Below are 288,358 nucleotides of genomic sequence, written 5' to 3'. Positions count from 1 at the left end.
GAGGATGCGTTAGTATTTGAGAGTTGCTGTGTTCATCTAAAAATACTAGGACATAAGTTTGAAAAATGTCCACCAGTATACATGTAGAATAGTGTGTGTTCTATAATTTTGCCACCAGAACACTTCATGGAAGACTCTTAATTCCCATGTTTTCCAAGTCATGTATTTTTTTATGCTGCATGAACAGAGCCAGAACTTAAAGGGATACATGAACATTATATTTAGGAATCTTTCATTAGTTTACTTTCTTGGGAGTCATGTAACTGCTATCTAGAACAGTCTATGAGTTGTTTTATTGCACAAATAATCTTACAGGTTCTGTGTAATTACTATCTTTAATCTTTGTATCATCAGAGAAGAAACTTTAAATTGTGGAATACTGGAGAAAAACGTGGACATTTGGGTGACCAATGAGGTCATCTTAGTTCATCTTTGTAGCTTATGTCTTCGAATTTTTATATTATCAACAGCTTTTTCTTGTGTTTTGTAAGAAAACACGTGGCTGTCATCCTGCTATGTAACCACGTAAAGACAATGTTGAAATTCTTTAGGTGCTGAAAGGACTGGGCTCCCACCAATCTCTTTGCTGTAGCACCGTTTGATGTCAGCCTGCTGTTAGATTACTGCCAACCTTTAGGAAAACATTCTTTATTTTGCTACATGTTTAAGAAGTTCTTGTGATTGAAAGAATTGTAGTTACCAAATAGAGAAGCAGCCACAGTTAATCATTAGTCCATCATCGGTAAGGAAGGGAGGTACTGGTTATCCTATATCCACAAAAAATCCAGTAATATTTTAAAGCTGCCTTTGCATATTCACTGCAGTTTCTGTCTGACACGAGCTGCATAACAGAGCTGAGTCCACATGCAACACTCCTTGGGTTGATTATTGTAATGTGGCTGCAATCAATGCTTTTTCCCATATTTAATTGGAGTTTGTTTGGGGATTCTTTCAGGAATGTATAAATCTGCCCTAAGAGTTAAACTTGGCCTATGGATTATTAGACTAAACACATCTTAATACAAAATTTATCTACAATTAGCTTGACTGTTCATAATTAAAAGATGGCCAAAACCACAGCCTTGTGATTTGATGTCTGTGGTACACAGTGTGCAAGGTAAAACATTAATTCTAAATAAGATCATTTTGTAAGCAGGTATCCTCAAATTACTTAATAACTCATAGTATTTTCCAAAAATATTTTTAAAGCCATCCCAGACTTCATTTGTAGAACAGTTATTTGCATGTTTTTGGGGTTTTTTTGTATGTGTTTTGTTTAGTTGATTTTTTAATGAAAAAAGTTTATTTGCTTGTCAGTTTTTAATTCCTTTGGCATTTTTTGCTGCATTGTGACTCTGGATTTAAATCTATTACCTGTGTTACTTAACTCAATTAGATGTATGTAGATCTATCAGATAGTACTACACATTCACATTCTGTTCTTCTCTGCTTGGGACTCTGTGTCTTGGCCATTGGTGTATTTGTGTTTGAGAACAATTAGCCAAAAAGCCTGTTGCTTATTTTGCCAAAGGGCAAGTGACCCTGAGAAGTTTGGTGGTGATCTGTATTTTACTTGCTTGGTTTTCCAGTTTTGAATATGAATGGGTAAAGTTTTTGAGCCACTAATCCAGTTAATACAATAGTCAGGACTCCTTAAGAGTAGTCTCAGTATTGTATCCATGTCTTGCTCATATGGAAACAAAGACGAGATGCAAGGGATGTGGTTTAATTAGACCTCAATTTTATTAGCTTAGCCATCTGGGATTTACTGGCATAAATTTGTACAGTGGAGGTCAAGATCCTTTCTTTAATCATTTCCTTCTGGTGTAAGTTGCTATCAGTGCCCCATTCCCACACAGCTGGTCCCCAGCTTGTTATTGAGAATCAACTCTATATGCTTTTAATCCAAATGATAAGAGGTCTGGAAAAGAGATTGTCTCTTTGGTGTGCTTCAGACATTAACCCCAAAGATAATTCTTAGCTTTTTGAGGAGTCACTTTCTCCTAACTTCGTTTTCCATTTCAGACTTTTAAAGCCAGCACAAAGATGAGGTTTAAAGGAGGGCTAGAGTTCATGTTCCTTATTTCTGCAGTTGTGGTAGAAGGCATAGAGCTAGATCAGTTTGCCCATTAATTCATGTTATTGCCTCCAAAGGGATATTAGTTCCATTTCTTATTCTGATTTCTGTTCAGCCCTACCTCCATGTGTCCAGGTTCTGTGGCAATTTGGTTGTTTTTTTCTTACTTTTGGGGCACTAAAGAAAATATCTCTTGGGCTATCTCAGTACAAGTTTAACCTTATAAATTACTTAGAGGGAAATATTTAAATGAAAAATACTAGATAATTTCTATTACATCTGTATGTAACCCCTAATATAAGTGATATCAGAATACCTGGGCAGATGTTCAGGGAGCAGACTATACCTACCTGGGAAAGAGAAGCCTGTTTAGATCATCATTTTGTATTCTACTGGTTTGTGACTTCATTTCTTGAAAAATGATCCCTCCCAACAGAGTCTTCCTCAATTAACTGTGCCTTGCCCACAAAATCTGAAAAGATCTCGTTGTTCAACAGCAAGCTCTTTTTCATATGCCTGGATTCAATGGACTTTCAACTTCTTAGGCATATTTTATCTAAATAAATAAATAAGTTGTGATCAATGTAATGCACTAATAAGTAGTTAATTGCACATGGTTCCTCTAGCTCTTACAATTGCAAGCATTGAAATGATCCAAATAAAAATAATTTTTCACTTCTGAATTTGAATAATTTGCTCCATAATATTAGTATCTAAAACCTGTTTAAATCAAATGCTGTTTCATTCACTGTTGAAAAAATAGTTAATGTTGACTGTCAGAAGCTATGGAGTTTACATCTGTACATCATAAATTTCACTATCATCTGCTCCTTTTTCTACTTAAAAAGAAAAAAACAACAAAACCCTGCTTAAAAAAGAAAGGGAAAAAAGGGGTCTTTGAAGGCATCATACCCTTTTGTTTGATGTGTGGAACAAGATTAATAAAAACGTGCCACTACATTAGCTTTTAAATAGCTAGCATGAGACAGTGCTGCTGTCTATACTCACCACAACTTTAATGTATGTAGATAACATGTTTTAAACACATGATAATTTTAGCATTGAGTTAGGCCTGTTTCTTGGGGAAGATCTCAGATTTGTGACTGTGTTTGTCTTTTGTGTAAGGACAATTAATTGGGCAATGCCAAAACATGGTAGCATTTGATATTTTGAAGAATAAAAGGAAAATATTTCACGTACTCAGCTGGTTTACAGATGTGTAAGTTTTGTAGTCCATTCTTTTGCTCCAGCGTGGCATTGTGACAGTATGTCCAATATGTCTAAAACTGATGAATATTGGGAAAGAAAACACCTTTTCAAATGTTAAGGATTTATTTGAATTTATAATAATTTATATTAATACAAATTATCTTCAGATCTTGTAATTGTAATCTTAGAATTATATCTGCATAAATATTATTTTCATGTAGTTAAGACACACCGGCAGCATGTTTGAGTACAAGCCTTCAGGTTCTACGAGTTGCTAAGACCCTTTTATTAGCAGAATTTTATATGTTTAAACTATAAGAGGAAATTCCATAAAATGATATTCTGCTGCCACCAAGTAATACTTCAGAGGTGGAAAAGTGAATGGAGAACAAATAATCTCTTTAAGTACAGTATGGAGGCTTTTTTCTGTCATGTCCTGTTTTATACATTAATCAAAGGTGTTGATGCATTGTTTAAAGCTGCTGTATCATCATGTTTATTTACCTACATTCTGTAATGTGAATTATAGAAGAAGAAATCAATTTGAGCATTACACAGTAAATCTCACAAATTTTTGGAGTTGAAAAAGCTATTGTAGAAAGCTGATTTGCAAAAAGAGTTCAACTTTTCGAAAGAAAACTGTTAGGATAATTCATTTTGTATTTTTAAGCTCATGATTTATTTATTTTTAAATTTGAAGACTAAATATTTGGAACAGTGTGGAAGTTACCAAGGTTTGTAAATGGCTGGTTGAGAAAAGCGATGCTCTTTCAGCAGTGGAAAGAAAATTTCTCCAGTTTCAAGGGATATTTGGAATTTAGTCAGTACTTTTCTCTACTCTCATCACATAAGCTGATGTAAATGTGAAAAAAAATATACACAGTTCATGATTTTGAGTTAATACTAAGTACATGAAAATAAGCCACTTATTACACTTTTCTCAAGGTGCTTCAAATGGAGGAAGGATTTTTAGACTTAAATTTTGGGGATTTTTTTTCAGAAGAGTCTAGGAGGTATTAGTGCTTTTAGTAAAGTCATCCCAGGCAGACTGGGAAGAATTAACTGAGTTGTTTGGCTACTGAAAGAGACTCCTGATGATTTAAAGAGATCTTTGACTTAAATATACTAATTTACCAAAAACAGAGGTACCAGACCCCCCTCACTTTATTAGTCTTTGATAAAATTAGGGAGGTTTGGCTGTTTTGTTCTCAAATTCGGTTTTAACTTGTGTCCTTATGTTCATGGAAATTATTTTAGGGGGCTACTATAAATAATAATTTTCTTTATAAAAAGAAAAGTTTTATGAAAATATCATCAGAACATGCAATTACATGGTAGATTCTCAGTAGGTTTTAGTTATACAGCTCTTGCCTGCTTTTTTCCATATGTATTTGAAGAACTGCATGTGCATGTGGAAGTGGTATGACTGGCAGCTTGGAAATGGGAGAGTTCCTGTAAGTAAGGGAATCCTAACTGCAGTAGAGCTCTGTAGCATATCCTAGCCTTATGAACTGGAAGCACCAGGTGTCCCTGTAAACTCTTACTGCTCTTACTCTTTAGCGTTCTAAATCACACTTCTGCCATTTAGATTTTTGTTTCATTCCTTTTTTCCTCGTGTTTTATTTCTACCTTCTGCTGTGCTTTGCCTTCTTCCCCTCTTTGGTATAATTCCTATATCCTTTCTGCCAAAGCAGCTCTACTGTTAGCTGCACTCAAATTTAGTTTTCCATAGGGTGAGCTGTGTTTTCCAGGGGAGACAGGTTTCACATGGCTTTTTGGGTTCTTAAATACAAAGTGATAAGTAACTGATAACTGTTCCATTTTAAATCGTATGCAACTTCCAGTAATTTACAACAAACATCAAGTGGTTTTGCCTCTTTCTGGGCAGCAGCTGAATGGAAACACGTGCATAGGACTCAAATTGATATTTGAAGACATTGTTTCTAATATTCACAGTGAAAGGTACATTTCGGAGTAGGATGAGTGTTTTCTGTGGCTCTATTTTTATAAAAGAAAGAATCCAATGGTTTTCCCATTTCAAAAAATTTTAATGTTTGAGACATGTCTACTAAATGTGGATAACTGTAAAATCCAAAATTTCTGGTTTAGATGGCACATAACATAATTACCAACACAGCATGTTTTAGTATTTCTTGGCTTTGCCTTGGCTTTTCCAAGGTGGCTACTTGTTTGTTTTTCTTCCTATATAATGTGTTAAAATGCAAGAGCATTTCAGGTAAAAAATTGAAGCTGAGAGATGAGAATGAAAAAATGAGGTCACTTGCGCAGTTGGAAGGGTTAGAGACTTTAAGGACTGTGATATTGATAAGAAAGAAAACAAAATATGGAGTGATATGAAGACTGTCAAAAACATTTCTAAGGTGTAATTTACTGAAGCTATTGCAGTAGAGTTCACAGGTACAGGACAGAGCAGAACAGGACTGAAGAAAGATTGTTGATGACCAAGACACTATTAACTCTGTGATATAAAACTAACTGCTAATATTGTTTATTCTACCTTATATTTTCTAACTCAGAAATGAGATATGAAATGCTGAAGATTAAATTGTATTCAATGGGGTTTAATTTGCTTCTTGTATGGTGAGACTCAAGTGAATCTAAGCAATTTGTACAGGATTCAGATTCAGCCTCTATTCAACTACTTTGTAGGAAGTATTATATTGAAAAAACTGAAGCTAACTTTATTCTGTCTGCAATCATTAAGCACTATCTATACACATACATGTATTTAACATAAATTTTTATAGACTCTTTTTATAAGAACAGAAGATTGGCTTTTGTGCTCTGTTGTTTCAAGTTGTACTTTGAATATGATTTACATTGAAATTCTTAATGAATGAGGCTTTATTAAAGCACTTGTGGAATGTAGCCACTGTAGTATTAACTAATATTCTGAAAATAGAGGTTCTATCAGCACTCTTCATTTAATATTAAAATTAGTTAAATGTGCCTTAATGTCATCCATTGAAATAAATGAAAATGTAAAAGAAATCAGAAGTCCATTTTAAAGTACTACTAGTAGGAAAATAGAACTTGAGTGTATTAAGATTATGAAACAATTATATAGCTACAATTAAGGGTTAACAGAGCTGTGGCAAGCTCTGTGATTACCATAACTGTGGTCAACATTCATTTCTGCTTGCTGCTGCAGTGTTTTTTGGTCAGCATGTCTAACCACCATAACCACAGCAAAATCTTTTAATTGTTGAACAGATGTATTTCTTGGTTGTTTTCATCATGGCTGAACTGAGGGTTTAATGTTCATGAGAGCCCCAAGAGTGCCACCTTCCCTCAGCCATGTGTTCAGTTACTTGGATCAAGAGTGTCTCCTGTTGGCCACATTGAGAATATATACACTAAATACTGCCTGGGGAGACCACTGCTGGAATATGCTCTGTTATAACATTCTGCTACGTGTGATTTACTTTATTTTTTTCTGGATATTCCCTCCCTTTCACAGAGCCTAAAGAACTTAAAGACCAACCATGATGCCTTGTTAGCAAAAAGTGATGAATTGAGTGAACAGCTTAAAGAGGGGCAGTTAAAATGGTTCCATCTTCAAAATAAATTGAAATCAGTAACTATTTCCAACAGTGGGACAGAGGAGATGAGGCTGTGGGCAAGAGCTAGAATCTTTTACCTTAGGTGTACAGTAAAAGAAAAATAAATGTTGGGATACATTTCAATGGAGGAGATGTAAATAGACCTTTCAAATATATTTACAAGACTGACATGGTACTATGTATATTTTTATCCTATTCAAAAGGAACACTTGCAACCAAATTGCTGTTTGTATTTCATAGACTTGTGAACCAAACATGATCCCTGTGCCCCATTGTCCAAACACCAGTGTTGGGACAATATTTGAAGTTAAAGCATAAAATACCATGTCAATTCTGATTCTAAACAAGTGGTTTATTAATAGAAAAGAAAATCATAATGCTTAGTTTATTGATCATGTATTTCCAGTTTTTGGTATTCTTTGAACCTGATTTAATTATAGTGTAACATCTTACTCAGCAGTTGAAATCAGTCACTTCTGTTTCAGTCTAGTGACTCTGAGAGACTTCTGTCATCACTGACAAGTTGTCCAGATACATCAAATAATTTCTTCCCAGTTTTCTTCAATGGATGAGGAATAAGACCGTGAAAACTTCCTTGATTTTTCTTGAATTTTGTAGCAACTCAAATATAGTTTTACCACCTGCTTTACCTACTATAAATGTATTTTATGTGTACCAAATTTACCGCACAGATATTTTCACCAAACCTATTCAGTGTTGTAATGTATGGAGAGCAGATATTCTCAGTTTAAGTATCTCATGTCTTTAAGCCATATCCTGCTGTAATGAGTGTCATGGAAGCAAGGGTGTGTTGTTTCTATAATGTCAATAAAATTATTTTCTATGCAAAAGCTGTGCCCTAGCTAATACTGATATTCACTTACTAAAAGGGAATTCAAAAATATTATTCTCCAGGTTTTTATATTGTTTTGCATAAGACAGAATATGATACTGTTGATCAGCTGCAACATGGTACTCTCAGCTTCATCTAAAGAGCATGAAAAAGACTTTGGGCCTAATGTAAATCCATGTTGGATTTATGTTCTTTGGAAGCTTCTAAGAAACAGTTGTATTAAAAGAACAAATAGTAGCAGTGCCTAAAAATGATTTGCTATTTCTCTTCCCACATTCATTGTAATTTCCTTTTGTGCTGTGCATTACTTGAAACCTCTCTTTGTTTTAATTACAGGAAAGATTAAACAATCCAGAAAAAGAGAATGAACTCCTGAAGAAAAACTATCATAAGCTGCGTAAGGTAAGTTAGGGTTTCTGGATACAGAAAATTTGATTCTGGTCCTTTTAAATAGATCTTACTATACTGTGTGCTGTAATGTGTCTATACATGTTTTGTGCTTTTGCACATGTGTAACTGTGTTCATATTATTCTTACAATATTTGGCATACTTTTTTATATGGTCTACGGTGAACTGAAAAATTATAGTAGTAAGAAACTGTGAGAACAAATCACTTAGAACTCTTTTTTTTTATTTAGGAGGTGCAGCAGTTCTATAATCACAATATTTAGAGTTTTGCACAGAGAAGTTGGTCACTTGTCTCTCACTTAAGTTGATTGCTGGAGATTTCTCCAAAATTTGATCATGTCATAAATATTTCTGATGATATTTTTGTTTATTTTCTACCATTTATTCAAAGAAATAATTCTTACTAATAAATCAATGTAACAGTCTTGGCTTGAAATTTTCTGTTCTACTTAAAAACATAATGGGATGACTTAGAAAGATATTTAACAAGAGAAACTGAAAATAAGCTCCCCTTATAGCACAGTAATCTATACTGTGGTGTTTCTTTTACTAAAATGATCTGTCTTTTCATATACTCTCATATAAGCATTGCTTCATCATTCATCATTCCATGTTAGTGTATAGGTATCAATAAAAGAAAGAGAAGGATTATATAACCACCATTTAATGGCCAGCTCTTTTCATTGCCTATTTGGACAATGCAGCTTTACTAGAGCTTACCTGTGCCAGCAGTAGATAGGCCAGTGTCTACAGGTGCCACTAAATAATACTTTTTTTCATTTTTTTCAAATGGAGGAAAAGGTGTGTAAACACATTCTTTGCTAAAGTTATTTTTGGGAAATTTATTTGATGTTGATGGGAATTTTGCCAAAGCCAGTACTGCAGAACTGGATCTGAAAAGTTTGCAAAGAACAAGTATGAATTTGTCAGTTCACTCTTATTATTAAGTCAGTATCCAAGAAAACAATTCATTTGTATAAAAGGTTTGGAGGAATTGTTTTCATATGACCTTGTAATGCAAATCTAGCAATGCTTAAAGTCTCTCCAAAGGAAATGGTGCCAGATGTGGTTGACCATTATAGTTACACAGATGGCTCCAACTCCAGTGAAATACAGTAAATATGAAAGAAATTCCACATGAATTCAAATAAATGTAATCTTAAAATTCAAAAGAAGAAAGCAACACACGTGGACTCAATTCAAACTGACACAAACATTAGCATTATATGGGTTCAGATAAAACCTGTCTTCTAAAATGTTCTTCATTTAAACATCAAAATTCTTAACTACCATCCTAATGATGCTTAATGATTTTTCTGCCAGCACAGTCTTCTAAGAAACTGAACTAATACTTGGCTGCATCCGTATGTGAAGTGATTGTACCTAAAGTTGATGAACTCACATATAACTGGGTATTGTGGTCATTTAAACTTGAGAACATTTTTAGAAGTGTGAAAACTGACAGTGTTTCTTTTGTTTTGAAGACAGTTATGCTTTCCTTATGGAAGCCAATCAAACTCTAAGCAATTAGAGAACACACTGTCTCTTCTGTACCTTTGCAAGACTGTGGAATAGTAGATGGTTCATTGTATTATATTGCCTGCATATTACCTTCAAAATTATAGGAGAGTGATGTATGAATTACTGCAGGACTTAGAAACTGCTTAAATTCATGCATGCTGTGAAAACAGTCATACTATAAAATGCTCTATACCTAGAGAACTGTGTACATGGATTAGATATAATATCAGAAAAAGACAAAATACAGGGATATGCAACTTTTTAATGAAAAATACATATCAGAAATATAAACCCTATATACTTTAGGGTTTACAATTTATGCTATAATATTTTATTTCTTTAATCTTAAAGTCATTATTCAAATATATGAGATATAAATACAGGTAATAAAATATATAAATACAGGTACTCAGAACTCTCAGTCAACATGTAGAGTCTATTAACCTGTGTGGGCTGTCCCTTGTGCAGCATTTCTTTCTCCTCTCTTTTTGTGGTCAAGGCTTGTCAACATAGATCTCTTGAAGAGATAAGTGGATAGATAAATAGATATCAGAAGATTTTTAATACATTGATGTATGTAAAATATAAGGTTTTTTAGCTGATGCGCTTCGCCAAAGAATTGAGGAAATTACTTTCTTTGTTTACAAAACCCTACAATTACTGATTTTTCACAGAGTACTAAAGTGAATAAACTGGTTTGTGCTTGGTGAAGATCGACATTTTTCCAGTAAATAAGAATGCAAATATAGTAATATGAAGACTATAGTACTCACTGTCTAATTTATATGAAAAATTATTGCATAGCTTTGTCTTTTTGCCTACTGAGAATTACACTGTAAATTATATAATGTACTTAATTTAGTTTTAATCTGAATAATACTTTTTGTTGTGGTTTCAGCAGTTCTAGTTCTGTGTCCATACAATCCTCATTGCACATAGATTGATAGTTTACAAGTAAATAATGTGTTACAGGCAAAATAGTTATTCTAATTTCTTGGCCCACCTCTGGTTTTTATTTCTTGAAGTAGGAGAAAGATTACTTTAAATGTGCTTCTTAATCAATATCAGAATTGTTGTTTTACAGTATGAGAAAACTGTTGTCACTTTGTGGTCAACATTTTTCTTTGAACAGGCAACTGACTTTATGCTCTGCATGTTTCACAGATTTAAAAGAAATCAGGTGGATGATCCCAGTTCTCTACATTAAGAGGTTTTGTATGCGGAAAGAATGGTTTTGTTAGTTGTCAGTTGCTGAGGTTTGGAATTGTGGATTACTCTGGGATATGCATCTGAATTCCTTTTCTAGTCCCACAAATGTTGCATGCTGCCAACTTTTTGACTTTGGAGCTCTAAATTAAGGCCAGTTCCTTTGCTCATCCCACAAACTCTTTCATGTTTTTTAACCGCAGCCTGAGAAAGGCGCCTTGGTTTCAACAGCAGCAGACCAGCATGTGTTTACTTAATTCCTAAGACATGATGACAGTGGTCTCTGTGCCACTAAAAGCTTTTTTCTTTATTATTTTCTGTTGAAGCTGATTTCCAAAGGTTTTTCACATGCCATATGTTTTATTACAGTGTCTTCTGTATGACCCATGGGCAGCAATGGAAATCAAAGGAACAGCAAATGAAACTGCAAATTGCTAAACTAGAGATGGCTATCAAATCTGATTTAGCAGACAAAAATGCAATCCTTGACAAGATCAAAGTAGAAAGAGGTATTTTTCTGAAAAAATCTAATATTTTCTCAAGATGTGAGGTCATACCTATGTAGAAGTTCGGAATATTGCCCAGAAAAGTGTAGTTTCTATTGCTGGTGATTTCAAAGCTGCCTTTTAAGTGAACATTTGTACAATATGCTGAAGTTATGACTAGCTTTTAAGTACAAAAATTGACCAAATACAGATTATATGCTGAATGAGGCTCATATTTTTTCAGCTGCACTTATTATTCTTCTGTTGGGTTAGTACTTACTCTTTATTCAGTGTTTCTTCCCTCCTCTACATTGAAAGCTGTTATGGAAAAGAGGCCCATCTCACAGTCTCCCTCAAATTTTAAGCCACTGTTCTATCTGTACAAAGTTACATGAAGCCTGCATGGGCCCTTGGCTATGTTTAATAGTCTTTCAACTTTGTTAATTCAGAAATTTTTAGTATTTTCAGTGTACACTGATTTTTATTTACAGCTGTGTGCATTTACAATAATACATTTTTCTTCTATCTTTGAACAATCTCATAGAATGAAGTGGACCAACTTGTTGTGAATAATTCTTATGAGTATGCTTCAGTTCATCATGTGCTTACCATTAAGATTCTGAGTAGCTTTATTGACATCTAATACTAAATTGAACATTTAAACATTTCTTTTACCTCAGTAAGTGTTTGCAAAATTTGCCTTAAGCGATAACTAAAATAATAAAGATACCTTAGGCTACATTAATATGAAGTTACTACATATTGGCAGTTGTTACTGACAGCTTGATTATGTAAAGCTAAATTTAAAATTATATTCAGAGCATGAAAATATCATGGGCTGTGCTATTATTTGTTTAAGCTGAATGTGGAAAATGAGGCCGGGCTTTCCATCCTCTGTTCTTTCTAAGGGCATAATGTTTAAGTGGCAATCTTTGCCTTCCCCAGATTGCCACTTCACGGCTTCTTGTACTTCTAACTATATCGCCAAGGTACTGCACTTTCAATTGCTACTAAGTTCTTGCAGCTTGCATAGATATTTTAATACCCTTTAAGCCTTATGTATCTAGGATTTGATTACAGCTTTTAATCATTGCAACTGCGGAAGTATTCACAGAATCATCGAGTGGTTAAGGTTGGAAGGGATCACAGGGGGATCATCTCACAGAACTGTAGAACGTATGGAGTTGGAAGGCACCCACAAGGATCGTGAAAGTCCAGCTTCTGACCCTGCACATTTTGCTCTTGTTTGGATGGAGTTTGTTTTGCCTTCCTTCTAAAACTTACCAATATATAGCAGAGGGAAATAATGAATAAATGGAGTGACTTCAGCATATAGCTAAATAGGTATTGTGAACAAGTGGTTTGGCCACTTAGAGAAACACTATCAAAGGTTTTGGCAAAAGCAGGGTTTAGTATGAATTTGTGGAAACATGACTTTACAGAGTTTGTTGGCAAGGCTCACTTACTACACAGATTAAAGCATACAAAGGAAGATCAAATTAGAAGCAATTTGGAATGATTAGAGTCAGGAATGCAAAGGGGGGTAAGTGTGCCGAGATATGGCTGCACAGATAAGGGTGCAAAAGAGTTTAGCAGCACTTAATCACTGAGTATTTTAGCATTTACTGAGCAATTCCATAGGGTTCACTACAATTGTAACAATGACTTGGCTGTAGATATGAGATAGTAACATTCATACCATAATCAATTCCCATACACAGGTAGTGATGTGTGCACCTATATCTCTGTGTGTACACGTGCCTACCAACCTAAGAGGTACTTACCATAGGTTCAATGAGTAAATCAAATCAAATCTCTTTGTGTTTCCTAACAAGTAGCATTTAGACCTCAAAGATGCTGGAAATGTGTGGATGTCTGCGATGGTCTTTCTAGTGTGGCAGATTGGAGGGTGTGTGAGCCCTGGGAGGTGCCCCATGCAGAGGGAGATGCTGGAACTGCTACTGTGCTCCTGGAGAGCACAAGGGGCCTCACTTCTGGAGGGTTTAACATGATTGACTTCACTAAGTCATCACTAAGTTTCCATCCTGGACATAACCCTGCAATGTCGTATCCATTCTTGAGATGTTACTGTATGTTATTGAACTCAAAGGGAACCAAGGGAGTAAGATTACGTTGGAATAAGTTATGGACTAAAGATATTTTACCTTAGCGAACGTTTGTTCCGTGTGACAAGGCTGATTCTTTTTTAAGTGATTTTAGTTTGCTTTTGAAACAGAAAATACTGTATAATTTAGTTGTAAAATTGCTAACTGAATAAGATAGTAATGGAGTGGGATTTTTTGGTTTTGGTTTGTTGTTTTTTTTCTTAACTGCGTCTTCTGGAACTGAAAGAGCTGAAATATAAATGAATCTGGAAATCTAAGAAGCTGTATATATGTTGACAGGTACCAAATGATTATAATAGTTATGTTTTCACAAATATACATCGTTAGAGAATTTCTTTTTACTGAATCAATTATTTGTTACTGCAGTTGACAACTTCTCATTGTTTCCTGTGCTGCATAAGCAATACCATTGTTTAAAGGCTTTGCATAATGAATATAGGCCATAACTCTTCCAGTTTTGAACTTATTAAAGTTTTGCTATTCAAGGGCTGTTATAAAGACTGTAAGTTTATCTTTTCATGTCGCATACGGGACAGGAGGTTAAACAAGAAAGGCTAGCAGATAAGGTGGAGATGGCTGAAGGAATTTAACAGGAGACAGAAAAGCTCTCACATCTGTGAGAGGAGCAGTTAGCTGACCAAACATCAATTACTTCTGGAAATGAGAAGAGAAATAACTGAAGAATTGGAACCAGAAGGTAGAATTCATTTTTATGAATAAGTAACTGTATTTTGTTAATAAATCTGTGTCTCTTTCCATTTTCTTAAGCATTTCTTACTAGCAGTGGGAGCTGCCTCATTATGAGAAGCTCCATGACAGAAATTATATTCTGGTGTACTTTATAGCTGAAGCTGGGTAGTGGATATGGTGGTGTTATTTTCTTCCCAAATGGAAACTATATTGTAATTGAATGCAAAAATCTGGTATCTGACCTAGATTCATAAAATATTAAAGGAAACCTGGCTTCTATTTTAAATGTCTTTATATTCTCCCTTAGAACTATGCTGTTCTAAAGACTATTTTAATGAAAATGCTTCTTTTGTCTGCAGATAACAGCCAATGCTGCTATTGGAAATCCTTCCAGACAGAGAGAGGGGTAGTATGTCTTATCATATTTGTGACTTAAAGTTGTTAGAGGCAGATTTTTTTAAAGATTATAAAAGACAGGTCATTCTGTTCCACCTCTGAGCTTAAACAGTTTATCATTGAAATAAACCAAGTCCATGATACCAAGTTTACAGTAAAAGTACAAACATAATGCTTAAATTTCATGTTCTTTTGTTTGCAGCTTCTGTGTAAGAATACATTAGAAAAATTGGGAAAACATTATGTTGAATCCCTGTTGTGTTCATAAGTAATGTGCTTCAGAGAAGAAAGCCCCAAAATACTCTGAAATAATCCACCTGCATGCAGAACTATTTTTTTATTTAAAAAAAAAAAGAAGTATGTGTACATAGTGTTAAACACAGTCAGAGGAAATCCACAAATTCAGGCCATATTCCTGTATAAAGCTAACGGTTGTTCATCCTTCAGTTCATCACAGGACTTACAGCAATCCAGTCCTCAACTTTCATCTAGGAAACACTACTTCTTTTTTTTTTTTTCTTTTTTTTCTTTTTTTTTTTTTTTTTTTTTTTTTTTTTCACAAACCAGAAATAAAGTACTGTTTAGATGACTCCAAAGGTCATTGATTTGCAGGGTTAACCTTCTGCAAGGAAGAGAATATTTGCCTGGCACTTATTCTTCATTTGTTAATAAAGCACCTATATTGCTATCAGGTTCCTCAGCAAAAGTCAGATGGACTACAATAACAGGATTTAACTACATTGATTCTTCTAATGTTTTTCAGATCCAGGTGATGATGCTCTTGAAGCAATAAAAACCAACAGCAATGATTGTATTATTTCAAGTCCATTATCCACAAATATTAAACAGATGAGTCAGAATGTTCATGGAATTTATTTAGCCAGACTAAAAAAAAATTTAAACTTAATGCCCTCTAAGAGTAGCTTTTCTATATCTACCATCAGTTTTCAAAAAGTTAAATATATACACTATCAAATCACTTCAGTGTACTTCATTTTCTATTATTAGTTGTGGTCAAGTGCACTAATCATGTTCTCTTGACTTATTATGAAAACCAGCAATTAATTACCATGAAGACATATATAAAAAGTAAGACGACATTAATACAAATTTGGAAAACTTACTTTGAACAGTATTTCAATATATATATGAGTAGGATAGTTCTGTTAAAAAAAAAATCAATTCATACTTTTTAATCTAACCTTGACTGAACAATGTTTAAAAATATAAAACTAGTACTTAAAATTGATGACAGTACTTCTAACAGTTAATACTTTTCTGATCTGTCTTAGCCTTCTTTTAAAGGACCAGAGCTGTACTGCTAGATCCTATCAGACTTCACGGTTTTTAATGTTCTGCAATGTGATATCCTAGAGGTAGCTTGATTTTTTTAAAATGCTCCTTTCAAGGCTGTGAAGCATCCTACAAAGCAACTAGCAACAAGAAGCAATTTGTTGTATTAGAAATATAGATGTTATTTTTTTAAGCTGTAGAAGAGGTTAAGGAATGCTATCACTCATATATTCTTCAGAAAGATGCAGAAGGTACTTTTGAAGATGGAATTACATTGTTTGTGTGTATAATGTTGAAAAATTATCATCTGTAATTTTGAAAACTAAAATTACTGCTACTCATCTCTATTAAGTCAAAATATAGTACACTTTTTCTGTAATTTTCTAGTCATCATGTATTTTATTTTATCACAATTATTTAAGAACACTTCTGCAAGAACTTTGTGTGTAGATTCATTTCAGGTTAATCAATTTCTACCTTTCTCCATTGATCTGTTCCTATGGCAACAAAAATGCATGTTCATGAAGGGTAGATAAAACAATAAAACCTCTGAACTATTAGGACAATAGTGTATTTGATACAGATTGGATTTAAAAATGTGCATTGGTTGATATAAATTCTTGGGTTAATTGTAGAATACAGCATGTCAAAACTGTTACTGAATTTGTATTTTTTTTAAGATTAAAAATCACTGCCTTTTATCTTTTGAGATAAATATCCTGCTGGTAATCAAACACTGTAAATAAAACTTGTGATTTTCAGAGATCGTTATGCTAATTATCCCCTAAATCTGAGTTGTATGCCAAACTGTTTAAGCCATTTAAGATCATACTGAGGTTTTTTTGCATGTTGCAAATTAGACAGTTCATGGTTATTTCTTAGATATGTTGATCATAAAGGGTATCTAACAGATTTTCCAGTACTTAACTGTACCACTTGCTTCTTTCTCTTTTCTTCTTGTCTATGATGTATGATTAATCATAGATTACTTCATTTTGTTTCATTTCATTTACAACATTTATGAGCTTCACTTTGTCGGTATGAAATGCTTGTCCCCTTCTTTCCTTTCCAAAGTGGCATAATTAGTGTTAGCATCTTTTTTAACAGGCTACATAAAGTTTAGTGGCTGGATTAAATCAAGTCATTAACATAATGTGCTATACAATTTGCCCCTATCTCTTTTCGTTTCCAGTACATCAAAGTGCCACAGAGTGCCAGTGTAATTGGGCCTTGCTAGCTTGTCAGGTTCAGTCAGGCTGATGGCTGCTGCTTTTACTAAAAAGCTTCCAGGCATGATAATTAATAGAGAAAAGAAGTCTGAGAAATGTAAAAGTTTGGACAGTTCTCTATGAATATTTCATACATTTGAATAATCAGAAGTTAACATTATCAATTTGATGTATAATACATTGATTAAAAGCCTTGTTTCAGATCCTCAAAATAGACATCAAAACTGGGAATTTGCATTTTCTTTGGCATGGTCTTTATATTAAAAAAAAATAAATTAAAAAAGTCTTTTCTCTTCCATCCCCTCTTCCTTTGCACTCCCATGTCTGTACCATATCCATATAGGAAAATATATAGCATTCAATTCTCACAATAAAATTTACTGCTATCAACTTCCAAATTGTCTTAAAATGTTCCATGAGACAATTACTGGCAAACCAAATTTGCTTTGGTAGTGGTTCCGTTTTTTCCTGTTTTTTTTTCTTGCAGATACCATAAGTGCATTCTCTTGCTCTAATAGCAGTTTACTGATAGCAGCCATTACCTGTACCTGTAAGTTAAGATCTCAAGTTGTAACTAATTTTGACATGGCAATCTTTCTTAAACAGCAAAAAACCAATGCAAATTGCACACGGTTCTTTGTTGTATTTCAGGGAGATGCTTGAATGTTCAATTTTTTTTTTCTCAACCTGGCTTGTATTATAAATATCTAATCTGACTTTTAGAGAGCTAAATTTTAGGGTTTTAGTATTACCCTGTGTTATTGAGTTGGCCCAACTGTACCAGAAATACTAATTCTTTGTATTCTCCTATTCCTGTCTAGAACTAGCCTCTGTTGCTTTGTGTTTTTCTTCTGAAAGTAATTAGGGAAGTAAAAGTGCTATACCAGCATATTTAATAAAACAAGAAATAAAACCTATGAAACAGAACCATCTTATCAGATTATGATAAAAGTAACTTGTTAAACTTTGTAGTCAGTACATACAAAGACTACTGATTGGTCTAAGATTAAAAAGAACCATTTGCCATTCTCCATCTTTAAGGTGGTTGTTTGCTGTGCAGGTCACTATAATCCAGAAACTTAAGTAAAAGAAAGATTAAAGAATCCAGGAAATACCCTAGCTGTGTTTTGCAACTGATAAAGTGTGAGATGACAGAAGTTTGAGTAGGCACTGTGCTGAAATGATGGATTTAGAACTTCTATCTAGCCCTTGTCAAATATACTTTGAAGTTGTAATTGAAAGCATGTACTGCAAGTCATTCTTTGTGATAGAAGAAATGAAAGAAGAGGGACAAATAATACCAAAAACCACCAAACACCAGCTTTTAAAATGATTGAAAACTACAGAATCTTAAGTAATTGCCCATTATTTTTTAGGTAACAAAACTAATTAGTCAGAATATGAAATTAAATAGAAGGCCAGATTTAAGGCTGAATGTGTAAGCCCACAGGAAAAGAATCAGCCAGAGTCATTCTCAACCTAGCTGTAAATTTTTTTTGAGGTTATGAATTCAAATTCTCCTCAGTTGCTTACTGGAGAATCTATTTATCAGAGCTTGTGGACATGGAAGTAAGTTATGGTGACTTTACAAAAAGAATATATTTTTCTAACTGGAGGTATAAAAAGCAAAGGATGGGATTTGAAACTGAGTTTGAGTTTGATTAGTTGTGATAAATATCACCAAACACCATTTTTTCACAATAAGCATATTAAAAGAATTAAGTTCTATTCATCTATGAAGGTCTGTATTGTTCTCACACAATTTGGTAATGACAAGAGGAGGATAGAGTATCAAATACTAAGTATTAAAACTCTAAGTAAGAAAACCAACCACATAAAAAATGTACAGTTAGACACAGTTTTTCTCTACAGATGCACTCCTAACAAAGGAAGATGCTATACAGATACTTCTGCTTTCTTCCCATACTAAGAGGTACTTTTTTCCTAAATGTATTAACTTCAAATACAAATTTTTGAAATTTAATTGTTTTCTTAAATCAAGACAGAAGTCTGTGAGCTACATATAAAAAAAAAAAATACATGTATAGCTGTATAGACAAAGACAGAAATCCTATTCTACTTGTCTTGGACTAGATTTTTACTTAATATTGTTACTTATTTAATCTTATTTCTGTAACTTCAATGTACCAAAAACATATGGATATCTGTTTTCCTCAAGGAATTTTCTGCTTTTCATGCTGTTTTAGCTTAAGAATTATGCCTCCCTTTGAAATGAAAGGTTGTTTTAAGTTTACACAACCTTTCAATGTCTTAATTGTGTGATTGCTTGGTACTTGTGTAGCTAACTGGCTTAGAGATTTGATAGAGTTGGTGTTTGGTTTTTATTTTTGCTGATGGAGCAATCAAAGATGAGTGATTAAACATTTCAAAAATGAAATGTTCTCTTTGAGACAGTCTGCAGGACTAGGTGTTCAGGACAGTAACAGTATTGCTTATGTAGTTTTCCCAGCTTCTTGGGGAGAAGATAACGTTCAGAATTTTGCAAGTTTGTATCTCACCAAACAGGTCCAGATATATTTATATTTTTGTGTTTAATCATCCCTTGAAACAATTTATCTTTAAAATCTGTTAGCTGAGGCAGTGCCACAGGCAAGGAGCAAAGCCAAATCTTCAAAATTAATTCCACTTGATGAGAAACGTTGAACAATTATATGTATTTTCTTCAGAAAGGGTGTGAGGCAAGCTGAAGAGAAAGCAAGCACTATGCAAGTGATCAAAATTTCTATTGTGAGCAAAGTGCAAATGTGACTTCATGATCAGATGTGTAGTTGTCATGGTTGTGGTGGGAAAGTTAACACTTCCCTCAAGAATATTCTATTTTCTAAAATGTTTGGTGTTCTATACTGAATTAGAAATTTCTGTTTGGGAAAGTTAAAGAGTGCATGGATGGTAAATTGCAGATTTGAATAGAAAGCCAGTACCTAATCATGGAATTGGCTCAAGCTGTAGCAAGTAATTCATGCCTTTGATGATATTAAAGTTGAATTTACACTGGTCAGAAAAATGAAAATGGTGCCTTTGCACTAGATAAAATGGCAACAACCAGATCCCTTCATTATCACAAATAGATCTTTTTGTTCAGTGTGTTCTTAATTCTAGTCAGAGCTGAAGAGGTCGTCATGTGCTAATCTCAGACTCTTTTGTTCTTCTCCTGGCCCATGGCAAACAGTGATGCTGGGGAAGATGATTTGTGCCTTTCAGTCCTTCAGTAGGGATCCAGCTCCATTGGAGCTATTAGACAAGGAGAGATCTCTTTGTCCCAGGCCTTAGGGAGAGTCTACAGTGTATGCACATCATTAAAGTCCCATCCATGTGGAGAAGGAACAGGGAGCATTTCTGTATCACTCTTCCTGTTCTCACATCTACACCAGTGTCGGGGGAAAGGTGAAAATAGAGGATGGGATTCCTCACATGAAAAGTCACTGCATACAGGACTGGAGTAATTTTTTTTCAATATGTATTTTTATGTGTATATGATTCTGTGTTGCCCTGTTAATCGTTGTTACTTAATGAGAAATGTTAGTGTCTCTGTACACTTGAATTACATTGACATTCCTGTAATTGCATTCTTTGTGGCTCTGTTCTGACATTGTTAATAAATTGATCACAGGAATCAGCACTTGATAGAGAAAGAGGATTATTTCTCATTCAGTAATATATTTGTTAATCAATATTCATGGTGATTGAAATATGGATAGCAAATGGATGATTACTTGTGATTATTGAAGAATAGCTCATAGTTTATCTTATGTGCTCTGTACTTGAAATAGAAGTGAACTGTCCAAATAAATATATAAAATGCTAAGGAGTAAAGCATGCATATTTTTGAGCATTGGTAGATACAGGATTCCAGTTGATCTTACAGTTTAGAAGTTCTCTTTATTTTGAGTTCTTGAAGGCAACGTATTAGTTAAAACTGTGGATGTAAAAATTAGGAATGTTGATCCTACAAGCAAGGTATTTTCAACTCAGTTGTTCTGTGCAGAAATCACAAACTTATTTTTTTAAATACTTACTTCTGCGGGATCGTGTTGAGCATTTGGGACAGTTGAAATTCTATTTTTCATATCAAAGTATTAGCCTTTTATTTTGACCAGAAAGGAAATCAAAATATGGAATAAACAGGTGCTTGAAGATAGCAGTCAAGACTAATTACAGAATTAAACCAAGGGGTTTTTAGTCTCAGAAATCAGAAACACGAGAAAAGTTGAGATTTCAATTTGAAATGTATGTCAATGCATTTAATACTTATCCTAATCCTAAAGCTTTTTGAAGGAGTTCAGTGATTCTTCCAAATCTCTGGGTAGCATTAATTACAAAGAGTCAGTGTTAAATGGTGGAGAAAGCATTTTGACATAGACTAAGTTCCTTACCCATGTTTTAGTTTTTTCCTCACCTGAACTGAAAGCTCTCAACCAGTTTCTCGGAGACATTTTTTGAAAACATTTATGATTCTTTATTTTAATATCTACGCATTCTGTGTTAGGTGAAATTTTGTATTATATTTTCTTTTAAATACTAGATTTAAAGACTAATTTTATTCCTATTAAATAGAATTATTTGTGGGCAGTAGTTGGCAATCTATCGATTGTCCTCTTGAACAGTACCTAATAAATAAGACAAGGCTTAAAAAAAAAAAATCAGCTTAGGAATAGATTTAAATAACATACTTCACTCTGTATCATAGAAATATAAATGATTGTTTAAAAATTAAATCCTATCATATATTGTATACTACATATATTTTCAGCATGGCTACATAATGTGAGTGCTTTTGTGTTAATGATGAAATATGATAGCTAATGCTGTTCTTAAGCAGTATTTTTTATTCGTAAATATCTTTTGGAATCAGCTTATGTTCTGCTTTCTACATGCTGTATTTACCTTTAATATCAGTTAAACTGGGACTCAAAATAGTCTTGACACTTAAGCTCCAGGATAATTTGTTATTTTTTCTTATAATTATCTAATAGTTTTTTGCTTTGGTTTAAGTTAGAAAGCAGAATGCCTAGATTTACCCTACTAGCCTTGAAAAAGTGTAATATTCTTTGCCTACTGTATGCAATTACAAGTGTTAAATATGTCAAACAAATTTTAAGATATGTAAAAGGAACACTTTATAATACAGGATATTGTATTTGGACTTGATTCATAAGCTACTGTCTGTGTACAAACTAGTCTGACATAGCTGCTAAATACTTTGGGGCGAACAAAACCACTCAGCATATCCCTTTAAATGCAGATGCTAATACATCTGTTCAGTGCAAGAAGAAAAGAGTTGTTTCTGAAGTAAAATTAGACAATAGAGCCAATTTCATTTTTTATGCATGTGAATGTAGAGTGCTTGAGGTTATTAGTTGAAACTGAGTAACCTTTCCAGGCTTTCATCTCTTTCTTTTCAAATTTGAATATGAAAAGCATATTCAAGTCAGAGACCATCACTTTAATGACATTTGGCAGTCATTTGATTTATTAGATTTTAGAAAAAAAAATTCCTTTTAAATATTTCATCATTCTATGCTAATCCCAGTAATATTGCCAGCTGAAGCCGTGTACCTGTATTAGTGGAGACAGAATGGTGTAGAATTTTTTCTGTCATCCTAGTAAAATTTCCATGAATCTACTGAATAATAAAACAACCTTATTGAAATATTCAGATTTGGGTTTTTAGTTAAAGTGTCTTAGGATACATAATAAAAGGAAATGTCTTTTGAAAGGAGGGGGTAAAATTACTTCATCAAATATTGAAAGGACTTGACAGCAATGGAAATTGTTCTATATGATGGATATTTTTACAATAGGATACACCTGCTTTTCAGTTTGATTAATCATATAATTTGCTTGGGGAAATGTAAGCTATCTCCATAATAAATTAGAATATTGACTTGCAGTTCGAACACTGAATCTAGAAAGCTAATCTTCTGCATATGATTAATACGTCAAGTGATTTAAGTTTAAAATCAAAAATTGTCAAAATACTTCCACGTAGGGGAAATATTTTTAATAAAGGTATGAACTTGAAAGAAATGAAAGAAGTAAAAAGAATTTTTTTTGACGTTTCTGTACTCCAACATGTTGTGTTTGCTCTTTGAAGAATGTTGTCTTTGAGTGCTCACCTACATACTCCACTTTGGAAACCAGAGTGGCTTTTCTTTCTTCAAATTACCTAGGGAAGTATTTTTGACTTTCTGTTGAGTCTGATATTCACACTTAAATACAGAAACCTTATCACAATGTATCTGTATACAAAACCATAGACCTTGCTGATAGTGTGAGATGGAAAGCAAAAATGTAATTTTATGTAAAAGAGAATAATAAAAGTCTGACGAGGAACAGTTGTGTTTAGTTTTATGATATTATTAATTTTAACTCTTGAAGGTATGTTTGATTTAACTAGTCCAGTTCAGTATATGACATTAAATTCCATTTAAATGCAGTTGTACTTTACATGCCTAACAACTTTTTGACTTGGTGGACTTTTAATGAATGTGGTACAATGTGCAGTAGGCACTAACAGTTCTCTTCCATTTGGAAAATTTTGGTGCCTGCTATTACTGAAACTGTTTCCGACAGTTACGGGATCACTTTGCTGTGTAGCTAAAAATAATGGCAGCTGAAATTAATGGTTCAGATGGCATTAGTACATAAACATAATCATAACCTAATCTTCTTCAGTAGACTATGACTATTGCAAAAATATTTTAAGTATCAACTGTATTCTTAACTGCAAACCACAGGGTAGATTCTTACTGTGTCTGTGTCAAATCAATCCATCAGTGTTAATTCTACAAATTACCCAATGGTTCACGTGTATGTTTGGTTTGTGTTAACACTTGGAGAAACACTAAATAATTATTTTTGTTTGTGTTTTGTTTTTAAATAGGAAGTTGAAAAATCTGGATTAAAATTACATCACTTGGTTTTATAAAGTCATGAATTACATCAGATGAAATAACACAGCAGCTGAGTGTAGAATGCAGATGAAACAATTTCCCTGCAGAGGACACTCCACTATCATTTCCAAACCCAACAGGTAGTCAGAGGAGTGACTGTAACTACAGCACTGGTGAGTGGGACCTATGCCTGAGCAGGTGTGTTCCTTCCCTAAAATTCTGTCTTATGAAAATGCCTGCAACAAAGCCTATTTCCTATACTTTATATTTTCATTTATCTCTGTACTGGTTTTATTTGTCATTCTTCCAAATATTTTGGGAAATGCTGAAGATGGTTTTTAAGAACTGAGATAAGGATGCAATTATTAAGTATAGACTACAGTACAAAAGTAGGCTTGTGTAAGAAATTGAAACTGCAATATATTTAAATATGCTTGTAGTGCATACATTTTAAAATTAGGCTTTACATAACTAAATTTTCTTTTTTGAAAGAGCACAACAAACTAATTTTTCTATTGATACATGATACAGCAAAAGGAATACATTTTGTCCAACCATGTACAACTGAAATACATTTAGAGAAAATACGTAATGGATGTGATCTTCACTTATGAATACTCAGAGTACCTTTAATAAGACATTTTTAAAAGGGAAATTACTCAACTGTATTTAATACTAATAAATTGGTATTTACTTCTAGCTTATGCTAGACTCTAATAAATGAACATCTGAAAGTAGTTGGTCTCAGTCCACCATAAAATTGTTAACTTTTGTGACTCCAAGAAGGACATTGATCTTTGTAAGGCCCAGGGACAGAAAAAGAAACCATCAAAAAAACACTAATTCTGCAAAGATCTGAATTCACTGAGAATTTTAAGGTAATTATGAAACTTCAATACATTTCAAGCTGTGATATTTGAAAATAGCATTATGCTTTGGAAAGACTGTAATTCATAAGGCTTTCCAGTGTAGTAGTGTTGTATTTTATTATTTCTGCTAATCATAACCTGGCTGTGCAACTTTAATTTTTCTATTTACTGCTTGGTTACGGATTATAAAACTGTTTGAACTTTAAAATATCCCAACAAATCAATATTAAAAGGTGGGGTTTGGTCTTAATTGCTTCAGGACTGTATTCTGAAGCTTTATACTAATGTGGTTGTTATTTGTAGAGGTTTGCTTAGATAATTGGATGTCTAATTTCTACTCAAGATTAGCTTTGCATATAGGGGGAAAAACCTAATGAGTCTGCTTTTTGATAATACCAGTTGAGAAGCCAGTAAGATAATAGTAATGAAATCTGCATGTGTGTTTACTATAGCTTTGCTGCATCTCTTATTCATGTCTAATTAGATTTGAGTATGCTGAATATTTGAGGTTAATTGAATATTTAATAAAAATGAGATTTGCATGGGTAGAAAGAAATTTACTTTGAGCTTAGAAGGAAACTAATAGTCTTTTAGATTTTTGCATGGAGAAAATTGGAGTAAGGCTATAAGTAATCTAAAAAAATCACTAATTCTTACAATAAATAAAGCATTTTATATTATCTATAATTGGAACAGATTGACTGTTTTAAAAACATCTTAACTGTTGCAGAAGGCTTCATGATATTCATTGCTTAAAAAGCATTTGAAGTTTTTCCCATACCTTTTGCACATTGTTCACTGTCATTGTTTGGCATGTGAGATACAGAAGATTAACAGAACCTGGTTGAAAACAGTATGGTAGAGTTCCAGTGATCTGGACATACAAGATCCCATGAGTTTCTGTTTTCACAGGTGGTTCAAGCATGTAACTTGGCATTAACTGGGTTTTTTCAACTATGACTTTTTCACTAAGAATATTTAGAGGATCATTTTATTTATTCCAGAGTCTTGGAAGAGAAACTTGGATGGGGAAGTTTAGACAGTGCAGGATTATGGTGCAAACCTCTTGATTGCCCATGACATTGTGTTGTACCTCCTGATGTTCATAGTGACTGAGAGGAGCTGTTGTGTTTGTTACCACTGAAAAGAGTTGTTAGAGTATCTGAGAATGCTTCCAAACACTACAGGCCCATACATTCAGAGAACAGTGAAACTTGCCAAATGATACAGTGGTTCTAGAGAGCAGACAGCAGAAATAGAAGAAAGAAATCTGAATATGAAATCTGGCAAAGGTTTTATATGAAATTTAGTTGGGAAGCTTTCTTTCCTCAAAACCTTTTCTCTCTTAGATGAACATGTGACTATTTGAACAACTTGAAGTCCAAGTGGAAGTAGAGAGGAGAGGTATGGGAATGATGGGATGTACTTTTTATTTAAAATAAACTACTGAAGATCCCTATTCTAAAAGTGGATTTCCCAAATGTTAAGCCTTTGCATCAGGAAACATTGTTATAATTCTGTGTGTTTATTCCTTTTCTAAAATTAGCTCAAGACTGTGGAGCATTTTTTTCTTCATTTGATGGAAAACTTCTTCATCGGGTAGTTGTTCAGTTTTTTTAGAATGTAAGCTATGAAAAAAACTGAACTACAGCAGAACAGCAATATTTTGAATTGCAGAGATTTCTAGCAAGGTTACAGGGTCATTGTAATCTTCAGCTTTTAGTACTTCTTTAAGACTAACTTTAAAATTACAATTTTAGAGGCAAACTGTCACAAGTTAATTTTGAATTATTTTTGCAATTAATTGGATAGAAATATGAGATGTTCCATGCCTTGCAGCAATGTTAATGCTTCTAAGTTCAGACAATACTAAGGGGTGCTATGAAAGCATGTTATTCATCAGGATCTAAAAATATATTTTCACTCTGGTTAATCATTTTCTCCAGACTTGAATAAAGTTCTTGTGCCGAATGTTTTACTTACTATTCTGAATTTTTCCATTGAGTGAAATGAATTTGAACTCTTTAGGTTTGTTAATAATTTGCATTTAAAATTGTTATAGATACAGTATTAGTAAACTTAGGAAATTCCATTTGGGATGCTTATGGGAAGGGGAAGAATCTGTTGATGTGGCATTTCCTTTGAAGTTCTCTGGCTGTCCATCTGTCTCCCTGCTGCCTCCCCATCACTTCCTGTGGTGGCCTCAGGAGCACTTGGTCATGAGAGCAGCACATGTGGAAAGTCATCCACATGTCCAAAAGAACAGCAGATGACAACAGCTTCTTTTAACCCAAGAAAGTAAAAAATTGTGAGTGGAAACCAAGGATTCAAAGACAGAATTCCAGTGCTCTGCTGTTAGTAGAGAAAAAGGTGGCAAATTGCAGATTCCTTTGACTGAATGATTCAGCAACTGGACTGGCTGTTTTGTGATAGTAACCCATTCCTAATAGCAGTTCTACTGCTGTAAGGGCTGGGGAACAGCTTTCGAGAAAACTGAAAAATCAGTAACTCTGGGAAATGGGCTTCCTAGGACTAATAGAGATATGTCCTTCAATAAATCCCTCTACAAGGAATTTAGGCCTTCTTATCTTCTCATGTTGCTGTATTCCAGTGCTCTCAGCTCCATAGCAGAGTTGATACTTTCTGTTTATAAAGTAAGTTTATTTTGGGTAAGAGAAGACAGTATGAGATATGTTAAAGATTTCTGTCTGCACAGGGGAAAAGGAAACCTTACTCTGATATGGAGAGTCAAAAAAGAATTGTAGTGAGTACAGTGGCACAGTAACTAGAAGAAAGTGAATATTAAAAATGTTGGAGTTTACTGACAGACAAATTTCTAGCTCCACCTTCTCCCCTGAGAAATAAATGAAAACTCTTCTGAAGAGCTTTGTTTGATTCTTAGGGGGCTGTATTCATTCTAGTTCCGTCCTAGCAAAACCTTTCCAGTTCCAGTTCTTTATTTAATGTTTTTAAATTTACTTTAACACCTTTTCAGTTTTAATAATCTTTCACAGTAGTTTGCTGTTATTTGCAGACTGATATCATTTACAGGCAAGTAGCTACTTTGTCTAATAGAAGACACCCAAAAACTTCTTAAAGAATTTCTTAAACCCTGCTTCTCATTCTTCTAGTATGTTTTCCAAACCAAGGCTAACTTTCTCTCTAGGTCATATTAATAGTACAAAAATTAAAAGCTGATCCTTGTGTTTGTATTCTAAATTAAAACAATGAAAAGCTTTCAGAGCACTCACTCACACTCCCCAGGCTGTGGATTTTCTCCAGTCCATTGGTCTAGAGGTTTCTCTTATTGAAATATTGTGGCAGGAAAGGAGGATTAAATTACTGAGGCTGTCAAAAAGGACAAGCACTCTGCCATACATTATCATTATCACTGGCTTCCTCAGTGGAAGAAAATGCAGTAAATCACTTCAAATACAAAGCAATAAAGACCACTGGCTTTTAAAATCATGAGTGCTATTGCCATTAACAGAAAGTGACAGCTGTGTGGCATGCTTAGATGCTACTTGTATCTTTTTTGACAGTGTGCACATAAACCTGCCAGTGACACACCATTCGGTCACATGACCTTTCAGATTTGATTCTGGCATTGTTGCTTTTCCTTAGGAAAAAAGAAAGAAATATTTATTTTTTGTTGTTCTTTTCCTCATGCTCTTCTAAAAGGTGAAAAACATTTGATACTAATAGTAATTCTGATTTGCTTTGCAGTGATAAATGTGGTTAAAGCAGATAATTGTGCAGAAAGAGGTCTCAGGTCTGTTCTAAAGCCAGATCTGCACACTGACAAGTACATGTTAGTGCTGGAAAACTCTGTTGTGGGTCTTAGTAAATACTGCTTGTGGTTCACCCTGTTGTTTGTCTCTTTTGAGGAGATGTGACTGAGGAGTTAATACCTAACTAACTAACTAGAAAAACTTCTGTTTCAGCTAGGAATGATAACTGCATTCTGATGGGACAATTGCTCTTATTTCTTCCAAGTGTAGGTTCATGTGGCATGGAATACTGCAGCCTTACCTCGTGCTGGTTTAGTGCTGTAGTTTGGGGTTTGGTTTGGGAGGTTGGTTGGTTGGTTTGTTTTTAACAAATGTGTTCAGCAAAAGAGACAATCTATCACCAGTATTCTATCACTAATGAATCAGAAAAACACTTACCTGCCCAGTGTAGTGTAGTACATTTGTTGCTTTCTGAATTCAGAATACTGCTTAAGAGTCTTAGAGCTGTAGAAAGTGTTCCTTGGCCCTAGAATTTCCAGAGATAGACAGATAGACAGGCAGGCAGGCAGCTATTAAGTGAATGAATGTGAGAAAGAATATAAATTGTTCTTGTCCAATTTCATAATAATAATAAATTTATTTTTATTCAGGTTTTTTATTATGATAGTATGTACATTACTTACGATGATTTAGAATGACTTAGAATGATTTACATCCTTTGATTACATTTTTTCTTGAAGATCAATCATTAAAATGGAATAATCACTAATTTAAAGATACATGTGATTTGTGGAAGGATAGGATACCTGCTGATTGTATTTGAAGTGTTGGAGTTACTTGTAAATCTTTTAAACATGTATTTATTCACAATTCACTGATTGACTCCACAGTAAGGAGGAGTGATCTCTCTTCATTTCATTTCTAGATCAGAGTTTCATGTCTTGGCCAGAAAACAGGTTTTACTGGAATGGAGCAGGGAACACCATGAAATGATTACTTGTTGGGATGGAACTATCATACCAAAACAATTCTTAGATTTGGAGATTTAAAAAAAATCCTAAAAATACTTCAGTTAATAAGCAAGCAGATGACTTATTCTACCATATAGAATAGGAAAGTGGATAATGTTCTATTAAAATTCGACAATACTGAGGATAAAATACTCCTTTCGTTTTTTAATTTTTTCCCCTGACAGATAAATTAGCAAAGGAAAATATCTAGCCAGTGTGTTGATAATTCTCCTATAAATACTTGGATATTTTTAATAATGATTTTACCAGCCTAAGGTGAAAGTAAGGTAAGATTACAGCAGTGAGATTTTTCTCTGAACAGAAGCATTCATCTTCTATGTGTTGCTACCATGGTACTGTCCTCCATGTTTGTAGCTTGTTTTCTGCAGTCACTGATGTGTCTGGCTTGGCTCCTGTTGAAATTTCAGCTCTGCATTGTCTAAATAGGAAGACAGGAAGTTCATCAGTAGTCCAGTTCCCCACTTGATCCTATCAAGAGGACCACCAAGAAACAAAATTTATGGAGAGATTGTGCCCATACACTGAAAGTTTCCAACTCTGTGCATTTTAAACCTGGCCTAGTTATATCTTCAACACATGTTTTCTATCACAAGCCTTACAAACTAGTATCAGAGCTTTTTTAGCTGAAACAGGAACTGAACTAAACTAATGCTTTAAAGCTCAGGAAACCAAATTATCAAGGATATAAATATCATTGAAAATTGCCTGCAGATGGTTTAGCCTGACACTTTATTAGTGTTTGTGCTAGGCCAAATTATAGCAGCATAGGCAGTGTATTATGTGTATTAAGTAGTGTATTAATTCATTTTTTTCTTGTCACAATGAATGTTGCTGGAAATGATACTCATAATGATTGGATCCATATTAGAACATAAATAAATGGATAAATCACATGCTATTTTTGTCTTCTAAAAGAAGAATCACTTCAATGAACAGCTCTTGAAAAAGATATACTGTTGTAATACATAAATTATTGCTAAGCCAAAGTTGCAACTATAAGCTAATTCTGTAGTTGAAACTGAACCAATTTGGCCCTGAAAATTTCACAGCTTTATACCGTTTTACTTTATGCATACAAATAAATAAATGTTTGTTGACGTGGAATTTATATGGAAAATATGTATTTTTTAGAGTCCTATTTAGGTTGAAGAAGAACTTTCAGGTCATTGAGTTCAACTGTTAACCCAGCACTGCACTTTTAAATATCTCCAGGGATGGTGACTCCACCAGTTCCCTGAGCAGCTTGTTCTAGGGCCTGACAACTTGTTCAGTGATTAATTTTTTGTTAATATCCAGTCTAAAATGTGTTTAGAGTGGAATTCACTGTTCATGAACATAAGATTTCAAAATGAAGTTGATTTTTCTCTTCCAATTCATTTATTGATACAGAATAATTTTTAAAGTTTATTAGAAATGTTGATTTTGCTTCCACATTTGAATTAATGAATGACTTTACTTGCAGAAAATGCAAAAATAATCAGTATAAAAAAAAATCAAGAAAAATATGCTGTTAAATAGAATGATGTAACATACATGAGCATTAGGGTTTCTTTTTCTATATAATAGGGATTCAGATTCCTGATTAATTTTAGGAAGCTATACTTGCTAATATTTGTAAAACTTTGCACTAAAACAGGATACAGAATTATTATTTCATCATCTGAACTCCATCAATATTTACTTACATGTTCAGGTCTCTAAATCAGTTAACAGAACACATTTCTGGCCATCCATTTGACTTTTTGTAGCTGTGTCACAGTTATTTTTTTATTCTTCCACTGTTGCCTTTCAGCATTTTAAGAGTGTAGAAATTTCAGTCATGTAGTGAAACTTCCCTGATTCCTCATGCCAGACTGTAGTTGAAGTGTTGAGACCTGGAGGAGAGAGTGTGCTCTTCTGACAAGTGTCAGGAGAGACATATGTGAAGAATGGAGGAATCCGTTCTTCTAACAGTCACCCTGCTGTGATAACAAGAGTGAACAGCTTTATGCAAGAGGTTTCCAGGCTGATCCTGACAGGTGCATCATTTCTTGGTGGGAAATGATTGTTATTCCAAGGAACAGACTATATGAAGTCGTTGTTCCCCAAAGTAACAAAATCTCTGCCTCCATGTTATAGAACAGAGCATGCGTACAGTGTGAGCTTCACATTAACATACTGAATTCATGCACAAAGTTTTCTACTTGCTGCTTAAAAACTCTGATCTCTGGAATAAAAAAAAATGGATCAAATTTGCCTACATAAGAGTTTCCATCCAGTTGCTCTAAATTATCTGCTGGTGATAATGCCTTTAAGTGCTATTCTAAAAAAAAAATAAATAATCATTTCATTGTAGAACGTTTTAAGCTTAAAACACTGTTTTTTCACTCTTTTTTTGACAAACAAGTTTCATTTAGTTCTCTGTTCTTTCCTGTACTGCCTAGAAATTATCTTCTCACATGATGCTTTTTAACAGGATGTTAAAATTTCTTCCTATAAGGTTTGGAATTCCTGCAAGGAAGTGTGTACTTTTAACTGGTGTTACAGAAAAGCAATGTGGAAATCAGCTAGAGAGAAAGTCTGGGATCCCAGAGAGAAATATAGGAGAGTAATGCTATCCATAGCTTTATTCATGTATTCATATTTTTTGTAAGATGTCCTTTCCTGTGTCCCTAGATGTAACATAATTTGATGTTACCCATTTAAAATTATGCCTGTTGTAACATTTTTAGGTTGTAAAGCTCACAAACATTCATAGTTTGAACATTGTTGCCAAGACATACTGAATGTTAGCTCTAAATTCCTGTCATTTTGTCAGTCTCGGTGATTTTGGCCCCAGCACAAGCCACTAACTCAAGCCAGCTCCAACACAATACTGAAATTATGTGTTTGAAAGGAAAGCCATACTTGGAGGCAATGGGTGTAATTTAAGTTCACAGAGGAAACACATATATTTTGTGTCATTGTTTGTATAGCCATATAAACAAGAATTGTACCATGGGGTGGTGGGAAGGGAAACAAAACCAAAATATTTCTGTAAGCCTGTGGACCTATAGCTACAACTTTCTCCTTCTAGTATAGCTAAATAACACTAAAGAAGAAGGGAAGACTTAAAAGAGAGGGTCTTTGACTATTCTTGTCGTGGAAAAATGTTGAATTTAATTGATAAAGGGTTCTAGTTTATGTACCAGAAAAATTAAACACAAAATACAGTTTTGACTTTTTTCCATTTCTTAAGTTGATTTTTAATCCTTTTTGAATTTTTTTTTTCATTTTTACCCTAAAATTTACAGTGCTCAGTGACACCCCAGAAGATGAGCAGGAACTTGAATGTAAAGATACTGATTTTGTTGAATCTGTTTGAAAAAGATATTCCAGAAGCAAAGAAATACCCTTGAACAAGACATTGATGGTGAGTTTTAGAGACCACTTTCTTGTAAACTTTTGTAGCTTTAAAATTATTTGTTGAATGTCTACATTTCTGTGAAAGTAGTTGTTTGACACTGTGTCAAGAAGAAATTCTTTAATATTAACTAAAGGCTCCTACATTTGTTTGCAAAAGTCTGCAGAAACTGTTACTGTCATTCCTTAAAATATATTTAAAAAAACCAAAACCAAACAGTATCCCCAGCTTCTAGTAATTAGTTTATAAAACTTAGGACATGTCACCTTCCTGTAATTCTCTATTTTGTATGACATACTTCATTGTAATAGGACTATAAATATTTATTTATTTATTTATTAAAATTTATGTCAGTAATCCTGAATTGTTGATGTTTGGATCTTATTTAAAGTTACCGTATAACCCCCAGAGTAGCTCCAGCTTTTGTGTCCTCCATAAGAAAGTGTATCCGAGACAGTGTGAAATATTGGGGGGTTGGTTAGGGTTCAGTTTAGCGTGAGCACCCCTCTGAGAAAGCACCAACTCACCAAAGCAAGGTGAGGTGGGTAGGAGCTGTGGAATCTTCTCTTCCCTAGGCCATTGGAGAGCGTGTTTGTAGTGCTCTTAAGAAGACTCAAGAAGGTTACTCAGTCTTCTCACAGACAGTGAAGGAAAGTATTCTCCTTGCTTAGAGTTTCCTGTTGCCTGTGGTAGCAGGGTCATGGTTATCAATGGTGCATTTTTCTCCCTCTTCATTTCAATCCTCTTTCCTGTTGTGGTGAAGCTCAGAGAAGAAGCTGAAAGTATACTTTTGATAAAGCAGTCCCTCTGTGGGTGCATGAACCAGCCCCAAGCCTGGACACAGAGCACACAAGGTACCCTTTGCAGAGCAGGAATTCCAGTTAGCCCTACTGGAATGCCAGGCCAGTGTTACTTTGCTACTTCTACTCTTGGGGGTAATTACCATACCTTGAGCTGTGGGCAGCTGAGTATTGAGGGAAAGAAATAGGCTTTCTTACCATTTCCATTATCATGTACAATTTGTATCCATGCAGTAGCTAAAATACTCAGAGAAGAGTATAAATACTCAAAGTTCCAGGAACACGATAAAGAAAATGCAAAGAATCAAATCTCCATACCCTAGGAAAGTAATACACAGATTTGATGCACTTCTTAATGTGGCTGAACACTTAAGCTTTTCTGCACCAATAATTTTTATCCAAGTAGTTGTACAAAAGCACATCTCCTCCAAAAAGGTATTTTGTAGTCTCTCACTGGAAGACTGTTTTTGTTCTGTATTTTAAGGCCATAATGGCCATTGTCGTAATTCCTATTTGACAAGACTTATTAGTGATATGATTATTTACCCTTGAAAGTCACCTTTCACAAAACTTCAAAATTCTAATCATCATCTGACAGAATTATTATGACAGGAAGGACTGGTTTTTGTTACTAGTTATTGTTCTGTCAAAAGCTAATCATTATTATGTAATGACAGCTACTTCAGTATTGAGGAGCATTTCTTCCCCTAATCATAAGACATTTGAACTAATTTTTACTTTATGTGCTTTATATCTATTAAAGTGATAGTAGTAGCTAAAAATACTTTTATTCTTTTTCTTATCTACACTTCAGCCCTTCTCTGCAAATGCTATGCAGTTACGTTTTTCTGTTGCATTCTTAACATATAACACTGCATATTTTCTGAAAATTTAGGACTTTCAGACAATTGAAATGAATTTTGCAATAATATATATCAGATCATTGCAGAAGAGCATGTTGCTGTATTTTCTTGGACAAATTTATTGGAAAAGGATGTGTTCTCAAGATCTGGACATCTACTTCAATTAAATGTAATGACATGATAAATAGAATTCATGAGTAATATGTACACGTTCTCTGAGATGGATATTGGTTTAAGGGAAAAAAAATAAACTTAGACACAGAAAAATTCATAGGACACAACCATACGGAGATGTAATCAGTCCCAGATACCATGAGCTTCATTCACTCTGTTTGAGGACTGCAACCATGGGTCTTTTTCATGTCTTGTTCCTTTCATTGCTGGTTGTATGGAAGTGGCCTCTATGAAATTTGAAGCAACTAAGTGCATGACTAAGCAACAGGATGTCAAGACATCTAACAACAGGCCTCAGAGATAATATGACAATATGAAAACTGATAAAATAATGTTTTGATATCATTAATTATAGCTATCCTGCTGTTCTTACAGTAAAAACAATACTGTCCTCTGAAGTCTGCTCTGAAGTTGACATCTCACTGAATGACTTGTTCAGAATATACAAAATGCTTTGGATCTCTAAGAATAGCATCCAGTCTGTTCTATAGTAGGTCTTTCAGCAGGGTAAGTGATGGAAGGTTTATCCCATATTTTCCCTTCTCTAACCCACTTCTGTGTGTCCCAGCAGCCTAGAAGTTGCAACATGAAGCATCATTGCATGTCCCAGAGTACTTATCCTGATTAAAAACATAAATACATAACCTTGCTATTTGTCAGCTGTGTAATTTGCTTTGAAAAGATATGCTGTCAAGATTATTTGTTTTTATTCAAATTCCTTCTATAGTCATGTTCAGCAGCCTCATTGCTTTTTGTGCAGGACTGGGAAAGAGTCTCATTTTTGACTTAGCAGCATGTTTTAATCACAGCAGCAGAGATTCTGGCCCTCTGGGCTTACTTAGATATTGTAAAGGAGTGCAATTTTAAATCATGTCAGCTAATTTCTGTAACGTAGAAATTTTAAATACTACTTTAAAACCCACATACACAAAGATGAAGGTACTTAGTTTAGTCTAGGGAAATTATCTTCTTTGCTTATGCTTCACTATTTTACAATACACAGAAGCTTGGAATTTAAATAATTTTGCATTGCACAAACTGGAAAGAACAACTTGCTATTTACGTACTAATAATTGTCCAGGCTGACTTGGATCCATCATGCACACAGTATAGAAAATGCATTCATTGGTATGTTTTTTTACTTAAAATTGTTTCTGCCTATGCATAAATGTTTTCAATGTAACTTGGAACACCTTTATTTACACATTGTGAAAAATTATTTATTTATATAGGCAATTATTATACAAATAATTTTCTTAATTTCAGAGTTAATTCCAGCACTGATACTTTCATTGATGTACATTGTAGTTCTTAGAGTGCTCAGTTTCCAGTAGGCTGAGTACCTGAAAAGTAAGATTTCTTTTTTTCTTTATTATTTATTTACCTCTTCCCCCCCCCCCCTTTTTTTTTTTGACATATACTAGGAGCCTTTTAATCTGTCCAAATACTAAGGAAGATTATGAGAACAAAAGTGAAACCTTAAATGAAATTGCTAATGCTGTTTTGTAATGTCTCCTCTCTAGTTTTTGATTCACAAGATGATAGTGCAGTAATTGGAAAGCTCAAAGGAGCAGTGGAAGCCCTCCATGCGCTGCCCTCAGTTGAGAGGGGAATGCAAAGATGACTACGAGGCATGAAAGGAAGTTTGCCTACAGAAGATCCTTCTCCCAGTGTAAATACATGCTTGATAGTGCATCAAAGATGAGATCTTTGTAATTCCTACAGTATATTTAATGTATAATTTATATGAAAAGGACGCTTGATTTGTAGTTGTAAAGTTTTGTATACTTTTCAGTCTGTTTGTTTTTATATTCCCCCCCTAAGGCTAAGAATATCTCCACAATGGACAACGTCTTGTAAATAATTAATACCTACATGATTGAACGATGTGCTTTATTTGCATTTTTAAGATTTTTTCCTACATAAAACAGTAATAAAAATGCAAGTCAAAATTTTAATTTTTAATAAAAAAACCATAAGCCTTAGAAAACTGATTAAAAATACTTTTATGTTATCCCTAATCACCCCACTAAATGGAATGCCTGTGATTAGCCTCATTAAGAATTTTATACTGTGAAGATTTTATTAAAAGCAATATATGAAAATTACTTGGATTAATGTGTTAATCTGCCTCTTTAAAATGCTAATATCCATTTTATGCACATTAAATCTCAGTATGTGTTTTCTTTGATGCATGCAGTTCCTATCAATTAAATATAAAAAATTAGGCTAGTTGCAGGACTTATTAAATTACTGCAACCTTTTTTTAAATAACTTTTACCCTTCTACTAACATTATAATCAGCTGTTTATGGTTACCATAATTTGAAGTAGGGGGAGGGCAGGCACGATCATTTTCTGTACAGTGCTTGATTTACTTGCAGCCAGCATCTGTCAAAGCACAAAAAGAAGCCATAGAGTATCAGATTTTGCTTCACCTACTTTGGGCTTTAGGGATGGGCAACTGTTTTCATTTGGGTTTTGTCACGTTTAGAACTTACATCAAACACATACAATAAATTGTTGTATCTGAATAACTACTGTCTAGTGTGGAAAGTTAATTTTACAGCTTTTAACCAATCTCAGTGAAGGATTTAATTGATATTTTTAATGGAGCTGTGAATCAATGCTGCAAAAGGATTGTCTCTTGAGAACGAGGATATAATACATTTCATTTTTTAATTTACTTTTTTATTTGTCATTTTCTTCAAAGGATTTTATAGACTGTGGATTTCTACTGTTTGCAAACAGGCTATGTTTCTTCATAAGCATATGTAAAGTATTCAGAGAGATAAGTAATTTATTAAAATCTACCTAATTTGCCGTGATATATTAAATCTCTGCTTCAGTGATCACAGACCATTTCATTTAGAGAATTAGGCATTCCCTCTTTGTGTGATTAAAGCTCTGGAAAATGAGTTCTTTGCTCCTATTTGTGAACATTCAAAGCCTGCTAATGGCAAGAAGATGGAATAGATTATGAGACAATTCATTACAGTTCAACAGAAAAAAAACTCTGCTATAATGCAGAAATGCAAGTATGAATATCTGCATATAGTTTGAACCATCTGTGCTCTAATGGCTTCAGTAATGGCTGTTCATCTTCAGTAGGCTTTGAAATGACATCCATACAATATTAATTTGTTGATGTACATTATGAGGCCAATGGAATGAATATATTCTGACCACAGAAATCTGAATTCCAGCATGGTCTGCTGGTTGACTCCATTTTAGGACCTACCATCTTCAGTAGTACTTCTCATCCACACTTTGCCAATCCTTACAGCGTTTCATTCCTCTGGAACTTTAGGAGACCACAGACAGCTGCATTCCTAAACCCCTCCATTCTTCAGTTAATGGCCATATGTTTGTTGTCATTTGGGCTGGCACTTAGTTCATCATTTTGGCCACTATTTCTAGCTTTTTTTGGCTCTGTGCATCTATATTGTCAATAAGACTGTTATTATACATTACAATAATTTGAAACAGCCAGATCCAACACTGAGATTAACTGAGTGGCTTTTTAGAAATTTAGTTGTGGTATTCTGTCAGGAGGTTCTTATTATTCTTCTAATACTTTGCAAACCAAACTAAATATCCTGCACATAAACAAAGAAGCGAATTATATTGAGTTTTTGTGTGTGACTGTTTACTGACTTGCAGGAGAACTATGTTAACTGGTGCTTGTTTTCTTCTGAAATAAACCATGTGGTAAAATTAGAAAATCAGTGATGTTCATCTCAGTTAAACATTTACAGTAACACCCTTAACACTTAATCTTCACCATCTGAAGTTAGAAATTTAGAAACCAAGCGTTCATATATTCATTAAACACAGATCTCTTCACTAAGTTACTGCAAAATATTCCAGTTAACATTTGGTTACATTGTGTTAACTGTTCTCAGTGACTCCACCATTAACATGTATAATTTGCCTCAGGTTCCCAGACATATTTCTTCATAAGGCTCACTGTTACTCAGTTTTGTATTTTAAAAAAAAAATCCTGATTTCTATTCATGTTTATTGCTAAAACAGATATAATATTCAGCAAGGATTTTCCCAACAGATGGATTGTATTATCTTATGCAACATAAACATGCGATCATACCAGAAAATTTTGTTCTTGCATTAACTACTCTGTGTTTCCAAAATGATCTTAAATCTTAATTCTAAATGCTACATTGTGCAGGGAAAGTGGAAAATGTAACCTAATACTATTTTGTCTGAATTTTAGCAATGAATAGCTTGAAGAAAACTTGCATCTATGTAATCTCTAGGCTAAGGTGCAAAGGAGCCATATTAAAGTTGGGTACTACCATGTTTTAAAATGTTACTCAATTAACATTCAATTTTTGTGGAATAGATGAATTTTTACTATGGTGTAACTTGGTCACCACAGTGGTTCTGCATAAGATGAAATGACAGTGTCAAATAATCAGTTTTGTTATTATATCTTTTCCCATTTGTTGTAAGAACTTACTATAATATTTTCTGGTGTGATACAATAACTGCTGTTGTCCTGGTTCCCAGGAATGTTGATCAAGATGGAAATTTTTTTAGCTCAAATAAACTTCATCTGTTTTAAATGTTGCCTTTACCTTTTGTAGCCTTAACCTAAGAACAGAAGTTATGAAAGTAAATACATCATGAACCAGGTAACAGCTCCGTGAAGTCAATCAATCTTGCTGTAGAGTAAGTCAAAGCTTATCTCATTATATAAGAGTAGATATAACATGACGAAATTTATGACTTATTTCATAGATCAATATTAAAGTTAATAATAATATTGTTTTAAAATGCTTTTTATTGTTTCAAGGCATAGTGAGACATAATCATAGTTCAAGAAGTCTCCAAACATATCAAGACTAACTGCTAAATTTAATTTTGTTGTTTTGTGTTGGAACTGAGAAATAAATTAAAATACAGGTTTAAAATTCTGCTACAAACCATATTTCATATTTCAGAGCCAGAGAAATATTACCTGTTTTAATTACAGACAGGTCTTTTTACAGTGACTTGCCCATCAGTTTTTTGAGATTTTCCAAAAGATAATTAATATTTTTATACGACTTCACCTACATTACTGTTTATGTTTTAGCTCTTAGCAATTGGACTAGATCCCAATCCTGCAACTGATACTGAATTGGAAGAAATAAATGTATGAAATTAACTGCAGAATACAAGTTCAGGTTATTACCTTAGGATGCACATGATAAAAATTTGCTTTTGGCACAGTAAGCCCCATGTGTACTGCTTTTGCTTTTTGTTTCTTTTTGTTATTTATGACAAATTTTAGTTATTTTTCCATCTTTTAAAATGAAACGAGACAACTTCTCAGGAACTTGAATCCTGCATCTGTGGGTTTTAGAAGCATTTTAAAAGGTTTTTTTTATTTTTAAGGTCCTTGCTGAATCATACTTCAAACTCTCAGCATCTGGTAGCATCAAAGTCTAGCTCATTCCTAGCAAAATTTCATCTCCAACAAGAGCTGCTTGTAACTGATCAGGTACCGGCTGAGGATATTTTGTCTGTGGAAGTAATTGATTACAAACCTTCAAACAGAAATGCTTGTGGATCTCAATAGTAGGAGTTCTGTCACAATACTGTGTCAGGATAGGATCGTTCAGGTTAGGGGGACCTCAGGTGGTCTCTAGTCCAGCCTCCTGCAGAGTTAGGGGTCTCCAATCTGGGATCAGGGAACAGTTTCTGTCTGTGTGCCCTTTTGTGAGCTAGCACAGACTGGATGTAGCCCTGAGCAATGGGGTCTAACATCAACAACTGACCATTATTGGTGTCAAAATAAGTCTTACTTCAGTAGTCCAATATCTGCAACTGTGCAAGACAGGTCTTAAGTATGATCTAGCAATGATTTGTTTGTGGATTTGGAAAATAATCTATTTTCTAGTTAGACAAAATGTCATTCTTGTTGGATGCAAAGGTATTTCCTACATATTCAAGCAGCGACAACTGAAGTGTCCTTGAAACACCATTGGAAAAAATGAAGTCTTTCTATTATTACAACAATTACAAAAAATCAGTTAAGTCAAGTTTCTTTTTCTTGAAGAATTGTTATCAACCAGTGATTATTTTGATTACCTACTCATAAGTAGCTACGGTAGCTGATAGTCTTTGACTTCAATGATAATGAAAGATAGATGATGTTCTACCATATACAGGGCAATTTTCCTAGAGAAATGAAAGGAGGAGACACCAATCAGCATCTGATTCCAAACACAAAGTACACAAACAATAAAGAGACCACAGCAAACTTAAGAAAATATCAGAAAAACTTTACAGAAAATCTTTACACATTTTAATAATATTCCTTAACCTTTCCTATGTAATAAGCAGTTATTTTAGTAAAATTAGACCAAAATCTGACCCGTTTGGAAACTTTCCAATTAGTATCGTCAGTGGTATAATTTCCATCTTAGATGAAATGCACAAAGATGGATCTATTTATAAAACAGAAGCAGTTTGTATCAGCATACAGTAGATTCAACCTCAGCAACAATATATATTGGCAGGCCTATCTATAGTTAAGGCAAACAAGTCAATGTAACTTGTCATTTATTTTAGAATGGAATTTACAGTGATTGTCTCAAAGTCTGGAGTAACAGAGCTTTTTTCAGACATTTATGAAAGTTATGTAGGATTATATTTCCACTCACAACATCAGATAAACATGACAGGAGCCTGTAACAGAGGGTTGTACAGCTGTTGATGGATCCTACAGCAGCATGTGCTGTGGGGAGCACCGAGTGCTAGAGCTTTGGTGAATCTCCTCTGAATCTTCTCTTTTGAGCTGACCTGTTTAGTCAGAGCACAGAATTTGCCTGTAAGGAAGCCTGTAACACATTTTTTTCAGAACAGAAGCCTGTTTCTGCATTTTCATCCTTCTCTGAAGGACAGTCTCCCTACAGCAGGGAAATGGGAGGCAGATTTTCTGCTGATGGTGAGTTTTGTTTTAAAATCAACAGAAGGGCTCCAGGGAAAGTTGACAAGAACTTCCTAGATGCTACAAATCAAAATACTTTTCATGTTTCACTTGCAGTGCAGTAAGTGGGAAGTCCAAATTCAACCAGGCCCATAACCTTAATTTCTCTACTTGGTCCATTGTAAATTTCAGTGAATTTTGGCAAATTGCAGTGATGACAGAAAAAAAACCCAAAAAACCTGCAGAAAGATATAGGGAAAAGAGATTAAGCTCTAATAATTTGTTTAGTAGTTAAGAAGGCAGCAGATTGGCTTGACAATCCAAGAGAATTGTTTCCTCCTAACAGAAACAGTCCTTGAAAAGACCCAAATAAAAGCATCTGTGATGTTGCTGAGAGAAAATCTTTTATTCAAATAAGAGTTGAAATTCGGCATTTACTGGAAGCTTCCTTCCATCTTTATGCTTGCCATGTGAGAAATGAGGCTTTACAATTAATGAAGGAAGAAGCATAACTACTTGTGACTGTTCTGCTGTATTTAAGCTAATTCCTACAGATAAGTGCCCATCATCTGGGAGGAAACAGAAAGGACTGGAAATCTTTTCATAACATTTCTCACTTCTGCTGAGGCACGTTGAGGAGAATCTCTCTAAGCACAGACCAGCAGGGTGCAGCCTGCCTGCTGCAGGAACAGCTGGTGGAGGAGAAAGCAGAGGTGGGACCTGAGATTTAAGAGTTACGTCTACCCGAGAGTAACTTCAGTAGCTGCAAAGGATTTGGTGATTTTTGAGTGCCTTCAATGAATATGGGCTGTATGTCTTGGGGTTGCTGTATGTCAGTGGGGAAGGGGAGGGGAAAGGTGGGTCTAGGGGTGAGGAATTGACATGTGATATATTCTGGGAGACAAGAAACAAGAAAAAGTAAAATTAGGAAATGAAAAGGACGATGGAGAGAGAAGTTAACATTGTACAGAAGTGGGTGTCCTATCCAAAGTGAACTTTCCCATTGAGCTTCTCCTCAGCATCTGTAGCAGGCCTGGGTTTGGATGCAAAGGGAAGGGAAGGCCCAGGTGGGGATACTGGAGGCATGTGGGGGGATGGTGTGAATATGGTTTTGTCTTTGCTCTTTTGCCTGTTTTAGTGTTGAGCCTGATTTCTTGAAGCTTTTACATTAGAGAAAAACGAGGTTGCCATAAATATCTGCAGGATTTTTGCCTTGAAAGCATTCTTGCCAGGACTTCACTAGCAGGTCTATCACATAAAGGTTATTTTGTACAAAGGGAAGATGCAGGACATAACTGAAATTCACAGTCTGTGTGGTTGTCCCTCCAGGATGGCTCTCCTCAGCCCCATCATCCACTGTCCACGTGAAATCAAATCTGGCTACAAGTGCATTGGCAAATGAACTGAAGTTGAGCCCTGGCACACAGCTCATGAAAGGCTGCACAGACAGAAAAACATTAGGGGGGGACAAAGAGGGTGCTGGAAAGCAGCTGTTTGATTTCACCTGGAATTCAGTCCTGTCAAAAGACATCAACAAGATAGCATGATGCTTCTTAGACTGTTAAAAGACAAAAAAAAAAAAAACCCAAAAGTACCAAAATAAGAAAAAACCCACAAATCAGCAAAAAACATAAAGAAAAATGCAAAAAGAAAAAACAAACCAACACAACAAAACAAAACTCAAAAAACCCACCCAGTAATTTTTAAACATCAGAAATTATGGGATCATGAGATAATCTCTTGTGGTAAAATGTCTGGTCTGCTTTTTTTTTTACTATGCTTTTAATGATTAATTTTTCTTGTAAAGTAGTACTGTTGATACCAGGTACACACATGCTCTTGGAGTATTAATACGAAAATGCAAGTAAATTTTGGGAACTGCTGGAGGGTGGATGCTATTCACGTCTTGTAATCTTTGTTTATGTTATGCACTGTCTAGTAAGTAAAATAGTTTAAGTGCACTAAGTGAAAAGGGAGATTTATATTTTAAGGTGGGGTTATGTTTAGAGAAATAATTGTTAGCTGCATCACTGAGAAAAGCAAATATCTACTTATTTTTTTGGGTTTGAAGCCAGACAAGACATTCGTTATAAATTATTCTGATTCCCTAACAAAGGCGCTTGAATTTAGTTACCTGCCTGAATTACTGAAGGATCTGAGGCCACTTTAGGAGGAAGGTCTGCAGTCACTTTCTCACTTTGTCACTGCAGTTTGACATCCAGGGTGTTTTACTCTCAAGCTTGGAGCTTAAATGGAGCGTGACAGTTTGTCTGATTTGGTTCCCATTATTTGACATCCTTCACTTGAAATAATGGTTCTATCCAAATTTGCTAAAAACTCACCCGAGGTCTGACCACTTCATTGTGTGAACCTCACTGCCAGACTAGTCGTAGTTTTGGGGGCTTATTACAAGTGTTATTGCTCTACTTGACAGGGTTTGCAATAAAAATATTTTCAGTGCTACTCCTTTACTGATCACTGAAAAATTAAACATAACTTTGAAAGGTAAATCAGTTCTTTGCATATTAAATGATATAAATTATGCAATATTTTGATTAAAAATGATAGTTGTATAATGTAGTGAGGCACATTTGAAAAATAGTATTTTTTGTCTGACTTCTTTTTCCTTTGTTAACATGCCTCATTTTAGCATTTGCTGTCAGGGGAAATGTATGGCAAAAGTTTTATTTTTCAGCTGATTCTAACTTGATACACAATATAGAACATCACTTTATTCTTACATATGAATTCATTGTTAAACACAATCTCATTATGCATGCTAAAATCACTAGTAAATATTTTGCTATTTATGTCAACTTCTATATTAATCCATGTTCTCATTTTTAGAGTGTTAAATTATTGCTTTTAAAAATTGCTTATTCAGGGAAGAATTATTTATCAAAATGTGAGTGTGAAAAAATAATCTTTTTTGAGATTGGTCTCTCAGAAATCCTTTGACAGCAAACTAGAGGAATAGGATTGTCCTTCTCTTTCATTTTTCAACAGCTTTGAGAGTAGTTTGTTATTTTATCTTGCAGCATTTTTCTAGTATATACACCAGATATTTCCTCAGCACACTGCCTGGAGAAGAAAATGGGAATTTAAAAATGGAACCTTCCATTTTAGAGAATTGATATAGACCACACAGTCAACTTAGGTAAGTGTTCAAAGTACCCATTCATGTCATGATATTATAGAGCAGAATGAACAAGGTGCCACTTGTGGATGAAAGTTGCCCCCTACTGTCTGATGTGACATTTGCATACTGAATTGTTATGCACAACTTTTGATGTTAATTTGTCTACTGTTTCTTTAAAGGACATGTTTTAATTCCAAATTTTAGAATTTCATATGGATATACGGTACATAGAAGATCAGATGTTACAGGAAGGAAATATGCTGAAAGATGGCTCTAGTAAAAGCCTGGTTCTTGCATTTTCTAACATTTATTGAGATAATAATGACTGGTGTTTCATTTGTAATTTTGAGGGACTCTCTGTCCTTAATAGTATTATGAACTTTTAAAGAAAATTTGTTCAGAATATTAATTTTCAGGGTCTATTTAGTTGCTGCAGACTACCCCTTTGTGAGCTCATATTTCAATTGTACAGTAATTTCAGAGTATCATTCCATAATGTACCAACTGCACACACTTAATCTGAGAAATATTTTTATTTCAAATAGTTGTAGACATTAAGAAAGAAATATACAAGCTTTCAAGTTTTTAAAAAATCTTAAATAGTAGTAGTTAGTACAGCTTTACTACCTATGGAGACTTTCTGAGAATTTGTCAGCAGTGCAAATTAGCAGGTCAAAATCCTTACAAGCATAGATAATTTAAGGACTGAGAAGACATAAATCACAATTGCTAAACCTCTGGGAAGCTTGTAAAGCATTGTCCCAGTCACAATATAAATATATACCTCTACTTACACTGCACAAATGGTACTTGAAAACAGCTACAATGGTAACAAAACAATTGCCAATGTTTTTGCTTTCAAATTATGTCTGTCAGAACAAGTTGCCTGTACAGGTCTTAAATGATTCAGTAATAAATGCCAAATATAACTTTTCAGCAGATGATGACTGGTATCATGTTCATACTACTATCTCTTTTTACATTGTTATTAAATTTTAGATACCATTTTTGTTGGATATTGAAATACAGATTTTTTCAAATACAATATTTGGATTGCAATTTCCAGCAAGGAATCCTTAAGCATTTTACAACTTTTGTAGGACATAGAAATTACTTTGAAAAGAGAAACAGAAAAAAAACCCTTCCTCAAGGGAGTTGGTGAGTGTTGAGGATCTGTCAATGGCAAAGTGGCAACACAGCCATGCAAGGACTGAGATTGCAGAGCTAATGGTCTATTTTTGAAGGCACACACTCTTTCCTTTCAGTCCCAGTACCTGTTGCTCCTGTTGGTACTACTGAACTTCTGTAGAAAACCCATTTCTCTTTTTGAGGATTTATTGGTGCTGTCAGGGAGATGTCAAGCAGGAGGCAGCTTCTCCTTGGATGTTGCACTAAATGTTAAGCTTTGTATGCCTACAGGGGACAACAGAGAAGCTTAAGGAACAGAAATCCATGGAGGCTGACTGAATGCTTAGAAGTATAAGAAAGAACTTGTGGCTCAGAAATGCCCCAAGCTGGAAAAGGGTAGAGGGTGAGAGAATGTTAGGAGGATGTGTTATATGTTCTTCCCCCGCTGTTGTTATTTAGGCACTCCTAGTGACTTCACCATACCAGAACATGAAATTAAGCCTTGTCCTGGCTGTTAGGCTTCCTACTTCATTGATGAAAAACCTTTTCGGTAGCATATACTGCATTCTGCATAGTCCTGCTTGGGACAGCAGTAGAGCAGAGACTTTTAAACTGGAAAAAGAGTAAAAAGAAGTTAGGAACTGACATTGGGAACACTGAAGCACGATACAGGTCATGTGTTCTAAAAGCTCGGGTTCTTTATTCTTGAATTCCTTTCAGTCCACAGGTCATGAACTGTACACAGTTTTCAGTTTGGGGTCACAATGGGATTTAACTATTCTGTAACCCAGTAATTAAATTATCACTCAGTGGTTTGCAGACTTGCCACTCTCGCTGTTCTTTAGCCACTGTTATAATTTTAAGAAGTTCACGTTTACTGCATATGCTTTGAATTTTTTAGTATATGCAAAAATACATACTTGAACAAGCAACCACTGTGTTGCACAAGTTGGAACTTCCTCTCATCCAAACTGATGTGGTCCCAAAATATTCAGTTTAGCAAGGTTTCACTATGTCCCAACAGACTGTAAATTTATCTGTGTTAAATTTAACAACAAAAACAGCAACATAACAATCATATTTATAAAGATCCACAAACAGGGTCAGACCAAGTAACAGATCTGATTCAGTATTTCTGAAAGAATGCAGACAGATCAACCTAAAAAACAGGCATCCTGCAGTACTGCAGATGTATTTCTCAAAGAAAGAACAATAAAAGAAGTACTTTTATCCTAGAAACTTAAGGGAAGATGGACCAGATATTTGAAGAGGAATTTTTTCCAAATTTCCCAGGGTTTGCTTCTTGACACTTTCTGTTGTAGTTCACTTTTATCACATGTGCAAATGTTGAGTCACTCTTCCTTACTGTCAGAGTAATAACATGGTCCTTTTTAAATAATTAAGTTTCTAGTAGTGTCAATACACTTACCGTAGTTTCCCATTAAACCTTGTTGCAATTTATTTTCTTCTTCACTAGATGCAACATATTTAACTGAAAAGTAGTTGAGATAATGTGAAGTTTTCTGGAAAGTCATGAATACCTTATGTGTGTGGAAATGTGTTCAGTTGCCTGTTGCTCCACAGCCATTAATCTGATGAATAAAGAGTTTGCACATGGGTTCACTCAGAGAGTTAACATCTGATTTTACGTGGAAATATTTGAAAGAAAAAGTACAGCATAGCCTGAAGCCTGTTAGATTTTTAGAGATTTATTTAATACAGTTTCTTGCTTTGGTTTCTATTGTCTACTTAGAAAAGAATGTTGTTTTGAAATTTAAAGTGAAATAAGAGGAAACAATTCAAACAGCATTTCTACTGGACAAAAAGATCCTTTACTTCAAACACATACAAAACCTGTCAGTTTTCATTACTCATCTGTTGTTCTACTATTTTATTATCTTCTAAATTAAATCAGATGATTCCCCACCTTTACACTGGTGCTTTGGAGATAAAATAAAGGGGCAGGAACTATCTTCATTTATCAGTCTGAAATAACATCAGCATTTGTACTAAGATAATATTTCTGTCAATAATTCATTTTTAGAACAAAGAACGAATAGAATTAGTAGTTATTGTTTCTCTCTGTGGAGATAAATGCTTGATGTAGGAACTACTAGTCTTAAGTTATAGGGCAATACTGAATCTCATCTTGTTCTAAAAGGGATTTGAGTTTCCTGGTGAATTGAGGAAATTGTAAAACAGAACATTTGCTGCTTCTGTTATTGTTTTTTAATTTATTGACTCTGGGATTATTAGTGTTGGAGAAAATGCAAAATAGGTGAGGCATCTGTATCAATTAGCTGGATATGTTGAATGACCTGTTTTTGATAAGATTGTAAACACTTGGCCTCAAACAGTTTCCTCACTCTTTACCTATTACAGTGCACGGGGTGTGGATTATTAGAATAAAACTTAATTGGAATTTCACCTGCTTCTTCCTATGAAGTTTTTTAGTTACCTTGAAGAGACTTAGGACTTGAACTAACTCTCATGCAATCAAAAATTGCATTTCCTTGACAAAGAGTATGTCATGTTGTGTTAATATTGTGTACTTCACTTTAAAACCAAGACCAGGTGCCCCACTTGAACACACTTTTTGTATTTTCAAATTGCTTGTTTAATATGCTCTTTGCCTCAATTTTTTAAAAAACTAGTTTAAGAATTCTTTTTGACCTGAGTTGGTAAATTGTCTAAAAGAAGTGTGTTGATACAAAAGACCATGTGAAATCATCTGTTCTGTTTCCAGCGGTCTAAAATCTGATAATTGCTCATTTCTGAGTGTATTCAATTCCTTAATGAAGTTGTTCATACAAACATTTTTGGGTTGTTAGGGGATTTTTTGTTGTTGTTTTCGTTGCTGTTTTTTAGAGTTAAATCTGCTAACTCCTACAGTTCTTCTGGTGCTCAGTAGTTGTGAGCTATGCTCAAACGGCAGTTGGGTGTTCTTAATTCTAAAGGTAACATTCATGTTCTGTCCTGGGCTCTGTCACACGTGGGGCTGCCCTCAGAGACCAGCTGGCCCATGTGCAGGATCAGCCACGACTGTTTAGAGAGTTCATGGCCAAATACAGAGAGCTGAGGCAAGAAAATGAAAGTTTATTTCTTCACTTTTAGCTTCTCCAATAGATAGCAAATATTGACTATGCACAAAAGTCTCAAATCCCTCAGACACCACTTGGAATGTTGGGCTGTGACTTGTCTTCTAAGGAGCTTCCATAGCAAGGCTTTCTTTTCTTGCCAAATCTTCATGTGTTGGAGCAAAGCTTGTCTCAGAGGAGGCTTTGCCTTCATTTAGCTTCCTTATTAACTTTGGAAGGTTCCAAAAAGATACAGATACCAGCTCTGCAAAAAGGGGGCTTTGTTGGCCTGCTGAGGGGTGAAAAATAGAGTAAGAGTAGAGAGTAAAATAAAATTGTGAAAGAAAATATTTGTGGAGGAAAGACCTTTACCACTAAATTGCAGCCACATATTGTAGTGCAATCTTTTATATGACGTCTCCAAAAGCAAGTTATTCCAAATGACTCATCATTGAATTCAGATGAGATTACTCCTATTGTATTTTTTTACCTGGTGTCTGAGAGATATAACTATAGGTCCATATGCTCAGCATGTATTTTTTAAATTGAATATTGACAGCTATCAGCTGCTTGAGAAAGATTCTGCTCCCTTGATTCATAGGAAAATATGCTGTTCACAGATCATATCCTGTTCTATTATGAAATTAAATGTACTTAAACTTGGCTTTCAAGAAGAATTCAAATGCTCCTGAATGGATAAAACCAGTGTATTTAAGGAGCACTTTGATGAAGTAAATTCTTTAACACACCAATGTATATTGTCCAGAACAATAGAGGCCCTGGAGTTAATGCTTGGATGTGTGTGGCAGATGCAAGGCCTACATATGGATGTTAAAATCCACATCAAGGCTTGTATCAACTCAGCATGATACAGCGATTGAGAATGGCTGTTTGTAGAGCTCTGGTCAGCATTAGCAAAAAAAAAAAAAAAAGGAAAAAAGCAAAAAGGGTTTGCATTCCACAGTGGTGTTGTAAGTCAGCCTCTGTAAACCCTCCTTCATGTGGGTGCACATCATTCTTCAGGCACATCCTTGGTTTAGACTAACTCTGACTCCCATCGGTGATGTGTTAATCTGACAGCTAATCTTGCTAAAAAAATGGATTAACTACTGTGTTCACGACAGAAAGTATCTATCAAAAGGCATGATTTTGCTTTTCAAATGCTCTGTTCCAGTGGGGTCCTCCTTTGTTCAAGGGGACTGTGCTCATCAAAATGGGTTATACTTGATTCTGCTTCTTGAAGAAAGGTTTCTCCTTATTGCCATTTTACCTCAAAAAACTTTCTGAGGTATTTTCCCCCATGTTGTCTTGCCAGTTTCATATAATCAGAATTAACTATACTGCCCACAAAACCATTGAAGATGCAAAACCATCTGTGAACTATGCCCCGCAGTTAAACATTTCCAAAATTAGGATTAACAGCCTCTGTTTTGTTTTCTTGTTTATTTTTCCCCAATAAACAAAAATGCTTATGTCCTTAAAGAGAGGATGGATTTCGGATGAACTGAAAATTATTAGGTTTGTCTGTAATGAAATGTGAAAATAATTGAATCTTGCTTTCAGAAAACAATAACTTCTGCAGTATTTTCCTCCTAATGGGGTCTGAAATAAAGTATCAAGAGTCTCACAAAACACGTTGTAAAATAGGAGTGGGGTAAAGGTCATTCCACCTGTTGTGGCAATACTAAAACTGGCCTTGTGGACCTATCTGAAATATATTAAAAAATTAGTTTAGAACAAAAACTTGAAAACAATGCTGAGGTAGAGTATTCAATTTTTATTCCTGGAGGCATCAGTATGTATAATTGCAAACAGTCACCCAAAACAATGAATAGAATTAAAAAGATTTCATTGACACCCAAAGATTCATCTTCATGACTAACATTCAAAACTGCCATCTTCTAGAGCTATCAGAAAAAAAGAAAAAGTTCTCAAGGTGTTTCTTATGGATAATTATAAAACTCAGAATCCATTATACATAGTATTGGAGGTAGCTATTGCAGTGCTTTAATTTTATTGCAGTTGCTTCTGTTGCAGTAGTTTCTGAAGTGAAAATAAATCCCAATTATTTATTTGTTGTTATCTTTCCCAGTACATACTGTAGTTTATTGGTTTGCATTTTGACTATCAGAAGCTTTCTTGCACAAGACTGTGCATACCCATGTGTTAGGAAATTTGCTTAAGTATTCACTGCCAAGCAGGGTTTTGCATCTTTCAGAGTGATCAGATATTAGTTTGACTGTGTGTGGAAATGTGCAGTAAATCAGTGATGGATTTTTCCATATGTCTTGCATAAAATCCAAAAGTGGTTATCTAATGTAAGCCAGAATACCAGAAAAAGATTTATACTGTCATATATTTAAAAAGGCCTTAGCAGAGTTATGAAATAAATAAATAGCATGTTGGTCTTAATAAAATGCATTGCTCTAACTGTTTTAGTTAGAGGATTCTTTCACTTGGTTAATGAATTTCTTTGAAATAGGAGATTATCTTGTTACACCTAATTATGTAATGTATTTGCTGCAGGGTTTAAAAGCTGCAGATAAATGATTCAGTCTGGGGGTCAACAGGTACCCAAAGATACTGCAGGTAAATCCAGTTTCCTTACTTCCTGTATGTGATCCACATAATGAAGCAGAAGCTCAAATAACTGCTCAGAAACACTGGAGCTCTTAGGGGAGTTCTCTGAACTATGTTGTGCTGGTTTAAATATATTGATTCTGTCACCATAGGACAGATCTAACCTATTTTCTTCACTTTCTCTCTGCTCATTTCTGTATTTATCTTTATAAAGAGTGAGAGTTAAATAGATCTCTTGATGTTAAACAGTATGTACTTCTATTAGACAGTATTGTATAAGTGATTACAGATTAAAACAACAAATAGCTCACACAGGAATATACTGGGCATCTTTTGGACAGGTTAGTTTTTAAAAGCAACTTAATTTTATTTTAATCAAGTAGAACCTGAGAAATTTTGCTTAAATAAAACACACAGACATCTTTGATATTTCATACAGTATAGCTTGGAGCACAGCTCAGCATCTGGATAGACTAAATTTAATATCATTTTTCTGTACAGGCTGTTTTTCCTTGAGTTAAAAAAATTATACGTAAAAATTACCAGATACCTCTGTCTTATAATTAAATAAAGTAATTAAAAAATCCTAGGATTGTTATTATCAGTCATTTAGGCAAATTTTCTGAGTGATAAGAAAATAACTCTTAACTCCTTGGTTAAAAAAACAAACTTCTCCCTATAGACAATTTTGTCTTTTATAAATTACTACAAAGTATTTGGTTCCAAAGTAAGGCAAATTAACAAAATAAAGTGCAAATCTGTATAGTACATTTAAGTACTTAGGTACATTTGTTGTCCAAGTACAACTGAAAGAAACTATTTATAATTAATCAGATATATCATATTTATTGTCTGAGAATCCATTAGCATGCAATAAACCTAGATATTCCCAAGAGCTTCTAATATTAACATAACATGTTAATTGAATCAGCAAATAATTTTCAGTCTGAAAATCATCTTCATGGCAATTACTGATATTAAATATACAATTTATATGAAATGCATAGCAAGTGTAATTGACCTAACTAAACACTAGTTTGAATTCTAGTTTAAATTCAGCTTTTGTGTCTATATTCAGTGTCCGTGTATTGAAGCTGGAAGTAGTGCCTGGTTCAGACTGAGATACTGGTTCTATCATTATGTAATGTAACATGAGCTGATAATTGTACAGCTTTACTGCACAATTAGAAATTTCATTTCATGAACATGTACGAAAAAATAGTGTTTTGACAGTTCTGCATGTGAAATTGTGAGTTTCACACATGCTTACCAGAAGTTAGCCTCAGTCTCAAAATAAACTCATGTATCTATTCATTTCACATAACTTAAGGAATATAAAATATTTGCAGGTGATAGTTGTCTTTTAAGTCACCTGTGGTTCACATGTGTTTGAGGGTTGGTTGAGCAGCTATGCCATGGCAATATAGAAGGCAATGGGCTCGTGATTTCCTTAAACTGTGAACTTCAGAGGGAGTGAAGTGACCCAGTCCCATCCCACAGTGCACCCCATATCTGCTTTCTACCTGTGACTGTGCTGGTTCTTCCTTTTTCTCCCTCTGACTCTCGAGAGTGGCTTTTGGCCACATGAACTGTTTGATGTGCAGCTTTTAGAACCAGTGAGATTTGCCAACCATGATATAAAATGAAGGTTTTTCACTAGCTTTTAAAAATAAAATAATAATAAAGAAATAGTAGTATTCTAAAACTGCCTGTGGTTGTTACAACTCTGTTTTCAGTCCTAAATGCCAACTAGCAATCCAATATCTTGCTTATCTGTTTATCTTCCAGAACATTTGTACAACACCAATTGTTTCTTAAAGTGTAAAACAGACAAAATGTCTTGAGAACTATGAAAGAATATATTGTTTTGATATTTCTGCTTATTTGTTTTGTGAAAGTTTTTGTTTGTTTTGCTGCAAGGAATCATAAGATACTTCATTTTTTGAACAAGTGAATTATAAGAAGGAAAGGATTAATTATACTGGTGAACCCTGTATTGTTAGCCACAGTAATAACTGTAGACATATTTTACTCCTATAAATAGCTCCTCTTTCATCTAACATCTTTCAGTCAGATGGTGCTGAGACCCCTCCTTCTTCACCAAGAAACTTCAAGTCATATTTCAGCTGTATGTTTTATATGTAATACAATAAAATCCACAGAATGTGCTGTTGCCTTGCCTTTTAGTACAGTAGCATAAAATTATAAAAGGAATAATGGGTGCAGGGGATGAATAAGACTAGCCAGGTTTGGATTTCATTTTCTAAATGAATTCAGCTGGTCTGACAACCCTAGAGGTGCCCTTAAGCAGAGGAATTGTTAGAGAAGGTTAGATTAGATGATAATTGCAGGACAGAATAAAAGTTGAACAACTGCTTTTCTTTCTTCCTGGATTTTTGAGGAGAGCTGAATCAGTTTGGCGTATTGAGAAACCAGAAAAACAGTGGGCCTCTCATATTGTTTGTTCTGAAAATTAAAATCTCAATAAGTGAAAATGCTGAAAAGCCTCAATATATTCTATGAAATTCCAAACTTGTATTGCCAGGAGAGTATTTGCTTATGTTAGGGCTCCATCTACAGTCATGAGGAAGAAAATCTTACCGTGGATGGTAGCAATCTCAGCTTCTGGGGCACTGATTCACCATGTTTACCATAATAAGCTCCTTTTATTTGGATCAGCACACTTCAGGCTACTTTGCAGCCAATAGTTAAAGTATCTGATCTCTAATTATTTCCAGTAAAGCAGCAGGCAAGGTTACATTGACTATATATGCCAGTATTCTGGTAGGGGTGGCTTAAATGTCAAGTAATTTTATTATCAAAAGGTTAACAGGCACAGAGAATGTTATCATATAATCCCACTCACACATTCCATTTTTAAAATAGTTAAGATTTTTGCCTCCTCACTATTTCAGTTTGAGAGGCTCTTCAAGAACATCATTCCTCAGATGATGACCACCATTCCAGTACTGACAGTCTAAATGTATTTAAGGGACTTCTTGTATCCTTTTGATTTTAAGCCACTATTGACCTTGAGTTAAAATAGATTGGACATAATCCTCAGCCTCCATTTCCAATAACATTTAGAAACAGTTATGGCACTATAACTAAATAACTGAAATAGTCCTCTCATATTTGGTACTTTTTCCTGTCCACATATGAATTGGAATTTGACTTAGATCTTCCATTTCTTTGAAACAATCAAGCAGAATTGAAGACAGCCGCTTGTGAGGAGGGTGGAAATTGAGTAATATGTAAGTGCAAGCCTGTTCATTTTGTTATTATGTCTTTTTGTTAAACTATTGAATAATTAAACTTATGTAAGTGAAAACAAGCAAACAAAAATACCCAAATCTTGTTCTTCACATGTGTAACAAACAGAAGGAGATAGTTTATATGGGGAAATATTTAAATATCAAAAATAGCAATAAAAAGGGCTGAATATGGGACAATACAAAGTATTGACATAATTTACTGGAAGCCTCACACTTAAGCAAATAGATACATGAAGTGGGTGGGACAAGGCTTCAAGGTACAAAGATAACTCCTGCATTTTTTATATAAAATTAATCTGTACTAATGACAGTTTAGCTGCCACTTCATAATAGTAGATAAGAAAGGCATTTGCTTGGGCATGGCCAAGCATGTTTAAAAATCTAAAAGGAGTGTTGGTAAAACATGGGACTGTGTAGTAAGGTTACCACTGAACTTTCTATTTTAAAAAGAAAGATTAAGGAATTGAAATAATAGATGAACAGAAGATAATTTAGGGGGTTCTTATTGGTTAATAAGTTTTTTAAAAATAGCACACAAAAAAATACTGTTCTTAATTTTCTTCTAAAATAAAGCTCACACTAAGTAAATTCTTTCTCAACATCCCTTTGCAGCAGTTCCCCAAGCAGTTGCAAGGGTCTCAGCAATAGCTGTCTACTGAGGGCAAATTTCAGTTCTCACTGCAGTGAGGTGCACATCCTTCCTATTTACTTGAGGGTAGTGCCCAGCAAGAGAGAATTCCCAATGATCATGTGGAGCAGGTGATGGAACCCTTGGTAACCTGTGTGTCAGAACAACTATTTGCTGATTTTTTGGGGGAACATGAAGCCAGAATCGGTGTGTGTCTGTTTCCTAACTGCTTGTGAGTAGGAAATACAAAGGAAAGAAATAAGAACTGCAAAATGGTAACAAGCAGCTCTAGCAGGTACTGCAATAGGTAACTGTTGTAAAGGAAAGAGTGATGGATGTTTGCACAAAAATATTTCTCTAGACCAGTTTCATTGCAGTGCTCTCCCCTTAAATGAGGAACAGAAAACTTATTAAAGAATCTATTCTGTTAAAAATCAGGACTAGTGCTCCAAATCAACAAGAACAAGCTAATGGCAGTTTGAAAATATGGGAGAAATAGTTGTTTCTCCATTATCTCAGCATTTTCCAGTAGGGGGAAGGGTAATATCTTTTTGAATCAGTGAGGCATTAAAAGCACCACAGTTCAGCTGAAGAAAAATCTTGCAGTACTGGATGTTTGGTGAACTACAGGGAGTTTAGAAAAATAACTTTGAAGGAGTTTTCTGTTGGCTTTTGGGTTTGTTTTTTTTTAAACTCATGAGCTTAACACTGTGCCAGCTTTCTCCTGCTCATCTGGAGTGAATAAAAAAGATGACAGCAAATAGAAGAAAAGGTGGAAGACAAGAAGAAGCCTGCTTACAGAGAAGGTCTGGTCTCTGGTCATTTAAAGTGATGGCTTTTTTTGTTGTTGTTGTTACTGCATTGTTGTGTCACCACATTTTGCAAGCTTATAGAACATTGTTGTACTCTTTTTTTCCAGCCTACCTAAAATGTATTTTGAAGCATGGAAAATTTTGATGAGCAGAAACCAATACATTTATAAACACAGTAACATTACAGTGTGAATTTAAAATTCAATGTGAAGAAATGTGAATAGATTTTAAAACAAATAAATTATTTATAACATACAATCAGTGAAGAGAAACTTTCACAAAAAAAGGAAAGCTGAGGCTGTTCGAAACTCACTAACTCTTTGGATACTCACATATGCTCAGAGTTTTTAGGCCTCCTATTACAAAAAGTTCATTTGTAGGTTGTCCAGAACAGCAAAACCACTACATAAGTTGGGTACAGAAAGGAACCTGTTCCAGTGATCAGCAGTGTGTGATTTAGCATTTTGAGAGTCAAAGAGGCTCTTGTGATTGCTCCTGTTTTAGGCTGTGCATTTCAAGCCCCCTTTCATATTGTGCACAGCTGCTAACAGTTACAGTTTGGGGGTAGTGTTGACACAGGAACACAATGGGGTTGAGATATTGCTCACTTATTACCAGGGTGAGAGGTCAGGGGGAGGACATGTGGGGGTAGGAGTTTTCCAAAGCAAAATCATTGCAAAACTAACTCGTGACTATGGCTAAGGAATATTTCCTTCATTGCAAATTTATGATCAGGGTAGACCATGCCTCTCATTCAATGGTTCTGTAGGTTCAGGTATTCTCAGGGAAACTTGCCAAGCAGTTGCAAATCTACCACACTTTGCCACAAACTGGAGCACAGTCAAGGCAATGATACTTTTGTATTCATGTAGGATTTGGGTTGCTAGTTGCAAGTATTTCCATGGACAAGAATTAGTGAACTTGATATTAAAAAAAACCAAACCTTTTCTATTTTAGACCTGGGAGCTGCTGAAAATGGAAGTATGATGTTGAAATTTGTGCTGCCTATGAAGAAGTAGTTGTTAAACTGTTTACTTGGAAAAGTATCTTTTTGAAGCTATAGCAATAAAAGCTTAATGTGAGATATGAAGTATTCTACAGGAGATGAAAACCAGATGCTGATGACCAGGACAGGGCACTGGTGTGCAGAACAGGGTTGGAATGCCATATCACAGGACATACAGAAACATGAGCAGGATGTGCCCCTCTAAGTGTGAGCTCACTTTTATTATGCTGCTTAGGCCTCTCCAGTGGGTACCTGAAACATCAGACTGTACTTAATTTGGGGGAGATAAAGAGATAACGTGATTTTTAAGCTGCTGGACTGCAGGAACTTCAGCTTTTTGCACATTATGCTTGGATCTGGGAGAGGTTCTCACAGCCATGCACCTCTTTACATTTTTCCCAAATAGCCCATAAGAAGGCAAGGTGAAGCTGGCTGCATTTGTGCTCTGGTGAAAGACATATTGTTTTAGTAAGTTTTCTGGACTCTCCAGTCTGTAGAGAAAGACAGGTTGTTTGCAAAATTACTCAGATCAGTAATTTAACCAAACCACCTTTTCAGTGGAATCATTTGCTAGAGAGAGAAAATCTAGAGAGCCTAGACATAACCTTTGCAAATACCCTCAAGGAATTTCATGCAGTGTTCGGTAGTGACTGAAAAAATACTATTCTTATGGATAAAGTTCCTAAAAAGAAAAGAAAAGAATTTGGTTTATATGTAAAACCTGTAGAAAAAAAAATCAGGTTTATTTCTGCAAGAATTAAAGCACTCCAGCAGATAAGGACTCTTAGCTGTACTGTGTAATGCTTCCAAGCATGGCTTGACAATCCTAAGAGAAAGAAAAGCAGATCTTTGAGGAGCCCAATAAAATGCTGATACACACATATAAGAAGGAGTGGACGGGATACCTTAAGTCCCTAGACTTTATTAGGAGTAGTTCATAAGGAATAGATGATGTGATAACAAGGATTTCAGTAAAATTGCCTCAATATAATGATTGTATGATGTGCTGACTAAGAAAGACTTTGAAGCAAGAAGCAAAGAAATAATTTCCATCTGTTCAAACTGTTGAACAGTCTTTATAAATACAGGATTAAAGGAAAAAAACACCTGATTTCAGCATCTGTTTCTTTAAAAATGGAAAAAAATAGAGGTTAGTAAACTTTTGGTTGTTGGAGTGGTTTTGGTGGGTTTTTTTTGGTTGTATGTTTTCTCAAAACTGAGGTAAAAAAAGGCAGAGGGGCAATAGTATGTCCAGTAGTAACAGGTTAGAGTTGTGTCCATAGAGAAAGAATTTGAATTCCTATCCAAAGCTTGTGTTTTCCTGTCAAAGTCAGAAGATGTGAAAAATACCTCAAAACTTCCAAACTAAAGAAATGTACAAAATGAACAAGTTGGTGTTCTTCAACTGGCAAACAGAGAGTTGCCTGTAACCTCCAGGTGGTTCTCAGTGTGTGACAGTCACTGAATAGAGCTGCAGTTTCCCCTGATCACTCACACAGGTGAGATCTTCGCAAATCCTTTCTCCTCCAGCTTTATTTCTTTGCAAAGTCTATATGCCATAAGCTGTTGTTAACATTTAGCTTGTGGTAACTCTGATATTAATGCTAAACTATGCCACTAAATTAGCTGATTTTACGGCTCACTGAAAATTGAAAGGCTGGAGTTGAAAAAGTAGGAACACTTTTCTTTACTTGAGGTATCTTGCTGATTCTAATCACCATCAGAATTCCCACTTTAACCAGCAGGACTCAAAACAGCCTACACCGTCACTGTCAGAGTGCAAATCATCCATCTGAAGATGTTTAAGGCCTTGACACGTAAAGTGTTTGACTGGACTTTCTCTCCATTCTGCAAAGCATCCAGGGAAATGTGGCTGTATAAATGGATTCATAAAAGTCTCATGAGCAAGGCCAGTCCTTGACTTTGTCTCTTCTTTCATTTCTTCTCATGACCTGTTGTCTTGAAGTGCTAACCTGTCAAGTTCAATTCAAGTTGTTTGCAGCTTAGATGTTTACTAGATAAGCTGTTATTTGCCAGCATTGGCTTTTGTCCTCTGCAAGGAAATGAAACAGAAACTGAGAGAGGTAGGGAAACACACACAGCTTTACAACATTGCAGGGCAAAGGTGTTATGATGTGGAGATGTCAACCAGAATTAAAGTAGTTGCATGTTTGAGCTTGATACTGTTACTTTGAATTTGCATTGATGTCATAGTGGAAGCATAATTTTAGCATTATTATATACTTCTCCCTCATTTCCAGTCAAGTGTATTACAGAAGTTTGACTGTAATTGATCTTTTCTGGTTATGCATATACAGAAAATAGAGGAGACAAAGGTTGGCAATGGCTGAAGCCACAAGCCACTTGAGTCTCTGGCAAATAGTGATACTGTGTAAATTGTGTGTGTTTTCAACCACGCCTAGTAGCAAACAGAAATAAGTTCTGATTTTCATAGTAATGAGTGACAGAAAGAAGATCACACTTGTGAAAGACAAGAAACTTGGTAACAGTGAGATGGGTAAAGTTGTGGGTTAATTTCACACATTGGGTGTTACATGTTTGGGGGTCCTCACTGCTTCAGGGTTTTTGATTCATATTCTTAAGAAATTTGGAACAGACAAAGCTGAAAAATGAATGACTGAAGCTCCTGTCTAATGTCTTAATATCCACAGTATGACTTTTAATAATCAGTGATATTAACAATTTTGAGCAACTGTGACAATTTTTAAAACATCTCTCTTGTGATTCAAAAGAGATTACTTTGTTGCTTTTTACATGGGACAAATCAACAGGACTCATTGTAATGTTCCCTTAATTTTGTAGAGATTCATTTGTGTACTCCAAAAAAAGTCAGTGTTGAGTTTTAGGGCATGAGGAGGAGATGCTGCCCTGCACTAAGAAGGTGTATGAATGGTCTTAGTTCTTGGCAAACGGAGGTAATCAGACTGCAGTGCGGGGGCCTGAGATGTGGTAACTACTTTCATAGAAGTTCATGCCCAAGTTTACTAAGTGGTGGTTTTCTTGTGCAAGGATCTGGTTTTCATTGTTGTACTCCATTTAAGCAGATGACTAGTTGTATTAAATAGCTATTTTTGGCAATTGTCATTTTTTAACTTGGAATAACTTGATTTTTAAAAGTAAAAATGTTCTGCTTAGTATTAAAATTTTACTTTTGCACTTCAGTACAAGGCATAGTTTTCTTTGTAGAACTACATTGAGTGCTATCAAGCACTTGTATTGCCATTGAGTAGAATGATAGCTTTAGAAGTATTTGACTTTTTCTGTACTTTTACAATTGCAAATTTAATGACGTCTGACATCTATCCAATAATTTTGCATCTTCATTTTGATAATCATTTGTACAATTAATAAGGTCCCGTGATAAGCCCAGTGAAGTTGCACTGAAGCTGTACTAAGCTGTAACTGCCATTTTTCATGAGAAAGCTTAGCTATAAAATATAATATGACTTGCCTGAAGCCACACAGCAGCAAATCTTTAAGAAAGCCAGAGCAGGTTTGTATTTATTCTTTCTATCTTTTGTTTTAAATATAAGATATATTTCTTCTTCCAAATAAGGTAAGACATGCAGGGAGAAATTATTGTGGTTGTATACCCAGAAAGAAATAGATTATGCACTAGTGTACATTAGCATATATGTTTGCACTTGCAGGTTAAGATCAGTCATCAAAAATTTCATCTTAAATGAAAATTTTAATAAGTATGTGCATTTGAACAACTATACAGCTTTATTATCTGAACTGTGGCTTTCTCTAAAAATGCATAAATATGCATCTATTTGAAGGATTTCTAATATTGATATATTAAAATTCTTACTATCAATAAAAAAAATCTGTAGAGCAACAAATGATTTTTCCATATGCAAAAATCTTTAGAAATGTGTGGTCTGAAAATGAGACATTTCCAAATAAAATTGAGCTATGCAGAGGAAATTGAGGGAAAAGTCCTTAAGGTGACTTTTAAATGAAAATGAAATGTCTTTTAGTAAGTTTCAGAGGTACAACATTACAGACTAGTAGAATTGTATCTCATTAATTTCAAACACAGATTTTATGTGAGGCTATTTGATTATAATTTGATTATCTGACCCTGTAATTAAAGTTTATTGCCAATTTCAAAGCTTATGTGTAAAATGAACTGGTTTTCTTCAAAGCAATATACAATCCATTGGACTCATTGACTTCTAGTTTTGCATTTAAATCGAAAAGTCTGTTATAACATGACAAACAGGTTCAGTTTTTGATCATTAATCCTGCTAAGCAATATTCATAAATTCAATTTTGAATCAGTTGGAATACTTTTCTTTTATTAGTTTCTGTGTTATTAAATGAGATTGTCTCTGACTAATATATTTCTGGACTCAAACTGTAGCTCCAAGCTGTTATTCAAATCAAATAACATGCCCCTTACTTGTGCCTAGCACTAATAAATGCCAACTTGTGATACATTTGCTGGAGACTGTCACGAATATTAAAGGAGGCAATAATGCCACTAATGTCTCATAAGTAAGCTTATTTTTCTAAAGGGCTGAAATCAGTCATCCTACTGAGGGGGGCAAAGGGGGAAGAGCCTTTAAGAAGTAAAGCCTAAAGCATTATTTTACTCAGCTAAACATTATTATTGAGGAGGTAAATGACCAAGAAATTACCACTGCAGAGGATGAAAAATACAACATGTAACTTCTGGTGCCACCCTGAGCAACAGAAATGCATCCACTGGCTAAGCATATGCTGGGCTTAGTAGACTTGCATGTTCATTGGTTTGGAGGCATGTTTTCCTCCTTCTGAGGGTTTGAATTAAAAAGGAAGAAAAAAATTCCAACACTCTTTTACTGTTATTGTCAGCCACCTACTTCAGTTCTTTTGAGATATTACTGGCACTAGTTAAGGGGGTTTGGTACAGAACACAAGTTTAATATGTTGACATGGAATTATCTAAACAGGATTTATTTGTCTAAGTTGTCATCCCACAAGCTGGGCAATTTGTGAAGGAGTTTATTGGGCGGAGCAGGGAGTATGACTGTGGCTGGGAGATGTAGCATGGATCCTACCTGTGTCCCAAATGGATACAAGGCAATGCTGAGATTCAGACACAATCATTTTGATTTCTCCCTATATCAGAATGCTCCCCCCCACTTTTCTTTTTTTTTCTTCTGGGGGTAGAATATTGGTAATGAATGTCCATTCATTACCAATGACCCTGTGTGCTTTTTAATGAAACTTTGAGCCACATATTTGTCCCTTTGTTCTCCAGTTTTTTCCCAAATATTTACAGTTTAATTAAAAAAGAGGCTGTTGTAGTTTCTATTTTGTGAAGCCAAGTTCTTAGCTTTCCTACTTTATCAAAAGTTCTGTGTAATAACCTTGTATTTTCTTTTCAAAAATAATAATATAGAAAACTGTCACACCTATTAAAGATCAATAGTGTCAGTATCACAGAATGTACCAAAATAAATGATAGGTTCTAGGAGAGTGACTAATGTATTTGGTTATGGTCGAGGGGGTTTTCTTTAAATGACAATTCTTGCATTAAAGGTATTTATTTTAATTGGATGGATGAAGCACTGAGAGACAATCTGATGGTTTGCTTCATGATTGCCTTTAGCTGTACAAACTGTTCTGTGTTGTGCAGGATGTATTGCAGTTGGATTTGATTTACAGGTGGTCTGCGAGCTGTGTCAGCTGTTTCAGCGTGGCTCTCCTCAGAGCTGCTGGGATTTGCAGGCAGGGGCTGTTCTGCCTGCACCGTGCTGCCTTTCCTGGGGCAGGGATCCTGGCACAGCTCACAGCTCACACTGCAGGAGAGGACCACAGGTACCCAGAAGGCGACATCACTTTACTCCCTGAGCTAACGGGGAACCCCTGACCCAGCACTTCCCTTTTTTTCCAGTTTTTCATGGAAAACAGAAACTCATCATGACTTTACCATCATTAGAGATATTGCTGAACTCTCTGGAGCTGAGGCTGAGCTAGCAGAACAGATGAACACTACCTTGCCTAAAGTGTAATTTAACTTGTTTTTGTTTAGTGTTTTTATTTTAAATCTAAATTGGTGCCTACTTTAACAAATGCCGTGATCCTCCCCACAGAGGGATTCATGTCAGTGCCTCCTCTGTCTAATATCTCATTTCTCAAGTGCAGTGGAAGATTTGGTTTGAATGCTTCTATGTTATTTTTTCAATGGCAATTTTTTTGTTATTATAGATATTATTCTTAGTTCTCACAATGAATACAGCAAGGTGACAGACTGTCATAATAATCCAGATTATGACTGATAGCATATGATCCTAAGCTTGGATAGTATGATGCATAAATGACTTGAAATGTATTTATATTTCCATCTTCTTGTGACCAAGATTAGTCCACAAACTGTGAGTGAGAATAGGCTCAGCCTGCATGGTAAGAAAGGTCATTCAAAAATGACTTTGCTATCTAATTATCTTATCTAGAGAATAGCAGCCAAGTTCTCCCATCTCCTGTTGGAACCCTGTCATATGCTGCCCTGCTTTGATATTACCAGAGAAGCTGAATCCAGGCCAGGATTCAGTGGCCAGGTCCAGTTCAACATGTAGCTTTCTCTAACAATAATTTAGTACCTCTTTTCTGACTACACTTTCTTTCAGACCTTTTTATTAAAATTGTTTTGAATGCAACCTAGCACAGTGAATTTTATTAACAGCAATGGCAAAGGCCAGTAATAGTGCACCAATTGCTTGGGATTGCTCAAAAAACTTTGTAAGAGCTCCTGGACAATGAAAGGTTTTGCCTAATTAAAATATTAGGGGTCTGGGGCCAGATACATTGGCAAGTTGTGTTTGGCTTTTGCTGTATTTTTACTGAATTGTGGGGGGATCTGGGATTTTTATCTCTAGAGCCATGAATTAGATTAAAAAAAATGTATAGCAAATAACATTTTGGTTTAATAACAGTAATATATTGTAAATTATAAAATACAAATTAATAACACCTTGATTGTTCACATCCTCCAGGTTTTCTGGAAGAACAGACATTTGAATTTGCACTTAGCACATTCCTACTCTTCAACATGTACATAAATGCTTCCTTAACTAATTGTGGGAATACTAAGTGTGAAAAATAACAGAAATGTTAGTGTTTTCTTAAGGTGTCTACTCATCATTACTTCTTGAGAAAAACAATTTAATTTCTCAGAAAAAAAATTAATCATCTGAAGATGTGTTTGACATTTAATAAAAAGTTAGGCTTGGCATGACTATTTAAACATTGCATAGGTTGCATTCTGGTTTGAAGTATTATTTTAGGGAAATATGATAGTTGTGATTATAACATCTGGTTATCTGTCTCAAAGGATCCCTGAAAATAATTAAGAGGTAATACTTTTAGAAAATAAATGTCAAATGTTTTTCTTATTAATATTTCAGCTTTGTAAATATTTTTTTTCCAGCCCTAGGAAATTTTTGTTCCTGATAAATTTTGTGCTAAAATAGTAACATAAATGAGATTGTAATGATGCAAAGTCCGGTCAGTGAACGCTACTGGCTGCACACTTCAAGGACTTGAGTATCTCAGATTATGGGCTAAATTTTGTCTTCTGTTTGTTTGATTGAATTTTTTTTTCCTTTTCTTTCCATCCAGGATGGTCAACCTTCCCACACCTGAGAATAAATTCTGGCTCCACAAAAGCAAGGAATGAAGACTGTATCCCCAAAGGACTACCTGACATTTGCATACCCTAAAAGCAGGTGTGCAAAGTGAGTCAGCTTTTTAAACAGCCCAGGAGTCATGACGGGATTAATGTCTGGTTTGGCTTAATTGACCCGCTTGCCTATCCATACTTATTTTGCATAGAATATACAGACATAGGATTTTTTGAAATAAAATTAAATTGTTTTCTCACAATGATTAGATTTGTGTTGCCTTCTGCAAAATGTTCAGCTTTCCACTATAATCACAGATATTCTCCTTTTTTATCATAATATTTTTACAAAGAGGTAAGGCTTGTGTAGAACTCATTCATCCTCTCGGTTCTGTTTTTCTGTCTGTAAAAACTTTAGGAACTTTCCCTTTCTAAATTTTCAGAAAAATGAGGGTGTTGTGTGTGCTTTACTTAAATCTTCAGTGGAAGATGTGCACACCCAGCATTTCACTGACAATCTTAAAGATGCCTGAAGGCTAAGGAGGGCCATGTGCAGATCCAGTCATACGCTAAAAGTGGAAGGAACAAACAGGGTTCTATCAGAGATGTGATGGAAATGAAAAATATAAACACCAAAACCTTCAATTTTATACTAATTTGTTTTTTTGCAATGATTGGCAAAGCCTTGAAACTCTTTTGTACTCCAGCTTAATATCTCTCCACACTGTGGGGGTAACAGGAGAATGTATTAGTATGATGTTTTAATAAATTTCCATGCTTTAATATTTTACAATAACATTAAGTATTTTTTTGGCATGCAATTAGCAGCATCCCAGTAAAATGAACAAAAATTAACACTGTGTTCTCAAATCCACTCTCTGTAGTCTCAGCAAAACTCATTGTGTCAGTTAACTTTGAATACATGATTAATGGTTTTTTTTCTAATGGTTTTAGGTTCTAAATTGTCTCTTAAAAGATCTTTTTCTCTTTAAAGAAATTTTGCACTTTGCAACCTAACATGCACTATTTTGGAAGTGACAGCAGTGATATGACTATAATTTCTACCAGGAGGCTCACAGGTAATTTAGGATAAATCCTGTAATTGTTTTATGTAGTTAATATTTAGTTTAAATATCAAATACTTACTTCATATTTAAAACCTAGACTCTAAAAATTAATTTCATTATAAAATCTCAGACTTCATTCTATAGGAAAAGTTTGGTTTTAGGATGAAATGGTTTAGACTTCAACAAACTTATTTAGATACTTGTTTAACTGCTTTGTGATAACAAAACTGCATATCAGGGATTAGGTTTTGAAGATTATCCAAATGTGGTAACCAAAGTATTTACTTTCATATTTAAAGATGAGAGTGTATCTAACTGGTTACTAATTTGAAGACTGTCAGGCATTCTGAAATTGCTAGGTTGTAATAGTTGTTAAGCATATTTATCAAAAAGAAAAAAAAAAGTCAAAAATTATATTCAAAGTATTAAATCAGCCCAAACCCAAAAATAACAATGTTAAAGCATAAGAAATTCTTATGACAGTTTTCTCCTGGTGTGTAGATAGTATTGTCTATCCTTTTTTGCATTTTACTTCAAACTAGTGAAAATCCCTCAACTGTATGAAATTTGCTTCTAATTTTCATATGAACAAAAAATTACTAAATTATTTCCAATAACTGGACTAGGTTGGCAACTTGTTTTACTGAATACTTTAGCTCCTTTTTGTAGAAATAAGGTCATCTGATGCTTTAAAGCAATAAATGATAGCATTTTTTTAAGTAACTTTTTTATTATAACATATGGATTATACCACAAATTATAACAAATACTACAGCAAATGGATTTGGTACTTAATATTTTATTCTACTCTTTTTTTTATTATTATTATTTTGCTCAGTTCATACCCCTTGGAAGCTCACTAGAGTTAGAGGGCTCACATCCTGGAAAATGTAAGTAAGTATAGAGACTTTTAAGTCTTTTTTTTTAATCAGGCTTCAGTTATTCTGAGCATGTCAGCTCTTGAATGCTGAAGTTACTTTACAGTTAAAGCACAGCAAGAATCAGCTCAGGCTATGCAGAACCTTGCAAAGCTGATCTCTTTGAAATATGTCCAAATAGATATTCAAATCACTATTACAACATAAATCAAAAATGCTTTCCACATTTTACAGTGTACTTCATATGACAAGAACATTTCCTCTCAGTTATGATTCTTTTTCAGAGTGGAAATCTTCAACTTGATGGTACTTGATGGCAAAAGAATGTTCACTGAAGTGTGGCATAACGCTATGGCGTGTTCACATTCAAATTTTAAGTAATAAAAAATATGAGGGAGTGGAGGAAAGAGATCTATTTATCAGATGATTTATCCACTAAAACAATTTAAACTTGTAAGCCCAAATTTATTCATGATGTTAGTGCCATTGCAGCACAGGAGATTTTATCCCTGCTGCTTTTCTTCCGTGGGTGTTGCTGTCAAAGCTTCCCAGTCGCCTTGGTTAATTCATTCCGTGTGCCAAAAGTAATTATCCCAAGTTCCACGCTGCCTGCAATGATGTGAAACTTTGGACTGTGTGCAGCTATGATGTCATGAGGCAGTCATTAATGTGAGTGAGAGTGGCTCACCTGGAGGCCTGAAGGCCCATGCCAATGAATCACATTGCCATATGAAAGATATTGATTTAATCATTCTGATTGCAGGCCTGTCAGAAATGTAATTGTCCACTGGAAGTACAAATGTGTAAATGGACATCCCAGCAAAAGGCAGCAATCTTTCTAAGTAACATTTTACATTTATTCAGATCATTCCACTTGTTTTCCTCCTCCTCGTGCCCCCAGCCCGAGTCTGTTATTGATATAAAGGTTGAAGCTCAGGCAGCTTAACTGTTATGTGGAATGACCTTTACTTTTAATATTAATATATTATCGTAAAGTCTATGAGACTCATAAATGCAATTTTAGAATTCATATGAAATGCCATGTGCTGAACCTATTGCAACTTTTCCTCTAGTCCTGTGGCAGGTTGCAAACTATGCGAATTAATATGCATCATATTCTTTCCCCTTTATTTACTTAGAGAGGTTTGCAGAGCAACTTTATCAAGAGTAACATTATCAAGAGCTTTCCTGCAAGCTTCTTTATCATATTCACATCCGTGTCTGCTCGACACTTGTCACTGTCAATCAAATCGCAATAATACGCAGATGATTTGCTCATTTGGTTTAATAAAATCTCTCTGCTTATTTGCACTGCAGTCATTATGCCACATAATTGCTCCGCCGCCGAGGTGAAAGGCAGCCAGTTGCCTGGGGGATAAGAAGAGACTATTGCTATATGAAGGATTTGTTTCTTTGCCTCTGTCTCTCCCTAGTCACTCATATCCCTAAAATTAATATTGTATTTGAATCCAGTCCTGCTATTCTTATGCAGGCTAACATTGTTATTACTTATTATTTGGATGTGAAGTCATTTATTTTTAGTTTTGATGTCCAGGCTGTCAAGCTAAATTTCATTGTGTACTGCCACATACGATTTTTAACTGCCATTTAAACTTGATTCAAAATCCAAATTATGAAGAGAACACGTTCAAAGGAATGGTCTGACAGGAAGTATAGCTACAATTTTTATTTCCCAGGAAATCAAAGTATAGATCTTGTTATTGTTCTGTGGTGGAGATATGTGCGGCTTTCATACCTCATAATCTTTTTTGTATTGGCTGGACACTGTGATTCAGAAACAGAAAAAGGGGGGCTATTTATGCATATGAGCAGCCCTTAGGGTGCAAAACAAAGGCATTCACTTCCAGAAATGATAGAGCACAGAACTAGCTCAACTGACTGTTGTAAATTCCTGAATGATTTGTACTCCATTTTCCAGTAGATTCTACTATGACGGATGGTGGAAGCAAAAATGAGGAATCTATCCCTGTAACACAAACCTTGCTCCTTCGCTGCACAGTTAATAAATCAGTCACTGCCATGTGATAATAATTACCAGCCCATACTTTTGGGGTGATTCCACCTCAGTGGCATACTCGTTAGGAGCCTGAAATACTTCATATTTAAATGTATTCCAAAAAAGTGCCTAGTGTTTCTTTTAAAGAAAATTAAAAACTAGGCTAAAATTCCATATGAGAGACTATGTCTATGTTCAGCTTTCCTATTTTTATTCAAAGTCCTGCATTGAGCTTAACTGGGATTCTGTTTGCAGGCCAGAGGAAGTGCTAATGCTTTAAAGCTGTTCAACTTAGCATACATTTTTATTTGTATAAAGTCAATCTAATAGTATTCAGATATAGAAAGAGAGAGTGATGAGCTGTAATATTACATAGGGATAGTTAATGGGGAGCCCATTAATTCACAGAAGTCCCAAAAAGGGGTAATAAGTCACCTCCAGCCTTTCTGGTAGGCCATTGCAGTTCATCCAGTCAATGTGATACTGAACCCAACAGCAAGATTAAAAAAAGTATTATACTGTGAGATTTTCAAGCTCACTTTATAGAAAGCAAGAGATTCAGTAGCTGAAGTGGTTAATCACTCTCACTATTAAAATATTTACTGAATGTCTTATCCAAAATTAGTTCTTGTTATGGTTTTCCACACTAAATGAAAGAGATTTATCTGCCAGAATTTTTGCTCTTTTTTTATTGTCATCTGAATGAGTTCTTTCTCAGTAGTATTTAGCAAAATCATAGATCCCTTAACATAACCCTGGTCTCTCCTCCACCTTTCTATGTGTACAGTGCTCCTTGCTTTTCTCACAGGTAAGTAATGACATCCGTTATCTAAGCAATGTTTTGTATAAAGTGAACCTCTCTTCCAGGGGACAAGTAGGCATAGCTTTTGTAAGGAACAGGTAATACTGGGATTTTTTAGTTCTGTTTTGGTTGGGTTTTTTAATTATAAGAAAGGACTGAATTTATTTTTTTTTTCATTTAGTATTTAGTTTGTATTTTTTGAACATATCTGTGAAGCAGTTGTGATCATCCTTTAGCTACATATCTTGATTATTATTTACCACTTTGAATGGATTAAACATTTCTATTATCCAAGTATGCTCTTAAGTTATTTCTTAGGGGAAAAAATATATTAGGTCTGTCAGCAACCCATGATATAAAACATTCTAGATGTGACAGTGTGTGCAGTGGAGTTCAGCTGGGCTGTGTGTTCTGACCCCAGCCATTCCATGTGGGCTGTGGATATCAGAAGCACACTCCAGCTAGGTGGCACAACATAGCTTGCCTAGGCTGCTTTTGCTTCATGAATCATCTTGCATGCTCCCCCTGTGCATTCTACAAACAGTACAGATTTATTCTAACTCAGGACTCTGATTATCCTTCCTGAGTAACAAAACGTTCAGCAAAGGAAACCGGTAAAAGCACTACTTTTCCTTTGGGTAGTTAAACACCCATAGCTGGAGACTGAGTGAGCAGGAAAGGGAGATGTGAGTTTTTTCCTTTGAGACAACTAATTCAGCAGTCTGCATAGCTGTTACAGTTTACACAATATTTTTTTCTGTAGAAAACAATTTCCCATCCTGTCCTCTTCCATAATTTACTTTTGCTTTCATACTGTGTTCTGCCCCAAATAGCTGTTCACTGCAGACCTGCTGCTGCTGCTGCTTGTACACAGTAGCCTGTACAGACAGGTCTTGAAGCTTGAGGTCTTGTGAAGGAGATCAAGTAATGAACAGGTTGATCTGAAAGCTTCTAGCATCTCTCCATCTTTGGAGATATTGAAACCACAGTTGGATGTGGTCCTGAGCGGTCTGCTTCAAGTGGTCCTGCTACTGAGGAGGGGGATTGGATCAGACAGTCTCCAGAGGATGATTCCAAACTCATCCTTTCTGTAATTCAAGGATGCAGAAGTGCCATATGACTTGGAAAAGCTTTTTATGTTAAGGGTATAAACATATAAAATTATCTATTGTCATTATTTGGTAGGAAATATCTTAAATAATAAATATCTTAATTTTAAATATGTTTATTTTGTCACTGTGGCTGATTTGGCTCTATAAATGCAATGAGTGTTAGGAAGAAATGTTGACTATTGTGTGGGTGATGGTTTTCTCACATGGAAGTACAGCTGCTCTGTTTCTATTGTCTGGATGTTGGCTCGTGTTCTCCTTTCTGTACACAGCCCACTGCATGTTCCTTTCCAAGAGCATCCTTATGCAATTTACAGCAGGAAGTAGCAGCAGTTTTAAAACAAAAATGTTGGCTGTATTTTTTGTAGAGATATCTTAGTTTCAGACAAGCTAGCATATTGAATTATGTCTTGCACTAGGAAAAATAATATTAGTTTATCTAAGAATACAGGGCTTGGCTAGGTGTGCAGCTGCCATAATTACTTAAGAAAGATGTGTTTGAATTACCACTCGGTTCATTTATATACACAGACTTGTGTATACACAGACATACACACTGAGGCTGTCATAAATTAAAGAGAATGGGGAGTTTCTGTCCAGCTCAAACACTCAAACCACTTGTCTGTGTTCAAAACTTTGGAGAGCAGGATTTCAGAAGGACTGAAAATAATAAATTAATTTATAATTACACAGTATATAATTAAATAATGAAAATTAATTAAATTGTGACAGTAGTTCTTTGCTTGACTATTGAATAAGTTACTTGACATTTTTCAGCAATATTCTTGGCTTTAAATTTGAACCAATATATAAAATAACACAGAAAATACTACACTAGGGAACATTCTATCCAGGATTTTCATAAAAGAGAGAAATCTAATATTATACCTTAGTATTAATTAACATTAGATTTACTATCTGAAAGAAGGTATTTAAAATGTTGCAGAACGAGACGTTTATCTTTTTATAGTCTCTTTCTCATAATCTTCATTTTCCAAAGGCATTAAGGGACCTTATGTTTGCAAAGTGGAAATTATTAAGGATAATTAAGATGAAAGTTTTATTTGACAGAAGAATTCTCATGATGTTTGGAGAGACTCAGTTTAAATCTAATCTCAGTTCACACTGTTGCTTTTTAGAATGAAATGCTGTGTAATGAAACCACAAACAGCCAAGCCAGATTTCAAAACTGCAGAGACATTACTTGTGTTCCTTAAAAAGGAAGAAAAATTAGACCTCCCAGCCTCTTGTGGATTTAACTGACAAATGTATAGAAGATAAGAATGAATTAAATTATTAATTTGAATAAACAGATAGAACTGAATGGGAGATACAAAATTACACTAACTTACAAGGAAAAAGTTGTAGATGGCATAGAAAATATACTAAAACTCAGGTAAAAAATAAACCACTTGAAACAGATGGGGACAGAGATGTTCTATTGAAGATTTTTTTTTGCCAGCTTAAGTTCTTATTCATAGATTAAATTTCTCAACTGAAATCTTGTTGAAGTTAACAGAAATTTTGTTGATTTTTTAAATTGGTCTTTAATGTCCCTAAAACATTAATTTGTGACTAGTCAGACTGGTTGTGAATAATCCAAACTGGGAGGCAGACAGAGGTTCCTATATGCTGGATATGATGCAGTAGAAACCAAAAGTAACCTCATTTGACTTGAAATTGCTTCCTACTGAGTAAATATTTGATTTTCCATCTACCAGTGTTCATTTTTCAGAGGTTCTTCAGCTATAACTGGATAGCCAGATCCTGAGTGCAATTGCACTTCCAAGATAGTTATCTGAGTCAGTGTTCTTGCTCCTCTCCTGCTCAGTGAAGGGATCCATTTGCGGTGGAGCCCAAATGTTACTTAGTTTTCCTGAACTACCCAGCTTGTGTTCAGCTTGTGTTGCCTTAAAATCTGAGAACAAATCTGAGACATAACCAGCTCCTGTCTGCCTGTTTCCAGTGAAAGAATGACCCTACCACATTGACATCAGCCCCAGGTGCCAGGTGTGCAGCCTGTGGGAAGATGCTGAGCTGCTGGTCTTTCTTTTTCCTTTGTGTGTTCAGTCTAGCTCTGGAAAGACCTAATGTAGTAAATGTTTTCTTTATATGCAATCTTCTAAATATATGCTATCTACTACACTGTTTAGTTTGAGCCAAAAATGTATATGCAGAATATAGAATTGGGTGAAAAAAATTACGTGTGAGGGAGAAGCTTGTTTCTGAGGTTCCATTCAGCCCTTTATATTTGCTGACATAACTTCTCTGCTCACAGTTAAAACTGTGAGTCAGTAGCATCAGCTATAGTTTCTGTTTGGAGAGATGGAGGGAAGAGAAAGTCTTTTTCACAAGCTTTGCCTTTGTTGGAATACTGAGGTCACCAAGGTTAGGCTGCGTGGCAGGGCAGCTGGAAATGACTGGATCACCAGGGGGTGGAGCAGCCCTAGAGACAGGATGCTATGGCAGGGTAGGCAGGGTGGGCTATAAGGCGCTGCTCAGTGGCAGCCTTTGATTTAAGCCAACCATCATCTCTGCTTGGAACTTTATTAACTCATCTACAACCCTCAGTATCTGTTTGTAGCTGTTCCCCATTGAATGTGAAAGCTTCCTTTGCATATTCACTCTCTCTCTCCCCAGTCTTTACTCTTCATATTCAGTTCTTTGATCAGTCATCCACTAAGTTTTTTAAATATTCAGCTTTTTAAAATTACCAACCACTTACATACCTGCTTAATATGTCACTTTACCAGGAAATGAATAAGAAGATGAAAGGAGGAAAGTGACTTTTGTGTAGAAATATGGCTCAAGGTGTGAGTGGAGAAAAGAATAGTCCTACTTTATTATGTCTTATCATCTCTGAAATTATGTAGTTATTTTTCAGTCAACAAATTAACTGTGATTTTCCATCTGAAAATTATGAATTGGTTTTTGTCTGCCTTTCACTCATCATATCATACCATTACAGCAAAAACTGGAGTTCATAATGATATTGTGGAAACTGCTGATCAAAGCTTGTTTACATGGACTGTGTTCACTGATTTGCCAAAGATGTCTCATACAGATGCACTTTAATAACTATTCTCTGCAAAACTGATTTTTCAAAAAGATTCTTGATTCTGATTACTCTGTAATCTTAGTTGTCCTTGAGAGTGTGTGACTACATATATTTTTTGTTTAAAAGTTTGGTCTACATTATTATGATTCAAAATGTTCCATGAAAGGAAGATATTGAAAAAAACCCCGCCTTATTCATAAGGAAATATTAATTACAGCTGTAAGTCTAGTTAGTCTGATTAACAACTTATAAAAAGTTCTCAATGAATGCCTGTGAAAATTCTAAAAAGAGGAATTTTAATTCATCAATAGATATTCAAAGGCAGGAATTAAATAGGAATAGGAATTAAAAGCCTTTTATCCTGACAATGTTTCTATTACAAGTAAGTTGTATGGATACATAGTTTTAAGATTAATTTTACATTTTAGCATTTACAAACAGTATTTGTATGATTTTGATAGCTAAGGAACATGTTTTAAAAATGTGTGACTAACAAATGAGTGCTTCTCATCCACCTATTTTTCCTGAGATGTTTTACCTAGAAGCAAGTATTCCCATAAGTTGAAAACCAGTGCAATTGGGATCTAAGTCTTCCTTTGGGATTTATTCAGACATTATAAGCCTCTAGTCAGATTCAAGTTTTCAACTTCTTAAAAAAAAATAGTGATAAAATAGTCCTTTCTCTCTTTATAATAGGAAATTACTATCAAAATCATACTGTGCAGAACCAAAATTCATCTTAGAACTGTAATTCTCACCATTCAAATAAGAGCTGTTAGGAAAGCAAATACAAAGGAATAAAAGAGTACAGAAAGTCAATTTTTACAAGCTTCGTGGTTCTGAATTCTGCACAGTTGGACTCACAGTAACTGAGGTTTCTAGTTCATAAATTAAGGAATCTGAAATACATTCAGATTTAAATGTTTAATGTATTTTTTCCTCAGTGTGAGACTTGTTGAAGAAAGTGTAGTTTGAAGTCTATGATATGATCTTTAATTAGTCATTGATAGGAGCTTCTGCTATTCAGGAACCATTAATACAGTCAGTCTCTCACGTTGTGAAACACACTGACAGCCACTCAAATACAAAAGTGTCTGAATATTATACATAAATATATTCTTTTTATATTAAGTAAGTCTAGGAAGACAGAAGGCTTTCTATGGGGAATAAATAAATTTAATATTTTGTCCTTGTTATAATAGTTTGCTGCTGACTGAGCAGAGACCAACAGTAGGTCCTGTGATTCTACCCTAAGAGCTAAATGACAAATTTTGATGATGCAGTTAATGCTGTTCCATCTTACCTCTTCCTCAGGGAAAATAGATACACAGTCAAAAGCATTTTTATATTGGTGCAGCTATAGCTGCATCCATTCTAGCAATTCCATTGTAATAATAAAAAAAGAAAATAGGAAAAATGAGTACATCATCTTGAATCAACACTACTAGTAGAAAAAGTTTCCATCTTTATGCTTGTTTATAAGAAAATAGCAAACTACCCCACTGTTAAGTGTAAACTAGAACAGGGGTTTGTGTTTGATTTGCTGTTAGTTTCCAAAAGTGTTCCTAAAAAAAATTGCTTAATTAATTAATTAAATTAATTAAATGAGCTAATTGATGTTTTGTTCTTACAGTTTGTTAACTTAATTTCAAATCCAAATAGAGCAATGTACCAAAGCAGCTGAAGCCCCAGCACAGGTAGCAGGAATCTGGACAGCATTTTCTGTCAAGCTATGAAGATCTGTCTGGGAATTCACATTTCAGGCAATGATTTTCAGGAAAGCCTTCCCAAAGCAAATGCTTCTCTGGCCTGTATCTGGCATTGCCATTGAAGGGTCAGAGCCATGCAATGGCTCCAGCCTTTACCAGCAGGTATCTATTCCAAAGAGTTTGTTTAATTATTGTTTGTACTATTTTGTACTGTTTGTACTATTGTCCTTCAGAATGAGAGAACTGTGACCTGATGTCTTCCTCCTTATGGATAACTTGCACTGCTGTGCATTCAAATCACCTTCTTCCACCCACTGCTTCATAGATACATTTAAATTGAAAACACATATTTTTAGTAACTTTTTGTAGGTTTTTCAACATATTTTAGAGATCTGATAATTTCTTTCCCCTTGTTTACTGAAGGAATATGTCTTATTATTAGCAATTATTGAAATAGAGATGAGTATAGAGAAATTTAAAACAATCTCTTTATGAAACAACACACCATTTTCACCAAGGTAAAAAAGGAAACAAAAATCTAAGTTGTTTACTTGGCTGCTTTTACTTTTACTTCGATTGCTTTATAAAGTGCTTATAGTATGTTCTTGTGGTATATAAATCACAAAGGAATTGCACTTGAAAGTATAAAAAAAAAAAGAAGCTCAGGGTTCAGGGTTTTAAGTATGTTTGTAATTCTGCTTTTTAGATTTGAAAAAAAAGAAAATCTGTCACCTTTGCGTTGTAGGAAGAAAAAGTCTTGTTAATATCAGTGATTATCAAGTAAGGTTATGTAGGTTTGTGTGGTTATGTAGGTTATTTGTCAAAATTCTCTCAGCCTCCCTACAGAACCACTGGGGACTTCAGTGGGAGGTGAGCAGGAGCACTGAGCCTGATCACTTGTCTGTCCTGCAGCACACGTTGTGCTCCTGCCAAGGAGGTGTTTCTGTCCCTTTACCTGCCCAAGGAGTGCGGTGTGTGACTAGAGCAGCTGCAGGACACCATCTAGTGGTGCCGAGCCCGAGCTAATTACACACTTACTGTAGCTTTCCTCACCTCTTTTTAGCTCGGCTTTCTGCTCAAACCACAGCCACCACAAGGGGAAATTCTGGTCCCTTCAGAGTTATCCAGAGTGTTCCCACACTGAACAATTAAGTATCACATTGACCATGCCTTAAACGATAAGGCCATAGCACCCTTCGTTCTTCCACAAAGGCACAGGAAGGTGCTTGGCAATCTGGGGGTTTGGATTGTGAGTACCTACGGTTTTGGGGTATGAAATTAGGTACTGTGGAAAAATTCCTTTATTAGTCTTTAGAATGCTGGGTGAAACAGATACAGAGTATCTAAAAGTACCACAAGGGATATCTAAAGGTTATTTAGACATACAGTGTTTGCTACAGGTACCACCTGTAGTGAAAGAAATCTTTCATGAGGTAAGTACTATAAAAAAAGCATTCTAGATCTGAATAATTTCTTGTACTGGTCAAAATACAAAGATTTGTTAAGTAGAATTGTTTCATGTTGGTGTGACTAGGAAGGGAATCTAAAAATCATTTAAGAAAATTTATTAGACAAAGGGTTTTTTCTTGTCAGAATATTATTCCTCTAGTTAGCAAAATAGGAAACTTTGGACTATAGTAGGGTTTGGAGAATTAACATTGTTGTGTTCAAAGGCCTGATAAAGTGCTCCTCACAATCCTTCATACCAAAGTCAAAATGTTATTTCCATGGTAATACAGTTTTGCAACATCCTGAACGTGTACAGTCAACACCAAAATGTTGTTCAAGCCATAGAGTTTTGCAAGATAAGATCTGTGACATCTTCATAGCATGTAAGTGAGGATTTCATTATCACCTTTCCTTCCTCGGCAAGCACCTGATACAGGCAAGACCCTTTGAGGATCGGTTGGGTCTGAAAAGCTCACTGATGGAGGTAACCACATAAAAGATTTCTGGACACACAACTTTTAAAGGAGAGTTGGTGGGAAGAGATTAAGAGCAGGAAAAAGAAAATATATAGTAGGAAAGGCATTAAGAAAAAAGGAGGTAACAAGTGATTGCTACTAGTGCATGTAGCAGTGGAAGGCAGATAATACAGGATATGAGCCTAAAGGGAAGTTGTGCAGCACTTCAGTGGTGTGGGCAAAGAGCTTGCATTTGAAACACTGAAGAACAGGAAATTGCCAAAGGGTTTTAGAAACTTCAGACAGTGGTTTAGTCGGAATAATAACATTATTGACTGACTGAAGACTTTAAAGTGGCATTTTGAGGACGGGGGACAGGAGAAGGTTGCAGTAATTGAGACAAAGTGATAACCTTAGCATGGTATTGTTGCTCATAGCTTAGGAACAAAAATAAATCCACCCTACATGCATTGATTTTTAAAATTCTCTGTATTTTTTATACTTGAGATAGCATGGATTTTGTTGTCACATTCCAAACCTTGACAAATTATGTCTGTTTTGGTATAGCACTTCTGTAATTGTTCTACCGGGCTCAGAAAAAGTCTAAATACAAATAAAAACTAACTCCTACAGTTCATTCTTTTTTCTTCCTTTTCTTCAGCAAATTTTATAAGTATATTTTGTATGTATATCTGTGTTTTTTATATTGTTAATATAAATTTACAGTGTGTGTGTATGTACCTGCTCAGCAATAGTAGAAGAAGCCGGTATTATTAATTTTAAAAGGAGGTTTAAAATGCGCCAGCAAGTGTACTCTTGTGGCCAGTAAGGGCAGTGGGATCCTGGGGGGTATGAGGAAGAGCATTGCCAGCAGGTCAAGGGGGTGATCCGGCCCCTCTACTCAGCTCTGCTGAGGCACATCTGGAGTGCTGCGTCCAGTTCTGGGCTCCTCAGCACGAGAGTCATGGAGCTCCCAGAGAGGGTCCATCCAACGAGGATGACCAAGGGCCTGGAGCATCAGCCAGGAAAGGCTGAGGGGGCCGGGGCTGTTCACCTTCGAGAGGAGATGGCTGAGAGCGGCCCTCAGCCCTGTCTGTCCCTGTCTGCAGCGAGGGCTCAGGCTCTGCTCCTGGTGCCCAGCAATGGGACAGGAGGAAGGGGCAGGAAGGATGCCCAGGAAGTTCCACCTGGACATGAGCAAGGACTTTGCTGTGGGCACTGAACAGACTGGCCAGAGGATGTGGAGTCTCCCTCACTGGGGATATTCCAGAGCTGTCTGGACACAACCCAGTGCTCTGTGCTCTGGGTAATTCTGTTTGAGCAGGGAGGTTGGACCAGGTGACCCACTATGGTCTCTTCCAACCCGAGCCATTCTGCGATTCTGTGAGGAAAAAAAAAACAAACGGTTGAAAATGTTTTTTAAATGTCCATTTTTAGTAGCCTGCGAGAAGGAGCGACCAAAGTCCATGACTGATTACGTCAGCTCTAATAGGAGGTTGTAGTTCTTGGCTCATACAGTTAGCGTTAACTACAAAAGTTTGGCGAGGCTGTGTGGATGCCTCCGGGCACACAGCCACGGTGTCCATCGAGCTGCAGAGCTGTGCCACTGTTCTACTGCCCCTCGCTGTCCGGTGCAGGAACGTGTCCCCACGGCTGTCACGGATGGCATCGCCACAGCTCCGCGTTTCCTGCGGCTCCCCGGGCTCTCCCAGGCAGCCCGGTTATCGCTACGCCGCTCCCTCAGCCCGGCCCTGCTCCCCCAGCGGCCCGGACAGTGCGCTCGGACACGGCGAGGGGCCGGATGGGGCCCAAGCCCCGCCCCAGGCGGTCTCTCGGGCCTGCCGACCAATGGCGTGCGTCCCCGCGCGCCCCACTGGCCAATGAGAGCCGCTCATTTCTCTACACTCCACCCCCGTCGCGTTCAGCCAGCTGAGAGAGTGACAGGTGCACCCGCCCGATCCCATTGGTCCGCCCGCCACGAGATAGACAAGCCCTCGGACCAATCTCTGTGCGTGGGGCGGGGCTCACGCCGTGACGGACCCGGAGCGGCCCCGGCGCGTCAGTCCCGTCCCGAGCCATGAGTGGCGGCCGCGGCAGCACCGCCCGCCCTGCGGGGCGGTACCGGGAGTGGCCGGAGCCGATTGGCCCCGAAGGGCGGCCCGGATGTGCGGCCCGAGGGGCGGGCGGTAAATGGGGCTGTGCCGGGGGTAGCGGGAGCGGCAGCGGCGGCGGCGGTGGCGGCGGGGCCTGGGCCGCGCGGGGGAGCGGCGGAGCCTCGGTGGGTGAGCGAGAGGGGCCACAGCGCCCGGCCCTGGCCGGGCTGAGGCTCCTGGGCGGAACGGAGGCGGTGGGCGCGGGGGTCCCGTCCCCGCGGTACGGGGGGGCGGCGGGGCTGTTTTGTCGCCGAGGGTTGCGGGGTGTCTGCGCCCGCGGGGCCGTCACCTGCCGCCGAGAGGGGCCGGGCCGGCGCGGCCCGTTGTGCCCGTTGGGGCTGCCCCGCGCGGGGTGCGAGGGGCACCGCGGGCTCGGGCAGCGCCGGGCGCGGAGCGGCTGCCAGCGGGGCCCGGCCCGGCGGCTTCCAACCTTCTGTCCGCTGCTCCCCGCCCTGCGAGCGGCTCCGCGCTGCGGCGCGGCCGCGGCTTCGGCGGGAAGCACCGCGGGGCCCGCCCAGGCTTCGCAGGACCGCTCTTAACCTCTCGTGAACCCCGGCCCACAAGTCCCTCCGGAGCGCCCGGTGCTGGGGGACTCGGCCGGCCAGCTCCCCGTGTCCCTTAGGCTGCTGTATGCATCTAAGAGCAGGTCTCATTGGCGTAGATTGCAGTTTTCTAGAGGACTGAACTCGTAGCAGCAGGTGTTGATATGGAACGTCTAAGCCGCCTGTGGAAGAAGACTTGGCGAACAGGCTTGACTGGTCAGTGTTCCTGTTCACCGCCAGCAGCGTGTCCGGCAGGTTAAGGTGTGCGTGAACGAGGGCCTTGGGTCCAGAGGAGGTCAGGAGTGGCTGTGCTGGGCAGAAATCAGTTCCACTGTGAACTGACAGCTACAGTTTCTGGGCAAGCACGTAATAGTGTGTATGCAGCATGCACTGGTGCTCTGCTGAAGTAGCTCAGTTTGCTCTCAGATGTTGGAGTGCTTCCCTTTGATTTGTTGCTGTTTCCAGAAAATCTTTAGAAGAGTGCTCTGTTCCAGGCAGATAAAAGTTTTCTTCACATTGCTTTAGTGTTGTGTTTGATCAAATAACTCTGTAGGTGAGAGGAAAAAAATATGACACATACTGTGACAGTGGGTAAAAAGAAACTTTTTTTGGATGAGAATACCTAATGTAGAGCAGGAGAAGGTGCAAAAGTGAAGAACTTAAATGTTACGGTTTTGCTAGTGATAACTTTAGTTTTTTGGGATCTTTTAAAGTACTGATGAAGTATCAGATCACTTTACACTTGGTCTGACTGCTGGCATGTATTGCATACCTGGAGAATGTGGACATGAAGTTATGCCTGGCAGGAGGTGGCTTTTGGTCCCGCTGTGGTGCTGTGGATAATTTAAAAGCCCTTTCCAAGAAGCAGTATTTGAAGTAATGTTTGGGTAGAAGTTTGTGTTTATCTTAGTTTAGTTGCTGTTTTACTAAAAGGAAATCAGTAGAGAAGGCAGCCATGGGAGGAGGACAGCTCAAGAGGGTTACTGTTCCTTGCTATTCTTAAAGCAGGCGAGATCACTAGAATGTACTACTGAGTGGCACATTATCAAGCCTCTTCTGGATGAGGTACTGTGAGTGTTGCCAGTGTTAGAGGAGAGAGAGGGGTTTTGAATGTTTTTATTTCCTTTCCATAAAACGAGGAGAGAATATTGGGTTATTTTGGGAAGCTGATGGTTTTAGTAGTTCCAGCGCTGGAAGATGGTGGGTGCCTTGGGGTAGACATTGAGCCCTGTGTAGGGGTGAATGCCTAAACTGCCTAGAAATTCTACTTAATGATATCAGGCCTTGTCTGTCCTTTGCCTCCTGCAGACATAGTGAGAAATAAGACAGGCAGTCTAATGTAAATTTGATGTTACTTGGTTATTGTTTTTAATACTGATTTTAATTGTTTCTATGATTATTGATGGGTAGTGAATTGCAAGGTGAAGGTACTAGAGAGCGTAAGCACTTGTGGATAAGTTTCCTTTAGAGCTACAGCTTTCTACTTCCATGCTGCATGGGAGTGAATGTGATTAGAAATAAACTCTTAAAACATCTTGAAAAGCTTCTTAAATGGCTCTCCTCTGGGAAACTTGTACTCTGAGGTTCTGAGTTCTCCACTGTAAACACTATTTTAACAGATGTATAAGACTGGAGGCAGTTTAACAATACATTTAGGATGATACTGTGTATGATTTTTAACTAGCAAACAACTGGATGAAAGATGTCTGTGCCAGACAACCTGTGGAAGTTATTCTTTAGCTTAACTAGAGCTAAAATAATGTTTTATTTGCTCTTAATAGCATGTAAGTAGGCAAAGCTGGAAGTGTACTATGATACACAGCTGCTTTCTGAAGGGTGGATCTGTGGTCTGAACTGCATCTAACATCAGTTACCAAGCTTCTAGAAAGTCCCCTGTTTCCCTGGGAATGGTTTGGGCTGGTTTTTACCTACATATGTCATTCTTTGTCCTGCTGACTCCTTTTCTCCTATCTCTGATTCCGGGATAATGCAGTTTGTATTACCTAGTCGTAAAAAAACACCAGCCCAAAACAAACAAACAAATCCTGCCTCAATCCCATAATCATTCCAAATTCCACCTAATTGTCTTCCAACCTGTACCTCAACTTCCAGCACTTTTCTCTCTTGTCAGAGGTGGAGCACTCAGGTGCTCTTTGTGCGTCAGTTCCTCCACCCTCTGGTTACACCAGAGTTTCCCGAGGAAATGTCTCGTACCTTCCTGGCCCAGTGTCTTCCTGTCTTACTTAGTCTGGCTGGTTTGCTGGAAAAGGCCCATGGCACAGCCCTCTGGCATCTGCTTTCCAGACAAGAGATGGGGAAAAGTGAAAACATCTTCTTCCTGCTCTCACAAGGCAGTAGCTGTGCTTTGACTTTCTCTCTTCAGAAAGATGCGAAATCTTCGTATCATTCTCTCAGAACATGAAACTCTGGCTGCTGAATAGGAAAAAATACCAGGAGGAACCTGTTGTATATTGGAATGTTTGAGATGTTTTTGGATGGGGAAATTAATTACTTTTCATCACTTTTCTGAAAGGTGCTTGCATTTTTTGAATGCTTGGCTGCTGCATAGCCTAGAAGGCTATTATTTGATACTGATGTTTCTTTTAAATATTTGGAATTCCTGGACTTTCTTTGGATGAATGGTCTGGCTTTTTTTTTGGTTCTTGTTTTGTTGGGTTTTTTTTCAATAAATTTTAATTTATTTTAATTTTAGGAAGATTTTGGTCATAATGTTTCCATTTTCTCTGTAAACCAACCAAATCAATGGTGAACATATGCTGCATTCCTTACTGTAGTAAAAATGTAGTGTTGACCACTCTAGAAATCTGTGCTACTGGCTCTGTGTCTCTCACATCATGTTAGCTGTCTTGATCCATGTTGTGCAAGTTTCTATTAAAGAAACTGATCAAAGTGCCTCAAAACCTTAAGTGATGAAGCTGAAAATGGGAGGGTGAGGTAAGGAAGTAAAGTAGGAGAACTGGAGAGGAAAAAAAGAGTGGAGGGAATCGGCTGTGCCAGACAAGAGGTGCTATGGATCAGAGTTCTTGAACAAGCAATAGCAAGACTTAAATAAAAAAGAGGGAGAGGAAAGTAACTACATACGCAGCAGATGACACTGAAACTCCAAATACTGCTGAAGTCCTTATTATAGGGCTGGTGATCTAAAGAGCACTAAGCCTTAGTGCTCATAATGAAACCATTAAATAAGCCACAGAGAAACTTCTGTGTTCTATGGCTTTGTCTGTTCCTGGTGGTGTTCCAATGCAGATGAAAACAAAATGACACATACATGATGCAAACTCAGTGAAAGGTTCATCTCTGTCTGTGAGAATGACAGAATTTCTCAAACTGGGACACTTCAGAAATGTGCACAGTCAACAGTGTCTGTGAGGGACAGCACTTAGCAGGGCCATAGTTCTGTCTGGTGCTGGACTGAAATGGGTGATAACTTTAATATTTGCACATGTAGAGGATCTTCCTAAACTGAGCCAAAAGATGATCCTTTTCTTCTTCTCATTGGCAAAATGAACAAGGGATGCAGAATGGAGAGTATTTTTCTAGCAGAAAGAAGGCAGAGTTTCATATGCAAAAATAGACGTGTTATTCTTCTGGAGCATATAATAGAGCTTCGGCATTTTTAACTATTGTTGGTCTTGTGTGCATGAAGTTTTCTTCTGAAGTTACAGAAAGATAATGCTGATTGCAGAATTAGATCTGAATTCTATTTATATATCGAGTCCTGCTTATCTGTTAAATGAATGCTCATTCTGTGTACCTTTAAATCCAAAGGGCCTGAGGACACTCTGAAGACACCGAGAACTTGCAGCTCTTTATTTGGAATACACGTTATGAACCCTTTCTGGAGCATGTCTACAGGTTCTGTGCGCAAGGTATTTAATGCATGGATGCCAGAAAGTGGTGTCATGCTTGGGAGGGGCGATAGCAGTTCTGGAAAAAACATCAGGTGATCTGCAAATAGTGTTTTACTGTGCATTTATCCCAAGGGTTGTGATCACCTTCAGTAAAAGTGTAAACTAGCTTTGAGCTGTGTTAACTGGAATGTGCCTGTGCATAGAGTCTACTCCAGAATTTGTTGACTTTTTTTATCTGAGGCATCTGTAAACAGGAAACATGAAATAAAGTTGTTCAAGTGGTGGAAACACTTTTTTCTCAAGACGTTTTAGTATCTTATATAGAGCTTAGCCATAGCACTTGCAATGAGCTTTGACAAAACTATGCCTTCATAGTGCTGTTGCTGCTTGAGGTTGTAGCAGTAGTAAAAGCATGGGAGTTTAGGGTTAATGATTTCCCAGGTGTTCAGTACTAGGGCAAATTATGTAACTTTGGTCATGAGGTATTGTTGCTCATCCAGGTCTTGGGCACTTCAAAACACTGTAGCTTTAAATGCTGCCTTCAGTTACAACACGTGGCCTAAGAGTAAGTCTGTAGCCTGCACATTTGTCTTGGTAATCTATAGAATGATTTTGGGGTCTGTGAGTAGTACAGTGCTTATTGGCTGTGGTTTGTTTTTTTCTTCCAAGAAAAGGCAGCAAAGGCATAAAAAGGTTCCTATAGTAAAGCTACTTAAACTTGATACAGCTGCCAAGTGGTGATTCTTTCACTGTGGGAGTGAGCTATAGGAGCAGTTCCAAGTGGAATGTTGATGTCTTAAGCACAGGCAGAAAGTGAAATACATAAAACTTTGTTTTTTCATCTCAGTTTTACTACACTACTTCTAAAGTGGCTTTGAAGTCTACAGTATAAGGATGCTTGTCAGTAGAAATGATTTATCTTTGTGCACTGTGTGCTAGAAATAGATTGACTTGTAAGCTGATGTTGTATACTGTCTGGTTTCAGGTTCTAAATAAATGTAAGCCTCCTTAAGCATTTGTCCTAATCTGCAGATTTCCTATCCAGTATTAAATACTTTTGTACTTGTAGGTTGTGTTTAGTTGAACAGCAATATTTATTTATATTTATATATATATATAATTAAAAAAAAAAAATGCAAAGGGACACCCCTCCATGCTCTTCCTCAAGCAAAAGAACACCAAAATCCAAGATATGTTTCATTGGCCTAACTTGTAATTACCATAATTAGGTTCAAATGTGTTCATATGTTAAATGTGTCTGAAATATGGCCTATGATCTCATGATTCTCCTTTGATTTGACAGAGATCTGACACTGAAGAGAAAACATTGAGTGGAGACCTTCGATCCAGTCCCCTGCGAGCCTCTACAAAGAAACAGTTGCCTTCTATCCCAAAGAATGCAGTGCCAATAACCAAGCCTGCTTCACCTGCCACCTCCTCCCAGTCCACAAATGGAACACATGCTTCTTATGGGCCTTTTTATTTGGAGTACTCATTACTTGCAGAATTGTAGGTTTTCACTTTTTTCATCTTTTTTAGGTCACTGGGCTTATGCAGGGGCCTAGTTCTTGTATGGTGTCTCTGTCATAGTCCTTGAAGGCAGTAAAAAACATTGTCTGCAGAGTTGTTTTTCTGGAGTAGCAGTCTTGACCTCTTGTGACAGAAAGGAAGAAGAAAGATGAGATTTTAAGGGGCATTTTTAGATGTTTTTCTCTGAATTATTACTTTTCTTAGTCTTGAAATTAAACACATTGTGAGTTTAGGTATCCTGACCAGTTATCCTAATGGCTTTTTGGTCAGAAATACCAAATACTTGAAACAATTATTGAAATAGAAGCAAGCAGATGTCGAGTGGGAAGATGCTTATGAATATATGGTGCTATGTAATGGAGTTAGGATGTGGGAGTTTCCTTCAGTTGTCACATGGAACACTTGAACACTGCCTGATACAGTTGATCAAGTGGATGTTGGGAAGTCTGTATTCATTTCTGTGATATTTAACATGAAAGTTATGAGGGAGGAGTTGCATTTCACCCAGTCTAGTGATTTGTAGGCTGCTGTGGGAGCATAAAAATCTGTCCTCAAAACTTTCTAGTTATATAACTGATTAGTGTCACAAAGCTGAAGGGACTTCCTCTGTAATAGACATACTGGATTCCCAAGTATGTAGTGCCTTTTGGAATGAAATCCCTGGAGTCCTTATGCAACACTGAGTCTCAGTTCTTGTATTTAACTGTTAAATTGAAAGTGAGAACTCTCAAAACATTTCTCTTTTTCAAGGAATTGACCCTGACTTTTTAATTCAAGAAAGATTTTATTTTTTTTTTCTTCTGAGTAAATAAATTTGTACTATAATGCAAATTCATTATTGGGGAGCTAATAGCAAATACTAGGGAAATGGTGAGCAGAGAACTGTGTTAATGTTTTTCTTTAAGATTCTTGTTTATTTGTGCAAGCATGTAGAGTTCAATTTAATGGACCTATATGCCAAGTAACTGGAAAACCCGTGAAGTTAATAATTTGGTTTTTGGTTTGTTTTGGCCATTGCCAATGTAATTTCAGCTTGATCTGCAGCATAGTGTCATCTAAAACTGAAAAACCACTTATGTAAAATTGAGGTTGAAGTTTGGTCATATTTCAGCTGTGAATTCACAATTGGCTGTGAATCTGTGTTCAAAGTTACTTAATGGAATTTATTTTTCCGTCCTTACTTTAAAACTAGGGATTCAGTAGAAAATTGTTCATTTCTGTACTGACATACATTAAATGCATCTATTGAGGGAAGATGCATTTATCTGCTTCTCTACTTAGTTTTATCAAGAGGAATAATGTTCTCTGCTTTAGTAAGTCTTTGAGTGGTGTGAAAAGCAGGAAGGAAGGAATGTGATTTCAACTATATTTGTCACCCTCTTCAGTGAGCAGCCTTGGGAATTGGGAGTGAGTTTGTGGAGGAAGGCCCTGTGGGGCTGTGGGTGGCACATTCTGGATTTGCTGTGTCAGTGTGGTTGTGGAGCTCTCTGAATGCTGACTCTGATTGCAGTACCTTGGTGGTGAAGCAGAAGTTGCCAGGTGTCTACGTGCAGCCCTCGTACCGATCAGCTTTAAGTAAGTTTAAACTTAGCTTTCATATTGTTTCATGTACATAGGTTTTTTTAGTTCATTCACTCAAGAAATCTTCCTCATTTGCAGTGTGGTTTGGTGTAATATTCATAAGACATGGGCTCTACCAGGATGGTGTGTTTAAGTTCACTGTCTATATTCCTGATAACTACCCGGATGGAGACTGCCCGGTAAGTGGTTGTGTCTTGGCTTTTTCTTCTTTCCTGGTGGTGTGAGTATGGCTTTTTGATACACTGATACACCAATTATCCTTTTCCTTTAATTCATTTTGTTCACTTGTCTGGGCTCATTTGCCATGTCTTGTACACATTAGCAAACCACTGTGGAGGAATTACATTACTCTCATTACTGAGACTGGTGTGGAGTGAACTTCCTGAGGTCAGATGCATTAGGGTGTTAAGTAATCAACCAGCTCTTTCCCTCCTCTCTTGATTTGCTACTTCCTCATCAGGAATTTAAAATTGAAGCCCTTAAAGAGGTATCAGAATTCTTGGGTAGTGATATAATGGGATGTAAAATCCAGATACCTTTGCTGTGCTTACTATAATACTGCAGGATTTCTTGATTGTCTCTTCTAAATTACATTGAAACAAAGAACTAAAAATTTGAAGAGAACATGGTGAAGCAAAGGGAGAGGGAGGTGTTATGGTGTTATCTTCTCTCTCTGCTTTCTCCTCTTTAAGTTTCCAAGTTATTAGACAAATTTAAAAATAAAAAAATACTTTATGGAAGTCAGACTTTGCAGAGCAGCTTACCCTCTTGGGCACACTTCTTTAAGAGAAAGATTTGAGGTCAGGTGCCCACAGCTGCTGTGTTGGGTAGCTGCCTGCTTGGTGTCAAGTTTTATGTAAAGCTATCATCTTTAAAAGAAGAGAACTAGGAGGAAACAGTATCTTTTAAAGGTTAGACTAGTATCTCTCAGCTAGACAACATTCTTTTGCTAGGAGAGGGCTTTAGAACCTTCCTCTTGAAACTCAGTTTTCTTTTGGAAGAATGTGTGGTCACTGGAGAAAACGTGCTGTACAGAGCTGAGGACACCAAGGTATCACTGCACAGTTTACTTAAGTGTATAGGGTACAAAAAAAATATTGATTTTAGCTCAAGTATGTAAAAAGCTTTCAGTCACAAATAGCTAAACCAGAAAAACTCCTTTAATCTGTTCTTATCTGATATTATTACCTGTGTTGGCACTAGTGCCTGTGCAGTTAACTGGATTAGTTTCCTGATTTGGTGATAGCATGTGAGAGAGGACAAGACCCTGCATGTTACACAGGTGTGTTGGGTTACAGTTTCACAGCTGGTAGAAATCACTTGCAGTTGCTTTCTTTTAATACAGTAACAATTAGTTTTAGTATTTGGAAGCAACATTTGACTAACCTTCACCTAGTGGTGTCCGCATTAGGATTGAAGTTGTCATAATGAATTTCTTTTTCTATCACAGCGCTTGGTTTTTGACCTGCCTGTCTTCCACCCACTAGTGGACCCTTTATCTGGTGAACTGGATGTGAAAAGAGCATTTGCAAAATGGAGGTTAGTGCTGACAAATTGATGAATAATTTGAAAAGTTTATTCCATTCTTCATTGTGCTTTGTTCTTTTTAGGAGAAATCACAATCACATATGGCAAGTGCTAATGTACGCTCGCAGAGTCTTCTACAAAATTGATACAACCAGTCCTCTGAACCCTGAGGCTGCAGTGCTGTGAGTATCTTCCATGTGTATGGGCATGGCCTTTTAAGAGGTTTTGGCATAGATTTGCAGAAATGAGATTTGTAAAATTCTGTCCACTCATGGTCTCTGCCTCCAGACTTGGTTGTGTTAGGAACTCAGGTTTGAGGTTTGCTAGGACTGTGCTTCTAGAGCAAACTTGTGGCTCCTTGCAGTTACTTAACACAACTTACTTCTGTCTTGCAGGTATGAAAAGGATGTCCAGCTGTTCAAAAGTAAAGTGGTAGACAGTGTCAAACTATGCAGTAGTCATTTATTTGATCAGCCCAAAATAGAGGACCCCTATGCAATCATGTGAGTACTCTGAGCAGATTCACACTGTTGAAATGGTTTGAGAGGAAGTTTTGGTGTAGTTGCTGATGGCAGCCTCTCTCTGTCAGGCTGACTGACCTGCTTTTGTTTTAGAAAAAAATCTCAAAACAATAACCAAACAAGCCTCAGAACAAGTGAAAAGGCCTGAAGCACCCACCTCCCTCGGGCAGAAATGACCATGAATTAATATTGCTTTCTGGCTTTCCTGAGCTCAGTTTGCATGACTGTAGCTTTGGTCAGAGTAATAAAATCCTTCTAAAGCATGCGTGCATGGGGGATGGAGCAGCCAGCTTCAAGGTGAATATGAATGATTTTTCATGTCACATGTGCTGAATTGCCAGTTCTTAGGAATGAAAACATAAACATCTATTGTTGAAAAGATCTGTGACAATATGTATTTAGATCTTAACTGTGTTTTTTAACACCACTTATAATTTCCTTAAAATTCAACAAACTAAACAAAGGAAAATCACTGCTTTCTGCTCTCTCTGTGCTGTAGTTGGCAAAAATGCCAAGTAAGAGTTAACTATACTTTATCCATAGTTTTTCTCCATGGAATCCAGCTATACATGATGAAGCTAGAGAGAAGATGTTGACTCAGAAGGTATGTGCAAAATTCACATTTTCACTCTAGGAAGGGTTTATTGCCTGATACAGGAAGAAAGATCCTCTGTATACTAGAGAGACCTTTTCCCACCCCTGTTTTGGCTCAGCAGGAATGGTGGAACTGCTGTGGTCTCCTAACAAAGCAGTTATGTCACTGCTCTAACTTCAGTGTGTTAAGCAATTAGTCACTTAGCCAGAAAGCTTTGTTAGTACAACTCTTGGCACACAGCAGATTTTTTTGTTTGTTTGTGGATGGAAGAGATGAAGAGATTCACTGGAACATTCAAGCCTGTTAGCTTGTCCTGCACTTGTCATGGCTGTTACCATTTCTGCATTACCTGGCAGTCCCCAGCTTCTTTGTTTTCTTCTCTTGAGAGATCTTTCATTACTGAATAAAAGCTTCAGCACTTTCTTCTTGCAAAGTTTCTGAAGCAGCACAAGCACAGTCCCTTGCTCACTTCTCTAATGTTGCTGATTTCTGATGAGACAACATCAGTTCACCAAAAGGTGCTGAAAGTTCCTTCCATCACAGAGTGCTTTTACTGACAGAGCAAGAACATGTTGGCTCATACAGCTTTCACCTGATGGGTGATGGGATGTGATTTGGGATTCGGACTGTTCATGTTTTGTTTTTTTAATTAGTGCTTTCCACTTGACAAGAGCTGGCACACAGCAATTCTGAGTCTGCTGAGTGGCCTGACAAGTCAATCCACTTGTAGTACAAAGGGATTCTGAAACAGTGGCTGCTGTCATAGCTGGACTGGCAAGGAAATGCACTCTAAATGTTTTGGTTACTGACTTGGCCTAAAGCTGTGTTATGTTTTGCTGGGGTTTTGTATAATGAAATTTATTTTTTTGTCAGTTTAAATTTGTCTTCTGCACTGCAAGCTTTACCTCATGTTCTTGCATGTCTTCTGGCATGAATGAACTTTTTTAATTGATCTTAATACGATACACTGCCTGAGCTCAGTGTGGCAGTGCTCCCAGCTGCCAGTCACGTTACAGCCTTAGAACACATAGGAAAATATTTTGGCCAGATTGAATTCTTGATGTTCTTACAAAACTGAAGAAACCCTTTTAGTATTTCTTTTGCTTATCATTTTCTCCTTCATTCTTCATCTCCTTCTTAGCCTTTGAATCAAGGAGAAATAATAGGTCAGAGTGCTTGAAATGGAAAGGGTCTGATGTTGTCTCAGAGACTGATAGTCAGCAGTGACCTTTCTTTTGTCCTTTTTTCTTTGGGAGATGCCTCTTGATTTCTTTTTAGGTGAAAAGAAACATCTTCTAACTTTCTCTAACTATTGCATGGTACTTGGTTGCTCCAGTCATTTGTTGATAGTAATGGCCCAATTTCTGTGCTGTAGGAGGTGTGTCCCAAAATGTCAGTGTAGCTGAGAACATTGCCTGTAAAAACAAGTTCCCAAATCTTCCTACATCCGTATATGCTTGTTTATAACCCCTGAATTCCTCCTGTTCCTTGGGAAACAGCTAGGCCATTCAGGAAGGGCAGTGCTGTCCCAGTTCCCTGTTGAGCACTTGGCTTTTCCAAGGTGTGGTTCCTGTGTGCAGCATGGGAGAGGCAGCTGCCACTGCCAGGCTCAGGCTTAACTCATCCCTCTTGTTTGCTGTTGTCCAACGTGTTACGGCAGGTCTGTCACACGCTGTCACCTTTGCCACAAAGCATGGGGAGGGACAGATGTGCAGGTTCTCTTTTCCTGCTGCCTTAATTTACTTTGTCAAGTAAAAGACTTTCCATGTTACAACCAAGTCTCCTTATGCAATTATCACTGTCTAGAGCTCAGCACACCATTCCAGGTTTGATGTAGTTCTTGTACACTTCCTGGTATCAAAATAACCCTGCAGGCTCTTCTGCTGCTTTTGCCAGCTGGAGTAGATGTCTAATTTACCAGTCTCTAACTACTTGAAATCTACAGATGCTCCAAGTTACATATTTCTTCTTCAAACTGAAGCCTTTTCTTTGTCTTTTAAATTGCAATAGTCAGTTCCAAATGTTTGTTGCACTGTTGGGTAATAGTTACTGTTCCAGCATTTAACTTGAAAATGTTCAGGGAAGGGAAGTACAGGACCATCCTTGGAAAGCATTAGGCAACTCCCATGTTTAGCAAAGGCATTAATTGCTACTTCGGCACATTAATTTGGGTTTCCAGCCACCTGTGGGGTGCAGTGCTCCTCCCCAGCACACCCAGCATTGCTGGGCAGAACTACAGAGCTGGGGGAGGGCTTGGATTGATATTTCTTCCTGTAGAACCAAGAAGTGTGGTGAAGAGCAGTGCAGTAATGCTGGGCTGGGCCTCCAAACAAAAGGAGTATCCTTGAGTCTTTATGGTGGGATAGGGCAGCTGTATCCAAGTCAAGTCCTGAAAACTCCTGTATTGTCAGGATAGTTCTGCAGATGCCACACACATTCCCAGAAATTAAACCAATGGCCATCTTGCTGTTCCTCTTTGAGGAGAGGAAATGGTGCCAGCCTCTTTCGTGCTTGTATGTGCTAAATATAAAATGGATGGAGGAGGAGTTGAGAGGGTTTGGGTATCTGAAAATCGTAACTTTAACTCTGTTCTCTCCAGAAGAAACCAGAAGATCAGCACTGCAAAAGCACGCACGTCTCTGGCCTGTCGTGGGTGAAGCCTGGCTCAGTCCAGCCCTTCAGCAAAGAAGAGAAGACGATGCCCACTTAGCTGTCCTGGACACCGGTGCACAAAACACTTTCTGGGGGTGGAGGGAATGTAACGGAGGGAGAAACAGCAAAGCAGCAGTTTCCTTCTTGACTACGGATTAGTAAAACCCAAATGGTAGCAGTGACTCCAGTAAACCTGGTTCAATGGACTCAATTTACTGACTCTTAATGTTTTACATATGCATTAGGTTTTAAAGGCTTGCCTGGAGTTTGGAAGTCTCTCTTGAACACTACAGTACTTCTACCTGAAGACTGTCTAGGGTGGGTAATTCCTCAGGGCTCTGAAATGCCTGGAGGTTTTGGGTTGGTTTTTAAGCTTTTATTTTTATTCCCTCCAGGAATAGCAATTTTTTAAGAAGAATCTTAAATTACTGGCGGAAATATTAGTATTGGAAATACGATGCCAGAGTTAAGCTGTGTTCATGTAAACTAATATAGCAGAGTTAAACACTATATTTAATGGTTTTAAATACTTTTGGTTTCTATTGTAAATATGTTAGGATTTGAAATTGTAAATAGACGGTTCATTGACTCCATTTAGCACTTTCCAGAAGTAAAGCTGGGGATGATGTATGATGTATTATTGATTTGTAAATGGATACTGTCACTAAAGCGCACATTAGTCTGACAGGGTGAAAGCAGAATGTCAGGCTTGTTAGACTTTATAGTATAGAAACACTAAAATCAAAGCTTTTAATGGTGGTCTCTTGAGCTAATAAAATCTTAGATGGTTTTAGATTCCCTAGGTGTCCAGGGGATTTCTTAGGATAGCTTGACTAATGTGTGTTAAGAGTGACATCTTAAAATAAAAAGAAACTGTGCTCTAGCTTTTGTCCCTATTAGTCTGTGCTGTGGACATTTAGAGTCCAGTGGGAGCACCTGGCTCCACAGGTCTGCATAGGTGTTGGGGATGCTCATGGGATGCCAGGAGCAGCTCTGTACAGAGGGGACTCCTGTTCCACACACAGGAGAACCTCTCCAAAGCTCAAGTGAATTTGGACATACTTTTACTTTCCCTAATGCCACAGCCTGTCTGGTATGATGCTTTTTCTTGCCTCCCAGGAGTTTTGTATCAAAACCTGTTGTTTTAACCCCTTGGAGCTGGGCTGCTTTTCCTTTGACTCCCTTTGCCTGTACTGGTGGCATCAGTGACAGCCAACTGCTGTGGAACTGCCGGTAGTGACTTGTGGTGTTTCAGGAGGGTGGGCAGTGATGTGGGGTTTGTGTTGAGTTTTCTTGTTTTGTTTTTATCTGACACCTTAAATTCACTTGTCATTTGCTACCTGTTCTCTTTGAGAACAACTTCATGGCTTCTTAGGAAATAGACAAAGAATTTCCCAGTAGTGTCATACCCTCAGTGACAGGAAAACCAGATGGCTTTGTGGCACTTGCCTCTGTCAGTGCTCTGTCATTTGTGTCCCAATAGCCTCAGTATTCTGGACACCTGGCAGATTGTAAGGAATTGAAAGTGCCTCAGAATTGCCATGTGCCTGATCAGATTTGCAGCAGAGGACAGGAATGGAAGAACTGACTTGAAGGTGAGTGTTTTATTGCCTGGAAAAGTGCTGCTGTGTGCCTTTCAGTGAAAGGATGTGGGAAAAGTTTGAAGGTGCATGTACTGGCCTGGAGTGTTGCTACTAAAATACTGTGAAATGAGTTCTGTTACTTCTGTTCTCTTTTTCTGGGAAGGCTGAAACTGAAATTGAAATGCTTCAGATTTATCATGGGCCAGGTTTTAAAGGACTTCTGGTGTGAAGCAGATGATGGGCCTGACCTTGTACTGAGTGCATGACCTGCTTGGACAGGGCAGGTCTGGAGCTAAACCAGACTGACAGTTCCTCTGTATTCAGTTTTATGATTATTCAGAAGCCTCTGTTACAGATCACTGACTTGCACATTTCCTAAGACACTTAGGTGAAGGACTGGCATCAAAGTTAAATTCCTTCTAATCCTGGGCCACTCCTTGGTCTGTGCTGCAGTGCAGGCTAGGAAACACCACAGTCGGCAAGAACAATGCCCAGGAGGAATCAATGGCAGGATAATTCTGTGAAAGTGATGGTTGTTGGAGTAAGTTTTGTTTCTCTCTGAGCTGTCACAGACCCCTGCAAGGCTGGTCACTAGGTTGGATTGCTCTAAGTTAAATCCAGCTAACAGAAGTTTGTTGAGAATAATTTTATTTATTTAGAGAATGTAGAGTTTTGTTTGGTTTAGAATGAGTAATTTGAAAAATTATTCATTAGACTGGGAAAGGGGAGAGAATGCTGTGTATTTCTGTAATCAAATTTGTGTATTAAAAGAAGCTGTTCCAGGAACAAGGTAGGTGAATCAGTACTGTAACAGTGCCATTGAAATCAAATCCTTTTCTCCTGGATTGAGATATGTTTTTCCTAGAACAGGAACATAATTTGTTTGAAGAGTAAAGTCTGGCCAATACTTTGATAAGGGGATGCTTTTGAATATCATCTTTGAAATTCTTAACTCTCTGAAGTTTTACAAGGGATCTGTAGGTTAAACCAGTGGAGTTTCCTACTGAGGCTGCAGTTGGATTCCAACCAAACTTTTCTAAGTCGTGAAAGAAAATATTTGAAGCCACTTCAGATTTTTCTTTTCTAATATCAAGTTTATATGCCTTTTTTTTGTTCTTTGGAATGCCTGTTGAAGTTTGTTTGTTTTTTGTTAGCATTTTTTTCAAAGTAGTAACAGCAACTTCTATCTTTGTTATTAGTTACAGCTGAGGGTAACTTGTTTTCAGAAAGGGACAGGGCCAGCAGCTGATGAAATAGTCTCAGGCCCCCTAGGTAAAAAGGCAGGGGGAAATCCATGCATCCTTTGCTGTACAAGTACAGCACTGGCCAGTGGTGGTCAGAGCAGTTCTCAACTACTTAAAAATGTTTAGAAATTTCCCTCAGTTGAAATGTGAGCAGCCAGCGCACAGGAAATAATTCTGCTGTCACTGTGTGTGAAATCTTGTGTTAAAAAGCCCCTGCAGGGATGGCAGATTGTTCTGAAGCCCTCCTGGGCTGTGCAGTGAGGCAGCCATCCTCCTCCTCCTCCTCCTCTGCCAAGGGAGCAGCAGCTGGAGCTGGGGCATTCCCTGGCCCTGCCTGGTGCCTTCTGATGGAGCAGCAGGAGAGGACGTGCTTGGAACAACCATGGTGACTAAACCAGGGCAGGAGTAAATCCTTTCCCTTGTGGTGTGACTAAGATGTGATTATTTATTTTTAAACCTTTAATTGCAGTGTAGGACTGAAGTCCTTGCTGCAGACTTTCTAGCTTTGCACATACAATGCTTTTTCACACACTAACATGAAACTGTAAGTTTATAAAGTCTTTATTGAAAAATACAATTCCAATATTTTCATACAAAGAAGTAAATGGAACATAGTAACAACAAGAATTGTCTGACACTTCCATAAATATTTTTACAGAAACATCTACACAACTTTTGGACTTCAGCTTTCTGTTACGCAGGTAAGAAAAACCATGTTTTTATTTTACTTTAGTTGAATTTATAGTGGAATTAAGCCTTAAATATTCCTATTATTCAGAAGGGCAGGAATGACTGAAAACAGGCCTGTTAGCTTTTGCTTCCTCAGTAAGCCTTCTGGAACCTGAGTGTGCACCACATTTTGCATGAACACCCCCTCCCCAGCAGAGGCCTGGCATCCTGTACTGTGGGAGAGGGTTGATGCTTTCCTAACAAGTCTGGTATTTTGGACCTATTTTAAATGAAAACAAGTGGTAAGTGTAATGTGCACCACCTGCTGATCCTGGTAGGAGGGGAGGGATTTCTCCAGGCAGCCTAGTTTAAGCCTTTTTACAAAAACCAAAGCAAAACACAAAATCAAACTCCCCAAGCCCTGTTCTTTAAAGACAAAATATCAAAATTCATGTTTTAGGAGATGGGCACCACCTTCCTGCTGCTGAGTGAGCAAGGGCTACAGTGCCTGACTATGAAGAAAAGCAACAAGCATATAAAATTCCTTGAAAAAAAGCACACATCCCTGGCTTCCTGCATTCATTGCTGCATATACATCGAGTTACAATGAATTCTTAATGCCATTTGCTGACAAGAAGAGCAATGGGATGTCTATTGAAATAAATACAAAAGTCAAATTGTTTCAGTACAGAACGACAGCTGAAGTCGGCCTTTGCAAAAAATATTCACATTTAGAAAGTGCCATTGCAAATATACAGCAAAATTCTTCTGCCTTAACCATGATGCTTCACAGCCCCACGCCAAGTGTCACCTTGGGACCACGAGTTCACTTTCAAACAGTGCACAGCTCAAACCACTCAACACAATCACCTCCCTTGGTACAGCAAAGGGCCACACATTGTGATCACAACACTCTGATGCTTCTCAAGGGCATGTGGAACATCCTGAATATGGAAAGAGTCCATATCATCCATCTATGCATCCAGCTTCCATCAGGGCTCAAAATACTCCCCTTGTCTCTTTGCAAGCAGAACTGGACTCTGTGAGAATGTTATTCCAAAGCTGTTAGTTTGTGAGGGGGTTAGTGAGGAACCCTGACACCGTCTGTGGGTACCTTGGTGCAGGGCTCCGTGCTGAGGCCCCTGGACCCGGCTGAAGCACCGACTAGAGCAAAGCAAAGCTGCAAAGTCCACAGCTGTGTTAGGGATGTGTTCACCAGGCAAGGCTGGAGAAGGGTCACTTGCCTTGTGAAGAGCTTAAGCAGGGCCAGGGCTTGTGTTGGGGGTCTGAGGTGGCTCCTTGCTGGCCCCAGCACTCTCCCCCTGGCCCAGGCTCGGTGCAGGCGGGGAGGGAGGAGTTGTGCAGGTTCAGTGAGACCCTCGGTCGTTCGCCACGTCCTGGAGTCGTCTCAACAGCGCCGTGTGATTCTCCTGGCAGATGCGCTTGGCGGGGGCTTCAGTTCCATCTTCCAAGAGGATGCCTCTCTTCTTTGTGGGTGTTTCTCCAGTTCTAACCATGCTGTTGATTTCCTTTAGCCTCTGGAGGGAGGAGGGGGGCAAAAGGATTAGTGCTCTTTCTCTGTGACTGCCCCAGTGTGCTCTGAACTGTTGTTTCATGCATTGCAGTGGCACTGGACAGGCTCTTTTGTGGAAAACTGTACTGTACCAAGGTATTTTCTTCATCACTGTACTGGTTCATTCCCTTATCAGAGTAAATCTTAAACTCAAGGAAATTTGTTGTGTGTCTGCACGCAGAGCTCAAAGGCTTATCCAGCCCTTCAGCTGTGGCAGCTGCACCGGCAGTTTGATGTGCCTTAGCTGACCGTGTGTGTTGGACAAGGTGAACAAAACCTTGTCTCATGCTGCAGAGTCTGCTCTAATTCTACTACCAAAACCAAAAAAAAAGAGTTAAGGAATTAAAAGATCAAACTGAAACACGTTAGTCTCACCTTTGAGGGGCTGCTGCTGAAGTAGTAGAATATTTTCTCCTGGGGAGAGAGGGCAGACTCGTTTCTGTGTGGTGAGATGTACAGGGGGTGGTGCTGGGAGAGCTGCACTCTGCGGGGGGAGCCGAGGCGCACGAAGGGGTACGGCGAGAGTGGGGGGGAGTCTGTCTGCTCGGAGAGAAGAGAGGCCCTCAGCAGCTGCAGCCTGAGCTCAGGGCTCACTGCAGCCAGGCTTTGCCACACATACAATCATACAGGTGTACAACAAATGCAAGTTCTGTTGTGTTATTAGGCCAATGAGTGTTTTTCAGTTTAAGGAAATTTCACTGCATGATCAGAAGATCAAGCTCTGTTTATTAAGAAGAAGCACAGAACGTAACTTACCGCATTTGAAGTGTACTTGAGGGCAAAGTCCTTGATCTGCTCGATGTAGACGTTGTTGTAGAACTGGATGAGGTCCCCGCGCTCCTCCTCCTCGCTGTCGCTGTTGGGGCCGCTGAGGCGGGTGGGGGTCGGGGGCGCGCTGGAGGGCTGGGGCACGGGCAGGGTGCTGCTGGAGCGCATCACCGGGCTGGAGTCACGGCTGCCTGCAGGGCACAGCCACAGCCTCAGGCACTCCTGCAGGGCACAGCCAGCCACCCTCGGCAAACGGCACCGGTGCCTGCTGCCGCCAGCACTGATGCCCGTTTTGATCCCCGAGTGCTGTCCCCTACACAAAAGCTTTGTTGATTTCTGGATAAACTGCAAGGGATTTGCTGTAGGACCAGAGTTGCATGACAGTATAAAAAGAGCTGAAACTCCATTTTTCAGCATTTGTGTTACACTTATAGCAGGAGCTCTTTCTTGTTGCCACTTGGCACCATTTCAAGTAAAGAATGGTAGTCTTTTTGTGTCAGAAGAAATACTTGTCTTGGCCATACTTCCTGCTAATTTCATGTGGGAAGTTGCAAAATATATGTAATTTTTTGCCTTCCTTCCCTGCCATCTCTCTGTGACACAAAATATTAATACCTACTGCTTATACCATCGTCTGTTCAATACCTTGAAAACTGCCAGTAGGAATACTTCACTTCTTCAGTTTCCTTTATAAAAGTTAATTCAAGGAAAATATGTCAGTTCACATACCAAGGGAGAATCCCCAGAGCTGTCAGCTATGCTGAAATCAATGCTGTGGGTGGTGTTCCCATCTCTGCAGACAGACAGTGCTACAAAAGAAACTGTAGCAGCTCTGTGGTTGTGATAAGAGTAACTGTGAACCTGGCTAGCCCAGATTTCCTCATTCTGCAAAGACTTCAAAGTTCTTTGGTGTGTGAGCTGAACTCAGAGCTCAGGCCAGCACAGCAAATTCCCAAGGTAAGTGCATGGGGGGAGGGATTTGAAACCGAGTGGGTGCAATAAAAACCTTGAATTAGAGCAACTCTCAAATGTTATCAATATATTCTTAATATTATCTAAGTTTACCAAAGGAGGAAATGTTTGGGCTGAAACAACACAAAATCCGACTCTTAGTTTATGCACAGTTTTGGAAATGGAATTAAACCCGAGCACCTGACATTTGGAATCACTCACTTTTTTCTTTGTTCCTGTCTTTGCCTCTGTCTGTGGGCGAGTTCTGCTGGCTGCTGTCACTGCTGCCCGAGTGGCGGCGGCGGCGGCCCTTGATGAGGACACTGCGATAGACCTGCAGGGACAGGAGCAGCATGAGCAGGGGAGGGTGCAGCAGTCCCCAGTCAGGGAACAACTGCCTGCACGACATGTCTGCTGCCACAACTTCACTGTGCTACCAAACTGCTTCTTGCACAGCAAAATACAGCCTCCTAAGAGGAATAATAGCCCACAGGCACTGCCTCCTTAGGTTTTAAGTAAAAAACACTTTCTAGTTTATGTACAGTTTAACAAAAAAGCTTTCAGTAGTGCAGGATTTTGGATATGACCCCTCTCTTCTGAGAACAGTTCATAGACTGCATCCCCTTAATACTAAACGTTGTTTTGCCAAGTGATCTGTTCCCAAAATAGAATGAAGGTATTTAATAAACAAATAGTGACTGTGCTCACGTGACTCTTGGCTTGCGGCTGTGTCCGGTAGCAGCGCATGATGTTCTGGAATGATCTGTCTTCGTTAGTAACCTGAAGGACAGAAAAGGTTCTGTTTTTCTGCAGGTTTTTGGGTCTTTTGTTTGGCTTGGGGTGTTTGTTGGTTTGAGTTTTTTTAAGAAGTACTATTGGGAATATTAAGTATTAAAGGAGTTTTTTGTTTGTTTTTTCTTTGTTCCCACTTTACCTTAGTCATGACATAGATGGCGCACATCAGCAGCTGATCCAGGTGTCTGTCCATCATGATTTCAGGGCAGTGCACCAAGGAATACTCAAAACATGTCCAGATCTTTTTGCGCAGCTCATCAGACACATCAAGTTTGGCACAGAGGTCCCTCAGACGAACACTGGCCAAGTGATACACCTGTGACATTGGACATCGTGCTCAGGGCCACAGCAACACTGCTCTTCTGACCCAACAAAAGAGTTAACTCAGACTTGCACACCTGTAGAGCTGCTTGTGCAAATGTGAAGCCAAGAGAAGAATAACTAAAATAAAATTTAACTTTTTTGCTTACAAGGCACAGACATTCTCAGTACTGGTATCAGTGCTAAAAAAAATTTGTTTGAAGCTTATATTCCAAGCTGTCCTGAGCAGAGAAAGCATTGCCTACAGCAACCCCTGTATTGAATAAACCAGAAAGTCTCAAAAGTGAACCTCTTTCTTTGGAAGAGCCTTTAAGAACCAGCTGGCCAAGTACAGAATCTATTTCCATGTCCTGATGTGCCAGCACAGTCCTTTGCTAGTGAGAAGTGGCCTGCAGGAGAAAATGACTCTTCAGCTGTGTATGAGTAAATAGAGATTAAATGTAATATGCCCTCATTATTACAATCAGTAAGTGTGTATTTTTAAAATTACTGTACATTTACCAAAATAAGAACTAAGCAAAGCAAACAGATCAAAAAGTACCTTTCTGAAGAAGAGTGCAAGTGAGCCCATTTTGCGAGGCCTGGCAGCCGTGGCACTCAACTGCTGGGTCTGTCTCTGCTCTCCAGGGGAGATCTGCTGCACTGTTAACTGGCCTGGCAACTGCAGTGCTGCCCCAGCCATCTGAGGGGCCAGGCTGCCAGCCAGAGTCTGGGCACTCAGAGGCTGCATGGGCCCAGACACAGCCTGGGGCTGGGCACCTACATTTACTTGGACTGGGAAGAAAGTTATTCCTCCATTTTCATTGGCAATACCTGTAATGTAACAAAAAGAGCCTGAAACAAGAACACACTGGGTGGGGGATGTGTGTGTGTGGTTTTGAGTTTTTAATAATAATTCAGTACTTCTTTTATTAGCTACTTAGAACTAAACATTTAGTATATGTGAAATTGTTTAATCAAAATACTTTGGAAACTTCATTATGAGACAAGAAGATAATGAAGTCAGGTTTTCATACTAATGCAGTCCTCCCTGGCTGCGTTCCCTGATGGGAACAAGCCTGAATGGTTGTGCAGCAGCTTTTTCCTCACCTTGCACAGGTATTGTCACCGTCTGCCCGTTGTTGGCTGTCACGGTGGCCGTTGCCACTGTCACCAGGGTCTGGCCAGGCACCGGGGTCACGGACACGGCCTCGGGGCTCACGTTCTGCACAGGCACCGTGCTCACCACGGGCTGTGGGGGCACCCTGACCGCGGGGCCACCCTCGGGGGCACCGTCATTGTCAGCGAACAGGCGCCGCCGCGTGGGGTTGGCTGTGGGAGAGCTGTACCTGTCATACAGCGTGGCTGGAGGGGAGGAGAGGCCTGGGGAAGAAAAACACACACACAGATTATATTAACTCTTGTTTTATAATCCCTTGTTTTAAAAATAAGTGATACAAAGCTCTTCAGGAAAGAAAAAATTAAAAATACTGAGTGCTTATAGAGATTACCTAATCTTCAATAATTCTGAGTTTAATATTTTTCTAAATTCATGTATCATATTTTTTCTAGTGGAAACATTTTGAGATGTTACATAATATATAGTGGAGTTTCTTTCCTAGTATAACAACAAAGCAAACCAATCAGAGTGTAAGCTGCGTGTGTATGCATGTATAAATACTGTTAAACACATGCATACACACACGCTGTTCATATCCATCACCTGAGAACACCCTATCAAAGCAGTACTGTTCACACTGACAGGATGAATCCATCACTAGTAGACTTCTGACGCAACTGTGAGTTGCAATACAAATACCCTTTACAAATGTGTTTGCAGCTAACTGTACACTGGCATTAAGGCAGCTTCCTCCCTTACATAATTTAATCTAAGTTAGCAATGTACAGCATGTTCTGCTTTAAAAAAATCTCACCTTTTCCCAGTCCTCCACTTTCAGCACGAACCTCGTTTATTCGCCGTGGTGTCAATGGTGAACCTACAACACTGTTCCCAGCAGATCTCTCAAAGTACTGAGGTGGCATTACCTAAAATATTTATCCTTTTATTAGAGCAGCTGTATCACACATTAACTACATAGCAAATTTTTAATAGCTACTGCACTACACATTTTGAACAGCAAAACTTTGTGGAAAAATAACAAGAAAAGTGACAAACTTACCCTAAGCCCAAGAAAACCAGAAGTGAGTAGTGATTTTGGTGCTCTGGAAGATCCACACTGTAATAGTCTTTCTGTGGCTACTGTGTGTAGTTTTTACCACATTTATTGTCTAATAATCTTTCCAAGTGTTACTGGTCCAAACCTTCCCTTCTTGACCATTTTGTTCACTGTTCTTGCTACACCATTAAAATACTGGATAAAATACTGGGTGAGAATCACCTCTGCTGCCTGTCTCTGTTGCAGATGTCTCCAGAGAGGTGACCCTGACCAGGCCAGAGCACGCTGCACTTGTTGCTTTCCCTGCACTGCTGGGCTGGTGGAACTGCTACTGAGACATGCAAGTCCTCTCCTTCAGGATACAAAGTCTTCTGCCTGCCATCCTGTCTGATTATGAAAGCTATGCAACACACAGAGATGAGCTCACCTCTTCACAAGTAGGAACTTTGTTTTCGTTCTCTCTGATCCTGTCCCACAGTACAGATTCCTGTTTCCATGCCATACTTTCCAGGATCTGTTCTTCAATGTGGTTCAGGTGTTTTACCACTTCCCGACACAGGCCGTCCTCTGCTCTAATGAAAACCTCAATCACCTGTGCAGTGGATAAGTATGATCAACATAATGTACTTGTTTCAGATTCAATCTTAAACAAAGATCTAATTCCAATACTTGATTTTCAAGGAAGAAGACACTATTAGAAATATGAAGGCTGCACTACTATGACTCAATCCTAGGCTGTCATACAGGTCAATGAGCACTCATGACTTTGTAAGCATTTCTAGCTATCAAACACATTACCTTGTAAAAATGATAAACTGGAATGTCAAATATTTCAGTGATGAATGGGAAGTTTCCAGGTGGGTTGTATGTAAAGGTAATGATCTCCAGGCAACACGCCAGCAGAGACCTGTGAAACACATCTTGCTCCAGTACTGCCTGCAAGAGTTGCAAATTTTAAGGTTTATTTTACAGTGTAACTAGAGAGAAAAATAAAACCCTTTTTATTCTCTCAACAGCAAGATTCTCAAGCTTACAAAAAGTGAAACTATTTTTTAAGGGACAGAACAGAGTTCAAAATGAGCCATCTTTACTCATTAAAAATTTACTCTGTGTTTGCAAACACAATTTCTTGAACCTTTTTTCTTCCATTCAGGTGTATTTACAGGGTTCTTCTCAGAGATTTACCCTCATTTTAAATAGCTGACAATTCTGCTCTACATTTGTGTTCTTTTTTTGCAGGTCAAATTTTAAAAATGATTAAATTTTAAAAATTGATTAGTTTTCCTTACAGATAAGTCAGTGTCTCTCAGTCTCTTCCTCTCTTGCTCAATGACTGACTCCAAGACCTTGTAGTAGAGCATCTCAGCGCGACGAAAATGTTTACTAGCAACATCTGCAGGAAGTTTAGATAGAAACAATATTGTAAAATGCAAGAAAAAATTATTATAATCTTCAGATACAGAAATGCAACAGTAGCTTGTGTAGATTTCTGTGCTGCTGTGGATACAATACTTTCAGGACTAAACCAGTTAATTTCAAGTTAATGTAGGAATCCTTCTCCTACACTGCCCTGATCTGTGAATGCAGAGCAGAGTAACTTGCTACCAAACCCAGATTATGGTGACAGGGCCATGTATAAAAACAACCCTTAACATTGCTATAACAGACACAATTGAAATTGAGAAAATGCACTTGTATGGATCCACCTTGCACTGTGCAAAAAAACCACTGAAGCTACTAAGCTGGCATGAACAAAGGAAGGCCTTATTAACAAACAAGGTCAAGAGCATCTTCCTTATATTCAGTCCATCTTCAGGCACTTCAGATATCAAGACAACTTTGCAAATCATGTTTTTGTGTTTATACTGGCAGGATTTTAATACCTGTACTAATCCATCTTCATACGTAAGCCCAAGTTGCTGTTGGGTTTTTAAAGACTACAGTTACTCAGATTTTCTTTACCAGCACAGAAATCCATGCCATCACTTATATTCTTATATTTGAGAGAAGAAGTGGTACACTTCAAAGTCCTTTTCATTGCACTTCTCTAGTGCTGAAAGTGTGATCAAATTCCAGTGATTCAAGCTAAGGCTGATTATAAAATTTTACACAACACTGAAATTTTCTATATCTTAAGAACACAGGAAAAGGCAAAAGAGGTAGAAAAGACACTTGTCGTAAAACAAAACCTGTATGTAAAATTTAGTTATAAGAGATGGATGTATTTATAGGCATTTTATGGATAAGCAAAATGTTTCCCACCTTTGGAAAAATTACTGAATTCTCCTTCAGACTGAGAGCTCTGACAGTACACTTCGTGCATTTCTTTCAGTCTGTTTGCAATGGATTGAGAAGGATCTCTGGAGCATGACCTGAAAATAAAAACTAAACATTTTCAATATACTATTCCTACTAAGACCAAAACCACCCTATATTTTATACGCTGAAAGCATAAAAAATGCAAATATATTGCACAGCAATACAAACAGACCCAAATGTGCCTAACTGCAAAGCAGTTTATGCACATGGAGAATAAAGTTTGGTTTACATCTCCTACAGTATGGGGTGATTTCCTAGGTAGTGCCATTAGTTAATGGTAAGAAAATTTTATAATGGCAACTTGTGGTTAGAGAAGCTCATAACTGCTGGGTTTTAAATAGTGGGTGTTCACCAATCTCTAAGGACAGATGAGTCTAAATAAAGAGAATAGTCTTTCAAAATGTAAATGTCTCTCTGGATTCCATTTTACTCCCGTACTAAAAGACTGGTTCACGTTTTAAATTACACTGTTCAGCATTAATGTTTGCTATTAAAATTAGAATAGAAAATAGGATTATTTGGCTGAACACCAAATTTACCTGAGTATTTGCTCCAGATTTTCACTGGGGGCATTTTTCAGCCCTGCCAGCATCGTGTGCAGGCGGCTCAGGCTGTAGGTTGCTATGGAAACAGGTGTCACGTATGGGTTGCTCTCTTTAATGTACTTGCGGCCAGTAAGGGGGGTTGTGATCCTGAGTGATTTGGACTGAAAATAAAAAAAACAACACATATACAAATGTACTCTGTTATAAACTTTGATAAAGGTCATAACCTAGAAACATCAATCTGCAGAATTCTTATTCTGTGTTATGGAAAAAAAATGACTCCTAATCAAACAGCCCAAACCAGACCATGACTCAGGTAAGAGCCAGCTTTTTCTGTGTTGCTCAGATGTTTGTATCAAACAGTTCTGTATAAACAGAGGGGAATGAAATGCTTAGACCAATCTCAAAAATTCCCCCCAAACCACAGTATCCCTTCCTAGCCTGAGTACCAAAGGTAGCTGTAAGCTCACAGCAAAAGTGAACTGAGCCAGGGTTTCCTTTAATTTTCTTAAAAGAAATGAAAATTCCTTTAATTCCTTGGAAATTAAACCTTTCCAAGGTTCAGCCTTTAACATAATAGGTCCTTCTGATCAGTATTTTAGTTTATTTGCATCAGATCAAGCCATCACATTAAAACAATCAACTTTCAATTAGCACACAGCAAAATCAATACATCTTCTAATTACCAAACCACATAGTAACTTCTAACAAATTTGTTACATTCTTCATGAAGTCCAGCCCCCAATACTCTGCCCATTTTCTCCCCATACTCCGAGGTGTGTTTTATTTCTGTCTCCATAGGCAGCCAGGGAGGGTGGCATGTAAAAACAGCAACATAGACCATGCCATACTCACCCTGTCAAAATGCTGCTGCAAATTATGCTTCACTTGTACCCTTTCAGTTGTTTCCATTCCTGAAGGTGTGTTTAAGCACCTTGTTAGAGTTCCAATTTCTTCATCTGCATCCTCGCCAAGGAATATTCGCTCATCGAGATTTCCCACTGACAGAACATACTCCTCATAGGCTTTGTTGATGGCTTTGCTACAGCAGAAAGGAAGGACAAACAACCCCCCTTTTGCTTTGTTCACCTGCTCACACACTGAACACAGCTCTGGCCTGGGGGAAGTCTACTTCAAATTTCTTTTGACCCTCACTGAAGCTCCTTTAAGATCTACAGTACCTTAAACATGACAGTGGCAAGGACATTATTTTCCCTTTGTATCTGATGCCCTGCCATTTATCCAGCTGCAGGAAGAACACAGTAAAATACTCAGAACTACTATTTCCTGGAAACACCTCAACATTTACACAGCATTGTATCATAACTGAACCATTTTTATATCATTAAAAGAAAGTAAGTCCTAGCCATAAACATCTCTAAACACCACCAAACCCATTTTTTTGCCTCCCCCTTCCTACTCAGTCTCCCACTGCTTTTTCATAATAACTCTGAGTTACACACACAAGAAAAAAAATTCAGGAAAGAGAAGCATAAGAATAAAAGCAGACATCAGGTAGCACCATCCTGACACACCATTCCTCTTTCAAGCAGGCCTCAGCCCCCAGCACTGCCAGAACAGGAAGGCAGTGCTGGATGTCCATTACTGAACACACAAGGCATGGCTGCCACCAGTGCTCAGGTCAGGTAACAAGTGCAGCTGGGCCACAGAGGGACACTCATGCAAACCAAACCACAAACAGGGACTTACACACTATCTCCAAAGTTCCCAGGATCCAGAAATCCTGTCAGATTTTCATCTTTTCCTTTTAAAAGCTGTAAGACATTTAAGAACAAAGAAAAAAAGAAATTTCATTTCTTATAAAGGTTTTGAAGGTAACAAGTAAGGAGAGATTTTTTTACATTACAAATTTACTGACCAACCTTTTTGTCAAAAAGCTTCCGAATATATGGCTTCCAAAAATGTTCCTTTATACCTTTTGCTTCTAAAACTAATCCATAATGTAAAGAACACAGTTTTTCAATGATGCAGGGAGGATCAGATGATACTTTATAATCCTTACTATGGAAGTCTTCAGGCAGACCTACAATTCAGAATATTGTATAATTAAATTTTGCAAATCCATATCCTGCTTTCTTATTAATTTAAATTCTATGCAGTGTAGTCAAGGTAATATGAAATTAAAACAGCAAACTAATTAGTTCCCTTGAAAGAACTACTAATTGTGTAATGCTCACTCAAGTGGGTAATGTTATCAAAAACAAATTTTGAGTTATATATTCAAAACCATTAGTTACTGAGTGATAAAAACTACATATATCAATTCTAATAGGAAAAAAATCAAACACTGGTGAACTACAATATTTATTTGAGATAATGGTCCCAGGTCACATCTGAAGCACTACAAGTGAAGGCCAATCCTGTACAGCACTGAAAATCTAAGTGCAAGCCAGGGAAGAGTTACATCAGAAATTCAATGGCAACTTCTCACCATTCACTTGAATTCGTGGTTATCAAGTCAATCTACACTTCCATTCTCTTCAAAAAGAGAACAACAGCAATCCAGGAATGAGACAGAAACAAATCTCCTATTTGAGTCCTGGGTCTTCAAGTATTTCATATCAACTTCTTTTTTATAACATACCCTTAAAATTAGGATTCAGGAGCTCTTTACGGTTAGGACACTGCAGAGCATTTCCATACACAAGATCCAAAGCACATAACAAGAGGTGGTAGGAATTGACCAAGTCATCACTGATCATAGGAAAATTTCCTGCAATATAAGAAAGCCGTAAGATAAAATCAGTGAAGATTTAAGAATTTTTTAAAAAGAGACTGCTGCTGTTTATATTACAATCAATAATGGAACCTTAGAAACACAGACTTTGGTGACTCTTAAGTACCTGGATAGCAACACAGGCAGTAAAGCAGACTCACAATAACATGTAACAAATACAAAAGTTAAATATTTTTTCAGAAACAACAGCAGTTGTGAAGGAACTCAAATACATTTTGCTGTTTTGAAATCAAACCTTACCAAAATGTTGATAAATACGCTGTTCCTGCTCCCTCATTCAGAGTAATCTCATTAACCAGGGCATAAATAACTTGAAGCAGCCTCAAGCTGTATAATGCAAACAGCCTCAAGGAAGAAAAACGTGCTTCTGCAATTCTGGCAGCACCAGCCCCACTGCCTGGCGGAGTCACGTCCTTCACTGGATTCCCACCTGCCCGAAGCTGGCCTGCTCTGAAGGCCAAGGAGCTACAATGGGTTCTGAGACTCAACTTTTCCCCTTTTCCCCAACTTTGCATTGCTGTAAACAGCCTCAAATAACTTTAACTTTGGCAAGGTTTTCAGATAGCCTAGAAACTGCTCCCTCCTTCAGCCCCTGCCCCTCACTCCCAGAACAAACCTGTACCTAACTCAAAGTCAGATTTTTTTTTAACAATCTATTTTCTTGAAAAAAATTTGCTGGGGCATACTCATTATAAACACTAATAAATATAACTTAATTTCTCTTGTGCTTTACAGAAGAGCTAAAATGTGCCTATCTCTGACTTGGCTTATTATTATTTTTTATCTATCATTTTCCTGCAGAAAAGAGTCCTTGTAACCTGTTCACAATCACAAACATTACAATCAGAGTTGTACATTACTGAACTCATTTATGTTTACTGATATTCCTCTAGAGGAGTGACCATAGCTGAAAACAGTTTGGTAAAATATACAATTAATCAATAACATAAATCACTATTCTGTAACTTTTTATGCACAGCACGATGTTTCTATTACTCCTTAAATACTAATAACTCTTCCACTCTTTCCACCCTCCCTTTTTTTTCAGGGAAGCTCCAAATCACTAAGCTAATCCCCCTCTGAAGAACACATTTAAATTCCTGAAGAAATCTGTATCATATAGTAATAAACTCACGTAGAACACATTGAAATGGATATATGATTAGAGAATTTTTCTCAATTATGCTGTTATTTTTTTTAGTAACATACCAGGTAGTTCAAAATTGTTATTTTCTGTTTCCATGTTTGTTAGAAGAAAAATAATTTCAATGCAGATAATTTAAACTGTTTAAAATAATGAACCCTAGATGAAATTTTAATGAACTTTACTTATCAGTTATTTCAAAATCATTAAAGGTTCACAGCAAAGTAATTAAAATCCTAAATACTACTAGCAAATCTTTAATCACTAAAATTCTCAAAGTAACTGTCATAACACAGGTTCAATTCCACAACCATGACAACTACCACGGCAATCCTTACTGTCAGCACAAAAGTTAATAAAATTTCACAGTATCAGTAGTTCCACAGTAATTTTTTTGTTGCTGACATTTCAAACAAGGTTCCCTTCCACATCGTACCAAATAATAAAAAAACAGAGATTTTTTTTCCCCCATCAATATTAAAGAAAGAAATAAAAGAGCTGGAAGAGCAATTCTTACAAACAATATGCTGAAGTGCAGTCCCAGTGAACAAGGGGCTCCCTCTGTGCAGTGCATGAACTGAAGGGGATGTGCTGCAGGAGCAGACAAGCCTGGGCCTGCCACTGATGTGTGGTTGCTGTGATAAGGATTTACTGCCCAGCCCCAAACCACACAGCACAAAACCTCACACCAACACCTAATGCCTTAATAGTCAACACTCAGTTTCCATTTCTGTGCTGCCACACTTTAATAATCATTTGGTAATTTTACAGCTTCTGTGCACTATAATTTTTTTCTTTTCTTTATAAAATTCAATCAAATGTGTTATCAACACATACTTGTATCAACTGTGTGTATCAGCTAACACCATAGGTTTAGTTACCGTGCCTGAAACTGTGTGTAATTAACATGTAGTCAATGATGCAGTTACTCAAACACATCAGTCAATAACTTAGCAACAGGAAGACCCATGAAGTTCTGCACCTTGTCAACCATCCCACCTTCCCACAGAAGTGAGGACTTTACAGAAGGGAAAAGGAAAACCTGTGATTTTCCAGACTGACCTACTTACTCTCTCAGCTGCCTACCTGTGCTAAGGAAGTGAAGTCTTGACTGACTGGAAATAAGTACAGTACCAACTCTGCTGTGTTTCAGGCTGAAAGCACCACACTTGTTTAGGAAAGACTTCTCTTGCCCAGTAAGGTGGAATTTGAAGTCCTAAAAAAAGGCATCTTCCTCACAGGATGGAGTGCTCAATGCAGTATTTGTGTCTCAGTACACCCTTCCTGATCTCTGTGCAGGGATGTGTCTGAGGGTCCAGCACTGCTGCCAGGAACCCTCTGCAGTGAGGCACAGTACAGAAAGAAAGGCTTTGTAAACAAAGTTCTGAACAAAATTAGTGCCAGGACATTCAATATTGCCACAGTCCTAGCCTCAAAATCATCCAGTTCAGGAAATCATAGCACACTGTAGGAATCTTAACACTGATTCACTTTTAAATTTGAAAAATCACATCCCACCACACAGGAATATCAATCCTGACACTCTCCCCAGAGCACTACCTTAATATACATCACTCACAGTGAACACTCAGCAGGACTTGAAACAAGGCCTAGAGATGTGGAAACTCTTTAAGACAGATTTGATGAGGAGAGATTTTAGACTATACGTGCTATTACTGAACAACTGAAGCCTAAGATACGGATTTCATCCTGTTCCTTCCTTTTTCTCCCAACAGTCACTACCAAGAAAAAAAACATCTGAAATTCTCTACTGTCCTTATAAGCTTTAAGGCTGCTCTTACAATAAAGATTACATGTGCACTGCACCACTGGGTATTTTAAGGACTGATATAAAATAATGACCAATAAAACAATGTCTGCTATATTTAATCCCTTTCAGATCTCTTACCTTTTGCATGAACAAACAGCACCCAACAAAACTGGAAAACTTCGGTCACAGTACATGGTTGTCGTCTTTTGGAGGAAAATACAGCAAGAAGACTCAATGAATGAAAACTGATAAAACATCATACATGAGTCACTAATTCAAAGAGAAAGTTAAGCTTTACTACAGTGTGGTCAAAATCTTACACTATTCCCACAAAACCGTAACTACAGGAAATACAGAAATACACAAAACCTGAAAGAAGTTTAGTGTAGGCACAACTGGAGCCCCAGACTCAGTCTGCAAATTCAATTCCACAGCACCCCAAATACAAACAGTAACAAAGAAACAAAGTTCTATTATTAAGAAAATACCCACAAGATCTGCAGCTATGAAGAAATCCACGGGAGTTACTGGGCAGTGAAACAGACTGAGCAGTACTATGAGTATTAAAGCCATGAAGATCATAAAAGAATCAAATTCTTCCTATCTTTCCTATCCTTGCAGCACCAGTGCTTCCCTTGTCTACAGGCTGATTGAAATCTCTCTCTTCTCCCCCATCCCCCAAATAATCAGAAACTCAGCAGCTTTGAGATTTCCTGCCCCTGTCAGATATGAAACTGAAAAAGAGATTAAAAATTTACTGCAAGCAAGGACAAATCAACTCTGATATTATAAACAACTGTGAAAATACAGTCAAAATACTATTAAAACAATCAAGCAATTTCATGGTACTTTCACTACAGTAATGCTCTAAAATCAGCCTGGAAATAACAGAAACAAACCTCTGTTTTCTTCCTCTCTGTTGACGAGGCTGATCTTCTTGAGGATACCTGAAAATGTCCTGAAAAATGGGCTCATACTTCTTAAAAATGACTGCAGAAACAGTAAAGTTTCTCTCTAATCTCTCAGTTCGCTCTCTGAACTGGGATGGTAGATTTGCCATGTCTTCCCACTTCTTCATCTTGTTAAAAAACTCGATCAAGCTGGAAATACCAAACGGGTTAGATCAGAAAGGCTGTTTGTTTTTCCTGCAGAAATAAACTCTACATTTTCAATGAAAGTGCAATTTCTACTGCCCAGATAACTGATGAAACGATGACATTGCAAACATGACAGCCAACTCAGAGCCAGTCCTTTACCCATAAACATGGATGAGCTCAGACAGCTCGAGAAATATTTTTAGGTCCTTGGCTGATAACCACGTTAACTATGTACTCACAGATCTGGCATCTTCTCACAAAGAGAAAATCAACTCCAACATTTATATTATTCTGAAATCAGACATGCCCCCTTTTTTCTGAAAAAATTATTAATTTAAATAAAAGAACCTGTGAGATCTACAATGCTAAGAATATTTTACAAAGTATGAAAAACCTCTTAAGTTTTAGTAAATTGCACTTTGCAAATTGGACTTTAATTCCTTTTCTACTTCTTTATGTACACCTTCTTTTTCAGTGTTATTAGTCTTGATAGCCCAGATGACAGAAACAATTTATCAACTTTCAGTTCCATGAATTTCTGATTTTGAAAACAAAAGCTTACAGAGGAACACTTTTGCAATGCTCAAATCAACAACAATGCTTCAACAGTAGAGGAAATGGGATAAAAAGTACATAAGAACATTCTTTCTTTTTTTTTGTGACAATCTGTGGAATTCTTAGAAAACAATGAGATTGCTAATAAATAAAGTCAATTGTTTCAGAAGCTTTTCTTTATTACTTAATGGACATAAACATTTGACACAAATTTGTTCATCAGATTCTGACCTCATTTAGTAACTTTAGCAAGAACATGTGAAAAGTGAAGTTTTCTTATGCAAAAATTGAAATAAATCTTGTGAACATTTTCACAGCAAACTACAAATGGTTTCTCATGTAAGAAGTTCAGACTTTGCATGCCCCAAAAACTGACTGTTCTTCAGTGACTGGCTTCTTTCCCCTTCGAGTGAAGAAAGTCAATCTCTTATTCTGAAAACCAGTGTTTTTATGAACATAGTACTGAGCCAAAGGAACTGCCCTACTTCTGTGACAGTGAGCTATAACACAAGCATTCCAGGGATATAAAGTCTATCTTCAAAAGCAGGAAACAAGAAACACATTTAGCTTTTATTCCCTATTTCCAATTTCACAAGGTGAAAAGCACTCTTTGAGATTTTGTAAGTGTCTAAAATCAGCAGAATAAAAGTTACCTTTGGTCTGAACAGCGCAGGATTCTGGTTAAGGATACGTAATTTCCTTCCGCTGTTCCTCTGCTCACAGTTGGAATTGCTTTCCTACAAGCCACGTACAAGGCACAAGCCAGCCAATGCATGTCATTTCCCTGTGAATCAAAACATCAGGCATCTAAAAAACTTCACTGAAAAGAAAAACATGCTTTTCAGCTACCCCAACATCAGGGAAAAGCAAGTGTCCAAACAGATGAAGTTCAATCAGTGAGAAAGTTGATTTGCTGTTTCAAACTTTTGTTGTACTTTGGGTTTTTAACTGCAACAAAACAGGTGCTTAATAGACACTGAACACTGAACTGCATCAAAACTAAACTCATTAATTACCATTATAAATTTCACATTTGACTCGAAGTGTGAAATATATTTTGAGTATATGAAAATATAGTTTTAGTGTTGTTCTTCTGTAGCATTTTGTACTGCTTAAAAAGAAAAAGGTAAAAGAAAAAAAAGACTACAGTTCTTGCAACCAAAACATTCTTCTGCCCTGAACAAACATAGGAAAAGAAAAACATCACTTCCATTTCGTTCTGTATTACACAACAGAACAATTATTCAACCGGGTACCTAAAGACAGAAATTAATTCTAATGAGCACTTGAAATTTTGTTTTCTGTCTTTCATTCAATAGTAACACTTGAGTGGAAAAATGGGCGGGTAAAACAAGGGGCCAAACTGAATTCGATGCTGTGGTTTTGTCGGGCTCCGTGATGTCACGGGCCCGGGTGAGCACACACCTTCGGGGGCAAGGCTCGTTCCCGAGCATCGCTGCCCGTCTGGATGTGACACAGGCGCTGCCGGAGCGGGGCTGCTCCTTCCCACAGCACCGAGCCCTGCCCGGTCACCGGGAGGGCAGCGCTGCGGGGACCCGGCAACTGCCGAGGGTTATCACAAGCGCCACCTTTGCCATAGGAAGGCACCGATAAAAGGCGCCTCCGAAGCTCCCGGGCGCGTCACCGCGTGTTCCTGTTTTCCAGAATGACGCGACCAACCCTTTACCTTTTACCCTTCACCTTTACCTTCTACCCCCGCCCCGGGCTGTGCCGCGGCCGCGCAAGCCCCCAGAAACGACAAACAAATGTGATCACACCTGCGCCGGGCATCTCCGCGGGCCCCGCGCGGCTGCGGAGCGGCGCTGGCCGAGGCCCCCGTGCCGCTCCCCGGCCGCACCGCTGGGAGCCCAAGTACCACAGCGACGGGAGCTCTTCCATTTTTAACACCTTTCCGCCGCTATGACTCCCAATTGCGATGGTTATTGCCGGCCTCCCGGGCGGTGCAAGGGAGAGGCCGCCGCGCCTCCACCGCCGTCCCTTCTCTCCGCACTTCACCCCCTCACCCGCCGCGCTCCCCCCGGCCCGGCCGAGGCCCTGTCGCCCCTCCCTCACCTCCAGGGTGTAGTTGCGCTTCATGCTTTGGTAGCTCAGCCAGGCCTCGGCACGGGCGCGCTCGTCCATGTTGAGGCTCCTGCAGAGCTCCTCGTAGCGCTGCCGGGTCTCGCTGTCCTCGCCCGGCGGGGACGGGGCTGCGGCCGCACCCCCCGCGGGACCCGGCTCGGCCCCGGCCGCGTCCTCGCCCGCCATGCCGCGCCCCGCCGCTGGGGGGCAGCGCCGCGCTCCGCGCACCGCGCCTGCGCCGCCGCCCCGCGCGTTCGAATCCAAACACCGCGGGACGGGCCCCGCCCCCGCCGCGCGCCGCGCCCGCTCATTGGCCCGCGGGGTGACCGCCCGCCCCGCCGCGCGCAAGCGCACGCCGCGCGCTCCTACCGCGCACCGCGAGACGCGCCCCCGGCGCGCGCACGGCACGGAGCGGGAGCGCGCCCGGCGCGCGGGGCCCTGGGCGGGGCCGGGCCGGGCCGTGAGGGGAGCCCGGAACCGGCCGAGAGCGGTCAGTGCCGGGAAAGCCGTACACAAATACATACAAAAATATATATACAAATATATACACAGAGTGCGGGCTACGGGCTGTAAACACACATAGACTGCGGAGTAGGGGCTGTACAGAAATTGGTACACAAACACATACACCCAGTGCGGGATAGGGGCTGTACACAAATACATACACAAATACGTACACGTACACACAGTACAGGGCATGGGCTGTATATAGGCAGTGGAGGGTAGGAAAGAGGCAGAAATAGCTCCCCTGGGTCAAGTCCTAACTGAGCAGAGGAGGCTGCCAAAAATGAGATTTAAGTCCTAGAGCAGGTGTACATATCAATGAAGTGATCAGTACAACAGGCTGCACTTGATTAAAAGAGATTTATTGACTCTGTCGGCTTGATTTTGTGTTACTGGTATTTCACCAATGCTGAAAACTTCAGGGGAAAAAAAAGAAACGTCAAGAAAAGATGATTTGGCTGACCTGAGATGTGATTCAGGACACAAATACACACTGGTACCCAGCACAGAGAACAGCAGAGAGCTCAAGCTGGTGCTGTCAGCAGGGTCCCCCCTATACCTGTAACCCCCAGATTACCAGAACAGCTTACAACATTAAAAACTAGTGATTAGGTTATATTTAATGTCTTACATCTTTTTTTTTTTTTTGTAACACAGAGGAGCTGTGAACTTTCCAGCGAGGCCAAGTCCTACTCTGAGCTCTGCAGAGCATTGATGGGAAGCTCTCTGCCACCCAGAAGACTATATAAATGACACAGGTTTTTTCTGTTTAGATAAATTTACAGTATCTACTAAAACACAAAGCAGCAATAACTTATTACAGCATTTAATATATACTGAGAAATATTAATCTACTCTGTAAAAATCTTTCATATTAAAAAAAGAGGAACAAACCCTCACAATATTGAAAGATAAAGCTGAGGTTCAAGGGAAGGTTATTATGCTGTGATTACACCTGTATACTTCCCTGTGGTTTCATGCTTCCAGACTTTGTAAATAAATGGGTTAACTTCTTTTGTGTAGAAATTTTTTTTTAAAGTTTTCATTTAACAGTGTACTGAAAATTCAGGTAAGAAACATTTTAGTGAAATCTTTTTTACCCCTGAGGACATAGCTTCACTTGTTCCTCCACTTCTCCCCTTTTCCCCTCCTGCTCCTCCTCCATTAAAAAGATGCAAGAATAATAAAGAGTCATCCTCATATGACATGTTAATTATTTGAATAATTTCGACTACTCCATGCTAGATCTACCAGTATGACAAATAACAGCCACAAACCCTCTCAGCTGCTTGGCTAACCCCAATAACATACATTTTTTTACTGTTCTGTAGTCTCAGAAATTTTCCCCATGAACATGCTCGTGCCCCCTGCTACACTCAGGTCAAACACTGTCAAGCAGAGGATCTGACACGGCAGTTCCCAAATCAAATGCTTGTATCATCAGACAGCAGAAAAAAAGTGTGAGGACTATTACCAGTTTTGGTGAGCACTAGAGAGTGCACCCTCATCTCTCTAGATGATGAAACTCTATCTGACATTAGGATCCCAAGAACTTCCCAAGCCAGCCTCTCTTTTATTCGTGAGACCTTACCTGGAACACTAATGAGAATTGTGCACTGTCAGGTCTCGTTCACACTGGAACACAGGAGGCAGAGCAAACAAGTCCTCATTTTCCAGTTTAACTTCATGAAGGATCGTGGGCATTGCATTTTCCCTCCTTCCTTGCATGAAAGAACCTGAAAGGAGGCAGCATTCAATAAAAAAAATCATAAAAAGAACTTGGAAAGCTGTTATCTTTATTTCCTTTTCCTCTAAATGTAACAAAGAAATTATATTGCCTGTTTGTGTAACATTAGGGACACTTAGATAAGCCAGGGCAGTTATTTTGTAAACTCCTGTGGCTACACCAGTACAATTAGTCTGCTCTACAGACAACACCACCAGCCCAAGGTCCCAACAACATACAAATGTAAAATTTTCAGTGTTGGTCAGCTACAGCAGTGTACAGTGCACTGAAACAGCCTGCTCATGTGGAAGGTAATTATAGATGTAATAGAACTAGATCAGAAACTGCTTATAAAACTAGCTGTTAGTAACTTTGCACATCACAAATAAGTTAACACTATTGTGTACATCTCTTTATATTAGCCTTGAATACCAGGCACATTTCATCTCACTACAGCTTGAATTACATCTTTATCAAACCTCATTTTAATGGGTGATCAGCACTGTCACTCTGAGCAATCCATGAAAAATGTATTACTATATAACATGGCACAAATAATTTTCTCAGAGACAAAATAAAACAAATATGACAGGACTTTGCTCTGGACACCTTGTTTAGAATCTTATCATCATACCCCACATACTGTTTGGAAAAATTTCAAAGAAGTGCCAGAAACTAACCACCAATATAGTGCCTAGAACACCTGTCCCTCGGGAATAGTTCCACTGAAAAACAGATCCTTATATTTTAATTTGTAGACCAAGAAGACTGGATTCTAAAATGGATTTTAAAAAATACTGTTAAAGAGATTTTGCAGGACTTTTAAGGAGAAAAAGAAACAGAGAAGCTGAGAACAGAGATCATGTATATGTGAACTTTTATCACCTGTGTACAGATCTGCAGAAGAAGCTCAAAAAGGATGATGAGGATGAAGACAAAATTCAGGCTGAAATAAATAAGGATACCATTGAATCATTCAAATGCAATGCCAGGTTAAAACAAGGTGGCACCAGACAAGCAGGAGACAACTCGGATTCAGGAGAAACATCTGTGCCCTGTGTGAAATACATGCAATAGTTAAGTGCTGTGTGCACAATTAGAAGTTTTAATAAAGATGTAGAAAGTAATGCAAAGTTTTTTTAAAAGAAGACTGAAAAGGTACTTACTTCACTGCCAAGATGCTTATTTAAAATTAAGGTAACTTTTGAACCAGAACCTAGACCATACATTATTTTCTAACCATAAGTAGTGTGGGAAAAACAGCTTTTGATTGTAAGACAAGAGAATTAGAGGCAACTGATTCCCAGTAAAATTCTGTAAGAGTAAACCATGGTCTTGGGCAGTAGGTTGTGAGTGTTATGTCCTTTGCTTGTTTGCAGGGTTTTAAAGGTCTTAAGAATAATTTCAGTTTTAAAACTTAGCACTAAAACTTGAGTTTTGCTCCTGGAAGATCCACGTTTAATCCTTACACAGCATTACTTTCACATACTGAGGCAGACATCACGGGTAGTCAAAGAATATGTTTAATAAAAAATAATTAAACTTCCATTTGCTCTATAGAACATCATAGAAAGTAATTCAATAAATTACAAATGACTTTTTAAGACGCTTGTTCAACTACAGAAAGCAAATTCAGACTACACAGAACACAACTGGCAAATATTGCAAATGTCCAAAAAAAACCTGGACTAAGACTTGGATCATGAAGCCTGAAACAAGGGATAGAAATACAAGGCAATAACAGCTAAGGTTTTTTTTTAGTAACTACCAACACACACTTTATCATCACCTTGGATATCCTTTTCATTTTAACTTCAGTATTAGTGTAATTCTACTGAGGTTTCCTTATAACCCTTAACTTTATACAACCATATTTGCATATAGTTTAGCTGATAGTGGGACACTTTTTCCCCCTCTGGATCAAACTGATGAAAAATAACCCAAATATAATTATGTTCAAGTCTACACCAGCCTTCATTACTTGAAACTGTAATTGCCTTATTACATAGAAAGAATCACTAGAACAGTAACCAAACTTACTTGACCATAATAGGAAAATACTTTATTTCATAAATCTGATATAAATTAGGTTTTAGCCACAAGATTTAGGACTTGTTTTGTGGGGGAAGGGTGGGAAGTGATGGTATTGTTGACATACTCCATCAGCAAACGAAGTTAATAACTGCTTGTAAAACTTTGGCTATTTCATAGATGCATCCTAGTTAAATAAAAGTGCTATATTACAAAGGGCAAAATATTTAATATGAAATACTTTTTATTTTAATGATGAAGAATTGGCTACCCCCTTCTCTTGGCAGTTTTTGATTTTCACTATTGCTAAGACACTGCATGAAGGGCCAAAAATCAGAATACTATCTGGGAAAATACGTAACCAGCACAATCCAAATGGTACTTGTATAATTGTGTAATTACATCTAATACTGTTTCTAATCATGGGGCTATTTAATTTGCACGTAGAAACTTATATTTCATTGGTAAAGTTCTTGATAAAAAACAACACAGTTGTTTTACTGTACAAGCAAGCAACAGAACTATATCAAAATATACAGTTTTTGTTTTTTTATTTTTAAATTTATCCCTTTGTAAAGCTTTTTCCATGACTTTCACTAGTACCTGTATCTATTTTCTCTTAACACTTGCCTATTCTTGGACCGCAATTGATGTAACCAAGGTCAACTGAAGTCTCAGTCAGTTCAGAAGTTCTGTAAATGTGAATCTGGGCCTTGACCGTGTCAGAGTAATAGCAGCTTAAGAAGAAGGAGGAATCATATCACACATCAAATCTTAGACAGATTTTATATAGTAAAGGGTTCTAAGGATTTGGACTTAAAACAGATGCCTTATGCCCTGTTACTGTGGTTTCTAGGAATAATTTGTCTTCCTTACTATTCAAAGTGCTTTTTTCTTTAGTGGGTAACTCAGCATAATATATGAAGTGATATCCCAATAATGATTTTGGATAATAAATTTAATATTTAGTCAGATTAAAATCTGCAGAGAAGTTTAAACTCAAAAGGAGTTCAAAACTATCTGTACTCTATTTACCATTATTAACTGGGAACTCCAGGAGGTTTATGACATAAAACACAAATAGAAATCTACACAAACAAAGCAAACAAACAATTTTTACATGAATTATGCAGTGTTGAAAGGTCTTTTCAGTGGCACTTTATGACAGTTTGCCTCTTCTGAGTTTTGAGGAAACTACTCCTCATTTTGGGACTTTTAATTCTGCAGAGGGAGCCCAAAACTTTGCAAGGTGTAAACTAAATAGACCTACATGGTGCCAGGTAGCATGAGATAAGACAGTTTTTGCTTTAATTTCCCCTTCCTGCTGTCAAAGAGAACAGCTGCAATAAGGGGGAAAGAAAACCTCAACAGTCTTATCTCAAGTAACTCAGATTTTAACATGCTATACAGGATGTCTTTAAAAAACAAAACAAAACCTGAAAACAAGTAATAGAAACCAATGTAAACTTCCTAAACTAACTCAGCTGAGGTAACAGGTAGCCAGTTTAATTGGCTGATTGGGAAAAATTTATCTTCTTTTAAACACACTTGTACCTGAATTGGAAACAGCAGTGCATCACAACACTAGAGCATTTTCATGTAATTAAAGCAATGGATGGTGATGTAGATTCTACAGCTTTCATGACATTCATTAGCTGCCCAAATTATTGCTGAGTTTTGATCTGTAAATTATAAGTGTCAAGGAGGCTGTAAAACTATATTCAAATTAAATCAATAATATGCATAAAGTATTCTGTGTTCACTGCAAATATATTAAATATACAGCTCTTACTTGAGCATTATTTTCATAAAATTAACCCCCCAACAAAATTATAATGCCTTTTGTTGTAATTTTACACCATTGTGTATTTGATAGTACATACAAGTTCAGAAACTTATGAACTTCAAGAAATATTACATGCAAAACGTCTCTGAAAGCAGTTTGCACTTCTAAACAAATACTGAAATGTTCGGTCAGTAAATCATTGATGCACTCAACACTGGGTTATTTACAATGAAATAATTAAAGAATAAATTCAAAATCAGTTTATAATTTAAGTGCAGAGTCTGGGGTCAGTCTTCATCGCTCGAATCCGAATCCTCAGATGAAGACGATGTACTGTCAGATCCAGATGAAGCATCTGCTTTCTCTGAACCCTCATCTGTGCTGTTTTCGTTGTGAGAGCTTGGCTCTGTTCCCCCTTTGTCTTCCTGATCTCTAACCCTAGAATTTTCCTCCTTTTCTTCTGTGGGCTTGGCTGAGCCTGTGTCATTGCTTTCACTGTTCTGTACATCAAAAATATTAGACTGAGACAAAGCTGGGATATGAAGATTAAGGCCTGGAGTGAGAAGCATCCCTGGGTAAAGTATGTTGGACAAAAGTAAAGGGTTAAGAGAGAGAGGATTGGCAGCTGCAGCGGCAGAGGATGTTGAAGGAGAACTCGAAACAGAGTTTTCACCACCAGTATCCGTATTTTGGTCTTCTGTCCTTTCTTTCTTTGTATCCGTGTCCTTTGACTCGTTTCCCTTTTTCTCCTCCGAAACGGATTCTGTCGACTTTGTCAGGAGTCCTCCCATGCCCAGCAGGTTTGGTAACCCAGCCATCCCTGACAGCAGCATGGGGAACATGGCAGCCACGTTCTTGGCCTCTCCTCCGGCAGCTAGGCCGGCCGGCATTCCCATCAATCCCGCCGTCACCTGCAGCGACTGCAGGTTCTGCAGGTTCTGCTGCAAGGCCTGCAGGCTGGGCAGGTCCACGCCCGGGAGCAGCCCGTTGGCGAGCAGGGGGCTGACGGGCACGCTGGCGGCGGAGGCGGCCGCCGCAGCCGCCGTGGCCTTGGCGATCTCGCTCTTGGGGCGCCTCCCCCTCCGGCTCACCTCTTCCCGCACCACCGGGCCCGTCAGGATGCGGTCAAACATTCCCTCGGGGAGGAAGCCCTGGGAGAGACACAGGGGCGCTTTAGTGTATTTTGGGAGCTTGAAGATGGCAAAGGAAAAGCAAACAGGACTCAAGTGTACGGAACAGTGTCAAAGGCCTGAGCTCCACCCAACTCCCTGGCATCCGTGGTGACTCTGTGCTACCACACCCCAAACATCTAAAGGCCCATCTCCACTGTGACGGCTACACACGGATCTTCTCACACCCTCTGCTAACTAACCCTTCATGGCTTCCTGGCACATCAAGCAAAATATAGCTAATTATAGGAGCAAGCTCAGTCTAAGATCTAAACCAGCACTGCTTTGAAATATTATCACACAGCAATCACTTGACAGTTTAATTAGTTTTCAATTTAAAGTTAAATGTGTGTGATTGCACACAGACCAACAATCTCTGAGCCCTTTTTATTTTTGCTAGTGTCTCTTTAATGTCCTCATATTTCATCTCATCCATAAACTGAAGAATAAAGACTCAACTTGAATTTAAATTAAATTCACAGTACTTCTATTTAGGATTTGTATTATTTCACCACTTTAAGACCTCCTAACAAAAAAGAATTGCAACGAATACCAAGATTCCCTTCAAAATGCATAGGTTTGAAATTCCCTTTTTAAAATGGCAATGATAAGATCAAATATTACTCAACACCATAGTACAGCTGCCTTTTTCCCCCCAGGAAATAACTGTAATTTATATTAGCTTAGTACAACTAGAGGACTTCAGAACTCAAGTTCTGCTCTTCTCTATGTACATAACTACTACTTTCTCAAAGTAATTCTGCTATTATTTATACCTCTATTCAGAGGTATACACTATACAACACAACTCTTTGAAGTTCAAAGTATGTCCTTATCTTCAAGGTAAGACTAACTGATAGTATCCCCACTAGCCTAATTTCTCAAAGGCTCACATTAAAAGTAAAATAAATATTTCAAATTAACCATTTTTTTTCCCCAACTGGAACTTTAAAGAAAATACTCTCATTCTTCTTGACTAGTATCTTTCGTAAAAGCCACTGGGCTATATTTAAGACATGAAAAGTCACAGTATTACAGCATCTTCAATAAAATCTCTGGTTTGTGGTTGCCAGTCACTGTTCCACCCCTACTCCAGCTGTGCCAGCAAAGCATTTACTGAACTAAGCTGGCAGAAAGCTGACACTGAACTATGTTTGCTATTAATGTAACACCAGAAATGAAAATCACACCCCTTGGCATGCATTTTTTTTCTGTTTGCCTTGTTTCCCTTCAGATACATTTCATGTCATGCTTATCTTATTCTGCAAATACTCACAGACTGTTTTACAACTTCTCCCCACTCAGGAGCCACTCCATACTCTGGATTTTCTTTCAAGAACCTGCACAAATCCTTCAGAGGGGGAGCAAATGCACCCCCAACCTGAGAAGCAGAAGATAGAAGTCAGTGAATACATGACAGCTGATAAGAAAGAAAGCAACATTAATACCTGATATTGTTTCATTTTTACTTTTTAAATAACAGTACAAATAAAGCCTCACTTCAAATTATCATGGAGCATGATGCAGCTTTTGGCTGACTGCTGGTGATAGATGTGTATATGATTTGTTCTAAATCTACTAAACTCAAACTCATCTATCGAACTCAGTTTGAGACTTCAATATTTCACACTCCCACTAATGTTTAATATTTAATTTTTATTTAGATATGCAATGAACAGAAGAACAACCACATGAACAGAGAAAGTGGTCCACATATTACCAAGAAAGTGGTATGTACAACCCTGTTAAACTTTTCCTTTATTCAATACATAAATCCTATTCTTTCATCTCAGTCAACTTCTAAAAATACTTTTAAGAGGCTCTGCCATCATGAATTAAGTTCTTGAGGTTTTTTTCACGCAAAAAAGGTCAAGTTAAAATTACTAAACAGCATATCCTAATAAAAGCATATAAGTAGGAAAGTAAGCTATTAAATTAATGAGAGGTATTATTCAGATCCAGAAAGAAAAAAGAATTTCCAGTTTCTGCTTAACTTTCTCTATAAACTGCAACTTAAACTCGTATTTTCTAGACTACTTTTGGTCTTTCACTCCCTGCTACTAAGCTACAGAACTAAAAAAGAAATTGAAAAAAACTAGTTTGGTGATACAGAGAAATTTGTGACAACTTATACATGGAAAAACTGAGATTAACAGAGCATTCAAGTACAAACTATGGAAGGGAAATCTGAAGGGAAAAAAAGCCATCACAAAAACACAGGTTTTCACAGTTAACTGAGATCAGATCTCTCACTCCTTGATCCTCAACTTTGACAAGACCCCTCAGGGCACAGCTTTTGAAGAGCAGCCATGGATGCCAGTTTCAAGAGACTCACAACCATTCTGCTTCTCCTTCAGAGCGGCTGTCTCAATACACTGAAGAGATTAAAGACTCAAATTCTGCCTCGCTCTCCTGTACAGATGGACAAAGCTCCTGACCTTAATATAGCAGCATATGAAAAAACCCATCCTGATTCCCTTGTAGCTGCTCTAACAAAAAGAGAAGCTGGCAGTGCCATAAAAGGGAAAATGCTCCATACACAGACACAACAGCTCAAGGATTCCCCCTGGACTGCTGCTCTGGTGCTACACTGACATTCAAAGAAACCATCACACACATCTGGCCAGATCTGTTCAATAGACACCAGTATTGTTCTGCACGCTTTTCTTGAAAATTGCCTTTAGCTTTCCCCAGAGCCTATTCAAATGTGTTGTGCTGTTCCCAAACTTTGACCGCCTGTACAAAAATTCTATTAAATTCAAATTCTCTCACATCTTCTACTGCCGCCTTTTCACACAAGAATTCCCCTTCTCCTTTTGTTCTCCTGTTCCTCTAACATTCCACCTAGAAATGTGACTGACATACCTACTGGTGGATCCATAAAGGGCAAATGCCAGACATTAGTGAAAAAAGCAAAATAATCCAGTACACAGGATTTCCTCAGTTCCAAAGGGTAAGTTTCTATGCCAGATATACTACCAACACAATTTTAATTGTGTCAAAAATAGTAATGAGAAAGATTACAAAAAATCTCAAAACTTTTGATGAAGTTGCCACTTTGATCATGTTTTAAACATGTATTTTAGTGGCCTTGCCTCTGTCTGAGTCAATGGCACAAACACTGCACCATACCAAGTGTTCTATAAACCATGGCTAAGTTTCTATGTGTACCTTACATATTTTCACAGTTGCAAAAAAAATTACTGTAAGATTTTAATTGACTTTAAAACTTAAAAAAACTGCCAAAACTTTAAAACAGAAACATTTCATTTGTATACTGGGAAAATTTTAGTGAGCGTAGTGTATCAAGTTCTTCATCTGGAATAACTTTTCATTTGGGGAGTATCAGAATGGGAACAGTATCATGAATACCTTTCTTGCATTTCTTCTATTTATGAGCTGAACACGTTCTTCACCAGTTAAACTGTTAACATCCAGTTTATTGGGGTTTCGACAACGGTGTCTTTTTTGTTTGGGCCTCCCATCGTGCAGCTGCATCCTCTGTTATAAAGGAATTAAAAAGCCAATTATCTTTCTGATATAACTGCTTTAAAAACAGGAAGATCTCTGTGCATTCTCTGTGGTCAGGCATTAATTCAAAACCAACTTGAACTTCAGAATTAGTTTAATAACAGTACCTATTTACTAATCACAACCATTTAATAAGCATCCCAGTAAACAGCACTACATCATCTCTCTGATGCCTCTGCCCATTGCTTTACAAATTTTTCAGGTTTTAACACTGCATTAACTGTCTGGAAGACTGCTGCTGTTTTGTATGATCTTCATGGAGAAGTAAGGTTGTTACTCTAGATATCACACATATGATTTTCTTACATTCTGCTAAACATTAACTCAATGTAAAATCTCCAATTCAGAATCAACAGTATGAGATCATACACCACTACCACAACACTGTACTGTAGGTATGAGATACATTCCACAGTAAGTTCTTTAATCCTCTTGCACATCACTAAATATGCTGCTGCACATTTTCAGCTCCATCATTATCATAGCAATATGAGTTTTCTTACTCTAGATAATGTTTTAAATTGTAAGTGAAATAATACAAAAATCAAATGTCTTGATTTAGTATTGCTTTTCTTAGCAATTATATTTGTGAGACAAAAGGAGGGCTTGCAGACCTCACACTGTTAAAAGAAATGGACATTTTCCTTTTCCTATGTGGAACAGAAGAACAAGGAAATAATTCCCTGTAACAGAGAATACAAACCCAAATACATCATATGTGAAGTATTTTACTATTTAGCTAGGGAGAGGTGAAAGAAATACTCACAGGAATACAAGCTCCTGAATCTTCAACATATCCAGGATGTTCTTTAAGCCACCTTTCTAAGTCTTTTCTTTTAGGGGCGTCATCACCTGCAAGCCTTGTTCCATCTTTCAGGTTAATAACAGGAACTGGGCTCTCTGCATCGAGCATGCCTTGGGACTGTGTGTAAGTGAGTGCTGGGTTTATTCCTGCAGCAACCTGGCAGGAGTTAATACCTGGATTAACCTGGAGAAATTAAAAACATCTGATTTACTGCACTGAAAACAAACCATTACAATTATTTCATGTATGGGTCCAATGAAAGCCACAGTTCTGCAGATCACACTCAAGAACTTGAGAACTGCTCATGCCACAGAAATCCCTCAAATCACTGCCATATTAGGCCCCAAAACAAATGTTAAAGGAAGGCATGTTCAAGTGTTGTTATGTCAAGCCACAAATTTTTAATAATACATTGTTAAAGTTCACCAGAATTAAACTTACATTTTAAAAGCAGTTATTGATATTATATATATCTAATATTTAATGACACTCCACCACTTGTCATCTGTGTAATCATAAACTACCAGCAAAAAATATCCCAAACCCAAAAGTTTTGACAACAAGCTCTTGTGAAACAGGGACAGCTGGTTATGCTCAGCTAAGGCATTAATAATAATAATTTTGATTTTTTGGATACAAAATCAAGTTTACTTACATGGTTAGGCTGTTTATTTCTATTCATAAAGAGGACATCAACCCCCTCCACATTCTTCCTTCTTCCTCGTCTCTTTTTGACTACAGGCTGACTGTCAACTATGACTCCATTGGCACTGGCTGTTAAGTGACTGGAAGTACCTAATAAATGATGCAATAAAACCTGTGTCAGATGCTTGTTTATAAAGAGAAACGTGTCTGAATAAAAAAAGGAAATAAAATTATTTGAATTAGTGTGAGTGCAATTTCTACATGCAACAGCTAAGATGAATTGCCCTTTGTTTTATGACTGCTTAAAGCATCATGAATATCAGGCTCTGAAAGTCACTTTACTATGAAAATTTCATTACTGCCCCTCCACACCCCCCCAAATTAATATGTACAGGGATGATAGCCATTGAAAACTGCTGATATCATATACACAAAGGCAGACATCCCTAAATAAATGTTTAGCAATACCACAATGGTTTGCTGCAAAATTTAAGCAGAGGCTGGCCTAAATTAAGCACCCATTTCTAATAATTTCTAATATTTTAACCCAAATGTTAACTCCTTACTTTAGGCTCATTTTTATTTCTCAGAGTATACCTACTGTTACTTTTTATGAAACAAGCTGTAGGTTTCTGGCTATAAATCAAAAATTGATTCTAGATTACTGTCCTCCACTGCCACTTTATATGAAGATTATGAATAGTCCAAATTGGCAGAGGCATAAATCTGGAACTCTTCATATTTACTTACAAAGTAGCCATATTAAGTTCTGAGTGATTACTGTCAATGTACAGTGATTCACTTCAGAATTATTAATTATTAAAATCTTCTTTTGAGGGGGTTTACAGTGTCTAATAGCAACATTCTAATAAATGAACGTTACAGTAATTGACACTGTGAAAAAATATCAGGTGCTCCAAACTGCAGAATGGCTCTACACTAGAGAGATTTATCCAGACTGCAATTTAGAATAACATTGCAAACATCTCTTTTCCACTGCCAATTCATGGACATCAACACAAGAACACAGAAGATTTAATACCAGACTACCCTTCTGCTCTCTGATATTTTATGTACCTGATTTGGGAAGTGATTTTGGGAAGTTGACAAGGCTGGTTTCTGAAGCATTCTGGAGTTCACGTAGCCGAGCCAGATATTGCTGCTGACCCAATGCACCCTCCTCGCTTTCAAATGGCCTTTTCTGAGACAGTCCCTGCTTCTGAAAAGTCAATTTCAAACCACCTTCCTGTTAAATAAATGCCAGGGTTAGAAGAGCTTCTGCTGAAGCAGAAAGAACTACCTCATAATTAGGATTTTCGCATACAGTTATTCCAGCAGAATTGAGAAAGAATGAAAACATTGTGTTAGACCTTATACAATCATGCTCTTCCATGTAAAACCAGAATTTGAACAGAAATGTCATCTGAACTGAAAAATCCAGACACTAGTAAGGTGTTTACCTCCTGAATCCAGTCCTAGACCCAACTACAAGAGTAAAGAATCACTTACTTTATGTACTACAAACAGTTCTCAAACTACAGATAAACAATATGTTTGAAGCTTCTAGTCTGCATTTAAACCAGGAAATTTTCCTGCAATCTTCTAAAAGACCATGAAATAGTAAAGTACTTGTTGAGATGTTTAAAAAAAGTTGAACAGCAGAAATACCTTTTTATACTAACCAGATGTGTTAGAAACAGCATAAAACCAGCTGTCTGAGGAAGTATCAGTATGGAAAAAATTGAATTCAGAGAAAAAAAATAATGATTCCTTCCAGTGGCTTATGCAAATTAGGAGAAAAAAAATCCGAAAAAATCCAAACGAAAACCAAACAAAAACAATAAAACAAAACCACAGAAGAACCCCCTCCCAAAAAAACCAAACCCAAACCCCAAACACTCAGTGCCCAGAAGCAGCAGACCCAAATACCCACAAACAAGTGTGTGAAGAAGTGAGAGTGAGAGCAGGCAGCCACTTGCAGGTAAAGCATGCCGCACACCGCAATCGCAACCAGGTCCTAGGGCAATAAAAATAAACATACGTCATTGATTTTCACTGTAAACTCCTTTTCTCGTACATGCTTCTTCACCTTTGACAGCTGGGGTGATTGGTCATATTCTTCTTTTACAGCTGCCAGAGGGGGTGTGGGTGCACTGGGCTCACTGTACTCGGCAGCTGCCCCTGAGCTGTCCAGCAGTTTGGTGGTGTAGAACGATGCCACTGCCGTGCTGTCGTAGCTCCTTCGGGCTGAAGGCCATTTACCCTTCAACACTGTCTGACAAATGCTGTCCAGCCTGTTAATCATAACTCGGTCCTATAAAAGAGAAGAAATTGTTTAGGATGACCAATGCTTACCAACACTTACATTTATGTATTAGCTCTTAATTCTACATAGAGAAATGACAACATTTTTATCACTGGACTTGGACTTGAAGATTTTGAAGTTCCTGCATTTGTTTGATTTGCTGTAAATCTCCGAAAGCACTTCTGCATTTAATATCACTATGCACCTCAGAACGAGTATACAATTTCTCTCATCTGTACAGGATCTAGCAAATGACTACAAAAAACAAACTATCTCCCTGATTTTTAAAGGAAAGATAAGGTAACAAGGTAACTACCAAAGCAGTATTTGTATGTTGGCTTTGACTCACTGCTAACAGGATCTGAACCTGTGAGCAGCAGCATAACATACAGCAAATAGCATTTATAAAACTAAATCTACAGACTATTATTCATGTCCCCTTTTGGCTTCCAAAACCATGTAACTCCTCATTCCCATCCTTTGGACACCAAACACAGATAACACTTTACACACCTTCATAAGACACAGATCTCAAGTCCCAATAAATTCAGCTAAATACATGAGAATTACAGAAAACTGGATTTTCTGATCATTTCAAAGTTATTTGTCAAGTAAAACTTGTGACTGATAAAACTACAAGTTCTGGAAGCAAACACTTTATTTCTGAGTTCAAGATTCTCCCCTATATTTGACATAAACCAACTTTTTACACTTTGAATACCATTTTTCACAAAGTGCCAAAGACCTGTGACATTAAAGTTATGCTCACCTTCAAAAATTATGGAAAGTCAATATCTAGATTTAAATGCACATTTCAGGAGTCAACATAATAATATCTAAAAGGTCCTGAAGCTCAAATCCTACAGCTATTTCCCCTGCTTCTTAGTTCTAACATATTTAACCGAACATTCATGTTGGAGTCTGCCTTCAACTGCTATTTTGGTTTTCAAAGTTGCATTATGAACTTGCCTTTGGCCAGTAGGATGCAGCCAACATGTATCCACCTTGTAGGAGATAACCAGAATTTGGTGTCCCATTGTTCATCTGGAAACTGTCTTGTGTCTCATCTTGTGTGGTGCTCAGAGAGGCCACACTCTCTTCATCATAGGCTTTTATATGTGGAGTTCCCTCTGCTGAATAAAACCATCAAAATCATTATGCTGTAAGGGAATTAAACACTCACTCTAAGAGGTTCAGGTGAACAAAACACACACAATGATGTTCAGAGAAAGTCCAAACACAAAGTTAAACCGAAGAACTAATCTCTTAGGGTTCTCAGGCTGATCCTCTTCTAGGGATGTAGATTCCACATGTATTCCTCTATTAGTATATTGAAGCTTAAGAGGTCAAACACTTAGCTATTTGGAAACAGACATACTTCAGAGTAATCTAACAGACAGTCTTCACTTAACATATTTCCTTTGTAAGACAACATTCACTGAAGTGTAGAATTAAATTGAAATCAAAGGTGTCTATCACCAGCACATGGCAAATCCATTGGGATAGTACTTTAAAGAACAGCCCATTTAATTTACTGCACTGGATCTTCCATGCCTTGAACATGTGTGCCTGCATAACTCAATTGCTCAATTTTTAATCACTGAGGTTTTTCCTATTATCTTTCCAGTGTAACCTCTGATTTTCTTATATTTCATCATCAGTGTTTTACTTTTGCCTCCATCCATACAGCAACAGAAGTTTCACTATGACACGGGGAAACAGTCTGAAACAACAACAAAAAAGTGTTGCCTGAAAATGTAACTACTACATCAGCACAAGGAGTAAGAGGGGAAGCTCTTAAGAAATTAAATTTGTCCTTAACAATAGCACTGTCCTGAGTCATCTGATAGAATCCAGCACTCCCTTCAGAGATGCTTCAAATGTGGAAAGTATGCCAAAGGGTCATTGCCACTGTGCAACCAGTGAAAAAAACCTGGGCTTAAACTAAAATACAGATGAAGTTAAGTGAACTTTCCAGCACCTACCAACCTCTTAAACACCAACAGCAAAATCACCAAAAATAACCCCAAAACAAAAAGGCCAGCTGCTTTATGTGATTCTGCAGTCTGAGGAAGGCAGGATTACTTGCCTAAACAAACCAAGCTAGCACAAAACAAGCCTAATACTTGGACTTGTAACACACTTATGGTATCCACAATCTCTATCTGAATATTTATATTTAGATATTTATATTATCTCTATCTGAATATTTTAAGCACTCCTTTGCTGTCATTGTTTTACTGTTTGCATACAACTGTTTCCTCTAAAAATGTCCTTTCTCTGCTACAGGCAGCAACATATTAATAATTTTCTGTAAGTGGCATTTTACTTGTCCAGTAACCACTTTCCCAGTAAATTAACCCTGTGGTTTCCATTTTTCATTTCCATGGACAAGAAAATCCATCTGATTAAGACAATGCTTTTTTCCCTTAAGTATTGGAAAAAAAATAGGTTTTTAATTCCACTGCCTACCTCCACTCTCTTCCCTTCTCTATTGCCATTTGTATTACACAAAGAAATCTTTCCACATTCTAAATTTCAGTGGGGGAAGTAGAGGCCACTTCACAGCAGCAAAGTAAGGAGTGTACTTAATAATGAATGGTTGGGTTATTAAAAACTCAATCACTTTATCAAAGGTTTTAGCTTCTCGTTTGAAGCTTTCACTGTGTCTCTGTCATGTGGTCTTATGTGCTGCAGTCACCTTAGTCTTGCCTAAGCAGTTTTTTTTAAGTGAATTTTTTGAAACATTTTTAAGTGTTTGAAAATTTTCAGTGTAAAAACATTGTTTGGGCACCTCCAGTTCAAAAAATAAAGCAGCCAACATGACTCGAGTTAGGACAGAAGGAAGCTTGCAGGTTTCATGAAAGAACAATGAGGAAGCTACACAGACAGGTGAGCAAGAGTGGAAAAAACAAACAGGAAAACCTAAAGGATCTGTTTAGAAAGAAAAAGAACCCATAGTAGGGAATGCACACACATAGTATATTTCCAGAAAATCTGTCCATTCCGCTCTCCCACACATGAACCACATACACAGCAACCTTGCTTAGGGAGCCAGTCAACACATCCTAAGAACCTCACCCAAGGCACTGATATGGAGCAAACAGAAAGCAGTATTCCTTAAATTCTTCCAACTCACTTGGAAGAATCAAGCAAATATGTTTATTTACATTTACTTAATGTTTAATAAAGTTTATTTCTGTGGGATTTAATAGCCTTTTTTAGACATTTTTTCATTAAGAATAAGCTAGTTCAGTTAAGAGTTATACTGCAGAAGTAAGACTACACACATACCACGTTTTTGTGCCTCCTCTTCATCACTATCACTCTCTTCAGACGATGATGATGACGACGACGATGATGATGAGGACGATGAGGAGGAGGATGAAGATGCTGAAGAACAAGATGAAGATGATGAAGAGCTAGAGCCAGATCGAGACTGGGAACAAGATGAGGAAGACGAAGAGGATGAAGATGATGACCTGGAAGAACAGGATGATCTATCTGAGTCAGAGTCTGAGTCAGAGCTAGAGTCAGACCCCCTTTTGCTGACTCTCTGTTTTTTGGAAGCTGGGTTTGGAGTTAGAGGCTCTGTCCTTGCTGCCACCATGCGCCTGTCTGTCTCAGCCTTCACACTAGGTCTGTGGTCTGTAATTTGTATTGGGGTGCCATTTTTGGGACTCAAAGTTTCAGATTTCAGTATTGTCTGTGTCTCCTCTGTAGACATGGATTCCTCTTCAGAAGACTGAGGGTCCTCTTTCAGATTTTCATTTTTAGCTTTTGCATCCTCAAAAGCATTCACTTTAGCATCTGACAGTCTTGACTGAGGTGTAAGAGGAGAAGCAGATAATGCCATCTGGTACTGGTGCAAGAGTGGAGTAGAAGTCCTTGAGAGAGCCACTTTGTTTTGATTATAGTTCCTCTGGGCAGACATAAATGAGAGTTCAGGATCACGAAGAATATGATAATCTGTCCTGCTAACTCCGTGCTTAGCAGCTCCAATAAGTAAATCCCTGTCATGAGTCCCACATTCCCACCAGACAGGTAGGTCTGGGTTTGGCTGGCACAGCTTTAGTCGCTCAAACAACTGGGGGTGTCTGAGAGCCTGTTCTCGCACTTTCCGCAGGAGCTCGATGCGGTACAAAGTCCTGGAAGCACGTTCCTCTGTGATGGGCTGGATAAAAATGTTTGGGTCCACGAGTTCTGTATTAAAACAAAACAAATGAGAGTCTGCCAAAACCAATATATCAGTACTTTAAGTAGATGACTCTAATCAGTTAATGCATGTCTCCCCATTATAAGCTTTCAATTTTACTCTCAACTTGTTTCCTTAATTCTTCCTCCCCCATTTTTATCTTCCAACACATGAAAGAAAAACCTTTTCAAGCTAAGCACTGACAACACAAATTTAAATAGTAAAAACATACACACCCACCTTCTTTTGAGGGGAGCCGACAGACCCTCCTGCACATTGACATAAACGCATACAGGTACTTCTCCAAGCTCTCATCAGTTTTCTTGTGCAGCCGAGCCATCGCTCGGAACTTGGTCCAGTCAAACCGTCCCCTTTCAGGGTCAAACACCACTCCAAATGTGGACACAACTCTGTAAAAGTCAGCCTCTTCTCTTCTTGTCCATCTTGACCAGCAAGAAAAAATATGTGAAATTCTGTCAATTTCTTCACTGTTTCACATGTTAAGTCTTTACTATTTTTTACATAAGGGCAGATTAAAACAGTACATTTGCATGCTGCACATACCTTTGCTGTCTTTCAATCTTAGCAGCCATCTTTGGATTTAGTGCAGCTTCTTCATATGGAAGCTGCATCATACTGGTTTGTACTGGGAATGTTGGCTGCATCTGCTGGGCCTGCCTGTTTTTACTTGTTCGTTGGTAAGCTGTTATCAGGCGGCGCAGACGCGTTGTTAAGGCAGACTGAGTGGGCCAATAGATTTTGTCCCCTTCCATCATTTGTCCATCTATATGAAAACCAAGTCATGGGAAAAATAAATTTTTCTACACAAGGTAATCTATGTTTTAGCTACGAATCACAAGAATTAAACAATTCAAAACACAAAAGCAACTGGCTCAGATTTGAAGTCTTATGGACTTACCTCCATCTGCTATTACGAGATCACCTGGGGATGAAACATCATCCTGTAATAAAAGCAAAGCACAATTTAAAATAAACCCCTCTCCAGAGATTTAGATCAAACATACACCTTACAACAATTTCTGAATATGACAAAGAACAGAAGTAACAAATAGTCTGGCTAAATGGCTAACAGGGCATACAACAGAACCATGCAACAATTCCCTACCATTCCCATCCACCCAGACAACTTCAGAAATACATGGAGTAAGCTTTATAAATTTAAAGAAATACAGAAAAAAAAGTAATAATTTGCTCAAACAAAAGCTAGAAGTATTACATTTAAAATGACTGTGTGTTGAAGTGTCTAAGTGAGTGAGTGTTAAAAGGAGATATGAATTGGTGCCTACTATACCTCTATGTCATCTTTAAACAGTGCTGGTGCTGGTTTATATTCTGGATCTTCTACATCCCTGTTAAAATTTCAACACAAAGAAGCCATTTTAGTAACATTTTACACTACTAACTGAAAAGTTCTTACAATTTTTTCAATTAAGCAAAACTGATTTAAATTTAAAAGATACTGTACTTAATTTTCTGTTTGAAATGAAGACAGTATTTCATGGCAGCTTTGGCTTGAATCCTACTTCCCCCAGTTCACTGTATCATTCAAAGGTATTCTCTGGGACCACAACTAAAAACCTCAGTGATGAGGAAATGAATAAAGGCAGTTCTCTTTTTCAGCAGTTATCAGTAATTCTCACATTGATCTACTGGGGTCACTGGTCAGCTACACAAGACTAAGACATCAAAAGCTGACCTGAAATCAAGTTAAACAGGTCTGTAGCACTTCACCTCTGAATGCTTTTGCACTTCAGTGTCTAAGTAGTATTTTTAATAAATCAACACACGGTAGAATCCTTGTTAATAAGTTGCTGCATTTTTCCCTTAACTGTGAACTCTCAAACTTCAGTAGTTGTTATATCATTCCTCTCTTCCACCCTATGGGAGTAAAATCAAAGTTGTATTCCTTACAACAATGACACCAAACTCATGTAAAACCAGTTAGGAAGAGAATGAAGTACAGCATGTTAATTCAAATTTGTTTGCTTTAAGGCCCCAAAACATTCCTTTCCATACCCATCCATATAATCATTTGCTCTCTGTTCGGCAGCAACTGCTTTCTCATCTGGTTTTCCAACTCTTTCCAAGAAGCAAAGAGCTGGGTCTGCTCTGATAGTGTTGTATTTCTCATAACCTATAAAGGAAAAAGAGTGGCAAAAATTCAACTTCCAGAGTAAACAAACAAACAAAAATATTGAGTGTAGGCTGTTTTTATATTGGGAAGTGGGAAAGTGCACACACAGTCACCCTCATTACTCACCGTGTTTAAAAACTCCAATTAGGAGAGATTTATCTGCATCTGCATCCCACCACTCAGCAGGAACTTCAGAGTGGTCTGGCTCAGGAACCCAAACATCAATTTCACTAAAGAGAATCACCAAGAGCATACCAACATCAACAGAATTCAGAGGAAAAAATAATTTTTTTATATTTTCTTAGTACACTTCTATTTTATGTGGGACTTTAAACTTCTCTCTTCAAGCACACAAATAAAACCCTAAAACCAGCAATACAAAACACCCAGACAGTTTGGTATTTCGTATTTGAGATCAGTAACAGGGAAAGAATACCAAAGCAAAACCAGTATAAAACATTCCTCCTCCCTCAGTGAGCTTCACCAGCTCCCAGGAGCCTGTGCTTGCACAACTTTGCAAACCAAGGATTATCTTGTGTTAGTATTTAATAGCATGAGAGGGACTGCTCACTAGTATTTCTGAATCAAATTACAACTTTCTATCTGCCACAAGCTCATGTAGCAGTGACTTCAAGAATTTCAAAACAGCAATACTTGCATTAAAAAAAAATAAGTAAAAAAAAATTAAAGGCATTAATGGAATACACAGCACATAATCAAAAGCATGAGAAAACCTGCCAATTATCATGTCAAGTACATAATTTATCTTTCATTCACTTCTTCAGTCTATTTGACTCATATTATTTTACTTTATATAGCTAGACTCATAAAGAGGAATAAGAACTACCACATGTCAAGCTGATGAAGTGTTTAGTAAACAAAGAGAAAACAAAAACATGTTCCTCACAGCCTAAGGATAAACACATTTAGTTTTAATGTGTCTTATTTAGGTCTAGGCAGATTCTTGAATTTTCATCTGACATTTGAAATAAACAAGTAAAAAAACTCTATAGTTCACCTGGCATCAGTTCCATCGAAGACCTTTTGGAATTCATTACCAATGACTTCTTGTTTTAAGTAATACAGCATTCTTACTCGAAGTAAGACCCTAAATAAAGAAAAAAGAGAAATACAGATATATGAGCTCTAAAAGCTTTCAATAATTGTGGATGGTTTTGTTTTGTTTTTTGTAATATCACAGAGATTCCAAGTCATTTTCCTAAAATATACTGCCTTCTGTTTTAACATCCAGCTCAGGTGGGCTAAGACTTTTTATTGCCATCACATTTACAAATTGTTTCATTGCAAAATTTCTTTTAAATCCTGAAGACCAGGGTCAGCAGAAAACTCTTCACTTGCTTCACAAAATATTGCTAAGAACAAACTGCTATTTCCCTTTTCCTGCTTAGAACATGCCCTTAGAGAGGATTAAGTGGGCTGACAGTGAACATCCCCCCGCTTAACCTTTCTTTCTATTCCTTCTCACTCACAATTTGGTGTGTGACCCCAATGACTTCTCCATGCTTTATCTCACTTCTTGACTACACTGTATGAATTGCCCAAGCAGAATATGAGAAGTTTTGCTACAGAAAAGTAATTTATCTAAACCAAGCTCACTGCCATGAATGACTAAGCTTTCACAAGCTAGTAGCTCAGATTCTCTGAAGACTAGAAAATGTGCCAGGGAAACAGCATGTAAGATTGAGGGGCAACAACTTCAGTGCTTTCAGTCTCTTTGATAAGCACTCCCACTCCTTAGTCCTTTGGCTGCTGCAAGGCATCCTAAACATGTTAGCAAATCTCTCCACAGACAAAACCAGTTCAAAAATTATTTTACATGTGAAATCATCTGTTCATCTCCAAATACACCACAATCTATTTATTCTCTATTTATTCTAATCAAACTAATACCATTAAAAACATCTTTCTTCCTACTGCCACAACTATTTTAAAGTCTATGAAAATGAGAAACTAGAAGAAAAATATCAAGGACATTCACACTTCAGCTACAGCTTACTTGTTACAATGGTGTTTTATGTGCTTTTTGTATCCTTCATCTTGCAACAGATGTTCTGGGTTGTATTTTCGAAGCCATTCAGCTTTGTGTATATCGAAAGTGCTAGCCTGGGTCTTCACTTTTTTTCCTTTTCTTCCTCTAGGCACAGGGGCTGATAAGCCTATATAATGTAAAATATTAAAATTATAGATATAGATAGCCACAATAGCTACAGTTCCTATATCCTATACTTGTGACCTGCAGTGCAGGAACAACACTCACATCAGTCACTCTGAGTCTTTTTTGTGTCATCTCTGGAGTACACATGACCAGTAAGGACAAATAGGAGAGGGGGAAATGAGGACTGTGTTGTCACATACAGTGAAACAGAATAGGTTCTTATCAACTGAAATGAAATTCACACCAAAGCACCATTTGGGTAAGCCATCAAATCCAACGCAAAGCAGCTATGACACTTCTTTGCCCATCAGTTGAATTGTGTGCTTGAAATAAATCTCATTTATTTCAAGTAGGATGCATTCAGAGAGGCTTTTTAGCTGTTTTTATCCCAGTATCACAGGCACACATATATGAAGCTGTTTAAGTGCAGAAACACATTAAATCCTTACCGAGGTGGTTCTGTAACTCTCGTGTTTGTCCATCCTCTGTTGGGGTGATGAGATCCCATATAAAACTCTTTATTTTCTCATCCCCTCTGTAGTGGACGAGACAATAGGCTAACAGGGCTCGGCAAATTATCTCCACATCCTGCTCATTTAGCTGCCTCTTGAAGCGACCATGGGACAGAATTTCTCGCCATCGACCCCACCTAGTCCAAAGTGAAACAGAAATCAGCACCTGGAAATGAAACACTGGGGTAGCTACAGACTTCTACAAAAAAGAATTTTTTGCTAGAAATACTTAGCTTTTAACGCTTTTGTTTCAGCTTAAGCTACTGAATAAAAATAATAAAGTAACATTTGCAACATAACTCCTCCACCTGATTGAAACAGACTTCTAAACAGAAAGTGCCTCTTTACAAAAAAGGTGGATGGTTGTTTTAAACTTCAGACACAAAACTGATGGGAACTCATTCTGGCACAAATGCTATTATTTTTCTTGTAAGATGGGTGAGGAAGACCTAATATTTGATTTCCAAATCAACTTATCTGATTTCAGTATGCTTAAAATAACTGGTTAGATTCTCAGTTCCTATTTGTGCCTCACAGAAGTGCAAGATGTTCTACAATTATGAAAATCAAGTTACCAACAAAGGCTTTATTTCAGACATTTTTTAAGGAGTCTTGAGCCTGCCTGCTGCACTTACAATAATGACTTTAAGAGAGACTCCTGTAGTGCCCATGTTAAAATGCTATAATCTCATTTGAAGAAAGATTTTCACCCTTCTTTCTTAATGTTTCTTTAATTGCAAATTGTCAGGAAGATTTATTACAGGGTACAAGATAAATTCCTGTTCTAAATACATTCTCTGCACACACATCAGGTTATTGACGATACAGAGTTAAGTTATTCCACAAATAAAATTTACGACATGGACAAAGCGGTATTTTTAAACCATTTCACAGAATGAAGAAGGATGCACACAATACCCATAGACCAGCAAGTTCTTCTCCACACGGAAGCACTCTGTCCTTCCATAGCCATTGGAACGGTCACACGGCCGGCGGAGCTTTGGTTTCTCATCACACTCACTCTCCACCTCGGACAACTCTGCCAGCTCATCCTTTGTAGCACTGAAGGGCCGTGTTTGTTTCCTGATTCTTGGGGTATCAATAACAAGGCTGTTCTGCAAAATGGCAAACAAACCTCATGAGAGAAACAGTTGGCAAATTTTTCTTTAGTACATGGCTTTAGTTCAGAAATAATTCCTATCTCTTGTCATTCACAGCTATTTCACAAAGACACTGAATACCCATGGAGCAAGTAAAACATTTTGTGGTATTTAAGGCATCAAAAAATGAGTTTCATATGCTAATGCCAGTACATTAGTTACAAAAACACAGAGTATCTCTTCTGAGCTAAACACTTACACAGACTACTCTGCAGTCTTTGTGAGAGAAAAGGGCACTAAAACTTCTTTGAATCAAATGCATGGGGAATGTCTCCAAGTATAGGACAGAGATTTCAGTATTACAAAATTTACACAGGTCTTAGTCACATATTTTGCAGATTCCAGTCCAAGATTTACAGACAGAGAAATGGGGAAATCAGAATAATTCCACAATTTCAGTCATTTTCTGGTCTTTGACAAAAGTCACAAATGTCCTAACTTTTTTCTGGACAGCAGGGAAATAGGAAATACTAAGGGAAATAGGAAATACTACAGCTGTCAGCAGGCTGTCTGCTCTTGCACAAATAAGCCAGCACAAAAAAGCCTGATTTGTTGAAATAGTAATCAAAAAGCAACATAAATCCCATACCTGCATTTTCAGAATTCAACAGTAAGAACATACTTGAAAAAACACACATTAAAAAAGTACTTACTCTACCACTGATAGCGTCAATATCTATTTCTGCTTTTTTAGCCCATTTCTGCCAGAAGTTGGGATCATCTAGTGAAATATCAGTCCTGTTTCCAGATGCAACAAAACTAGCCTGTAATAAATAAAACTAAAGCTTACCAACATTATACATCAAAAGTCTGTAGTTTGCCTCACTGCTGTGAAGATTGCCTGACCTTATTTCATCAAAAATCTCCCAAGCAGCTATTAAGACTTTAAAAGTTACTTACACTGCAAAGCAACTCAAAAGTTCTCCTCCCCCTTAATTTTTAAAAATCAGATCCATAATGTATCAGAAAAATCTAATGAACTTTTATGCACCATCAGGAGAGAAGAACATTAAGCAGCAAGATTTTTCTGCTTCTAAGTCTGAATCTAAATTACTCGAATGGAAGAAAAAAAGAATCTTTTGAAGAGGCTTATCAGCATTTGGGGATTTCATCTCATACAGAAGTACTCGCTTGAGGGAAATTTCAAAGGGGCGTTTAAGCTGCCAACAATCAAAGCCTGAGTGCATGGAATAGGCTTAATTTCAGAAGGCATTTAAAAAACCCTGATACACTGCATTTGGGAAAAGAGTAAATACATATAAAAATTTCTAACTCTTCTAATAAAAAGACAGTGATGATGATCTTTAAAAATCTACTTCTCATTTAAGCCATAATCAGCAAGATATAAGAAAACTAAATTAAACATATAAATAAATATTTTTAAATAATGCTGTTTAAGAATATAAATATACATTTACACTATTTTAATTTTTCCTTTGCCTTTTTAATTCTTTTGGAATTCTCACAATTGCATTCATGAAGTGCTCACACCCCAAGCTCAGTTTTACTGTTTGATATTTACACTCTCAGCCTCCTTCCCATGTACATATATGTATCTCCACTCACTGCTGTTTTAGGAGATTTGTTATTTTGCTTCTTCAGTTCTTACCAAAAAGCTCAAGGTTTAAAATATATTGTTTATGCATTTTTAGAATAGGCCTGACAATTTTTAACCTTATTAATTATTGTCATATATATTTTCCCCTTAATGCCCTTAATGTATCTAGATATAAATGGATCTATAAACAATTTTTAAAAAAATATTCTTGGTTAATGCAACTCATTACACAACCCCCAGCCTTTTCCAAAGCAGCACAGATTCATTACTCATCTTTGCTCAAGCATGCTCCTTACACCTGGTGTTTACAGAATCTGTGGCAATCTGATTTTTTATGAGCATGTTAACATAAGCATCCAGATGCAAGAACACAAAATACGCACCTCACACACACACACACATTAAACACAAGTAAACATAACTTAAAAATAAGGCCTAAGCTCTACAACACCCAGTGACATTTACAGCTCTTTAATGTCCCAGAACACCCTGCTGTTCTGCACCTTGGCAAACGTGGAGCCTCTTCCCTCGGATTCAATTGTGATGGTTTTAGTCCGACGCTGCAGAATCTGGTCAATGTCTTCCTCACAGAACTTGGAGCCTTCATCCTCTTCATCCATAATGGCACCATAGGCACCTCTTCGAAGCAAGTCTTCTATTTCTTTTTTGGAGAGTTGTTGGATCTAAGCAAATAAAATCAGGTTTAGACAGTCAAGAAAAAAAAGAACAAACCCTGATCTCTGCTGCTTTCCCATCTTTCCACAACCTAACTGTGCCTTATGATCTATAAGCCTAATCTGGAGTATTAAAAGCTGAGAGAAAGGTCTAGCTGACAGCTGCAATAATAAATTAGGTGCTTACAGTACACATTTTTACAAGTATGCCACTCTATTTTTTTTGGTTATTCTCAACACCATGATGTGCATGTTTAAAAAAAATTACCTGTCCATACTTAAAGTAACATATTATCTTAAAATGAGAAGATACAAGGAAACAAAGAGAAACTTCTCCTTGTTTTAACTTTTGACATTATCTACCTTGAACTTAATGAAGCAAAAAAATAGTAATAACTGACAAGATTTAAAATTATATCAACTATATTGCTAGTCCACATCAGAAAACAGAATGGAAATGTAAATGACAGAAAAAGAGAAAAGTGGCAGCTTCTGTAATTTAAAGTAATTCCCACATGATTACAAAAGCAAAAGGAAGGTTATTTCAGGAAATAAATCTACATACACCACCAACACTGTTTTCTCTTCCACTCATACTCTGCAAGACAGCCTTATCCAATCCCAGTTTCAGACTTGCTCTGTCAAACATCTCTCTCTCATAGGAATTACGTGTGATCAGTCTGTAGACCTTCACTGCTTTGTTCTGACCAATCCTGTGGCATCGGGCTTGAGCCTTTGGAAGGAAGGGAGGAGGGCAGTTAGAATTTACACTCAGCTAGGAATAACATACTGATCTTTTAAAAACTTTTTCTGCTGTAGCCCAATCCAAAAACAAGAGCATGAACTCAAAAGGAGTCAACACACATATAAGTAAAGAGAAGCTATCAGACATTTTCCACATTGTGAACAGTTTTCTAAACACAGTATAGCAAAAAAACCTGCAGAAGAATGACGTGTGCTGAATGCTCCCGACTGGTACTTGCCTTGCAGTAACACCAGACATAAAGACCTGCTAGCTCCTAAGTTAGCTGATCTCCTGATATAAACAGAAAAGGAGCTGCAACTTGAGAATTATTTCAATGTCAGTATCCAATTCCTAGATTTGATTAATTCACTTTTTCTTAATGCATATTAATCCTTTTCTGTATATTCCATATATATGTATATTGAGTATATTATGTTCCAACTGTGTTAGTCAGTACATGCAAAATATAGCTCCTGGTTTTACAGTGTCATCAATTCTTAAGGGTTTTACCAAATCACTGACTTTACCTGTGCTGTGTTCTTCAAAAGTAACTGATTTGAAAGAGAAGTTCCCAACCAAATGAAATCTATTCTGAATTACAGACATCAAAAACTTTAAACACATGCCTTAAAAAAATGAACATTTTAAAATTATGTGTGTTCAAACAGAGACAACATTCAAAGCGCTGAAATTTTTATCCATCGGGTTTAATTAGGGCTCTCTACCATGCTCAAAGGAATTTACCTGCAGGTCATTTTGGGGATTCCAGTCAGAGTCAAAAATGATGCAGGTATCTGCAGCAGTCAGGTTGATGCCCAGGCCCCCAGCCCTGGTGCAGAGGAGGAAGACGAAGCGATCCGAGTCTGGTTTGCTGAAGCGGTCGATGGCAGCTTGCCTGAGGTTCCCTCGCACGCGCCCGTCGATTCTCTCGTACAGATACCTGCAAATGGCCACACACACCACACACAGAGCATTACAAACGGCTTTATGATTTAGAATCCTTTGAACAGGTCTACTGCTTACATATTTGCTCTTTACAGCGAATGAAAGTGATAAAGACTAACTCTGATTAGCAGTGGGTAACACAACAAGGAGTCATGTCAGAACTTGCAGAGCTGTAGTACCAATGCACATCAGCAGGTCCAAACACTGAGCATTCTAAGACGAGTTCTTCTGCATTTTGTCCACTAAGCAACTGCCTGATTATACCTGTATTACTTAGTTGCATTAAAACACACCCTAACCTGAAGTCCTATGTGGACACTCAAGTTTTTCACATATTATCCTTGGATCCCTGTCTAGGGTCACAGAAGCAGGACAGCAGACCTGTATTATATACCAAATTGCCTGAACACATTAAGGATAGCCAAGCAATTAGCAGAAACCAGAACTTGGTGAGCTGTCATTGGACAAACTGCATATTGATTCTGTAAAGATTAAGAGAAATGGAACAAAAACGACGTAACAACACCTTAAACAGTATCAAGGTCTCCTAGACAAAACCCCGCAAATTTTCAAGTCTAAAATAAAACTGTCATTTGTTACCTTAGACAATTACAAAGACTGCTTTGAAACTTCTGAAATGAAGCAAAACGCTTAAAAAGGGAGCAAATACTTCTGTACTTGTAAACTGAGTAAGATGCTGAATGTGTATTTAGTAGTCAAAAAGCCTCACAACCATTTTTCATCTCATCAGCTATAAAATGGCACAGCAGATAATCCACAGGACCACAGGCATTCTGGCAGGCAGCCATCTATCTCCTACGGGCCTGAATTCTGTTAAGTGCTAAGTCTGATCATGTGTGCACTCCAACATTTCTAATCAAATGGCAGCACACAGCAAATTTCAGCTTCTATGGATTTCAAAAGATTCCAGCTGTAGATATGATTCACTGGTCTAAATGAACGTTGCAGAAAAAGGAACATTTTCCATACTGAATTATAAGTACTACTATGAAGTTAAAATTAATCTTTTAAAATAAAACATAGAAACTGTTGCACTCCCAGTTCTAACAGACAGCTTTCATATAAAACTATCACTAAAACAGGTATTAAAATAATCTACTACCCAGTATTCTAGCATCCACTGCAGGAAGGCTTAACATTAATAATTTTTGGTTTTCAAGACGTTAACTCGGTATTACTATGATGTAGTAGTACAATTATACACCTCAAAGCAGTATGTACATTGCAACAAAACCACTGGTAAAACAACAAGAACTATGCCTTTTCATACATTTTAAGGTTGATACAGCAACTACTAATTGTAACTAGGTTTAAGGTTTTATGCATTTATAGAGTCACATGCTCAAATCAGCATTTAGTTTCCATGGAGTCAATAGTCTGCAATAATCAGAGGGTGCAATTACATGTGATGGCAAAAGCCAGCCTAAGGAGCAGGTTTATGGCTGGCAGTTCAGCTCTGCTGCAAAATTCAAAGCAGGCAATTTAGAAAAGATAGGAAGAACATTTGCACTTTTACATTAATAACAAACACATCCCCAGTTGTTTAACACTTTGTGTTTATATTCCTTTGGATGTAAGAAACTGTATCTTGGACCTATCTGGTCACAGTCCAACACCATCTAAGTAAAGAACACATTTGGTGCTTCCTGGGCTTTGGACAATAAGCTTGAACTTATCAGGTTGTCAGAACCCGGTTTCTGACAGAAGATGTAAAAACAGTATATACATATTTGAATGTTTAATGGAAAAAGCAACAGACTGAAGGCACATGGTTTACTCAAACTGGACAACCTCTCTTTTAGTTTTTCTCTGAAGTTTTTAATTAGTTGTGAACAAACAATCACAGAAGACAAAGTTACACACTGATTAGCAAACAAAGAAAACAGAACTCCCAGCTGTGGTGGGCTGCTGTAATTAATCCTGCACTACCATTCACACAGAACGATATACTACAGGATATAGAACATGAATCTTACCTTTTATGTATAAGGTAATCCTCCAAAATATCAAGGCAGCGCACCATTTGAGAGAAGATAAGGACCTTGTGGCCTCCTGCTTTCATTTTTGGAAGAAGCTTGTCAATAAGAACCAATTTACCAGCAGACTGTATCATTGCTTGCAGGTGGAAGTCAGGAGCACTTGGACTATATGTTTCTTTAAACTCTCCGAGGATCTTCTCTTCAGCACCTATCAAAGAACACAAATCCTTATCTATGGATGTATCTACACATACATTCAAATTTAAGTTACCAAAATCAGTGCTGTACTCTAAATATCCCCCTTTAGGCACTGATGGAGACAGAAGAGAGTTCTGCATGGATCTGAAGTCTAAGGAAGAACATCTACTTTTATTAGCTTTGAAAATACGTCTTAAGATTTTAAGCAGAACACCATAGAAAAACCACCCTGAATAAGGTTAATCCCCCCCTTCAAATTTCAAAAACTGAAATACATATTCTCAAGTATTGTATGCAAAAAACCTACTAAAAAAAAAAGTTATTTTGTCTTTGTGATATTTTAAATGGGTCTTTGCAAAAAAACAGTGGTTTGAATACTACTTCTGAAACTATGGCCAAAACTTTTGGAGCATAAAGTGTATTTTCTTTCAAGTCAGGAAAAACACTTGTTTTAGTAAGTGAGAAAAACAACAAAGATTGACAGAGATCATATCACTCGAAGGAAACATTCATTTTAAAACTTAGACCTAAACGTTCTTGTTCATACTGCTTTTAAAGAGCTGTACCATTTCCATGAGATAATTGCTTCTAAATGTTCTGTGAAATCCTACAGAACAAGTTCAACCTTCAGGCCTAAAATATGCAAATGTCTCACAACTTTGTCTGGTATCTATCAAAAAAATGTTTCCATCTAATCCAATCCTTGGAAAATCTGAAGAAAACATCGAAGAAATGTTACAAAATTCTTACATATTTTAAATATGAGTAAAAAAATAAGTCAAAACAAAATTCAGTCCTTATCCTGTATTTACCTTTGATGAGATAAGGGTGATTACAACACTTTCTGAGTTCCATCATAGTGTTAACCAGATTGGGTACATTTGCCTGCCCTGCTCCTTTGGATAAGAAAGCAAAATTCTTCTCCAAAATCGCTCGGTAATATTTCTTCTGAATATTAGTTAGTTCTACTTCAATTATGGTTTCCTCCTTAGGAGCCAGCTTTTTTTCTACATCTTCTTTTAATCTCCTGAGCATCATGGGTTTCAGGATAGCTTGTAGTTTCTGAACCTAAAGGAAGCACAACTGGTTGTTGGAACATGAAAAGCTCAATGAAAAGGCACTCCCTTCTAAACTCTAAAGCTCAGATGGACTCATACCTGTTCCTCTGTTTTAAGGTCTCCAAACTCCTGCATGAATGTAGATTCAGCAGGAAAACGCAATGGTTCCAGAAAATGAAGGAGGCTAAATAATTCTTCTACTGTGTTCTGCAGTGGGGTACCTGTTAACAGCACTTTATGCTCCTAGAAAAGGCAAAAAAAACCTTACATAACCTTATCTGCACACATTTGCAAAAATGTTTGTGTCAAGTCAAAACCTGAAAAAACCAGTTTTGTATGTCACTAAGTACACAGGTAATACAGATAAGCAGATTTATTAAAAAAACACCAGTAAGTGTTTTCTAGTAGCTTTCCTTTTCTCACATCTGTAATGAAGGAATGAGTGAACACTTCAACTGTTCCTGTAATATTCACATATTTATAATCCTCCCTCTCCATAACGCAAAAAATATACACTGAGCACGTATCAGAAAGCAACTCAGAGGACTTCTGAGAACACACAGGAAAGTAATAATGAAGCAATAAAAAAAAAATGCAAAACTAGTCATGGCGCATCTGATACATGGTAGTATCTGCTTTTAAAACTCTTGAGCTGTACAAAATAAAAACTACTGGACTAGACAGTCTGTTTAAAATTCTACTACTTGCGTGCTTTTATTGTTAAATAACTTGCTTAAAATACTTTCTAAATTTTAACACATTGCACAAAAACTGAAGCAAATTTTAAATGACACTTTCATCCTAATCAAAACAAAAACTATACAACAGTATCATCAGAAATAGATTGTGCTTACAGTGAGAACTTGCCACATTTTGTTTAATCACAAATATACTATCATAAGCTATCAAAACCACATATGTTTGAAGAGTATCAGGAATAGTTATCTCTCAAGAAACACTGCTTTAGAGGTCTTTTTTGCCATGTAAAACAAATGTTTAATTTCTTATCATATCATACTGAACTAAAATCAACCCCAAAAAGCGAACTATAGCTACTCACAAGGTTCATTAATTTTAGTCCTTCCAAAAGTTTGCAGTTTTTGTTCTTCAGTCTGTGAGCTTCATCAATAATAACACACCGCCACTCAATTGCATTTAATTCTGGACACCCACCAAGAATCATTTCAAAAGTTGTGATAATGGCCTGGAACCTGTAGGTACCTCGAACAATACGGCCCTAGAAATTTATCAACACACACAATTTGTTACATTCCCTCCCATCTACTCAATTTACACATTTTGTTGTTGAAATTTTGCCAGGAGCCAGACACTGGATTTTACATTCTAAATTGCTTTGTCATCACATTTAATAATCTTCGTAACTCTCTAACTGATACTAACAAGTAATTATTCATGGACCCAAATCCAGTATTATCTAAGCAAGAGAAAAAAATTGAATCCCTTTTAAAATACAGACATCTAATAGAACTGTTTCAAAAGGTGCATGTAGATAAAACCCCATTTTTTAACACGGAGAAAATCTGAAGTGTGACAGGAAAAATTCTACAGTTGATCAATCAAAATATGATGTTAATACATTTAGCAGTCATACAGTTAAGTAATCACAGTATCTATCACCTGTTAACTAAATGAAAACTTTTAATCCAGTTTACTCCATTGGTCTGACAAAGAGAACATGTAAGGCCTACAACAAGACAGTACAGAGTAACTCACTAGGCAAACACGATGTCATTTTGATTATTTAGCACTAATTAATAAAAAGTTGTCAGCTTTATAAATTTTGAAGAAATACCATGGCAATAAAATAATTATTTATGCAAAATACATAAAAAAGGGAAAAAACCTTTTAAAATACTCAGGTTTCAAGTTTTTCTCATGTCATTTAATGGCGTGTATTTCAGACAAGCAAGTTCAGCCTGTACACAGTTAACAGCAGCAAAAGGAAATCAGCTACATAAAGGTAGCAGAGCTTAATCAGTATTATTTTTTTTCTCCCTGCTCTTCAAATTCAGGACCCAACTGCAACCATCTGTGTACACTTTAATCTCCACAAGAGTACCAGCGTCACTGCTATTCAATTGCAAAATTACTCAGCACAGTGAAACAACACACACATCTTGCTGCAAACACTGCCACTAAATTTACCCAGTAAGCATTTGTTGAAGATGCTCATATATAACATCCTGGAACGTGAAGTGACTTTTGCCCAGATAAACACACAGATAATGTCGAGTACCCTTGTCATTGCTGCCACCTGAGCCATGTTTTGGGTGAGTTATTGCACACAAGTGATGTTACAATACCTGGGAGTCCCTGAAGTACATCTCATACTGCTGAATCATTTGCCTGCTGATCATACTTCCATGGTACACCACAACGTTCAGGTCAGTCCACGTGCGGAATTCCCTCTCCCAGTTTGTTATAGTGGAAAGTGGAGCTATGATCAGGAAAGGGCCTCTTATACCAGTCAGGAGGATTTCATACAGGAATGTAATGGACTGAATGGTTTTGCCAAGGCCCATTTCATCTGCTAAAATACAATTTCGCCTGAAAGCAAAAAATATTTATTTGTTACTGTCATCAAAGAAAGTACAGACCCTAAAGCCATTACTAAAATGAACGATTTACAGAAACAAAGCTCAAATATACCAGTTTACAACAACAGTCAAAACTGAGGCACTGCAAAAAGATCCTTGAAAGCATTCCCTGGTTAAGGTGAAAGAATGTGCACAAAACCTTTGTGTAAAACTTTACATTAAGTTTAGCCATTACTAAAGCCATTACTAAAGCCATTACTAAAATGCCATTACTAAAATGAACGATTTACAGAAACAAAGCTCAAATATACCAGTTTACAACAACAGTCAAAACTGAGGCACTGCAAAAAGATCCTTGAAAGCATTCCCTGGTTAAGGTGAAAGAATGTGCACAAAACCTTTGTGTAAAACTTTACATTAAGTTTAGCACTGTCAAAACCTGAGAATGCAGTGTTCCATGAAGTTCTACAAAAATATTCCAGAAGTGATCTTTTGGGACTACCTTTGCCCTAATTAAATGAATTTAAATTAAGTAGGTTTCCTACATGCACATTCACCTTGACAAAACTGCTAGAAATTAATGAAGATTCCCTGGAAATCACATACGGGAAGTATCCCAGCTACACTTACATGAAGAGAGTGCATTAGAGCATCATTAACAAATTACCCTTTTTGATTCTAGAACTAGACAGATGCCTACAACTACATTACTGCATGAAGCATCACTCCATGTTCACCCTCCGCCACACATTGCAGCCCTTCACTCTGTTTGCAAATGTCACAGCTCTGCATTGCTTTAATGAGAATTAAAATCAGTTTTCCTTCTGCAGATCAATAACATGCATGGCAAAATGCTACACCTGCTGCCATCATCTCTACAAGGGGCATGCAACTGGTACCTTGGAAATACAGTAAGCAGGAAGATTCATTAACAGAAAATCAATTTATAAACAGAGAAAATAGGTCATTCTGGAAAAGATCTTCCAAGTGAGTATATTTCTGTTCATAACACATAGCATTAATGCTTAAAATACAGATAATGCTATTATTCACTAGCCTTACATTTGAAGAGAGGTAACTTTATTATACTATTTCTAGCAATCACTTTGAAAGATGAAAGTGTTTACCAGTTTCAAAAATTGTGAAAGTTTGCACTTTGGTGGTTTTTGCTTTAATTTCCTCATAGCCACTGAAAATTTATTTTCAGTTATGTTAGCTGCATTATTTTTAATATCTTGTTAATTTTTGTTGATAAAAATCCTTGCACACCCAAAGGGAGAGAAATTTGTTCCAGTTACATCCTTTTAGCCAAAAGCAGAAAAGCTGCAATAAATTTAGTTAAAACAGTATTCATCCCCAATAAAAGTGGATTTACTCCATAGTGTTTAAAATCAACATTAAAAAATATTCCATGCATATACCTATTGTACCAGTTGAATAGGAGCCAGTTAAGTCCTTCCAGTTGATATTCCCTGAGCTGATTGCCATTTTTATATTCCCTGGACTGTTCTATCTTCTTCCAGGAGTTTGGAGGTGGTCGGTCCTTTAAGGGAAAGATTAATATATGTACAGATTGATACATGCTTTATTTTTCCAAAATATCTAACCCCACTATTTTGCGAGTGTACCACTTTAGATTTAGAATGTTATTATTCAACCTTGGAAGTGAAGTGTCACTGTTAACATCACTTACCAATTAACAGTCTGCAGAAAACTGAAATTTGTCTTTATTTTCCTCTATGAATTGCTATTTTAAAAAATTAATTTAAGTCCATATGATAATTAAATTAAGCAACTGGTTTCTAAAAAATAGAATACAAATACTTTGGCAGGAATAATATAGCACACAGATTCATTTATATATGAAATTTCAAGTCTACACGAAGTTTCACTTTAGCAGTTCTAAGATCAGGCAGCTGACCTACAAGAGAGCCAACTGAGTATTGGGGTTAACAACATCCCTGAAGTCTTGAGGAGATCTGGCAGCTGATACTGAAGCAGTCTGGGCACCCACACAATTACTCTGATCTTGCCCTCTCCCTCCTGCACCTGCCCTGCACTGCTGATCACTCTGTCCCACTGCCAATGCAGGAATCCAGGACCAGTACAAGAAAGTAAACTTTGGAGAGGTTCAGTGTCCTGAATGGATTTCCCCAAGGGATCAGATCAAAACAGCATCAGCATCGGCAGGGTCATGATACAAAGGCCATGACAAAACAGAGTATCGAGGTGCATCACCTTCAGGGGCCTTGCAAGATAAGGAAAGCTGAGAGGCTGCAAATAAAATATTTATGTATATAGACACGTAAACACACGAGCTCCCAAGCCTGGAACAGCCTGGCCTCTAGCTTATCAGGCAACTTAGAGATGAAATCATGCAGTTTTTGGCTGATACTAGGTAGGATTCCATCAGAAAACTCTTCTGATAGCTCCTGCATCCCAATGTGAACAAACTCACACATTCAAGTGAAGTAATTTTAGTAGGAGCTTTTCTCACCAGCTGTACTTCCCCCCCTTCTCCCTCCACATTTCTCAGCATTTATAAAAGCTTGCATTCACTCGAGACTCATGTGGCTTTATGCGGCAGCTCTGGATTTTCTCTCTGCACTGCCAGCGTCAGCATCACCTGAGCCCAGGTCTGCTCGCAGCAGGAGCTGTCCCTCCCCAGCAGCTGTGGCTTCCTCCCCTCTCCCACCAGCTGCCATCTGTCCACTCCCCCACTCCCAGAGCAGCCACGCTCCTGCTTGCAGGGCTGCAGTCAGCATATAATTTCTTGTAGCTGCTGGAGCCTGAAGCAAAAATACTTGTTGCTGATGCTGAGATGACTGTCAGTTGTACAGTTGCGCTTTAATCATCTTTTTCTCTCACAGCCAAATATGGTAACAGAGGTATAAAAGCTCTTCTTCCCACATGCCAAAATGTCAGGATTTTAAATAAATACTACAAAAATGAACTCCAATATAATACGAAGATGTTAATCGTGACTACTGTCATTATCCATAGATGGAAAAACCATTAAAATAAATTCCAAGGCCTCCAAATTAAAACACTGTGCATATTTAGTTATGTAAAAGAAGTTAGAACAAGTGTTGTACTACACCACGCAGGACACATGTCCTACTCTGACAATGACATACAGGACTTGAAATAGAACTATTTTGCTTCCTCCTGCTCTAGGAGACAGAAGATTGATAATTTCAAGATAAAACACATTTCCTTATTACACATATTTTTCTTCCTTTCAGCTAGCTCTTTAATGACAAGAAGAAAAATAAAAGCAGAAAAAAATTACAGAACCTGTTTGACAGATCTCATTTGCCAATTCCCTTCAGTGCTGAAGCACAAAATTTAACTCTCTTCTCTATAAACTGGTGTTTATATAGAATACGTCATCCTGGATTCTGCTCATTTTAAAGGTGCTCTGCTCTGTGATAGCCAGTTTCAATGCGTGGCTCATTGCTCAGCTGGAAACTCAGAGTCACAGTACTTCCATTATTTTCCTAAATAAAAAGCTTAGTTTTTTCGAGTAACAACTAAGATAAGAATATTTATCTATGCCTACCTGAGTATTTTATTATTCCTAGGTTTCAAGGCACACAGATGCTTTACACAAAATGTCAATAACCCTTATGTTTTAATACAGGAGTTTGAAGTTGGGAAAACCAAGTCAGATTTACCAAGACAGACAAGTAAATTAGATATAATTTTACCAATCTCCTTGAGTCAGGCCTGGAAGCTTGCAATTGTTCAAATTCTTCTATTTTTGCTTGATCTACATCTTCTTTCAGCTCCCACGTACTGTCTTCATATGGCAACGAACACCATTTTACTAAATAGTAAATAACAGGCTGCAGAAGAAAATTCTGAATGTTATCAGTTTTTAATTTAGTATACAGACTGTTAATATGCCTTACTATTAGAGTAGCTTGCTTACACGAGAGCTGGAATCAAAAGCACATTTCTGACAATTTTTTAAATGTTCATAAGAGATTCCTGTTATTTACCTACTTATCCTTGGCTCCCCATACCCTGCCACTTTCTGTAGACCTGTGGAGTGCTTTTCAGCCCCAGTTACCCACAAGCAAATCTGGTTTTAGTCTCAGGAAAGATAAATCAGAGTATTTGTGATATTTGTGGAAATGGGGCAGGGCAGCAGAACTAACTGCAGAAGTGCTACCCAGGACATTTCCTCCACTGCCCAAATCAGGCTACCTAGGTCTAAACCAGAGCTTCAGAGCTCCTAAACCAGAGGTCTTACCAACAAAACTTTGATAAAGCTTTAAAGGTTTGATGAACAACACACAGAAAAAAATTAAACCAAAGCAGATTATCTTATTTAGATTCAGTACATAAATATTTTAAAACCAAATAAAGAGCCATCATTCCAGAAGCTGAGGGGAAAGTCTTATGACAACACATTTTTTTCTAAAAGTTTAATGACAAATCTGCTGCATACAATGAAAAGTCATTCTAAGTCTCAACCCTGCTTTAGCAAGATTAATGCAGAAATCACTGGGTAGAAGTCTGCTCATTTTGCTATCCACACAAGCAGAATAAGCATTATAGATATTACAACAGCCTTAATCAACAACTTTCTTCTCAGTCTTTGATCTCCACTTGTCTCAGACTCTTTCTGAATTTTGGCAATTTAATTACTTGACTTGCTTTCTTGTTTTCTTTTTTTTAATCTCAGAATGTTTTTGTTCTGTAATAGCTTTCCAGGAGAGGTACTTTAAATTAAAAACAAGAATTTTGATAAACACAGAGGGAAAGGTTCACTGGTGGCTATCAAAGCACTTCAAATCACTGGTTGCCTAAAGCTTTTATTACCAGTGACCCCATGCCACTACCAGAGAGACAGGACAGTATGACAGTATATGGGATCAGCCTTTTGATGGAACTCACAAGACAATTATTGAACCTCACATTTATGTCAGTCAATACCTAAGCTTTGCCTACTATGACCTAGTAATACTAATAAAAATATAAGCTATTATGATTTCTCTTTCAAATCCAGAGCTAGCACAGGAAAGGACAAGAATTTCATGCCTCATTAAAAATACTATTGAAGCTTTAAAATCATTAAAGTGTTACTCTGAGATCTGATAAAATTACAATTGTCAAACACAATTTGGAGCTGTATCTTCCTGACTTGCTTTAAGACATATTTACCTCACCAGTGTCTTTATCTTCACAAAGAGACACTTCTAATACCCGATCCACCTCAACATAGTCAGGATTAAAAGGTTCCTCTTCCATCTGCAGTGAAAGATTAATAAAATCAGTAGAGAAGCAAAAATAGTTGGTATTTGCTAAGACTTAGTCTTGTCATAGACAAAATGAATTTGGTAGTTGGAAGTTATTGAGGTTTTTGCACAAACTTTAAATTCCACACTAGCCCTCTGCACACACCCCCTTGGTTCTTTTGGGCAAAACTCACTCCAGAGGGATTAGACACTAGATCCACTCATTCTGGGATGAAGTGCTGTCTTGTGGAAGTTCTAAAGAAACTAGCCATACTGACATAATCCTTCCCTCCTTACCACTTCTAAGTAATTACTCAACCAATTCCACTTTTAGACCATGTAAGTCAGTTTAATTCAGTGACTCCAGAAGACTTGCTCTTTAAATTACATTAAATAACCCACCCCCTGCTGCTACCAACACCAATGGCTCATTTTTAGTTCCTAACAATCAGCTCCTTTATATAAAAGCAAACTACTAATCACAATTTTACAAGGAAAAAAAAGGCTTATTTAATTTTTATTTCATACTCACATCTGCAAAAAAGTGAGCTCTTTGTGCTTTCCTTACTTTGAATCGCTTTATTTTCTGCTGGATTCTTTTATCCTTTAAAAGCTGTTGTTCTGTGGCCCACTCACAGTGGAGATATGAGCTAAAATCACAGAGATTGACATTAACACATCGGAGAAAGCAAAGGCTTACTGTCTATTTTTAATATACAGTTAAAATAACAGAATCCACCATAAAGATCAAAGATTTCTCCCTCCAAATAATCATCATGCAGCACACAGTTAATGCAGCGTTTTTGAGCTGGAATCTGTAGAACTCTATAGATTCCCAAATTATTTTCATGTGTCCAAAGAAGAGAAACAAGCTTATTTCAAGCGAGCTTAAACAAGTCAAGTTTAAAATCTGACACCTCTATCAGAAAGTACCTGGAGATATAAATTGCTTCATATATTAGATCTGATTTTCCCATGTACCTCCTGTGACCATCTCTCCACAGGCACTGCTGGATCACAAAGCTCAGCCCATGGAAAGCTCAGGAGGAGCAGCAGAGCCCGTGGCAGAGAGGAACCTGCCCTGGACTGGGCTGGGAGAGAAGCTCTGAGTCAGAGGAGGAACCAGCAACACCAGTACCTGCCCCCCGGGAGAGCCTTTCTGAAAGCACATTACAGAAGTACACATATTTCTTCTTCCTCACACCCCTTTCCAGTATATTTTCATCATTTTTTAAGCTTTCGAAAGATATGCTAGAAAGAAAGTACAGCTGGGGATTACTCATTCTGAGATGAAAAGACAGATTTTACCCTTTCAGAAAAACACAAGGTAAATGGTCTCAAATAACATGTGGAATCAGAGTCTCAAAAAACCCCCAACATTTATTTTTGCAAAAATCTGATTAAATTATTCACATATGTGAAATTTAAAATAAGCTTGGATTTTCAGCATCAAGAATTGATTAGTGAAAGGGAAATAGTTATGAAATTTAAAATAAAATATGGGAAAAGTTCTTTTTCTTCAATTTTTTTTAATTTCATGCTCTTGATGTAAAATCATTTCTACCACAAGTTTTTTTCTTTCTTTTTGAAACAATAAATCCAGCTACTACATCAGCATCTCCTAAACTCATGACACTGTAAATCTAATCTAGGTTCACAAAACACTTATGATTTAAATTCATGAAATTAAAATCTACCTCAGGCATGTAGTCCCTACTGAATTTAATAAATATATCTTCTAATTTAATAAATACCTTCTCCAAAAAATTCTGTTCTTTGGCAAATAAAGGATGCCAGCTTATTGGACAGCGCTAGTTTCACAATACTCATAGTTTTAAAATTATTAGTACCGTATTACAGATTCTTAGAAATTTAAAGATTAAACTGGTAAAGAAAAATGTCAACAGATGACAAAAATAACCTTCAAACAATATAAAACTCGAGTATATAAATACGATACTAAACAGTTCAGTCAAAACATCCAATGAAACAACTTCTTAATACTTACTAGTTCTTGTATTTTACAAAAAACTCTTCTGTGTCTACTGTCATCCCAGCAGATACCTGGAAAATGAAGTTCAAGGGAAATGTAAAATGATAGATTCAACCCCCTTTTTCAAATAAACAATTTTATCCCGTGACAAACACTTACTTCTTTCTTTATTACCCTGGAGGATAAGATTTTATCTACAATTGCTGCATCTTCTTCACTTGGATTTTCCTATAAACACAGGAAAACAATGATATTATAAAACTGCCCTCTCTCTCAGGCTTAAAATATTCAACCACATGTGGCTTGTCAGAAGATACGCAATAAAGGTAAACCTCCACCAGCAGCATTCCCTAACAGGCTGGGAGTAAAATTTAAAATCCTTGTCTGTACCAGAAAGGTTTATGTGCAAAAGTACAGCAAGTCTGGCACTTCCAAGCAGCATCAGCTGCAGTGCTCACCTGCCAAACACACTTAGTGCAAGCACTGGGGATTCTGATGCTTGCCAGACACTCTGAATCCCCTGCTGAGTTCAACTGATACACTGGACATACACAGAATTTAGTTATACATAACTGAAGAAGAGCTCTGACAGACAGGTGGAAAAAGAGGAAAGAAACCCAGCATGTGACAAATTCAGTCTGATCTATCTACCCCGCACACAGGTAACAAACATGCTGTGGAATCAGAGGGGAGGTCGTGGCTGAGAATTCCAGCAGGGCTTAGATGAGGCACAGATGGGATTTCATGGCTCTGCCACAACTGGGGCTGCGGTTCCAGAGACAGAGATGATCTGTACAAGTTGCTTGAAACAGTCAGTCACTTTCCCTCTTGTCTGATTTGTTCCCAATTATACCATCATTCTCCTTTCTTTCCTTCCAACAGCTGGCATTCTTTCAAGCATCTCATAAACACTCTTTTCTATTTCTTCCCTGCCACTCTGTTTACCTTGAGTGGCTCAACAGTAAGTTTGAACAGTCAAGACTAAAAGGTTTGTGGGGAGAGGAGTGTCCTTTTTCAATACCTCAGTAAGCAGAGATCCCCCAAATAATTTGAGGCTTTTGTAAGTCATAGTAACATTAGAATAGAGCTTTTTCATATGCCTATGACACATAAAAAATTACTTGAGATATACCCATCCTTAGTCTTATTCTTTACTTCAATTAAGTCAGCAGATGTTTGTAACACAAAAAAAACAGTAACAAGTAATTTCTTCCAGTTTTTAAGACCTCAGCAAAATATCACACTAAACTGTGGCTTAGAAATAATAATGTATTCCAAGTTAGGAGCTTTATTCACTGAACTGCTTCAGACAAATAGAAAGTTCCTACAGACCAAGCCAATTTTTACGTACCACAAATAATTGTAAAGGCTGTTCAGCAGGTAAAGGAGCAGAATTCTTTTTGATTTTAACAGAAACTTTAGCTGCTTCCTCTTCTGATTGTTTCCCTTCCCCTTCTTCAGCGTATTTTTTCCTTTTAACTTGCCGATTTGATCTTCTCTTCTGCCATGCAGGAGAAAGAAAAGATAGAGGTTTTACCCAAAATTTCCCCTAACATGAGCTGCATGTTCTGGGACACTCTAATCAATACTTTGGCTGTACCGAAAACCAAAGGACAACATCTGATAACAAATGAACATGAAATAATGTACCTCTCTTACCCACTTATGTTTAATTAATTAAATTGTTATTTTCTCTTTCATGTAAGCACATGATACTTTTATTTTTAGAGTTCAAAAGCAAACATGAAACACTCTTTCCAGGGTATGGGAGCAAGCAAAGCAAAGATGCGTAACAGATCTCCTATGAGCATCAGTATTTTAATTGCAATTTCCTAATGCAGTGTAACAGCAGTGTTACTGTCCAACTCCAGAATCAGAGGGAAAGATATAAAATACACTGATGTGTCTCTACTAAATGGCACTATACAAAAAATTATGAAGATTTTCACTACATCATATTGGTTAGATTGATGATTAAGTCTGATGTGATAGCTGATAAAGTCTGTTGCTTTGTTAATGTCTGTATTTTCTCTTCCACCTTAATCAAGGCTTGTTTAACAGTATTATTTGACTTGCTTTGCAGCTTCTCTCTCTAACTTTTCACCCTGGCTTCTGCAAGAATGTGAGGACAACAAATTGCAGCTGAAGAAATAATGTTCAGTCAAAGAAAATAATTCCTTCTCACTCACAGTTTCAAATACTTAAGATTATTAGGATATTGCATAACACTTCCGTCCCCTCGTTACCAATATATGAGACACTGCCTATTTAAACACAAGATTAATTTGCAAATTGGATTCACTGGATAAAAACAGTATCAAACTAGTCAGCTAACATTTGAAAACACTATAATCTGCTTTAGAGAACTGATCATCACAAAAATAAAAAAAGCAAAACAAAACAGTCTGTATGACATAAATTTATTATATTGAGCTACACAGAAAAGGGTATTTTTGTGCAGGAAAATCCATTGCAGGTTGCAATGTTGTATTACAGTGAAGTACTCAGGTGGGAGAACAAGTTATGAATACAACAAAACCCAAAATCTGTGGTCACACTGGCTCCTGCAGAGCAAGTATTAAGTAACAGTAGGTTGCAGCACAGGAACTTTTCTCCCTGACTGTTAATTTAGCCCATGGTCTGGCTGGTATCTGGTACAAGGCGTAGCTGTACTTTAACAACTCCATTACAAGTACAGAACAGTAACCTACAGGTATAGTACAAGTCAAAAAATGGGTATAACCATGCCTCCAGAGAAGCTGCAAAAATGAAACTTCTTCATGAGCTTTCCAGAGTTACACAGATTAGCTGGTCTTCCATAAAGTGTCTTTGGCATTGGCTGTTATTGCCAGAAGGAATTTCTAATGCAAAGACACATTAATGTCACATACTTAAATCAATAATAGTTTGCTGACAGAAGTAGGTTTAAAAAAAAAACAACCAGGTAACATGAGCAATGCATGATTATATAACTGGCATTTTCAATTCTTCTCACTATGTCTTTTCTTAAAGTATGAAGTGATTAGCAAAACATCAACATATGTTCTCCAACACATTAATACATAATCTGAGCTGTTTGGAAAAAAACTTTTGTATTTCCCCAAGCTGAGAACTATGGCCATAAATAAATGGCTCTAAGACATAAAATGAAGTAGCACCACACATTAAAAAAAAAAATTAAATTAAAAAATAAAATTAAAAATCCATCTATTGAAAGAAGACATTTCATGTGAAACTAAGCATGCAAAATGAATTAGGGGGAAAAAAGGCCTAAAACTGCCCCCCAGAGCTTCGAAACAGCTATTTGCAACAGAAATTAGAAACAGCCTTTTGAAAATAAAATAATGAACATGTCTGAAAACTAAAGAGAAGATGAATTAAATGAAGTAAAGCAATTTATGTCTTTCCTGCTTCTCTCCAGTTCCTTCAAAGAGAGCAGGGAAATGCTGTGACATTCTGCAGTAAGTTATTTCTCTCTCACACCATCCCTGATTATCTCTACCTTCTTTTCCCTTCACACCACGAGCAGGTGATTTCATGATATGCCCAGGAAAGAATGGATCCTCAGTTTTTTATATTACATTTGTTGGCTTATAAATTTATGTCTATCTGATAACAGAACATGATCGAAAAGTTACAGATCCTTTCAGGTAACCTTTACCCAAGACCAGCTATCACTTCAGTTAATGAGAAGTCATTCTGGGAAATGGCTTCTGATCCCTTTTCCCCTCCAGCATTATTATCTGTGAAACACCAGAGGGCAATTCAGTATCTCATAATTGTTTTTTGACAACTATCATCAACCAATGCAATTAATTTTTACTCAACAGCACCTTATTTTGAATACTGATTTTGCCTCTGTAAATGAAATTGCCACAGGATAAAAACCTGTGCATTTTCAGCACATAAACTTACTTTACTGGAGATTGCCCTAAGCAAGAAATTATAATTGTTACTAATACACAGATAAATAGAATATAATCCCTTATCAACAGTTCTTTGTGCACAAGTTTTAGAGATAATTAGCTATACTACTATTATTCTAGAGTAATCTAAGAAAAAACTGCAGAAAGTAAGTTACAAGAGAACTATTCCTCAAGGGAGTGACTTGACCGCTTCAATTTTTCATCAGGCACTTCCTTCAGAAGTATTCCACAAGCAACTAGAGCCTATCAGCATAGTGATCATTGCTGCCTTCAGATCCAGCACTGCAAGAGATCTGTTCTTTCCGTTTCTACAGAAGCAGAGCTCAGAAGAAAACAACATTAAAACTTGAAACAACCCCTTTAAAAGTTCTCAGAGAGCCAGCTTCAATGATAAATGTCCCGTCTGTTAGGCAATCTCTGCATTCTCACACTCAGCCAAAGTAAGGCTCAGGTCTAACTGCCAGCTCAGTGTAAGTACTTACAGTCTCAAATCTATGGGCTTCTGTATTGAAATTAAATCAATACAAGCAGGGCACTGATGTCCCATTATGGAAAAGGGATTCTACCCTGTAGGATTTTCTGATTTTCAACTGAGAAAAGTGGCTGATGATGAAAAATTCTACCTATGAGATACACAGAAGTATGAGAGTAGCTGTCACTGCATTCAAGGAAGTGCAAATTTCTGGAGGGGGAAAAAAAGACCTGTAGACATAACACATAGAAATTTATACAGGAAGAATACAAACAACTTACCTGTGAGTCTTCATCTTTCAGTGGCCGCTGTGGAGTCTGCTTAGCATCAGACAATTCATCTGAAGACTCGTTTTTCCTTTTCTGCTTTTTGCCCAAGGTGATGATCAGCTTTCTGTCAGAAACAAAGTCCCAGCCCCTGAGTGATTGCTGCACACCAGAGTGTTTAACTTCAGGATCAAATCACTAGCAATTCCCATATTCTCAATATAAAACTCAGATAGCACCACTGTCTGAAAAATGAGTAATGTGTCAAATACCTTACAGCAGACAGTATTGTTCACTAGTGTTAGTGAGCTTCTCTACAGTTACCATGCTATCATAAATTCCTGATTATCATACACATTTCAAATCTTTACATGACAGACAGAAATACAAAATCCAACATTTAAATCAACTGACAATGATAAACTACACAAAGTTAGCAGAGATACCATCTGCAGATGACAACAGTAAATGATTTATCATAAAAATTTTACCATTGCAAAATACAGCTTCCCTTCTTTTTACTCAAAAAAATTAACTGTGGAGAACAACCTAAAAATCTCTCAAATCCGTCTGACATGCAGAATTTTATGCTTAAGTAAGTCATTTAATGGTAAAAATAAGGGAAGGAAACAAATCTTTCTTTGCCCTTAAAAAAAAAAAAAAAGGCAAAAAAAAAAAAAAGCAAAACCAAAGCAAAGCTATATCCAAAGTCTGTTTCATCTGTAAGCAATCTTAGAACCTATCAGAACCACCATTGATAAAAACCACCACTGAATAAATTCACAACTGAATAAATTACTTAAACTCTAATGAAAAAGAACCAATTATTTCTTTGTTTAAAGATTACACTGTAAATCATGATACCAATTCATAAGATTTGTTTCTAACTAAAGGGTGCAAAAATATTTTTGCATATTTGAAATGTGTCAAATACACTTATTTAAATGTGCTCACAATGACATAATTGTAGAATAATGACAGAGCTGTCCTAAGATACATATTCCATATAGTCTCTTATGATCAGATCTGTAGAAGAAAATGAGTTAAGTGTTCCAGCATAATAATGCTTCTGCCATGTTACAAACAAAGCCCAAGATTTTAGTCTTTATGCAGACAACACAAGTTATTTTACAGCAATGTAACATCTAATATAATAGCCACCTGAGGAGAATACTATTGGTAAGAATGTAATGATTTAAACACAACTCTTTTACTTCTCTTGGCAAGTGTTCAAACAAGAGAACATGTATTTACTACGTCCAGACTAACAGTTCACATGGAACATAAGCACCTTAAATTACTAAAACATTATGGAAAGTGTAAGCAACATGGGTTACCAATGATTGCAGGTGTATCTTCAAAAGCAATGACTATTTTCACTGCTTTTCAATATTTAATCACTATGTTTGTCCAGTGGAAAGGCTAAAAAACCCCAAAATCACAATAGATTTTCCACTGTAATATTTTTTTTCACTTTTAGCACAAAGTGAACAGCACTGATGGATGCAGGTTGAAATGAAGCTGTAGTCAGCATAATCACAGAGCTGTTTGTTCGCAAGTAAATTCAGGTCCTTTGCTTTTCATTAGACGTTCTCAGTTTAATTATTACTTAGAAAACATGTTTCATAATCTCAGGAAATTATTTCAGCAATGAACACACTGGTTTTCCTACCGACTTCAAGGTTAGTTTGAACATTTTTCCCCCTCATTTTTCAAGCTTTGATTAGGAATTATCTTTCTTTTTTTTCTTGGTTTCTATTTTAAGACTTATATTCTCGGGTATTTGTCCAATATGACACTTTGTAGTGATGGACTTGAAAAATATTTTTTTCCATTTTTATCTCACTTTGTTTCATAAAATTTAAGGGTCACATTAGCACTTGTCACAAATATGTCAAATCAGCTAATATATTCCAAAATGATGCAGACAAGGCACATTGTGACTGATCTTCTGAAATTGCTGTTAAATGGAATTCTAGATGCTAAAATTTAACATGCATTTAAAGGGAAACCTGGTAAACTTATGAGTACTTCCTGGAAGATCATTCATGAAACAATATCCACCCCACCAAGCTCCTGGTTTGCACCTTTAGGGTTTGGAAAAATGGTAAGAAGTATCAATGTATGTTTTCCCTGCTCTTAAATTCTTTTGAAGAAAAAGGATAACGGAATGTTCTTTGATCAAGCAAGTATTAAGATTTAAGTCAAGATGGAAGAGGTCTCAGGAAGACTGGTGGTCCCTACTGAAGCCAACTTCAGAGTTCTTTTATGTTGCTCAGCCCAGTTAAGTTCCACTTATTTCCAAGGCTGACAGCTGGTAGGTACCTGGGCAATCTGTTCCAAATTTTGATCCTCTTTTGTGAAATGGTAGATTAAAACAATCCCTAAAAGCACGTTGCTCTGTTAAGTATTTGTATCTGTGCAACCACAGCCCATTCTCACTTCATGCACTACTGGTTTACTATTTTAGGCTCAAGGGTCCTTTAATATTCAAGTAGTACAATATTAAGGGATATGGGGTTTACTGCGGCTTCCAGTGGTATCCACTGAACAGCTGAGGATTTTAAGGACCTTCTGTTTTAGAACACAGGGTATTTTGTGGTTAGACTGCTCTAGCTATGTCTTTCCTTGCACATTTGTTCCTCCTCTTTTCTTAGTTTTAGCTCCTCCTTGGGTTCACCTCCTGCTCTGCTTCTGCAGCCTTACACACAATATTCCATTTGTCAGCTTTTGTGTCTTGCTTTGAGCATTCCCTACCCTCAGTACTTCACAACCATCTCCCTGAAACCTTCTGAACATCTCTGCATGCTGTAGATCAGAATGTTTCTTCCTCTATATGGATATGGTGCCAATGAGAGGAATAGATGCAGTTTCACTTCCTTCTGATCCCGTGCCCAGAATCACAATAATCCTTGCTATCAAAAGTTGCTGAACAACAGTATGGTGCTAAAGTCATACATTTCTATCAGTAAAAATGCAATCTGCTCATATTTTGGCCAAAAACTTCTAAAAAAATCTGCTATGTGAAAACAATGATTTTCAGAAGCTTGTAAACTGGATCAATTCTGTGAAAAATTTTCATTGAGTGAACAAGTTTTCTTGCCAGTTTATAAATTTCTGCATGAAAGCATAAAGATCCTTGGCTAAAATCCCTTTTTCCACCCTGAAACAAACTGTTCTGAACAGAAACTATCTATTCTGTTTCTATGAAAAGTTAACAGCACACTGTAGACATGGAATAAATAATATCACCAGACTCCACTCCAATTTCACTTTCTCTTGCCTTTTAAATTTTATATTTATCCTATTACATAACATCTATAAATATTGCAACAATTAGACATTGTAGATTTCTTCAATACATATTTTCTTCTTCTATAATTACAAACTAAAGATGCTGAGAAATTTACACCACAAAAAAGGTTTAAAAAGAAAATTTCTCATGAGCCAATACTAGTTCTGATCCTTAGCATAAGATTGCAACCACGGTGTAGAGCTACCAAGAGCCGCTGCTTGAAGAGCATTGCAACTTCTTTCCTATAAATGAAAACCAGTATGAATGTGTTCCATTCCCCTTCTGTTTCGTAGCTGAGAATGTGACGGAAACACAGTCACTGCTCTGAATAGCTTTAAAGTGATAAACACTTTTCAAAGCCTTCCAAAGAGCAGAAAAGGAAATATTAATGAGGACAGAAAGAAAAAGGCAGCAAATATGTATTAGGCATGTCAGGAATAGGAAGTACAGCTGGCCTTTAATGCATCATTTTACTTCAATTTTCCCAAAACAAAAAACACCAAGCAACTAATTATTAGTGTCCAAAGTCACCTCATAGATATTATCATTTGTAGCCAAAGCACTTTGTTAAGTTACTAATAATAAAACTCCTACATTATCAACAGTATTAGCAATTCTTTATCACTAGAAACTTTGCTAAAAATATAAAATAGAAGTTTCCTTGACAAGACACTGTATCCTCTTGAATGAGTGTTAATTTGCTGGTATAAAACCATTTTCTCTTATACGTTTACCATATGTTTAATAAATAATACTAACACAGAAATATTAACCTCTGTCTCTTTCTCCAGTTGTATTTCAAATTAATAACTTCTGGATTGTGCACAGCTCTTTAAACACTCCTAATAATCTTTTTGGAACCATCCATCAGTTCAAGCTCTTCTACATTGAAATAGTACTGCCAAAAAATGAACAAATGTTTACTTATTTATTTGATAAGGCCACACCACTTTGTATTCATACAGTTTGCAATAGAAACATTAGATGATGCCACTTAGACCCAACTTATGCATCAAAACGACAACCTGAGAGCAGAGAAAACTTTGCCAAGTCACAGCTCAGCACGTGCAATGACATCCCAGAAGGATGATCAAATCTTGAATTTATTGCCATTTTAATCATGACATGAGATAATGACCTTAATAGAGCTAACATAACTCAAAGATTCAGCAAGCCCCACCTTCTTTCTGACCACAGAGCTGTTCACCTGCACTTGGCCTCACTGGCATGAAACATGAAGATAACTGCCAGCACCCACCTCCCAGGAGATCCAAGCTGTAGGTACTTACACTTAATACAGCATCAGTGTGACAGGTGAACCACCTGCTCTCCACAAGTCTCCTGAGTTGCTACCTGACTTTCTAAGGGTTTCAGAGACCATCTTAACACTATCAGATGAACAAGCAAAGATTATCTGTCAGGGTCCTGGGTACTAAACCTGCTTGTAAACAGTATTTGTAAGACTTACTTCGAGGCTCAAGGCAACAAGGACATTTACTCATTTGAGCAGTGCACAGGATCACATCCCACCTGCTGGATTCATTGCTACATAATTCAAGGATTAATGAATAAAATCCACCATTGCTCTTTTAGCACATGAAATAACACAGCCACTTCTGGAAGCAGTTTTGAACTGAAGGACTACCACTCTGACTCAAACATTTGTAAATTGAGTTCTTAGAATTTGGGGGACTTATTTATTTAAATATGCAGTGATTAAGAAAAAAAAAGATTACCTAAATGTATTCAATTGATATTGTCCTTTACACCACCAGTGCAGAGCTGTTGCTTTTCATCAGGGCTGTGATATTTAATTTTATGTTTGAGTAGGTGGGAATACGTTGAGAGCTATAAAACCTAAATGCCAATCTACTTTTTTGAACAAGAGAATGTTCACAAATTCATAATTCTTCACATCAAGTGGTAAGAAGTAGACTTTTTAGATTAAATATGCATCACCTTAGATGGAAGTAGAATCAATTAGAAAAAGCTTATAAAGGGAAACAAGTTCTATGCAAAAATATGAAAGGGTTTAAAATAGATTCCTAAATGTCAACACACCTCAGTAAATAGCCAGGATATGAAAAGTGGTTCTGCTGTCTGCAGAGAAATTGTAAAGCAAATTTTTAAGAATTAACTTAATCAGTAATCAATACACAGAGAAAACTGGCTAGCTTGATTTGGTAATGCTAAATATATTATACATATATTCTTCTAATAATTTCTGTCATACTCTTACAATGTTCCTGGTAATAATATAATTTAGTCATTTTTCTTCACCAATACTTATGGCACAGAAACTTTAGTAACCACAGAATCCAGTTCTAATAGACTTGACTAAAATTAATAAGTATTATTTCTCTGTCTTCACAGCTCAAGAGATATAAAACCTTAACCCTCACCTTTAGAAAGAAACTATACCCTGACTAAAAACTAACCGGTAGCCACTTTTAACTAGCAATGATAAATTGGAATGAATCATGCTATAAATTTTTCCTGTACATGTAGATCTCAGAGTATCACTAAGGAAAATATAAACAGTTAACATGAAGCCACCAAACAAAAACTGATTGAGCAGCAAAAAACAGGAATTGCTGAAAAATCATCCTGCCCCCTAAATCTAGACACAGTAGTTAAAACTCATCTTGACCCCAGATGAGTGGTACTCAATTTCAGTAAAAGCTGTTCTGTATTACTATTTAAAGCTTTTTTTTTTTTTTTTTAACTGATGGCTACCAGGAAATTTTATCAAGGTCTATCTAGCAATTAGTGTTCCAGCTCTATAGGAGCAGCATTTACAATTCAGCTGTAACTCTGAAAATCCGCCTCCAGAGCAACACAGAAACTGCTACACAGACAAAAGCCCTGTAAGAGGTCAAAGTCCATGATCACAATCTAAATAAGAGTTTGCTGTTTTTCAGTGCTGGGCTACAAGGGTACAACTGTACTTGTATTAAACAGACTGTGTTTGTTGCAAGCAGAAATGAAAGATCAGATCAAAACTGTTCCTCAGACATTTCTCAAAAGGAAACAAAAGAAAAAAATCAACATATTTGTTGTTGTTTGTTAACAGGAACATTGTTATTGTTATATATTGAGCAGACCGCAGCAATCTGCTCAATATATAACAAGATTTTGTTGGCCTGCAAAAATGAAACAGGAATCACCCAAAACATACACGTGACTTCGGATGTTCTCAAACACACCCAACTCTGCATCAACTCCTGCACTGCTCTGCACTCCAAATCCAAACAGAATCAAAAGATTTAACAGCTTCTGTAAATTAAATGAGTTTACTATAGAAAACCCTGACTGAAAAAAATGTATTCATCTGGGATGGACATATCGCAGTAGAACTCTTTCTAAAATGGAACAGCAGATGCACCCAAACAAATTCTCCAGTACTGTTAAAAAGATATATTGATCTTATTTTTTTTTTATGGTAAACCTTTACTGGCTTCAAGATTTCACTCATGACTATACAGCTTGCAGAAAAATTAGTTCATAATAGCTTCTAACAGTTGGAAATTATTTATTTATCTTTTTAAAACATGAGGGGACTTCAGGTTTTGTCTTCTGATTAAATACAAGGAATGCCATATATACAAATATGTATATATATTTATAATATAGTTTTTCTCATTATTGATTGAAAAACAATTTCAATTCTTTTTTTAGCCCATTTTAAACTTATCTCCAAAATCTTTCTTTCCAAAATAAAAGAACATTTTCATTGAACTGAGATCTTCCCTTCCGTTCTCGTCTTTTACAGGTATTATTTTAGCATAGTAAAATTTTCTCCCAAGATTCAGTCAAAGTTAATTTTAAGGTAACAAGAAAATCAATGGAGCAACCCACACACTTAAAAACCATTTTGACTTAACAATAATCCCAAGAATGTGCTTAGGTTCATTAAGAAATGGTTTTTAAGAAAGGAAGATAGGATAAAACCTTTACAAGAGCTGTTTAGTCCTCTAAATTCCTTATTAACTTTGATTTTCTCTGAATAAAACAAATTTTATTATTCACAAAATTTTTTTAACCATGGTTGAAACAACAAGTATAGTGATTTTGTAGTAATTATTCTGCTATAATATCAGCAGTTACATTTGCATAGAAAGCAAAAAAAGAGTTTGGTAAGACTACTCCTTTAAAAAATCGAGGCCTTATTGCAACTGCTACTCTGCAAAATCCCCGGTGTGTGTTCTTTGCTAAACAGTTATTATGATATGTATTTGTATCAATAATATACAATAGTGCTAATTCAACAAAAGACATCAATCTGTTTAACACATTAATCTGTTTGGGTAAAAAAATTAAATATCTGGATGTCTCAAAGCATTTTATTTCCTGCTGTCCATCTAAATAAAATGGAACTCCGTGAATATTAATGAAAATTTGTACTGGGTGGTTCTAGAAGCCTCTTCACAGCTCCTTGCCAGGACCTGACTGCTACATCTTTAGGTATGTAACCTACGTAAGGAAAGTAATACCTTGCAGCATAATTAAGTTAGCAGAGTGCTACTGGGGCATTAGTTGATTAAACTGGTAAATAATGAGGAAGCAAACCTTCACAGCTCAATGCAAAATGATGAAACACTGACCATAATTAAATGGGAACTCTTCTAGCAGCTTACATGTACTTTACATCAAACACCATGGTTAAAAACACAGTTTGAGAAACGTCTCTTTCTCAACTGACGCCATCTGATGAAATCCTGAAAACTGATCCTAAGGGATGTGCACAGCAAGGCCAAGACAAAACTGAATGCAGAATCATAAGTTGTAGGTAACAGTTTACTTTGTTTGTTGTTTTTGTTTTGTTAATTTAAAACCAGTAAAAATATTATGGCAACTTTGTAGTGTATCATAACAATGATATTTTGGCAGGTTTTGTCAATTACCCAGAAGGATGAATAAAAAGCACACTAAAGACAAACCACAAGGTTTCATGAAACTGACACTACGTAAACAACAGTGTAAGTTTCCTGATTAGAAAGACCCAAACAATATTAGCTATAGAACATGAGTAAATTCAGAAACATGAAAGTGAAATCAACTTTGGAAGTACACATCCAAAATCCCACATTAAACTAGATGGAGAAAAAAAGGAAGCACTACTCAGTGCACTTACAAGCAGCATCATACACATAAACAGAGCAGAAAGAAATTAACACCATGAAAGTTCACTTTACGAATGAAGCTGGGTATAGAGCAGTAATCTTCATACAGGATATCTAATCAAAATTGTTTACTTCAAACATGTAAGAAAAGCACTGATCTCCAGAAGAAAAAAAGAAAACACGGAGATACAGGCTGATTAAAAGAACATTCATTTCTGCTCCATACATTAAAATATACATATGTATATGAGACATTTAAATTTGAGAGACATGCCAGTTAATATTTCTGCTACTGCAAAAAGAGCATGGATTAAAAAAAATTAGAATCTGACTGTAGCTAAGATTTCCATTTCTAGTTCTTACTGACGTACTTAACATTGGGAATCACACACTCTCCTTTAAAAGTAAACAGGCAGCATAGGTTAGCTCTGGAGTTCCAAGATGAGCCAGCTCCTGAAATCCCTGGAGCATTCTAACACCTTCCAAAAGCTCCTCACGCCAAGGTATCCACCCAGCTTGACCCAACCGAATCTGCAAATTTTTTAAGACTGCAGATTAAACTGATATGAATGATGACTACAAATCTCTCAGAATTTAATATTTTCAGTATGTGCTTTGCTTTTGATACATGTAATATGTGTAAGAATATTCTCTTGCTTACAAATTCATTAAACTTCCAATTTCTCCCTGTGCAGTTTATCAAGTGCAAGTATTGACACTACATGCCAAAACTGATAAAGACAGCATTTATAATCCAGAGAAACTTCACTTGGAGTCAAAATGGATTACAAAACTAGATAAAAGATATTTGGGTCTATGCTTCAAAGTGAGTACAGATTATTTTAGAATATGTATTTAAAATAATTCCTTTCAAAAGGACACTCCTACAGTGATTTTATCTAAAGAGAAAACAGAGCATTCTTGTTCCTGAATGAGAGAGTCCACACATGGACTTAATCATGAAGAATTTTGTGTAGGCAGTGGAGGAGAACATTTTATTATCAGTAAGCAGTTTCCATTTTAATCAAGGATTTCCAGTCTGAAGAGAAGACAATGTTTTAATCTACTTACCCAATTTTTGTCTTCTCTTTAATTTTGGATGAGGAACCAGTTTTCGGCTTTTTGCTCTCCTTATCCTTTGGTTTGGATTTAACTTTTCTACCCTTCTTTTCCTCTTTTCCTTCAGCTGAAACACTGGGGAAGTTTTCAGGGCTCATTACTCGTGGAATGTTTCTCTCTCCTCTCTCTTTTGCCTTTGCAATTGCTTCAGATATTATGCGATTTGCCTTCTCTTGTTTACTTTCTGAGTCCGTTTTTTTCTTCTGCTTCTTTTCTGACATTGCCCTCACCTGGGTATTCTGCAACTTAGTATATGATCCTGAACCATCAGTCTTCTTGGAAGGAGGCTGTAACAGGAAACAAAAAGTAAATTAAATCCTCTTATTTTAAAAATATAAAGAAAAAGTGCAAACGTTTTAGATAGTAATATGCATTTTTTAAAAAATCTAACTGCCAGGGACTTATGGAAAATGAGGAATTGAGTTTATACCACAGAATGGCGTGGGTTTCAAAATAACTACATCAATTGTTGGTTTTAAACAACCAATCCAAGTACTCAAAGTCAGTAAAAAATATCCTTCTGAAATTCTGTCAGCCTTCTCTCCACCTCTGTAATTAAAGAAACCAATCCTTAACCTTTGCAGCATTCCCATACATTCGACATACACGTCCAACACCTCCAGTAAAATACGAAAAGCTAGGAGCTTTGGAAGGTAACAGCATCAGTGTTTTGCCTTTGGTAGGATACCAGGATCACAGTTACCTTAAAGCAGACGAATGATCTACAGGGCTAACTCGGTGACGAACACAACAGATGCTCGAACAACAAGAAGATTAAAAAACAGACAAAAGATAAAATAAAACTAAAATTACACAGCTCTATATCCATAAACGGATCAGAAAGCAGCGTTTCTTTTATTTAGATCGACATACACTCCATGCCGTGGATAAAAGACGCAACTTGTTTTTATCTTCGGGTTTTTAATGCCCGTTTCATGGACGCAGAATTGTTTACGGGGCTGATGAGCTTCTCCTGCAGCCAGCCAGAAGACATGTTTTTGCTTTCCTCCCCTCCCCCTTTGAGGAATGGAAAGAATTTCCTATTCAAACACAAAACCCCAGCAGATAACAGTTATGTTACGTTCTCACCCGTAAACGCGCCTCTGCCTAGAGCAGGAAGAAAAGCCACCAGGAATTTCCAAACACATTTTCTGGGCAAACCCCGTGCACTTCCCGGGATACATGTCCTATAGGTGCCTCATGGGCGGCGGGGGCGGGAGGCAGGGCTGGGGCCGCTCCCGATGCCACCTTAAAGCCCCGGGGCTGGAACAAACAGCCGGACCCAGCTCGGGAACAGCTCAAGATGGCGATGCGGCTCCCGCAGCAGCAGCCAGTAATAAGGAAGGTTATTCAATCCCATTAGCCTTTTAGCCCAAAGAACCCCTCCTCCTCCCACTCATTCAGGCTCTCACTTACCCTTCCTCTCGGCCTCTTCACTGAAGACATTTTTGGCGTCAGACAAAGACTTGCCCTCCGCTTTTCCAGCACCCCCGGCAGTGCTCAGGAGAAAAGCATGGGGAGAAGACTGCTAAATGGCCTATTTAGCGAGCGGCAGCCGGGCCGCGCACAGCCCTCCCCGAGCGCTCGCTCGCTTCAGCAGCATCCCCGCGCCCTGCCCGGCGCGCACCCGCCGCCCCCGGCCCGGCCCGGCCCCGCCGTGCGCGGACCGCCGGATCCCAACAAAGCGCGGAAAGAAACGCACAAAGCATCAAAAGGCATCAGCGCCAATATTAGCGCTGGTTAGACCCGCTCCCCGCGGAACTAGGCCAGCAGATGGTGCTACCCGTCATTATTCCATTAGGCTCCACGTTTAACCCCCGCGGGGATCGGCTTTAACCCTTCCCGCTCCCCGCCCGCAGCGCCGCCCACAGCGGCTGCTCGCTCCCCTGGAAAACCGTGGGAACCGGGCGCTGTGCCGGGCTGGACCTCGCTGCACCGCAACCCTGCGGCTCCAGCCCCGGGGGAGGGCACGGAGGGACAGCGGCCGAATCCCAGCCTGTGGCCTCACAAACAGAATTTGCTCTCCAATATACTTTTTGATTTTTTTTTCTTTAATTATTATTTTTCTTGCATTTACTTCATTACTATAAGATGATGTCAGTGACTATAATCATTTGCTGACAAGCTTCCCTGCTTCCTACAGAAAATGGAAGAACTGCTCGGTTTTATCCCTCTGCCCCTGCCCAGACCTGCGGGACCCTGCGGTGGAGACAGACCTCCTCGGGACACAGCTCTCTGGTAAGCGCCTCTTCATTCCCAGGTTGGGTTAAGTGCTATTTTAAAAGAATCAGACAAGTTTTAAAATACGTATTGTGAAGATACCAAATAAAACCAAAAAGAAGACTGGGCTTTTTGCAAGGTTATTAAAAAAAACGAGAAGCTTTTGACAGCATAGCTCTATCCTAGCAGTACCCTTGATTCTCAAAAGCCCACTCAAGAAGAACGAAGAAAGATCAGGACTTGATTTCTATTTTGTTCAATATATACATATAATTTTATTTTCCAGGATAGATGTTTTTCCATAGAAAATTTAAAATATGGAAAGGATTTTGAGATTGTTAAGATTGGTCAGTACTCTAAAAGATAATTTCACTTCCATTTAAGATTCATTTCAAAATTAAGCTCCTTGTCCAGTAGAAACACTAGTGGTACACCAATACTTTAAACTGATTCTTTTCTTCACTTAAATTCAAGGATATTTCTGTAAATATGCAGCAGCATCACAAGGACAATTACTACATTTTAATTTTACTTCTGAGAACTCTAGCCAAAATGTTTCTACATTATGCGTATTGTAGCTATAGTAAATTACAGGGATTTATAATTTAGGGTTATTATTTCATATCTTAGTAAAAATGGTAAATAATCAACCATTTTATATTTTGAGATCAGCTAAACAAAAAAATATTCCTAATGTACCCTTGGTATAATTTCAGCTCTAAAAACTGAATGCTACTAAAGCCAGTACTGTTAAATTGGTCTGCTCTTGAACATTCCTGGGCCAGAAGAAAACAAACAAAAATGCTTAATAATTAAGTAGGTAATCCAGAAATTATGTTTTTTTCGTGAATCCTTTTACAGTCTTTCTAGATATTTTATTATTTTAAAACAAAGTTTCTTTGCTGCATTTTCTCAGAGCTCAAAGCTACTTCCCAATTTATTTCTCAACAACATTACTCTTACTATAGAACTGTGAGTATGCTGGATGAGACTCCTCTATGTTATAATTCCTCTGCGTCTTGCTCTGTACTATCCCTTCCGAGTTCTGTCTCCTGCGCTGCACAACCATTGAGCTATTTGTTAGAAATCCCAGACCATGGGTTTTTTTAAATTTTGCTATGACATTTTTAACCATATGGAAATGACACTCATGAAGATGCAGGAAGACACCAGACAGCCATTCTAAGCCAAATAAATCTGTAATGAAACCTTCATAAAGAAAGTCACTATTGTCACAAAAACCAAAACTGGAAAGCAACACAAGTGTTTTGAGATTAGAACGTGAAACACGCTTGTACCACAGAGGACAGGATCTATGTGTACTTAGCAACAAAAGCCATTTAATCCAACAGAGCTCTTTTATTCTGGTAATAATTTCATGATTCGAAAATATGCACAGCCATAAAATGATTGAACAGTTGTAAATCATCATGCACAATGAAAACCATTTCAAAGGTTCTCCAGCATCTACGGAAAAAACGGCAAAGCCTTTTGCAGGCTGAAAATACCGCTCCCCCTCAGTGAGATGGAACGCAGATAAAATATCCTAAAGGAATATATCCTCTCAGTAATGGCTTACAAACCTATTCCATCTAGAATAAGAAATAAATTTTTAACTGACAAACATATAGGAGAAGGTGGAAAGAAAACCCTGAGGCCACTACATATTTAAAACCTGAAGATTTTATTTGGAAAAATAGGTTTGTACTTTTCACAATTGCAAAGATAACCATCCATCTATGAGCAAATGCAAAGCAATGCAATGTTGTCTTGAGTCTGCACAGAGGGAGCTCCAGGGTATCTGCTGCTGCTAATGGCTTTGCCAAGCAGCAGCCGAGTGCAGGGAACAATCCTCCTGTCAGTTCCCTGCTGCTCCACGCAATCCTGTGGGCAGCAGGGAAATTGGCAGGAATCACCTCAAATTCTCACTACTGCTGCTGCCTGCAAAAGCCATTAGCAGCAGCAGCAGGTATGGACCCTGGTGGTGCTCACACTGCAGAGCTAGCCCAGAAAAATACTCAGGGAACAGATCAGCTCTTCACACATGCCCTGACCCACAGCCAGGGGAGCATCTTTTTGGCACTATTCAAGGGAATTTGACATGCTGTCTCACAGGAGTAGAAGGTGCCCTACACAGATATTAATGATTTCTTAGTTAAACAATGGAAAAACAGTCAAGTTACCAGGCAATATCAAGAAGCAGAATCATGACAGCATCCTTCCAATAGCCAGCAGTACTCTGCTAAATAGGCTTTTCATAGAAAGGCATTTCCTCCAACACTTTGTTGTGTTTGCATAGGACATGTGTTTGAAGATGTTCACTGGCATAACAGTCCTTCTCCCAGCAAGGACAAACCACCATCCTCAACTTACAGACATCAGTTTTTTCTGCTCTGAAGCCTAAACCCATTTTCATTTGCTCCATAACAACAAATAATTCCTTCACATTCTCTGCATATCACTACAAAAGAAGCCCCAAGAAGGTGAATTTAACACTGAAACTACTTCTACCTCCTAGAAAACCCTCCCAAATCCTGCCTTATCTGTTCCAATAGTAAAACATGGCACTCTAAGAACACCTCTCCTACAGTAGGTATGGCCATTCACAATGGAATAGCATTACTTTCAGTTCTGTGTGTGCACAAAACCTTTCAGAGTCTCCAAAGTTGCACTCATTCTTGATATATTCTAGGAACTGAATATATCAATTATATTGATATATTCAATATATCAGACAATGCTTTTCACTGAAATTTTAACAAGTCACACATTTGTGATTGAATTATACAAGGAACTTTAGTGAAATAATGTTTTTCATTTGTGGGTCTACTGACCATTAGATTAGCTGCCACTAAGAGCTAAATTATGACCCTAAGGAGTGTAACAACAGAAAGTTAAGGTTTACATCTGCAATGCCTTGAGTGATTCTTTCACTCCTGCTGGAAGCAGTACACACCTGCAGGAAGATGCTCAGACCAAGTACTGTCTGCCTTGAGAGCCTAACAAGTTCTTGACAGTGTACCAAGGTCCTCAGGAAATCAACATGACCTTGACATCAACTGCACTAAAAGCAGCTACAATTAGCCACCTGGAAACTTGATCTTTATGCATTACGACATTACCTTTGTTCATGTTTATTACTAAACAAGGCATCTCTTTGTGCATGTCAAGTCACCAGAACAGTATTAATATCAGAACCATAGTGCAAATAAATAAATTGCATGACTTAATAGTTTGGGGACTTCGTTCAAATGGGCTTCTCATTTTTTTCACATTATAATCACATGAAAACTGGAAAACTGCAGTTGCTTTTAACTCACTACAGTGAAAAATCTTAAAGGTAAATCCATTCATCATTTGAATTATAAAATTGTATTTAGGAATGCAACTCTAAAAATCCCCAAAGCATGTATTCAACTCAGTGATGCCTGAATTTCATACTATTCTGAACTTCTTTCCCCTATCTGCAAAAATAAGTCTCTGATGACTTTTAATGGTGGATTTGTAATTAAAAAGTTTATCTATTTAAAAAACACAAAACCTCTATCTGTAGACTACTTACAATATCTATGTGTCACCTGACATGCATGCAGAAAGGCATCTCCTTTGCTGCATGGCAGTCCCAGCAAAAGATGTAGTTTTCTCTAGACAGTAAACTGAGATTTTCAGTTAATCAGGCTACTTTTACACATATAATGGGAAGATCACCTAAATATGGAACAGGGTTTCTTTCCTCCAGAGACAACTCCCTCCAGAGTTCATTCTGAACTGCTTTTTATTTTCTTGTTCAAGTCCCACACCATCTGCTGGGACTGCTTCACAAAGCCAAGAGCACTGGCAAATGAAGATCTGTGGGGTTCTATCATTTTTCCAGTCTCTTTGGTGCATATATGGGACTATTAAGACAGCCAATGAAGTATTCCAAATTGTGGTTCTTTCAATATGCTGATAGTATGCTTCCTTCTTTTTCTGGCTTATTATAACTACTAATGAATTTCTCAGTATTTAATGGATACAGAATTTCAAGACACACATTTATGAAACCTAACCCAAATTAAAATAGGCATGCTACAGATAGATTATGAAAAAAAAAAAAGAACAAGATACCAGGTGAGAGTCTATCCTTTTCATCTTCCATATTTGTTATCTATAACATTGGTAAATGAATGGCTAACAATTACAGCACTTTGGCCAGACAGCAGTTTTTATCTGTGTAACAGTCACTTCAGAGCATACATCTGTGATTTAGGATGTGAATGTGGTTTATGCCTCACTAGGCATTTAGCACCATGCTTATAACCAAATTTTAAATTTCTGTGCAAATGAAAACACTAATGGAAAAGTCAGCAACCTTAAACTAGTCATGTTTCGACAATGAAACATGCACCTGTTGGCACGTCACACTCTCTACATAGGATGTTGTTTCACATCCCAGTGCTACAGAACCCAGTAATAATATCACTAATCATGTTTTGCCACTAATACAGTGGAGATACCATAGTTGTCATTAGTAGCAGCTTCTAAACCAGTGACCTGCCTTATCTTTCATAGGGGCAAGATCAAGCCATGTCCATATAAGCAGCTGCTAACCTGGGTGTGCTGCAGAGGCAGCATCAGAAGTTACAGAATGAGTCTGTGGCACACATTTTGCTTCCATTTGGAAGAGATTGTTTGAAGAAAGTATTTTGGGGCCCAGTGCCAACTATAGTTTTCTGAATATTTAGTAGTGGTATGAAAACTGTGTGTAATTTGCATGGTAACTCTTAAAGGAGGCACTATGTAATGGAGCATACTAAATTGCCAGGAAATGAAAGAAATTGAGAACTTCATCCCACTTGCTCTGCCAAGCTGCTGCATTTAATGTGTTTCAGTTTTCAGTGGTTTGGTGTTCTGTGCCCATCATGTACCCAACTTCTCTTGGGTTCCCGTCTGTAATGTAACAGCTATTTGAAAAATGGCAGACAATGCCAACAAAACCCACTGCCTCAGCAAAACTTCTCAGTGCTCTTCTACATGCAGGGCCAGAACACCCAGAACTTGCACTGGTCTAAGCGTGATGCAGGGCACACTTTGTGGTGCATTATGGCAGTATCACCACACTTACCATAAGAAAACCATGGGCTCCTGCCTATGAAAAAAATGTTACTATTATCATATCCAAGGCACCTGGTGGATGCACCACTGAGTTTAGGCTCAGACCAAATTTACAGTCATGCCATACTTCTACTTTAAAATTTTCTTCTTTAGTCTAAGGGTCAAAACGTTCCAGCAAAAACTTCCATTTCTTTCTCACATTCTTGCCTAATCTTAACCTTACAAATTTTGCAATTACTTGACTCCTTGAAAAACAGGAATGACTAAAGTCTCTACTCTATAAAAGGCAACTCAGGTTTCAGTTCACTGTTTGAAACGACTCTTATGTGGACATCTGGAAATAAATCTGTAAAATACTTCACCAAATAGTTACAGAGAAGAAAAATCAAACATGTATTTCTGTTTTAAAAAGAGTAGTCATTAGGGTTCAAAATCCTCAGGTTAAGCTCTGAAATATATTGATCCACTGAAATCTAACATCATCCAACACCTTCTTGGATGGTACAGATAAGAACTTGCTTCTCCTGGAACACATGCACATACATATGCCTGATTTTACAACTGGAAAAGTTTGTTTAACATGTAAAGCCGGATAGCGTCTATCCCCAGTGCTTTTTTAATGACCTTTTAAACTTCAGAAAAAAAATAACATGACTGAAACTGCTCTAATTTAAGGTGACAAAATCCTTTTAAATGTTTTAAAGTCATTTTAAAATGATTTAAAGGTAAAATAATGAAGAATTGACTGCAGAAGTCTTCAGAACAGAAAACAAAATTGCAACCAACTTAAAATTCAACTGAATTTTCACAAGTTGTCATTTACCCACCAATGTTCTATATGACCACCACTTTTATGTGCCACTGAGAAAGTTATTTTCTCTTTTTTTTTCCTTATCAACCAGAGAAGAAGGCCAGAAGACAAAAAGCCTACCCAAACTACCTTCAAAAAGAACATCACATGAAGAGTTTTCTTTCCTCTTAATTCTAATATCCAAGGTAGATTCAGCATATGTGTCCCACTCACACTAAAAACCAGCACAGCATCCATCTCTGAGCAAGAAAAAGCAACAGGACCTTAATGGTTGTTGGTTCTTGTCAAAATTTCAGTTACAGTGTTCCCTCTACATCACTCATGGAAGTGGCCTTGTACAAACACATTTTTATGATTGAAACAAAACCCACTTTCATCCTTAGAAGTTTACTGCTGTCAGTATTTCCTTCCACTATCCCCCAGTTCTTCCACTCTCTCAGTTTGTTATCAGCCCAGATTCAAAGACATTCCAGGTGTGAAGGGTTGTAAAATGCACAACCCTCCATGGTCTATTCTTGGTACTCTTCTGCTACTTGGAGGAGTCACTGAACCTGCTGAAGGGATGAAAGGAAGGGCAAGTGGGCAAGAACTCTTCAGAACCAGCAGGAAGCTGCCCACCTTTTGTCTCAGTGCCTCACTTCTGCAAATACCTACAGAAAAGGAAGTCAGGCTAGGTCAGAGAAACAACCACACATGAACAAAACACAGAGGTAGTTTTTCTTCCACAGCATGCTTTAACAGCCTAATTTACCAGATTCTGCTCACATTTTATAATACATTGAGTGCAATGGTGAAAACCAATTCAATTACAAGTTAAGTGAACCAGCTTATTCGAAGTATAAAGGCTACTGGAGAAACATGCTGCAATGGATCATTTCTTGATAAGTCCCCAGGAAATGATCCTGTGATAATATTGGCAGCCTTCTTTTTAATTTTTTGCTCTTTTTAAACTATGGATTTCCAGTGCTTGTTTTTAGCAGAACAATGAAGTTTTGTTGACAAGATGACAGATGTGAAAAATAGGTATCATTTGATTAAGAGGGAAATATCTATCATGAAGGACCTTTAAATCAAAACAGATTGCTTATTCAGAAAGGCTACCATGTAACATCTCTCTCTACAATAATTTTATTCCCTAGAAGCAGTTAAGTTTAAAAGTTTACTTAATCTCTGAACATGTTTGGTTTTTTTTCTTGTAGTATTACTCAGTACTTTCCAGAGTATCCAAAATGTTTTCAACATTCGTAATTTCAGTGAGATTAAAAACACCCAGCACTTAATGTTAAACCCAGCACTTAACACTAAAATATATGACAGAAATTGGGAAAATTATTTTTAACATCAACAGCTGGGGAGTCACTAATATCAGTACTGACTGCACAGCATATTTCCATTTAAATCAAAGAGGGGCATATTTCTTCCACTTCAATTCAAAACAACTTGCATATTTTTTGTTTCAGCTTCAATGAACTACTTTAGCAGCTTTATATGCCAGAATCTTCAGTTCAAAAGAGTCCTTTAGCATATATGCTAACCTAATGAAACTACTTCCCTTGAATCTAGTTTTCTCAATTAAATATTCATGAGCAAAATCCTTGCCCTTAGTTAAGGAGTAAAACAAGATGCCTAAAGAAAAGGAATTTATCAAAAAGGGTGATGGCTCAAAAATAAGGAGTCCCAAGTAGAGGATACTACTGGGGAACAATAGTTTGGTTTCAGGCAAATGAAACCCAGAAAGCAAAAAAAACAAACTATTTTTTCCTCAGAAGCCACCTATAAAATTGCTAGATAAAGAATATAGCATCCAAGAGCTTCACAGTAATAACCATAAAATAACTTCTGGTAGGGATCAAACAGAAAAAGTTGAAAAAAACCCCAAAAACATTGCAAGACAGGTTTTGAAAAATTACTGCTATGATTGTTTCTAACCTCAGCTGAGTCTGAGTGGCAAAAGTGGCAGGACTAGACTCACTGTAAAGGCAAAGAAAAGAGAAATTCTTATCTTTAACAGAGGTGAAGTCAGCAAAAACTGTCACCAACACAGAGCAGAGTGACAGCCTGGTTAGAGACCACAGAGTGCTTCTAAGGGCATCCCCAGGTATGGTCATGAGCAGGACCATGAGCCCTCTGTACCTCTGTCCCCAATAAGCAAGGCTGGGTCACCATGTCTGAAATCTAAAATCGCTCAAAGCCTGTCACATTTGCAGTTAAACCACAGTAAGTCAGAAAGCACACTGGGCTGGCACCAGAAAACACATCTCTCGTGTGGTGTCAGGAGTTGATCAGATTTCAAACACTACATGATTGCACGTCAAAGAATCCTCCAAAGGATGATATAAATAGGAGCTACAATACAGACACATCAAAATATATTTGCCTAATCTATTTTAAAAATTGTTCTTACTGAACTCAAAGACAGTAAGACACATGTCTGGTTTTGTCACTCAGATGTTCCTTAAATAATTTACCTGCCTTCCCCTGTGACAGCTTAGGTTCTCTAACAGCTGGTTTCTGCTTTTAAGAGTGTCAAGGACCAAAGTTCCTGCTACAACAGAGTTAGCACATCAGGCTGAGCCTTACCTAGGCCTCGTGGACAACAGCTGCAATGACTTAAAGATAAAAAATGCATATATACTGCATCTTCTTATCCTTCTGAGGACTACAAACAGGTACTGGAAGCCCATAGCATGTTGCAAGTCTCAAAAAGCACAAGGGCTATGCTTTTCTTGTGAGTTTGCTTTAAACACTATTAAAGAAATCTCTGTATTGTGGTGCTCATTAAAAAAATAAGGTACAGTGAAACAATTCCTTTTGAGATTACTTAAGATTATTTAAAAAACTTATTGGTAGTACTCTAGTTTTGAAACAGTATTTCAAGCTCTAAGAAAATACACGCAAATCTCAGAACCACAATATTTGAAATGGCTTCTTTAAGGCTAACTTCTCTTTTCTTTCCAAGATATAAACTAAAACTAAATTGTGAGGTCATGAATATATCTTAAAAGAGCCCTTCCTGTCAATCTGTGAAATTAATTCTGCTTTGCAATTCAATATGCTGCTCAACAGCATAATATACATATATATGATATGCTACTAACACTGAAATTATTTTCAAATATGGGCTAACTCCTGAGCAGGCAGTGTGTAAAAGATAGGAACAATTTCAGGAGATGTAAGTTAAAATGCTTGCCTCCACAGTAAGATATCAAGGGAACAAAAAACTCAAGCGAGTACAAATAAAAGCCAAATAACCCACACAAAAGAAAACCTGCCACATTTATGAAAGAAAAATCAATCTCTGCTACAAATTACACAGCTTTCAAAAATGTAAGACTTGTCATCTTTTCTAGCCTAAAGCTACATTCCTAGCTTCATTTATCATGCTTACTGAAATCAGCATTAGAATTCTTGCTCTCATCATCCTAAGAAACCCACTAATTTATATTTATTAGCCTTAAGAGTTCCCAAAATCAATCCACTCAACATCTGATGATAAACACTCTCTTAGAAATCTGTGTAACCAGGAAATTGAGCAAATTTTTTTTTACCTGATAATAAACAAAGAAAACAGTATCTCTCCAGATGTAGGAGGCTCTTTGGGGGACAAAGTTGAAAATTATTTTGATTTATCTGTCTATTTAGAAATAATATAATAGCTAAAAGAAACTGTAAAACCTGAGTGCACAAAACACACAGACATCTGGACAAAAGCCATATAAATTCTAAATATATCAGATTCTCTGGCTTCAAAATTACACTACTGGTTAACATCTTTACAAGTTCTGCTGCTCTTTCAGTAATAACACTTCACTAACACTTCATAAAGTGTTGATTTTCTGCAAAATGTCTCAAGATAAAAAGCTGCTCTAGAAGTTTTACAGGCAATGATATATTTGAAGCCACTCAAAAATGCAGTCTAGATAACAGTGTTAGTTAAAGCAGGTTAGTGGTTACTGGAGCCAATGGACAGTCCACTTGCACTCTCTTTGTATTTAAGACTGCAGGTCCACACACAATTATTTTGCCTGTACTGCAGAAAATATTGCTTCCCACTCCTTCCTCTCTCACAGAATCACAGAATGGCTGAGGTTGGAAGGGACCTCTGGAGATCATGTAGTCCAGCCCCCTAGGACAGGCTGCAAAGGATGGTGTCCAGACAGTTCTTGAGCAGGAGGAGACTCCAGAAGCTCTCCAGGCTCTGTTCCACAGCTCTGTCACCCTCACAGTAAAGCAGTTTTTGCTCATTGGAATGGAAGCTCCCTTGTTTCAGCTTGTGCCCCTTGTCCTGTCGCTGGGCACTGCTGGAAAGAGCCTGGCCCCAAGCTCTTGACACGTGCAGGTGTTCGTGTGCATTGAAAAGCTCCCCTGCACTGTGTCTGTGGAACATGATCCTCTGCAACTGAGAGAATTAAACCAGGAACTTGTATTCTGGAAAAACACCCTTGACAAAAAAGGTGCAAAGCTTCTCTGTACCTAAAGGAGTTTCCCAGTTCAGTTCATAGCCCAAACATTGCATTAATGCCAGACGAAATCAAAGAATAGGAGCTTTTTTCTTCAACTTGTTTTTAACTCGATAATTTATTATAGTTTAGGCATATATTGAACAACAGTTCTAACAGCCTATAGAATGGGTTGCTGTCTCTAAAAGACAATTTAACATGGATTTTTCTTTCTCTTTAATTAGGTACCACTTTTTCCAGACACCAAGACTGCACAATTATATCAGTACTCTCACATTAATGAATTGCTTTATAGTTTTTCTCTGTTAACAAGACACCTATTTCCAAATAGTTATTCAGGTTAATCAACCACACTTACCCTGCATTGTTATTAAAAAAATAATATCAATTTAACTTATTTTTATCAACTAGTTTCACCTTGCTATTTTACTACTGCAATTTGACCCAGCCAGAAGCTTTCTTCCTATGCCTGCCATCTGTTAACTACTTTTTACAAAAATGCTTCTTTTTGGCACATTTCAAAGACAATTATAGTAGGTATTTAATGGGTGTGCAATTATCTCAGGAAAAAAATATATTATTATATTATGACAATAATTTAAACAGCAAGTGTTTAATTTTGCAGAGGAAACATACACAAAGAATTGGACAGCCTAATTATTTGACAAGTGATGAAGGTTGAGAGAGACTTTTTCAAGAAAGGTTTAAGAAAAGCTTTTGTGATAGCATAAAGATCCAAAAAAATTGCAAAAAAATTTAATTCTACTCAACAGAAATCACTAAGAAACTCATAAAGCATTTAAAACTGTAAAAGAGATACTCTGGAACATTTTCAGTGCTCTGAAAATCCCAGCAATTTTTGTCTTTCCCTTACCACACAGCTTTATTTTGAAAGCCAAAACAGGGGAAATGAAGACAATAAAAATTATACCCATCAGTAAATGTGTTACAAATTTATCTCACAAGCATGTACTTTCTTTCCTCAACCTATACAATTTGCAATTTTAAAAAATAAAATGTCTAAAAGGTTTATCTAAAACATATATAATATATACAAAAGCAAGTGCTTCATACACATTCAACTATAAATAAAGCTATCAAAACATAGCTCTTTTAATGATTAGTATGTTACTGGCAAAAAGCCATCAATTAATAATGAAAACATTATATTATATACAGCTATAATTTAGAACTTCATTCCAGGAACTGCACTACTAAGGCTGAGAGATGCTGCCCTACTCTTCTGATTAACTCTGGGCATTTGCCTTGCCATAGTCACTGCCACCTGTTTGTGCAAGTCTTTCTCAAATCACAGAAATACAGAAAAAAACCTGCAAAATATTGCACAAATGTGGTCAGTGGAGGGATTGTTTTCATTACTTCAGTATAGATGATAAACTTACTAGGTGCTGGGAATTCTGCTGCCTCACTGTGGTGCAGGACTTAAGTTCCTGTGAAGAAGGTAAAAAATGTTCTTGAGGCACATAGAACTAAATCCAGTGCATACAACTTGTAGAAATGCTTAAAAAGAAACTTCAGACAAAGGTTTACATTTGTTAATATGATGTCACAGATAAAATTTGCCCTAAAGGAACAATATAAATACAGTGGATGTGCTTAATGGGAGGTATACCAGCATTATTCAGCACTTTAGGAAGAATAAACCATGATAAGGGTATGGAGGTTTTTTACATATCAAAATTACAAGGTATGGTTTGTAATGAACCAAAATGCTTACTGGAAAAGATGTTAAGATTTCCAATCATAGAATCATTAAGGTTGGAAAAGACTCCCAAAATCATCAAGTCTGACTTTTGACTTGATGCAAGTATATGAGAAGACGCAAAGCAGGGCAGATTTTGAGAAGTATATTTTGTTATTCTCAGTCTCACTGAATATTGCACTGCTTCCCAAGCCACATGCATTTAGCACCATAATTTTAGAATCTTGTATTGAACCTGTACTTAGGAGCCATCACCTATAAACTTACTATGCAAAATAGCCAGTTGCTTCTACAAAGAAGTTCTATATAGTATTATCAATTCCTTAATTTAACATACTCCTTGTTATAGGCTTACTAAAAATTAAACCATACAGAATATAAGAAATACACCCTAATACTATACTGTATACAATATAATGTATTATATATATATATATGCAAATCCTATATCCTTAATTTTGATATAGCTCCATAACTGTTTATATATCAAGTAGATGTCTGGTATTAGATCTCACAAGTAGCCAAGAAAGCGCATCACTTCTTACTATGTGCTTCTCTCATAAAAACTTCACAGTCCATGATTGTATATACAAGTAGAATAGCAACCAATAGCAGGATAAGAGTTTTACAAGTGGGGTAATCCAAGGGATACATGTCTACAATTAATTTATTATTGTTATAAATGTGCCATCTGATGCCACAGTCAGACATGAACAGCCTGTAACGATTCAGGACATCTCAGGAGCATATAAATCTGGACTTGGATCTGGTGAGAGTTAATTCCCTCTCTGATGATAAGCTCCTGTATGAGGTTATTCCACTCTGATATATACAGATATCCTGGGGTACACCACCATCCAAGCAATCATCTACAAGGTTCAGACTTTGCCAAACTTTCAACAAGGGCGAGACAAATTCTTTCAAAAACATTAGTGTCATCTATTTCTATAAAAGAAGTGGTAGACAGCTCAGGCTTGCAGGCATAGAAACACTTGCATGTTTCAAGTCAGTTTTTACACAAATTCATGAATACACTGAATTGTCGGGTTAGGTGCCAAACTTTTAGTCACCATAAGGAAAAAAAAATTAATTGTGTGATTTAAGAACTAAGACTACCACCTCATCCTATAGCACTTCATATTATTAATGAAATGTTATTTTTCATCAGTAATTTTTCATTTTCATAGTATTTTTAACCTCAATTCCCCTGCTTTCATGTGTGTAGCCAGAAGACATTAGAACACTTCTTACGAAATTACATACACAGTGAGACAGCTGTAATCTTCTCTAAGGACAGTTTATACTTATCTTTCCAAAAGTTTACACTTCACATTATCTTTTCTACTTCCTTTTTCTTATAAAGATGTAAAACAATGTTGAAGCCTTTTTTATCCTTCTGGAAAACAAATAGATTATTTAGCCTTAGCAAACTCAAACCACTTTTAAGTGGAGTTAAAAGATCAGAAGTCTTGTATTAGTCAAAGCTAAGGCTATAGGAGTCTTCAGCATTTCTCCACTTTACTTTCTGTTCTCAAACTAACTCTGATGAAAAATGCATGATGTAAAATTAAGGGTGCAATTTATTTACAATTCTGATCTAATTACAGCAGAAAGCATATTAGCACCATAAGACAGTCTTTTTAATTCTGCAGCATTATTACACCGAACAGATTGTATTAATTCTTAAATTAATTTCCATCAAAAGAATAACCATACAAGTAAAAATGTTATGAGTATGCTTGCTCTCAAATACTGAAACAAGTATTTAATGTTATTCCTTAATTTAAATAACCTCAGTCTAATGACAGTTAAAGATCTTTGGTTGTCTAGTTAAAGATCTTTGGTTGTCTAATATTAGGTCTATTCCAATATCTATAGTCCATTAACTATTTCATAAAATATTCTAAGAAAACGTCAATCATTATCAAACTGAAACTGTTAAAAAAAAACCCCTAAATTCACTAGTAATTGTTTCCTCAATATGTACTAAAGCCAGTATGAAATACTGGCTTGTTAAAAAATTAAAAGCTCACCTTAACTACTATATATGAAACTTGTCAAAAACTCTTCCCAACTGACTCCTACCTATAGTCAGCCAGCTTCAGGAAGATCAAAATTCCTTCTCCCTTTACCCTACCATTTTCCTCTTTGGTTAAACGGAACACATTTGTAAAAAGCTCTAACAGAACCAACTCATCTTGAACTTGAAATTCTAAAATGAGATCAAAGAATAGAAGTGAGAATTACAACTAAAGCCTCTCTTAGAATTGTAGTCAGTCAAAAGACAGATCTGAAACACTTCAGTAATTGCCGTACTTTACCATTACTATTCATACTACATACTCCACTAATTTAAAGAGGCTTCTACATTGTTGCTTCTGTCAATCCCCCATCTGTACATTCCTTAAGAGTTTGATAGCTACCAGTTAACAACTAGTTTCTGACTGAAACTTTAAACATCTGTCTGACCAGATAAACTCAAGGTCAGAATCCAATTTATGCAATTTACTGCATACCCCAAAATAATAAAAACAAAACCAAGCAGTTTTAGAACTGTCTGGTTTCTAGCAGTTTCATTTCAAAGAGGAAAAACATTAAAATTTTAAATACTGCAAAGTTGCTTTGTTTTCACACCACAATAAAAACAAAACCAAACCCCTAAACTTTAAAGGCACTCTGCAGATCTCAGAACTTTCCCTCTACTCCTTGTTACAAAGCGAAGTGCTAAAACTGATGTCAGTGAGATCGAAGCAAGTCTGGAAAGGTTCTGACAAATACAACACAAAAGTCACAGCACCAGAAAGTTTTATTAGACCTGCTTTTCATTGCCTGGCTTATACCCCACATGCTCCTCGAAAATGTTACTAATCCCTGGGTTTCTCACCATCCCCAGGTTTCCTGGAATCCATTTTCTCTTCACCCTTCACCCCAAGTATGCTCAGGGAGCCCAAGAGCCTCCACAGCCCTGTTCCCAACCCTTCGTGCTGCTCCCACGGCAGGACTGCTCACACACGCCCTGACGGGACCACCTTCCCATGAGAGCTGCTGGATCCTGGAGGCTACAGACATCTCTGACAAGAGTGGCTACTTGGGTGCACCCTCTTTTTTTTGAGGCAGGGAAGGGGAAAGAAAGGAAATGTTTATCAAAACCAACAGATTGCATCTACTGCATCATTCGCTTAATCAAGCTCATCTCAACCGCACTGCTGGATATCCGTGTCCCATGAACATCACACCACAGTTCATAGAAGAAGTTTCACTGGTAGGAATTGACAATTACACGCTCCATAAACATAAGCAGAAGTTGTAATGGAGAAGCAATCTATTGAACCAAGACGAAAGATTAAGCGTGTTAAGCCCTTATCTCTACACTAATGATCTAAAATTAACAGGGGAAAAGAAAAATGCTACATTGTTCCTTCACAGGCCAGTGTCCCACAAACTAAATATAAGCAAAAGTCAGTAGATAAGGTACTTGCCTTCCCCATATTTTTTTTTTCCCCCCCAGAAAAACAGCATTCTATATTCACAGATAGAGAGAATATTGGTAGCAAGAATACAGAAGCAGCAGTTACTAAAACCTTTTTAAAGCCATCTGCTTTAAATGCATGTTTGATGTCAGAGTTGCTTGTTTAGATTTGCACAGATTGAAAATCAGAAAACAATTTTTATGTCATCTTGTCCACCTCATGGAGGACTCGAATACTTGCAGTAGATGTGCACCTTATACTAAAACAACTGCTGAGTTTTTTGGTTTAGCCAAAAGTAACAAAACCCAACATACACACAGCTTTTTATACGTTTCCTATTATTATTGATTGCATCAAAAACAAGAATAATAAGTGTGTATTTTTAGGCAATGAGCATGAGCACAAAGACACAAAGCAAAGGACAGAGCAGCAATATAACCACTGCAATTCTTGCAGGAAATCAGCCACACAAACCTTACCAAAAGTCTTAAAAACATGTTTCTCTAAGTACTTTTCAAGACAATAAGCCATTATATTTGCACCAAAATCATAAATCAATAATTTTTTCTGCTGTACTTCAGAAATACAAGCAGCAGAAGGAGCAACACAATTTTATCTGAATAAGAATGTGTAGTCTTACTTTCTGCAGTGGTAGGAAAACAACAGGAGAAAGTAATGTCCGCATCAACTGGTTAGGGATTTTTTCCTCCTAAACTAGGCTTCTTCATGGTCAAGTAACAGCTCAGAGACTTCAGTTATCATGTTTTGACTCAAGCACTAGTCATTATTCATTTCATGATCAATCAAATCAGACAGTTCAAAGCCCCCCTCCCCAAATCCCTACATACCTGCCCTTGTAAGGTTGCACGACTTCTGCCTTGCAGGTGCTGATTAGAAACTGAAGAATGCCAAGGATGGATCTGAGTTTGAGACGGTGCCCGAACGAGTTCAGATGACGGTGTCACTTGCTGTGGGGTTATGTGGTGTTCTAGGTCATGCTCTAAAACATGGCTTGTGCTATCCTGAACAAACGCAGAGTCATCGAACTGTGGCAGAAGGTCTTCCTGCAGGAGGTCATCCGGGTCAAGTCCTGTGAATGGTTCACTGTGAGTCTCCACTTGATGAAGTAAGTTATCATCTAAAGATGTAAAACCATTGCTTTCAATAGGGTCGGTGAAATGGCTTATCTGAGAAGCAGAACTAGTGGAAGCTGAAAAATTAATATTCACAGGAGAGAGTTTTGAACTACTAAAGTTGCCCTGAGGATGCGCAGAATGCAACATTTGAAAAGTACTTGAATTCAAAGGTGTATTAGGATTCAACATGTGCTCAGTTGTTTCTTGCTTGGTCCCTGTTTGAGATGTAAAGGCATCGCTTCCAGTGAAATCAGAGATAGAGTGTGTCTGCTGGCTAGTAGAAAGAGCTGTTGTAGGCTGAAGAAGGCTGGTAGGAGAAATGCGGTTATTAGAGTAGGAATACGGAGATGAAAATTGTTGACTATTACTGACAGAACATGGAGTAATAGTTGGGGACTGTCCATCAAAATTTCCTTCTTGATTCCCACAAAAATGTATTGAAGCACTTGCATTTTGAGAAAACTGTTGAACGGACAGAGGCTGCTGTGAAGTCGATGGATTAGAAACTGAAGGTGGGTGGTTAACACTGACTCTGAGGGAAGTAGACACGTTAACTTCCATGAAGTCTTTTGGCTGACTCAGAGCATCCTGCCCCGTGTTGTTCCTGCTCTGCTGCGGCCGTAGTGAGGCACACTGATGCTGTGGTTCATTAGCCTGAAATAAGGCAAAGTCATGGTGTGCTACAAAGCTTTTGTTTTGCTGCATAGACTGAGAATGTCCTTGGTGAAAAGGGGACCCATTTTGATTTGAAACAGTTGTGGCAGTTTGATGACCCCACATAGGACTACCATCAGCCACATCTGGAAACATCCCATTGGACTGGTTTTGCGGATGAACTGGTGAACAATTGAATTGAGAGTGTGGTGATAAGACATTGTCAGCTGAGCTATTAAAAGACTGATTTACTGAGTGAAGCTTCAGTGAATCATACTGATTCAGCTGATCAAACTCACTCATCTTTTGTTGATTTTGAGCATCTTGCACATGGTTCAGTGAGTCTATGTGCAAAGGTTCAAATTCTGCACCCAAATTCAATTCATCAACAAGTGAAACAGGTCCAGGTTGAACAAAGGCATCATCTGACAAACCTTCTAAGGTCTCACTAAAAAGATTGGCATCATCAAAAAAATCCATCATAGGATCAGTCATCTTGAGAGGTCTGTTCTGCTTTTGCTCTCAACTCCAAATGGAGTCAATTTTGTCTCTCTGCAGTGAACAGAAACAAATGACATCCAGCGGTCACCACCTTATCCAAGGCATGCCAACAGCCATTAGTGCTTCTGATGAAACATTTGTCTTCAGGTGTTAAAGCATCCTGAAGGAGAGGAGTGAGGGAGGGGAAAAAAAAAAGGAAAATTTAAATTTAATGACTGTCCTCATCCTTCCTTCCCAACATTTCAAAGGGTATTTGGTACTTTGTTCATAACTTTAGCTAAACCACAAATCAACTTTTTTTTGCTTATACTCAATGCCCTGTGCAGGGTTTATAATTTTTGTCCCTTATAAAAATATATTTTAAATGTAATGGTTTCATTTGTTTTATTCACTCAGAGCACAATTATAGATTCTCCTTGGTCATATTCACTAAAACTACAAATTGCACCAATTTTAGTGCTTGCAGTTTTTTAGTGGGTTTTAGTGCTCCAGGATTAGGATTTGTTTATAGCAAAAAAATCATATAACACGTAAGATGTATGTAATAATTCTGTATGTTTAAACAAAAAAGCTTGAAAAATTATTTCATTTAAGTCAAAAGTTGAATTTCATAAGGGAAAACTGGGATCCTTCGTTTCTTCTATTTAAATTGCATTATGCAAGTTCCTGAGAAACTGTTTTATTGCACTTATGAGGTAACACTTCTTAGAAGGAATGAATACAACAATACAAAGAAAACACAAAAAGAACAAGCTTTGGTTCAAAGAAGTTTGCACATCTAGTTTTGAAACATTTGAAACTATTCATAGTATCATTGAGTGATCACAAATTAATTGATTTGCAGTGAGGGATTTAAGGAGAGTTGAAAAGCATGGTTAATTTAACTTTAGCCTAAAAACTTCCACATTTTTACTGTAATCAAACAGAATAGGAAATGCCTTAAAATGTGTGTCTGTCATAATGTACCTCCCCAAATAACTGGTAACCCTGTAGAATAGGGAAGCAGTCACTTTAAATTAGCACCTTCACAGAATAATCATTCCTTTATCCTGTCAATACATATGTCTAATTAAAGGAAAAAAAAAAAAAAAAAAAAAAAGAAAAGAAAAGGGAAGAAAAACAGCCACAAGTTGTAATTCCTGACCCTCCTATTAAAGCTCACCTCCAATTGCAATTTCTCATTAATTGATTTTCCTAAGAATAAGTAGAGGGCCCTTCCAGAAATGAACACCCTGTAAATCTGAAACATTCTCTGATGGAAGAGGTTCATGCTGAACCTACTAAGCCCAAAGTACTTCTTGGCAAAGCTGATAAAAAACCCATCCTACATATACTCCCAGGCCACTGAGGGTGGTGTGACCATAGTCAGAATAAAGCCAGACTTAAATTCACAAACCACCTTTAGGATTTGAGTATATGAGACTTCTGGTGTGTACAGAGAAAGGACAGATGGATCCTGTATCATCCTGACAGACACTAATCAGGTATGGATTGGTGTGAGTGTCAGTGAGGAGGAGAACAAGCATGATAAAAAACAAATGACAAAAGCTTAGGAAGATGTCAACTTAGCACAGCAAAGCTACTGTGGATCCCAGATTATACATGTGTAAATTACTGCTTAAAGTTAGGATCTCCTAAAGTCCCAAGAAATCATTAATATAAATTAGACCTCATTATCTTCTAACACTGATTAAGTTGTCTACTTACGATTAAAAACAGCTAACGATGGCTTTCCCAGTATGGAACTCCCTCCAATAGATGACAAACAACCACAGAATCCAGGTAGGTCTGGCATGGGTTATAACATTGCTAATATAATGATATCTCATCCTAGTTTATCTCAACACAAAAGATAAGTCAGGAGAGAGCTATTTTCAGAAGAAAACCAATTCAGATTAAGTACAAGGAAAAAAATATCATAGGCACAGAACAATGTAATTCAAGAAACCCCACCTGAGGAAAGATAAAATGGAAATTATGGTAGCCATGGGTAAAATGTTATGTTCCAGGCTACCAAGGATTACTGATAAAAATCTCAAATCTGAAGCTGTATTAGTTAAGTTTACATACTGAGTCTGATCAATTTTTGCTAACTCAAAAAAACAGAGGGGAAAAAAGAGCTATTTCTTCCATCTTTAGCAATATAGATCCCAAGGATGTACAGTCATTAACTAGTATGCATGTTCTTCACTATAGAAGCCTAGAACTACTCAACAGGACTAAAAGAACCCTATATTAAAAGCCACATACACCACACAATCTCTTCATGTTTTACTGACTGTGTCCCTTTACAATAAGGAAATTGAGAGAAGACTGCAGAACAGCTGGAATTACGGCAGCACACTCAGAGCTGCCCTCACAGAAATTTACTTATTGGCTTAAAAAGAAACCAAGAAACATTTTCCAACTTTGTTTTTCCTACTTCTTTTCAATATAAGGAAAACAAGAGGAAGTAATGAACAAATAAGATGAACTGTCCTTTTAAAATGGAAAAGGTTTATAACAAAAATAAATCTTAGCAGGTATAAATAGGAAATATAACCTCACAATGTCAGCTTCACTTCAAGGATCCAAGCAAGCTGGATAGCATAGATGAATTTCCAAACTGAGAAAACTGAAGGCTGGATACACAAGAAACCTCTCCCAGCTAATTAGACCAACATAAATTTATTATGAAGAAAGCTTCTATGTAAAGTGGAGATTGTGAAGTGATGAAAAAAAACCCCAAAATAACTCCACCAACCAACCACCCAAACCTCTTTTGGAAAGAATACCACTATAAATAGCTTGAACACAAGTCTGTTGCAAAGAGAATTTGCGTTTTGACCAGGGAAGTACTTTTACCCACAGTCTTCAAGGAAACTTCAGTCTTTCTTATACCAGAAGAATAGGAAAACAAGATCTATTTTACAGAATACATCAAAATCCTGAACTCATACAAAACCATAAGGGAACAGATATCAAATTTCACTCTGAAAACATGTAGTGGAGGTAGCAGTAAAAGGAATATAATAAAAAATTCTGATGTGTTTTATTTCATTCTGTATTTATTTCATGGCATTTTTGACTACTTTTGCTGAAGTGACAACAGAAAACAACCTACTCTAGTTATAAGCAAGTAAATCCAGTGGAGCTTAAGCACATTACCATGATATCCACGCTTTCAGACTTTGATACATGAGGTAGCACTGCTTCATATAACTGATGTGTGACAACACCAAAGGTAAGAGAAATCAGTGACTTTGGTGGCCATTTTTCTCAAAAGAAGTTGAAACCATGGCTATTCAAAAAAATAACAGAAGCCAGCTCAGAGAGAAGCTAGGGACAAATTAGCAACCACAAGGAATTAAGTCATAAAAGCACAACATAACAGAAATCAGACTATGGCAAAAGGACTCAGACAGTTGTAGTTAGGGAAGAATTTTACATTATATATTTGTAAAGGGTTTAGTTTTGGGGATTTTTTAGGGAAGCAATGCCACCAGGCATACCAAACAAGAAGTCTGCTAGAGACTGAAAAAAATTATTGTATTTTGCTGAATTCTATGTAACATGCAACAGCATGACAGCTTTGTGGCTTGCTGTGATTTGCCCATCTATTAGCAGATGGAATACGACATCAAAAGAGGTGCATGGTAAAACCCAGATACTCAAAAAACTGATCACTTCTGCACAATATTTAGAAATGAGACATTCCATTCCCAATATTAAAAGACAATTACACTATCATTACTTGTCAGATTTTAACTAAAGCTTTGGCTAAGTTCAAAAAAGTCGAGTTAATTAAATAACACAGAAGTTACTTCCTGCTGATGTGCCAATATAAATTATATTCTATCATAGATTTAAAGATCAATGTACATGTTAAATTTAAAAGGCACAGAGGGGCATCATTTCCTCAAAATCCCAGTAATAGAGAAGACTCAAAAAGAACATTTAGTAGATAGAAACTCTTTTATTCCCTAACAGAAAGGACTGTTTGTACTAGAGTACCATGGTATCTGTAGCCAAATATGGGTTGAAAAGGTGCATTTTCTTATTGTTATCCCTAAAATTTGGAAAAAACTTGATTGGGTAGCCCAAATAAAAACCCATACATCCAATTATATATATCTACATATGCATTAGATTAAAATTACTTTTAACTGGTATGCATTTCTAATTATTTTTGAGTAATGAGCTATCCCTTTAGTAAAATCATACCCTCAATATACTGTTTTTGTTCAGAATTCTCTTTCTGCTACAGAGTTCACAGACATCTACTACATACTCAAAAGATCGCTCAAGTACCTTGAATTTTAACTTGAGGACTATGAAGATTTGAAACATATGGGCTTAAACTAAATTCTCAGAACTGAGTTCTAGTTCATGGCTACAGTTCCAGCTCCAAGTAAGAGCAAAGAACTGGAGCACAGTGGCCTGTGTGTGCTTGTCAGGCTGATGACAGCAGTCTGTTACCATACCTACTGATCCTGCTTGCACCAAACACCCCATGTAACTGTTTCCCTTCCTCTACTCCCCAGACATGCCAAACTCCCTTCCTTCACCTCTCCTCCTTTCGTGCAAATAACCTCTGGGAAATAATATAACACATGTGAATAAGAAAAAAAAAAAAGGACACCAGTAGCTATCTATTTGTTGAGGTTGATCGTGGAACTTCAAGTCAGCCAACAATACAAACAAGATTTTACTTGGGAAGAAAATCCATCTTCCAGTAAAACTGAAGGCAAATTTCTACCATTCTCAACCTTGTCTGCCTTCACTGTGAATGAGACAACTTCCTTAATAAGAACAGCTTTTCTTAAGTTGAATAGAGCAAAACCAGCCCAAAGAGAAAGAATATCACAGAACTCTGAATAAAACAACATGGTATCAAAAAGCCCCACAGCAATACTTAGGCTACTTCATTAAGAGATCCATGTTAACATTAATTTTTAACTCAAGGTAAATTTATGAAGCCTCAAAATGATATTTCAGCAACCTGTACTTAATATATGGAGAGAAGACATAATAACAATTTCTGTAATGTATGAAGTAAACATAGCTTAAACTAGCTGTTTTCTTCAGAGACCTACAAAAATTAAAAATACCAGTAGCTTTTTGAAAAAATCATATTTTCTATAGAAGCTTTTTTGGTTGTTTTTTTTTTCCCTGTATCATTTTGAAGTGCAGGTGTGTGTAATATCATAAAGTTTCTTCAGACTAATTAAGGTTTATGTTATTGAGAAGAAGTGTTGTTGTTTGTTTTGCACAAAGTTCAGACCCTTTGCTTTGGTTGCATTCCAAATTAGAATCCAAAACTCCAAATTCAAAAGATGTATGGCAAAATGCACAGTTAAAACCCATAGAACTGTATAGATACCAGAATGTGATTACTTTCAAATCACAGACCAATTTATAAATTCTTTACCTATATACCACTGTTTCTCTGTCTGTAATACTAAGAATTAGTGATTTAATTATAGCATTAATATTTAGACATTTGAATTCAAAAGTTTAATAGCAAAGTTAAGAGCAAGCACAGGCACCCAATGAATCCTATACTGTAAAAGTTTCTGATAAACCTTTAAGACAAAAAATAAGTTGCTGAAGTCTTCTAAATTAAAAATATATCACAAGATAATTAAGAAAATGGCCCAAGTGAAAATAAAAAATATTCTTACCCATGAATATAGAACACATCTCTTTAATGAAGAATTAAGAAGCTCAGAGATGTGTTTTAAATCCAGATGGATACCTCATCATCAGAGACCTGAAAATTAAGCATGTTAAGTAAGTCACACAATAACCAGCTTCAGGAGCGTACATTCAAATGCAATACCTGAAACTCAAAAACTCTCTAGATGCCATAAAACCAAGAACACCAGAATTAAAACACAATCAGTAGTAGCTATAATTTTTTAAGTATCTGATAAATAGGTACATATTCATTTTGTAGGACTACTAAAAATAACCCAAGTCTACAAACCCCATGGGATGAAGGGTAGTTTGTGCCACAGTACCAAAAGGTTGAGGCTAACTTTAAGACAGGATGTAAGTACTCAAAACCAACAACAGCAAAAAGAAAAGTCTGGAGTTAGGTTTTAAACCTGTCAGTCTGAGAAGCCCTGTACATGTCTTTTAACAGCAGTGAGCTGTTCATACTGACAGTGGACTTCAATGGGAACTGACACTGCCTTTCGGGGACAGAATACCTGCATGACAGTTTTATCCTGTTCCTTGCCTTGGCAGTAGGTAGAGGAGTTCAATTTCAAGAGGTTCTCTTTTAATCTAAGACAGGCTTTAAAACATTACAAAGTTTAAGGGAAAATGTACATGTGGGGTTCTAGGGCCACCGTGTAAAAGCCTCAAAGCATACAAAACTACCTTCTAACATTGAAAGACAAAGTTTGTATGTGAACTGATATTCTACACCAGTGTGCTTTTCCATTTCAAAAATATGATAATTGTGTCCAAGGCACTCCAATTCCAATACAAAGATTCCTCTCTTCCAAAATACAGTTTGGGGATGCCAAACTCTTAAATACTTCTGCAGAACTATCAATGCAGTTAACAGTTATTAGTACAGCTCTTCTCCTATTATTCAGTAACTTCCCAAGACTTTTTCTAAGGTTGCTAAACTAAAATGTCTCTGTTCTCCAATAATATGGACACTTAAAGCAGAGAGGTATTTTTCTAAAATTCATATGAGATAAGCATGTACCCAACACATACCATGGGGAAAGTTGCTAAAACATCTTTATCTTTGTTTACCATTTATGTGAGCTGATATTAATTTTGTATCAAAACAGACAGAAAACTTGCTCTAGATGTTTCCTTTTTCTGTACTGGAAATCTCATCATACAAACAGAGCTCCTGTCATTCAAAAGTCCTTTTCACATCCAGAGATTAAAATGGAGTTTGAAACTATTTAACAGTTAGGTCCTATGTAACATTTTTTTTTTTTTGTCAATCTGTGCTTATTTGAAAGTCCCTTGCTGGCTAAATAAAGTATAAATATTTTACAATATATACCATACTAACTGAATAATGGCATTCAAAAATTTATTATTTGAAAAAATCAATAATCAAGTAATTTATTCTACCTGTAACAGTTTAAGAGTAAAAAACTAAACCTAATTCACCTCTATCTACCATACTAATGCTATCTTAAGTTCTTGGCTATCCAAAAGAGCTGTGTATCCTTCCCCTACTGGATTGTTCTTGAATCCTCAAAATAAAGAGAAAAAAAGATGTTTCTTACTCTTTAGAACAGTGTCCACTTGCTTGAACAGCTTCCAATATGGAGACAATTTTGGAATACTTAAAAGTTTGAAAAACCCTACATTGAAAGGAAGAACAAAAACATATGTAACTTGATATACATTCACCAGGTCTGCAATACATTTTTCTAAATGTGAAATACAAAAAATACTTTTGACAGCAGAAGAATCACTAAGCATTATGTGAAGTGCCAAACAGAAATCCACATAAAAGGAACACAGACCTTTTATAACCTCCAAAATGGGATCTACCTCCACAGATTCTCACATAAGCTATATTGAATGTGAAATTTTAAATACATATACAGACGAATATATGTATCTGGTAAGTGTAATATGTTAAAAAAAATTATTCTGTAAAGATCCATTATTTGGGAGAAGGTCTTAATACTTGCCTTCAAGTCTTGAATTAGTAAAATTAACTCATATACAGTAAAAGTTACATTTTATTAAGTAGAACCAGAACTACATTTGTTTTAACCATGCCTAGATCCATACTCAACTTAGAAAGTTCAAAAACAAATATCTTTCACAGTCAAACTAATACAGTATCTTCAAAAGATATTAAAAATATACATTTCCCTAAGTACATACAATTTCCTTGGGTTTCTTGATGAATTTCTAAAGCATTACCCTTATTCGCAAAAAAAAAGTAAAGACAGTATTTTGGCTGTTTCTCTGAATATCTGTAGGAGGTGTCAGAGGATGGACCAGGCTCTGCTCCTGGTGCTCAGCAATGGGACAAGAGGAAGGGGCAGGAAGGATGCCCAGGAAGTTCCACCTGGACATGAGCAAGGACTTTGCTGTGGGCACTGAACAGACTGGCCAGAGGATGTGGAGTCTCCCTCACTGGGGATATTCCAGAGCTGTCTGGACACAACCCAGTGCTCTGTGCTCTGGGTAATTCTGTTTGAGCAGGGAGGTTGGACCAGGTGACCCACTATGGTCTCTTCCAACCCAACCCATTCTGCGATTCTGTGAGTCTTATTTTGGACACTAAACCACAGATTTTTATATGCATTTTCTAACAGGAAACAACTTCAACTGGTTGAGAATAGCTACCCAAATTTTTATTTTTTAAAACATCATGTAAATTTTAATAAAACAGTTTAGTTTTGCACAACATCCTTGTGTGCTTTTATCTCTTCAGGCTTGGGAAATACCTTTAGAAAATTTAATAGCACCAGTTGAAGACATTATTTTCAACTACCTTCTTCATCTTTCTGCCAAAGGTTATTGCCCTCAAAGCACACCTGCAGGACAAAACATGTAGTTGTGCATCTGCTGCTTCAGCATAGAGTCTCTCAATTTAGTTTTAACCCCTCCTCTTGTTTGTTTAACAAACACACTAGACTTTGCATTAAAACAGCAGAACTGTAAGTATACCTTCTATTTTGTCATTTATATCCTGTGGACGTTAATTGCAAAAAAGGGACAATAATAATACAGAGAATGGCAACATGTCAATCTGCTGCTATTGACAGAAATCTGGAAAGATACCAGGAGTTTGGAATACGTTACTGCAAAGAACAAAGTTTATCCCCAAGTCAGTTTATTTTAGTGAAAATAGCTGTTAAGAAGTTAATGCATTTGGCCACCAGACTACTGAAGGAATCCATATTAGTAACCAGTACTTCTACTAAATAATGCAATTTTGTTTCTCTGAAGTGTGTGGTCCTGTGGATATTCCCATAAATTTCAGGACTTCAGTGATTTCCTTCTGTTTCTAAAACTGTAAACAAAAACTTTGCATGTTTTATTATTTGAATACCACTATAACCAACTTTTCTTTTTAGTGTATCTGTACGAAATACAAATGCCTCTTTTAGAAGTTTAGTTGTCAAAAGATAGTAACATACTCAGTGTAATGCACTCATAGTTTGCAGTTTACTTCTCATCACTAGAAAGAGCTACACAAACTTCCTTGAAAGTTTAAAAAGAAAATCCTCTGGTGTTGCTGAAATTTCAGATGTAAGCATTACAGACTTTTTGTTGTACTGTCATCGATTTCAGCATTACACCTTAAATTAGATCTACAAAATGTGTTTCTGAATTCTGGTATTTTTCCTCAGGAACATTTAGGCCATTTTAAGATTTAGAGAAACATTTGCATTAAAAATCAGAAAAAAAACCTTTTCATTTTCACATGTGGCCTTAAGAAAACATCAGAGACAGAAGACTTCAGAGCACAGCCCTCTCTCAGTTCACAATCTGATAATACAATATCTTCCAATAATTCTCATGTTCTACCCTGACAGACATTTTTGTGAACTACTGCAAGTTTATAACCTGGAAGTACCAACTAGAACAATGCAAAAGATTGTGCCTGTTTTACAGATGCCTATGGATCTGATTGATGAGCACAGACAGCTGTGAAGGCTTGACATTGACAAAAATCTGCACTGGGAAAAAAAAAAGAGCACAATTTCAAGTCTTGACACTGCCAGATTAGGATATGCCAGTATTTCATTGAACAAAACAGGTTCTGACATCCCACTCCACATTACATTCACCAGCACATGAAGCTTCATCTTTATCATAGCTCTGCCCCACTCAGAGGGAGGCTGCATACAAGTTTTTTGTTTTGTTTTTTGGGGTTTCTTTTTTTAAAGTATTTCTAAGGAGATTTGATATGAAAGTTTCCTAAAGAGTTCCTCCCAGGCACACGTTAAGCAAGACACTCTGAGTTCACAATTTGTTCAGTATACTGTTCTTAAATTAGGAGATCAATTAAAACTAGTAACTCAAGCAAAGTATCATTTCTCATCTTGTCTCATGGTTTGCAGCAGTCAGGACATCTTCCTGAATTCACCTGCAACAGAGAGAGACTTCAGACAACTTTTACTGTGCCATCAATACTCTGTCACAAGAGTCTGAAAGTTAAAATGGACTTTTAAAAAACTTCCATCATTAAATGGGAAAATACACATCTCTTTGTCAAGAGTATTTGTGAATTAATTCTTACAAACTTCCTAAAAACCTGTCTCTGAAGCTAAATTTAGGTTTAGCAAAGAAATAATTTGAAGAACTACATGCTGAAACCAGGAACATATTACATGGAGTCAAGCCCACTGTCTTATCCAACACTGTTTTTCATGTAGGTGGAAGCCATAACTATAGTAGCTTTCCTACAGGGTAATTGAAAACACAAATATATTGTACTGAATTCTTGAATTTCTGATAATACATGGAATATCAGATGGGCAGACTTTCATGGCATTACACAAATAAAGTCTTTCTGAAGCTTAGAAGTTTCTTCACTAGGGTGTTTAGTATCAAGTGTAATAAATCCATTTCTCTTCAAAAGCCATTTACAGAACAGATTTTGGAGGAATTCCTGAATTTCAGTGACCAGGATAAAAGACCAAACAAACCTTTTAGTACTGCTCATGAGGCACAGGGAAAAGTGCCCAAGAAAACACTGCAGACGGAAACAATTTGGTAACCAGAGTTACATTTTCTAATATGACTCAGATAAAGAACAAAGTCAAAATTGCTATTTGTCTCCAGAAAAATGATGGGAACATTTTTCCTTCTTCCTGCAAATTTTAGCTGTTGATTTAAGATTTAAACAAAAATATATCACTTACAAAGAGAACAATGCATGTACACTGCCAGCCTAAAGACATTAATATTTGGCAGTGCCTAGATAATCTGTATGAATGAAGTTGAACATTTCAACACATCTGCTCACTGACAGATGCCATATATTACCAATGAATTTCTGCTGAATTCTGACTTCTAAAAAAATTCTTCCTACCTTGTAACATTTTTCTTGCAGCTTAGAAAGTGAATGTAATGTCAAGTCAGTACTGAAAGGGGAACTTGGATCCAAGGTGTGTCCTAAAGTAGCCTTTTACTTGATCACTACAGCTCAACTCTAAGACGTAACAGAGACGTAACATCTGAATTCTACTACATACACATTTTGAAAGTACTCCTAAGGTCCTCTTGTTTCTGAAGTAAAGATAAATCTTCATTACTCACACTGTTAAAAATTTTTTAGAATTGGTCTTCTGAAAGTTTTCAACATTGCACTTACTCAAAAACATGGTTATTGTAAACCACATTATACTTTTTTCCTATTGCACTTCTAGAAAAAAAAATACTGCTTAAAAATTATCTCTCCTCCCTGCACTACCCTAAATATGAAAGTTGTGTGTTCAGCTCACTTTCACGTTTATGAACTGGTCAGATTAAATATGGGAATCTCACTGCTCCTTCAGCCAAAGCAAAAGCTGCAAATATTTTTCAGTTGCTGTTTTATCAGCAAAATAATCACTTCTTAGCACATCAATTTCTTTTGCTGAAGGAGAAAGAGAATACTTCAACAATATAATAATGTTAACTATCAGTTCTTGAAGGTTTGACTAAATAAACAGCTGGTTTCTCGATCACCAAGTCCCGTGTACTCAGATACTCCACATTCCTGAGGCGCCACTTCTGACTACAGGAAGAGCACTGGGAAATTGAATGGGAGCCCAAGTAAGTGTGAGATTTCAAAGTCTTCATTAAGCTCACAGCTCCATGGTTTGATAGAGCCAAGATCATTAAAGGAACAACTCTAGATAGGTCAGTGGAAGAATATGAAGTATTGACAAAATTAGGGTTATGAAAGAATCTGTGTGTGATGGGCTACCAGACTTCAGTTAAACACACACGTTTCAGCTGGATGATATACAAACACAAGTACCAAGCATTACTGAGAATTCTGTTCATATATAATGGTGGAAAGAAAGAGAATACTGCAATCCAGTGATGAATAGGATATGCCATTTGACACCAACCTAAATTGCATGAAAATTATCAAAGAAATATGATGATGCGGGTATTTGTGCAATTCTTTCTATAAGACTCATATAGGATAAAAAAATGCACTGTAAGGAATCTGAACCCATAAAATATATAAATTTCCAGCTTATTTTTGAAGTGTCTGAAGGATAAATATACCATAAATCTAGGAAATATTTTTATTGTAAAATACATTTTTTTAAAAAAAACCTTAGAAATAGCCCTAAAAACCAAGGGAGAACAAATGTGCATGTACTTACTTAACGGGTTTCAAAAAAAGGCAATTTTAAAGCAGTATACCAATCTTTTGGGTTTAATCTGCCTGCATCATTAACTTATCTCACTCATAAAAGGAAACTAATGAAAATTGTCTGGTTTGGGGGTTCTGGAGTCTCTCGGTAGTGGTTCATGTCATACATCTATTAGATAACACCACTATAAGAATACTTTTTAAAAACTACACTCTATTTTCATCAATATTTTTGCATAACTGAATTCTTGGACTAATCTTCAGGAGCATTTAGCATGAGCAGCTCATGTGAAATGGTAAGGTGCTGAGACTCCTCAAAATTCTTGTTCAAATTCCACTTCTTTTTACAGTAAAAATTATAGCTTTATTCTGAGTGTTATGAATTAGTATAGTTTCATCATGAAAAGCAGCATAAAGTTGTATAAATAGAACAATTTGGTTAAATACAAATAAGCTAGTTAGCACAAAGTAAACCAGCACAGATGCACTGTAACTACTTTGGTGCCTGCCCTTGTCATCTTATAAATGCAAAGTAAATTGATGCAGCTTACTCACTAACAGGGAAAGAAAAAAAGCTCCTTCACATTTACTTTAAGGTTAGAGAGTCCACAATGGCCCTTAACCACAGAGCTGCTGACACCTGAAGTTCACATCCTACCTTGCTTCCCACCAACTTCTCCATGTGCCCATGAGTTATGGGCAAAGGGCCTGGTACACTGATCCCTGAATTGGTTAACAATAAAAAACATGTATATTAAATTTTATTAAATTAAATTCAATGCTCTTTCATTTACAAAGTCTGGGCATTGAAGTCCAAGGCATTTTGGAAGCCTCATCTGACAGACGCAGGAAGAATTAAAAAGTCATTATCAGTTATAGGTATGAGGTGTTGAGGCTGTGTAGAAACTAGTAAACCCAAAAGCTATTAATTTCTACTCTTTAACAGTTCACGAAGTCTAAGATAGGAATAATTATTAACTGTAAAATATTTACCTTGTGAAACTAACAAAAAGTTGATCTGTGCAACAATTAAAATTCAGAGACAGGATAAAAATCCAGATTTTGCTCAAAAGTGACTTAATATTAATATTCTGCTTTGAATTATAAACATATGTATAACTGCACACAAATGATTACATGTCAAACAAGGTGAAATAATTATTTTTACCTCACACCTGCCAACTGGGAACTCGATGGTGTTGACTGATCCAGGTTTAAAAACAGTTGCAGTGAGCTCTCAGGAGGAGCCTAGTTCTCCAGAGAAAGGAGGGTTATTTCTTAAGGCTACTTCTTAAAGTCTCAAAAAATACACAAGAGAACTAGAAACCCTATCCGGTCGCACAAATTGCTACTTTGTCCCCCATGAGCACGGATTGTAACACTGAAGGGTTCAGCTCTCTTCTACATAATGGAGGGGGAGACCAAGCTGCATTTTCTCACATTGATGAAGTTAAATGGCTTTCATGAACTGAGGGAAGTTCTCAGCTGCTAAAGATTCAAGGCACTTATGATGGAACAGTGAGGACAGTAAACCATTTCTTACAAATTGAAAGTGTGTGCATCAACCTTGTTGTCAAAGCTATCCAGCCAAAATGAGAGCATTCAGAATCCTTTCCACCTAGTTTTTGTCCTCGTTCACAAAAACTTGTATGTAAAGAAGGAATGAAAAGGCTTTAGCCTTTCAGTGTGTTAAGCGTCAGTGGGAAATGTAATAATTTCTCCACTTCACTGGAATAAAGATGCATGCCATCTATCCAACCAGTGCCATCTACCTCAAAATCCTCTCCTTGTCATCCCCGGAGGAGGTCAGCTTGCAGCCCCTACCTGGAAAACGCCAGTCTATCAATTCTAACCCTGCACTTTGACAGCCGAATCCCCTTTTATGCCTCCACCCATGCAGTGGGAACCTGTGGCCATGAACCATCAGCTCTCCTCACCCCAGAAGGACAGCAGACTGCATGCCCATCTCCATCTCCCAGACACGCCTCACCCAGTGTCAACCCTCCCCTGTCACCTTTTTTCCCCTGCTTCCACGGATCCTGCTGTGGTCAATCCAAGCCAGTGGGCTGCCAAACTCAGCTCCTATTTTTCTTACTACTTCGCTTGCCCTGGGAAATTATATTAATTCCTCCCACTACCCACCTCTATTATCTTGTATGCTGAGAAGCCAGGTCTGCCATGCCCACTCTTCTGCCTGGGAGGCTCTGCATCCCTTCCCTGCCTCACACTCCCTTCCTAAACGACACAAGGTGGCTGGGGACATTCTTGCCCTCCCTACCTTCCTCCACCCAACCCTTTTCTCCCACTGCCACCTCGTCGGTGGGGGAGAGGGACATACAGCCTTTTCCTCTGACTTCCCTAAGGAGACCAGCCCTCTTCCCCTCGCCCTGCCATCTTCTTACCTGTAGGAGGGCAGGACGTTCACAGGCTCTCCCCCACCCCGCGACCCCGGGAAGGCCCAAACTTCGCCCCCACCCCTGGGCGCCGTGGCGGGGCCGCGGGTGGCGAGGACCACATCCCTGGGCGCCCCCGCCGCCTCCATCCTGCCCGCTCCACCCGCGCCGCCCCCGGGAAAAGCCTCGCCTCGCCGCCGCCCCCCTTCCTCCTCCCACCTCCGCCAGCGAGGTGTGAGGGGCCGGCGCGGAGCCCCGCGCCCGGCGGTGTCGGCGAGCGGCGGAAGCGGGCGGGGGCGGTGGCGGGGAGAGCCCGGGTGCCGAGCAGGCCGCGCCGCGACGACCCCGGCGACAGCAGGGGCGGGCAGGGCCGCCCGGTGTCTCCTGCACCTGGAGCGCGGCCTGCCCGTCCCTCCGCACGTACTCACCGCCCGGTGCGCCATTACGGAGCCGCCGCCGCTGCCCGGCAGGAGGCGGCGATGCCCCGCGCCTGTGACAGCTCCGCGCCGGGGCGGCCGCGGGCGGGCGCGGCGGCTTCCCCTCCCCCCCGCGGGGATTCCCCCCGTGTCCCCCCCCCTCCCGGGAGCCGGCGGACTTGGGCGGCACTCACCGTGCGGTGTCGCAGGCCGGCGGGCGGTGCGGGCGGTGCTCGGCGCTGGCCCCGCGCCGCTCCCCGCTCCTCCCCGCGGGCGCTGCGCGGGAGGGGCCCCGCGCGGGGGGAGCAGGGGGGCGAAGTTTCACTCGCTCCGCGCCGCGACCCCAGCGGCCCCAGCGAACCCGCGGGGACGGGCTGGGGGGCGCATTTGCATATTTGTCACCCCCGCGCTGATTGGCCGCCCGCGCGGGGGCCGCCGCCGCGCGCTGACACGGCGGCTCGGCTCGGGAGGGAGCGGCGTGAGGGGAGGAAGAGGCGGGCGGAGCGGGGACGGGGCGCGGGAAGGGGCGTGCGCGGGGCGGGGATGCGCGGGGGGCGGAGAGGGGACCCGGGAGCGTGCGAATTTCCTTCCCGAGACACCTTCGCCCTCCCGCCGCAGCCCCCGCGGGAGGGGCGGCCCTGGCGGGGCGGGGGCGGGCGGCGCGGAGCCGATGGAGCGGCGCGTGCGGCGGGCTGGGCACATCCAATATGGCCCCTGCGCCGGGAGAAGCCAATCCCGGGCGCGGTTACTCCGGAGGCTCCGGCGGAGGCCGGACCGGGATGCGGGGCAGGCCCCGGGCGGTGGCGGGAGGTGGAGGGGAGCGGGGATTTTCCCTGGGAAAGGGAAACTTCGGCGCTCCGGCGGGTTTTGGCGAGGCGCTCACGCAGCCGCTCGGGGCGCCCCGGCCGTGCCTCCGGAGGAGCGCGCCCAGCAGCGGGAATGCCGCCTTCGCCCTAAGAAATCACGGGGGCGCGTTTGACACCGGCGCTAGGAATAGTGCTTGTTAGCCAAGACTCTCCCTCCCTCTCTCCAGGCAGAGCCCGTGGGCTGGCAGCTCAGTTCGTCTGACCCAGCGGTGGCATCACCACGTCTTCCATTGAAAGCCAAGGGCTTGCTGGGAGAGCAAGGGGAATTCCCACCTGTTAAAGGCAAAGGTGGATGCCAGGCAGGACGAGTATAGCCTCAGGTACACTGTATCAAGCCACTTTGGAATACACTTCTTGAACATGCTAACATACGTTCCAACAAAGTTAACTGTAAACCTTTTCTTTTACATAATATTTTTTCAAACATTAAAATGAAATGCTTTAAACCACAAGTATTGACTTCAACATCAAAATTTAGACATAACCATTGCCAAAGACATTAAAAATGGCAATATAATATTGGCTTTTGCATTTCTGTATTGGCATTTACATGTTGCTATTGATCATAAGTATTTGGATATGGTACAATTTGTAACTCCTTTTAACTGCTTATTAGTGTAGCACAATCTATTAGTTTTGTACCATATAGCTTGTCAAAATAGTAATGTGATGAATATATTATATCTGTGTATGAACCGTAAAGCTTGTAGATGAATGGTGTGATGATGGTATTATATCATAGGCCTCAGCAAAACAGGAAGTATTAAAATGCTCCTGTGTAACTAAGGGAATGGTGTAAGGCAATTATGTTCCCTCCACATTTGCTGACCAACCTCTCCAAGTGATAGGATAACAGTGGCACAAACCAGAGCACTGGAGAAGAATTTAACTCCTTATCAGGGAGTGTGAAACAATAGGATGGAAACACAGGAAGAAATAAAATATATTGACCTAACCCACACGATGTTGTGCAAATAAGTCAGAGTGCAAAACCAAGCAAAAGAGTTCCTGAAACATCAAAAAGCTCACAAGAATGTTTGAATAATGTATGAAACACATGAATATGCATGCACGCAGTAATGTAACAGTACATAGATAACACTGTCTTAATCTGCCACTGTGTTCTTATAGCCAGAAACACCCCAGTGCTGGATATTGTCCCTTTTTATCCCCTTATTAAACTTTTAAAAATTCTAGAAAGTGAACTTGGTTTTTCACAGACACTTCAATATTATCTGAAAGAACTTTTTTTTTGCAGTGTCAAGCTGCAAAGTTGTTACAGGTCTCATTTCACTATACCAGGACAGCAGAGCAAAAAGCTCAAGGAGGGAGTTTCTAGCAGGGCTGAAATGAGAAACCTTATTGGGTCTTGCCTACAGCATTATCTACTATGACAAATAAGTAGAGAAAAAAAAGGAAAAGAACACTTTAGGTGATCAGTTACATAACTCTTGTGAACTGACCTGAAGACTAAATTAAGAATTCCAGGAATACAAGAAAATTCCCAGTCAGAGTTATTGGGTTTTGTGCCTGTGAGGACTACAGGCACAGAACCAGTCAGAAATCTCACCCTAGTCTTCCATTCCTTGCTAGCAGGGAACTAGGGATATACTTCTGATTCTCTCCAACCTATTGCTTCTATGGTTAGGATAGCATTTAAGGCCGATTTTGTCATTATATTGTCAGATTTGTCATGTATCTTATATGCTTAATTATATACTATAATTCATTAGTTGATTTCAGAATTTCTAGTTTCTCTATTGAGATTCTGTAGCTACAAGCATAAGGTAGGTTCTTACTCAGCATTAGTTTAGAAGACAGGTCTTTAAGCAAGCTACATCAATGTTTTAGCTTTACAGTACCTTTGTCTTGGTTTGAAAAGACAGGTGTCTGCTGAGGAAAGCAGGAACCTCCCTTGAAATAGAAAAATGTAAACCCCACCCCCCTCTAAATTATTATAATATTGAAATCAAGGGGCTCTCAGGAAAAGATATGGGAATGGGAATAACAGTTCTTTACTAGGAAAATTGAAAATGCAGTTGTATTAAAAAACCCACTGACAGAGCCAGAGTACAACCTGACACTGTTGGTCAGGGTGTTGGTAGCAGTCCCATTAAGTGGTGGCTGCAGTTCTCCTGGAGTGACAGACATGATTCTGTCGAAGCAATGATCCTGTAGAAGGGTGTAGTTTTCCTCTGAAGGTCCAGTGATTGTATAGATGGGTCCTGTACTCCTCTGGGAATCCAGAGGACAAAGGCTGCCTGTGGTGTTCAGTCTCAGATTATATCCAGGTAGGAATGCTTGGCTCCTCCCCTGGGTGGAGCATCTCCCAATGGGATGATGTAATTTTATCAGTCCTGCAGTGAGACTCAATGGCCCATTAACAGAAGATATCCCCCTGGAGTTATGAGGCATGGGTCATGGGAGAGATAAAGAAAACTGCCCCACCTGGTTTCATCAGCTAGTGCTAGAGTATGTACTTTTGGTTACATCTTGCATTGCAACCCAAGACAGTCTTTCTCCCTATCTCTCAATTTCTTCATCACAAGAACTTCAGTCTTCCTCTCAGACTATTCAGAAGACTATTGTTAATATTTATGCTAAACTTTCTGTGTTTACCTACTTCTTTTAGCCAGCCCTATTGATTTTTTCTTCCTAATTTCCTTTTCTCTCACTAGCAATTGAGTAAAACTTTAAAAAATAAATATAGCTGCTGTGTTGGGTTTGTTGTTTTTTTTAATCCTAATGGCTTCTAAATCAAAACCTTTATGTCTCTGCTCCACTAGCCCCCCTAAAGAAATAAGCAAGTACTTAAATGAAAAAAAAGTTGGCCTTCACCCTTTTATTAGAATTAGCCAGCCAGTGGTAGTACTTCCTTAATAAAGCTATCAACACCAGCAAAACACTGTGAAGTGCTCTCAGCTCTGGATAGTGTGAATGGCAGTGTCATACGTTGAGAGCACAAGCTTAGAATCATAAATCACGTGAATGACCAAAAATAGGATCATGTGATTGGTTATTCTGTTGCTCAAAAGGACATTGAAACTCATAAGCACTTAATGTTTGGATGAATCCTTTTAGAATTTAGAAAACAAATAGGTTACATAAATATACAGAATTAAATGGTGATTTTTATTTTAGGCTTCATTTTCTTGAACATGTCAGTGTCTCATCAGTGTTGGGAGATGGCTTTTACACAGTGATAATTTTTAGTTCCATCAAAACTTCTGATATTTTACATCACCACCCTGAAATCCTACTGTTGTTTCAAGCAATCCTAATTTTAACAGGTTTTATACATTTTATAGTATCTTTATTTTCTCAGCAGCATTGCTTCACAAGGTAATTATAAACAAGGACACTCATCCTTGATTCTTCTATAAGCATGGAATAAAATTTTGCAAGAACAGCTCTAACAGAGGAAATCAGTTGCTGTGCTTTTCTGTACTTTGGTTATCTATGGAAGTTACTGAAGAGGTACTGAGGTATCCAGGGCTCAAATGACACATTGAATCATTTAGGTAGGAAGTGACCCCTAATATCATTGAGTACAACCATTCCCCCAGCACTGCCTAGCCCACCACCAGCCCATGCTCCTCTATTCCACATCTACATGTCTTAAATCTCTCCAGGGATGGTGACTCCACCACTTCCCTGGGAATCCTGTTCCAATGCTTTATAACACTCAAACTTTTCCTAATCTCCAATCTAAACCTTCTCTGGCACAATTTGAGGCCATTTTCTCTTGTCCTATCACTTGTTACTAAGAAGAGACCTCCCCCGCCTGACTTACAACCTTCAGGTAGCTGGAGAGAGCAATCAAGTTCTTATTCAACTGAATGTGCTGCTGAGATTCTGCTGTTGCCACAGTGACTGCTTTGATCCTTCTCAGTAGCCATTCTGTGTGACTTGGGAAAGCAGAGAGCAGCTGAGTGCACAGATTGCTGTGTTGGACCAGCTCTCCCTGTCATTGCTGATGTGCTCTAAAAGCCTGGTCTGGATCTGGGATGCAGGAGAAGACCTGCAGTGCCACACAAAACAAGCCCTTGCTGAGACGTTCGGCTGCTCAGTGAATGCCTCTGCAGCCTGCAGCGTGAACAGGGAACACAACACTTTCTCCAGATAGCTTCTGGAGCTGTTAACAGCTCTGCAGGGCAAGGAGCTGTGCTCACATTTTGCCTCTGAATATATTCAAAGTCACATGTTCCCGTACGGTTCAAACTGGGGAGCTCTGCTTGTTTTGTTGTGCTGTTGTGTGGCAGTTTGTGGGTTTGTGTGGGCTGGAATGGACACTGGAACTCCTGCAGGGAGCAGCTATGCTGTGCACCTGCACATCTGAAACACTGCAGATGCAAAGGAAGTACCCAGAACCAGATGGTTTCTCTCATGTCCTAGCAGAGGCAGATGTAAACCAGGATATCATTATAAATCTTGTTAGATTATGACAAAATTTAATTATTTGACAGTTCTTGAGAACAATTGCATCCAAGGATATATAGATCAGAAAGAGAAGCTGGAATTCTGCATATAAACCTTTCATATTGTGGTAACTACAAATAAAGATGTGATTGCTAATTAAATGTGCAAATAATCTGCTTTTTAAAATGGAAAGCAGCTAGAATGTTCTGCTTGTACTATATCCTAAGAGTTTACCTGACAGCTGGGTACTACTGATGTAAATTCAATAAACCTGCAGTTAAGGCATCAAAATGCTAGTTTCTGAAACTATTTTCATTGCTGTTTCCTCAAACACCTAAATCTGTGTCTGCTTACCACAATGACAGCCACAAGTACACTGTTAATTGATGAAACCCTAATGATAGTACTGATATCTGTCATGAAATAGGAGGCATGAAAGGAGAGCATTTTAAAACTGAGCTTACTGAAAAATTATTTTTTACTGCATCACGTTCATTAAGAAACTTATAAAGCATAATTTTAGGGTAACTCCTGGCAGTGCCCAATTTTAGGTTTATCAAAAGTTTACTTCATTGTCTTTAGAAAGGACAGAAGTTTGTATTTTGATAGGCTAAGGTCAGTTTGTTAATGTAGGTGCAGAGATTTGGGGTTTAAAGTGTAGTCTGAAAGATCACTTTCAGAGAAGAAGAGTGGTACAGGACTTCCTCTAGACTCTTGTGTTAGGAAGAAAATAGCCATTTAAGCCCAGCTGCAGGTTTTGATGACTACGTGGAGCTCACATCACCATATCTCTCTGGTCTTCATAAGGCAGCACTGAGGCCTCACTGCAGTTTTCTGTGGTTTTAGTAGCGGGGAGTTTTCAGGAGAGAATGACATCAATTATAACTGTACAAACGTGTTTTTTTGCTGTTTCTGCAGTCTTTGAGGGGGAAGATGTGTGCTAATCTCTTTGTAAAGAGTTTGATGGGTGCATGTATGGGTGTTCAGCCTTTGAAGTGGGTCTTAATATCTGTACTAACTTCAAGCAGCATGTTTCTTGTAGAACCCGACCAGCCTGGCTCCTTAAAAAGACAAGTGGGTCTGCACAAGCCTGAACTTCTGAACTTTGGGGTAGAGTGACAGTTCAAGGGGGGAATATGGGGTAGGCAGTTTGGAAAGGCTGTACCTTCCTGGTACCTCAGCCAGTGGGGAAAGGAAAAGGGCAACGTGTGGCCGGGAGTTTGGGATGAAAGGAAGGTGAGCCCTCTGAAACCTCAAGAGAGAAAACCCCACGGGCGTGTGCCCTGGTGGACTCTCTCCCTTTATTCATATAAAGTTGCAGGACTCCTTTGTCTCGTTTGTGGTCGCTGGTTTTTCATCAGTAGAAGTTTGGTGAGGAGTGGAAAAAATCAATGTATTAACTAATTATGAATACTGGATAGCACAACATTTCAGAATAATTGAAAAGAGGTTTAGAAACACTTCAGGGAGTCTGAATGTACAAAACAGATGTAAGTTATTCATTTGTCAGTTGTACTGTACTAGGGACGGCATCCTTCTGAAGGAAAAGCAACTTAGATAGTCAAGAGTAATTGTAAACCATAAACAACAGACTTTGAGGGCTTGCCCATGTATCTCTACTAAACTTTTTGAGGCTGTAGCTTGGGCACTGCTTTCAGTCCACAGCTGGCTGTAAAACTAGGCAATATTGGGATCCCTTAAACTTGAGGGAAAACATAGAATATCCCCTTGGTTATCACAGTTTATTTAAGCACCTGCGAAAATTGAGCTGGAAATGCTGTCGTGCATAAAGAAGGCATCCATGTATCAGTTGTGAGCAGCTTATGAAGAAAATCCTTAAAACGTTCTGTTTTAGTTCAGTACTTGCGTGTGACAGGGAGGCAGAGCACGGCCGAGCAGTGACTGTGCCCGGTGCGCCCAGCCACTCGTTGTTCCTCCATGCAGAAAGGTCCTGCTGCCCTCCTGTGGTCTTGCCCATTTACACGGGCTTGCTCTGAAGCTGCTGGAACATCAATTTTCTTTTAAAGCTGAATTTCTAGCTGCCCGTAAAGTGAAAGATGCCTTTAATCTGTAGGAAAGAGCTAGTTACAGGATATGGAATGGTTTTTTTTGTGGTGAAATTGCCTTTGTGGATGACAGGAGAAGAGCAGATGTCACTTATCTCAAATTTTGTAAAGCTTTTCATCACATGTCCTGCAGTATTCATCTGTCCAAGTTAGGATTTCATGCCCTGAATGGGCAAATAATCAGATGAATGAAAAACTGGATGAACAAGCATGAGAAAGTGTTTAATACTCTATACAAATGCTGGTAACAGAAAAAATACCCCAGGGATCCATACTGAGACTAGTTCTGTTTAACAGCTCTATTAGCTGCTTAGAGAAGTTTGCAGGTGACAAGAAAATGGGGTAGGGCCAGGTGACATGCTGGATGACACGGCTGCCACTCAGATCTAGACAGGGCTGGCAGGGACATGCTTCCCTGAAGCTTGTTTTCTAATATCTGAACCCATTCTAGGAATCTGGTATCTCTTGTGTTATCTTGAACATATTGAGAAATTTTTTTTGTAAATCTAAATAATGAAATATGCCAAGCAAACTGGTTGACTCTTTGCTGAAAAATGTGGATTATAATTTTTTGCTTTACAAAATTTGTAGTGAAACTATAAACCCATGATTCAGTCTCTTGTCAGTGTTGGCTTCAATAAGTAAAACTCAAATTTCCATTGAGGTAATAGCCAAATAATCATGAAACTGAAAATGAGTTCATGAGTTCAATTTTTTATAATTCTCTTCTGTTAACTGAGACTAAAACTCACCTGGTACATTTGAAAAAAAAAAAAAAAATTCTTTTTTTGGTGCCAGTAATACAAATCATTTCTAAAGTGAACCTTCTTCCCTTTCCTTTTAGCTGAATACATGTAAATGAAAGGTTGTGTCAGTGCTTGTGTAAGAGAAATTTATTGCTGTGTAAACTTGGTCAGTACCATACAGCTTGTGCAAAAGGTTGTCTTGGGAGTTTCTGAGGTATGATGGAGTTAATTAATTGCTAATGTTATTGAATTCTGTAAATGGTGTAGCTGAGCACTTGATTACTGCAGCACATGTATTTCCACTTGCATCATCAGCTCTAGACCAGGAATTTCACTTGTCTGTACAGTGCCTCTCCAGAGTGACTCTGTGGGACTTCTGTGCCTGCCATAGGATTTGCAGTAGGATACTGATTTTAAGACTTCTGAACCAAAGAATTTTTGTATGTATGTGCCCCAGAGTATCTTCTCCTGAGGTCTGATTTGAGGTGAGCTCTGTGGGATTCAGCAGCCATTTGGCTAAAGTGCTCTTGGCAATCTTGAATGCTGTAAGAGCCACACAAACAGGCTGTGGCTGTTCTGCCCATCTGCAGGACTGACACTGTCCAGGAGGGAGTGAAGGCAGAACAGAGATGTGTCTGTCTGCCAGGGATTTTAGGAAGCCACAGGAGAGATGCATTGTTTTGTTGGTGTTTTGCAGTGGTTTGGACCTGTCTGCCTAAATTCAGTTGAAATAATTCTTTGAATCTGAGCCTAAACAAATGAAGATCCTTTGGACCTTGACTCTCTGGGTTGAAGTCAAATATTTAATATCTGCTTACTAGTGATTAGTTAATACGATAAGATGAACTTTTAAAGAGTTGCAAATGTTCTGACTTGCATTTCTAGTTCAGCTTCACTTCTCTAAAAGTTCTTTACCAGTCACAAACTGGAAGAATATGGTGAAATGAAAGTTAAAGGCCTTCATAATTGTTACCTGTGGAAACATCACTGAAGTAGTAATGTGCAGGCTAAATGTGTATGCAGTGGTTGTCTGCTCAATGATTGAGGATTACTGCATAAAGTAAACTAGATCTGTTCAAAGGAAATGAGAAATTTGAGTCTTAGCAAAACATTTCCTGGCAGATAACACACCATCACTTTTTAGAAAATGAATTCTACTGTGATTCCTGGGCAACAGAATCAACTGTGTGGTACTGTGTCACTTGTTTACTTTTCTATTGCTGCTATAAACTTTAGTAATTTTTCAGATATTTGTAACTGATCTTATATTTTCCAATGCTTTGTGATACTAAAATTGACCTTAGTATGAGACCTAACTGCTGACATTTAGTGAACTTCACTAAAGTTCACTTTTGTTATTCACAAAAAATGAGATCTTAAATGTTTATTCTACCTAACTAGATAAGCGAAACCTGTACATACTTTTATTACTATCTTCTAATGGTTCCCCACAGATATATAGGAATGAGGATTGCATTTTGGCTATACTGTTTTGATTGTTTAGCTGCTTTATTGCTTTTACTCTCCCTACTACTGACTGTTTTACTCTTTTTGTTTGTTTGTTTAATTCTTTTAATGGTTACTTTTTCCTCCAGTCCTTGTCAGTTGAGTTATTTAATGCCTAAATTGGAAGGCTACTTGAATTGTGTATGTGTGCACATGCACGGGGGTTTTTGGGTGTTGTTTTCTTTTTAAATTTTTGTTGAGTTTTTGTTTGTTCATTTGTTTTCAGTAGTGCTTAATAAGAAGGTGCCCCTTGATTATGGCTCTGAAGGGACTTGTTTTTGACTTCTGTTTGGAAGTTAGGAATAAAGAAATAACCTAAATGCTACTGAACTTAATAAAAAGGACAATACTTGTCTTTCACTTTTTCCTGTGAGCCTCTTTTATCAGTTTCAGAACAGTTAGATGTGTAAGTATGTATAAAGTGTATGCATACAGTGCTAGGCCTTCAGAAGAGACAGTTTGTAGTGCAAATTCTTCTAAACCTCATGACATCATTAAATCTACTTCTGCAAAAATGAGATTTGACTGCTCACAAGAGGGCACTGCAGCTTTACTTTTGTGCATGTTATTGTAAGCCATGAGATCTAGCAACAGAAAAGAAAATAATATTGTCATCTTCCAGTGTAATTTTAAACAAAGCTCTTACTGGTATAGATTGCCAGTTTGGTTTGGTTTGAGGTTTTTTTTTTTTGTGGGGTTTTCCGGGTTTTTTTAGCAGAATTTAAGATATTTGAAATAATACAGAAATTAGAGTTGGGAGCTTTGAATGAAATGTCCTTTTGTCACCTTCAGGGTCAGAGTATTATAGTTCATGATGACTGAGTGAGAGAAGTAAGATAAAGAAAGCTGTGATCTCATTCAAAAAAAGGGAAGACTGTCTGACCATAAAAAACTAATTTATTTACTTATCAAAGCCTTAAGTGTCATTAGACAGCACAGTAGGCAAGTCATCATGAGAGGAGTGTTCACTTAGTAAAGATTAATTATAGCCTCCAGCATATCAAGTTTATTATGTCCAATAAGTATGTCAAACAGCTGGAGGAACATGTTTGTCTTTACACTTGATAGCATTCTCTTGCCTCAAGGTCTGACTCCTGAAAGAATAATTAGTTGATGTGGGTGAATTGTTTCTAATTCTGCAAACTGCTTTTTGGCATGTATTTAATTCTGTGCTTTGAGTAAAACAAAATTAAGTATTGGATTGGATGCTGAAGTTGTGAATACATAACTTTAGTAGTGCATGGACTGTAAAGCACAGTGGGGTTCCTTCCTTCCTTCCTTCCTTCCTTCCTTCCTTCCTTCCTTCCTTCCTTCCTTCCTTCCTTCCTTCCTTCCTTCCTTCCTTCCTTCCTTCCTTCCTTCCTTCCTTCCTTCCTTCCTTCCTTCCTTCCTTCCTTCCTTCCTTCCTTCCTTCCTTCCTTCCTTCCTTCCTTCCTTCCTTCCTTCCTTCCTTCCTTCCTTCCTTCCTTCCTTCCTTCCTTCCTTCCTTCCTTCCTTCCTTCCTTCCTTCCTTCCTTCCTTCCTTCCTTCCTTCCTTCCTTCCTTCCTTCCTTCCTTCCTTCCTTCCTTCCTTCCTTCCTTCCTTCCTTCCTTCCTTCCTTCCTTCCTTCCTTCCTTCCTTCCTTCCTTCCTTCCTTCCTTCCTTCCTTCCTTCCTTCCTTCCTTCCTTCCTTCCTTCCTTCCTTCCTTCCTTCCTTCCTTCCTTCCTTCCTTCCTTCCTTCCTTCCTTCCTTCCTTCCTTCCTTCCTTCCTTCCTTCCTTCCTTCCTTCCTTCCTTCCTTCCTTCCTTCCTTCCTTCCTTCCTTCCTTCCTTCCTTCCTTCCTTCCTTCCTTCCTTCCTTCCTTCCTTCCTTCCTTCCTTCCTTCCTTCCTTCCTTCCTTCCTTCCTTCCTTCCTTCCTTCCTTCCTTCCTTCCTTCCTTCCTTCCTTCCTTCCTTCCTTCCTTCCTTCCTTCCTTCCTTCCTTCCTTCCTTCCTTCCTTCCTTCCTTCCTTCCTTCCTTCCTTCCTTCCTTCCTTCCTTCCTTCCTTCCTTCCTTCCTTCCTTCCTTCCTTCCTTCCTTCCTTCCTTCCTTCCTTCCTTCCTTCCTTCCTTCCTTCCTTCCTTCCTTCCTTCCTTCCTTCCTTCCTTCCTTCCTTCCTTCCTTCCTTCCTTCCTTCCTTCCTTCCTTCCTTCCTTCCTTCCTTCCTTCCTTCCTTCCTTCCTTCCTTCCTTCCTTCCTTCCTTCCTTCCTTCCTTCCTTCCTTCCTTCCTTCCTTCCTTCCTTCCTTCCTTCCTTCCTTCCTTCCTTCCTTCCTTCCTTCCTTCCTTCCTTCCTTCCTTCCTTCCTTCCTTCCTTCCTTCCTTCCTTCCTTCCTTCCTTCCTTCCTTCCTTCCTTCCTTCCTTCCTTCCTTCCTTCCTTCCTTCCTTCCTTCCTTCCTTCCTTCCTTCCTTCCTTCCTTCCTTCCTTCCTTCCTTCCTTCCTTCCTTCCTTCCTTCCTTCCTTCCTTCCTTCCTTCCTTCCTTCCTTCCTTCCTTCCTTCCTTCCTTCCTTCCTTCCTTCCTTCCTTCCTTCCTTCCTTCCTTCCTTCCTTCCTTCCTTCCTTCCTTCCTTCCTTCCTTCCTTCCTTCCTTCCTTCCTTCCTTCCTTCCTTCCTTCCTTCCTTCCTTCCTTCCTTCCTTCCTTCCTTCCTTCCTTCCTTCCTTCCTTCCTTCCTTCCTTCCTTCCTTCTTCTTGTATTGGTTACCTTTAATCCATGCATTTATTGTATTTAAGAAAAATAGATGAATAATTTTTGTTTTAGGATGTTTTTCCTCAGAGTAAGTGTGAAAGACGGGCAACTCACAAATTGTTGGGCTTTTAGTGTCTACCTGCTAAAGAAATTCTTACAACAAGCTGGCTTTACAATTTTCCATAGTGGTTCTTTCTCTTCTGAAATTACTTAACATTAAATGACATAAACACTTACAAACTCAGAAATGTAAAAGTCTGTGTCACTGAATAGACAAGGCAGGTTTGGAGCCACATTGCAAATATCTGAAGGGTGCATAAAAAACTATGAAGAAGAAAAAGTGGACTTAGACGTAAGTTATTATATGCTTTTGAAAAGCATATATACTATAGGATTATGAAGGGGGTGCAGGGAGCTGATAAAAGCAACAGGAAACACCCAAATGTACCATGAGGAAAAAAAGATTGCTACAACAAATGAGTAAGAAATGGTGTGTGGTGTTTCAGTAGAGTAAGGTACTGTAGTAGAGTAAGGAAAGCTTCTGATAACAGAATGAATTTAGGATCAATAGGACAGAATTTGGCTTAAAAATTTAAAATTGTTTTTTATACAGTGCTCTGCAGGTGATGTCAAAAAGAAAGATAATTTTTGTTTTAAAAAAGAACTTTGGATTGGTGAAAGGTAGGCACACTTTTGAATTTTGAGCAGCTAGAGCCATTTGGACAGATTTGCCATGATGTCATTTTGAAACAGAGGGAGAACAATAATTCTTAAATAGGAATGTCTAGATAAATAGTTCATCAAGAACAGATAATAATTGTGTTCCTAGCTGAGTCTTCTTGTTAGTGTTGTATGAATGCTGTCCATGGCAAAAGAGTGTGACTTACTGAATTTGATGTGATCCTATGTGGGAAGGAGTAAATTGCTCCAGTGTATTGCAGTTCCCTTACAAATCTAGGCAGTGACACTGCTGTGATCTATGTTGAGAGAACCAACCAGCCTGAATACCTTACTCCTTAACTTAGTCTGTGTGAAGAGCTGCCCAGGTACATGAGCTATGTGTGAAGAGCTGCAGTCATTTGTGCAAGGACTAAAGTGTTAATTTCAACTAATGAGCCTAGTTTACAAAAAGAGGCTCATGCTCTAGATTTCCAAGTTCTACTTCAGCAGCTTATCCCATGGTACTGTTTCACTCTTCAGTAGTTCTGCCTTTTCAGTCGTTGATTCACCTCTGTTTTGGGAGCATCTCCACAGCTCTTAAAAATGATACAAAATGAATTGCCAAGTCATTCTGCTTGGCTCAAAGAGCAAATAGAAATGAACAGATTGTCTGCCAAAATCAGGTTTCAGTGCTTTTTGGGATGAACATTTTGACCATGGTGTATTTTCTTAGTGAGTGTGTCACAATTTGTACAGTACTTTCAGTCTACTCATATATTATATGGCTTGTTTGGTCTATAGTGGCTGCTACTTTAACTGTAGTAGAAGAGATTGAGAACAAAAATCAAGAACATTTTCTGAAGATGTTTCATCGAGAGCAGCCTGTGTACTGAAACTTCAATTTTCTGGTTTCTATTCACAAGTTTGAGTATGGGACTCCATCTCATTAAGGAATAGGTGGATTTGGAACAGGTGAATCAACAACTGAGGGAGCTGACTTTGAATTTATGGTTTTTTTTGCAGAGTTAGTCTGATTCTGCACAGCTGAAAGGATTAAATTGTGTCAACAGCCTACTATAAAGTCTATTGGTCACATTATATCCAAACTCTCTACAAGATGCAGAATAATATGGTCCTCTCTGGTTAAAGGAAAACCATAACTTTCTAGCAGTACTGTGAAATCACTACTTCGTGACTCAGGGCAACTGGAGCTTTGTCCCAGAAATGACTTAAGTATTATGATCTCTGATTGAATCGTGACTGTGGTGATAGAAATTCTGTGTATTGTTGAAAAGCTACTGTGGACATGTTGGTTTTGAACTTGAGGCTGGAATGTCTGGCTTGACTTATTTTCAACAATTCCCGATGCTTCATAAGTGAAGCCCCTTCCATCCTGGAATACTCTGTTTATTGCAGTTGAGATCTGTCCCACTGGGGGCTTGGCAGGGCACTACACTATTTTTCTGTGTGTTTATCTGACACCTGGAGCATGCCACTAAAACACTGATTTTTTTCCCTGAACTTGTCATGGTCTCAGACTGAAAGCACTTCTTATGTGACTTCTACCATCCAAATCAGACATTTTTCAGCACCTTTATTTGCAAAATTTTGTTACATTTTATCTGTGGCTAAAATATGCCAATGTCCAAAATCACTCAGTAAAAAAAACAAACCACAAGCAACAAAAACCCAAATAAAAAACAAATAGCAAAAACTCCAGGTCAGTCTTTCTTTTAAAGAAACTGATAAGACATGATTATATACTGTTATAAAAATAAAACTTTAGGTTGCATTAAACCTACACTGGCTTTTCATCTGGCTTTCTCCTTGTTTTGCTCTGCAGTTTCTGATTCCTGAGGTACTGGATCAGGCTGTTGTTACTGTCTGTCATATCTTGCTGGAATGTGTAGAACTTTTATTCTCTCTCATCATAGTGGGATTCTTGTGAGATTTATAATGTGTATTAAGCAGAGGGTTTTTGTTTAGTCTTCAAGAGAACGATTTATTAAGTGTGAGCTGACCAAGTGTGTATACGTACAGCAAGCAATGTCACAAATTAGGTAACATCTTAGTTATTTTAGTTTTGCAAATAGGCAAAAACGTAAGACTCTCAGGATCTTTAGTATGTCATATTGTAGGCTTGCTATTTCTTTCTCCTTCACCTGGCAAATGGTAGAAATTTTGCATTTAACAATTCACTGCAATAGAGCCCTTACTGATGTTGAAAAAGCATGCACACAAATCTTAGAGGAACAACTCTTAGGAATTCTAAAAGCTTAGTTCTTAAACTTAGTTCAGTGGAATTTTCAAGTACTGTAACATATTTACTTTCTGTTTTTTCTTTCATCCAGCCAAACACAGATTGTGTTTTTAAAGAGAGAACAGATTGTCGTGGTTCCTTCTCCTTAGTGTACAGAAACACAGGCGTATTTGACAGCAGCAGAACAGCACGCTAGGATGGAGGCACAAAGATAGCTCGACAGAACATTCATCAGTATATGCTTTTTTATTCTTTTGAGTTAATAAATAGCAAGTAGACATTCCTTTAAGAGCATACTGCTAAATTAATCCTTTATATCTAAATGAAAAATAATTAGGAAATAGTATCTTTTCCTATTGCTATTCAGAGCTTAAAAACTATATACTTGACATGAATTTTATTAAAAAGTCTTTTAAGATTACTTAGCTGAGATAGGCAGACAGCTTCTTAAAGAAGCATAATAGACAATATTACAAGTCTTGTTTAGCCATTGAAATTTAAAAAAACCTGATAAATACAGGGGTGAAAGTATATACTTTATGTGCCATTGGAAGTTTTAACATGTCCTTTGTATTTTCATTGAAAATGCAGAGCACAGTACTGGGGAAGGAAGTAATATATTGAGTACACCCAAAAATTAAGTATCTTGATTGTCTACCTGCAAAATAACTAGAGTTTCTTCTTCCTGCCTGGAAATGCTTGACCAGTGGATCTGGCTGCTGGCTATCAAACACTAGGAGGTAACACACATAAAAACATTAGCTGAATGCATGCGAGAAGGTGAATCTCCAGATTATGTTGACGGACCTTGTCATCAGTGTGCAGTGCTGAGTAAATGTTGTCATTGGAGCAGGGGACAGCTCTTATTTTATCTTATGGAAATCTCTTCTAGACGTGCTAAGCAAACAGTGTCCATATCCTGCTTGCTGTGGGAAGATGTGGCTATTTGTACTACAAAATCTTTCCATGCAGGGGTTCAAACTGAAGATTTCTGGATTCTCTATAGGTTGAGTCTTCCTGCTCAAAACCAGTTGTAGGCCTAATATCCTACTATGTACTGTAGTCATGGCATGAAGTCAATAACGTATTCCTGTATGATTCATTGAAGTATCCTGAAATGTTTAAACATTGTATTTTGCTTTCCACTAGACCTGTATTTTTAGGGGTCACTTCTGCAAAAGCTTCTACTTTGTTACCTGTGCTAACGAGGAAAAACTCTTTCAGTTTAGCTGTTTGATTAAATGGTGTGGAGGCTTGCTTTGTATATTAGATAATTTGGTTTGAACAAGTATTTTTTAATCTTTTCAGTTACTGTGGCTTGTGACCTGCGTGGTTTAGTAGTTCACTTGGCTTTTATCTTTAGACTCTGCATGGAACTTGCTAGAAAAGGTTTGAGAGGTTTTCTTCTGGTTTTAGGGGAGATAGGTGAAAGCTCATCCATTCAAACTGGGAGATGCAAAGTCAAACAGACTGCTTTGTAGATGGTGTCTACTAGGCAGCCTTGAAATATTGGAGATGATGGACTAGTTATGAGATTAATTAGATGATCTCCTTTGCTGTCAGGAGAAATAAAGGATACAAAACCACTTAATTAGAACAGCACAATATAATGACTAATGTGTTTCAGTGAAGCCTTTTTTTTTTCTGCTTCCAGCATGCTTCTGTAGAAGTACTTGGCAAGTAATAATCTGTCTAATAAGTAGACAAAGGAAATAAGTTGTCTTTTAGTTCATTTACAAAAAGTGTCTTAGTTAATTTATTAAAAATTAGTGCAGTGGCCTACTGCATGGTTAAGCTTGGAATACTTTCTCATTTGTCTGGCTGTTATGTACTTCCAGTCTTGACGGGAAATAAGGGATGAAAAAACTAGTATTGTTGCTATGGGAACAATAACTTGGTGCAGTTGAATAGAAGTTGTTGCTGTTGGAGTTTGTAATACATCAGTACCTGGACTGTTGCCCAGGTGCCTAACCAGTGTGTAGCCAGACAGTAGTGGAGGGAGGTCAGAAACTCAGAGAATGGGGTGTAAGTATAATCAATAACAGCTTAAGCCATTCTCAAATACTCTTATGTTAAATGCTTCTGCATTTATTGTCAGTGGCTACTAATACAAACAGGGAATTAGTACTTCAGTTGAATGATTTCCTAATTTGTAGCAATCCATTTCGAAAATTTTCAACATTTTCAGGGATGTAATGAGGAATCTTTCAGAAAAAAAACATTGTCTTTCAAAAGATCAGGGAAGTAAATGTGTTAAATAGATGTTTTAAAGAAATGCCTGACCCTGAAGGCTGGCAAACATGGTTGGAATAGTGGGCAAAACTGAACTAAAAGCAGAATGCAGTGCGACCATAGTAGTCTTAAGTAGCAGAATAGTGTAATTACAAAGGCATCTCCTATCTTTAAATATTTAAGACAGTGTCATCTCTGAGCATGTCTTATATTTAACCTAAGATACTGTGATTAATCCTGGAAAATCATAGACACCAGGTGCAGGTCTTGTAGCTATCACAGGCTGTATAATACTGCATCATCAACATAGTATTCAGCTACCATCTAGTGGAGGATTTGAGATAGTGTTCTGAAAATGCAGACCAGTAACAACCCCAGAATAATTAGTACTTGTCCAGTTATTGCACTTTGAGGAACTGTTGAGGTTTTTGTTTGAATGTAGTCCTTATAAGTAAGACCATATTGGCTATTAAAGCCAACCTGAATTAAAAGGAGGAAGGATACTGAGGTGGATGAAGCATACAAATGGTGAAACACAGAAATACAGAATTGTATTCCTGGAGTTTTCTTCTAAAACCGAAAACTACCTATGTACTTTTATAGTTTGAATGCCTCCATCATCCAGTCTTGTACTTTCAAAATGGATATGCTGGGTTAAGTCAGTTCAGCAGATTAAAATGCTGAAGGCTCCGTGATTGTGTGGACCTCATTATTTGTCAACAGGAAAGACATGCCAGTAGCCAAGATATTTTCCTAAAGAAGATGTCATGAAACACTGATTTTGTGACTTAAATGAGTAAGTTGGATATTGTAAGTGAATTGACCAAACTATTTATCCCTCATGAATGGGTTAAGGAGTTCTATTAAAACTTGCATTGAACTTTGAAAGACTTGGACTCAAAGCCTTTAAAGCAAAAGAAACAAAACTATGAAGGTGTTACTGTTCATTTAAAATAGCTGGTAATTATATAGCAGTATCAATTATAATTCTGAAGATGTTTACGAGGTTGTACAGGCTTGCTAATTTGACAACATGCATTTTCCTCTTTTCAAGACACTGTTTCCTAGCACTGAGCTTTAGGATGTTTAAAATTTAGAATAGATTTTCTTGGCCAAGACAATTTTGAGTTACTCTGTTGGGGAAAAAATATTAATGAAGAACAAAAGTCTCAAAACTTTCCTTTTGTAACTTGCAGTAACCCATGGCTCTTAAATAGCTGGTGTTTGAGTGGCAGGATTAGTGAGTTGTTACAAAAACTAGAGATACTTGATCTTAACAGTTCAGCAGTGAAAGCTGTTTAGCTTGGAGTTCCTTTCCTTGTTCTTCATTCCTGCAATGCAGGGAGCCTTCTGTAGGCATCTACAAAAGAAGATAAATCTTTTCATTTACTGCTTAAGACCAAATGGGCTTCTATACCAGTAAGAGCACAAGAGTTATGGAATCTGTCCAGAAGCCTGGAGGACAGCCTGAGGAAGAAGAAAATAATTAAGACCCTGGCACAGAAACAACTGCTGATGCTATAAAGGACAGTGCATGTGACTGAACAGGCTGAAATTGGATATTGATGTGCTCAAATACGCACTGTAACTATGAAGTAAGCAACTTGTTTATTGGCATTTTGTGCTTGAAAGGATTGATCTTCGTGTTACTGACACTGGAGCTAAAGGCAGGTTTCATATTGGATCTTAAGGAAATCTGCATTGACAGACACTGCTGTGAGATCTGCTATCTCTGCTGATGAATTCACCACAAGAATACTGAAGGAAGCCTATGTAAGTTGCATAAGAAACTTACCATCAACATATCTTCCTGGGAACTTGGGCTGAATCTGAAGTCATCTCACAGAAATCAATGAGGCCCTAAATATTGGACATTACTGGTTTTACAACAAAACCTAAAATATTCGTTTATTTTTATATTTTAATTCTCTGACTATGAAACAATTTCTTTTGAAATTACTTTTAAGTATAAAACAGCAGTTGAAATCTGAAATTGGCAGCAAGATCCATGTGGTGGGCTTTTTTGGAATTAAGTTCTTTCCATCTTCACTTAAAAATACTTTTCATAATTAATTGAAATTCCAAGAAAGGTGGGTTTGATGAAGTGAAATTTTATGTCCATATCCTTCTTCTCTCCTAGCCTAGGACACTTAATGCCTACAAACATACTTGGTGAGTCCTATTACATTTTTCTAGAAGTGCTAATGACACTGAGATGAGCTCAGTTGGTTTGAGTGTGGTGCTAATGGTGCCAAGGTCGTGGGTTCCTTCCCCGTATTGGCCCTTCATAGACCTGATGATCCAACTGTGTCCCGTCCAGCTCAGACTGTTCAGTGATTCTGTAAATCTCTGGAGCAAAGGAATTTAGCTACTGGTTAAGATACTCTGCAGGCAAAGCCCACTGGAGGTCAGTGTTGTAAAAGGAATTGCAGGACTGATAGCTGTCCCACCTTAGGTAATCCTTGCTGAGGGCCAGCAGAGAAAAAAGAATGCAGAACACTAACCTTCCATAGCTTCCTTAAAATATGTAGCCTTTAAGATTGGTAGATTCAACTGTCAAGGCTTTGATTTAGCTTGTTTCCATTGTTCTGAATTGAAGGTTTTTAAGTCTTTCACCCAGTGCTAATATTTCATTATGCATTTTCTGTGGTCATTGTTGCTGTTGTGGAAGCAGGGCCTGTTGGGCACGTTTGGGCATCTGTAGCACTGTCATGGGGACTATTCTGAGACAGATTTTTTTTTCTGTGACTCCAATATGTTGAGCTCTTTTAAACTGCTTTTGATGTTGTGGCAATTATGACTCTAAAAGGGTACAAATTACCTCTAAATTTGGAGCTAAGCAGTAGTGAAAGATAAGGTCAGTGGCTCAGTGGAGAATCCTGTTGGGAGACCTTTGAGGAAACACATGATGCCTCTAAACTACAGCTACTCTGGAGTTTACCATTTCCTTTGTTCTTCAGTGCATGAAAAAAACCCCTACTTTTGATTTACAGAAATATGATGGTGGCACTCTGGGGAGAGTTGAGAATAATGCTTGAGATGTAAGATTTTTCATCATAGTAAATGTTTCAAACTGCTGTGTACTTAAATGTGAGAAGAAGATATTCTTCTTCTAGAGTTAAATTGTGATCAGTTTAGGCTTGCTGTCTTTAGATGATGATTCTTAATAAAATGGAAACAGATATCTGTATCATGGAAAATACTAGAATTAAAATCTATTCTAATTTAAACATATTTCAGTTTCTTACACTGAAATAAGAAAAGGAATTACTTTTCAATGAACAGAGGTATGGTATAGCTAGATGATACCATTAAGAAACGTAAGTCTTCAAATGAAATACTTAGATTAGTAGAAAATTAATTATGTTTTATTCATGGGTTTATGCATGTAGCTTGAGAATGCTTGAAACATAATAAATTCTATAACGAGATTTCTAACTGAAAGCTATTTCCTGTATTTATCATGCAGTTCTGCAGTTAGTGGAAGTGATCTCAAATTAAAAAGCATATTTGTTTGTTGTCTGCAAAGTATAAATAAAAGTCTATTTAAAGGCTGTCATAGTAAATGTTACTCTCTTACATCCTTGATTTTTTGATCAATTTAGCTTCTGTAGCCTCTCTCACAACAAAATTACTGCCTTCTGATGATTTTACCCTAGATTATCCACCAAAAATGTCTTAGATAAATACTATAAATACTTATTGTTTCTGTGGTTAAATTCTAGGCCCTGTCATGGATCAAGCTGGATTCTGTTATTGATGACTGTCAAAAGTCTTTAATATAGTAGTCTTGGAGCCACATTGACCAACAGTAAACAGTTGGTACAAATGGAGAAGTCCAAGAAAAATAATTCTGTTCTTTTGTGTCTTTTATAAGGTTTAAGATTTCCAGCCAATAGAATGAAAGTTTAACAGAAGTTAGAGAGCTTTTTGGAGTGATTTTTGAATTCTGCTAAGATAATCATATGGAAGCTAATCAGTTGGAGAAAAGTAGTATTGGGAAATAATTACTATGCAAACAGAAACTATTATAATTCAAAACAGGTGAAAATGAAACCATAATTTTCCAGAAGATCAATGCAAAATACTTTCTTAGAAAATAAAATAAGTTTTTAACTGTAGATGCAGTAAGGAAAAATACTCCTTCAGTTTCATTGAAATTGATTGGTGCACCTGCAGAGAAAAGCAGTTTTATCATCTCATTATCAGTCAATTAATATTCAGGTTTAAATATGAATACTGTGACCATTAACTGTAAATGAATTATTTCATTGAAGTCTTAATAGATGAGGGAAAGTAGTCTTCTGCTGTGCTAAATGAGGTCATCTGGGGGGAAAAAATAAAAATTAGTAATTCTGTTAGGAATTTAAAAATCTTTCCACTGTTTCTGAACCTTTAAATGGATACTTTTTTAAAGCAAACTTTCATTTTGATCACATTGAAATTTACTTTATGAGTTGTGCTGGTACTGGTAAGCCTCTACATTTAGACTTTCTAATACTCAGAATGCAGAAAGACTTTTCTTGAAGTCAGAAGAGATTTCCATACAAAATGCTCAGACTGAGAGGGAATATGGGCTCAGAGGTTCCTTTGCTCTAGGTCCTTCCTCGGAGACACCAGCTCCAATTCTTATTTTGTTATTTGGTTATTGCACCAAGATTAAACTATTTTAAGGGTTAGGATGTCTGAGGCTCTGCTCAGGGAATCCTGGGGTCAAACTGGTGAGGAAACCTGGTTTGACCATGTGAAAGTGGGTGGTGTAGCTGCTAGGAGCTTCAATCCCAACAGGTGTGACTGCCAGAGTGAGTTCTGGCTGGTTGGACATTGAAGTTTTCTTAACATTAGTTCAGTGCTTTCAAGTGGGTGATGAGCTGGAAAGCCTCCACAGACACTGTGATGAACTTGTCACCAAACTTCATGCATTCTTCTTGGAGTACAAAACATCCTGGCCATATGCTCAAAACCACAGTCTTGCATTTCATGTGTAGAAGACACCAACTGCTTCAGCTGACAAAAAGAATTTACAAAGGAAAGACTTTTGTGACCCTATAGCAACTCACTGCCTTGAAGGGAGTATGTTTTGGTGTGTGATGCTCTTGAGATGTTACAGTTTATAAGTGTACCTGTTTGTTTCTCTAGAGTGTTCTTATTATTCAGAAATATGTATCATTCTAGTCAAGCATCAGTTTTACTGTCCATCATTTGAGCAGATACCTGATATCTGCCAAGCCATATGCACTGGAGTTAGTTATGTTTCTTGTGTATGAGAAGTGTAAAATTTGAGGTGAAGGCAAATTGCCCATTGATATTTGATCATTCACAACTATACAACTGCAGATGTAAATTGGGTAGAACTGAAATGTACAGAAGAGGAATAAATAGAAAACTGGTTCAATGTCTGCTTTAATCACTAGCAAGCTTTTCCCCATGATGCTTAATTATCTCATTTATCTAATCTAGTGAGGCATAAGACACTAACTGCTGCAAAAGGACCAAACAATCATTAGTAGCCTACCCCTATGGATAGGCTAGGTGGAGTAAGAGTAAACTCATTACAGTCCTTCTTAGAGATGACCTCTGTAGGCAACTGCTTAGGGAGACTATTACTGCTGATGCTTTCCCCAGCTTCTTTATTTTTAAATTGCTGTAGCAAATCCAGTTATTGATCTGAATTCCTCACACTCTGTAGCTCTATTGAATGTTCATCAGAGGGAGCTAAATCTTCTGCAAAAGATTTGTCATACTCTTTTTTTCTCTCCAGCCTAAGGCTTCATTATCTTTGTACTGCATTTGATCTGACTTCTGATGCCTGAATCTGTTGAGAAGAAGAAAAATGAAGTATCCTGTAGGTGACTTATTTGTGCATAGAATGTTTATGCCTCTTTTCAAATTTCCATTTCCTGCCCTGTGTCTTAAAATTGTGGCTAGATCAGGTGACTATACCTATCTTGAAATAGCTGAATACTTGAAAATTACAGTTAACTATTCAAAGTTACTCCACAATTGTGAAAATGAGCTGAGTAGGGTGTTCTGAGCAAGACTATTGCTCCTTTACATAAGAATTTAAAGTGATTTTTGAAATAACAGTATTAAATATTAATATCTGATCATATTTAGATTTGAATGTATAGATTTCTTTCTCTTTTCTGCTCTATGTTATCCTTCCTTCAAAATACCCATTCTAAATTCCTCTACCTTAAGTGTATTAAGGGTCTGTCAGTGTCATTTTGTGGAATCTGACACTAAAACAAGAGACAAAAACAAAATCATTATTATTTGTGTACTTATTAAAAGCTCTCTCTTTAATAAGGCAGCAGCGAGCTTGTTTATACTTATTTGATTGCATAGTTCTTGAGATAGTTTATATTTTCACTTGAGTGCAAAGGAAATATCCTTGTCAGTATATTGCTATCTATTTGTAATTCATAGTAATGTTCCAGTAATTTCCCAACTATTAACTGGAGAATTAAATAGTGAATAGGTTCTCTTGACAGCAGGAACCTGGGGATATAATAGCACATCTGCCCTTGACCCCAGTCAATTAAATGTTCCAAACAAGTAAATTACACAAAGCCAACTTTTCCCTTTTTGAGAATTTCTAATATCTTTCAGTTGGGGATGGGAAGCCCAAAACACAGACTCTGAAGATAAACATTGCACTTCAGGAACTGCAGATAGCACTTTTCCTTCTATGTTTTATATATGGATTTGTTTTTTGGTGGCTGGGGAGACAGAATTATTTCCAGTATTACCCATTTTCAGATGCTGAGCAAGCTTTCTTGTATGTGCACCCTGAAAATGTAATCCAGGCAGCCAAACCAACAGGCCACTAGATCATTGAATAAATCAGTACCACATCCATATACTTCTGTGTTTGCCTGTGCCTTCTGTTCAGCCTGTCATGGAATAAGCTAAGAGATAGGCAGCTGCTTGGTAACATTGTCATTTCAATGTGGCCAGAAAATCCTTTGATCTCTGATCTCTGATCTGTAATCATATGTACATTAAAGCTGTGAATGTGAAACTTTAGGAGCCCTTTAGGAATTCTGCAATCGCTTTCTGTTTTCTGTCCTGTTCCCCTTTCTGTTCTTGCTGTTGGCTCACAAACTTAATGAAAGTACCTTTTTAGATGTGGCAGTTGACAGTTTGTGCTGTGACACGTCATAGCAGAGCCCATAAGCTGTCCTGTGTAATGTTAGATTTGCCAAAATGTGATGTGCTAAAGGGGAAAAAGAAACCCAAAAATGTGCAGTATTATGAAAAGTAATCAGAGAAGAGACTTCTGTGATACTGAATATCTTCTCTCCAATTTCTAACTAGTAATGTAATGTGCATATTCTCCTTTGGAGCTTTGTATTAAATGTTATAGACGCAGTGTTTCTGCTGGAGAATCAAACTGTAGTGAATATTGCAGCTGGGCCTTGACCTGCTGCAACTCAAAAAGGATTTTCCTGGCTTTGACACATTGGCTGATGTGTCCACGGATTTTTAACTGATAGTGGCAAAACTCTTGCAGTTGACCCTTGGACAGTTAGAGCAGCATGTAAAACATTTGTCTCTACTCATGGTCATGATTTTATAAGTATAAAACTGGTGACAGGAATTAACTGAAGTCTGAATTTTGGGATCCAGCAACTGGAACTATCTTGAGCTTTTATTAAAAAATATAAAGGTTCACTTATGAAAAAAGAAGTTTCTGTGTATAAAATGTTTTATGTATAATATATAGAATACATACTGTATGCATTTATAAATCATGTGTATTATGTAAAGATCCCCTCTCTACTGATCCTTTAAAGCAGAAAGAAAGAGGAGGATGAAAAATAATACAGGAAGCAGCATCTGTTCTTTGTTCAATTAATCTCATTTAACAGAAATTGCTGATATAAGGTAGATGGTAGGTATTGAATAGTGATGATAAACATGCCTGAGTTAGGTAAGTCTTAGGGTGTGCCAGCACAATTAAATACAAATCAACAGATCTCTGGGACTTGTGGATGAGTTTCATAAAAGGAAATGATATAAAGTCAGTTTTCCCCTCTACCTGAGCATTGTGTATTGTGTTGGTGCTTCAGATGTGCTGTAAAAATTATTGATTTTAAAAGGCTCCTGTAGAGGAGGAAGAACAATTTCTATACTTGATATATGAAAGTTGAAAGCCTGTTTTGGAGAAAAGCTTGAAAAATTGTCATTTCAAGTTACTATCTTCTTTAGATATTTCCTTTTTATGGCTAATATGCTTTATTTTCTCCTTTTCTCTCATCTCTTCACCTTTTTTTTTTCCTGTTCTTAGCCTAGCAGCTTAGATAAATATGTGTTTTATAATTCATATTACCATAGTGGGTTCTTAAACTGCTATAAATGTAATAATGTAATTTCTGCTTGCATTTAGGAAGTACTAAAGCCTAATTCTCCCTACTAAATACCTTTTTTTAATGGAATAACCTAAACCTTGGTTTTATTTTTTAAGTTGGTCCAAATTTTCTCTATTCTTTCCTAGTTAACAGACTCTCAGCTGTAAAAGGATGCAGAAAAAAAGATTTGTTCATGTCATCTTGGATTCTCAATTCCCTTGTTTTTCCTTCTTTTCAGTAATTTTGATATTGCAGATGATATATGCCTTTCTGTAAGGCTAGATTACTAAGGAAGCAGATGTTGTGATAAATTTAGTGTTTTTGTTATTCACTAAGAATCTGCTTTTAAACAGCTGAAACCTTGCACTTCACTCTCCTACCAGCTCTGTGTCTGAGATGTTCAGGCCTCAGAATTTATTTTTCGTGTGAATAGATCAGAAGCCAGTTTAGCTGAAAAGACATGAAGGTGATACTGTCTTTGAATTCATTGGAATTCATTTCCCTCTTAAAATACTGCATATTTTTTGCTTTTAATGAAGTATCTGTGTAGGAATTAGAGTGCTGTAGCTCAAGGAATAAGAGCAATGAGTATTAGTATAGCAAAACTTTGTTGTTATGTTCTCATGTCATGTGAGAAATGTGAAGGGTATCTAGCCTATTCCTTAGTCTAATTGAATGTTTTGGTGCAACAATATTGCTGTTTGTGTTACTACAGAAGGTGAACAAATGTAAGTAACCCAGCATTCTTCTGGTATGTGTGCATACATTTGCACGTGAGTATTTGTGCTGAAATACAAACCAAATACAATATTTACTTCTTGCTTAAAAAGAACAGCTGGTAAATCTTGGCAAGTGTCAGTGAATAAACCAACAAAGTAGGTGGTAACTGTCACCCATCCTCCCATTATATGGCAATTTATGTGTCTACAACAAGGGAACTGATCAGCTGCCTGTAGTTACATCTGACACTGGATATGACAGGGATCCTAAACAAGGCTGCTTTGTTATATTGATTTTGCTCTTTGTTACATGTTCAGACAGCTGGAGCACCTCTCCTTTGCACATAGGCTGGGAGAGTTGGGCCTGTTCAGCCAGGAGAAGAGAAATCTCTGGGGAGACCTTATTATAAACCTTCTCCAAGAGAGCTGGGGAGGGACTTTCCACAAGGGCAAGTAGTGATAGTGCTCGGGGGGATGCTCTTTAAATGAGAGAGAGTAGGCTTAGCTTAGATATTAGGAAAAAATTCTGTATTGTGAGCGTGGTGAGACACTCCTACAGATTGCCCAGAGAAGCTGTGGATGCTCCATCCCTGGAAGTGCTCAAGGCCATGAGGGGACTTGGAGGAACCTGGTGGAAGGTGTCCCTGCCCAGAGCAGGGTGGCTGGAAATAACCAGTTGATCTTTAAAATTGTGCAACCCAGTATTTTGAAAACAGCTTCATACACCAAACTTGCTGGGGCTCAGGAAGTGTTCGGGCAATACTCCTACACATTGTGGGATTCTCAAGCTGTCCTGTGCAGAGTCAAGAGTCAGAGTTCCATGACCTGTGTGGGTACCTCCCAACTTGGGATAATCTGTGATTCTAAAAACTTTTAAACTGATCATTTTTAGATTCTGTTTGGAGATTAGCATTCATATGCAATTGAATATGGTGGATATTGATATATTTCATTATAATTTCCCTTTTATTTCTCTCACATTCCATGTTCTGTAATACTACCTGTATCATCCTGATGGTTTATAAATCCTAGCTGGAAAATAATTCCTGATCATTGAAAATTACATGTTTCAGGAATAGCAGGAATTTATTTTTCCCTACCTGTGGCAGATGTAATGTTTTGTTAAACTAATGTACCTGTGCGTTGTTTATCTGTAGGAATTATTTCAAATCAGGACAGGATATATGAAATTCCTGTGAGAACAGAAACTGAACTTATCTAGTTGCTCTGTATGTCACAGATATGTGTCTTATCACAAGGCACTGAACATCAGCATCTTCATGGTTTTTTAAATTTTATTTAAGTGGAGGGGATGTGAGATATAGGGTAAAATAACTTGAATCCACTTACAGTTCCCTTCCCTGTGGATAAGACATCCACTCTTAAGTGACTTAGTTTTTTCATCCCAAACTAATGCCCCAGCTTAATGCCCTAATCTTCCTTGATTTGAATGCAAGTTATGTGTGCTCAGAACCTTGCAGCATAAAGCTCTTGTAGAACCAAATCTTGATTAACAGTTTTCAGCTTGAGTTTTGTACACACTTTGTTTTACTCCAAATTGAGGTTTTGGAAGAGAAAAATCTTACTTTTCTTGTGGTATTTCTGGCAGTTGTATGACAGATTCATGCTATATTTTTCATCAGTATTAATGCTACAGGTATATCAACAACCTAAGATGTCATCTATTATCTTCATGTCTGAGAACAAGACATTTCAATGATGTGACTGAAGTACACTTAAACCATAAGATGACTGTAGCTGAATGGCATAATATGAGACTTAATTTAAACAATATGCAAACAATGCTAGTTTATAGGAATTGTTGTTGTTGTTGTAAAGATACAATAAATTTGTACTCACACTGAGGAAAAGATAGATTTGGGTGCTGTATGGCTTTGTAAACGTAAGTACTGTGGATCTTGGCTCTGATCTGATGTTTTATAGTAATATAAAATTAATCTTAACAGTTGAGTTAATTGGAAAGAAAAATGACATCAAGCCCAGGAATAAGCCTAATGAAATCCATTAAGTAACTTAATGATTACATAATTATGTCCTTTTAAATTCAGGAATGGATCACTCCAAGATTAATTTTTGCTGTCTTTGTGCACTTGAAACATTTATTGTTGAAGTGAAGGGTTACTTTTATTTGATTGGCATTTTGTCTTTTATTGTTGTTATAAAAAGCCTATCATGTTTTTGAGTAAACTTATATGACCATTATTAACATTTTAAGGAAAAGTCTGTTCAATGACAAGACTGCTGTATTTGACTGGACTTAACAATAGTGGCCTAACTGAAACCAAATATAGAATGAACCAAAATGTATGGATAGAAGGCCTTAGAGTGCTTCCATTTGAATACTTGAAGACAGAATTTTGGATGACATGCAACTGTTAAGCATAAAGATTTTTTTCTTTATGTGTAATAGCAGGCAAAATCCTGTCATTCATACCTTGTATTATACCTTAGATTCATACCTTAGATTATAATTCTACTTCCATTCTAGTTTTGTCATGAGCAACATTTTTCTACTCCTTCCCTAAGTTGAGATGAGAGGGACGTCTTTAAAGTTTGTTTATTTGTTAGCTGCTTTTACACTTCTTTGCCAGAGCACTTTAGAGCAGATTTACAAAAAACCAGTGTTGAGTATCTTGAAATATTGTTAGATTTCTAGTCTGTGTGTTCCTGTCATTGTTCAGGTAGATTTTTGTAGGAAGGGAATTTCCTAGCACAGGTATAATTGAGTACTAGTATGTTAAACCGCTGTGAAAAAATCCAAGCTAGAATTGTAAAATATCACAAACATTTTTAACATGGCAGCATACTATATTCTCTCAGTATCCTATTAGCTTACAACTGTGCATATATTATTGTCTCATTATGGTATAGGGAAAAGATTAAGTCCTTCTGCCATAACAGTATTGCATCATAACAGCACTGTGACAATAGCACCATTTTAAGGAATGCAAAGATTGAACAGACTCTGATGTGATTCCATTACCACTCCATTTGTGGTTCATATTACAATACAATTCAAAACAATTTCAGGTCACCTGTGTGGAGTGTGGAAGTTGTGGCATTGTCAATTTGATTAATTACCACTGTTATTAACAGTTCTGGAATTACTTTGATGTAATCTTATGATCAACTAATTATATCTCTCCAATTACAGGTGTGGTCACAGTGACAAATAGACTTAACTGAAGTGCTAATGCCCTTCTAATGCAAGCCCATGTAATACCACAATTTCTCATTTGGATGATGACATAATTGTCATAATAGAAGAGACAAAATAATTTCTACTTTATCAATGGCCCTAAGGAGCTGGTTTAATACAGGAAATCAGAGCATCATATAAAGGTGACTGTTGGTGATGCTTTTTAAAATCTTAAAGTTGGTTTAGGAAACTTAATGTTTGGGGGTTTTTTCCTGAATAGCAGATTAAATAAAATGGATACATTTTTATTTCACAAAACTACATTTGTATTATATTTTGCTCTGCATAAAGATACTAAAATGAAATGCTACGTGGCACTCTGTTTTTCTAGGCGTAGTGGTTATGCCAATGTACAGGTAAAACCATGTTTCACACCTATGTAGAAAAAGACAATTTCATTGTAAGGAAGTGTTCCTACTTGTTAGTACATAAAAAGAGGAAGTGTTCCTTTCTCAATAAGTAAAAATGGAACAAACTGAACATAAATTATAAAACAGTAGCAGGTCCATGTTGTGAGAAATCAAACTTGCACATGAATTTGCCATTTTAGAAAATTGGTCAACTACAAAAAAACAGACTTGAATAAAGAGCCTTGCCTTATGAAAAAGAAACAAATGTGGAATGTCAGCAAATGTCCTTTTCTGTAATTTGGAGCATTGCTGAAATTGGTCTAATGCCAGGATAGAAAAGTGCTAGAAGTTTGAGAGTGCCTGAGCTGTTAAATTGGATGTACTGTGGATATTAATAGAACATAGAGGATGTAAGTAATGAATTTAATATTGATTGAAATACCACTCTTTCAGAATCATGCCTTGGGTAACTAGTGCCTTTGAAACTAGTCTGATTTGTATAGAGCTATACATTTGAATGTTTCCTTGAAATGTTCTTTCAAATCAGTATAAATTATTGCATGTAGCTTGTGTGCCTTGATCTTTGGCTTCCTTGACAACAGGATATAGATAAATATATTTCCATAACAATTGCAGACAATGTTTAGTATCACTGCTACTTTCTGTTAGTGCTGCTTGCTGCAAGAAGAAAATATCATCACTTGATATGACTTGAAAGGAGCTTTTGTTGTAATAATTGAAGAAAAATGTGCACTGAGATGATGATCTGAAGAAAATTGATAGACAGTAAAAATGACACAGAGTAGGAGAATGCTATTTTGTAGAATTTTGAAGTTGTTCCTGGCCAGTCTTTTCAGTTAGACTTGAAGGAAACTATTTAACTAATGCAACACTGAATTCACATTAGTGCGTATTAAAACATCTAAAATGGATGCATGACAACCGTCTAATAAACAACAGCTGTTAAATTTTTAGATTTTCAAGCTTTAGTAATTTTCAAATTCAAGAGTCACAGCTTTCAGATTCTTTAATGTTACATAAGCTGATCTATACAGTAATGAGCTGTCTCATCTTCAAACTGCAAAAAAATACAATTACATTAAAAACATCGTTTAGGAATACTGGTATTTTATACATCTTAAATTTGCACTTTGTAATGCTGGTATAATATTGTGAAAATATATTTAATTATGTATAATCCTCTGAAGTGTACTGTGTAGATGACTGGATGCTAATGCAACATGGGTGATGTGAAGGCCAAGCACTAAGCGTTCCCTGTTTACAGAGAAGGTAAACCGGTAACTGATAAACTGATATTCTGGTTCTGTGCTTTAGCATTCATAAACAAAGGATCAGATCTAGGATATTGTTGTAACATCCATGTTCTCTTGGAGAATCTTGTGTAAAATTGGTTCTTTATTCACAGCATATTATTTCAAAGAGTAATAGTAAAGTAAGGCATCCCTACATGCTGTTCTGCAGATCTCCTTTTCTAGGTTCTTTTGTTATAACCTTACCTTTTCTGAGGAGAGCCAAGCAGAGATGTGCCAGTAAATTAAATATCCACGCAATTTGCTACAAGCTACAATTTTCATATGTAGCTTGTACCTCTTCGGAGCTTTAGAGTTTTTTTTACATTTCTTACATTTTTAACTCAATATTACATGATAAAGATAGAAAAGTATTATAGACTTGAAATCACTTCTGTTCCTGCCTGTTACTGTTTTGAGTCAATATTTAAGTCTTTATAGATAGAAAAATAAAAGTTTTCATGGCAATAGTTGGTAGAATTATTCAGTGCTGCCTTTCAAGTTATATTACTGATTAGCTAGATATACATGAGACCACACTTGGAAAAATTTAACAATGGAAGAAAATGTCAGGATGTGGATAAGTGGCTGAAGTTTATCTTCTCAGAATGGAATATATTTTATAGTGAAAAAAAAAAAACAACAAAAAACAACAAACCATAAATGTAACTTTGGAGTTTTGGTGATGTAAATGTAGTTTCTTTGTGCCCTGTCCATATATACTTTTAATCCTTCACCAGCTTAATAGAGAATATCTACCAGCCTGCTTAGAAATATATGTATGGCTTACAGTAAGCAGAAAACACAAATTATTCAAGTGTTGCCCTAACTATTCTGTGAAATACTTAAAACAGATGCTCAAAATGGGTTTTGCAAAATCTTATGCCAGAGTGGCTGGCTCCAGCATTAGGCCATTTTTTCACACTTAAGTATTTTTCTTTACTCCATGAATAAATCTGTATCGCTGCCCATTGCCTTACATGCTTCTTCTTTTCTTCCCAGATAAGAGAGCAGCTCTTTACAAAAGTGGATTAATTGCTTTGTTTTAGATAAGTGAGTGCAGTGTACAAGTCACAGATGTATAAAATAGGGTTAAATTGTTTGACTGTTGTATGAGAATTCTTCAGCACAAGTGGAGGGAAAACAAGCATTCAGTTCCATCCATATATAGGCATAAGCATGGAGTATATGCAATATTAAATACTAAACCCCTGAATTATCAGCAAAATTAACTTTCAAATATTTCAAGTATTTCAATTCCCTAGCATCCAAAAATGAAGGAAGTATGTGAATATAGCAATGTCAGAGCATGGAGAAAATAATTTTAATGTAAAGTGCTTACTCTTAATTGTATGAAGCTACAGCACAAAGACGAATTGGTCTAGAAATGCAATAGTTTGACAAGGATGAAAAGTAATGTGAAAGTGTCAAATATTAATACAGCTTGAGGAGCATTTACTTAATTCAGCAGTGGAAGTATTTGTGCCAGCCCTTCATTGTCAGGATTGGGGCCAGAGGTAATCTTATTTTTTTGTGCAGTGTCAGATTTCCATATGTATGATTTTTGGGCGTAATCCTTGTATGTTGCTTATTAGGAAACTGGTGGAAAAATCTACTCCATGAAATTACCTTGATGGAGCAGGATGGTGGACTAGACTTTATATAAGTGTTCCAAACTCACTTGACAACCCCACTTGCCCCCGTTTCCACTGTAGTTTGTTTCAGGCATGACCATGTTAGTATTTTGTGCTATTTGTGTCAGTGCTTTCAGGTATATGTAAGAAAGAGTATTTCTATGGAATGTGTACATATTCACAGGTCTGTGTGATATATGAAAAATATAAATGGAATAAAAATTAGGTACTCTTTTATATATGTTATTTGATATCCTGAGAAATATTCTTTGTATTAAAGTGGATAAAATAACATCTTAAGACACCTCCAAGATCATCAAGTCCAACCTATGCCCTAACACCACAACAATAGCAAAAGCATATCTTTATCAATCCAATTTATTTTGAAAAGAGTTTCATCAGTAGGAAAGTGTGACAAGCAAGTGTATATTTCTTGCTGTATTTTTCCCTATACAGGAAAGCTAAGCATGTGAGTTGTTTGGGTTTGGTTTTTTTTTTAAACAAAAGTGAACTCTAGCTTATTTAGACCTATGTGGTCCAAATGCAGGTAAAGTAACATAATTTTAAGGCCTAGACAAGAAAGGACAACATCCTTCTGTCTTGAACCATTTTTGCATCAGCCTTCCTCTCCCATACATGAATCCTGTCTGTGCTCCAGAAGGAAAGTTGTGTGATGAGACACAACTGAGTTCATGTTCCTTACCCTTTACCCTTCCTGTACCTCTTTGATATAGAGGATGAGCCCTAAGAAAAATCTCTGAAGCTTGAGATCCCACACTGGCATCCTGTGGACATGCAATTCATCACTGTCTTTCTGTTCCCCCAAAGGAACCTTACATTAGGTAGAAACAAGGGTTGTCTAAATATAGGATTGAAATAAATTTGTGGTTGATGATTTTCAGTGTTGTCCTATCCCAAGTACTTAATCTTGGCAGATGTCCTGAAGTTTGAAGATTAGAGCCCCTGCACTGCTAGACACCCAACAACTACCATGGCTACCTGTATTTCTCATTTATGATGCTTTTTGTGCAAACTTAGGTGCACATGGACCTTTGGAACCTCAGGTTTATCAGCAAGTTGAAGCCCCAACTGAGCTGGTTGAGTAGCTCTGCTTCAGGGGGAAGGTTGAACTGTGTGAGCTGCAGTCCTACCTCCCAAGCAGAGCTTCTAAACTGCATCTCCAAGCACATCTTCCTTTTACATAGCAATGTACTACTATCTTCCATGTCCTAGAAGAGATCTTTCACTTTTAGGAAAAACTGTGGTACCTGAACTTTTGCTTCTGAATGTCCTAGAAGTTAAGTGTTTAAAAAGGTGACTTAGGATTTTTAAAATGTCATCAGGGACTCAAGGAAATAAGCAGCTGGTGACACAGTGGGTTTGCAAAACAGATAAGCTTCAGAACCTATAGCCAAAATGCTTTGGAGAAGTTGAAGCCATATCTCAATGAACATATCTGTGCCTCTCAGATCAGCCCAATTCCCCATTGATAGGTCTGTGCTTGTTTTTCATAACTTCACCCTCTTCTTAGATGGAAGATGAGTGCAATAGGTGTTTCTTCTGTATAATGCATCTGTTTTGTTCGTGGTTTTCGTACGATTCTAGATTTTAGTTTTCCTTTCATCCTCAGTACCTAAATAATTTGAAATCTCATTTTTAAATTCTGCATACAACCATTATTTCTTATAATGATAATTTTCTGGGAACACTCTGTTTGCACTTGATTGTACCACAGTTAATGTACTAAACAGGTTTATCAGAGTAGCCTGGCTTCCTGATGGATATAACCTTCAATGGTTCCAAGAACAAATATTTCCTTAAACTCACTGAAAAGTGAGTTCTTGGAAATTTGGCACTCTGTTTTATACAGCTTGTTTTTATGGGTGTAATTTGCTCCTATTCCTTTAGTATTAATTTCTATTTTTTTTTGGTCACAGAAAATAGTTGCTTCAAGCAATGTGGATTTTAGCTGTGTCCTCTCTTCTGTTCCAGGGCTGCACAGGTGAAGCTGAATGAGCTGAGCCCAGCAAGCTGAGTGTGAGTTTTGGTGCAAGGAGGATGGGTTATACAGGGCAAGGTCACAAGATGTCTCTAACATGGCTACTGAAGACAGGATTTCTGCTGGAACAAGGGCAATTGGTTATTGCTAACCAAACTAAAAAAAAAAATAAATAAAAAATTAAATTAAAATGTAAAAATTTCTCAGTAATATTGTAAAAAATGTAAATATTGTAATGTTCCTATTACAATATTTTCAGACATTGTAGTGTCTGTGTGTGTTTAACCAAACAGCTTAAATCCCAGGAATACCCAGCAGATGGCAGTTTGATCAAATGTGTGTTTATTCGATTTACATAGGACTCTAAAAAGCTTTAAATATTTAACCAAATTCAAGAAAACTCTTCATCAAATCACATGCTTACAGTATTTTCAGTACATTGAAATGTATTAAACTAGCAGTCTAGCTTTCTATGGTGTTTGTTTATGTAAAATCTGATGTTTTGAGTCTTGACTTAAAACCTATAAAATTAGGATGAAACTTTACCGGTTCTTACAGTAAACGGGGAGCCAAAAATAATTTTAAAAAGCATTGAAACAATAAGCAGCAATTTTATGGTGTGTTGTACTTGGTATTTGTGAACCACTTATTTTTGTACAAAAGCCTGTCTGTATTTGGGATAGCTGGGAAGTGATGTGTGAGGGGCTCATTTTTGTGTATACAGAAATAACTGCATGTTTGCATACAACAAGTACAAATGATGGTATTAAAGCAGTAAGTTGGCCCATGTCTATACCTCGAGTGTACTGTGAAGAGAAATTTTTATACCATTCTATTATAGTTGAACACAGCTCTGTAATATGCACACTTAACCTTTAAAATACAAAAAAAATCAACTGCAACATATAGTTAAATACTGCAGCAGAATTCTGCATGTATGGGTTATTATGACTCTGCTGTTTGTTATTGTTGCTACTTAATGTTTTTCTATCCATCATTTCCCACTTATTCAAGAACAAACTAGAAATAACCCTTGCTCTTGTGCCTCTTGTCAGGGTACATGTGAATGTCTGTGTATGTAAACCTCACGTGATAGTTCTTACTGGTCGCCTTGTCGACAGTTCTACAGTATTAATTGTCATCATGTGGTAGTTACTGAGGACACGTACAAGAAAATTATGAAGAAACTTAATGAGACAGGGAAGCTGTGTAACCTCACTAAAATGTAATCCATAGTAATTATTGCAAAAGGCAATAATTGCAAGAGGCAGGGTAATCACTAGGCAAAGACTATGAAAATAATGGGGTTTTTTTCCCCTGAAAGTTTCCTTAGTTAACGACAGTTTTGGGACAAATCCAAGTAGTTGATTCCTAAATCACAGGATTCCTAAATAAGTGAATTTTATTTTGGCCAAAATATTTCCTAATTTTTGGCAATGTTTCTTTTCACATAGGAGGATTTCAAATTCTGAAAGTTTCTTGTTCCTCTGTAAATGTCTATGAAGCTGAATTTCCAAAGGCCTTTAGAATGTGATTTTAGTCTATTTTCTTGGCCAAGATATCAAGTATTGACTTTAATTACATTTCAGACTAGAAAATTGCTCCTGAATACAAATTCAATGCAAGAATAACACAATCTCTGAGCAGAGCCCTTCTCTTTACCTATTCAGTAATAACAAATGAACTTATCTGTACACAGGCAGGACACATACCTGATTTGTTGCTTTGGATTCATACTAATTTTAACTGACCTTATTATGGCAAATCTCTTCATATCTGTTACTTGGGTTCTATATTTGTTTTCATTAAACCCTTTATTTAAATATTTTACTTACTTAAATATTTATTTAAAATGCTGTAGTAACATAAATTGTAGAATCACGGGCACCCCTGAAACAGAAACAGATTGGACCTCTTCATCTTGAGAGGAAATAGAACACTCAGTAATGGCAGTAGTATTCACCCAGATTAGAAATGTTCAATTAGTGATTCAACAGACAAATTATCACCAAAGAGAATGTAGGAGAGATGGATTGGATGGGATTTTTATGCTGTTTTTGTTAACATCCCCTATATGATTACTGCCTAGGTCAGAAGTTACTCTGCATTTTTGCTGGTTTTTTCTAGACCTGACCCAGCCACAGTTCCCAGATCTCAGTTATGTGATTGACTTTCTGTTTGATGATAGGCCACTAGAATAAAATTAACTTAAAGAAAACATGATTTTTTATTACCTAATTTTAAAAGTTCTTGGTTCTGCAAAGAAGATTCAAAGGGAGTATCTCCTATCATAGAAGCCCTTGGAAGTGCTACTGTTTAGATGGGAATTCTCCAGTTTGTGTGAAGACAGTAAAAATCTTCTTAAAGTGAAAAGGAATATCTTACTCATGTTAACAGAATCCTGGACTGAATCAATATTATCTGATCTGTTACAGATTGGTTCTTTCCTTTGGCACAAGAGGTGTTAATACCTGTTATGCAAGTCCTAGGCTCTTGCACAGCCTGTGCTTAGTGTTTTCTGTTAGTCCTGCTCAGTTTTAGGGCATGGAAAGGAAGAGTTTCATCACTGGAATACACATAGTAAAGTAATATGATCAGACTCAAGCTTGACACACTGAGTAATCTGTGATATGCTAACATTTCGGTATCATGTTAGTATTGCATTAGACTAATATGACACTAATATAAAATGACAGGAAAAATGACTAATACAGTAAGACTTTCATATATTACTTTAGGGCTGCCATATCTGTCCTTTTTAATTCACCTGAAACACTGTTTAAATGCAGAATGAGAGCTGCATCTAGAGCATAGCTGGGGAAAAAACCCATTTTAGGAAAAAGGCCATTTCAAATATTGTGTAACAACTAAGATGGAAATAATCTTACAGCACTTGTGCTTTACTTACTGGGAATTACATCAATTTTTCCAAAAGGATGCAATGTGGTTGTGAACTGTAATAACTTATTTGAACAGCTGGTGTCTGCAGTGTTGATTGAAGAGAATTTTGTCTATTTTAAACTGATGACAAAATATGATTTCAATAGAAGGGACCAGAATGCTGTCCAGTGTCTGGAAAATCATCATGAAGGATAGGTTCTAGCAGTGAAGGTGCTTTCTGCAGACTATGATTTCAATAGAAGGGACCAGAATGCTGTCCAGTGTCTGGAAAATCATCCTGAAGGATAGGTTCTAGCAGTGAAGGTGCTTCTGCAGACTTTCTTGAATAATCTTTCCAGCTTCCTAAATTCCAAAATAAAAAGGATGAAGAAAAGTAGCTGTACTTTGATGTGTGCCCATTCTCTGATTGTAGATAGTGCATGCAATTTTTATCATGAGCAAGGTAACCCTTTTCCCAGCTGGTCATGCTCACTCTTAACTGTCCTGCAGAACTGCAGCTGTCTGGTTTCACATTTACAATGGGTTGCCTCAAGCAGCTCATGCACATTACTGACTTCACTGGTCTTCCTGTGTTCTTACTGCTAGAATGGAAGGGGAACACTAATTCCGAAGCTTAAGTTCTTGGCTAGGCCCTTAAGTCATGTTCAGCTCGTTGTGTATGTGGGTGAATGTCTGTGTAACTAAATAATGAGCTGAAGTGGAATTAAACAATTTTTAGATGGGAGGTGTCAAGTCTAAAGATCTGTAGGGATTTCAGATATGGTCCTGGGGCAGCGCAAGAACCTCAGTGGAGGTCAGAAAAAGAGACCCACATGTTTTAAATTGAAATACTATTTGTTCTTCCTTTTGGCTGTTTGTGGTAAGCAGAAATGTGAAAGATAAGTTTCCTGAAAGATGATGAGCTTTATTAATGAACTCAATCCCCTTACTGCTTGCTGAGGGCCAGACATATAATGCTAAGAGATGTCCCTGACCATCTTTCCAAATGAAACCAGCTCTGAAAGAAATGCAGAGTGTTCTTCATTGTGTAAGGAAAAATATTGGAAAGTATCTAGCTAATATTCCCTTCTAGATGGCATTACTGAAAACAATAGGAATGCTGGTGTCTGGTTTTGATGTTAAAACTTTAAAAAGGATGTTGGTGAATTGGACATTCAGATGTGCTATGAATACCTGGGAAACATGTCTTTTAAATAAATTTGTCTTGTTTCTTTCTAATACAAAACAAACTCCAATATTATTTTATCAAGAATTCAAGATTCCACTCAACAATTTACTTTATGCTTTTTCCAAATTCCTCTTGTGCTCTGTGTGTTTGTCTAAATAATTACTGTGCACAGCTACAGAGCATAAAGTAGACAACAGGTGTTCAGATGCATATGTAAAAAAGGAAATCTGAATATGTTTATGTTCTTTTCCTTAAAATAAAGATTGTGAGTTGATGTTGTCTCTTGTCCAATGCGTTTATTAGTGAATACATGGTGAGATCATTACAATTTTGATATAATCATCAGTCAAACTCAGGTTTTATCAACTGAGACCAAAATATGCCTCCATTTTTGCAGTTTATATAGGCATAGTTACAGATACTGAATTTGTAGGTAGTTTTGGAAATTAAAGGAAGTAGTGATGGATTGCTTTACTGCCAGGTTTTAATCAAACCCACAACATTATTTTAATGTATTTCTCTCTTTTTAGGGATGAGAATAAAATAAAATGTGGGTTTTGTTGTTGTACCTGCTGCTAAGTAGCTCTTATTGTAAGTTGAATAGCATTGGACATGTGAATTGTTGGCTAGCTCATCGGCTTGGAGAGCTTATGTGGAACCTTGCCATGCTTAATGTGCTGGACAGTTCAAAGCTCAGCAAGCTCAAGATTTAGAACAGGTGTTTGTCTAAGCTTCTGTTCAAGTTTTGAAATGAAAGAAACTCTGCAGTCTCCCCAGGCAATATCTTCCAGTCTCTGTTAATAGAAGGGGTTTTGTTTGTGTTTAAGCTGAATCTTTCTCATTGTAATTTAAACCCATTACTAGTCTTGTTCACGACGGGCATGGAGAACAGATTATCTTCTTCTTTGTAAAGCAGTAGGGGGTTATAAATGTGTCCCTTTTTGTACAGAAACTTCAGGTGAGAGTTTGAGAACCCTGCAGTCCCATTCTTGCATACTGCCTATATGAATCTACAGGGAAGTATCTTTCTGCTGCTCTCATCAGTATGTAAATAATGATTCCCTTCCCAGCATGAAGATACTCATGAGACAGTGGTGAAAATTAATGTGCATTATCACTGCTAGCATTTTAACAGGGGGCTCCCCATAGCTATTTCTTAGCCTGACAATGTTTCTCAAGGATAGGAAGACCAGAAAATGGAAATGAAGGGTTTTGTAATCTTCCCAGTTGAGTAATTTGTCATCAATGGGTAACATCACAAAAATGGTGTTTTGAGCCAGATATCAGAATATCTTTGTTGATACTTGATTTAAAACCAGCAGAAGAAGAAACTTTTTTTCCACACAGAATGCATTGGATAGTGTGATAGTACAGACTTGCAGCTACTTTGTATAGTATCCCATAGGACAGAGGAATGTGTAAGCCTTGTAAAAGAAGTTTTTTGTTTCCAAAGCTATGATTGTAAGTTTTGGGTTTTTTTTTTACAAGATGTCAGCTTCTTTCAAATTTTCTAGCAGTCATTCAGCCATTTTGCAATTATTGTCAAGCTAGTCTTCAGCCTTCCTGCTCTTTCATGTACATATAATACTGAAATGGCACATAAGTATTTTTTTGTGTATGTATTCTCTAGAGTTTCCACATTGCATACATGTTCTATAGCCTGTGTTAGTCCTAAGAACACAATAGGATGATTTCCAAGAATGCCAGTGATAGAGCTGGAGTCATGAATTAATGTGGTCTAACAGGGAAGACCAGTCATGAGGCAAGAAGATGGTATAGCAGTTATGGCTGGGGAAAGAGACAAAGATATGGAGCACCACTAAAGAGCAACGTGTGAGTTTTGGTGTTTTCTGATTGTGATGCTGATTGTGCAGGATGTGACCTAAATGTTATTAACTCATTAAGAGACCTACAACATGTGGGGCAATGGCTCTGCACAGGCTTCTCATTGTTCAGCTGCCTTTGCTGAAGATGCAGGAACAAGGCTCATTAAAGTATTGTATAGAAGGGGGGTTCATGAGAAGATATTTCATTCACAGACTTTTCTCCAAAACTGAGAGCTGCAAATACTGGATTGTTAGAAACAAACTCTTTAGACAGCTGATGGTTTCTTAGCAATTCCAGTTTGCTCATCTTCTGTCTGTCAATGTGAAAGAATAACAATGTTGTACTATCCTTCTGCTTCAATTCAGAGCTCTGAAGAGAGTATTTGGGGTTTTTGAAATGTTCATCTTGATGACATTATCAAGATGGAACTACTTTAAAATAAAATTTAAAATAAAGTGCTCTGTATACTTAGGCTTTTGCCCTTCCAATTTGTTTTATTCATTCTCTGGGTTAGTGCTGTACTGGAGATTTATTTGGCTTCAAAATAGAGAACTTTTGAATACCTATCACAGGGAAGGAGAAAATAAGGATCTTAGGAACTGGCTTCTATTACAAGCTGCTAAAAATACTTTCTCAAAGTTTTATCCATGTTATTTCATTTTGCTTCTTTACTTATATATTTACTTTTAGTAGTCTTCTTACTTTTTGTCCAAACATTTTGCTCAGTATCTGAAAACTCAACTTGAGTTCAATAAAGTGTTTTGCAATATAAGATATTTAAAGGTTGTTGTGGTGATCTCATTCTATGCCCAGAAGAAAGGGTTAAGAACTTCTGAATTACTGGGGGGCTGCTGATTGCTGGCACAAAGCAGATGATGTGCTGAATTGACAACAGATTTCAGTAAGTTCTTCCCCCTTCTACACACTCTGTCAATTTAAAGTCAGTAAATCTAAGTCAGTGCTGGCTCATGATTCTTATGACTATTTGTTGCTGGGTGATCTGCGTTATGTTGATTTGCTGTTTATGTGAAAAGTAGTATTTTCTTAGACCAAAAAAACCTTTAAAACTCTGATTTATGTATTCTTGAACTTTTTTTTACACATACATTTACACTGTGTGTAAATTTACATAGTGTGACGCATCAGCAGCTAATAATTGATGTCCCTAATTTATTAATTTCCTTGCTTTAAGAAGAAAATTACTTAAAGATGTGCTAATTTTATTTGTTTGCTTATAGAACTTCATATGTTATGCGATGCATAAAAAAAAGTAGTCAAGAGAGATCTGAGGGTTTTTTTTTTTGTTTTATTTTTTTCCTGTAAGCCAAATTTATTTTCTTGCTTGTACAGTTCAAAATTGTCATCTGTGTCACTGATGTTTGTCTGAAGAGATGGCAGACTATAGTGGTCATTTATGGAAATTAGCTCCCATAATTTCATGCAAACTCTAATTCTAGTGCACAGCTCCTTGTTGGGCAGTTTCCACTTTCTTTTTACCCATTTATCTCTTCAAGTGCAGTGTTTCAGAGAGCAGATCCTATGCTTCCAGAGAGTTCTGTGTGATGGAATAGAAGATATTTTCAGTGTACACAGTGAATCTTGCTATAGTGGATTGGTATCTTAATTTTTCTAGATGTCAGTAGGCTTAGAAGGATTTGAAAACCTGTATTATGCACTTTGAATGCCTTCTAATATTGACTTCAGAGCTTTGTATGTGTAATAATAATTTTCAAATAACTATTTTCTGCTTGCATTTTAGAATGGCAATGCTGGGGGGGTGCAGTCTTCCTGTCACTTTGCCTGGTTAGCATCATTGGAATCCATGGAATTCATCTGTTTGATTATGCCGTAGAAAAGTAGTGTTTGTCTTGTTTCCACTGTAATGATCTGTGCATAAAAATGAATAAAACCTTGAAAAGAGAGAGAATATTATTAATTAGGCTATAGGTAGAAAAAGCAAAATTGCTCTTTGGAGTACAGAGCTCTTGCTAGAGTCGAGGGAAGGGTTGCTTCCAAAAACATGTGTGATTTTTCTATCTGTACTATTTCATGTAGTAATGGCTATCACTTTTCATTATGAATGAGGTGAAAAAAGAGCATAATTAGTTTACAGTACTATGAAGTCTCCTGAGAAAACTGAGACTACTTTCATGTTTTAGTTTAAGGAGGTAGCTATATTTTTTTCAATATCAAGGCCTTAGGCTTCATCATGCTGATGAATAACAAGGAATTCTGACATCTAAATCATTAGGAGCTTTATTTAGTTTTAAAATTAATAAACAGCCCAGAAAAAAATACTATCTTCTGTCAGAAAAATAATATAAAAACATAAATTATGAAACGTTTGCTTTGCTGAGGTATTTAGTGTTTTGTAGCCCAGAATAATAATCTAGCTAGAAGACCAAATAACAAGTGATAAGTGCTTAAGTGGTACTATAAATCACATTTTAAAAGACTGCCAATATGTTCTGCAGAATGGATTTGTATGGACAAATGGAGAAAAATCTTAGAATAAAGGAATACACTGTGAAAATAGCAGTAATAGAACAGCAACTTTACAGCAGTGTGTGGGTTGACTTAATTTTAACAGAACTATAAAATGAAATTCTGGTAGAGGAAGGTTTATAATATAGTACTGAATATTTGCCATTCTGGGTTTGGCAATTTTTTTTTAAATTTTTTTTTTATTCTAGTGAAAATAAATCTGCTTTTCAGGCTTATATTTTGATGGAAATAGGTATCTGCTTAAGCAAAACAAAGCTCTTAATCATCATTGAAAACTCACTCTTTGCAAGCACATAGTTGGGTTCATGAAATACAGATTATTGCTGGAGCAGAGGCCTAGTTTTGAAGGCCTAATAGAGAGGGATGTGCTATCTTCTTTCATTTCACTCTTCTAAGATGAACAGATGGAAAAGGTGTTTAATCAGGAGCTGGGTTGGACTCTCATACTCCTACTGTAGTCACTGGTGTGTTGTTTCATCTTTGAGTTGTCATTAGGTGTCATTGGAGATGCCCAATACGTGGATTTCTGAAGAGCATAATGTTTGTCATGAGTTTCCTCAGGGGAGATATTCAAACATTCTGAAGTATGGAATAATCAAATAGTAGCTTCAAACTTTTTTGGAAGCTGAGCTCTTATAGATACTACAAGAAAAAATTAATGTTACTGGATGTTCAGAACTTCATGTAATATCCTTGTGTCAATCCAATGGATGAGAAATATGTGTTTTTTTAGTTTTTTGGCATTTATTTTATCTGACTGTGACACAATTTTTTGTGCAAACATCATTAATCTTGATGTTATCAGGGAATGCTTTTGGCATTAGCACTTCAGATTCAAATACCCTGGTATAGTTCTATGAAACTTTATCCTCATAAATTGGAGCTTACATGAAAAACTCCTGAATGAGTGGTACTAAATATTGTTAGACTTACACATATTGCTGTGTGATTTCTTAAAAAAAAAAGTCAAATGCGTGTTATCTGAGTGAATGTTAATTGATACGCTGAAAGAAAGAGAAGGTTAAATCAAACTCTTTCAGAGATTATATTTCAGCTGCTTCTGTGTACCCTGCTAAGTACCAGGCTGAGTATTGTCTTGTGGGTGGTTTGTTTAAATCAGCAGACACCTCTGGCCTCCTGTGAATCTTAAACTGAAACCTGATTTATGTGTTGAAGCTTACTATTGATCAGGTGCACAGAGCAACAGCGTGAGTAACAAAATTGCAAGAGTTTTGACAGAGCCTGAAGAGCATCTGGATTTGATCTATCTGGTTGAGTTGACTGTCCCTTCAGAATCAAAACTAAGATCCCTGTTTGGTCCTAGGATTCCAATTTTTTTTGTAATAACATTAGGAGTTGATTTCATAAATATGTCAGGTACTTTTTTCAAATGAAGTTAAACCTTTCTCTAAATCCGGTCTTAAGAGAATGGAAACCAAAACCAATTGTGTTATTAGGACAGTCAGCTTGAGAAGTATGAATTAGCAAAAACTCTCCCAAAGATACAAGAAATCCAATGTCTCCTTTAAAAAGAGAATTAGTTTCTCTTTATTCTGCACAACAGTATTAAACTTCATATAGAGAGAGTAATTTAACCATGTACAGAACTACTTGGAAATGTTTTTAATTACATCTCATGTTTCTGAACTTTAATTGCCCATTCATCCCAATTTAACTTCAGAAGAGCCCTTGCAAGTAAACAAACATTTTGTTTAAATGTTTCTTGTGAAAGTTAATGTATGTACATCTACACCAGATTGAAGAACACATTTGTACACTGATATATAATCCCTGCTCTATGTAGTCATTTCCTCTATAACTGTAATGAATGTCATGGGGAGGAAATAATATAGACTTCTCTTATTTTGATGTCTAAGTTCCTCTCCAATCAATTAAATGCCATTCAAGATATTTGGAAACCATCATTTAAGTTTCTCTGGTGTATATAGTTTTTCCAACTGTATAGATTTTTGGGTTCTCATGCAGAAGATATAAAGCTGGCCAGGTTTTTTAGGGGAGGACTTCCAGTGCAGGGTGAAGTTCAGACTGAAGACAAGCCTTCAGTCTGAGCCTGTGGTGTTGGCAGTGCCACTCCCTGTGTGTGGGCTGTGTCTGAGCTGTGCCAGTCAGGTGGCACCTGCAGACACACCTTCAGAAGCCCTGTTAGAGTAGGGGCGGATGAGTGCAGTTGAGGTCTGAGGTCTTCTCAGATGCAGGTGTGCCAACAGGAACAGCCAGGTGCTTTACATGTTTCACTTGTTGAAAGTTGGGTACTTGTAAACTCTTTGGGGAGGGTTTGGCTTTATGGCCCCACTGTTACATTTGATGGTGTCAACTTTTAATTCTCTGTGTATATTCTTCTGTTCTGGTACCCTGATGATTGGCCCTCAATGTTTGACCTCACAGTTGGTCCCTCCAAAGAATGTCTTGAAACAGTATCTTCATTTACCACTCAGTTTTTCTACAGGTGAAATTAAAGTAATATATAAATTGCAATTGTGTTGGAGTTAATTGTGCAGTTTTTGCATAGCAATTTAAAACACATCACGAACAATATGTGGATTGTTTTGTGTAAATTTACATCTGTAGCTTACACGCTTTACAAACACTGCATGCTGAGGGGAACAGGGCAGTTTAGGGCTGATGTCTCTTAAACTTTGTGTTTTGGGTTGTTTTGTTTTGTTGGGCTTTGTGTTTTGGGTTTTTTTCAGACAATCTATTACAGAGAAAGCCTGTGGACTCCACACATATTGCATTTGGCTGAGTGAATTTTATGATATGTTTGAGTGAGATCCTGCTGCAGTGTAGTAACTAGTGGTTCTATATTGTTATATATAAGGCTATTAAATCCATTTAATCACTTTTATTTTTCAGCTTAATGGTACTTAATAGTACACTAACAAACATAAGCTACCTTTTTTTCTGAAGTTGTTCATGCCACAACAGGAATCCAATAATAAATCATTATGAAATTCTGCTTTTCAAAAATATTTTTCAGATATTTAAAATATTTCAAATATTTGTAATCTCTTGTGATATTGTATGTTAATGTAGGTGGGTTTTGGTTTTTTTTTGGTTGGTTATTTGTTTTTTTTTTAATTTCTTGGGAAAGTGAATATGACCAGAATAGCAGTGAATAAAAGAAAGTTCATCTGTGTTGGTGTAAAGCGAAACGAAATTGCTACAGGAACATAAGCACATGAGTAGCATGTGAATGAATAATACAGGTTAGAAATCACAAAAATTGTAAAAATCTGCTTGTACCCTCAAAGTCCTAATTATGGTCCTATTTTTCTGTATGAAAATACAGAATGTGCCAACAATATATCCTGGGACTTTCACTGGTTTATTTTCAAGTTTTTCTGTCTTGTCCATTAAAGTATTTTCAAGTTGGTTAGAAATAATTGAGTGTCATTAGTTGTTTATTCTGTTTTTATGGTGGATTTTTTTTTCTGTTATTTGAAATGAACTTGGATTAAGAATCCTCATTATTTCATATATTATTTTTTTCCACTGGAGAGAAGGATATGTCAAATTCCTTTTTTTTGTGCTGACACCATATGCCTTGGTGCCAACTTAAAGAGGCTGTATTGAATATAAAGAGGGTGTGCAAATTCCATTATTATCCCTCACTTCACTACTTCAAAGATGAGTCTTTAGCTGCAGATTCTAATGTGGAAAAAATGGACAAGGACTCAGAGGCCCTGCCTATGATTCCCAAATAATGAACTCAGGAACATCTGAGATGCATATTGGAAATGTCTTACTTATCCTTTTCCTGGATGAGTGTTTAAGTCAACAACTCTGCTTAAAGGAATGACACAGGCACTTGATTACCCCGTAGCTTCAAACAGGCCAAAGGTGGTTATGAGAAATCAACAAACTTCCAGAGGTTTCACAGTGGATGAGAATTTCTGTATCCAATTAATTTTAATGTACATTTGCTACTCTTTATATCTTGTGAGATTTAGCAAGTGTTTGCTGATGTTAATTATAGCTAGACCAATTCTAGTGAATAATTTTACTAATTTATAAACATTATCAAACAAGAACAGTTCCTGACTTTGATCATATCACTAAGAGAATTATTCTTAATGGGTAAGAGAGTAATAATCTGCCTCTTGCTATCATGATAAAACTGGCTCCTACTTGTAGAGTTTTTTTGATTGTGCAATTTGTAGAAGAATACTTCTTTCATTTAAAAAACTATTTCATTTTCAGCCACCCTACAAAAAAAGACAAGCCTCTATCTCACTGCTTATTACTTGGCATTTGAATGTGCTCACTACAGAATACTCACCAAAGTTTGCCTGTGGCTTATTTAAATGTGAAAGAACACATGTGGGTAGCTGGGAAACACATTTTTGCAAGCTATTATCTTTCTCTCCCCAATTCAGTAATTCCAAATACAAGTATGTTTGCCTGCCCCTAGGTAGCATTGATATGTAATTGCCTTTGACGGTTAGTTGTATTTGGCATTGTCATGAAAAACAAATCTATGAATTCTGTATATTAATGATAATATTCTTAGAATCATTTTTCAAGATCAATAAAAAGAAGTTTAGCTACAGTGTCTTTGCATGCATTTAATCATCTACATCAGAATCCTTGAGGAATCACAATAACAGTGATTCATTCATAATTCACAATTGCCATTATCTTCTTTCTACATTTAGTATGTGGTAAAATTTATAGCTTCATTTACATTGTGTTCTATGAATAATAGAAGAAATACAGTGAAGACCATGGGAAATGATCTTGTTGCTGCAGATGCACTCTTAAGAAAATCTGCATTACAATGCAGCATATTGCCTCCTGCACGACAGATTCTACAGAGCCTGCAGCTGCAGTGGAGACACTTCAGATGGTCTTCATTAAACATAAACTCCTTCATTTTCATCTTCAAAGCAGCATGGTGATGAAACCTTGAATAAATTGCTGTAGGTAAATGATATAGTTGCTGCTTTTCCTAATCCAACTGCAGAATAATGTCTTCATTTGAGCGTACTCATAGACAAATAGAAATAGAGGTACTTAAGGAAGCAACTACAATCCATTGAGACAATTAATATCTTGATTCTGTACAAAAACCTCACAATAGTATATGTAATATACCTAAAAATTTTTAAATAGGGCTCATGTCACTGTTTTCAAGATAAAAGAGGTGAATAATCTATCTTGAAAATCCCAGAAGAATCAAACCAGCAGAATCCTAGCAGAAACAAACCACCCAAATAAAAATTAACCAACTTTAATTTTTTCTAGGGACAACACTGAGAAAGTGGTATGGTACATTGTTTTAAATGAATTACATACTTGACATTTGGTTGGTTTATTATTTCCTTTTTGTGCCAGCACCCAGCTAGTCATACTTTGAGAAGCAATGACAAAAGTATATGCATTAATATAAATAACTGACACATTGTCCTTTAAAAAAAGGGATATGTTTCAGTTTCTGAGAACTCAATGTTTTCTATGCTAAAGAGAAGCATTCAGATGTTGAAGATGACATCAAACTTTAATTTCTGATTTCTTATGGTAACTGATCTTGTCTGTGTGCTGTAAAAGTAATTTTTTTATTTCTCTTCTTTTTTTTTTTTTTTTTTAATGTCCTAAATAAGGATTCACAAAGCTGTTTCTTGAGACCTTTGGTACTTTTTTATTTGCTTTTCCCCTGAAATTATTGATACTCAAATTATGCTCTTATCTCTGTGATACACTTGCTCAATTGTGCTGGTTTTGGTCCCTACAATACTAGGCTTTATCTAGCTTTGCAGACGTGTCAGCTACATCCACACTTGATCTTTAACGTGCCTGTTGCCAGGCTGCTTTAATTGTTTTTGATAATCCTTTCATTGAAGTTCTTCAAGACAAATGAGACTTAATGCACTATTTGACTCATTGGGTAAAATCCATGTTCTGTATAGGTCAATAGGAGCTTTTCTACTGATGTCAGTGAAGATATTGACCACTTATTTCAGCATAAAACAGTGGCAGACTCAATACCAGAGCTGGTTTTCTCCAGCTTTACCTTGGCTTTTTGGAGCTCACCATTACTATTCAGTGAGTTTAACTGGCATGTAGAAATGTATGTGGAATTTGATTGTATGTTTTATTTCTTGTATTAAAAAAGAAAAAATAAAGATTTGATTGTACCTGTTACCTGTTCAAGCTGATTCCATTTCTGTTGGCAGGATAGACAGACAACTTCTATTTTTGGAACAGTCTGCAACTGGTGTTATCAGTCCTACCTGTTGGGACTGGATACTCAGAATAGAGACGGCTCAAGAGAGAAAGAAACCTGTAATCACAACCACAAGGAAAAGCCTAGGGAGACCTGGGGGTTAAGTAAGTGTTTTGGTATGGTTGGTAGCAGAAAAATGGTGCAAGTCATGTCTGTGAAATCCTGAGGTGTGTTGTGGCTCTCTGTTGTGAGGGTTTGCTAGTGCTGTTCTTTGGTTACAGAATTCCATCTTTGCTGAGAGCTCAGCTGGGTGTTGGAGTGATGCTGCACAGGAATTGCTGTAATTCCACAATCCCACTCTTCTTTCATCACGGCCTGTACCACACTCACAGGACATCTCCTTTGGTGATGAATCAGGACTGGGTAGTTACAAAGGGTTTTGTCTTGAAACATTGCCTAAAAAGTTATAATGAATGGGAAGAGAAATCAAAGAATAATCTCGTGTTAAATTCCAAACCATGCCTCATGGGAAAATTCTGAGAATTCAATACTAATCCACACTTACAGAATTGTAAGACAGAATACTGATGAATGCTAAAGAAAAATTAAATGGAAAAATTAACTGCTGTCAGGATGCTGTTTTAAATAGTGTGGGATAAAGGAAGTAGGAGTCATTTGGGTTTAATGTCAATGAACTAAAATATTGAAGATCTGCTCATTACACAAACTGCCATTCTCTGCACTGAATGAGGCAGGATATTAATTAACTCAGTTGTTTAGTAATTTAGAGGCTTGAGTTCATAACCTATCACTGCTTGCATTTTTTTTGTGTGTGTTTTCTACATTGTTTGTTCTGCCTCAGACATATTTGGTTTAAAGTTTTCTGGGTTTGGTTTTTTTGTTTCTTTGGGGTTTCTTTTTGTGCATGTGTGGAGTTTTTTGTTTATTTTTTTTTTAAATTTTTTTTTTTAGGGAGTCAAACTTTTTTTGCTTAAATTTGACATATCTCCTGGCTACTTGGCTACCTTGGCTAAGTACAAAGTTTAGTTTTTCTTATTAATGAAACAGGTGAGTTAAATTCCAAAACTATACTATGAAATTCAGAATTCTTTTCCTGTAATTTTTTTGGTTTCAGTGCATTGCTTCTTTTGGCAGGTTTTGTGTGTTTTTGTTGGGAAGTTTATTTATATATTTATTTGCTTTCAGAATATCTCTTTAGTGATTCATTGCTCTTATAGATCCCAAAAGCATGACCAGAGAGAGACTGTGTTAGTGTAACATACCAGCATGTCGCTGTTCGAATGACAATGTTCAGACTTTTGATACAAGTTTGAAGGCAGCACTGGGAGAATACTTTTACTATTTGTTTTTTCTTTTTCAGGAGATTAAACAGACATGTATGATTTTTCCTTCATGACTGGGTGTGTAAAAACTATTTCCAGCATAGGCTGAGTAGCCTTGCTGGGATCATGCAGATAGGACTTCAGGAGAAAATCTGAGGCATAATCTTATTTTTTTGATTAATATTCTACAATAATTAGAATAATCTATTATTTTGATACTGCTGGGTATTGTATTTTAGTGATGTTCTCTGAATATGTTGAGTGATTGGAAATCTGTGGGATTAATTCAGTTTAAAAAAACCCAAAGCACAAGCAAACAAGAGAAGCTTCATTATAATTCCATGATTTTGATAATGTTTTTTGTGGTCAATTAAAAGATATATTTACTTATGTTATGAGGAAAGACACTGTAACCCAGTGATGTACTCTGGAATGCTGTTATCCACGTGAGCATTTAGGTGTTACATCTGCTTATTTAGGTGGAATATTTTCAGCAAGTTCTCCTCACAGTCAGTAATGATATTGTCATAAGGTGCCTTGTTCTTTTCCTCCAATGGGCTATAAATTTGTGCCTTTTCATAGTGCTGGAAGGTAGAGTATGAAAACCTTTTGGATAATACTTACAATCATTAGAGAGCACAGCATTTTCTGTAAGATGGAAGGTATTAGCACCTTTCATGTCTGGAGTATTTCCAGCTCTGCAATTAAGTTCTGTAATTATCTACAGCAATTTGAAATGAATAACAGTAATCTTTAATGTCCTGTCATAAAAACTGATGTGTGCTGCTGAATTGCTGCTGTATTTCAATCCAGAAGTAGCTCCATTTTACTCATATGTAGAATTATATTATACCTACCTCTTTTGGGATTCTGAGAGTATATTTTGAATTTGTGATGTATAAAGTGTTGAGCTGTCATAACATATGAAATATAGATTTTATGCTGTTTTTTTTTTTTTCCTGATGGTACCTTTGTTTATTTATACTAAATCATACATGGATGTGATAAAAACACATAAATGTTACCACTATGTTATACTTCCTCTATTTTCTGACTCAATATATTCTATTATTTGAGCAAGAAATATTTTCTGTGGCTTATAATTTAGACCTATTTAACCATTTCGATCTGCCATTTGAGGTTGTACCCCTATGTCACTGGGGGAAAACAAAAAAATGCAAAATATAATGTTTAAAAAAAAGATTAAGAGTACAAAAGTCTTTGATTAAGACTAGAACATAATCTTATTTAATTCAGGTAGTGGTATGCTCTAGAATCAGAGCAGACATTTATAAACAGTTATTTTTCTTTCTGCTTTATTACTCTTTACTTTTGGAATGAGGCTCTGAAATCTACCTCAGCTTTTCAGATCTATTTTCTTCAGGAACAGTTAGTTGCTTTATGGATTGAAGAAATGTATTGGTTTATTCACCTGTTAGACCTATAATAACATTGCCTTTGGAGTCCACCTTAGTAGTAAATCTGAGAATTCTGTTCCCCAGAATAAAATAATTAAAACAAAAATTGAATGTGCCTGAAAGCCTGTAGTACAAACAGAATGGAATTGTGTGCCATAATTCTGAATGTTTCAGTGGGCACAATGTTCTATATCTTGTGAACAAGAAGGATTTCATAATAAGGCTGTATTTCACAAGGAACTTTAAATACAATTTTCAAAAGAACTCTGCCCGTGGAGCTAAGAACATACATTTGAATGAGGTATGGGAAAACTGCAGGTTTGGGGAAATCCTGTCTCCTGCTGCCAGCCAGCATATTTGCAGTGTGTCACTGCAATAGCAGTGGTAAGTATTTTTGAACAAATAAGTTGTATTTAAATTTTATCTTTATTCCATTGTTGAATCTTAAAAAAACAAGTGTACTCTCTCTCAAAACTAAATGCAAAACATACCAGTATGTCCTTATGTGTTCCATTTTTCACTTTATACTCCTTTTTGTGTATCTGTTGTGTCTCTGATGAAGCATAGGTGTGAAAATCCATAAAAGCTGTTAAGAGAAAAAAATTGTTTTAAGTTTTGTGTGCTACAGGGTTTTTATACTGTTTTCTGTTATCTGGCATTATTGCAAAATGCTATGCTACATGATAAAGTGCTCCTGACTACTACACTATTCTCTTTAGAAAACACTATGGAAAATATATGATTCTCATCAAAGTCAGTACTCTGACTCTCTTAGTATGTTATATTTAGTTTGTAATGAGATTAAGTTGTAGAGGTTATTTAAATGAAGATAATTTACTAATTCATTCTGTGTTGATAAACCACAGTAGCACCTTTGGTGATTCCTTTATTCCTAGACTTGCTCTCTTTTCTGTCACCTTTTTGAGCTATAGTTTTCTTTCAAGTACTAAAATATGAATCTACATTTTCATAAATAAGATATAGCTTATAAAAGGTAGCTCAGTGCTTCATATTTCTTACAATATATTACAAAATTGCTGTGTTTAAATCTGTTCTTCATGGAGGGATGGACAATGTATAGTTATGTTTCCAGACTTGTGAATTATGCAGGAGTTTTTTGTGTCTGTCCTTCAGCTTTTGATTTTTTGAATGAACTGAGATGATGCACATAACAGGTGGTGCACTGTATTGACCTGTTCAGCTTAGGGAGGTGAAAGTTTATCTACCAGACTTTGCATAAATGGGTGTTTGTGTCATGGCTCTCCACTGCTCTTGAAAGACCCTTACAAATCTTTGCAGAGGTGGTATCACAATTATTGTTTAATCTGTAGAAGGAGCTAAATGTGCTCAATAATTCATGACACTTGATAAGTTCACTATTTCTTCTGTGATGAAAATTAATTTATTTTTTTTTTTGTTGAATCTGTACCTATTTTCAATAACCTGTCAGCACTGGTGAGTAAAGTCTGGTTTTTATATGCAACCCACAGACTGTTCAGGTGCCTTCAGTGGGCTCTGTGGTTGGTCTCATGGAATGAAATGCCATAGCACATTATCATGATTATACAGCCACATAATTAATGTTCTATTAGAAAAGACAGAACTCAAAGAATAAAGACAAGAACAAGTTCTGGAGTGACACAATTGCAGACTTCTCTAGCAGCTGTCTCTCCTTTTCCCTTAGCTCACTACTGTTCCCAATGGATAGAGGAAAAACTTACCAAACACTTCAATTTAGTCTTTATCCAGACCAATGCTTGCAGTAACAATAAAAAAAGCTTCTTCAAAGGAATAGTATTTAAATTTGCAAACAATTCCTGAATTAAAGTAATTTATTTATTAAACAGAAAAGAGTAAGCTGGCTTAATGTGAGCTGTGACTAGAATTTTAATAGAGCTGATCCTTGTGGGATGTTTTTATAATGTGTATATAGCGGTGTTAAACACACATCTAAAATCTCAGTATTCTGAGACTTTTTTTCCCTCACATTCTTTCCACAGTCAAGAGATGCACAAAATAACATTGCTGTGAACTCTGGGACAGTATAACAACACACTAAATGCATTGTGTGGGCTTCATACAAATTCAGGCAATTTGAATTTTAAATTCAAATTTCTAAAAACTTCTATTGGGAGTCAGGAAGAAAACCCACAGAGAGCAGGGATGCTTCCCCAAGTGGGGGTTAAATGACTTTACAAAGGCAACATGATAATACTGGCAGAGTTAGTATTACAGCTGTGATGTTCTGTATTTTTGTTCCAGGCTCTCTCATCTTTAAATCTTTTATCTACTAATCTCTGTTTAATATGCTTTTTCCAAGGAGCTTCTGAGAATCTCTTTCCACCTTATGTCACACATTGTAAAATTTTATTTCCATCACTTCTGTAATTTGTACTTATATACTAAAAACAAGGCAAAAATTTAACCGAGAAACTTGTATATTTCTAAGTCTTCCCTGTTTTTTGTACCTTCCAAACCCTCTTCAGGCAGTGTTGGCAGTATTTCCTCTCATAGAATTGTACCTTCTGCCAAGCAAGAAAATCCATTGCTTCCCCATACAGGCCTGTGTGTGCTGGCCAGCCTGAGAGGAGCAGTGTGCTGTTTACAGTCACTGAACATATTTGGTAGAGGTTTTGAATATATTTGCCAGATTATGTAGGGTTAAACTTTTCCTACAGTTCTGGGAATGGGAATGATATCAGATTTGAGTATGACATAAACACAGAAATTTTAAATAGCCTGTAAATAAGTTTCTCAATACACTGCCTAAAGCAAGTTTGGAAGTGATACCATGAAATATGTTGGATATCATTACTAGATATTACAGCTGGCTTTACTGGTAAAGCTTTCAACTCTGATATCAAGTATCTCCAAGATCTTGAGGTCTGAGGATAAGTTTTCTTTAAGATGTTATGATTTAAAGTAGGGAACAATTTCAAAGAGCTCAGATCTTTTAAAATTGCTGATAAATAATACCATGAGAGCTGGGTTTGAGTGCTTAGCATCTGAGAATCTAATTTTTTTACTGCTAGGTTTATTGTTGTATCCATTCTTAAATCTTTCTCATGGAGCATTGAGATAAGTAGGTTAAAATAAAATCTCTTCAATTTGGTGAATTGAACTGACACATTTTCTTCCAGCTCAATTTGCTATTGAAATATCTCTTTCTGAGGTGCCCTTTGCCTTATAAGAATTGTAGATTATGCACTTCATGCCTCTGCTGTATTCTAATGAAGCCAAGGCACATTTCAGATGAAATACCTGTCGAAAAATATATGCACATACAATATCTAAACTACATTTTTCATGGAGCAAATAAATGGGACAACATTTGAAACTGACTTGATAAATAAGTACGTATTATTTCACTGTAATTTGAAATCACAGTATTTCTTCTATAATTGTTACAAGTCATTATGGTACTTTCTTATCACATTAAATGAGCTAAAGCAAATATTGTCTTTGTATTTCTAGGGAGATGTATATATTTTAGCTGTTAGATCAATATTGTCTTTTTCTTTTGCATGGGTTTTTTATGAAAGATCCAGTTGAAATTACAGATTTCAACAATGCTATTAAATGTAAAAGCTATTTTCAACCTTTGTGACCAAGATTTCTGTTAAATGCTTTTCCCTAAACCCCCTCAAATGTTCCAGATTTTCAAGCACTCCTCTGATTGTTCATTCAAATTTTTTTCTGTCCCTTTTTAATCTGTAGTGTCTCATTAAAAACCGTGAATTGAGCAGGATAAAAAAAGTTTCAAACACTTTTAAATATACTTTAAACATACCCCTTCCTGAGCCTTTATTCTCCATTGCAAAAGGTATCCCTAATCGTGGCCTTTTTTCTATGATATTTTTTCCCCACCTTTTTCATTAGTTATTCCCTCTACTCACTGAACCCCTGGGCAGTGCCCTTATATTGCTATTACAGATTTTCTTGTGCTGGCATTATGATCCCATGCTGCAGTATGGTGTCTATCATGATCAATCATTAAATGATGTTTTGTTATTAAGAACCTTTTGCAAGTTACATTTGTCCTTACTTAGCATATGAGATTAGTATTAAAGGTGAGCTGTACCTGAAATCATTGTTGCTAATTCTTCTGTGGGAATAACCAACTCAGTGGCCTTCCATGATGGAGTGACCACAGCAGTGGGCAAGGGAAGATGTCATTTAACTGGCCTTCTGTAAAGCATTTGAAACAGTCCCCAACAACATCCTCCTCTCTCAGTTGGAGTAATATGGATTTGATGAGTAGATAAGATCATGGTAAAGAAAGTGGTTGGATGGTGGCATTCACAGGGTAGTGGTCAATGGCTCAGAGTCTTGATGGATGTCAGTGCCATAAATTATACAGGAATTCACTTCGGATGGCTACTTCTTGTGCTATTTTACATAACTCTTAAAGAATATAAAAAGGGTACATGTTCAGAAATTTACCTGGTGAAAATGAATATCTAATTAGATTTGCCTAGGAAGTAATGGTGAGCAAGAAGTTATTATATATGCACAAATTGTCTTTAAAGAAAATAACTTTAAGGAGTGGGTGGAGAGAAAACCATACACTGAGTAAACTACTTCCAGAGTGGCAAATAAATTTATATGGCTGTGGGGTTTTTATAAGGCTCTAAGGGGTGGTTTTTAGAAGATGTAATTATGCTTGTGAAATACCACTTTTTCATTTTGTTAGTGTTGTGTTACGAAAGAAAAATATCTATTTTGGTTTTTCTATTTAGTGTAGATCTCTGTGTGGATAAGGAATACTTGAATAAAATCCTTCATGTGCCCCAAAGAATTTTTATTTAGTTTGGACTAAATGTAATGCAGTAATGCAGTCTTGATAACACTTTCAGCTAATCTACTTTTTGTTCATGGACTTTTAATGAGATTCTAATGATACCTGAACCAAACTGCAGATCTCTGCCCTCCTCAAGATTCTTCCAGTTTCCACAGGATTGACAACCACAGATATCATACAGGACATGAATTTCAATCTTCTAGCTCTGTATAGAGAAAAGCTGAGCTGCTGGTTATACAGAAGAAGTGGCATGTAGTGTAGCCTCACCATTTGTGTGGTGGGACTGGATGACAGCACTGAAGCTGTGTGCAAGTAACTGCAGAATTCTGAGGATAAACTTCTCCTTCCTCACTTCCCAAAGAGACAGGGGAGGTTTTGAGGACTGAAAGTTTGAATTTTCAATTTAAGAGGAAACACAGAGGAAAAAGCCACCCTCATGAGGTGAGCAAGTTCTAGGGGTTGGGAAGAGGAATGTGGTTGTGGCAAGTGTAGTGTGTGGATGTGTGTGTTTTCCTTATATACAGAAAACTCAATATAATAGACATAGAATGGATTGGTTAGGAAGGGACATCTTGAACATCATCTTTTTCCCACTCCCTGCCATGACAGGGACATCTTCCAGTACACAGCTTGCTCAAAGCCCTGTCCAGCCTGGTCTTTGAACAGCTTCAGGGATGGGCCAGCCACAGCTTCTCTGGGAAACCTGTGCTAGTGCCTCACCTACCTCAGAGTAAAGAAGTTTTTCCTAATATTGAATCTAAACTTGCTGTCTTTCAATTTGAAGCCCTTCTCCCTTGTCCTGATACTACATGCTCTTGCAAATAGTATTGCTCCATCTTTAGTGTAAGTTATACACATTGTGTGTTTATTTATATATATTTATAGAGAGAGAGAGAGAGTGGGAAGAGATTAAGGCAGTGGGATGTGCATGTCTGACTGTGTAGAAGCTGCCAGATCCTGATGTTTGTGGGTGAGCTGCAAATGTGGGCTACCTGGCTGGAGGAGCTGCTGTTGCACCATGTCTGGCACTTGCTGCTCCACCTGCCTGGCTTGCAGTTCTGCTGGGACTCCCTTCAGAGCTGCGTATTTGCAGATGTGGTGGGTTTTATGCTGGCTGAGTAAATCTAGTTGTAAAACTGAAGGATTGTAGGTGTCTTAGTTTGCTGCTTTCACTGCCACCACAGAACCACATTTCAATGCTTTTTCTATCTTGCAGGATCCTTAGGGAAGCATGTTCTCAAACCATGTGTCTGTACACACACTGATGCTTGGATCTCTTGGTCAGGCAGGGATATAATTGTTGGTAGAATTCAGACTATTTACCTTTGAGGATGATCTAGACTTCTGATAGAACTGAGAACAGCTGGCTATAGGATGCAATGATAGAAGCAAATACCTACTTTGTCTTTATTCAAGTTGTAAACTGGACTGGTATATGCAAATTCAGGACCATGCAAATTATGTGAATAATATCATATGTATGTAATATAAGGCTTCAGGTTTTAAAAATTAAATTTATTAGAACAGCAGCTTGTATCAATACCATATAAGCAGAATTAAATAATCTATTACATAAAGAATTTTTTATACTTGTCAGTCACTTTGGGAGACTGAGAGGAGGCATCTCTGCTAGGTAACACAATCACAGAGGAGTTGCACAGGACTTGGAAGCATCTTGATAATAATTTTGAGTAATTTCTGTGCTTAGCTGCATTCCAGAAATGAAAAGCAAATCTGAATTTCTCAGTCTAAGCTCCAAGACCATAAAGCATGTTTGTTTACCATCTGCACCATCCTTTCAGCCCCTAGAGGCAAATGAAAAGACAGTGATAACAATGGAGCACTGGCTTGCTAAAAGCAGCATCAGCAGAGCTCTAAAGACAAAGCAGCATTTTTTTGTACAACAGATGAAGTGGGAGAAGCAGCTTTTCTTTCTCCCATGGGTTTGAACATGTTTACATGATTGAAAATGGATGGAGATATTTCTCCCAAGGACACATCCATGGCTAGTTTACAGCAACAGAGGTGATGATTTCTCTGTGTCCTGAGGAGTTACTTAAACCTTTCTCATCTTTATAGCAGATTAGAGATAAAGTGAGCTTAAATTCTAGCATCATGACAGAATTTAAGATGTGACAATCATGGCTTTTTTGGTGTATGCTAAACTGAGTTTTAATGCATATTGCCAATCCTTGAGTCAGCAGAAAGCACTTTTAAGTAGATTTATTAGTAGCTTGAATAGCAAATTTCATGAATTCCAGTGTTTTTTATTCAGTGAGCTGGTGTTCACTGTAGTCACCCACTGAAACAAAATACTCAAGAATGCAAATTATTTCCTATGTGACACTTGAATTCATATTCTTTAGTAATACCATGCAATGATATTTCTTTCTAGAAGAAATGATAAAAAGCTTTGGTAAGGTAGGAAACAATTTTGCTGATGTTAAAAACACCCAAAACAATGCAGGGCCTGATTATTGATAATAGGTGCAGTCACCAGCTAACAGTGGTCCGTGTTTGTGTGTTTTGTCTTTTGAATGCTGGAGTGTGAGGCAGAATTGGAAATGTCTTGAGAGTCACACTTCATGCTGTATGATAGTTTCATGGCTGATCCAGGATTGAGTCTAGAACTCTTCACATGCCAGCCCATTTTTGGAACAGTTTGATGCATTTTCAGCTCTTCCTAGAAAATAAACAGGCCCATCAGCATGTGTCAAATATACTCTGTTCTTTTTAGTAGTATGAGTACAGAAATGTTGTTAGCCCTCTGACTGTTGGGCTTGTAAAACACTTGCAGGTCTAGCAGAGAAGTTGTTTCAATTTTGCTATGTCCATACAGGCTGGTTTTATTTTCTCACTCTTCTTTTTGAAAGTCCTAGTGATTCTTAGGCTTCTGGAAAAATGAACACATATATGGGAAATCTGTTGGGAGATAAGTTTAGAGAACAAAATTATGTTTAAATGGTCAGATATGCCTGATTCCTTTGGGTGTGGTAGGATATGAAGCTGGAAGATGAATACAGTCATGAGGGCACATGCAAACAGCGTGTCTGTGCTTAATTCTTGTATTTGCAATATGGTCTTTCTTTCAGCAACATAGACCTACTGGAATTCAGAACAAGAAATGTCATGTGATAGATGAGGGGTTCTGTGTAGTTGGATTGATAGCAGTGGGAGACAGGCACTCGCAGAATAACAGGATCAACTATTGCGTAAAAATATCCATAATGCTTCCACCTTAGGTAACAGCTTATCTTAAAAATGTGGTTAAGTTTAACCATCATGTTTATTTGTAAACATATGAAAAATTACCATCATCTTAAGGATGATGTTCATCAATGTAGTATGTGTACATATGTACCCAGTATGGCTGTATAGCTGCATTGGGGTCTTCATTACTAGAAAGTTCTCAAAAATGTTGTTTTGTTTTCTTTTTTAATCCAGTTGTGACTGCTGTATTCTTTTCAGGAAATGTGTAAGATAATTGTAGTCTCCTGAAGTTTCCAATGAATAATCAAGGTATCAAATTAAAATGACTGGCATCTACCCATAACAGCAGGTGCAAAATTGTCACTAATTATGAATTTGCTGAGTTCAGTAGTGACTATGCATGAATTATGTTGCATTCATTAAAAGAAAAATTCAGAGCCCAACTGGCAACAAGAGGGGAAAAACAATATCTTTAGAGTGTTCCTCAAAAGTGAATTAATATTACTGAGATTTACCAGTGAAGAGAACTGCAGAAAGATTAAATACTTCTCTGCCTATGTGGCTGACAAATGCTTCTGCTAGAAAAGCAGTGGTTTTTCTACTAGTTTAGAAAGATTTGGCAAATTCCAGCACAAATATACTTTATTCTTTGTAGAAAAAGAGAATTTGCACGTAAGTGTTATTTTAAATATGTGACAAATTGCTATCCATGTTTCCATTAAGACTGGAAAAAGATCTTGTTTCTACTTTTCTACTTTTTTCTGCTTACCCACAGAACAAAAGCAGAGGAGGGAATACTTTTGATATGTGTCTTAAATTATCTTTGTTTGGCTGCTAATCATCACATAGGAATATGAAAAGGAAATCTAGCATATGAAGTAACCATTATGTATTAACTGCATTTTGGATTACCAGGACTTAAAAATCACCACTTTTAGCTCTGTATTAACAAAATGATAACTTTATGTACTGAAGATCTCTCTCAGATGATCTGGGAAGAAGTCCAGCAGTCCAGTGAAGGATTTTAGTAATTCTGGAAACTATAATGGAGTAACCATTAAGAACCTTGGACTTTTTTCCCTTTTCTCTCCCTTAACTAAGGTTTTTGTTACAGCAAAAATGTTGATGTCTTAAACACAGAGTTTGAAATGGAGATGCCATATCTCCATGAGGAAGTTTTTCATCCCCTGTGCTTCCGTGCAGTCTTGTCCCTTCTGCCCTCAGCATCCCCTGCCCTGTGGAGGTCAGCACCTTAAATCTGGTCAGCTGCATTCTCCCAGGAGGTTCATCTGGAACATGGCTTTGACATGCTGGGAGCAATTGCAGTGCTTGGGAGTAATGTTTTGGTGCATGTCACCACCATCATTGTGACAGCTCAAGGCCTGGAGTCCTTCCTCCCTCTCACCATCCCAAGCTGTCTCTTTTAACCAGACTGTCTCTTAGTTTTAAAGTTTATAAGTGTTTCTATAGTCTTCTATACATCTATTAATGTGTTTAATGTTAAACAAGTGTGAAATGTGAAATATACCTATTTGAATGCCTGGGGCTGGGGGATGTGGTGATCATCACTAGGAAATAGAATGCTTAAAAAGCAGAGAAAAATCAAATAAATAAAACCTAATACTGTTATTAATATTTTCCTTTTGGTGTCTGCATTCAGCTTCAAGCAGAAATCTTTTCTTTTCTATATTTTAGTGATTACTTTTCAGTGAGCCATAATTTGAAAGCGATATGACATCTCAAGACAGCAGTGGGCTTAGATTTGTGCTACTGAGAACTGGTTACCACTTGCACCAGTGATGTTTTCCGTGCCTATTAAAATGGCTACTGGGGAGGATTTAAGGTTTTATTTTTTGTATGTTTGCTAAGCAGTCTCAAAACCTTCTGAAATACTAGTTCATTTAAAAAAAGAAGAAACCAAGCTATTTTGTAGGTGTCATTAAATGTACTAGAATAAGTTTACTGTATTTCTGCAGGGAAGATGAAACAGTAAAATGAGCCTATTTTATCCCCCTGGTCTATTCCCTCATGTTCAGTAAATGTCTTGAATGAATTTATGTTCTCAACTAATTGCTTGCTTTTGCTTCAGATAAGAGCTAGTAAAATAGCTGCATGTAATTATGATATCTTCTTAATAAGTCTTCCATTTGTTTAAACTTTAAAAAGACAGCTGAAAATATACTGTATATTAACATATGAAAGAACTGTAGAAAGCGCTTCTCACTTCAAAATGCAGAGTGGACTTGTGTCAAAATGATTTCAAGTGAAGTGGAGGTTAAAAAAAAAGGCTTTTGACCATGAGCACATTCAAAGATGATTTTGATTAATACAAACATATTTCATCATTTATACTTAAAAACATTTTAAATTACCCCACATCCATAACCAATGTACTTTATTAGTTTTGTATTCACTTTCATTAACTCAGTGCTTACAACAGCATGAATTAATTTAGTTTAAATTGTTTGGCTTTTGTTTTTAGCTGGTGGCATAGACAGGACTTTTCACAGGAAGCTCAAACACACTTACTACAGCCCTAATTCAGTGTTTCTACTTTCCAAGCACTCCATCTGCCTGTAATTATACATCATGGGTATAAATCAGCCTTCCTTGTACTTCAGAATTAAATAATGAAAGTTGACAATGCTAACTGTGGGGAATGATAAGAAATGCTGTCAAAACTGAAAGTGTGTGCCTCAGTTTCATCCATGAAAAATGGCTTGCTTCACAAGACAAAAGCCTTGGACAAAAGACCATAGATTCTGTCCATTTTACATGAGAAATAATGGCCAGAAATTTTTCAAAGATATGGAAAATGCAGGCACACTTGAAAAATATGTGAAGAAAACATCCCATGAATTTTAATTGAAACGCAAGGAAGAATAAAGTTCCTGTGAATGTTACAGCATTGAAAACAAGATATTTGCTACAAAGCCTTATAACTTGAATACTTTAACAGTTCTCACTCTGCAATCTCATTAGTTCTCCTGTTTGCACATTTTCCATGCTTTTGCAAAACCCTCCAAAGTTCTCATTTAGAAACCTTTTCCACCGTGAGCTGGGGCTACTTCTAGGAGAACTGAGCTCTGGTGCCACTCAGTATAGGTTCTCAGTGGAAGCCAAAAGATTCATGTTCTAGAATTTACTTATCTGATTGTGTAAATGGATATGTGTTTTCACCATTTTAAATGCAGCACACATACCTAGTTTGTCTTTTATCTATTCGCTGAATAGCCCTTAAGATGATTCAAACATAAACAATTATGAGTATTTCTGTGTAGAACTCACCTGAAAACACTGATGGGAAAACAAATGCAAATCTCTACAAACCTACAAAATAAATGCACATAAAGCTGCACAGTCCATGAAAGGTGTGAATACAGATTTTTAAGTCGAGGACACTCAAGTGTAGGCATAGCTGATGCTACTTTATATGTCAAGTCTTCAAAAGCTTAATATAAGCTTAAGAAAATCGGTGGTAATTCTATTACAAATTTCAAATTGCTGGCTTCAATATTATTCAATACTGGGGAGGAGGGACAGTCTTTGGAAAGGTACAGGTGCCAATATATTCAAATAGTCATATTGTTTAACACTTTTAGCGTATTTAAGAAAGTAAAAATATTTGAAAATAACTTGGAGAAACAGAAGACATGATTGTGAATCTGACTGGGATTCTGAAGCCCCTAAAGGCATCTTTTGCCTTATGTTTGAGTCATCAAGAAAGCCCCCTGCGTCCTTAAGGACCTAAAGACCTCTGACAGTCTGAACTAAGGTGGAGGAATTCATTGACTGTCACCTGCCGAAGTGTTTGGAAGTTAGAGTGCTTTGAAAAACCCTGTTATAGAGATGGAAAAAACCCCTTGACCTTGGGTTTAGGCTGAAATCTGTTTTCATGAGTTTGCATGACAGTCTCATAGGTCTTGCTTGTAGTTCCAATTAAAACACAAACAGATTTTTCTACCAGCAAGTTTTTCTTTCCCTGTCAGTTTTGTATTTATACAAACACAGTGAATTGCTGCTTTGATGTGTGCATGGAACCAAGTCCCATATTATTGGGAATTAGTTTAAATTGTACGAAAATGATGCTGCTGTAAGCAATACAGAGAGAAGCTAATACACTTATTTACATTAAAACATGTATTTTGTTTCAGAGAAACAAACAGCTATTAAACACTAAATCCTACAATTCAGGGTGGGAGGTGGGGAATTAAGTAGGCTGTGGAATGCTACTCTGACGTGCAGTGTTGTGAGTTTACATTTTATTGGCAGTATCCAATCAGTATTTTTAATTCTTTTAATTACTGAACTCTCTGGAGTACATAATGGTGTGGAATATACACATGTATCTGTAATAAACAACATGTATCTTGAAGAAATGGATTTAGTTTTGGCAACAACGTGATAGGGAGATCAAAGAGCTAGCTGGCATTAAAATGATTTAGATACATTTGTCATAGGCAGCTGTTATGCTAATCTCATTTATGCAGTTGTCAGCTGATAGGTTCTGATGAGCCAGCTTAGTGGGAAAATCATTAGTAGATCCCTATTGTGATAAATGTTATTTATTACTGTCAAATGGTATTAATGTTTGATTCAAAGATGGGAAATGGGCATCATCTACATGAAGTTCATCCATTCATGGTCAATGATGACAAAGGGAGCTGTTGAATTCCAGCCAAAGGAACTTCATTTCTGTAAGAAAAAAGAATAATGGATTTAATTTGCATATGTTTTAAAAGGGTAATGAAGTAATATGATGTTTATCTTGGTTGAAGAGTGGTAATTTTTGCTGGCATGGCTCCAGCAACATTTGAGTCATTGTGCAGCATTTGCTGTTCAGTTGTTGGTTGTAGAAGGGGCTTTTCAAAGCAGCAGGTGCATAAGGGGGGAGGAACTAAAATGGTTTATTCATTAGGCCAAAAAATGAGCAATCTCTGTCTTTCCCCTTACCCTCCAGAAATATATTTACAACCATCTTCCTTCATTTTACTTCTGCTACGTCAGTATTTCTTTCTCTCTTCCTGTCTGAGGCTTTGCTTCCTGAATTACTCCTAAATCCATACAGATTTCCACTCCATCTTTGTTGTGATTTGACTTTTTTCCACTTCATCTAAATAGTTAAATTCACAGAGACAGGATCATCCCATTCCAAACTCTAAGGCACATTGAAGTTAGGAGATGGGAACACATGGCTGTAAAATTGAGTATTTCTTTATTTTTTCAAGAGGAAAAAACCCCAATATTTTGACCAATTAGCTGTGCAGCTGGTTTTCAAGTTGTTGAAAAGTGTTTCCTCTGCTTGTGAATTTGCATGGAGGCATTCCTCTTTCTCTTCTCTGTTCTACTCCAGCTGCAGTGCTGTAATCCATTTCTAACTGGTTTGAAATTGAAGAAAACCCCAAAAAAAACTCAACAAAAAACCTTTATCATATGCATAGGAAGGAAAAAAAGAGAAAAACCAACCAAAATATGGTTAACTATGGGTGTAACCAATAATAAGTTATTAATTTTAACTACTCATTATAAGACAGACATCAGAACTTTCAAACAGTATTGCAGGCTATATTCTGCTACTAATATATTTATTATTGATAGAATTTAGAAATTTAATCAGAGTATTCTGGAAGCTTTAAATCATTTTGTAGAGTAAATAATAAACTAACAATGGTAACCTAAGGAAGAACTGACTGAAAAAGTTCTCTAATTAACACCAAGACAAACAAAATTTCACAACTCCTTCTGCAGGGTCTGTCCTGGCCACTAATTAATAGCTTTATATCTGAATAATAAGAAATTCCTGATATTTGAGACAATTGTGGTCTTTTCAAAGGCAAATAGATGCTAAATTCTCATTGATTTTTAGGAAGAAAGAAATTTTCAAATTTCTATGAAAAAACAGTGTGTGTTTTCAATTGTCTGTAGTGGTATTGGAGCATGGATGGAGAAAGGTACTATATGCAATTCTGTAAACTAAAATTAGTAAATTGCATCTTGCAAACGAACTGGTAGCAATTAATGCTCCATTAAACATGTAGACAAAATACTACAGGGAATTATACAAGTCTTGAGTTAAAAAACTTTGGAATGTGTTTTACTGGTGTATGTACTCTGTATCAACAAAGTTTCTAGGAATTGTCAGGGATAGCTCTAAAGAGCCACCTACAGTATTAATTTTTGAGTTTATTAAGAAAAGACATCAGAGATCTGCAAAGAAACCTTGTAGTGCAGTGCTGCAAAGAAAGAGCAATTCTATCAATTTCTGCTGCTTAAAGATTTTCTAACCAGTTTCAATTCCATATTTAAAACATCTTCTGAGGCTGCTCTCAGTATCACACTGAGATCCTTTATGAAATCTGTGATCCAGTGTGTGAGATCAGGCCTGCCCGGTGGGTTCCTGGGCTACCAGACAGGATTGAACAGGCTGCTTTTGTGCGTTCTTTAGGTGGATGTAGAATCAGATGTTTCCTTCGCTTTCAGTCACTCAAAACACTCAGTTTTCACTGGTGCAGACAGCTCTGACGGACTATTGAAAAGGTAGAAGGTGTCCCTGCCCATGGCAGGGGTCAGAACTAGATGATTTTTGATGTCTGTTCCAAGCCAAACCCTCCTGTGATTCTGTGACCTGCCTAAGTCTCAGATCTTATGAGCAAGACTTACCAAAATGTGAATCCTGATGTGCCACAGCACCGCTGCCTCAGAGTCCATATTGTCTGTTCTCTATGAGAATCTGCTCCATCTTCACTCTGATTTTTAGACCAAAAAAAAGTTTCAATAAATATGTATAAGCTGTTTCTCCAAACAGCTGCATCTTTTGGAGGCTTGCTGCAGATAGCTTTCCAAGTTTTCAGAGTTTGGATTTGAGTCCATTTCCTTTCCTACCTCCCCCGCCATGTCTGCACTTTTAGATGAGTGGTTTCCTTGGTTACTTCTGGCAGAAATTACGGTTGATCCTTACCCACTATTAGGATGCTATTTAGTACAATACATGGAATGTAAGACCTTGGAACTTATCTGTTTCCTTATTAGTTCCTGTCACTTCACAGGTTTGGGTTTTTTTCCCTTTTTTTTTTCTTTTTCTTTTTTTTTTTTTTCCCAAGCTGTGAACATCCTAGTTTGGGTTAAGATAGATTTAAAAATCTTGCTGTGGGAGAGCACATATATCTTTAGCTTACTTTGATAGTCCTCTGAGGCTGTTCTGTAAAGCAGATAGATTTGTCTCAATCTGTCTTTATGTTGAGATGTGCTGGGCTTGCTCCATTTTTTGCGATAAGAGTTTCTTTGTAGGTCATAGGAGATAAACGTAGATCTTGTTGAGAGATTTGCTTGTCAAACTGTGTGATGTATTCCATGACTACTAACTTCTGGAGAGTGTGGGATTGTTATGACATGTATAATATACTGTAAAATTCATCCTGAAACCACTGAAATTCATCACTCACACTGGCATATTGAATCACCAGTTTATCAAGGATACTGAAAGTAGCTAAAATTGCTTCCAGCTTACGATTAGCTAGTTGACTAGTTAACTCTGACATCAAGATTATCTCTTGAAATGGTGCAAAATATTCAGGAAATGGACAATTTCAGTGGGTTTATGTTCTCTTTTCCCTTTTTTGAGCTTTCAGGTGCTGTCTGCTTTTGTGTGGTGTCACTTCGAGCATCAAGGTCAATACTGGTGTTTGGGGCTGTTTTTTGGTAACACAGCACTATGGACTGTATTTCTTGGGCAAGTAAATTTGCAGCTGGCAGATTGTTTTTGTACTGTTTAGTGAATTCTATGTAAAAACTGCATTTCTGTTAAGAGGTGACAGTCTTGCAACTAATATGGAACAGATTGTGCTACTTCTCTCTTCTGTAGAGGATTAAATGGTATATTATGAAATCATCCTTAATCTGACAAAATATATTTTTACTCCCTGAAAAAAATAAAAAATCGACCGCAATTTGATTTATTTAAGAGTTTTCATATAAGAAGTGATAAAACTTTTTTTGTAGTTGTGTGCAATTTGTTGCAAAGATGTGACATGAAAGTTTTCTGTAGAACTTGTGGATGATTTAAGGAAAAGAAACAGCTCCGCCATCAGGGGTTTGACATTCAGAGAAGTCTCTTAAAGAAGTTGAAGGAAAACAATCTGTAGGATCAGCCAGCAACAAGATGAGGTCAGGTAAGGGGGTGCTACTGGGATTTATACAGAAAGCAAAATAAGGCTGTGGAGCAGTGAACTTCCCTGTCCTCTAGTCCAGAGCAAGTCTTGTGAACTGAGAACGGTGAGGTGAAGGAAAAAGTCTCTCTTAGCAGACTGATGTTGCACCTTAAGGAGGACAGATTCTTCTGTCATCTTTCACTGTGGCTGCCACCTCCCCAGTCTGGCATGGGACAGGGAAAATGAGTTGCTGAGATGTTATTGCTTGTGGACAGAGAAAAAACAAGAGAAGAAAGAGAAATTAAAGGGAGCAACTTAAAGGCAGATATTAGGGTGTTTTTTTAAAGACTCAAGAAATATATAAAGGTAACTTTGTCCATTTAGACATGAAACAAATACCCAATATTTTGAATTTGATATCGCTGATGATGTGTATTTAAAATATGTGGTGACATATAGAGACAGGGGTGCCAGGAAATGGCTTTTGCATTTAAGGATCTGTTGCAAGAGAATAAAGAGTTTTTTGTTTTTTTTAGGAACTGCAAGTAAACTATAAGGGAGACTGAAAATACTAAAATAACATCTGTGTTAGAACTGCAAAGGCTTTTAGGGCATGTACTGTATTTTTTTGGAAATGTGCCTTTTGTTCTTTATTTGGCATCTCATGATGCATATCAGAACAGCTTGTGTAAAGTCATCAGTTGTCATCTACTTTCTGATTAAAACCTGGTGAATTAGTTTTTGGCAAGCCTGGTCTGTATCATTATCCTCTGCCCTATTCTCTTAGGCTTGCTTGCCTGTAAGCAAACATCTGTATAAAATTATTTGCAATCAGTAGTGATTCTTTCTCCCTGCTGTCACAGGAGGCAGAATTTTCTACGTTAAGTGTGGACAAATGCCCATAAACTTAAATACTGAATCTCCAGCCCTTTGCACCTTATGAGCTCATTTATGTCGATACAAAGCAAATGGAAATTACTCTAAATATAAGGAAACCTTCTTTTAATTCCTGTTTTATGTGCAAATGTAATATAGTAATGGCCACACTAAAGAGCAGAAATGCACAGGAAATGCATTCTGTAAAGGACTTCAATTATTGCACTAACAGGAAACCTGGTCTATCCTCCACAAAATGAAATGATTTTCTTACTAATCCAGTAATGATACAAGGTATTGTCACATCATTGTGTTTATCACATGCATAATATTTATAAGTCTCATTTGGAAAGTCAAACTTGGTATTGAAAAGACAACACTGGTAAGTAACTTCTTAATTAACACTAATTATGCAAGATATGTAAGAATTGCAATATAAATGAGAATCAGCAGTAGCAAAATATTTCTTGTTCTATCTGAGTACAACTAAATAGCTTATTTAGGGAATATAATTATCCTCCAAAGTGAGCAATACCATTTAGCAAGTTCAGCTTACCACTGCTGTACAATTCTAACGTGGCAAGTATTTCTAGGCTTTCTACAAGGCCATTGGCTTGTTTTGATTCTATTTAGCTTTGATTTTGGAGATTAAAATTATTACTATCCTGTTCCTGTAAGATGTGTTCTCTCTAAGCAGGTCTCAAATATATTCAGTCAGAATACTTTTGTATTTCCCCAGTAATTATGATTGGCAAATTGATTTGGTTTTTAAAAAGCTTCTGCAAGTGTTCCAACATACTGATAATCACTGTGCCTGCACTCACACACCCTCCTAAAATCCAAGTGCATATGCTTTATTTAATGTTGATTTTAGAGTATATAAAATGCAGGTTTACATCCTAAGCTATTTGTGATCTAACTAGGAATGACAGAAGAACAAATGATAGAAATTAAAGGAATTGTCTAAATAGTCTCCTTACTTGCTAGGTGATAAAAATGGAGTACTGACTGCTCTGATTAAGATCTCCTGTGCCTCTCCTGGTTTCGAGGAACTTTGAGTGATCTGTTGCTGGCAGAGGTGATAGATCAAGTGCAAAGGAGCCTTCTTAACAATGGGCTCCCCCAAAAATGTTTCCTGTGATTATTCTGCTGGCCAACAAGACCGAAGGCCTTAAAGGGCAGAGGGGCACCCTCAGAACTCCTAACAACACTCCTTGCATCAAAATCAAATTTGACAATACATTGAGGTAATAACTCTTTCATTTTGCTTTTTCTTTCTGTCTCTCTCTTCAACCTAAGGCAGTGCTGCTGCTATGTTTTACACACCGTGTTAGCTCATGAGCGCCAGTTTCGTTTGGGTAATTAATGTGGATGACAGGAATGTGACTTCTGTATTTGTAGATGGTTATCAAACCAAGTGAACTCATCTGTCCCAATTCACTTTATCTTGCTGCTGGTAGCTAGTGTGGTATTGTGGTATTTAAATTATGTCTCTGCTTTTTTTTTTCTTTTTTTTTTTTTTTTTTTGTTGGGATTCCAATCTGTAGCAGTTAAAAAAGAGTCACTTCAAGGAGAGTGAAATTACATTACATTACAACTGACACTTCTAGGATTAATTTTACAACTTGTGATTTTAATTTCAGTGAAAATGTATTTAAAATTATCTCTTGTCAGATTCTCAAATTAAATATAATGAATGTTGATAATATTCTAATAATATTAAGTTGGTTTTGGTAGTTACTAAGGCTGGTGCATAAAGATTATTCAGTCTAGGAAAATAGCACATTTTAAGAAAACCCCACAATTCAACAGCATTACATTGAAAACGATATTATTATTATTATTATTATTATTATTATTATTATTATTATTATTATTATTAATAATAATAATAATAATAATAATAATAATAATAATAATAATAATAATAATAATAATAATAATAATAATAATGCTGCAGATCTGGTCACCCTTGTGCCATGTAATAATTCTGAAGATATTGCATATATTGAGAATATGCTTGAATGACGGAGGGTGGATCTATTTTTCTGTGAAGCTCATGAGAATCTTTAATTTCCAAGAAGGTTTTGATCAGACCTGGATAAAACAACCAAGACTATTTTGAAGAGAAGGCAGTGGAAGATGAGGGAATGTGTTCTAGCCTGGATCATTGTGCAGCTATTGTGAAGTAGTGTATGATTTCAAAGGATGTGCTGTGGCAAGGTGTACTCTCCACATTATAAGCCATTCCTTGCGGTTTCAAAAACTGATTAATAAGTCCTTGTTTCTGGAATATCTGTGCTATTGATATGGTCTTGGGAATTCTGCAGTCTGAGTTGATGTTAATAATTATAACATCTCAATTTTTTTCTTTGGGCAACTGGTGCTGGACAACACTTTGTGGTCACTCATATAGCATGATGTGAAATTGCTTTTGCTACAGAAGTACAGTGGCATGACACTCAGGACTTCTGAGTCATCACTCAAGCCTTCTCCATCACTTGATAGAGCCATTCTGGTAATGCTGGTGGTTATGATACCTCCTTTTCCTCTGTGAACTTTGTGTAATCAGGAAATAGATTAGTTGAGGAAAAGAAATTTTAAAAATAATCTTCAACTTGGTATATTCCATTCACTCTAAGAGGATGTATTTTGTTGCCTACGTTCTCCTCAATATTCTATATATTTCAAGGAGATTTTCATTCTCCAGGGTCTTTTTTCAAAGAATACTATCTGCTCACTCTTTTGTGAACTAAACTTTTAGAATTTCTGTGATTACCCTCATATTATCTTCACTCTTCAAATAGAGGACAAGAACTACGGCTGCATTCCAAATGTGGCTTCAAGTCCCCTGTGTAGTATTAGAATGCTTTATTCCAAGTCTTAATCTTGTTTTCTGTATCTATCCTAGAATCTGTCTTATTAATTTAAATACAGTTAATCCTTGTGTTTATGGTTTTAAAGTTCTTTCCAGAACTAGGAGCATATTCAACTCCTGTTAAATGTTTTGTAGCATATGGCCATGGAGAGAGAACTAATTTTTTTTTCTTTTTTGTCATCTCATAACCTCACCTTTCTTTACAATGAATTGCAGATGCCAGTGAAATCACTAACAGTATCAGCCTGTGATCCTGGTCTATTTGTCATTCAGAATTTTATTGCCTTTCTCCTTTTGTCTTTACAGGCTCTATTCCCTGGTTTTGTTTCATCAGCAAATTTCTTCACCTTCATGCATATTTCATCTCCTAGGTCAGTGATATATAAAATGAACAATAATGGGCATAATACTGATTCTTGTGGCATTCCACTAATCCCTCTCTCCCAAACTGCTCTGTCTCATAAACAGCTTCTGTCTGTGACATTTAAGCCAGTTCCCTATCCACATATGTGGCTCACCCCAATACCCTACTTAATGACTTTGGACCAAATGCTCTTTTCAGTTGTGCGGTGCAGAGGGAAATAAAAGACTGAAAGAAGGACAGAAAGGGAATGGAGGTGGAAGCAGAGGCTTAGTGACGTTTCTAAAATCCATGCAACTTCAATTCTTTCTACTGTGTCTCCTCAATAAAAATCTAGATTTTTTTTTATGTGGTTCTTTTTGTTTTTACTCCTGAATGTAAACTTTCAGCTTGATGACTTGAGATTACAATTTAATTATCTGTTTAGACATACTACTTTGATGTCATGATTTTTATTAAAATTTCACTTGTACTTTTTAAACCATCTGTCCTGAAAGCATGTTAATCCTCATTAGTAAGGCAAGAAAAGACCTGTCAGATTTCTTGGAATTTATGTTGAAAAGGGGGCAATATACAATAAAAATGTTTCTCATATTACAACAATCTACAGTTTAATCAAAAAAAACTTTTATACCAGCTTCTTATAAAAGTTTTTTTCTATCCTTATAGTTTAATTTGTTGGGTAGACTTGAGGTGACTTTTCATTTTCAAAATTCTTCCATTTTTTATCTGGTTGTCTTTAGACCTCTGGGTACCTTCTTGTGACCTATAAGTCTGACAATTCCTTTGTGAAGCTCCTTTTTATACAATGATTAAAAAATTAACTTGAGGCTTTTGGTAATATATGATTACTATTTTAATAAATTGCTCTTTTCTTTCCTGTGATGGATCTGCGGTAGTTCCATTTCCCAAGCTGATCTCTTGGTTTTCATGTGCAGTAACTGGGTGGTACTTTGTTCTTAGTCTTAGATATTTATACTGTTGGCTTCTTCTTTCAACTTAGTCTGTGCACCCTCGGGTTTTTTTCCTTAGGATTCGTGCTTTGTATCTCATAAGGGCTGCCTTTTCCTGTTTTAGTTTGTTTTGTTGTTTACTCTGGATATTTTGATCACTACCACATTTTTTACTAAAGAATGTGTGTTCTTCTTGGAGAACTTTTTTCTCCATATTGTGCCCTTTGTTCAGTACTATATTTGGGTATAATTTACTCAGCCCTGTTTGTGTTCTTTCACACTTTGTTCTCCTGAAACTTAATTAGATTTGATCGCACTGAAGCACAGTTGAGTTCATACTGTTTAGGTCCTTACTATATACAGCTTATTTACAAACTCTGTTTATTAAATACAGTCAATTCAAATAGTTCATGGCCAAAATCTGATCAGATTTGCTTTCATGCCCTTCAATAGAATCCAAATGCTCCCAAGAGAATGAGAAGAAAATATTGAAACAGGTTACTCTTTTTTCTGATTGCTGAACACACTATGCACTAAGTGGGTCATTGGGATCCTGTAGGAAGAAAAGAATGTGGTGGAAGCAGTTCTATTTTTGCTTTATGTCTTCTCAAGCCATGGATTAGTGTATATGTCCTGTAGCTCTCTTAAGCATGGTGAGTCAGTCTTTAGAGGAGCTTGGGATGAAAGTCAGAGTGTGAAGTTTGAACTGAGCAGATGAATTCTGCATATTTTAAGTTGTTACTGTGGGTGTTTTTCACATGTCTAGTAAATAACAACATCTCTTCATTGCTTAACTGCAGGATTAGAATGAATTACATTAGTGTGTAATTAAATTCATTGTTCTTGAGTGTTGAAGAATTACAATGAACAGTTTAAGGGAAACTGAATTTTGAACAGTAACATTGCTGGGGGTCATTCAGTTCTGTGCCAGTGCCAAAGCTGACAGAGGAGCTAATGATCCCAAGGCAGGAAAACCTATTTTAACATCTCTGAGACAAGTTTGGTGTTAAGATGGATGGGTGATCTGGGTATGGTGTAAGGCTGTCCCTGTCAATGATGAGCTTGCATGACATCCTGTCTGGGAATACAGAACAGGGATCAACCCACCTTCCCCACTGTGCTGCTTCAAAAACAAGCAGCAGGAATATGAACAGGAAGAGGTCTTGGCTGGTGTGATCCATACCCTGGGTTTGTGAGATTCTTATACTTTGAGCTCTCTGGTGCATTGCCAAGCTTCTGACCAAACTGATTCTTCTGGTCACTGTACAACCTCCCTCATGCAGGCTATAGGCATATTATCCACTTGTATGTCTGTTCTGAGTATATGATATTCTACTTTGGTTTACTTTTAACAAAAATCAGGAAAAGATTCCTAGTAAACCTGAATTTCCAGAAGGAAAAAATCCTCTTCTATTTTGCTTCTGTCACTAGTTCATTGTCTTTCTTAGGCAGTTATCTTTCACTTTGAGAACTTAAAAAAATTGTAACTTTAAATAATTTGTCCCTTTAGAAGCCATAGTATAAAGGATAAAAGTGGTATCAACACAGTATGTTTAAAATCCTCTTTGAAAAACAGCCCTCTCCCTTTCCCAGATTGTATAGCACAGCTAACGCTAGGGGAGAGAAAAAGCTTCTTTCCTTGGCAGAATGTTTCCATTTTTCATACACCTATAGCAAAATATTCATATTGTCTCCCCTTCACACCCTGCTTTTCATGGCCTTTTCTGCAGGGACAAACTGAAGCTGAGCACTTCAGCAAAAAAGGCATTCCTTGCTGGAATAATCAACTTTGTTTGTTTTAATTAAAACTTTATCAGTGCTTGTGAAAATTGCTGGGATTATGGTACCAGAGGAAAGAGAATAATTTTGCTTTTTCAAGTTGTTAACTTATGTGAGAAGGTTGTGGTTGCAGTTCTTTAACTCTGTTCTGAACAAAAACCTAAGCTGAACATAGAGTGTGTATTATTGGTAATTGAGAGAAGATAGTTTATTGTGAGTCTGCCAGCTTATAAAAATAACCAGTGTGCTTTCCATCAAATATATTCTGAGGGGAATTAAAAGCCAACCTCCAAGAAACTGCTTGAAAAAATGTAAGCTGTGCTTCAGGAGTTATTATTTCAGTGTTCCGTGGTGGCAGTTTAATGGTAAATCAGTGGGCAAAAGTGCATGGAGGCATCTGAAGACATGGCTTATTTTGTTGTATGTGAGAAGGATATTGACTGTGTTCTACAGCTTGAATATATCTATCCACATGGACAGCATAAATATTACAGCTAGAGTAGCTGAAAATTTTTGAATATAAAGTGTAGGCAAGGAATTTTTTATTGGCTTTTCACCAGTTTTCTGTAAGATAGAAATATTCTGTCTGCCAGTTCATTTTAATGAGATTTTGCTGCAATTGCAAGAGAAATATCCCTGTATTGCAAAAATCTGATTTATGTATGACACTGGAGTGTGAGAGTTGCAGGTCAAACAGTAAATATTCTACCTGCAGCTAGGATGGTTTTGTGTTTATGGAGTTATCTTTTTATTTATCTGTTTGATATGATTGCCATACTATATTTTCTGAGCTTTGGGTTTAGTTTGTGAAATTAATGCAGATTTTCAGGGTGGCTTAAATTAAAAATTTCTTTCAGCTTCAGTATCCCAGTTTTAAAATCTGGAGACTTTCCCTATGTTAGAAGGTATCAGGAATGAGAAGTTCATATCTGTCAGTGTTACAGGAGCAATATGTAACAGAGTAAATACCAAAGTTACTGAGAGAGAGCTTTGGAAATATTAACTGGATAAAAAGCAATGACAGCAGTTGCTATTGTCATTTAAATTTTAGTCTAACAATATGGTTTAAAATTTAAAAGAAACTGGATTGCACAAAGAAGTAGCATCATATGGTGGTTGGTTGATGTTTCTGTGAATGCCTATAGAATTTGAATTGTCTCTTGCCTACACTGGGAAGTTCTAAATTGGAAGCTGGGATGGCAGGAGCCATAAATAAGTTTTCCTTGTGTTTTTAATGTAATCAGAATATAGCAACAAAAATGCCAAGGTCAAATATTGGAGTGGCGAAATTTTCTTTAAACTTCAAAAATTCTAATACTATGTGATACATTTTAGTTTGTACTTTTCTGATTCAATCATATTTCATACTTTGGCTTGGTATCAGAAGGGTGTTGTGCTTTAGACAGCAGCTGTATCCAAGCACATTGCTTGTGCCCAAACTGAAAAGAAGGCTGAGGGCTTCTCTGGGGGAAAAAACAACATCTCCCCAAACCAACAAGACAAAACTTGTCACAGTTCTTCCTGCCCCTGCTACAGAAATTTCACTTGGCTTTTAGATCTTTGTAACTAGACTTGAGTCATAGTTTAGCAACAAAGATACATACTTTCTAGCCTCAGTAGGAAATGGAGAGAAAGGAGAAATTACAAGTTTTTTGGGAAGTGTGGAAAAGGAACAGGAAACACTGCACAGAAGAGATGAGTGATAGTTATGCCATACTACAGGATATCTACTGTTGCACTTTGGGCATGTGCACAACTTGTATTATGACTCAACTACCATTTTCACACTTCTCAATTTGTGTTTAATTAAAATACTGAAATTGCTGTATTTGTTTCTATTTGCAATGCAAGCACAATTAAATAATGGTACAAGGATCTGGTGAAAAGAACATTCCATCATTTTTTATGCATATTAAGCATACAGTTCTGAAAACTATTTGCAGTTCAAAAGAGTTCCTTAAACAAAAACTAATGTTGTCATTTTCCTTATCAGTCTCTAATTTCAGCAGAAATATATGCTACCATTTTTTGACCTTTGATTAGCATCTCTTATTATGTAAATGAAGAAAGGCCATGTAGAAAGTTGGCTCTGCTGTGCATTTACATAATGACTTGCTTTTGAAAGATGGGCAGTTAAAACTACATCAGTTTAGAATTTCTTTTGTCTAATGGCTGTGTTTTCATTTAAAAAGTTTAAAGGTAAGAAGAGTGATTTGTGCTTACAAAATTTCTCTTTAAATGCTACCTCTGTAATTTTCAGGAAAATAGAAGAGGCAGACTTTTAAACATCTCTTCTGAAAATAAAGCTAGTGGGATTCTTATTCTAAGAAACCAGAAGACAATATATAGAAGGCCCACAGTATCCACACTGATGGTTACTGAGGTATAGGCCAAGATTAATTCTTTTTTCACTTGGTGGAAACAAATTTTTGATGAATGAATGCCTGCAGCAGGCATGTCAATAAAGGAAATATCTGTATGAGTTGTTGGGGTTTTTTTTATTTATTATTTTTTTGGGTTTTTTTGAGGAAAAAATGTGAAAGGTACCCTCTCTGGAATTTCTCAGGGAACTCTTTATAAAAGCTGTTTTGTACGCAGAGAGATTACATTTCAGAAATTCAGAATGAAGTACAAAATAAGGCAAATAATGGTGAATATCCTAAATGTAGGAAATAATATATAATGCATGATACTTTAAATCTCATTAAAAAGAGAAGCATATGTAACTTCCTAGCAACCAAACCTCCAGAGTCTCTCTGGAAAGATGTTCCTTCTCTGAGGGCTCCCTTGTATAAGTGCTTTAATAAATGAAGCACATACGGAAAATATATCAGTGTTCCCTGTGTGCAGAATATTTCAGTGTTCTCAAAAGCCTCATATACTATTGTATAACTTCCTAATCTGATATAATCAACACAAAAACTCTATGTTAAATTAATGTTCAAGATCTAATTTCAGGCAACAAGAGCCATGACAACTACACATAAAGCTGGTACTCCATCCTTAATTTCCCTTTTGCTCTGCACTAAAAGCAGTGTCCCAATATGGCCTTAGAGAGCTCAGTGCTGATTGAGATGCCATCTCCTGGCTGAGCTATAAAACCAAGTCGCAGAATTATTGTGGTTATTCAAGATGCTGTAGTGACTGTTTTCTGGCCCTAATCCAGCCCTGGTAATTATGGTTAGATTTTGTAATTTCTCTTTCCACTTTCATCTCAATAGGGTGTTCTGGCCGCCTGTCCCGCGCTGCTGAGCGGCGTTAATGCGGCTCTTAAACAGCTGCTGTGCTTCTCACTGCAAGTGGCTGCATTTCGGTGGTAGGTAAATGACTCTCTCACACAGTGCCTTGAGAATTAGCAGGATAAAGGACACTTACTGTTTTTATTTTACCGCTCAGTGCCTATGTTTTATTGGGGTCTTGTCTGGTAGGTATTTCTCTGTGACAAACATTGGTGTTTCAAGGCCCAAGAACAACAAGGCAAATCAAAGAAGAAATAAGTGCCCTGATGTTTAATGTCCCAAATGTTGAGAATTTTATTTAAGTCTATATATATTGGTCTGTCATTTTTAAAATAATCGTATGTGCCATCCAAATCAATGGAACACAAAATAGAACTCCACATATACCAAATTTTTACTGTAAAAGTAATGAGGTTTTATTCATTGTCTGCACCAATTTTGCCTACTAGGCTTCTAAACTACCCGTATGGAAAAATAAATTACATATTTGGAACAAGGGATAGTGATTTTTTTTTTTTTAAGGCAAACGTTTCTTTTAAATGTATAAAGAAAAGCCTTGAAGAAAACTGAAACCAGATAGCTTCTATGATATATTTAAGTTATATATAACAACCTCCAAAGCCAATACAATGAACAAAATAATCATAAATGTATTCATAGCATGGGGCATTTCTGCTGAACTGCTAATGGCTGTTCAAGATGATACAATATTGGTGTAATGGAGAAGATTCTCACATTCATAAACGTGAGATTTTACTGGCATTCTGTTTGCTCCCTTACACATCACAGAGTGTCAGTGCTGCTGCATTGGATACTTCTGTTGACATCTTACCAGGCTCATGGGTCCTTTAAATATGATATGAGGGCAATGGGACTATTAAGATTTTGTCAGCACATGTTATTGTCTCTGCAGATGCAGTAATAGCTCTTTGAAAACTACATATTCAGTGTGTGAAGATTCTTTCTGAAGATAAATGACTTAGGTTTTTGTTATAATAGCAAAAATAACCTATATAACTAGAAGCTGGCATTTAAATTGTCAAATCTAGGTTCTTGTAATTATAAACCTGAAATCTTGTTTGATCTGTTGCTGTCAATAAGAAAGAACAGTTCAGTTGATGAATGCTTTTTTTCTTTAAGGCAATTAATTTATACTAACAGCAAATATGTTGCATCATTCTTCACTCTGATATGTGTTAAAATGGCTAAAGTATAAGCTCTTAGGAATGCAGCTTTTGTTGGGGTGATAACTAACCTTTATCGTTGTAATTCATTCAGACCAGAGCATGATGTTTGCTTTTTTTTAAACCTGCTTGCTACAAGCAGCTATTCTTTAACAACATAGCTTTCAGCTGGTTTTGTCTCATGAGTACAGACAGTGAATTTTTGTTCCATCAGTTTCTATCCTTAGCCTACATTTTGGCAGGTCTTTGTTGTAAGTGTGTGTCTCGCATATTTATCTCACTCTTTCACTGAAGGCATTTAAAATTTTGGCTTGGCTTATGGATGTTTGCTCTTGGTGTTAGTGCAATGTCCATACATCTAATTGATAAGTTATAATGCATTTTTTTGTAGCTTGAACCAGTCATTTAAAATAAATAAGATCATAATGATCAGTTTCCATTTACCCATTTATTAAATAACAATGTTCACACTGAGCAGTTTGATTTTGTGTTACAATAAGGCAGTCTCTACATGATGACAGATGGTGTTTCATTTTGCCGACACTGTGCTAAAGTGCTGTGAGTTGTGATGTGTTTGATTTTATTAGAGATCAGATTTAACACATGCATTCTACATAACTGCAATAGCATTCCCATTTCTCATCTGTAGGAGAAAATGAAACTGTGATGAAATGTAATATACTCACCCTCAGGCAGAACTAGTGGGATTGGGAATTGCAACATAATAAATCTAATGGATATTGCACTACAGGACACTAGAAATTTACTGTTATTATGTTCAGGGAAGGAACTTGGTTTTGTAAAACTCGCTTTTATTTCACTGGCATCAGTGCAATTTCACATTATTTAACCATTATATCCCAACAGTTTGCTGCATTGAAAAAGTAACCTAAGCTCAGAGGAAGAGAGGAGTAAAAGAACTCAAAAGGGAAAATACCAAGTCTGAATAACAAAATGACTGAAATTATTAAATGCAAATTACTGCCTGACAAAATAGTTATAGTTAATAATGGGCTATCATGATATGCATGTTTAAAGTACATTTATAATTTATAACAATAGGCCATTAAATATAAATATTACATATTCATACACATTAAAACACCAAATTTATTTTATCACAACTCTTTTGTTCCTGAACACTATTTAAGTTTAACAGGTATCAAGATAATACTGATTTTTGTGACCTTCGTTTATATTTGTTTCTCCTGACAGTCAGAAGGTTCTCTGTTTGATTTAATTTAGCATGTCTGCAAAAAAGGCTTTTCTAGAACACACAATAGATTAGGTAATCTACTTTAAGAAACCAGGGATCTTAATTAGAAGGGTCTCATGGTAATACAGGAAAAAGGAGAGGTATTACAATTTAATCATAAGGCAACAATTTTGACAAGTTGTGTTTTGAATAAGTCAATTTCTCATAGCCTCCAACACTTCTGAAACATTCTTGGTTGCACCTGTTAGAAGCCTTTAAAAACTTCATATGTATTTTAAATGCTGCATTTGCACAAAGTGGTGCTTCAGCCCTATGTTTTTATTCTACAAGATGGCACTGGTCTTCTTAAATAGAAATGGTCTAAGTGAACTGAATGAAGGTTAAAGATTTTTTTTTCAGAGTTCTAACCCCTAATTTCTTATGAAATGCAGTACATGCATTGTATTTCAGGAAAAAATATTGAATCTTAGAATCCTGATTGAAATACTAACCCCTGTCATAAAAGACTTCACTTGAAGGATTACATTTAGCTCCCTGAGTCTTGAGGAGAAGCAGCAGAAGACATCTACTCTTGAAAGTAATGCCAAGGCTTTTGAGAGCAGCTTTGAAATATCTCAATTCTTATATCAAACAGTGTTTAGGCCTTTGGTAAAGTGCTCCTGTTATTTTTTAGTGGTTAGCACTGCTGCTATGATCATATGAATTTGAGCTGTCAATGAAAAATGAATTTTTTGGGTCTGATAGCTTAGTTAGTAATGGGGAACATTGATCAGCTCTTTTGTAGAAAAGATAACAAATCACATCAGATTTAAAATAAATAAATACCACACACCAGAGTAGACAGAACTAACGAGCTGGGAAGGAGAAATGCTCTGGGAGTGCTTGAGCTAACCTGGACGTTGCAGTGCCCACGGAGGCAGCTGTTCCCTCTGCAGTCACAGGATGATGCTGCTGTGTGTTGTGCTGGTGCTCTCTGTACACCCATGGATTTGCCAGAGAGTATCCAGTGGGAGACAGGTAGATATGCTCTCTGATTTCAGAGGCTTTTATACAACACAGAATAATCTGCTTCTTCATCTTAGTGGAACAGGTTCTTTTCAGAAGTAGAGTTAATTTCTTCAAATGGACATGCATTGTGGTCCAACCCCAGCAGCAGCCAAGCCCCAGGCAGCCACTCATTCCCTCTCCACCTGGGGGAGAGAATTTGAAGGGTAAAAGATGGAAAACTCGTGGGTTGAGATAAGGACAGTTTAATAGGGAAAGCAAAAGCCATCCACACAAGCAAAACAAAAGAAGATGAGGGGTTAAATCATCCCTTCGCAGCTGCAGGCAGCTGTTCAGCCACCTCCAGGAG

General features: G+C 37.2%; 5 protein-coding genes and 3 long non-coding RNA genes across 32 annotated transcripts in view; 6 read left to right on the top strand and 2 right to left on the bottom strand.

The window, feature by feature from the left end:
- Nucleotides 1-24,073, top strand: part of RPGRIP1L (RPGRIP1 like) — a gene marked incomplete at its 5' end in the record, with an annotated part of 30,064 nt that extends 5,991 nt beyond the window's left edge. The window contains 4 exons of the mRNA XM_086848198.1: nucleotides 8,060-8,120; nucleotides 10,827-10,833; nucleotides 11,229-11,368; nucleotides 23,983-24,073. Coding sequence (XP_086704324.1) covers nucleotides 8,060-8,120; nucleotides 10,827-10,833; nucleotides 11,229-11,368; nucleotides 23,983-23,990 — 216 coding nt within the window. The remainder of the gene's footprint in view (nucleotides 1-8,059; nucleotides 8,121-10,826; nucleotides 10,834-11,228; nucleotides 11,369-23,982) is intronic.
- Nucleotides 24,074-29,787: 5,714 nt separating this feature from the next.
- On the top strand, nucleotides 29,788-36,950 carry LOC111934596 (uncharacterized). Of its 2 annotated transcripts, none has more exons than XR_002867301.2 (6): nucleotides 29,788-29,889; nucleotides 32,896-33,014; nucleotides 33,581-33,859; nucleotides 35,218-35,349; nucleotides 36,109-36,192; nucleotides 36,366-36,950. It is a non-coding gene; the product is annotated as an uncharacterized LOC111934596 (long non-coding RNA). The 2 variants fall into 2 exon arrangements; XR_015275406.1 differs by having other exon boundaries at nucleotides 32,103-33,014.
- Nucleotides 36,951-79,501: 42,551 nt separating this feature from the next.
- Nucleotides 79,502-93,456, top strand: AKTIP (AKT interacting protein). 13 transcript variants are annotated; one of them, XM_086847647.1, is made up of 10 exons: nucleotides 79,502-79,608; nucleotides 84,085-84,185; nucleotides 85,471-85,676; nucleotides 87,208-87,272; nucleotides 87,357-87,457; nucleotides 88,729-88,817; nucleotides 88,889-88,987; nucleotides 89,201-89,308; nucleotides 89,870-89,930; nucleotides 92,521-93,456. In XM_086847647.1, exons 2-10 carry the CDS (start codon nucleotides 84,144-84,146, stop codon nucleotides 92,629-92,631), a joined length of 882 nt encoding a protein of 293 aa, XP_086703773.1. In that variant the 5' UTR covers nucleotides 79,502-79,608; nucleotides 84,085-84,143; the 3' UTR covers nucleotides 92,632-93,456. The 13 variants fall into 13 exon arrangements, with proteins under 13 accessions (XP_086703773.1, XP_086703770.1, XP_086703765.1 ...); XM_086847644.1 differs by having other exon boundaries at nucleotides 79,513-79,544; XM_086847639.1 differs by having other exon boundaries at nucleotides 79,515-79,786.
- Nucleotides 93,457-95,943: 2,487 nt separating this feature from the next.
- Nucleotides 95,944-115,125, bottom strand: RBL2 (RB transcriptional corepressor like 2). Its single transcript, XM_086847610.1, has 22 exons — nucleotides 114,896-115,125; nucleotides 113,476-113,606; nucleotides 112,070-112,270; nucleotides 111,309-111,373; nucleotides 108,103-108,231; nucleotides 107,381-107,541; nucleotides 107,208-107,272; nucleotides 106,353-106,539; nucleotides 105,492-105,658; nucleotides 104,896-105,005; nucleotides 103,923-104,026; nucleotides 103,432-103,569; nucleotides 103,061-103,225; nucleotides 102,391-102,502; nucleotides 101,567-101,839; nucleotides 101,019-101,290; nucleotides 100,296-100,472; nucleotides 100,070-100,141; nucleotides 99,584-99,695; nucleotides 98,399-98,601; nucleotides 98,018-98,182; nucleotides 95,944-97,607 (listed from the first exon to the last, which is right to left on the bottom strand). Exons 1-22 carry the CDS (start codon nucleotides 115,088-115,090, stop codon nucleotides 97,437-97,439), a joined length of 3,375 nt encoding a protein of 1,124 aa, XP_086703736.1. The 5' UTR covers nucleotides 115,091-115,125; the 3' UTR covers nucleotides 95,944-97,436.
- Nucleotides 115,126-118,639: 3,514 nt separating this feature from the next.
- CHD9 (chromodomain helicase DNA binding protein 9) lies at nucleotides 118,640-206,256 on the bottom strand. 9 transcript variants are annotated; one of them, XM_086847598.1, is made up of 43 exons: nucleotides 205,556-205,702; nucleotides 198,094-198,171; nucleotides 196,513-196,601; nucleotides 189,407-191,009; nucleotides 184,769-184,816; nucleotides 170,733-171,067; nucleotides 161,259-161,370; nucleotides 157,931-158,080; nucleotides 156,739-156,807; nucleotides 156,595-156,650; nucleotides 155,119-155,236; nucleotides 154,513-154,599; nucleotides 153,051-153,188; nucleotides 150,762-150,883; nucleotides 149,107-149,350; nucleotides 147,843-148,019; nucleotides 146,882-147,025; nucleotides 146,537-146,792; nucleotides 145,524-145,734; nucleotides 143,326-143,521; nucleotides 142,402-142,569; nucleotides 141,666-141,845; nucleotides 140,258-140,368; nucleotides 139,363-139,559; nucleotides 138,382-138,581; nucleotides 137,774-137,933; nucleotides 136,775-136,864; nucleotides 135,883-135,986; nucleotides 135,639-135,756; nucleotides 134,914-134,971; nucleotides 134,521-134,563; nucleotides 134,166-134,385; nucleotides 133,842-134,044; nucleotides 132,701-133,609; nucleotides 130,376-130,539; nucleotides 129,191-129,415; nucleotides 129,035-129,118; nucleotides 128,179-128,347; nucleotides 127,112-127,251; nucleotides 126,418-126,639; nucleotides 125,493-125,621; nucleotides 123,397-123,501; nucleotides 118,640-122,102 (listed from the first exon to the last, which is right to left on the bottom strand). In XM_086847598.1, exons 4-43 carry the CDS (start codon nucleotides 190,841-190,843, stop codon nucleotides 121,239-121,241), a joined length of 8,763 nt encoding a protein of 2,920 aa, XP_086703724.1. In that variant the 5' UTR covers nucleotides 190,844-191,009; nucleotides 196,513-196,601; nucleotides 198,094-198,171; nucleotides 205,556-205,702; the 3' UTR covers nucleotides 118,640-121,238. The 9 variants fall into 9 exon arrangements, with proteins under 9 accessions (XP_086703724.1, XP_086703725.1, XP_086703727.1 ...); XM_086847599.1 differs by lacking the exons at nucleotides 129,035-129,118; nucleotides 205,556-205,702 and adding an exon at nucleotides 206,157-206,233 and having other exon boundaries at nucleotides 129,143-129,415; XM_086847601.1 differs by lacking the exons at nucleotides 129,035-129,118; nucleotides 205,556-205,702 and adding an exon at nucleotides 206,157-206,233 and having other exon boundaries at nucleotides 128,179-128,320; nucleotides 129,143-129,415.
- LOC111934602 (uncharacterized) lies at nucleotides 171,963-191,595 on the top strand. 4 transcript variants are annotated; one of them, XM_086847609.1, is made up of 4 exons: nucleotides 171,969-172,125; nucleotides 172,924-173,018; nucleotides 187,982-188,350; nucleotides 189,443-191,595. In XM_086847609.1, the coding sequence occupies exons 1-3, from the start codon at nucleotides 172,084-172,086 to the stop codon at nucleotides 188,106-188,108; spliced, it is 264 nt and encodes an 87-aa protein (XP_086703735.1). In that variant the 5' UTR covers nucleotides 171,969-172,083; the 3' UTR covers nucleotides 188,109-188,350; nucleotides 189,443-191,595. The 4 variants fall into 4 exon arrangements, 2 of the variants coding, with proteins under 2 accessions (XP_086703734.1, XP_086703735.1); XR_002867306.2 differs by lacking the exon at nucleotides 171,969-172,125 and adding an exon at nucleotides 181,428-181,574 and having other exon boundaries at nucleotides 172,648-173,018; XM_086847608.1 differs by lacking the exons at nucleotides 187,982-188,350; nucleotides 189,443-191,595 and adding an exon at nucleotides 178,997-180,656 and having other exon boundaries at nucleotides 171,963-172,125.
- Nucleotides 192,569-199,235, top strand: LOC147650847 (uncharacterized). Its single transcript, XR_015275385.1, has 2 exons — nucleotides 192,569-192,631; nucleotides 198,805-199,235. It is a non-coding gene; the product is annotated as an uncharacterized LOC147650847 (long non-coding RNA).
- A 395-nt stretch (nucleotides 206,257-206,651) lies between the features above and the next one.
- Nucleotides 206,652-247,354, top strand: LOC111934604 (uncharacterized). The gene is made up of 3 exons (XR_015275384.1): nucleotides 206,652-207,148; nucleotides 241,008-244,125; nucleotides 244,219-247,354. It is a non-coding gene; the product is annotated as an uncharacterized LOC111934604 (long non-coding RNA).
- Nucleotides 247,355-288,358: the final 41,004 nt, after the last annotated feature.

Source organism: Cyanistes caeruleus, chromosome 12 (genome assembly GCF_971803275.1).
Source record: "Cyanistes caeruleus chromosome 12, bCyaCae1.hap1.1, whole genome shotgun sequence".
Classification (NCBI taxonomy): domain Eukaryota; kingdom Metazoa; phylum Chordata; class Aves; order Passeriformes; family Paridae; genus Cyanistes; species Cyanistes caeruleus.
The sequence above is the reverse complement of the archived record's forward strand: the minus strand, read 5'-3'. Positions and strand labels throughout refer to the sequence as shown.

Coding starts and splice junctions, on each gene's coding strand:
- AKTIP (XM_086847639.1), top strand. CDS start 79,678: ATGAGTGGCGGCCGCGGCAGCACCGCCCGCCCTGCGGGGCGGTACCGG. Junction 79,787..84,084: donor TGCGGCCCGAGGGGCGGGCG/GTAAATGGGGCT, acceptor TTAAATCCAAAG/GGCCTGAGGACACTCTGAAG. Junction 88,988..89,200: donor AACCCTGAGGCTGCAGTGCT/GTGAGTATCTTC, acceptor TCTGTCTTGCAG/GTATGAAAAGGATGTCCAGC.
- RBL2 (XM_086847610.1), bottom strand. CDS start 115,090: ATGGCGGGCGAGGACGCGGCCGGGGCCGAGCCGGGTCCCGCGGGGGGT. Junction 101,840..102,390: donor AAGTGGAGGACTGGGAAAAG/GTGAGATTTTTT, acceptor TTTCTTCCCCAG/GCCTCTCCTCCCCTCCAGCC. Junction 100,142..100,295: donor CCATCTATGTCATGACTAAG/GTAAAGTGGGAA, acceptor TCTGTCCTTCAG/GTTACTAACGAAGACAGATC.
- LOC111934602 (XM_086847608.1), top strand. CDS start 171,963: ATGTCCTATAGGTGCCTCATGGGCGGCGGGGGCGGGAGGCAGGGCTGG. Junction 172,126..172,923: donor AGCAGCCAGTAATAAGGAAG/GTTATTCAATCC, acceptor TGCTTCCTACAG/AAAATGGAAGAACTGCTCGG. Junction 173,019..178,996: donor CCTCGGGACACAGCTCTCTG/GTAAGCGCCTCT, acceptor CTTATCAACCAG/AGAAGAAGGCCAGAAGACAA.
- CHD9 (XM_086847598.1), bottom strand. CDS start 190,843: ATGACTGATCCTATGATGGATTTTTTTGATGATGCCAATCTTTTTAGT. Junction 171,068..184,768: donor AGCAGAATTCCCAGCACCTA/GTAAGTTTATCA, acceptor TTCCTGTTACAG/CCTCCTTCCAAGAAGACTGA. Junction 137,934..138,381: donor AGAGTTACAGAACCACCTCG/GTAAGGATTTAA, acceptor TACATTATATAG/GCTTATCAGCCCCTGTGCCT.